The sequence below is a fragment of the Macrosteles quadrilineatus genome, unplaced genomic scaffold, assembly GCF_028750875.1.
Source record: "Macrosteles quadrilineatus isolate MER2022 unplaced genomic scaffold, UCM_ALF_1.0 Scaffold_2__2_contigs__length_208266976, whole genome shotgun sequence".
Taxonomy (NCBI): Eukaryota; Metazoa; Arthropoda; class Insecta; order Hemiptera; family Cicadellidae; genus Macrosteles; species Macrosteles quadrilineatus.
The window spans coordinates 46,821,603-47,109,555 of NW_026542595.1; the positions used below are offsets into that span (position 1 = coordinate 46,821,603).

A 287,953-nucleotide genomic window follows, 5' to 3' on the forward strand; every position below is an offset into this window, starting at 1 on the left:
CCCAAAATTTAACCCTTAATTGTACTGAAGTGATGCCCTTTCTTAATATTCTGAGACATATTTGCACATATAAGTGAAAATACCTTTAATTTGACACCTCAAACGTTAAATATATAGATTTCATCCTATGCTATTATATTGTTTGGTCAAAAAATACTTTTTACCTTCCCTGTAGCAGCAATCCTGAGTACCGTAACTTACTTGTTAAATCTAATTGTATTTAAATAGAAAATAAATATGTCATTTTTATGGTTATTTCTATAAATAAAATTACAGTTTTGTCTGTACAAATTATAGTTTGTCTGTAGAATCGTGTAGTTTTTGGTTATTTTTACGTCTAATATCCTAAGGGCCGCTTTCCCCAAATCAAGTTTAACTCTGATCGTGGTTTAAACTCTAGATTAACCTCAGATCCACTTTCCCCAAAATAATTTCTCCGTTTAACCCTCCGAGTGTCCATAGTTTAGGCCTTAATGTCCACCTATTTTTTGCGCATTTGCAAGGTTTTATTAAAACGGATCTGAGAAGATTAAAAACAATGTTAATTCTACTGTTCTATATACCATTTTTTTTTGGAAAATCATGGGCTTCAATATTATACATAAAACATAAGGAACATTTGTTTAAAAAAAAAATCTTTAGGTAAAAAAAAAATATTTTTGAAAAATTGAAAAAAAAATAAGTTTGCGCTCAATGAAATTGTATAAATTATAGGCCTATAAAAATTTGAAAATAGCCACTTTGTTCTAAATTTAATGAGGATTACAAATATATAATAATATAAGGAAGTAGATTTGCAAATAAATAAGTTATGGGCAAAAAACAGATTTCAGTACATAGCGTTTAGCTAAGAATGCATAGCCTAACCATAGCTAGGAATCTGGCTGATAATTTACATCAATATCACTACCTACTTCTTTAGGATCATCAACCAGCCCTTCAAAATCCCTTAAACCTTCTTATAATGCACCACGTATATCACTACTTTTGATTTTTAACACTAAAACTATGATAAACGTAATAAAACACATCAGTCATCGGTCCGAGGGTAACCTAGCTATTTACAAATACGCACGTCAGCTGCCTGCTACAATTACGATCGGCTCGGAGACCATACAGCGCTTAGAGACAGACCTGGAGAAAGCTTAGAATATAACGGAAAGAACGATACCTAACTCGATCCAGTTCAATCCGATTCAGTCAGTTATAGAGCCTTCGCCGTAAACGATGTCTGCGTGTCGAAAATTCAACAAGTAACACTACACAAAGTGTGCTGCTTGTCAAATTTTCGTCAAGTAACACTGGGAGGGTTAAACTAGGTTTAAGTTAACCCTCCGGTTGAGGCTGGTTTAACGGGCAATCCATGGGTTAAACCAGAAGAGAAGAAGAATAGCTGGATTTTGATTGGCTCTTGGCTGACTAGTTACGTTCGGCAGACGGCAATGACAAAAAATATCCTTGTTTGACGTTAGTCTTGTCAAACATAACCTAAAACAAACTGAACTGGAAATAAATTAAGAAATAGCAAACCAGAACCTATGTAGACAATTAATTCATGACTATTTCAAATTTAAAGATATAAGGCAACAGATATAATGGTTTTACGGTTTTTTAATGCGTAAAGTAGGCCTAAATTATTATATTTTCTGTAGGTAGTATTGTAGTTGTGTACAATCGATAGGTTACCTTGTCCACAGAAACGCAACATTGGTTGGAAAGTTTAATCGCTCATAAGAAGCCTTTTGGTTTGATTTTATTTTAACACGATTCTTACATTACACAAAAGTAAATATTAGTTAACATTCGGGCCTAACCACTAGCCTATTATCATGTGTTTCATAATTACTACTGATTTAACAACTACTGTGGTAGGCCTAAAACTTAAATTTAGTTTAGAAACATTGATCGAACGTATCTAATGCTGAGTAAGCCTATGCCTGGCATTACAAAGATTAGGCTGTTAGGCTCTAGTTTTTAATCCACAAACATTAATTTTGCGTCTTTCCCAACATTTTATTTTCACATGATTGTAATTAATGCAGTTATTTTATGCGTGCAATAGGCCTACTGTTTGATTAAGTTTGAGATTTATTAAACACAAGTAACGAAATGCTTATATAATAGCAGTTGCCTGCAAATAAAAATGTTTCTTTTTAATGTAAACAATTGGAGACAATAAAACGAAACGTAATACAAATAACGAAAACACGAGAAAATTAATGACAGATATGTCATAGTGGGGGGCTAAACAGCTAATATTGCAGACAAAATTGCATAACAGTGTTGCCAACATTGTTGCTTGCAAAGAAATCTAGGTTAAACCAGGGTTAAACTAAACTTTCATGACAAAATAGTGGGGAAAGCCATCCTAAGTTTAACCCAATGATTAAAGTTAACCGAGATTAAGTTAAACTTGATTTGGGGAAAGCGGCCCTAAAAGAGTCTTATCTCAATTTCTGTCTGTCTGTTTGTCTGTCTGTCATTGTGTCTGTGCCCTAACGCCAAATTACGTGGCCTACTCCCAGACATCTAGAGTACCTATCAAGATTCAAACAATTTGAATGTATTCACTGGACTGGTGAGAGTGTCTTTAGCCATTAAAATATAGGCTACTTTGTAAATAAAATAATGGATGTTAAAAAACCTAATTTTGTGCGATTTTTGCCAAGTTTTCTCCCAATGTTTACCAAATACATCATCTATGATATAACAAACAGCTGTTTGGATCAAGATTATTTTTTTAAGCTGTCACTGAAATGTTTACATTAATAATGCTGCTTACTAATATTACAACCTTTTCCGATCACGTTTTGTAAGAAAAACTTAAGCAAGTGAGATTAAAAACATTGTGCCTTACATAACTGATTTAATTAATCGAAGTGCAATTTTTAAATGTGTAACCGTAATCATATATATTAAAACGTGACAGGGTTTTTTTATTTCACAATTCTGAATCAATCACTTGACGGATTTTCATGATTTTTGTGTTGAAAGAAATATAATTTTGAAAACTAGGGAATGTCGAAGCCATAATTTTAGTTTGGGGTTTCAGTTTTTTAGAAAATAAGTTTAAAATTTAAAAAAAGTCTAGCAGCCGACGCTAACATTCTAAACTAGCTTTTCGTATAATACCATTTGCTTGACGCAACAGCTGTAAACATTAAGCGTGTGTGACACAAATTCAGCATTTGGATAATAATGGCATACATCGGGTTGACTTATTTATACTACGTGTAATGCTATACTCATTGATACGTTCATTTAATCGGTAACAGGATTAAAGATTATTTAAATATACATGGTAAAATGCTGGATGTTCTAATTTATTTTTTAGTGCGGTCTTTAAAATTTTAAGTTTGTTTTAGTGCAATATAATTTATTTTAACTAACAGCTGGTTGATTATAAAAATATTCTTTTGAACTATATCAGGTTAGTTTATTATTCTGTGATTTTGCCATTGATTATATTAAATAAATAGGATTCTATAACCACTGATGTATACAAATGGAGGCTCTGCCCCAGAGTCTTCAGAGGAAAGTTTATGCAAATTATTTTTCTGTTCGACTTTTTTAGGAAAGAATAGAAAAATAACAATGTTTACTGTTTTAATTCATCTTGGCAGCTTTTTGTTTACAATAAATGTTTAACCGCTTAAACTCTGCTTAGATTATAAATGGAAATACGGTATTGACATAACTTCTGTTTTAGTTGACTACTCAATTCCCGTACGTAGGACGGGCCAACAACTCACAAATTGAATTTCACTTAGTCTGCAGGCTTGCTGCAGCGTGGATATTTTATACTACTGTGCTCAATCGATGGCAAAACAAAATTATATAGGCCTAATATTTTTGTATTAGGCCTACAAACAAAATAAGATTAGGCCTTAACTTACCACAAGCCAAACCTTAAATCTAAATTTACTTACTTCTGAGACATCATCTGAGTACGGTAATCTGCCATGCGTAATCGCTCCATCTTGACAGAATCAACAGTAGTCACTTCTTCTAGGTTGATCCCTATAGACAGTAGAAACTGCAAGCATATTTCCTTACGTTTGGATTTGCTGGGATCTGGTGTTAATGGAACTAAATCCTCCAACCTCGTCATATCATCTTCGCCTAATGAACTGGTCAAATTTTTTTTCATCTCCTTGAAACCTAAAAATAAATAGATGGGTCACAAGTGATTCAACAAATATAATAAGATATACACTAACAGTTAAGACAATTATGTAGAAGTCAAATTACCAGTATTCTTTTAGATCAATTTGAATATTGAAAACAATAATTAAAACGACTAAGGCCCTACTCAGCTTTTTACGACATATTTTGAGATGTTGTCCTGAAACGTTGTTCAAACTTGAAATTGAAAACAAAACCTATATATGTCGTTAAACACATTTTGAATAAAATAGTGGTAAGTACGGTATATAAAGTTAATATTAATAAGTAGAATGTTATAATGTGGCTGTTTTATTGATTAAACCTAGGACTACCTATATAAGAAATCATTCTTTGCAGCTTGTGAACATCTTTGCGCAAAATAAATAGAATATCCTGGGGGTATATGCCTTCCACCCCTCTACTGTCAGCCACTTCCACAGCTTGCGTGATGATGCAAACCAGTTGTCGAAGCACTATCTCCTCAATCACAGAGGCAGTGGTCAACAGAGGCGTAGGACTGTCTCCCAACCCAAACATCATCATCTGAATTTCTGTAAAAAATAGAAAAATTAAGAGCCAAGTTATCTAATCGTACAGGTAGTAAATAATTTTACATAAATCAACAATAACTTAACTCATCAGGAACTTTAAATATCCTAAGCTAATATATTTAGCCTATTACATAAAAAATACATATTCAACTAACTTACTGTGACGTAGCCTGGTCAAATATTTTTTTTATGTTTTGTCTAAATGTTTGTGAGTGCGTGTTTAGTGTTTTAACAACCTCAATATAAGTAAGATTGATAATTATTCTAGAAACTATCGTATTCTCCCTTAGAGGAGGTATTAGGAATCTTTATAGATAAAATCAAGGTAAAACAACCTCTTAACTTTTATGTTAAGAGAACTAAAGACTACCGGTATCATTATTTACAATTGTAGGCTATCAACCTTAAATTATGACTACACCGTATTTTTCACTATTTCATATTACCTTTTTCTTTACCGAAACCAGCTAAGCATGCCAGATAGCATAGCCCTTTAGATAGATGTGTCGTATCAGTACCATAACAAATCAAATAAGCCCCTAAGTAAGCCTAAATCACTGATATGTTTGCATCACAACTATTTACCTTAGATAGCCTACATAAACTTGTGGCAGTGGATCAACCCTAGAATTTGTTAATCAGTTATTAGAAATAATAGTCCAGGATGTTAAAATAGCCATGTCTTTAAGACAGTGCTAAATTTTTATTATTTCAAGGGTTCAGGGCCTTGGGCAAGCTGTTATCAATAAAAACAACCATGTTTTGGATTCAATTAATGTTTTGAGATAATGAATATTATTACTACTTTTAAATCATGTCTGAGAGCCTACAAAAGGGAAGGTCTATTTCATGATTTTGTCTTATCTGTAGTGTATGGACGGTGTTACTACAAGTCGTGATGTACCAGTAAGTTAGGTCGCGACCCATAACTTACTGCTGGTCTAAGTTACCGTTTGTCCTAACTTAAAAGTAACTTAATGAACAATGGACCGGATGGCTTGCAGTAATCTAGTGATTGGCTAATACAGTAGAAAGACGATACACCATCTTAACCTGGCCTGAGCCAACTTAAAGCAGACCGTCAGACCTATAGTCTGATTTTTACCGGAGTGCGGCTGGAGCTCAGCCCTACCTGCGAGGGACCCGACTCACGCACGCACACTCACCACCGTCCTAATTGCCTGAAAGCCCAGATCCCCTATTCACTAAGTAGAAATATAACATCTGTTGTAGGATACCTCAAAATTGCAATTCGTTTGATGTTAGATATACAGTAAAATGGTTAGTGTTTAATAAATTTTTTGTTTAATTCAATGAAAAATGAGTCCAAACACGAAATGATTATGACAAGTAGTTAGCTAATAAAAACGTGTTAAAATATTCGTAACTTTTACACTTTATAAGCAAAATATATATTGTTTGGTATCATTTTACTAAGCATTTTGAGCTGAAGTCAAAAGCGTTACCAGATTTTATAACAAACGTAAAATTACAAAAATTGATAGTTTAATTTCCGTGAGCCAGTGATGACTCGCGCGGCAGGACAATGGTCCGTCCCACGTCCGTCCTAATCCCTTGCGTCTGTGTGTGTGAATAGGGTCGACCCTTCAGCCAGCCGCTTTCCGTCAACAATCACACTATAGGCCTATCTTAGGTTTATCTCTGCTATCTTGGAGTAATTTGATATTAACCTGAAACCAAGTCATTTCGTGAACAATTCAGACGAGCAAGACATAATAGGTAAGTTAACGGCTAGTATAAGCCTATTAATTTTATTCTCGCAAAAAGAAAAAAATAACAAATTAAGTTATTATGGTTGAACTAAATAAGCATAGGGTAGGTAACTACGAAATAGATGTCACTTTGCTTTCAGTCTCCTTTAAATAGGACCTAGACCTACCTTTAATGAATGAAATATTATCTTTTGAAGATTCCGGTTGTGTGCAAATGGAATTCATTTTGGATAGTAACAATGATCATTTATTTGCAAAATGGAACTGTTGAAGTTGTACAGAGTACTTTGAGTCTCTTTTACGATGCAAAAATAGTCTGTTGGAAAAGTGGTAAAGTTATTACCCTAGTGAAACAGAAATATGAAATAAACAATAAATATAAATAAAAACAAAGACCAGAAGCAGACGATACTATTATGTCCCTCCATTGCGAGCCTTTCAAGACCGGAAAATGCCGCGCGTCTGCGCATGCGCAAGTAAGCGTTATTCGTAACACTTGTAACAGCTGCAGCTGTTTCAGAAAATCACACTAGTATCTCCACTGCAACTCTTGCAACAATCTACTTGAAACTGGAACGGTTCTCCCGCGCTAAACTCCAAACCATTTAATTACTGTAACTGAATGAAGAATTTTACAGATTATGTTTATGTATGTGTTACTTTACTTACTGTAACCTCTGGCACCTCCTTTATTTTATAAAATAAATTTTAAGTAACTTCTGTGGGCTACGTTACCGTTATCATCTATTTATCTATCTTCAATTGTATCCAAACATGTTTTCCAAAAGAGAAGATCCCAATTCTCATTTAATTTTTAATGGTCTAAGCTTTTTGAGGATTATTGGCATCTTGCTTATAATGGAATGTATAACTAAATGTAAATGTTCAACAAGGCTAATACCATTGAGTATAAACCTAACCATAAATGCTAATACATGATAATTTATTTTATTCACTAGCGCTTTCAGAAACTAGGTTTCCATTCAAAAGCGCTAGTGAATAAAACAAATTATTTTATTGGCCTTGCCTTGTTGAACATAGCTGGCTCATTAATTGGAATCCTTCTGTACTTCTCGTCCATAAACTAAAAATAAACTTTTCCACATAAACTACAAAGTACTCCAGTGTTATTGATGTCTTCCATTACTCGTTTTTCTCAGAATTTTCGCATTGAAGAAGGAGCACAAAATCATCAATGATAAATGACCTCCGCAACACAGCAGCAATCAAAATCTATCAATAACTAACCCCAACTTCAACTCAGACATAACTCGATCATAACATAAAGAATAACAAACGGATATGAATAATAATTATGAGGAACTAGTTGCAGTTGCAGTGCAGTCAAGATAAATACTACGACAACGACGCTAGTTAGTGGTTAGTGACCGTGACTTTCTGAAATAGCTGCTGCTACGCCACCAGTTACTAGCGCATGCGCAGAAGCGCGGCATTTTCCGGTCTTGAAAGGCTCGCCCTCCGCTAGTGTTCGGTATCGAACATCGATGTTTTCAAAATATCGATGTTCGGAGGTCGATGTTCGATGTTTTTACCAACGATGTTAGAAAGTCGATGTTTTACTACCATCGATGTTTTGGTATCGATGTTTTTTTTTTGGCTGAAGCTGTTTGTCGCAGATCGTAAAAGTCACAGTTAAAAACTGTATAGCTCTTTACAATATAAATATCTATCAAGTTAATACTTGTTTCTCATTCAAATGATAGTACTACATCATACATATGATATGTAATAACACATATTTTTGATTGTACCTATTTGAATATGGAATACCAAAGTCAAAGACTAGATGTCCAGTAATACATCCAGTAGTACATCCAGTAATTACAACAACACGTATAAAATGCTAATCAAGAAGTTATAAAGTCAAAGAGTAATTTATCCAACCTGGGCGTTTTAAAGGTCGTTGACTTTAACATGTATTCACGCATTTTTTAATGAATAACGGAATACTGAGATTATAAACTTCGATGTTTTTCACTTAAAAACATCGATGTTTTTCGCATGAAAATATCGATGTTTTTGAACCGATGGTTTTGCAACATCGATGGTGATAGTTCGATGTTGCTATCGATGGTAACATCGATGGTGATCTATCGATGTCCGAACACTACCTCCAATAGTCCAATTCCAATATTTCCATGCCCAGCTTTGTTTTTTTCTACGCCTAAAACAAGGCCTTTTTTCCCCATGAAGCTTAATTCTCACTTTTCTGTAATTTATATTGTTGTACAAAAGAGAATACAGTATTTCCCCCTAAACAAAAAGGCTCCAATCACTAAATAATCACACTTGAAACATGTTAGGAGTATGTACACACAGTCAATAAATAAATAAAATAAGTAACGTGTGATTAACAATCTATAACACTAACACTAAGTAAAGAAGGAAAAGCAGTACGTAAATAACATATTATAACATTCTTCCCTCCTTGGAATGAAAGTAGTTCTTCAAATAGATAGAAAGCTTCCACGGTCTATTACTTTTTACAATTGGCTCCTTGTTATTTTTCAAATTATTTTCACTATCCTACTAGTGGTTTCGGATTGTTGGACAGCTAGTAGGGCTACAATCTTGAAAGTAGAATCGTCAGAAGTAGTCTCATCAATCTCATCCACATCTGGTAGATTGTTATTTTCAATGTCTTGCTCAGAAGCTTTACTCATCTTGCTTGACGCACAAAGGGGCTAAGTGGTGTGTTGAATGAAACAGTAGTTTCTGTTTCATCTGGATATCGGATATCTCTGAGTCACTAAGTCAGGATTTCCTTCAAAGGAGTGTCACTTCTACTAATGGGTTATGAATTTAGAAGTCCGGTTACGTTTACGCATAACTATGTGCCTGATGTTAGATGCCAAGATGGAGTTGATACAAGGCGTATGAAATATATACGCCTTGGTGTTGATATGCCATAGCAGAACGTCTGGAAAAGCCAAACATTCTTTCTTGCGGGGTGATATTTGTTGCCGTGCACACATAAAAAAATCAAAAATTCTAAAAAAAATTTAACACTATTTTATATGGGTACAAATAAAAGTTACCACGAAAATTGTAAATACAACTTTTTAACTTCTAAATTTATAAAATTCTCAATTATAAAAATGCTTAATTTATTAAATTCTTAATTAGTAAAATTAAATTTTACAAAATTACATAATTTCTAGTTACAAATTTTGACATTTTCCAAAAGTCTATATATAGAGGTGACATCAGCCTGATGTCTACACTGCTCCGTGTCGTTCTCCACCAAAAGTAACAACAACATGTCGTGTATCACCGAACATTTACTTGAAGTTGTTTATACATACCCGATGCACTATGATTTATATCACGTTTTAGCAACTAGAAATTTAAAATAGGGTTCGTCTTCATTATTTGTTATTAAACTACGTTTTTCTGAAGAATTTACAATAGAATTCCCAAACATTCAGACATCTTGGATTTATTAATTATTTTAACACTTAAACATTTGATTTGAATTATCAATAGTTTTTCCAGTGCCGCTGTCAATCCAATGTTGGGTGATTGCTGACAGAATAACGTATTTAATACTGGTTTGATGATGATTCAAATTACTATTTAATAGTTCATACAATATTGTATTAGCTATAGCACAGCATATTGTAGAGGTTTTGCTAGTCAGAATAGACGAACTAGAGAGATGGTAGGTAATGGTAATGGTAATGGAGGTGGGTGGAATGCTAATTGATCCGTCAACTCATTGAAAAATATATCTACATACCAGTCTGTTAAAAGCATTTAATTTCATCCCTTGGTCTGTATATACAGTTTTCTCTTGTACTTTTGTTATTAACACATGTTATTAATCATTATTAATTTTTGTAAACAGTTTTCAATAATAATACACATTCTTTTGTTCACATCACAGTGTTTCTAATTTAATCTACATTTTTTCTATCAAATAATCATTTCAAGAACATCAGTTCACAACAAAACAAACATGGTCCTTCGAGCCAATGGATTTATTTTTCTACAGTTCATTGAATCATCACAGTAAGTTTTAATTTTTATTTCAAACAATCATGGCAGAACTTAGGCTTCTACAAAACAAGAGAGCTTCAATCAAAGGCTCTCTCTCAAAAATGAAGACCTTCGTGAACAATTTTGACATCAATACAGGTAATTTATTAGATATTGAAATCAGAAATGAAAAGTTAGAACAGTTGTACAGTGAATTCACAGACATTCATAGCAAAATAGTTGCAATCACTTTAGATGAAACTGACAACAGTTTTGATGAATTTGAAGAAAATTACTACATGGTAAAAGTAGCTTTCAAGGAAATTTTGGATACAAATAAGAATCTTTCAAGGCCTAATTTGAATCATTCAAGTTCTGGTAGTTCAATTGGCAATGTGTCACAAGAATCAAACTTTTTAAAACTTCCTAAATTCAATTTACAACCATTTGATGGAAAATATGAAAATTGGGTTTCATTTTACGACCTATTCCAATCAACGATTCATGCAAATCAGTGTTTATCAGATGTGCAAAGGTTTTTCTACCTCAAGTCATGTTTGAAAGGGGAACCTTTAAATCTCCTTTCAATTCAACTTTGCCCCTGACTCAGTCCAACTACTTAGTTGCGATTGAACTCTTAAAAGAGAGGTATTGCAACAAGAAAATAATTGTTAACACTCACCTTAAAGCTTTGTTTTCACTGCCCAATGTAAACTCACTATCAGATTTGAAATCTTTATTAGACATCACCAATGTAAATGTGAGGGCATTGAACAACCTTGGGTACAAGACTGAGGAGTGGGATGTATTACTAGTTCATTTGCTAACATCAAAATTGGATCAAAATTTAAGAACCAAATGGGAATTGAGTAATACAACCAAAGAAGTAGGCACTTTCACACAATTGGAACAATTTCTTAATCAGTATATTCAAGCTTTAGAAACAAGTCAAGATACCAGCAAAGGTACTAATGTATTTAGACACATTAGGACAAATTCAACTGAAATATTTAAAGGTACTACACAGAGTTGTCCTTTATGTGTACAAGATCATCCCTTGTTTAAATGTACAGAGTTTTTAAGTCTCAAACCCTATGATAGAATTCAAAAGGTCAAACAGCTTCATAGATGTTTCAATTGCTTATCAGCTACTCACATGGTTGACACTTGCAAAGCATCCAAATGCAAGGTCTGCTCCAGAGCTCACAATACCTTATTACATATCTCTAAAGAGTATATGCCAGAATTAGACCCTAAAGTTAGTTCTAAGCATAAACTTGACACAGGATTTCAAGCTAAGCCCAAACCTGAAGTTAGCTCACACAACAGTGGTTCCAGCAAATCAGAAGAAAAGAATAATCCAAAATGTAGTAATAGTACAAAACTATTATCAGCAGGCATTGGTTCTCCTACAAGAGTGATGCTGTCCACAGCCAGGATCAAGGTAAAGGACTGCTGGGGTGAGTATCAATACTGTAGGGCTTTGATAGATCCCGGGAGTGAGGGAAGCTTCATTTCTCAAACCTGTTTTCAAAAGTTAGGATTATCACGACAACCATTCAACGTTTCAGTCTACGGAGTAGGTAACAGCCATGCTGGTTATACACGAGGATTAACGTCACTTTTCATTCAAACCAAGCAAGATACAGACATTCAAGTTACAGCATACATCTTGAACAAGCTAACTAACGTTTCCTCACTCAACGCATCCTTTGATCATTGGTTTCACATTCAAAACCTTGAACTTGCTGATCCATACTTCTACCAATCAGGTCAAATAGATATCATTCTAGGAGCTGAAATTTACGTAGATCTATTGATAGATGGTATAGTTAGAGGTCCAGAAAACACTCCATCAGCTATCAATTCCAAACTAGGTTACTTGTTGTCAGGAAGATTATCAGATCCATCATCTGAAGGTATTCATTCATTCAGATTATCTATTCAAAACAATTACATAAACACTGCAGTAGAGCGTTTTTGGAAGATAGAAGAGGTCAGTCATGAACCTACTTCTCAATTGCAAGATAATGACAATTGTGAAAATCATTTTATGGCCACACATTCTCGAGATGAATCCGGAAGATTTTGTGTTTGTCTTCCTTTTAAACCATCAATTACTGAGCTTGGTGATTCTTATTCAACAGCATTAAGCAGATTTAAAAGACTAGAATCGACACTCACTTCTGACAGACGTGAAAGTTATCAGTCTTTCATGAAAGAATACATTGATTTAGGTCACATGCATCAAACACCCAGCGAATTATCATCCATTGACAGTAACAAACAATACTATCTACCTCATCATGCAGTATATAGAGATTCAAGTTCAACAACTAAAACCAGAGTTGTTTTTGATGCATCATGCAAAACAACATCAGGTACATCATTGAATGATCATCTGTATACTGGTCCAAAACTTCAAACTGACATAATGAATTTGCTAATTAGATTTCGATTGCATAAAATTGTATTTACGGCAGACATTGAGAAGTTTTACAGGCAAATTTTAGTGAGCAAATCTGATCAATGCTATCAAAGAATACTTTGGAGATCATCACCAGAAGAACCGATTAAGTCTTATGACCTTAACACAGTTACTTATGGAACATCATGCGCACCATTCTTATCCATACGTTGTTTACATCAACTATCTGACCACATTAAGGATTATTCTCCTGAAGTGGCTAGGATATTGAAAGAAGACTTTTATGTTGACGATCTTGTAAGTGGAGCCAATACTGTAGATCAAGCTTTATCCATAAAAAATGAACTAGTTTCAGACCTTACAACAGATACCTTTTTAGCAGCTTTCAACCGTTTTGTCAGTAGAAGAGGCATTCCTGCACATATGTATTCAGACAATGGAACAAGTTTTGTTGGAGCAAACAACAGTATAAGAAAGTTTCTCAAGGAAAGTCAAGATGTTATCAAGGAATCCACCTCAGAACAGGCCCGTTTTTTACCCTGTCAGCGCCCTAGGCACATCTAATAGTAGCGCCCCTTTGCAATATATATATATATATAACAGGGTGTCCACCGACCGGGAAATCCGGGAATCATGCGGGGGATTTTTGAACCGTGAATTTTGTATTTATACCTGGAGTTTTCAATTTACCGTGATCGCGCATGACAAAAGTGGCGTTTCCGTGATCGCGGGAGACGATAATATGTCTACACACGGCCGCGAGGGATGATCAGAATTTTCCGCGATTGCAGAAGACGATGATGGTATCTACAGAGCCGCAACGGATAATTAGAGTATTGCCGCGATCACAGAAGACGATGATAATGTCCACACGACCGCGGGAAACTGCAAGAATTTTGTCGCGATCGTAGAAGACGATGATGATCTCCACACGACTGGAGGACATTATTAACATTTTCCCGCAATCGCGGGAGACGATTACGATGTCTTCACAACTGCGGGAAACGATTACGATGTCTACAGAACCGCGGAATACAATAATGATTTCTACGCGGCCACGAGGGATGATCACAATAAAGCCGCGATCGCTCAAGACGATGATAATGTCCACATGACCGCGGGAAAAGATCAGAATTTTGCCTCATTAGCCGAAGACGATTATCTCCATGTGTCCGCGGGAGATGATTACCATTTTGCCGCAATCGCGGGAGGCGATCACTATGTCCAAACGACCAACGGGGACGATATAATGATGTTTTCACGGCCGCGAGGGGTGATCAGAATTTTATCGCAATCGCGCAAGACGATGATTATGGCCACACGATCGCGGGAAAAGGTCACAATGTTGCCTAATTTGCGTAAGAGGATGATGACCTCCACAAGACTGAGGGAGATGATTACCGTTTTTCTACAATCGCGGGAGGTGATTACTATGTCCACACGACCGTGGGGCACGAGGGGTGGACAGAATTAGACCGCGATCGCGCAAGACGAGGATAATGTCCTCACGACCGCGGGAAAATATCAGAATTTCGCCTCATTTGCGGTAGACGATGATAATCTCCTCACGACCGCTGGATATGCTTATATTTTGCCTTGATCATGGAAGACGATAATTTTATGTCTAAACGACTTGACTGCAGAAAATAGTAAGAATCTTGCCGCAAACGCGGGAGACGATTACGATGCCTACACGGCCGCGAGGGGTTATCAGAAGTTTACCGCAATAGCATGCAAATACTACCACGATATTTTTTTAATTTCAAAATTTTTGGCGCCCCCAAAAAAAGCCAATTGCCTCGCGCCCTAGGCACGTGCCTACCGTGCCTATTCGGTAAATCGGCCCTGCCTCAGAAAGACATATCAATTGGCACTTCATCCCTCCCCATGCACCAAATATGGGAGGACTTTGGGAATCGGCTGTCAAATCTTCAAAATTTCATCTAAAACGTGTCATTGGAGATCAAATATTATCTTTTGAAGAACTAAACACATTAATCATTCAAATAGAAGCAATTTTAAACTCACGACCCCTCTGCAAAGTATATGATGATCAAGCTGAAATTAATATTTTAACTCCTGCACACTTCCTAATTGGTGAAAATCTAGTTTCTATCCCGGAAAAATTGGATGCTGGACATATCAACTACAACAAGAGATGGAGGCTTATTCAAAGAATGAAAAATTCATTTTGGACAATATGGCAAAAGGAGTATCTTCATACTCTTCAACAGAGGCACAAGTGGAAATTTCAAAACGGTAATGTCAAAGAAGGTGAAGTTGTTTTAGTCAAAGAAGACAATATGCCACCAATGAAGTACGCCATGGGACGAATAGTTAAAACATTTCCTGGACTAGACAACATTGTAAGAGTTGTGGAAGTGAAAACTCAAAACGGACTAATAAAAAGACCAATCAACAAGTTGATAAAAGTTCCCACCTAATCATTTTTTTTTGCGGGGGAGTTATGTTAAAAGCATTTAATTTCATCCCTTGGTCTGTATAGACAGTTTTCTCTTGTACTTTTGTTATTAACACATGTTATTAATCATTATTAATTTTTGTAAACAGTTTTCAATAATAATACACATTCTTTTGTTCACATCACAGTGTTTTTAATTTAATCTACATTTTTTCTATCAAATAATCATTTCAAGAACATCAGTTCACAACAAAACAAACACAGTCTTACCTTTAAGTGATTGGGGAGCGAGCTGGCGTAGTGGTTAGAGCGCGGGACTTCAGTCCCTGAGGTCCTGGGTTGGATCCCCGCCAAGTCACCAATGGATTTTATCTAACTGGTAATGCCGCAACCCCTAGGTCTAGCCTGAAGTAATGTGAAAAACACTCCCAGGCTCGTGCCTAGTGATTGCTAGCCGTTCTTCGGCACTCGCTTCACGGGGGTGGGTACTTTCCTTTTCGATAATGCCAGAAATCAAACTCAGCAACTCGTCAAAACATTCCTGATTAATTCCAGAATATGTAGAATCTTGTTTAATCTTTTCTTAAGTGGGTCATGAGCGTATATGGTACTCGCCAAATCGCAGCCGTTCTTTATTTATGTCGTATACCCACATTTTCCTTGCTCTCTCATCTATACTATTATATAAAAATCTAATGGTGTCTGTCTGTATGTGTATTACTAATAGGTGCAAAAACTACTAAACCAACTGGGCTTAAATTTTACAAAAATATACCTACCATACCAAGGACCATTATAGGACTATTCACATTTCGATACTGACCGTAGGCTTTGCCCCTTTGGATTTAAAAGCTCTGAGGTGAACATTTTAAAAGTAAATATTGATAGGTCTCCATGGCTGCGATGAGAACACTAACAATGTTTGTTTACATATGTTTTGACATTTCAATGTAAACAAGAAGAACTGCTAAACTGCATTATTTTACAATTAATTTCAGACAGCTGATACTATGTCAATGATTATAGAAAAAAATTCTATAACCTTTGCTGTATCAACTCCGGCTTTGATTTTGATTTTTTAAAGCGTCTAAGTTATGAAAATAATGTTATTGATATGTTTTCATGGAAACAGTATGAAAATTACAATGTATATATGTTGGTATGAATTTGGAGGCTACTTTAAATAAATCCTAACTGCTATGTGTTATATTAACTTAACATAACTTGCACATCACATTGTTTTTTATATGCATGTTTAGGTAAATTAAGTTATTGTGTTTTGCTAAACCTATGCTTTAATTTAACTAAAGAATATCATCAATAACTAAATTGTACGTCGTTGATTTTTGTTTTCTAAAATCTGTTTTAGGGCCTATATGTGTAACTATATTTAATTATCAAATGGTAATACAAAATACTCTTATTTTATCTTAACACAGCTTTCAGTTCACATTTACTTTATTTGATACTTTTATTATTTGTGTTTTGCCACACCACTGATTAAATTAATCCAAGGAAAATATCATAAAACTAAGCAGTACACAGTGCTCTTTTGTTTCTAATATTAATGAAATATCTGTTACTATAATTACTTAATGGTAAGTGTGAAAATGTAAAGGCAATGGACGATGGAACTGATTAAAAGAACTGGTTTAAGATGTTTGTTAATATTTTTGTAGAGTAGAATCAGAGATGCAATGAAACATGTACTGTATTTGCTATTACATTTTTTAGTCCTTGATGCTTTGATAATCTTATTAGTTTTGTCTGCTGTCTTTAATGCTAAATTATTTGTTTAACATTTTTTATAGTACCTCTAGATATAGTTTCTTTAATAAGCCTATTTCAAAAGACTGTATTTATAAGGCACAGCAATATTTCTAAAGCTTATAACAGCTGACTTAGTTTTGCTAATGATTTATTGTTAGTGAAGAAACTGAAGATGGAAGAATTAATGTGTGATTTAATATAAAGAAGAGTGAAATAAAAAAAATTTTCATTTACATTTAATAATTAGTATTTTTGCAACTTCCAAATTGAAATTTAAAATGTCAATAATAAATTAAAAGATATGTTATTAACTATTAAGGGAGATGAAGGTAAATCATGTATGTCAAAGTTTTATTCAAAGATTTGGTCAGTTTTTCTCATATCAGCCTACACAAGATTTAAAATTAATCAAACCCAAAATGGTGGTATCCACTACTTACCAGATTTAAAAGTCATAACTTAAACGTATCTATTAAGGCTATAAAAGTTGAATTTTGTTTCTAAAAGCGTTGGCGGATGTGTAACTATTATATGCAACAGATGTAAAGATTAAAATATTTCTATTTTGTGTCCTCTTCCCGTTGCAAAGCACGGGTAGAACAGCTAGTCTTCTATAATAGCACGGATAGTTAACAGAAAAGCTTCTTCTTCATCAGACCATGTCATAGTTTTAAGTTTACACTCAGTACAGTCATAGATAAAACATACTCCCTTAGTCTATGGTACAGTATACAAACACTAACTATAACACAACACTTTTGCAACTAGAGAGTCTCACAACCACCGCACCCTCTGAGGTGTACTGGCTTTCCCGCGCGTCCCTTTCCCGCTCTGGTGTGGAAGCACCTGTTTTCGCTGCGATATTATCGCCCAAATATCGCAGATAAAATTCTAAGAATAGTATCGCGCCACTCTAGCGATAAAGTATCGCTCCGGTGTGTACAGGGCTTAAGTCTTGTCCTCTGCCGATAAAATGGACTCTAGTTAGGAGAATCAATTTTATAAAATATTCATTGTATTAAAATGGAAAATTAGTTAATTAAAAAGAATGTATAGCGGATTTTAGAAGCCTTAATTACTACCTTAACTATTGAGAAGAGAGATTTAAAGCCTCAAATTGAAAATGCACTTTTAAAGATTGACGCGTCGATGCATAAATATCAAGCCCAAGGTAGTGGATGGATATTTGACCATACTAAATATTGGTAGTTGCATGTTTACAAGTATAAGCTCCTTACTCCAAAGTCATACATATGTATATCCCCACACCAGTAAGTATTAAATTGACAAAAGCAGTTCTAAATATAAAAAATTCAGACAATAAATGCTTCCTTTGGTCAATTTTAGCGGCTTTACATCCAATGAATTGTACAAATGAACATGCCAATAGAGTCTCCAATTATGTACCCCATGAAAGTCAATTGAATATGACAAACAAAAAGTATCCCGTGAAAATATCTGATATAGATAAATTTGAAAGACAGAATAATATAAGTGTTAATTTTATTTGGAGTTGAAGACCAGAAATGTATATATCCATTAAGAATAACCAAACTAAATAGTAATACTAACATAGATTTATTATTATTACAAGAAGGTCGTAAATCACATTACTGTTTAATTTGTGATTTTAATAGGTTAATGCTACGGTCTACAAAACAAGACCATAAGAAGCATTTCTGCAAGTTGTGTTTTCAACATTTTTCACTAATGATAAATTAGAACGTCACATAATATATTGTAAAAACTTTGATGCCCAACGAGTGGAAATGTCTAAACAAGATACATTACAATTTAAAAATTATAAATATAAACTTAAAGCCCCATTTGTGATTTATGCAGATTTTGAATGTTTTGTAAACTCTAACAACCATACTCCATCTGGATTTTCATTCCTTGTAGTGAGAGATTCTAAGATTATTTCTGAAGAGTTTATATAGTGACGCAAATGTTATGGACGTGTTTTTCAAAAGGTTATTTGAGACTTATGATTTTATTAAAAGTCAAATGGCGATATATATTCCCCTAGTAATGACTCCTGAGCAAGAGGCACCTTTCCAAACCTCAAAACATTGTCATATTTGCGAAAAGCCTCTATATTTTGATAGGGTGAGAGTTCATTGCCATTCATCTGGCCGATTCCGTGGAGCTGCTCACAATGATTGTAATTTAAACTATAAAGTAACAAAGAAAATACCAGTATTCTTCCATAACTTTAATAAACGGTATCAACATTCTGACACATACTTTCTCCCATACTACAACAACCTTTATCATGTGTAAGCGGTGAGAGTAAATATACGGAAATGGGATTTGTACAATTTTGTTCAGAATTTAAAGGACAATAACATACAAATTTTTTATCAAAATTGTTCGAGCCATTTTTGGGATAATCCGATTTTTCCGTTATTTTATGGGGTTTTTACGGGAAAATAACATAATTTACAATAACTTTTGAACCGTAATTTTTACAGAAATGGGATTTGTACCATTTTGTTCAGAATATAATGGACTATACTAAATTTTTATCAAAATCGCTCGGGCCATTTTTTAGAAAATTCAATTTTTCCGTTATTTTTGGGGTTTTATGGGGAAATCCCCATTAAAAATCAAAATTTTCTAAAAAATGAAAAAAAACTATTAAAATTGTAAGGACCATAACATACTTTGTTAAATCAAAACCGGATTTTTTTCTAAAATCCAGAGCTTAATTTATTTTTTTATTATGGTTCGTTATTTTATGGGAAAATAACATAATTTATAATATCTTTTTAACCGTAATTTTTACAGAAATGGGATTTGTACCATTTTATTTAGAATTTAAAGGACTACAACATACTAAATTTTTATCATAATCGTTCGGGCCATTTTTGAGAAAATCCGATTTTTCCGTTTTTTATGGGAAAATTCCCATTAAAAATCAAAATTTCAAAAAAATGAAAAAAACACATCTGGAGATACCATGGATTAGAACCTACATACCAAATGTCATGGTTATTAGACCACAGGTGTAGTCCCTAGCTCTGTACTTATCCAGACACACACACACATACACAGTCATCACTTCGAAAACCACTTTTTTGGGTCCAGGGCGACCCAAAACAAATATATCCACTCAAAACTCAAACTCGAAAATTTTGACGAAAACAATACTTTCTCCATATACTATGGTATAGAGGGAGAAAGTAAAAATTATGATGGACATATGATAATGCAACACTTAGGAAAGTTTAATCGTAAATTAAATTGCATAGCCAAAGATATGGGAAAGTACATATCATTCTCTGTTGATGATTTAATATTTTTAGATTCCTATAACTTTCTGTCCCTTCCATTACACAAATTAGCTTCCAATTTAAATACATCTAGATTTATAGACAATCCACTACTACAACGCAAAGGTGTATTTCCCTATGAATATATGACGGGACCAGATAAGTTTGTAGAGTCTCTTCCTCCAATAGAAGCATTTTACATCAATCTAACTAAAGAACATAAACGTGTGTAATTTTACTTCGTCACACAAACTAAATATTTCAATTATTTTTTTATATTTTTCTTGTTCTAAAGATTTAGATATTAAATATAAGTTTGTAAATGTTAATCCTTCCTTTCTTACAATTAAATTATAAATTACAACCGTCTTTCCACTTCCACTTGGGCCACAAATAACACATCGAATATTGGTAGGAAATAGACCCAACTTCTTTGGTATATTTTCCTTAATATGTACTATTTTAAATTTGTGTTTTTGTTGAATAAAAGACATTTTTTATATAATAAAAATTATAAGAAAACATGTAAAAAGGGTAAAGGTTTATTCTTAAAGCCCTACAGGGGTCGAGGGTTATTGAATACTCGTATAAATAACCTTCCATTACCACTTCACGTGCCATCGTATCGGTACTGTGGACCTGGAACTAATATACGTGAAAATTTAGCCAAAAATGTACCTCTAAAAATAAGCTAGACTCTTATTGTAAAGAGCATGACATATTCTACATGAATAAATCTGATACCGCTGCTCGGAACAAATCGGACATGAGATTAGCAGACTTAGCTTGGACTAGAGTTACTGCCAAGGATGCAAATCTCGCTGAAAAAGCAGCTGCGTATTCCGCGACAAATTTGATGAAGGCAAAAGCAAAAATGGGAATGGGATAAATATTTAATAAAAAGATGGACAACTACCAGCTTTTAGAGGCCGCAAAAGACGTGCCTCACTTCCGGGGGGTGTACCTAAAAAACGAGTTAAAAAATCTAACACCAAAAGTAAAAGAGTGCGGAATAGTTAATTTAGACAGTTCGTCTGGCACACACTGGACAGCATATCGTAAAAATAAAGATATTGTAATTTATTTTGACCCATTTGGAATGCAACCTCCAAAAGAAGTAATTAAATATTTTGAGGGACAAAACATCTACTATACAACCGATCAAATACAAGATTTAAATAGTTCCATATGTGGAATTTTATGTTTATCATTCATAAAAAATTTTGTTTATAAAAATGGATTAATTTACTATAACATTTTCTGGTACAGAACCAGAGCTAATGTCGGTGTTCTTCCCTCCTATAGAATTAAATGATGATTATGTAATTGGATTGGTAGATTTTCAAAGTTATAATTCTATATTTAATGTAAAAAACCACTAAATACTTTAACATATTACAAAGTAGAGAAAATAGCATTACCAAAAGGAGAGATCTTAGTTGATGATTTAAACCAGTTATTAGATGGCAAAATTAAAATTATAGTACATAAAAATTGAGAAATAATAATTAATACTAAATCCAAACTTATATTAAAAGGGCTTATTCCAAAATTAAATCAACTTAAAGACAACAAATTAACCATTGGAGAAGGTGAGGATGTTTTCTTTTATAACCACAAAGCTCCAATTATAATAGACATTTTTAAGGTACATATGAGGTGGTTGAGCTTGCAAAGGAAATTCAAAAACAAATCCCAGACTTTTTACTTACAGCTAATAATAAAACTATGAAAGCGACATTACATTCTAGCCACGTGTTTGATTTTACAAAACCATGTTTAGGGTCTGTTTTATTGGGATTTAAAGGAGTTTCTACACCTGGTGCTCCGTTCGTGTCTACAAATAAAATAAACATTAATAATGTAAATGTGATTAGAGTAAAATGTAATATTGCTAATGGGTCCTATTTACATGGCAACAAATCACACACCATACACAGCTTTTATCCAGAAGCTCCTCCTGGCTACAAAATTATTGAAGTTCCAAGAAATATTATATATTTTCCTGTAAATAAGAGAAGTTTAGATGTTGTCATTACATTTGCCGATCAGCACGACAAGGCAATTGACTTTAACGGAGAAGAAACTACAATTACTTGTAATATAAAAAAATATGAGAATTTATAAGAGTGGGCAGCTATTTATAAGTGTACAAAATGCTAGGTCCCTACGATCAATAGGACTAAAGTTAAAATTTTCTATTAATAAAAATGGAAGATTTTCTAGACGTTACAGGGAAATCCCAATTCGACGATAGTGTGGTTAAAATTACAAATCACTCCTATGTTCCACACAACACTTTAGCAATAAATAATTCTGATGAAATTCGAATATGTATTAATAATCAAGATTTGCTAACTCTCCCATGTAGGAGTTATCTGTATATTAAGGGAGAAATTGATAATCATGATAAAGGTCATTTTATAAATAATGCATTTGCATTCTTATTTGATGAAATTAGATACGAAGTTGCAGGTAAAGAAATTGACATTGTAAGAAACCCAGGAATTTCTAGTCCAATGAAAATATTGAGCTCTTACAATAAAACTACTAAATTGTCAAATGTGGCATTTGATTCTGACACGAATTTAAAAGAGTTCCATAAAGATGGCAAGTTTAGTACATGTTTACCATTACAGCTGTTAATGGGCGTGTTTGAGGATTTTTAGTAAATGTCAAACAAGAATTAGTGTTGAAAAGATCCAAAATTTATTTGAATTGAATATTAACAACCACTAGTGCTCCAGCCAGTGGCACTGCTGATATGATTCCCAAAATTACACTTAACTCAATTCAATGGGTGATGGATGCCACATGTGATACCATCAGATGGGTAGAAGTTACAATTACAAAGTTGTTATTGCAAAATAAAAATTTGCAAATTGCATTTAGAAGTTTGGAGCTGCATGAACTTCCATCATATCCCAATACCACAAGACATACATGGTCAGTAAAGACGTCTTCTAGTTTGGAGAAGCCTAGGTATATTATATTTGGTTTCCAAACAGCTAGGGATAATAGTGCACGAAAAAGAACTGATGAATTTGATTACTGTAAATTAAAAAATCTTAAAGTGTTTCTAAACTCTAAATATTATCCTTATAGTGATTTAAATCTTGACTTTGAAAATGGAGATGTCTCTAAAGCATATGAGATGTTTATGAGGTTTAGAGAGACTTACTAAAATACTATCCCAGATCCTATGATTAGTAGGGCTGAGTTTATGAAGAAATATCCACTAATTGTGATAGATTGTTCTAGACAGAACGAAACAGTGAAGGAAGGAATTTTTGATATTAAATTAGAGATTAAAACTGCAGAAAATGTGCCAGCAAATACATCTGCATATCTATCTTATATATATATATATATATATATATATAATACGTGAAGCCGTATTTTGTTAACGCAACTCCTCCCTTATTTGTGGACCAATTTCAACGTTTAAGGTGTCAAAAGATTCGTCTCAATATGTAGTTTTGCAATAAGGTTTTAGAACTTTCAAATTTCCACTCTTAAGGGCGTGAGACCCTCTCAAAGGTCGGGTTTTCCCCATAAGAAATACATAGAACAAATTTAAAAACAGCTGTTTATATAGAAACGCATTGGCTTTTTGGGAGTAAATATTAATGTTTGTAATATTGAGTAGGTTAAGATGGTTAAGGCCAAAATAACAGTTAATCAGTTTTGTTGGAAGAACAGAAAACGTCTCAAGTTCACAGAAAAAATATTGAAATGGGAGGAGGAGACAATTAATAATAAGATATCTTATGCGTGTGAGGAGAGTAGAAAAAGAGAGGCCTGGTCTAACAGATACCCATCCAGATACACATTCACTTAGTGAGATGTAATAATAGAGATCAATGAGTGAGATGAATAATATTTGCCAGTTCTGCTAAGCAACTTACTTTGGAAGTGAAAAAAATATACGAAGCACATGTTGTCAAGGTGGTAAAGTAATCTTGCCTAATGTCTGATCAAATGAATACATGCAAGAAATGTTTACTTCAGACCCTGCCAGATCGTGATATTTCAAAACATTTAGTAGAAACTATAATAATGCCTTGACAATGATAATTTCAAGTAGTAAGATTATACGAAATCATGGTGGACCTTTTGCTTTTATTGTTAACTTTTGTATTAATTGCTCTACTCCAATAATTGATAAAAAAAGGAAATGGATTGTTTACTTCTAGGTTATGTTGACAGTTCCTCGGACAAACTTATACAAAGTTTTTGCCTGAATTCACCAACACAATCCAGACATTTTAAGTCAAAAATAAGAAGTTTCAAAAACTCATTTGCTATTGAAAGTTTTAGTGGCAATATAAGACAAAACACAAGTGAAGGAATCAGTGTTTATGTATTCAGTGTTTATGTATAGTTACGGTCAAGTTTATTTTTCTGATTCAGGAGAGTCAAATAATATACGCTGTTCAAAAAGAGAAAATGTAAATTGCTATCCAAATCTTATTGCTACAAGAGTTATCCAAACTATTTTGACAGACGAACCCAAACTTTCAAAACTTTGGGACAGTGGTATTAAGAGAAACTCCACTAAACAGCGTGAGACTGACAGACACCACGTTAAAATACGTTAAACAACTTTCAATGGTGTTGCTGCTTTATCCTATACAAAGCAGATTATGGCTGTCTAATTGGTAACCAAGTGTTTGTGGGTAAAAATGGAACACATGAAATGGTTGATATTACCCCACTTTTCAGGATTCTCTACGAATAAAATTCATTTGATTAGGGGGATGTCTCAAATTAAAGAAATAAAATGACCCAACTTAAATTACTGAACACAGGTTATCAGTAAGGCAACAGTTTTCTTCAATTCTCAATGCTGGAAAAACTTTGTTGCAACATGTTAACTCGAACAACTCTAAGTTGTAACTAGAATTACACGTATTTTGGCATAACGTTTTTCTCGGCGTCATGTTTCATACTATGCGGCTCATTGAGCCGCACGGGTTCTCTAGTTGTTTAATAATATATGATAAAGTGTTTGAGTACAATCCTTTGACAAATGAGAAATAAAATGTAAATAAAAGATGAAAAACATTCAACAAGTATTGGTTGACTCTGCAAATCAAATACGAGAGAAATATAGAGCTTTAAAACGGGGCAAGTTTCTAGAGGCTGAAGAGAGGTTCCAAATATTCCAACCTTTAATAGAGCCATTGCAAGAATAAAAAAAAAATCACCACTATGGCCTCCAAAACAGAGAGACCTCGAATGAAGATTCTCCCAATGACTCCATCTAGAATACCAATGATACCAAGATTACAACCACAGATTACATCCACCCCACAGAAATTAGATTATGGTCTTTTAGCATCAGACTATTTAGGAAATTACCTCAGTAAAAGTAGTATGATAGACACTACATATGGTATTAGACGAGAAGCAAATAAATTTTTTATTGGAAATAAGGAAGTTGAAATTGCCAGTGATGATGTTACAGTTGCAAATAAAACCTACAAGGGGACAAAAGGTTTGTGGGAGTTGTTAACTTTAAAAGAACCTGAGGATTATACACCGTCTGATTTGCAAAATTATAAAGAGATTTTGGAAGCTACAAACGGACATTTAAGAAGTTACAAAGATGGTGCACCAATTTCAAGTAATAGACATACTAAATATCTTAATATAATTAAACCTCTTTTTAAGTCTGTTGGTGAAGGTTTGAGACAAGTGACTGGTAATAAAATAGACTATATTTATTGGGATGATCCTAATGAGCTTGTAGATAGGTTAAGACTTCTTTGGCTAAGTCGCCAAGCCGGTAACTCAGGAGTGGATAAGGAAATAGATTCTATTATTGAGGAATTGAGAGAAAGTGAAATTATTTATCAAATAAAAATATGTTTATGGATAAAGTTTATCGTTTATATAATCCATATAATAAGCCAGCAGAACCTAGGGCTATCAATGAACCTACTTTAAATTTAAAAGACGATAGTTGGAATTGTTTAAACCGTTAAATTAACACAACATCATGTCATGTTAAAGATGGAGAGTTTGTAGATGATGTATCAACTTTGGGACAGACATTAACTAGAAAAGGTGATGTATTTGTACAAGGTAAAACTAAATATGAGTTTTTAGAATCTAAGAATAAAAATTGGAATGCTAAAAGACAGAAAATTACTAATGTGAAAAAGGGTGAAAGTTTAAATGATGTGCCCACTTTAACAGAACAGACTTTAATAAGAAAAGATGGTGGTACCTTTGTACAAGATGATAATAATTATGAATTTTTAGAATCAGAGAATGGTTTTTGGAATGCTAAGAAACAGAACATTTGTGATTTAATGGAAGGTATAGATAGTAAAGATGCTGTGAATGTTTCACAAGTTCCAAAAATGGAAGCACGCTATTGGGATTTTAATAATAAAAGGTTAGTACGTGTTAAACCTGCCATTGATGACACTGACTGTGTTACAAAAGAACAGACTATAACTTTTAATAAAAAACATAAATGTTGGGATGTCAAAACACTATTTATAAAGAATCTACCAGAGGGGAACATTTGGATGATATATGTCTAATATCACAGGCGATGCATTATGGTGGATCGACATTTGTATATGGAGAAAAAAAATATTTGATGGAATACAATCCTGATTTATTAGTTGCCGACCCCACATCTTTAAATGGTTTTAAGTATATAGATAATAGACCATATATACCAGAAACTATGTATTTAAAAGAAAAGGAGATAATCTATTGATTGGGGCTAATGGTAATATATTTACAGTTAAAAGAAGTATGATGTTATAAACAATGAATGAAATTGCATGCGAACTTCATAAGCCTGCAAGAAAGAATTACATTAGAAGGTTTAATTTAATTTAATTGATATGCAAAACTATGCTAGAGAGAATTCTGGCAATAAATATATTTTAACTTTAATAGATACATTTTCTAAAAAAGCTTATGCTGCTCCACTAAAGAATAAGACAGGGTTGGTGGTTACAGAAGCCATTAAAACCATTCTACCAAAGGGGGTTAAAAACATTCAATCTGACAATGGAAAAGAATTTTTTAATCAATATTTTAGCAAACTAATGAAAAAACTAAATATTAATCACTATCACACTTTTTCTACAACTAAGGCTGCAATTGTGGAGAGGTTTCAGAGAACTTTAAAGAATTGGTTATATAGGGATTTTAGTGCTCAGGGAAGTTATAAATGGTTGGATTTACTTCCAAAGTTAATTAGAAAATATAATAATAAAGTGCATATATCTATAGGAATGAAGCCTAACCAAGTGAGTGTTAAGAAAGGTAAATATGTGCATGAGAGGTTGACTTCTAAAGTAGTGCAATTTAAAAAGCCAAGATATTATTTGGGTGATAACGTGAGGATTTTCAAGTATAAACATGTGTTTAGTAAAGGATATACCCCAAATTGGACAGGGGAGTTATTTACAATAGCAGAAGTTAAGAATACAAACCCTGTGACTTATATTTTGAAAGATGAAAATGACAATATAATCAGGGGAGGATTCTAAAACAGTTATTTGGTAGAGAAGGTGATTAGGAGAAAGGGTGATTTATTGTATGTCAAATGGCTTGGGTTCCCAAGTAGCCAGAACTCATGGATTTCCACTAAGGATGTCCAAGGGAGCGCGCCGGAGTTCGCGTGCAAACCTCGCTTGATTTTGAGAATATACATGTGAATGGAAGTGGATTGAAATGTTTATGGAGTTGTACAATGGCATTGAACATTTATATAGGGGTGTACAGGCAAAGATCAGGGTCTTAAAAAATTGCTAAAATTAATCCCCATAAGAATAACATGGGAAAAAATGCCTAAAGTGGCTTCATATTGTCCTATTGCCACTACTATCTTCTCGTTCTTAATCTTACTCTAATGTTTTAAATAAAACATGAATGAAACAGTTCTTTGGTCAGTGATGAGTCACAGAGAAATTGCGTTTCCCTGGGTCTGACACAGTTCGGGAGAAGAATGCTACCGGTCGATTTGGTTAACTCCTTATGGGCTTTATGCGTTGACAAGTAACTATGTTGGTTGAACAAAATAACAAGGAAAAAGTAAACAAAAGACTTGTAACATGACATGTTTATAAATATGTTTATATAGCCATCAACTACAGAAAAGTCTACTAGCAACTTCAGTTGTTACTATTGAGCAAAGATTACACTAAAGTTTACTCGATATAGGAAAAAATACTGTAGTTCCGATCAACTGATTATTTTACTTATCTCTCTCCTGCCAAAACTTAATCTCCGAAGTACTGAGACAGATTTAACAAACTATGGTTTAATTGAAATAAATATTTAATGTATTCAATATTTATATTGATCAATATTTAATATTAATCTTATATACTAAAAACTTTTGCAAAGCTTATGACAGCTAGCCTGACCATACTACTGGACCTAAGTAAGCGCACGACTTGTTTGCACGAGACCTTCCCGACTGGAAACCACCGCCCACCACCGCGCCGTGCCGATCGCATCATACCATGCATAGCTGAACTGTTCGAGGCAAATTGTTACTCTATCGCAGTCGCTGTCAAAACGTATCTTTTGTAGGTTAAATTGAAATTTAATTTAATTTAACTGTCATAACCTAATCAAACTTGCTGATAGTGAAAAAACTCTAATGAAGGTTTACTAGTCGGAAAAATAGTTCTGTTTATGAAATAAAATTTTAAATGCCCCAAATTCAATTTTATAATTTTATAATTATAAAATTAAACTGTCTTAACCTAACCAAAAACCTACAAATAATGCAATTAATGGGAAATAACTTTGATTTCCAATTTAACTTTTTGTAAAAAAATCCAAAACCAAAAACATTTAACTGTTTTGAAGTACTAGTTCTTAACTAACTGTAAACGTTGGTTTTTGGTACTGGTACTTTTTTTAGAACCGGTGGTAGCGATAATCATTTTTACGTAATAAATGTAATCTCTTGACTTGGCCATGCAGAAATGTATTGTTAATCTGGCTTAATAAAGGACTTTGACTTTGACTTACGTACCAATACATCACTGCACTGTAATTTACAAATTAATTAGTTATCGTTGGTGTTTCACCTTATTTCTTAAAGTCATATTAATGTCTTACTGTATAGGTTCTGCGTTTTCTGTCTGGATTCCAAAATGTTAATTTATGCTATGAAAACGTTAACACATTTGAGTGAAGCATTTTTTTTAGCAAACCATCATAAATAGTTTACACTTTACGTTGTTTACGTACCAATCGTTCGTGACCTGTGTAGGCATATTGTAAATTACCAATTTAAATCGTCTTTAGTGTTTCGTTTCATATAGTATGCCGTCATATTTCGACATCTTTCGGGTCATCTTCGGATTAAGCATATATAAATTGTTATTACAGACGACATTAGCACTACACGCGATAAGTAAATACGATATGATAAAATTTAATGACACTATCAAAGATTTCAAATACTAATATTTGATGTACTTTGCTTTGGTTAAATGTCCTAATTGAATTGTGTATTTTTTTGTGTATGTCTGTTGGTCACGCATTAGTATGTCCTTATTTCTCAGTGTTTCGCGGAAAAGGCAAGAGCCACTTTCATAATGAAAATTTCTACCTCATTAAAGTGTGCAATGGATGGTGATGTTGAGGTAGTATTTTAACTATACTTTTAACCAGTGTGGAAAGTAGCTTTCAATTATAGGCCTAACATAGGGCTATGCCTCATATATCTATAATAGTCCGGCAGCCAAATGAGGATTTTGTCGCTAACCTGGTTTTGTTCTATTAAGTTTTTTTTATTATTGATTTGAGTTATTTAGGGTATGTAGACCATAAAACCACCAGGTACTTTTTTGGGCAATACCCTTGGGCAACACCCGCCATCTTGAAAAATGGCGGAAAACGTAATTTACAGTGTAAGCTTTTACTTAAAACTATGTTATGAAAATACCATGCTATCTACAGCAGTGTAAACGCTTTTAAAATACTCACAGTGAAATTCAATGCAGGAAAATCTCATATTTTAATTATATATTGTGTGTTTTAAGGCCAGTATTTCTTTTTAAAGTTAATAACTTGGATAAAAAATATGTTCTATCCCCACTTTTTTCGACTTTGTGCTAAAATCTCTGAAAAAAGGCCATGATATATGTTACAAAAGTTGTAGATATTGAAATTGTGCATCCAATGCTTCTAAAGAGATCTTTGATCGATCAAGGATAACGTCACAACAAAGCGTAAAAAAATAACTTTTATATTTTTTTATGATATAGAGGGGTATCTAATAAATGAAAATAATTTGTATAGTCCTTCCTAAGAATATGCTGTAGTTCTTTTCTACTTTTTTGGTATCAAAATTCTCGATAAACCAACGGCTCTTATTTACGCTAATTATAATTTAAATCTTAGAATGTTTAAAAAGCTAGTTATGGACCCCCCAAAAAAAGAGTAATTTTAATAATACAAAAAGTCTCATCAAAGCCTATATCTTTATGTTTTCATATGAAAACAGTCGGTAACCTACTGGCTTTCATGGAACATAAATATGGATATAAATGTAATATAATAAATATATAAATATAATATAGTAATATAATAAATATAAATATATGGAATATAAATAGTTAATAGTTCAAATGAAATTTGGTAATTTACGAACATTTTAATACCAAAAACAGCCTGAGAGGTGTACCGGATATTCTCAGGAAAGGTGTTAAAATTTTATTGAACGTATAAAATATCCTTATTTTTCATTGAAAATCAATAAAAAAATTATTTTCTAACGCTTTGTTCTGGCGTTACCCTTGGTCCAACAAAGCATCCAATGGACGTATTCGATGCAAAATTTAAAGGTCTACAATTTTTATAATATATATTTTAGTCATATTTTGAGTAATTAGGGCGCAAAATTAAAATAAAAAGAAATATGCCATTATGTTTTTATAAATTATAAACTTTGAAAAAGTAATACTGACCTTGAAACAAATTATAAATATTTAATACATGGTATTTCTGAGTAGGGAATTCAACCATATACATTTGCAAATAGTCTTTTAATTGCTTTAATGTGTTGCCTGAACCCCTGAGTGGAGGAAGAACCGACAAATTTGGGAGAGCGGTGAAACGCCGACTAGTAGAACGAGCTCAATGTCTGTGTCAATACTCTATGAAAGATTTTTTAATTTGCCAAACAAATTAAGGCATAATATTCTGTTAGTTTTAGTATTTTTTTGAGTTTAGTTTTATTTGTATCATGTTTTATAAACCTTGTGACGCTATACACAAATTTTCTGTGCAAAATAAAGATATTTTGATTTGATTTTATACGTTTAATAGCTATGGAAAAAATTAAAAAAATAACTGTGAATTTAAAATTGCTATGTTACTTTTATGGAGAATAAGTAAAATGTTGTAGTTTGCTTGTTTATGGATAAATTTAGATCATATTTGGAATGTTTATTTATTTCATACTAAACTAATAACCTTTCACTAAAACTCTTTTTAACTTCTCTGAGCAGCAAACATAAGTACTCATTAAATCTAATGTTATTTAAATAAGGAGATCTTTTAGAGAAAATCTAATCAGGGGAATATTCGTATGGTCTGCAGGTTTGGTGCGGCGGGCGTGGCGCGGCAATTTTTATTTCTTATCTCGAGAGTAAAACAACTCCCCAGTGTAATAATGAGAACGCAGCAGCTAACCAAAACACCACATTTCACTTTCGGTCAAGTACCTACTGTTTTTAGTGACCACAGAATACGTGCATGTCACTTATCCTAAAGTTAATTTTTGTTTCCTAAGCTGAAAAAATTCCGATGTATATATATTTGCAGTATTTCTGGGCCTATTTAGTATTATTTTGCCAAGGGGGGGATTCACCTTGTCCAAAACATCAACTTGTAGAGTTGTTTTGTTGTATCTGCGCGTGTGAGTGTAGTGAGTAGAGTCACGTTTCACGAGTCAGCACAAGCCTTGGTCGTCGTCACGTCATTGTATTGAGACTGAGGTACATTGTTTACTAAATACTTCTCGTACCTCACGATACCCTGTTATGTAATTAATTTGTGCTGTCATCTGCAACAGCTGTATCTTCAGGTACTTCGTTGACGCTCTAATCGTTGATGAATTAAAAAACCGTAAGCATGCATAAGTGACGCTTCGTAAATTTCCTTTTCCAACGAATTAAAAATTTCGAACGGGTTTCGAACGGAAAAGTATGTAATTTAATCATATTCATTATGATTAAAAGGTGATTAAAAAACTGAAATATCCTTAAGTCTGGCCCTGGTCACAATTTAACATTCTACGCCCATGATCGTTAATGTTTTATTTTATGTTCATGACTAATTATATTAAAACATTTCTTTGCGCAAGACCTTCTCAGGGACGACTATCTAAGATTCATTTGTTTAAGTTATCTAAAGAATTGACGAGAATTACTAACTATTTATATTTTAGATATTGGCAAATTAATGTATCGTAATTCTAAATTTTAAAGTTTAAAAAGCATAATATTCCTTAATCTATATATTTAATACGCAACATGAAACTTTGTGAACAATAAGGCTTTTTTGTTTTAAGATTTAACCCCACATATTATATACCAAAATTTTCGTCTAGGTGTGTAGATGTGCAAACTGGCTTTAGATTTTCGAAATATGTCTTTTTAAGGGCGTGGGCTGCCCTCAAAGTTCCTTCCATAAGGATAACATTGTGATTGATTTGAATGTTATTATATTCTGAAACAGATGTCATTACATTAGTTTAAACAAAAATTAAATCCCAGCTGTTTTGTTTGGTTTTGAAATGTAAACAGTTTGCATGTTTTTAAAAATAATTAGAAACCCGGCAGAGAAATGTTACCTATAGGACACGACGGGAGAAAAGTTTTACATTATATTTTCGTTGAAACATGTCAAGGACCCGACGACAAAGAAATATTGCCGGTCGGACACGGTGAGTCAACATAGGGCCTGCAATGCAAAACGTAAGGAGCCCAGACGAGGAGCTGGAACAGTTAGTGGCAACGTGTACTTACAAAATTACACTGACAAATACTGTACAATAATTCAGCAGCATTCACTTGGCGAGATGGCATTAAAATGTCAGAAATGTGGTGCGCTACATTTTAAAGAAGAACAAAGAGGACGAGGTGAAGGATTTTATTCTGCTGCCATAAAAGAAAAGTGAATCTATCACTAACCAAGAAATCTATTATATCGAGAGCTTACTTAATGGAGCAAATCATTTGAGCAGAAACTACAAAGAGAACATTAGATCGTACAACTCTGCGCTCGCAATGGTCAGCACTCGAGCTAAAATTGAAGAACATAACGGTGGAGGGCCTTTCATGTATAAGGTGCACATTTTATCACTCAATTGGCACCTTTTAACCGTCAGAAGGGGAGAATCCCACATATGCCCAAATTTATATCTACGAACGTCAAAACCGCTGTTCAAGGAAGAATGCTAAACAAAGCTAATGGTTCTTGCAGCACTTAACTCATGCACATTTTGACTCAACTTGGTTGATTTTAATCCATACGCGCAAGTTTTTAGCATGATTAGTTTCGTCCTGCAAAATACTCCTAAATGAACAGCAAAAGAACTTAGAATGCATATAGCCAACGATTGAGCTCAAGACCAACGTCAATACAACGACGTAACTTCTATCGACGTTGCTATAATATCCTAATTTATTATTCGTGCGAATTCGCACGGGTTCACCTAGTTTATGATATATTGGCTTTTTGTAATTTAAAATGTAGAATTACATTACAAAAATTACTAGGTTTCAAACTGTGAAATTGGTAAATTTGTAGTCATGACGAAAACTTTTTTAAATGTATACGACTGCAAAATGTATTCTTCAGTATACATTATTTATGTTATTGTGTTACTGGTTTAAATGTTGGGTGAGATTATATATATAATGAAGGAATGCGGCTTGACGAAAAAAATAACCCTCTCATTTATTTATATTTAAATATTTTATGTAGAGAAGGCCATTTTTGCAGAGGATCACTTGAAGATAGCGTATGTCAATTGGCGACATAATCTGCAGAGATAGCTCTAATCTTGAGGGTTATCCCAAACCTAGGATTATTATATGGCTATTTAACAATGCTGAATATTGTTATTCCTCTATTCCTCTAACGGGGATATCAGTTCATGATGTTTACCTGCCTATAAATGCCTATATGTTTCTAGAATTGTCGTATATTTTTTACAGGGAGAGGAGGTAGCAGTCTATTTCATTAGTAGTAAACCTACATTACATTCATTTACCATTGTATATTATAGTCTAAGGTAGAACCAAAAGTGACATTTTCCGGTGCGCGCACATGTGTGAGACAAAGCCCAACATAGGGACACCAAATTTCACGTACGAGGTGAAGCCATGGATGAGAATTATTGGAGCAAGTGACGAAATCACATTTGGTAAAAGTTATGAACGATACTTTTCCTCCCGGTGTAAAAATACTCACACAAAGAATAAAAGACCTCAGTAAAACTTAAACTATTACCGTATATTTCCAATTTAATATTACTGTATTTTAATATAAACATAAACGCAAAGGTTATAACAAACCTATATCAAAACGAGAAAATTAGAAGTTCAAGTTTATGGTTATGTTTATTGCGCAGCAAACACGCACAAGTTAATGCAATGTTATTTTCCTACAGTCACCCGACAAAGTTGGCTTCATTGTACTGTTTATAGTTCAGAAAGCTGCTAATTGCTGCATATTTATACTTTGTCGTACGGTTTATACTTTGTCGTACGTTTTTACCACGATATTTTGGCGCACATCAGGATTCCAACGAAACAACACAAAACAGCGTGGTCCTATTATGCACGTAATCCGTGTACGCTTGGAAATAGGTTGGCAACACTTAAAGATTATAATACTATGAGCAGCTGATTGACTATTATAACTACGATATAACATGTCATTTCGTGTTATAGTTTCGGTACTTCTGAACTTTCTGTACTTTTCTTTGAAACATTTTAAAAACATTCCTACGATCTTAATAAACAGGAAAATACCTTTAAAGCATTTTTTAGGCGCGGAAACCACTTTAAATTACAAAAACATACGGAACTATTTTCTCAAGTCGCGGAGCACATTGCTTACAGATGAGAAAATAGCGGATTGATACGGACCGGGGACTACTTTCTCTAGGGCACCTATTTGTGTTGCCAGGTGAACCTAAAATCGTGTTGTATAGTGTTTGAAAGACAATATTTATATGCTTTATAGTGACTGTAGGAAAATATAATGTGTAACACGAGTGCAAAAGGCCTTTGCAAAGTGCCACTTTGCTCACTAGTTACACAAATAACTATTGTGTAGCTATAGTGGGCGAAGTAGCTCTTTGCTGCACACGACAGAAATGTTTATGCACGAGCCGTATGGGGAGTAAGGTGGTAAGGTTCTCGAGTGCAGCAAAGGCATTTTGCACTCGCGTTACACACTATATTTTTCCTACAGTTACTATAAAGCGTATAAATAATAAGTTTTTCAAACACTGTACAACACGTTTTTAGGTTAGGTTAAATCAAAACATTGAACGAAATGGGAAACGCTACACCAGCTAGCTGATCTTAGTCGTAGTATCTTTAAGTGTTGCCAACCTATTTCGCTTGGTATGCACGCGTACGCTTGGTACACGGATTACTTCCATAATTAAAGCACGCTGTTTTGTGTTGTTTGGTTGGAATACTGGTGTGCAACAAAGTAAAAACTGTGGGACGAAGTAAAATTGTGCGGCAAAGTAGGCAAAGGCATCAATTCAAATCAAATCAAATTAAAATTTTCTTTATTCATTATGTACACATAGAGTACAGAATGGCATCAACAAGTACTATCATAAACTAGTTTTTAGTTAACTAGTTAATTGGATTTCGTGTTTTCATAGTATGTTTCATTAGCATTTGTAATTTTAGCATTTGTTTTTTTTTTTGCACACAATGGAAATAATAGTGAACGCAATACAAATAATAGGGATATGATGAGAAATAATCGTTTTTACCCTTATCATATATATATATATATAAAATATATCACGGATTTTGAAGTCACGAAGTGACGCAGGCTGTTAGTCCATACTACTATACAAATCTGATAATGTCTGTATGTAAGTGTATTACTAAAGCGCAAAACTACTGAATCGACTGGGCTTAAATTTTACAAAAATATAGCTACCATACCAAGAATGATAATAGGACTATGCACACTTCGATACTGACCGTGGGCTTTGCTTAATTGGTTTTAAATGTTCTGAGGTGAGGATTTTAAAAGTAAATATGATTGGTCTCCATGTCTGCAATGAGAATACTCACAATGTTTAAATTTAAACAACTGCCAAATTGCATATTTCACACTTATTTCATCAGCTGATCCAAAGAATGCGGTAGGTTTATTTAATCTAAAACTTTATCATATATTATTGACTAGCTGTAACCCGCGGGCTTTGCCCTGTTTAACTTCTTAATTTTCAAGATTATCTCGTTCGCATGGCTTAATCACGTCCTGGTTGAAGTTTGTTCGCTACGCTCACTCACCTTTAGGTTGGAGCTCGTTCGCTGCGCTCACTTGCCTTCAGGTTAGCTCGTTCGCTACGCTAACTCGCCTCCAGGTTGAAGTTCGTTCGCTACGCTCACTCACCTTTTGGTTGCAAATTAGCTGTTGTCATAAATGTAAAAGAAATAATAGTGCTGCACCCTGTTGGTAATCCTTGTAACTTTAATGCTATTGAACATCATAGAACAGAACCAACTTGTTTAATTGAAACAGCTGTTAAGATTCAATAATTCCATTTCTCACAAGGTTAACATGGGAAACTCCAGAGCCACTGGGGCGGAGCCCGAAAGGATTTTTGAAATAAGAATATGCCTATATGTTAATCGGGAATGTGAGCTATCATCATGCCAAATTTCAGCCCAATCCGACCAGTATTTTTCGCGTTCACTTGTCACAAACATACACCCATACACCCATACATCCATACATCCATACATCCATACATCCAAACTTTCTCATTTATAATATTAGTAGGATTCTAAAACAATGTAAATTATTATAGAAATCAAAAAGAGATGCTAAAACCGTTGATGTATACACTCAGGTCTGCTTTTGATTTTTAAAGTGTCTAAGTTATGAAAATAATGTTATTGATATATTTTCATGGAAACAGTATGGAAATTGCAATGTATATAGATATTTTGTATTAATTTTGAGGCTATATTTTTTAATTCAAACTTTTTAGCATGTGTTGGATTACCTAAACATAACTTGCACTTTACATTGATTTTCTGATATTTAGGTAAATTTTGTAAATTTATTGCTACACCTATGCTTAAATTAAACTAAAATAATAGCATAAATAACTAAATTGTACGCCTTTGATTTTTGTGTTCTAAAATCTGTGGTATATGTGTAACTATCTATATTATTAAAACTAGCTGTTACCCACGGGCTCCACCCCGTTTTACTACATTAGTATTAATAAAACTATTGATTGGTTAAGTTAAGATGAAATAAACAAAACAGAATACAGTAATGGTAATACAAACAAATAATAACAGCTGAGGTATTTTTAACATTAGGTAAATGGAAAGTTCCCTTTGGAAAGCAATTACGATCTTATAGGGCAATTTATGAAATAATGAATAATTTTTTCTCGTCATGACGAACATTTTAAGTATATGGTTTATGTTGGTGTGACTTGTAGTTTTCTCAAAAGTTCATGGGTACTTTTGGCTTTATATATAGATAATTTGTTGGATTTTTGTGTGCAGAAAATTCACCCATAAATATTTATTTTTATAGGTATATTTGGTATTTAGATGTGCCTTTTGCGGCTTTTGGTGATATCCCGGGAAAGCCCTTCGTCCTATAGGCTTTTAAAGTTTCGTAGTTAGTGCTAAATTCTGTCGTCAATCACCTGAAATTTTTCAAGTTTACATTTGTTTACATCAAAACATATGGTCATGATAAAATTGTGTTTACATCCATACGAAAATTGGGTTTATCTGTAGTTGGTGATGTTTCAGTTATTCATAAACCCAATAAACCAAAGTCTTCTCCACCGAGTTACCGTCCAATCAGCTTACTGTCTACACTTTCTAAAGTCTTTGAAAAATCATCTTGAAACGAATTGCCTGTTACATGGATGCTGCAAATATAATTCCTGCTCATCAATTTGGATTTCGGCCAAAACATTCGCCCATACACAAAATCTTACGTATATATGAAACGATAGTCAAAGGTCATTGAATTCAGCATCATTAAAAAAATGCCACTGGCGTAGACACGAGAAAAGAAAGGGTTTGAGAGGAAACAGAACACAGTACAGTAGTGGAATTCTTGCCGCAGACATTCGATAAGGTATGGCATGTCGGTCTTGTGTTTAAATTGATTCATTTTGGATTTCCAAAATATTTAACCGATATTGTAAAATAATCGTTTCTTTGTCACAGGACCATCTCTGTTAAAATATGTTCCTTTAAATCATACATTCGACGAGTCAATGCAGGAGTTCCACAAGGTTCAATATTGGGCCCTGTATTGTTCAATCTGTACATGTCCTCTTCCAGAAGACGACTCGTTAGCTCTTTACGCCGATGACACTGCTATCCTGTGCTAACATTCCGATATCCACGAGGCCACGTATCCTCTGTGGATGTTCTCATTGATTGGTTCTACAAGTGGAAATTTCGCCTAAATTCAACTAAGTGAGACCAAAATATTCTCCTTGAAAAAAAAAAATACATTGCCACATGAAATTAAAATACATGGTAACTTTTTACCTTGGAACCCTGATGACCAGGCCATAAAATATCTTGGAGTATGGCTGGACAAAAAACTTAATTGGAACTACCACGTCAATAAAAAACTTTCACAAGGTTATGCACGCCTTGCAAAGCTTTTCCGTTTAATCAATAGGAAATCTACTCTGAAGCTTGTACAGTTCTAATCTACAAATCAATAATTCGGCCTTTGATTACATATGCATCTCCTATCTGGGGATTAGCTATATAAAAAAAACAAACTCTTCAAAATTCAAGAGATTCAAAACAAAATTCTAAGAATAGCGGTGAATGCTCCCTGGTTTGTTAGAAACAGGCATATACACGAAGAGCTAGGAGTGGAGTCTATCTCGGCCTTTGAAAAAACCACCTCAAAATTTCTGAAATCTTTAAACATGTTCCCGGTGCATTAACTTTTCATCTTGGCGAAGTAACTGAGAACAGGGGGCTACGTCGAAAGATCAATTGGATGAATGAAGCCTAAAGAAGATTAAATATATTTCTCTAAATTAATTATGTTAAAGGGTGTCTCAGGTCTGGACGAACCCACGAGGTTATTATTGTTAATTTCTTGTTTATTTTGTTAACACTTCTGTGAATAATGTCATAATTGAACCAGAAATAAATGCTGTGAAAAAAACGAAAATGGGGTTCTGTCGGTGATGTTTCAGTGAATTCAAGTAAAATGTTGTTTTATGTTATTCGTATGAAACGTAAAGAAGAAAATGACTTATGTTAGATTTTGTGCTGTTGGATTTTGTGTTTTCGTAGTATGTTTCATTAGCATTAGACATTTTTCTATGATACCTCGAAGAGATCGCGCACGAAATGCAAATGATAGGGATATGATGAGAAATAACCGTTTCCCCCGTAAACTATATATAAAATATATCACGGATTTTTATGTCATGAAGTGACGCAGGTTGCTAGTATTTAATTAATAAATAATGGTAATACCAAATACTCTTAACATTAATTTCATCTTAACATAGCTTGAAGTTCACATTTACTGCATTTTGATACATTTATTATTCGTGTTTTTCTACACCACTGATTAAATTATTTTTCTTCTAATTCACCTCGGTACCGCTATCTTTTAACTTATTTTTACATTTTGAAAGACAGATAACTTTGTCACAAATGTATTCGTAATTGTTTTTGGTAACTTGTGACTAAGAATATAATAATGGCCACACAGACCACAACCTTAAGTGTAGGAAAATGTAGTTCCCAGTGCAACAAGCATAATAACGTCGTACATCTAGTAAAATACATATTTAAATGAATTATAACTAGGTCATTCGTGTTTATTGCAAATCAACGTGATTCATTTTTCATTATAACATAATTAGAGATCTAATCTGTGTTGTTTACTCAACGCTGGGAGTCATTAGATTGTTATCAGAGCCGTTCTATGTATATTATAAATGTATGATTATTTCTGTCAGAGTAGACTCACCTATGTAGACAACGACAAGCAATAGCTTCACTTTGAAAATAAACAATTGTAAACATGACAACATTTTCATTAAGAAGAAGTATAATTTTGTTTTAATATATTATACAAAAGCCTATTCCTACAATTAAAAATCGAAATTTTAAAGCTTGTTGAATTACACATGCACAAGAGCATTGTAATTTGAACATCAAAATGATAGCTCGGATAAGTAACAAATTACCATGATATTACAGGATATGATATGCATTAGCCTGTAAGTAAGCATGGACGTTGATAAAAAATATTTGAGAAAAATCATTCTTGTATGTTTCAGTGTTTCACAACCTACCTAAGTTATGTTTCATCACCCAATATATGTGCGCTATACAAATATTCATTTAATGATTGACAATTGAAAAAAAATACAAGCGTTCAGGTGGTGGACACTGGTAGTTAACAACACCATATCAACAAACTACACCATACCATAACGTAAATTTGGCTGCAAATACAGTACAGTACTGACTAAAATATGTTAATATTGTTTGCATTAAAAAATGTATCTATTTAAAATAAGTACGCACCAATATATCTTATATACTAAAGAACTATTGCAAAACTTATGATAGCTAGCCTGGCCATACTACGGGACCGAATTATACGTGGTTGGTACCAAATGAAAGATATTTTTCTTTAGATGTGCAGAATCATTTTATAAATTAACATAGACTCAAAAATAAGCACGAAACTTGAATTTGAAAGTTTAACAAAATTAACATGGGTTACCAATGGGTCTTATGGGTTGCCATGTTGGTGACGTAATAACAACAAAATATAAATAGAAAATCAAAACAAATTGAAGAAATTCCAATCACATGTTTTATTTACAATGTGGGGTGAAATTAGAGAAGTTTGCACAATACATACTTTTGGTCGAGTTTTCGACCTCAGGGCGAGCTTTCGTTATATACTATATTTTGCAAAACTTATGACAGATAGCCTGACCATACAACTGGACCGAATTACACGCGGTTGGTACCAAATTAAATATATTTTCCTGTAGATGTGCAGAATCCCTTTATAAATTAAAATAGGATCATAAATAAGCACAAAAATGAATTTTAAATTTAAAAAAAGTAACACGGGCCTTGTGGGTTGCCATGTTGGTGATGAAATAACAACAAAATATAAACAGAAATCAAAACAAATTAAAGAAATTCCAATCACATGTTTTATTTACAGCGTGGGTTGAAAATAGATAAGTTTGCACAATGCATACTTTTGGTCGAGTCTTGACCACGGGGAGAGCTCTCGTATGAGCTATTTTATATAGTTGAAGACAAACTGAACGCCGTTAATTGTGAAACGACGCTTAACACGGAGACTGATATTTACATTGTCGCGATCGAGATAGCGCTGTTTGACAAGAACTTAACAAGGTGATAACGTATCAGTGAGGGACGGATGGTCCTAAAGAATAACAAAACGTGTGATAAAACAAATCTCAGTATCTAGAGAAACCTGATATCTAATCTTAATCACGAATCGAGTTGTGATGGTGGGGAGAGGGTTACTCGACGGTGGCAGTTGAGGCAGTCCGTCGTCCGACGGCAGACCGAGTACACTCCAGCAGCGGACATGGGTACGGACTACAACACGGACATCACTGTGGCCAAGGTGACGTCGATGGTGGTGCTGGGGGGAGCAGCCTTCATAGTCACTCTCATCCCTGTGTTCATCAGCAAGAGAATCACGACAACACCTCAGGCGCCAAAGAAGAGTAACAACTCTAACTTCATACTCTCCCTGTGCCAAGCGTTCGGTGGAGGTGTGTTGTTGTGTACGACGTTCCTCCACTTGCTGCCAGAAGTGTCGGAGAGCATCGAGACATTGCAGGAGAATGGAGGGATACCGAAGAACTTCCCTTTGCCGCTGCCGGAGTTAGTGATGTGCTGCGGTTTTTTCACTATGTACATTGTTGAGGAAGTAGTCCATAAGCTACTCCACTCACGGAATGTAAAAAATTCATTGCGAAAGAAAAATCCGTTAAGCGTATCCTCGGCGGTACTAGTAGACGCGGATTTGTCGATGACAGATTCGTTAAAAATATTCGATCAAAATTCGTTGAAAGTAACTTTCGCACCTCCTTGTGAAGAGGACGTGAACATCGTGACGGTAACCCAGAAGAATTATTCTACGTGCGGCAATCCGTCGCAGCACTGCCACAACCACCAACATTTGTTCCACGAGGATGACAGGGACAGCCATGTCGACCACGACCACCAACCACACTCGCACGACCACACCATCGTCACCGAGGACCTGCCCTCTCTCCGCGAGTTGCTCATAGTCCTGGCACTGACAGTCCACGAGGGGTTTGAGGGCCTCGCCATCGGCCTGGAGGACTCTGTGGCCGCGGTTTGGTACCTCATGACTGCCGTGGCCGTCCACAAGTGTGTCATCGCCTTCTGTATCGGTGTCGAGTTGGTCTCCGGGAAAGTGTCTGTGGCACTCTCGGTGTTCTACGCGTTCGTGTACTCGTGTGCGTCTCCCTTCGGCATCGGCATCGGCCTCGCACTATCCGCCTCCAACGACAGCAACTTCACCGCGCTCATGTCGGTCCTGCTGCAGGGCATGGCCACAGGGACGCTGCTCTACGTCGTCTTCTTCGAGATCCTGAAGAGAGACACCAACGGGAGGGGATTGTCGCAGATGGTCGTCGTTATCCTAGGATTTGTCGCAATGGCGGTTCTCGCCATCCTCATCAACGCTTAGGTTAGTCCATTTGTTTTATTGTTTCAGTATCCTATTAATCTTTTAGTCGAGCAATGTTTATAGGTGTTACTAAGTGCAAACAACAAATATTATTCACCTCACCTATAGTTGATTGACGGAAAGAAATATCACAAGATTTGTTATCGTAGATAACATTGTTTACGCTGATTGCCAGTTTTAAAAACATGGCATCAAATTAAGCATTGGGGATAAAAACGAATACGAATTGATATTTTGTAATTTGTATCAAGGAACCGAATTCTTTGTCTGTTTCGGAGATAATACGCCTAATATTTGTTTACTAGAACTTCATAACAACGCATCTATAAAGATATGTAGACCATGGGCCACCAATATGAAACCCTCCCCCCCTGTGGGAATTTATGACTTATACTTTTTTTTTATTACCTACCAGATTAAGAATTCATTTGTTTGCTTCTTTTAAATTACAGCGTATTCCGGAAAATAAAGAAAAACTGTTAAATTTAAAAACTGATTTATTTAAATTACATAAGGGTAGCCTGCGTTAATTACCGGTGCAATATTTTTTTATGGACTTCTTCAGTATGTATTCAAAGGCTTCAAATGAAAATAAAAACGTTTTTAAAATACCCCCGCTGCAGCAAACCTGTAGGCAATGCGGATTTCAAATTTGCCTGAATTGTTTTTCAATTAAATATATTTAAATAACATTAGATTTAACGAGTACCTCAAGGAAAGAGATTTTAAGAGATCTATCTATATATTAATAGGCAAGCATGTTTCTTTAAAACCTTTTTTCTCAGCTTGTGTGCATCGTGGGGTAAATCTGCGAATACCGTTAGAAAGCAATTTTCCTGTAGGTGTGCAGAATCCCTTTATAAATTTAAATAGGCTCAAAGATAAGCACAAAAAATGAGTTTGAAAATTTAAAAAAATTAACATGGATTTTATGCGTTGCCATGCTGGTGACGAAATAACAACGAAATATAAACAGAAAATCAAAACAAATGGAAGAAACTCCAATCACATGTTTTATTTACAGTGTGGGGTGAAAATAGAGAAGTGAGTACATTGCATATTTTTGGTCGAGTTTCGACCACTGGACGACCTCTCGTTCTATTTAAATTAAACTAATGGAACCCCGTCGAAATCGACGGTTAATCTTGAGGTTTTATGTAAATTCAGCTAACTGCAATGGATAGAGTGAAGTCATTAAAATCTTAGTTAAATGAAGGGAGGATAAGCAATAATAAGTATGACGATTGTGTTCCCTATAAACGTGATTGATGTATTCGTTTAACACAATATTTCCTACCTTTTTGTCGGCTTTAGGTTGCCCTAAGGGTTTTTTAGGAGTCTTATAATTGTTTGTTCATGAGTTTGTTTCATACCAAAGCCACTTTCACTATATAGGAGAATGAGTTCATATAATTAGCCTATCATGTTACGGAAAGAGTAAATTTTATTACTAACCACTAATTCCATCTGCTTTAGGAAAATCATTCAGATTGTATCCTGATTTATAAGTAATCTTCATCTTTGGTCATAAAAATACAGAATTCTATCAGCATATTAAATCAGTTTTTTTGTTTGATAAAAATAACTGATTCTCCAGAAAGCAGTAACATTCTTACTTCGATCTCAGCAATTTTAATTCCTTCTCTTGCCACATCGACCCATGTATTTAATCATCCTGTTCTTACTAGATAATTCATTAACTTGTGGGGTAGTTTTGCCTTGGCCATATAGATCACATAAAGCTGTGCATGTATTTCGTGGATTGGAATTAACCATAATTGTAGGAAATTTTATCACAAATATTGAACATTTGCGGAATCAAATCCATAACCTAGTCCAGCCTTGGTAACAAATTATGCAAATGCGATGAGATGTGATGACACTTGTTGTGTTTCCGAATGTTTTGTATGTAGTGAGGTTTAGATGCGTTGTTCGACCTAGCTACATGTGTACATCAAAGTAAAAACTGTGTACACATTTTTTTTTTAATACCTGAATTGACATTAGTTCACCTACTTTAACAAAACCATAGACTCCGTAGTTAGTCTATTCCAAAACTTGAACACAGCTCTCATCCTCAACGTACTCATCTATGACACAATTTTCAACCCGATTATCAAAACCTTTTATACCAATAAATGAATCTCAGGTGTTCTTTCTTGAATTTAAAAATAAATGGTGATTGAAAGTAGGGAAAAAAGGCAAGTGCCAACCTTACAATAAATATAAGCTAACCCGATAAGGAATAGTTATATGTTACTTTGAAATTGATATGTCACACTTATTTCATAATTTAAAATTTTCTAAGAGCAATAAATCATATATTTTTGAACAAAACATTTAAAACGTATCATAAATTCATCATTTTGTTGTATCTATAAAAAACTTGCCATGCAGTGGAGAATCCATTTAAAATCATAAATGATAATGTAAACATTTAATTTTGACAGTTTCAGTATACCTTTGAATGCAATTTTAATATTAACAGCTGGTTCATTAAAAGTAGTGTAAAATTATCCATATGGTCGAAATGTAAACAAAATTGCAGAGTGAACTTTAAAGGCCTCTGGGGCAGAGCCCCAAGGAAATTTACCTCGTTTATCTTTTGAGGGCTCACCTACTGACCAATACCTTTCTTTAGACACCCCTACCAAGTTTCTACGCCCAGCCGTTCTCTCAAATTAGCTGTGACAAAAACCTCGTTTTCCTCCATAAGAATAACATGGGACGGGAATTTAAAGGCCACTGGGTCAGAGCCCCAAGAGAATTCTCCATGTTTCTCTTTTGATGGCTCATCTACAGACCGGGACCTTTCTTTAGACACCTCTACCGAGTTTCTACGCCCAGCCGTTCTCTCAAAATAGCTGTCACAAAGAAAAACAGTTTCAAATTAATATATAGATACATTTTATTGAGACATTTTAGACGTAAATTTTACTGGAATGTAAGGTTCCAGTAAGACTAACGTCTAAAACTTTGTTTTCCTCGTATCAAAATCGGATTTGCGACAGTAATTTTCTTTTTTTAAATCTCATTAAAATAATGTGCTGATTGATATGGGTTGCCATTTAAGAGAAATTAAGTTCCTCTCAGCAACCCTGTTTGTGGGTGGGGGGTGAATTTCAAAATATCACCAAAAAGAACCTTACATTACCCTAGAAACGTGTATTGAAGCTTGTTTGAATTTATGCATATTTGTGCTGAGACCATTCATTATTTAGCAGGTTAACCCGTTGTTCCTTATTTTTACCATTAGCTAGGATTTTTTCCCATCCCGTGGGATCTTGATTTTGGACCTCTCATTAAAAACGTTTCTCCAAATCCCCTTCTCTCTTTCAATGTTTTTAATAGATACATCTAAATAGGTATCCGTAATAAAGTATATCCTGCTGAATTTCGGAAAACGGCTGAAGGCAATCTGTGCTAGTTCACCAGAGGTTTCTGGAATATTAGTAACAACCTAAAAGTAAGCCATACCGTCAATTACATACATACATTCTTCAATCTTGGGAGGTTCGTCTACGATACCCTTGTTCTCCAAAGCATGGAGCAGTTTGGCCTTTTCTGTTTTTGTTGGGCATCCATCGGCAGTGGATAATGCCCATGGTACTGGATCTAATGGGTATGCCATCAGCTTCTCAAGGCTAATATCACGTTCCTGGGACAGCAGTAAAACTCCAGAACAATATTTCTTTTAGCTCTTATCTTAACTAATACGTTTGCATGCAGCTTTCCCTAGATTATCTACATTGAGTAAATTGTCTTCCACCGATTCGGGTACAGGTCTTCCAGCTGATAAACAGGCCATCTAGGAATTCTGATCATGGGTTTCAACTTCAAGCAGAATAATGCATTGTTCAAAAGCATCAAGTACAGTACTTGCACAATACTTTGCTAACTTCGTTTAATTTCATTTGCTTGCATGTCACTGTGAGATTCTAACTAGCTGTGGGCCCGTCCTACGCACAGGAATCAACTAATCAAATCAAATCAAACTAAAAAATCTATACTAAAGGACCCATGCTGCACTGCAGCGTTATAATAAATATCATATCCGAGAAATAATCAAATTTATGATTTTTGATTGTGTAATACAGTATCTTAAACTTAACTGATTCAAACGATCAATAGCTCAAATTAAAGCCTACAATTGACTGATTATTTTGAGTCGAAAACATATAAAAAACGTAAACAATACTGGAGCTATTGATATTCAATCATAGAAAAACCTTATAATTTTTTATGTTGGATGTTCACCTTGCGTTTGCTTGAAACCCGTCCGATTTGAATAACTAATATCTTAAATGCAAGCCGGTATTTCACTAAAGGTTCTTAGACCAAAATATATAGGGTAATATAATTATAAATGGTAAAAACCGTACAATTTAAATTGAAATACGAATTAAAAAATATATCAAATCTATGTTTTTGGTCGAGTAATAAAGTAGATAAATATACGATGATGCTTGATGTGAAATATATGTGTGCATACTATCAATTTAAGACCTCAATCATAAAGATCTGATGTGTAGAAGAGCCAAAGAAACTCGGAAAAGAAAAAAAACAAATTTAACTCCCTTTAGAAATACATGGGGGCAAATTTGATTTACGTATAAGCCGAGTGGGACTGTCGATAAATATATACTGATGCTTGATGTTAAATCTGTGCGTGCATACCTTCAATTTGGGACCTCAATTATGAAAATCGGGTGGGTAGAAGCGCCAAACGAACTTGGAAAAGAAAAACCAAATTTAACTCCCATAAGAAATACATGGGGAGAAAATGTCGTTTACGTATAAGCCGAGTGGGACTGTAGACAAATATATGCCGATGCTTGATGTGCAATCTGTACGTTAATACCTTCAATTTGAGACCTCAATAATGAAAATCGGCGTGTAAAAGAGCCTAACGAAATCGGAAAAGAAAAAAAATTATGTATATATATTCTAACTATTGTAATATTTTCGTGTTTTCTCGAACATGATGTAATTCACAAGTGGTAAACACCTAAAATCTTAAAGTACGTGTCAATACGAGCACAAAAATGTATATTTAAAAAATTCCCACCAGGGGGAGGGGGGGGGTATAGAGACCAGCCTCTCCTCTAATGTTGTTGTTCTTATGGAAATTGGAATTAGATACCCGGATACCAATGTGAGGTTATTAAGTTTCGACCTCAAAATTAGCAAACTGTTTATTTAATCATATGATTATCTCTATAATTAAATTTACTACTTATTTCAAAATATAAATGACGGTAAACCAGTTAACCACGATTTATACAGGGTGTCCCGTAGGTATGAAATGACAACAATCTTTAATATCACGATTTTTACTTGTACATGAGGTAGAATACGGCTAAGCTAGTCTAGGTTTGCATCATTTTACAACTAAAAAGTATCCATATTTCAGTTGTTTGTTATTCCAACTTTTAGCGAATTTCCCATATAGGGAATAAGCTATTACCGTAGTACTCATGGTAAGACCTGGACCCGGGACCGATTTAATTTTTCGTTTTGAGGTCCCTAGAGACCAAAAACACCATCCGTTCAAATTCATATATATATATATATATATATATATATATATATATATATATATATATATGTGTGTGTGTGTGTCCGTTAGCGTGATAACTCGAGCAAAAATTATCTGATTTTGATGAAATTTGGTACAAACGTGTAAACCTACGTTTATTTGAACGAGTTCACAAACCAGCATAAGCTAGGGTTTCCAAGAACACACCAGCGTGATCTGTCCGGCGTGATACCCGTTGGCGCCAATTTAAGGTCCGGCGGATGTCCTATCAAGCTCGGTGTGAGAGTGGTTTGTAAGAAAGCGGACATTCGCGCTTATTTCTCTTGGGGAATGAGCTATATAGTTGTCAGTTTTTAACCAACATGGACGTTGTAACTATTGCTCTGTTGCTGGAAGAAGAGGAGGAGGAAGAGTCCATGTTATTGGAAGGGTTTGTTCTTATGGAACCACACCCGATGTATGATAAAAGAAAAGATGAGGGCTGCTTCCATATTGTCCTTGTAGTTCTTCCTACTCATGTCATATAGCACCGGAAAACTACGAACTAAATAAATAAGTTTCTCATCTTTTACCAATGAAAATACTTTCGACTCCATACTGACAATTAATACTCTCTAGGCACAAATTTAACACCCTAGGCACAATTTAAAAAAACTAGTTCAAAATAACTTGTCCGCTCGGCGTGCACGCCAGAAATGACTTGGGTCATTTCCAGCGTGCCACGCTCTGGACTCACGCCGGACAGATGGCGGGAAAACTCATGTCATCGCTCGCGCTTGGAAACCGCACCCACATAAAAATTAACTATTTATTAACTATTAACTATTTTGGCTTCAATTTAAACTTGATTACGTAAATACGCTTGTCCACTCACGCTGTCCGCCCGGCGTGATCTTGGAAACCCTAGCTAATCGGACCATGGGAACGGGGGTTTATGGGGGGTTGTATGGGTTAAAAATGGGTTTTCTCATTTTTCACCCTAAAAACAAAAAATTTTGCAATTTCTTTCTAAACCGTTTTATAGAGCTTAAAAAAAGAAATAATTGGTATATTGAAACGCTCTTGTATGCCTAACGGTCACGGAGAAAATTCAAAAATAGTGTAATTTAAAATTCCAATGCTATTCTTATGGAGAAAATGAAAACTGTTGTAGTTTACTTGTTTATGGATATATATTGATAAAATTTGGCAAATTTATTTTATTTCATCCTGTACTATTGACGTATGATCAAAAAACACTGTTACCTTCCCCATAGCAGCAAACCTAAGCACTCGTTAAATCTAATGTTATTTAACTTGGGAATAAATATGTCTTATTTATGGAAATGTTTTAGTAAAAATGTATGAGACAAGTTGAAATTTGCTTAGTCTGCAGGTTTGCTGTGGCGGGGGTATTTGAATTAGGTGTAGTTTGGTATAAAATTAAAAATGTTATACAAAAGTGTTCTTGAGATTTTTTTTAAATCAGCCATTTCATTGTAATTTAAATTTTAAAATCTGAATAGCTGCCTTCCCACACGACACGGGTCTTTTGTATTTTAACATACATACCAGGTTTCATCGGTGTCAAAATGTGTTATTGTGTTAATGTCAATAAAACATATTTATTACCTAATTTATATAAAATTGAAAAAGTAGTTTTGCTTTCAAACATTTATTCAAGGGCTTTTTTATAAACAATGGAGCTCGTTCGCTGCGCTCACTTGCCTTCAGGTTTAGCTCGTTCGCTACGCTAACTCGCCTCCAGTTGAAGTTCGTTCGCTACGCTCACTCACCTTATGGTTGCAATCTGTCTGTTAGTTGTCATAAATTTAAAAAATAATAGTGCTGCACCCTGTTGGTAAACCTATTAACTTTATAATGCTATTGAACATCACAAAAACAAATTGTTTAGTTGAACCAGCTGTTAAGATTCATTAATTCCATTTAAATATAAGTACTCATAAGGTTAACATGAGAAACTCCAGAGCCACTGGGGCGGGGCCCTTTTGACGGATCTGCACCAAACTTCACACAAACCATCCTTGAATAATGCTTAATAATGCCTGAAAGTTTCATTACAATCTGACTAGCGGTTTCGGAGTCCATAAAGTACAAACAAACCAAACAAACTTTGGATTTTATATATATACGAGCTGTTGGCCCGTCCTACGTACGGGATTGAAAAGTCAACTAAAACTGAAATTAGATTAATATTTCCATTTCTAATCCAAGCAAAGTTCAAGCAGTTAACCATTTCCTGTAAACAAAAAGCTGCCAAGATGAATTAAAACATGTACACATTGTTATTTTCCTATTCTTTCCTCAAAACGTCGAACAGAAAAATAATTTGCATAATTTTTCCTTTGAATACTCGGGGGGCAGAGCCTCGATTTGTATACATCAGTGGTTATAGAATCTTGAATCTTACTTATTTTCTATATTCAATGCCAACATCCCAGAATAATAAACTAACCTGTTAGTTTGAAAGACAACTTTTATATTCAACCAGCTGTTAGTTAAAACAAATTAATTGCACTAAAACAAACTTAAAATTTTAAAGATTGCTCTAAAAAATAAATTAGAACATCTATCATTTTACCATGAACATTTAAATAGTCTGCCATCCTCTTACCCATAAAATGGACGTATCAATGAGCATAGCATTACACATAGTATAAATAAGTCAACCCTATGCATGTAATTATTATCCAAATGCTGAATTTGTGACACAAAAGCTGAATATTACCAGCTGTTATGTTAAGCAACCTATTTTATGCCAAAAGCTAGTTTAGAATCTTAGCGTCGGCTGCTATACTTTTTTAAAATTAAAACTTAATTTCTAAAAAACTGGGACCCTAAACTAAAATTATGGCTTCGACATTCCCTAGTTCTCAAAATTATCTTTCTTTCAACACAAAAATCATGAAAATCCGTCGAGTGGTCGATTCAGAATCGTGAAATAAAAAAACACTGTTTCGTTTTAATATTAAAGACTAGCTGTAACCCGCGGGCTTTGCCCCGTTTAACTTCTTAATTTTCAAGATGATCTCGTTCGCATGGCTCAATCACGTCCTGGTTGAAGTTTGTTCGCTACGCTCACTCACCTTTAGGTTTGAGCTCGTTCGCTGCGCTCACTTGCCTTCAGGTTAGCTCGTTCGCTACGCTCACTTGCCTTCAGGTTAGCTCGTTCGCTACGCTAACTCGCCTCCAGGTTGAAGTTCGTTCGCTACGCTCACTCACCTTTTGGTTGCAAATTAGCTGTTGTCATAAATGTAAAAGAAATAATAGTGCTGCACCCTGTTGGTAATCCTTGTAACTTTAATGCTATTGAACATCATAGAACAGAACCAACTTGTTTAATTGAAACAGCTGTTAAGATTCATTAATTCCATTTCTCATAAGGTTAACATGGGAAACTCCAGAGCCACTGGGGCGGAGCCGATTGGACGGATCACGAAATTGATGGTGTATAAACCTATTCCATGACATTCTACACGTATGTACCAAGTTTCGTGGCAATCGGTTCAGCGGTGTCTGAGTTTATCACTGCCAAACAAACAAACAAATATATATACAAACATCCTCTTTTATACTTATAATAGATAGATAGACTAGCTGGCCCGACAGACGTCGTCCTGTCCTAATGTGGTTTGATGTCAATGCTCGTTCATTTTCAAGATGAGCTCGTTTGCATGGCTCAATCCATCCTCAATCCCGTCCTGGTTGAAGTTCGTTCGCTAAGCTCACTCACCTTTAGGTTGGAGCGGAGCTCGTTCGTTGCGCTCACTTACCTTTAGGTTAGCTCGTTCGCTACGCTAGCTCGCCTCCAGGTTGAAGTTCGTTCGCTAAGCTCACTCACCTTTTGGTTGCAAATTAGCTGTTGTCATAAATTTATAAAAATAATAGTGCTGCACCCTGTTGGTAAACCTATTAACTTTATAATGCTATTGAACATCACAAAAACAAATTGTTTAGTTGAACCAGCTGTTAAGATTCATTAATTCCATTTAAATATAAGTACTCATAAGGTTAACATGAGAAACTCCAGAGCCACTGGGGCGGGGCCCTTTTGACGGATCTGCACCAAACTTCACACAAACCATCCTTGAATAATGCTTAATAATGCCTGAAAGTTTCATTACAATCTGACTAGCGGTTTCGGAGTCCATAAAGTACAAACAAACCAAACAAACTTTGGATTTTATATACAGGGTGTCCCATAAGTAAAGTGCCAAACTCTGGGAATAGGTTCTATGGGTCAAAATAAAGAGAAAATCAAGAATAAAGTTTTTTTCAAAAACGCTTCGTTTACCAGATATCCGCCATTTTGTATTTTTTACTAAATAATTTATATCTTCTGATTTTTTCAACCGATCCTTATAAAACTCGGTAAGTATGTTTAGATAAAAGAGACATACTGTAGAAAAAAAATTCAACTTGGTCCAATTTAAAATTTCAAAATGGCGGCCATTTTGAACATTTAATCTAAAATTACGGGAAAACGGTAAAAAATACAAAAATGTACTAAGAACACTTTTTTTTATAAAATTTTATTTCCAATCTATCAACACCAAAAACATGAAAATCGAACAAAAAATAACCGAGATACATTAAAATGTGTGTTAAGAGGCAGCAAAAAATCCATTTGTTGTAAATAGCCCCAATCAGCTGAACAGCTGATTGAAAAACATGTGTTTGTTGAGTTGCATTGTTGCATTGTTGTTATTATTGTTCTGTTTACTTTAAACATCATCATTGTGATCAGGTTAGGTTGATATTTTCTAAGTTTATTTAAATGCCGAACCATAGCTATTCTAATGTCGAGCTAGCTGATATTCATTTTTTTTACGGCTTAGGTAATGGGAATTCGCGTGAGGCATGCCGCCTTTACGCAGAAACGTTCCCCAACCGACGAATTCCGTGTAGGAAAGTGTTTGTAAATGTTCACAGGAATTTGAGGGAACGAGGAACACTAAAATTCACTGAGAAGACCGGACGGGCTGTTTCTGTAGATACATTAAATAATCAAGAAAGAGTTTTGACGGCCGTGGAAGAAGACCCAAGTACTAGTGTTAGAAGAATATCGCTTGAACATGGTATTTCAAAAAGTTCTGTGTGGCGGATTCTACATAATCAGCAGTTGTATCCTTACCATATCCAAAGGGTGCAATGCCTAACCGATAGGGACTTTCCACCCCGTATTAACTTATGTCAATGGTTCTTGCAACAGATCGCATTACTTCCTCTGTTTCTCTCCAACATTTTATTTACCGATGAGGCTGGGTTCTCGAGAGAAGGAATTTTTAATTTTCATAATAATCACTTCTGGGCCGATGAAAATCCCCATGAGATATCACAAAGAAGGCATCAAGTGCGCTTTTCTCTCAATGTTTGGATAGGCATTGTTGGGGACTATCTTATAGGGCCATGGTTTTTACCCAACCGACTTAATGGTGTGTCTTACTTAAACTTTTTAACACAAGATCTTCCCGGATTGCTAGAAAACTTACCCCTTCATTTGAGAAACAATATGTGGTTTATGCAAGACGGTGCGCCACCACACTTTTCATTGGATGTAAGGCGACATTTAAATCAAGTGTTTGGAAATAAATGGATAGGGCGTGGGGGGCCCATCCCATGGCCTGCCAGGTCTCCTGACCTTAATCCCCTGGACTTTTTTGTATGGGGCTATTTAAAATCTTTGGTTTACCATACCCCTGTTGACAGTATTGAGGACTTAAGGGAACGAATTGTAGCAGGTTGTGAAGTGATAAGACAAAAGCCTGGGGTATTTGAAAGAGTGAGGGAGTCGATGAGAAAGAGGATGGTTTGTGTCGTAGAAATGAATGGAGGACACATGGAACATTTGTTGTAGTTGATAACTTTCAAAAAAGCTATCATTTGTTAAGATTTGATTTTGTATTTAATTAGTTTCCTCATTTTTTATGTTGTCACTCAATAAATGGTTTCAATGTATCTCGGTTATTGTTTTGTTAATTTTAGATTACAAGTTTAAAATGGCCACCATTTTCAGATTTTAAATTGGACCAAGTTTAATTTTTTTCTACAGTAGGTCTCTTTTATCGAGTTTTATACAGGTCGGTTGAAAAAATATGAATTATACCAATTACAATTATTTTCTAAAAACAGCTGATCTGGTGATTGGGGCTATTTACAACAAATGTATTTTTTGCTGCCTCTTAACACACATTTTAATGTATCTCGGTTATTTTTTGTTCGATTTTCATGTTTTTGGTGTTGATAGATTGGAAATAAAATTTTATAAAAAAAAGTGTTCTTAGTACAATTTTGTATTTTTTACCGTTTTCCCGTAATTTTAGATTAAATGTTCAAAATGGCCGCCATTTTGAAATTTTAAATTGGACCAAGTTGAATTTTTTTTCTACAGTAGGTCTCTTTTATCTAAACATACTTACCGAGTTTTATAAGGATCGGTTGAAAAAATCAGAAGATATAAATTATTTAGTAAAAAATACAAAATGGCGGATATCTGGTAAACGAAGCGTTTTTGAAAAAAACTTTATTCTTGATTTTCTCTTTATTTTGACCCATAGAACCTATTCCCAGAGTTTGGCACTTTACTTATGGGACACCCTGTATATACGAGCTGTTGGCCCGTCCTACGTACGGGATTGAAAAGTCAACTAAAACTGAAATTAGATTAATATTTCCATTTCTAATCCAAGCAAAGTTCAAGCAGTTAACCATTTCCTGTAAACAAAAAGCTGCCAAGATGAATTAAAACATGTACACATTGTTATTTTCCTATTCTTTCCTCAAAACGTCGAACAGAAAAATAATTTGCATAATTTTTCCTTTGAATACTCGGGGGGCAGAGCCTCGATTTGTATACATCAGTGGTTATAGAATCTTGAATCTTACTTATTTTCTATATTCAATGCCAACATCCCAGAATAATAAACTAACCTGTTAGTTTGAAAGACAACTTTTATATTCAACCAGCTGTTAGTTAAAACAAATTAATTGCACTAAAACAAACTTAAAATTTTAAAGATTGCTCTAAAAAATAAATTAGAACATCTATCATTTTACCATGAACATTTAAATAGTCTGCCATCCTCTTACCCATAAAATGGACGTATCAATGAGCATAGCATTACACATAGTATAAATAAGTCAACCCTATGCATGTAATTATTATCCAAATGCTGAATTTGTGACACAAAAGCTGAATATTACCAGCTGTTATGTTAAGCAACCTATTTTATGCCAAAAGCTAGTTTAGAATCTTAGCGTCGGCTGCTATACTTTTTTAAAATTAAAACTTAATTTCTAAAAAACTGGGACCCTAAACTAAAATTATGGCTTCGACATTCCCTAGTTCTCAAAATTATCTTTCTTTCAACACAAAAATCATGAAAATCCGTCGAGTGGTCGATTCAGAATCGTGAAATAAAAAAACACTGTTTCGTTTTAATATTAAAGACTAGCTGTAACCCGCGGGCTTTGCCCCGTTTAACTTCTTAATTTTCAAGATGATCTCGTTCGCATGGCTCAATCACGTCCTGGTTGAAGTTTGTTCGCTACGCTCACTCACCTTTAGGTTTGAGCTCGTTCGCTGCGCTCACTTGCCTTCAGGTTAGCTCGTTCGCTACGCTCACTTGCCTTCAGGTTAGCTCGTTCGCTACGCTAACTCGCCTCCAGGTTGAAGTTCGTTCGCTACGCTCACTCACCTTTTGGTTGCAAATTAGCTGTTGTCATAAATGTAAAAGAAATAATAGTGCTGCACCCTGTTGGTAATCCTTGTAACTTTAATGCTATTGAACATCATAGAACAGAACCAACTTGTTTAATTGAAACAGCTGTTAAGATTCATTAATTCCATTTCTCATAAGGTTAACATGGGAAACTCCAGAGCCACTGGGGCGGAGCCGATTGGACGGATCACGAAATTGATGGTGTATAAACCTATTCCATGACATTCTACACGTATGTACCAAGTTTCGTGGCAATCGGTTCAGCGGTGTCTGAGTTTATCACTGCCAAACAAACAAACAAATATATATACAAACATCCTCTTTTATACTTATAATAGATAGATGGACTAGCTGGCCCGACAGACGTCGTCCTGTCCTAATGTGGTTTGATGTCAATGCTCGTTCATTTTCAAGATGAGCTCGTTTGCATGGCTCAATCCATCCTCAATCCCGTCCTGGTTGAAGTTCGTTCGCTACGCTCACTCACCTTTAGGTTGGAGCGGAGCTCGTTCGTTGCGCTCACTTACCTTTAGGTTAGCTCGTTCGCTACGCTAGCTCGCCTCCAGGTTGAAGTTCGTTCGCTAAGCTCACTCACCTTTTGGTTGCAAATTAGCTGTTGTCATAAATTTATAAAAATAATAGTGCTGCACCCTGTTGGTAAACCTATTAACTTTATAATGCTATTGAACATCACAAAAACAAATTGTTTAGTTAAACCGTTAAACCAGCTGTTAAGATTCTTCAATTCCATTTAAATATCAATACTCATAAGGTTAACATGGGAAACTCCAAAGCCTCTAGCACAAACTATGATATCTCGTTCACCTGAATTACAAATATACCTTTTTCATATTGTGCTACTGTTTTTGGCTCTCAAAGTTACTTAGTTAAGGAAACTAGGCCTACTGGATTTGAGGGGATTAATTAAATCTATAGTAATTTTCACACCGCATTTGTATTGCAACAATTTTAGTAGGCCAATTGAACCATCTTAATCAATATCATATTGAAACATTTTATTTTTTCTATTTAAAATGTTAAGCTACTAAGCATTTTTCTAGATATTTTTTTGTTTATAATTTAATATCTCCTCCCTCAGTTTAGTACCAAGCTGCCATTAATTAAATCATGAATGAAAGATATTCAAAATTTGTCTATGGATATACAGTAAAAGGGCTAATTGTATTGAACATATAAAAATATAGTTGCTTATAGGATATGTCTAAATTATTAAGGCTCAAACAACATACGGTGCTAAAACAATCTATATATTAATAGGCAAGCGTGTTTCTTTAACACCTTTTTTCTCAGCTCGTTTGCACCACAGGGAGAATCTACGAGTACTGTTGGAAAGATATTTTCCTGTAGATGTGCAGAATCCCTTCATAAATTAAAATAGGCTAAAAAATAAGCACAAAAATTGAATTTAAAATCTTTAAAACATTAACATGGACCTTATGGGTTACCTTGTTATTGGTGACGAAATAACAACGCAATATAAACAGAAAATCAAAACAAATGGAAGAAACTCCAATCACATGTTTTATTTACAGTGTAGGGTGGAAATAGATAAGTCTGTTGTACATTACATATTTTTGGTCTAGTTTTCGACCACTGGACGACTTCTAGTTACTATTATTAGCCTAGAGCTTATAAGGACTTTCAAATGTAGCTTTTTGGAAACATAGAAAGAATCATTCTATGACGCAACAACGTAATTTTAACAAGCTTTTTTGACGTTTATTTAACTTATACATTCACAGTTATTAATCATGAGTAGAAGGAACATTCAAAGTCACGATTTTGACGAATTTATCAAATATAAATTTGCCTAACTTGATTACGATGAAGTCTTGTATGCAAGAATATTTTGTGGACCTACCTTACCTTACGTGGACCAACTTCTGTTATGTACCGACATCTCTTTCTTCATGCAGAGTATATCCCTTAACTAATTAAGAAACAGATATTGCACATTTCCTTTAACTATTTATTAAATCACGAGCCAAACTGCTCTTTAAAAAAATGTGTTAGTCTTTCTGAACAAACCACATGTCATTTCATCATACAAAGGTAAAATAAGTTAATACGTGGAAAGACAATGGGAGTTTAGTGCGTATGCTGATTCATCTAAACTAAATATTAGTACATAATCTTCTGTATTGTTTAGCTAACATCAATGTTAAATATTATCTAAAATATTAAACTATGTAACAACTATCAACAAGCTAGAACTGCTCAAAAGATGGTTATGTCTGTGATTGCTAGATTTAAGACAGAGGAATTTACCTGCGTAAAAACTGACTTACCTCAAATTACCATTGCTAAATTGGTCATTTACCAATACCTAGTAAGAAATTAGGAACTTTTCGACAAATTGAGGAAGTTTTTGAATGTCCATTTCTCAACTATGATCGCGAGGTACTTAGAGGACAAAAAGGTCTCACTGATCACTAAATATGAAATTAAAGGGACATAATGATACCCTACCACTTTAACCTGTTAAGATGTAAAACACTACTTAACTTTTATGCCTTGATTTGAAGGGAATTTAATCAAATTGTATTTAATGAAGTTGGTAACACCTAAACACAGCTGATTGACAACAATACATTTATGATTCAAAATTATGAGTTTACAACAGAAATCACAGTGTGTTTTGTGGTATCACGATACCCAATTCTATATAGCAGTTCATAGAACGAGTTTAATTGGGAAGGCTAACAGTCACAATTGTAGAATTTGGGGGAGTGAAAACCCCCAGGATCGTGATTGAAAAAGTAACAGTCAAACTTCATACATCCTTCCCAGGTTATATCCTTACCACAGACGGATATTTCATACAAATGACCAAATCACTTGAAGGTTATAGAGCAGGTCTTGACCACAGGTTATCTAAAAATGATTTAAGCATGTCCATACACTTGTAGATGAAACCAATATGAATAAATCCATCCTAGTGTCTGTCTGTGTATGCCAGGGTAAATTACTTAACACTACCCATCTCAAGCACAGACGGGCACTTGAAGGATATCACTAGGACCAGGGAAGATCCACGTTGGAGACCCTTGCCCTCATTAAACAGGCTTATGGGGATAATGCTTTAAGACGCATAAGAGTTTTTGATATGCACCAAATGTTTAAGGAAGGCCGGTAACTCGTCAAAGATGACTAAGATGAGTACTTCGACCGCTCTATCCGAGGCTCGCGTGATCAAAGTAAAAGAAGTTTTGGTTTCTGACATGCACCTAACCATCGCCCACACCAGTGAGAAGACAGGCCTTTCATTGGGAACCATCCACACTATCGTAACGGAGAATTTGGCGTTGGCAATGAGAAGAGTCCACGCAAAGCCGCCGAAAGTCCTGAGCGAGGAACAAAAACTGTCAAGGGTGGAGAATTTGCAAGAAATTTTGAGGTGCGCCCAGCAAGAGTCAAATTTTTTGTACAACCTTATTACTTGGTTATAAACACAGATTTTCCGAGTTTAAAACAAAACTTCACAGCGTTCCTTGACGACAGCTCTATGTTGACGACACAATGAAAAAACACTCGGCGGTAATATCAACCTCCTGTCCCAACAGATGCCGTAGGCGACTAAACCAATTACCAAACTGCTCCTGAATGGTGAAGGACCCTTCTATCGAACCCAACCTGTCGCACCCCCCTGCACTGCTCTTTTGAGGCTACAGTGAACCAGTCCTGATACTTATTGAATGGACTGTATAATATTTAACAGATTTAAGATATCTATACTGCGTTCACACTATACACTTCATATAAATTCATTACAGTATACTTTTCTGCTAACAGTATTAAAATAATATAACACAACCAAACACCAACCCCATTGTCTTATGATCTCTATAAACCTACAAAGCTTACAGGTTTATTCGCCTTTATAATTAAATCAACAACTTAAATTTAAATAATCATCAGTATGTTATGCTAAATTAAAAATTGTTAAAATACCCATATCTCCTTTTCCCACACAAGTAAGTAGCCTTATTGTTTTATATGAAGTCTGGCCTATGAAATGAGCAGAGTGAGCTGATTTTAAAATCCTTTTTAACAAATCTACAGGTTCACAACATATTCAATCAGTTTTGAACAAAAATGTATAAGACATTAACAGATTCTCTTCTCTCTTTAAATCTGACTATAAGTTCTTTTATTATTAAATAATTATCATTGTCCTTGTCATTCAGATAATATGTATGAACTTTGAACGTTATCAGGATTTAGTTAAATGCATTTTATATAGTTTTGAAACTTTTGCTTAGACTACTATATTTCTATCCTTATTTAGCAGCTACAAGTGTTCTGATTCTGTGAGTTATAATAACATATGTTTCATATCACCTCAGTGGAATGTAGGTTTGGTATGACTTATTTTGATACAAACTTTTTTTCAGATAAAGGATGCAGCGTACCATGAAGTTCTTCAGCCTTCGTGATTGATTTATTCATGTGTATGAATTTATACTACTATTTGTGAAACTGTTGATTTTATAGTCCAAGGTTAATGTGTGTGATTTTCAAAATATACTATGAACCTATTAACTAGATATTCAAATGAAATATTGCCATTGAATGCAAGCAAAATGTTGAGAAATAAAAAAAAGTTGTATTGTTTATTATCAGTATTTTTTTAACTATTATTGTATTTTCTTATTAAACTTACTAACAAAATTAATATTGTATTAGTTGTAAACCCTTCATCCTATCTACAAATGTTGGTAACCAACCGAAAATGGTATTAATTTTCATCCCTAATTCGCCCTTTTATAAAAATTATATGTTCCCTTAATTTATTCTGGTTGTTTTTTAAATCGCCGTTTTAAGTTTTTAATGGGACAAAACTAAATAGAATCAACTTCTAAATCCCTTGATCGTAACACCTGATGAATGCAACCCTGTAAAGATATGTACCGGTATTGAAAATTAAGATGGTTAAGCTGTGTCTTTGTCAATCAAGGCTTTTTAAGTTGTTCTTGGCTTGTTATGTTTCATGCTATGTTTTTTTATTTTTTTTTTATTTTATGCTGTTATGTTGCTTGCATGTTTTTTAAAATGGCAACCACAAAGAAGAAAACACATTTTTAAGAGCACAAAACTGCCATGTTCTTCGCCGCAGTCAAACCATCTTCTTGGTATTTTTTTACAATCACACATTCAAATGAGTGTAAAATCAACTAGGGAGGAAAAATAAAACCTAAAGAAGGTTTGTTTAACTGTTTATTGATAACTTGTCTTCATGTTAAGGTATGTGAACGGCGTAATTTGACACATGAGATTGATACTGAAAGACGAGGTATTTTACAATACAATACCTATACAATACAAGACAAGGTATCTTACAATACAATACAATGTTAGTGGAAGTTGCAGACACAGTCATTTTTAAGTGATAAAAACATGAATGACAAATGTATTGATTAGTTATTTTCAAAAAGTAGCAAAATTTTATGCTAAGTTTTAATTATTTTTTCAAGTTTCATTAAGTTAACTTTATCAGATTTATGAAATGATTATTCTTTTAAGTACAATGGTAAAATTTGGTTAAAAATGTAAATGAATTACACAACCTTAACGATTACAATTAAATGTAAAATATTAAATATACTACAGAGAAAAACTAATCACATTTTCTAATTGTGTTCCACTAAATGAATCAAATACATTCCAGAGATCAAATGTATATATTAAAGATGTTAAAAGTTACTTTTGATTTGGGCAAAATATAAAATATCAGGATAATAAATAAAATCAGCAGGCAGGGGATAATTAAAGTTTAGTATGTATCTTGGTTTTTACAGAGAATAATGTTCATAAATATAATACTTGTGAGCCAACAGCTTTGCATTAATATTAAAATATTATGGACGGCTTATTTTGAATGCTATCAGTTTGGTTTCATCAACCTATAAAATCCGGTGGTGAACTTTCACCGATTTAAATATTAGTTCTATACGAAAATTATTACACTATCTCAGAAATAACCATATCTTATGAAATATTTTGAAAGCAAATAAGAAATATAGGCTATATTATAACTAATTTTTAAAAGGCAATGGAATATTATAGCCATTGACATTTGCCATTCACGGTACTTTATTAATTCCACTGACAAAAAGTGCTGTAAGCTATGTCTAAGTCGGACATTCAGGAAATGCATTCGTTAACAAGAGTTCACAGATATAGACAACTTTTCAAGACCAATGCTCTTAACATTGACATAGTTGATTGATCATTCAAACTTCTCTTTATTACAAAATAAAGATATTCATATATATCAACAGATAAATAGCTTAGCTAACATACTTAATTACTTATATAAATATCAACACTTACACATTCTGTATCTTGTAGTCCGGACAAACATAAACGAATTAATACAGTTAAAACTGTTATTTCATTTTTTAAGAAGATTCTCCTAAGTTAAAATAGAAATGAATCATGCAAGACTACTAGAAAATAAACCCAGTGTCATTGCAGAATAAGCAGGAAAACAGCTAGCTTACCTAGAAGAAGTGTAGGTAGACCATAGAACACAAAGACATAGGTACCCATTTTGTAAACTTAATCACTTTTTCTACACTTGACTAAGCCCTCCAGGGGACGAAAAATTGTGTATTGAGTGTCTCTTCTGTGTGTCCTGTAGCCTACATACACTTCTTCTAGACAAGCTAGCTGCTCCTCCTTATTCTAAAATTCAAAATCCTGGCCTAGAGACTTTCCTGGAACAAAACTAAGCCCAGAGTCAAATGTTTTCATTAAGGAATGCTTCTGATCAAGAACCAATCATTTAATTGTTTATTGTTAAAGCCATTTCAATTTCACATTATAAACCCAATAGAAATAAAAGTACGGTATACAATTCAATTCAGACTCAATTTACAGGTGAAATCATTAAAAGATATTAAGTATTTTAAAAAAATACCCTTTGTTGTTGTTTATAACTGAAAGGTTCAACTGTTTCACATGATATAACATTAAAAAAATATTTTATAGTACCGGTACTTTTGTAAAAAAAATACAAGTTACATAAAAGTACATTTTTGTATTAGACTTTAACTAGAAATTATTTGATCAAATACTTGGATTGTTGTGATTTAAATGTATTGTTTTCAACCATAAAACTGATGAGATAAAACTTTTATATCTTTGAAACACATTTTGACACTTTGGTTTCAGTATTTTGTACAGATCTGTCTTCAATTCAATTATTAAGGAAAAGAATAACTGAAGTTTTAACATACAATTATTTTACTTAACGAAGAGACTAGTTGTATTAGGCCCTAAAAATGTTTACTTGACTATAAACAGTTAATCTAAAAAAGTAAAAACAACCAAAACCCTAAGTTCTAATGACTAGCAGTTGTGAATACATTGTGCTTCATACCAAGCTTGCTAATAACAGTAAGTGACATACACACAATGCACAATAGGCTGGTGTTTGCTAGCTGATTACAATATCTATCATACTGTGTGTAATAGATCAGCAGCGAGAGCAAAATCCATCAAAAACTATACATTTCACAACAAAACTACAATGTCACCAAACATGCATATGGCATATGTCACATACTGTAAAGCTATTCTAGTTGGTGTAACTAGATTATAATAACCTATAAATTACCCAAACAAATATACAAAAATAATTTCTATCAAATAAAATTAAAAAAAATAATACAGATACAAGAATAAAACTAAAAGAGATACAAGAGAATTTTAAGACATTAAAAAGTTTGAAACACTACTATTGTTCAGAACACTGAAAAAATACACATCTTGAATAATAAAAAAAACATATTTCATAGTAATATTTTCACATTATATATAATTTAATATCAGTCATGACTGCATTAAAATGAATGAACTTAAACTTTACATTTTTAAAATGTACTTAAGAAATCAATAACTATAGTGGAGTGAAGTGACTATTCTAATGTTGTTCTAAACTTTGATAAAAAGTAGACTATGATAGAGGGCAAAGTCTTTTAAAGCAAGGTTAGATTACCATCCACACATAAAATAATATTCTTGTTTATACGATGGACTTTACTTGATGTCAAAAGTAATTTATTATTAGTTCCGGTGTCTAAGGGATATGTCGGCCAAAGTCACTAACAACACTACAAGATCGCGCCACTCATCCTATACTCATCTCCATTCATACTTTGTTTAAAATAAAAACATTCGTATGATCGCCATTTCAAAGTAAAGTATTAAAGTATTAAAATACTTTTGAAAACAGAGGTTTACATTTTTCATTTTCACATTTTAATGTAAGAAATGAAATTATTGACTGTTGATTAAAAAAAAAACAAAAAAAAAAATAACAAACACATTGAATGACTGATTCGTTTGGAACGTCTTTTAACTTAAATCATAATAATCATAATTTGTTCACAAATGGATGGTAATTTGACTTAGAGACACAGTAAGTAGCATAGGAGGGACTTTTGTAGTATAGATAGAAACTAAATTACTAACTCTTATTATATTTGGACATGAAAATATGATATTCCAAAATAAAGCTAAGAAAGTATAAATATCACATTTCCTAGTTAGCTCTCGGGGGGAATGGACAAGTGAGCGTAGTACTCTTTTAACTCACAGTAGAAAAAAACAAACAATTATTACTGTCAATTATTAATATTATTTGATGAGTATTAGACTGACATATTCACACAATAAAAAATTATTAATCAAATTGATTTTTCTAAGTTTTAAGGAGTAAACTAAATAAAAAAAAATAATAGTTTGCATTTTCCTATGTTAAGTTTTGTCACAGTAAAAATATAGCTTAATTTTTTTGAGAATGGCTTAAATGACTTTTAAAATATAATTTTGTTGAAATGAAAAAAAAAATAATTGAATGCATAACTTAACCTATTTTAACCCTTGAGAGACCAACCTCCCGATTTTTCGGAAGTTGGTGTTTTTGCTATTAACGATGAACTTCCGATATATCGGCAGTTTAAACAAACGATTATTTAACTTTTTTTTATATCTAGAACAGCATGCAAAAAATTTGATAGAGAGGTGCTATTCAAAACTTATAGTATTTTTTTTATAACATTGCAGAAACTGTTAAAAGTACCCCGGTCCTAAGCAGCGCGTCATATACTATAGGGTTGGTCTCCAAAGGGTTAAATGTAAAAATACATCTTCACTACCTGGTTACATATTAAATTATCGTTACCATTCTCCAACTAGCAGTGAAACTCATTGTTACCTCTAGTCATTGTAAATACATATAAATACAAGCATTCAGTAGTTTTGCTTCGAGATCTCAAAAGAAGCAAAGATTACGCTCGTCATATTTTAAAAATCTAAAATAAAACTAATATTAATTGGTTATAGAATATTCTCACTACAAACGTCTTATGTATTAGTAACTTTAGGCCGTACTTTAGGAAGGATTGACAGACTAGACTGCAGCCCAGTTGCGAGTGGCCCACAACAAGGCGTACGTAGCAGCCTGTGTGTTGACTGTGGAGGTGCCCGTCACATCCTTGTATCTCTTGATGAGACTGCGGTAGCCTCTACCCACGGTGACTAGGACAGTCTCACCCCCTGATGGAGGCTGTAAAGCCAAGATGGCCGACACCTCCTCCTGGAAGGGCCGGAACACTGTGATTGGTCGCATGGTCGCTTGCTCTGCCACCACGATACATCCCCAGGTTGTGCCGATGTAAACCTCGGAGTCCAGCACACACAGACTGGTCACCTGACAAACACACAGTGATACAGTGACTTAATGTGTATTGTTGCTGCCTGTGCTGGCTCGGGGAGAGGTGAGTGTATGACAGTCTTAAACATAACAATGATGAATTGCCATATTCTCCTTATTTGATTGAGTGGGTTCCACAGATAAGACAATACTGATGAAGTCATATTCTGGCAGAAAATGTTTACGTGTAGGACTGGTATCATACACTTTTAATACGGTTCTAGAACAAAAATGGACAACATGATACAAATAAAATTTTAGACATTTGTAATTTGTTTTGTGTTGATTGATAAGGTTTAAGTTTAATTTTGGGGTAAGTAGAAGAGAAGCTTTACTAGTTGGTTGTATTTGTAATGATAAAAAAAAATTGGTAAAAAGTTATAAAAAATTGGTGGTGTAAAATTTTACTTATCAAAAAAACTGGTGACTTTCAAGTGCTGAACAGATCATGAGAACAAAACAACTGGTTTCAAGTGGATTACCACAAGCAAACCAGTTGAGAGTGTTATTTTTGGGCTTAGTATGAGATTACATTAGATAAGGCCTTTATTGTCACGGATTATCAAGCTTCATAGAGCATTAACATCACTTAATAACCATTAAACATTGTTTCATACTGATGATGATAGATTTCCACACTCAAACTATGATTGATTACAAAACACCAGTAAGTTTACTTATGAAAAGTATTGTCAAGACAAATTGTAAAATCATTACTAGGCCTATATCAGTCCCTCAAGCAAGAGTAAGGGTACCATAAAAAGCTTTGTAGCCTCAACAGTTTTGTTGAGTTGAAGCATTTAACGATTTAACAAAATTCATTTTGGCTTTGTTGATCATTGTATTAAGACAAGAAACATCGAACAATCATGAGGTTGATTGAATGATGGAAAAACATGATTTTTTTAAGGATATTATTGTATGAAAGTGAGATCAAACCTGACAGCGGCCTGGACTGAGATGCTCTTCTATACTGATAGACTTGAGGCTCTCAGAACACGGCACCAGCTTGGAACAGTCCAGCTTGTTAACTATAGCTCTGGTTGCAGGGTCCCATTGGTAAACAACACACCCTGAAACACAACATAATACCCTTATACTTGAGGCTCTCAGAACACGGCACCAGCTTGGAACAGTCCAGCTTGTTAACTATAGCTCTGGTTGCAGGGTCCCATTGGTAAACAACACACCCTGAAACACAACATAATACCCTTATACTTGAAGCTCTCAGAACACGGCACCAGCTTGGAACAGTCCAGCTTGTTAACTATAGCTCTGGTTGCAGGGTCCCATTGGTAAACAACACACCCTGAAACACAACACAATACCCTTATACTTGAGGCTCTCAGAACACGGCACCAGCTTGGAACAGTCCAGCTTGTTAACTATAGCTCTGGTTGCAGGGTCCCATTGGTAAACAACACACCCTGAAACACAACACAATACCCTTATACTGATTGACTCGGACTGATCAAAATGAAGTGGCAGTGCCTATACCTTTAACAACACCTAGAGAGTTTTGATGGATGATAATTACGGAAAGTAAATAAAATAAACGTCTTAACACTTAAAACATATATTTACACTTATACTGTTACTCACAAGACGGTAAATATACAAAAAAGATGGTAAGTGTTCGCTTATGGGGTCTGATGATGATTGGAGTGTCCAATCGAAATCGATCACCACTTACCATCTTTTTTGTATATTTACCGTTCTGTGAGTAACAGTATAAGCGTAAATATATGTTTTAAGTGTTATAAGACGTTTCTTTATTTACTTTCTGAAAATTTAATAACACGTACAATGCTGATCAAGAAGTTATTTGGTTGATAATTATTAAAAACTTGAGAAAAAATCAAAATCAAACCTCATTATTTAATTTTTGTAGATTTAAATTAGCTTACAGTAGACTCCCTCTTATCCAGACGCCTTTTAACCGGACTAAACTCGGCGGAAATGACATCGGTTTAACCGGACTAGATTGGCAGGAAGTGGGCGGTACTGAAACGACTGTTCTCGTGGGAAAGATTTGGGACCAGTGATCGCGTGTCTAAATACAATGCTCTCCTAATAAGAGGGAGTCTACTGTATGTAGATTCTTAAACATGTTTGATACTGTTAACAGTAGAATGGAAATAAGAATAAGAATACATTAGGTGTGACATGCATTTAAAAATGTCATCTTTCTTTCCATGATAATCATAATTATTAATTATATCAGTAATCAAGATCATGAACATCCCCCCCCCCCCCCCCCCCCCCGATCGTGGGAACATTATGTTTAGTCTCCTGCCATCGAGATAAAATCATGACTTTCCCATTGTGTAACCTTTGCAGACGCTTTCAGCGATCACAATAATATCCCAGAAAGACAAGCTTTTGGTTCAGTTTGAAAATTAAGATTCTAAAAAGTACTAACGCAACATTCTAAATATGAGCCTAATTCTCTTAAAAGAAATTTTTTACAAAACAATCTCTTAAAGCCAAGAACAGTATATTGCTAAAAGATAACACTGTTATAGCTAAAACAGCAAATAAAAATAACCACAAGACATATTTTTGTGTATTAATAATTTTAATTCGTAGCATTATTAGCAGCAACAGGGACAATAACATACCAGGGTAGACGTAGGTCCACACGGAGGCTGGCCAGTCCCTGTAGTGGACAGGAGCGTGAGATGACACCACCTGTAGCACGTCCACGTTGGCGATGACTGGCTCATAGTGGTTCAGCAACTCATGTCCTGTCACCACGTTGTCCTTCATGGCGTAGATAGACAATGCTCCGTGGCTCTCCCCACACCACAACTCACACTCACTGTCACAAATAAAACTACTGTAGCAGAAAAAGTGAGCGGGCTTTAGTCTCCGAGGTCCAAAGTTCAAATCCCGTTAATCACCCATGTAATAATACTGGTTCTCTAGAACTAGGTCCCAATTTTGGGCTAGAGCCTAAGTGTCCTAGGATGTAATCGAAGGAAATAGATCTACAACAGAATCTGACCTTCTGTGTAGTTAGGATTGTCTATGGTACAGTTGAACCTCTATAAGACGAATTTCAAGAGGTACGGGAAAAAATCGTACTATAGAGGTATTCTTAATAAAGAGGGTCGTTTTATCGAGGTTTAATGCTGCTGTTATTCTTCTTATAGAGGTTTCTCCTCGCTCCAAGGTTTCTCCAAACAATGACTGAGGAAGGAGGAGGGATCGGTGGGGGTTTCATGTTGAGACAAGCTTCTGTTTGTTTTGAAAACTACGTACTATGGAGGTTAAGATTATGATAAATTTGTCTTATAGAGGTCACGTTAGTCTTGTAGAGGTTTTGTGCTAAGAATATTCGTTGTATAGAGGTTAATCAGTCCTAGCCCATGTCACAAACAAATTCGTCTTATGGAGGTTTTTAACTTAATTACAACGTTGTATAGAGGTGTTTTTAGCATTGACCTATATGAAAGTGTCAAGGGGATTTAAAAAATTCGTCTTATCGAGGAATTCGTTTTATCGAGGTTCGTACAAACGAGGTTCAACTGTAATGCTTTTCTTAAAAGGTGGGAATAGTGATTTTACAAAATTTCTTCCATGCATGTAGGGCGAGGCAATGAGAGTGCCACAATTTTTTAATAGTATGAATTTAATACAATTTAGCCTACCCTATACATATAAATAGCACATCAAAACATAGCTTATCTTATGCCATTTTAACTCAATCGGGACATTTTCCCATTTCTTGGTTTGTTAAGTGAGTCCTTATCCTATTTTACGTTAGTTTAGCCACTTGAAAATTCCATCGAATACTTGCCCCAGGATTTCTTCAGGAATCGCTTAAGTTTCCTGAAAAATCCTCAGCTTAGGTCAAGCAAATCTTTGGGGCGACTTTGAAAAACCTTAAAGAAAACCCAAAACCCAAAGAAAGAAAAGACCCAATGGTAAGCTTCCAACAACAGAGGCTTCCTAGTTCCTGGCAAACCTCTTTGGACTTTTGAGTTACTGCAATTTGCACTCTTTCTTCCACATTTACAGGTGTATGAAGGGCTTGGCAGATTCCACCGATTATTTTTACAATTTAGGCTGTTATTTTTAAAACGTTAACCCAGTTCCCTATCATTTTCTGATCTGAAACAGTGCCATGTAACCAGCGATGAAATGTGGTCCAAACAACTTCTGAGTGTTTGCAAAAGAATTACTATTCTTAAGGTTTCAACAGCAAAATCAAAGTTTTAACAACCCATTAGCACCATGTTAACTAAAGTGGAATAGTTTAATTGAGATTATTAGCACAGCTGTTCATTCATTGTTGCACTTCCTATCATGTGACAGTAAAAGAAAATTGGGATGCTCCTCATTGCCTCGCCCTGTATCCTAACAATCCTAACAACATGTTCAGCAAACTCTTAAGGAATGATTTGACTCTCATTTCCATAAAAACAATCCTGGATGTTGAAAGAATGCTAAAAATTCCCTAAACCGTGTTGTTTTTTTTTTTACTTTTTGAGTGCTATCACCTCCTTGGAACTCTGCTTAGTGAGTTAGCCTGGTTTTAAAATAATTCAAACATATGTTAATTTATAAACAAACATTATAAATCATTGTTTATTTACCTAATATGTTGTTACCAGAGGCTGAGGATGGTTTTTGATAAAAAATCGAAATATACCACTTTTTTTAGTAATTGTGTATAATTTAGTAATGAGTAAACGACAAACCAAGGATAATAATGATAATTCCATCACGAAAAAAAAACATACCGGAATGAATGAGTTAGAGTAGTTGAATCTTAACCTTCCTTCTTAAAGTATAATAGGGTTTATGGTAGAATTATTTTGTAACGGGTTTTTGTAAATTTATTTGTAACAATTTTAGGCTATAATCTTGGATTTGTTTTCATATTAAGTGGTCGCCGCACACCATGTTTTGGACTGCTCAGATGGCAATCTATACTTGCCGAAAGAAGGAAAAAAAATTTGACCTGAAAGGGTTAATAAGAATAATGAATTTAAATCACAAGAAAATATCTAAGCACAACTGAATATTTCTTTTTAATATAAGCACCTTCCATCGTCACTGCAGTACACAGCAGTGATGGCGTGGAGCACAGTGCTGCTACCTAGCTCAGTCATGACAAAGCTGCCTTCAGCTGAGGTGTGGGAGGGGGGAGATGAGTCACTGCAGACCAAGAACACACGGCCATTGCTCAGCCCGACTGCTACACGAGCCTGACAAACATAGTGTATGGTTAGACATTTGTACCATTGTGCCTATATATGGTGCATTGGATAGAGGCACCATGTATTGATCAGCCCAATTATTGATCAGCGAAACAACGGCCGATCCTTTATTACTGCCGCCCGACCGAGTTTAATCTAAAGGGAATTAGGAAGCCCAGTAATGTTAAGTATTTTTTTTTAAATATTATAAATACAAATAAAATGATTCAATATCACGGTTTAACTAATAATCTCTGTTAATTTGATACCTGTTAAACGGCTCTCAACTGATGCTACTTTGGTAGGTCTATATTGCATTTTGGGTTTTTAATTCTACAACTTGTTTAATCTATTAGTATTATTACCTAAACAGTTTAGTGTTGCCCTGCATGTCATTTACAGCTAAGTGATTTAACCTAATTAAGTTGTTCCAAATTGTTGTTAATTTGTCTCCAACCTGTTCCATATATACCAATTCTTAAATCACCTTTCTCCACAGCCATTTCTGATCTGGAGCTTTCTACATAAATTAGGCTAGTGACTTGAGCTCTGGTTAGATCAAGTGACTACTTATGTCTAATATCATAGTTAATTTAAGGCTCGGACAGCAATTGACAATTGATAGTTTAGAGTACAAAGTTGGTAATTTATTGACAAAATTAAGAATATTATCAACTTCGATTGACGAACTAAAGCTTCATTTCACCAACCTAATAAAATAAAACAAAAACAATGTTGGAGAATAGTAAAAGATTTCTTCTTATAATTGTACACTATTTCAAGGAAGCGGAAAAACTGAGCTTACAAAGAGATATTAGAGAACAAGTAACATCTGCATTATGGACAGTACTGTACAATACAAGAGATCTCACCTGATTGCTAAGGTAGAGCAGAGAACACACCCTAACTGTGTCCGCAGGGTCCAGAGTGTAGCTAAACACATGGCTGCAGTCTCCCGCCCTGCACAAGTAACAAACATTCATGTATCAGGTAGGGCAAAGACCAAACACAAATGTTAAACGATGAAGTTGCCAGAGAGTGATGCATGATTGAGACCCCTTAACCAGATATTGCTAGAAAATATCCTCTGAAAAAGTAAGCCGTTGGCATGAGCCATAAAACCGTGTTTCATCAGTCTGTGTGTGACATAACATAAGATACCAACATACATGCAAAACCACAGCTACCCCCTCAGATTTAGAAGCCTTTTCAGTGATAAAACAGCGGTCTCCAACTGCTCCAAACTGAAGAGTAGGACGTCGTTCACCCTTCAAAAATCACACATTGGATGCAGCAAGTGAGCTGGGAAAAAGGGCTAGAATATGCTTCCTAAAATTTACAATTCCATTAAAACTTGAGCCAGAGCATTGTCCTGCATGGGACTGTCTGGGATAACTGGGAACGGATACACCCTTCGGGACCAAGCCCTTACCCTGATTCCTCACAGCCTGACCTCTGTTGGCCTAGTATCTGAAATCCTATCACATCAGGGATTGCCCGCGGCAGAGCTGGACTTCTGAACACATGCTGCACTCTGTGACTAGAGCCCAAAGAGGCTGGTTCCTGACGACGTGCCAAAGAATTCCATCAGAAGCGCGAGCCACTCTGCACTATAAGAACATTCCCAGGGTTTAATTGTGCCCACCAGTGAAAAAGGAGGAATACATAATAAATATTGAAATGGGGTTGAAAGTAGGAAAATAAAAGGAAAGACAAAAGATTTTGAGAACCAAGCCATAGATACGAAGGGAACTTGGCCTCAACGAAAGATAAGGATCTCCCAACCCCTGATAGTCGCCTCTTACCATATGCCGGGGAAGACTGTGGTCCTATTCTAACCCGAGATTCACCTCAAGTAAATTATTTGAAGTATGCCTAAATCATACCTAAAGACATGAATAGTCCCAGCATTGTCGCCAAGCCACACACAGTTGTCTACGAGACAAGCAGCAGTCGGGCATTCAGGAAGGGACAGTGTAGAGTACTGTACACAAGTGTGGCCACTGACAACCAACTGGTCTGTACGAGAGTTGCCACAGGCTAGCCACAGCTCTCCTCCGACACCTCCCTCCTCTGTAACAGTATAACATTAAGTAGACTATCACCTATGATGAGCACTTTATTGCTCTTAGCTCCCGGAATTCCAGTAAAACTTTCAATCAGTAAAAAAGAGTGATAACAATTACTTTGCCATTGCTTACAGATTTTGTAAATTTGCAGATCCTTGTAGCTGCACTTTTTTAAATATTAAAATATATTGACACTGTGTTGTTGTTTTACTACCAATCAACAAATTTAGGTTTAGGTTGATGATTGTTTTTGAGTCATTACAAATTACATACCTAAAAAAAAAAAAAAAAATTATTTCAAACTATGGGTCTGTGGGCCAGAATTTTTATCTTCGAGTGAGGTTGAATAAACAACTTATGGGGTCTCGGGCTGCTCAAAAATTGAGGTCATAATAAAATCAAAAATCTTCTGCAGACATGGTGAAATTATGAACATCTTTCCCTTTCATGACAAAATTGAGAGCATCTTCAGTGGTCGAGGTAAAATCATCACCGTCTCCCATGATTGTGACAAAATTGTTAACATAACCTGTGGTCGCTGTCATGTTGAACTGTCACAATCAAAATTTGTCAGTATTTGAGAACACGTCTCTTTCTGCCATTGCGAAAATAAAAGGTTGGCTCGGCTTAACCCAAACCGCTGGTCTGACCCGATCTGAAAATATCAGACCTTTATTTAAACCATTACTAAACAACAGTACCACTATACCAGTGTGTAGAAGTGGGGCGGCCACAGTGGCAGTTACAGGAGCAGAATGGTCTAGTGACACAATGTCATGGAGATGGGTGAACTCTGGGGCTGAGGCGATAGACACTATCTGGCTGGCTGAAGGTCGATCTCGTGGTTGCTGACACCAGCACAGCACCATTAGGTCCAGCATGTAGGTTGGGTACAAGGTTTCCTGCAACATTAAAATTATTAATTACCAATTGGATGCAAGATTTAGTTTTTAGGGAAAATTTCCTTCCAAGCAGTTCCCTATTTACTGTATTTTAGCTACAGTTATAATTGGCTAGAACTGTATTTTTGTTTAAAAGATTAATGGACAATGTAAGTGAACAAATTATTCTAAATTGTTATTATGCATTTTTACATTCTAACCTACAATAATGATGTTCTCTTAGGCTAGGACCTGTAACTCTGTAGGAGCCAAAACCGTTTTCAAATGGCAAAGGAAAGCAGTTAGGTGCATTAGAGGAACAAAGCCCAGGGACGATTGCAGAGTAGATTTTAAGGCCTTAAAAATCCTAACCCTTCCATCTTTATACATTTGAAATATCTTATTATACGTAAAAGAGAATATAGACCAGTATAGCACCGATCTGACATACATGCACATTACACAATAAATAGCCATCATCTCAATTTACCACTTACAAGACTTACACTTACACACAATAGCTACAAATATCTTAGTATGAAATCTTTTAATAAATTGTCCCCTTCTGCAGTACCGGTAACAATTCCTATGACAAATTAAAAACCATCCTTGATTCATGGTTAAAATTAAAATGTTTTTACTCTGTCTGTAGATAAGTTCTTGTCCTTGGAGGTTTTAGACAAATTTTTTAAATAATTTAATATCAAGGTTCCTGTTATTTATCCAGGTCTATGTTTAATGCTTTAACGATAAGATGCCATTTGACAATGTCAATTGCTTTTCTAGAGCTGAAAACAATAAAGAGATTTGATTTGATTTACTTAAAACATGTTAAATAGATCGGTTAGTGAATTGGTAACTCAGTTTTAAAAGGATGAACTTTTTTTTATGTTTAAAATTGCACAGGTGAAATTTAATTGTTAAAAATATGTGGATCAGTAACGTTTGTGGTGCTGACCCTGTGAGTGAGAGGAGGTCGTCCACCTTCCAGGATACACTCCTTGACAGACTCATGGCTCTCAAACGGTTGATGAAGTGTGAGCAGCTCGTATATGAACATGCCAAAGGAGAAACAGTCCACCTGCAGACAGAGTAGATTGAGATAAGAATAATTACAAAAATATTTACCTTGCGCTTGCACAGTGTACACATTGTGTAGAAATATTCTCCTCTATTATATACTGTGAGATTGATTGTGACAAAGGTAAAAATCTTCTGCCATAGATTCTACTCTGAAATATTTTGTTTTTAACAGAACTGTGGTGTTCCACATCCAATAACACACGTAAAAAACTCATAAAAATGTACCTATTACTAACCTATCTATTTTACACAATGATTCTACCAATTCTACATATTCTACCAAGATTGTGCATATTTGTCCTATATGAAAGTTGTAAAAGGTATCAATTAGTTATGGTATGGATAGATCTATATAACCAATATTTACCTTTTCTGTGTATTCTTCTTCACCATTATATCTCATGATTTCCGGAGCCATGAATCCCTCTGTCCCTCCAAACCCTTTGGTGCCAGAAGGTAAGGTCAGTCGGCTGATACCATAGTCTGCCAGCTTGATGTGTACAGGCACCTCCATGTGATCGTGGAAGGGAGGAGGAATAGACCACACCAACACATTCTCACTCTTCAGGTCTCTGTAGATGATATGCTGCTGATGAAGATACTCTATTGCCTTCGCCGTCTGTAACAAGTGTTTTAAGCATATTAAACTTTACCTAGACCTACTGTACAGACTTTCAGATAATACAGTAGCCATTTTATCCAATAAACACTTTGTCAGTCATTCAAAGTATATTCAGGGTCAATTCAAATGCGTTCCTAATCTAATGAATTTAAGACTCTTATAAAACTAGTTTTATCTTGTGTACAATACGAGGCATGTTTTTTAAGTAAGTACGGTTTTTAAATTTCTCTGTTCTAGCGCTGCGATTGGCATTTTGGACATTTGCGCTGTGTACGTGCATCTATTGGAAATCCTGCGCCGGAAATTCGGCAACAATCGGCTGTGTTTACATCCGGTTTTGAGCATGTAAAATGGTGCCGCCAATTGAGACTGCTGCCGACTGTGAAGTGCATGCTGTAATTAGATTTTTAAATGCTAAAGGTGTGAAAGCCATTGGAATTCATTGACAGATTAGTGAAATGTATGGCGACAACATTATGAGTAAAGGAAACTCATCATATAATGATGAGATCGTAATCCGTCTATTCTCTCTCACTTTTTCATCAACTTTACGCACCAATTCAGTAATGACAGATGGCCACCCAGTGTGTTGCTCATCATGAACGTTGGTGGGGCCGTCTTTAATCCCTTACCAACTTTCGTACCATCACGTCACTAATAATGTTCTCGCCATACACTTCACTAATCTGTCAATGAATTTCAATGGCTTTCACACCTTTATCTCTTAAAAATCGAATTACAGCGTGCACTTCACAGTCGGCGGCAGTCTCAATTGGCGGCACCATTTTAAATGCTCAAAACCAGATGTAAACTAGCCGATTGTTGCCGAATTTCCGGCGCAGGCTTTCCAATAGATTCACGCACACAGCACAAATGTCCAAAATGCCAATCGAAGCGCTGGAACGGAGAAATTTAAAAACTGTACGTACTAAAAAAAATGCCTCGTATTCTACACGAGATAAAACTAGTTGTATAAGAGTCTTAAATTCATTAGATTAGGAACCAGGCCTATTTAAGGGGAAAGGAAGAGCCAAGGCCACACTAAAAAAACAGGCCGTAATGCTCGTCAAGCATGACGTCACGATAGAAGAGGGCAACGACGTAATGTTTGCCGTTTGTGATCAGCTGCTTGTTTTAATCTTTCCTCGGAAAATAAATAAATAAATACCTACGTCATTGCCGTCTTCTATCGTGACGTCATGCTTGATGAGCATTACTGCCTGTTTTTGTAGTGTGGCCTTGGAAGAGCCCTTGTATTGGTAATTATTAGTAATCTGTCAGAAAACCTATCTCTCTTTCTCTTTAATGGATGTGCAACTAAGACAAACAGGTAAAAACACGGAAACCTTTATTGTCTAAATTAGATTCTGTTTGAAAGCAGGAATGTTTATTTTAACATTGTGTTACATATCATAGTCACATTTAATCTATAACAATGTACTGAAAGTAGTAGTGTGCAGTAGCTAGAGTACCTGCAGTATAACAGCTTGCAGTGTGTAAGTAGGCAGCTTAGCTCCACTCCGTCTGTAGTGCCGCAGTGTTATGTCCAAAGCCCCGAGGGGTGCCAGGTCCAGTACCAGAGCCAGAGGTCGTGTACACACTCCCACCAGTGGCACTATGTGGGGATGGCGCAAGGTCAATAGGATGTTCAGCTCCTGACGTGCCGTACAGTAGGCCTTGCTGGCGTACTGCAGAGGGTCTCGGTCCCACTTGCCCTGCGCTCCCTGTAAGTGAGAGAAACACTCTGATAATATAAAATTATGTATATGAATTTGAATGGATGATTTATTTGGCTTCTTGGGACCTCAAAACAAAAAAAGGCTGGGTATTATGAGACTTACCGTAATAGCTTATTCCCTAGAGTGGGAAATTCGCTAAAAACATGTACTCAAACGATTTTGTGAACCAGCTTCATCGGGCTATAGGAACGGAGTTTTATGAGGGGTTTTGTAGAGTAAAAAATGAAAATGTGTTTTTCCCATTTTTGTTTCTTTCTGAACCGTTAATTAAGTGGAGCTAAAAAAACAAATAGAACCGCTTTTGTATGCTAAATGACTACAGAGTAAAATTTTAAAACCCATGTTATTCTTACAAAGAATAGGAAAACTCTTGTAGTCTGCTTATTTATGAATAAAATTTAATACAATTTGACAAAACTATTTATTACATGGATACCTACTAAGCTATCTACATTTCACAAAAAAACTGTATTTTATTCCCTGTAGCAGCAAACCTAAGTACTCATTAAACTTAATGTTATTTAAATAGAGAATAAATCTGAAAAACATTAAGAAAATAATTGAGTTAAAATCTAATCAGCCAATGGAAATTCGCTTAAGAGTCTGCAGGTTTGCTGTGGCGAGTGTATTTTTATTTGTTTTAATTCAAATTTTAATGCTAAGTTAACAGATGTAGTCATATAAATGTAAGACTTGGTATACTATGACTTACATCGTTGTTTCATGTTTGTGTTTTAGGGGAAAGCTTTATTCTCAGTACTTAATTGTTTAATCATAGTACCTTGTAAGCTATGACAGCAGAGTGGCTAGCGTTGGGTCCTGGAGGCACGGGCTGCAGCATCTTCATGGCCACCTGTATGGTGTCGTTGGAGCCTCGGATGCGACATGTGCCTTTAAACACAAAGCCAAACGCACCTCGACCCAGCAACTTGCCCCTCACCAGACTGTTGGGTCTGATTAGATGTCTCTCTCCCAGGTCCAGGAACATCTGACAGGCAGAACAATGAACATGCAAAAGACTATGTCTACTGAAAATAATCAAAGACTCTGGCAATGAATTGACAGTGACACAGATGATTTTAAGGATACCGTCAATTTGAACTGGAAACGTCTTTTAGGTGCCTACAAGGCAAGATGGAAAGGAATAATGTGCAACATAATTAGAGTGCCTTAGTAGCCTGATGAAATAAAAATATTCTTCTACATTCAAAGAACGTTGAGATTAACAATTAAATTCACAGTACAACCTGAATCTAAAGACTTCTTTTATGGTTTTATGGTTTTTATGGTCTTTTATGGTTTTATGGGTTGATAAGAGAAAAAATTATGTCTTACAACACATCTCGATTTATAAACTTTACGAGTAGTAATGATAATGGTATTGATGTACTTACAGTGTCCGGGGCGATGTGGGCCAGAGATATCTCTCCATGGGTTGGACACTTGACACAGGACTTGTCATATGCAGCCAGAATACATTCCTCCACCATCCACGAGTACTGCGGCAGCTTGTCCTCTACAGTCTCTCCTGCCAGTCCAGGGTGGCCTTCAACAGACGTCTTGCGGCTGCGGATACAAATAACAAATATGTTGTCATTTGCTGTGTAGATAATAAGGAACTTGCGGTCAGCAACACTATTAATCAATATAGAGTAGATAAAATGTATTTAGTTATGTTGCAAAGTAATTTTTTTAGTTATATAAACGATTATGTAACACAAGTAACTTAACAAGTTGACTGCGCGTGCCGACAATACAGGCGCTCCCCAGTGGCGGGCGAAGCCCCGGCGCGCAACCGAATCAGCGAACGCAATTGGCATTCAAATATTTCAGTCTGACGAATCACAAAAGAGCAGTGGTGACTGTGCTGCGTTACCCCGAGAGTGGATGTAGTTCACTGAAACACCCAAAGGTAGCAGCACTGCACGGATCCGTATCCAGTGTCTTTGTAATGTGGGTTGAAGAGAGAAAATCCCCGAAACCGGGACAAAAGCATTGCCAGACAGGATATTACGGGAAATTTTAGTACCAACCTACACCAAAGTAAAGCTCGCATTCTAAGCTGGCAGGCTGGCAACGATTATAACGTCTCCGTCTGAGGCTAAGCTCACACTTACTCAATATATTTCTGTTGGTCTGGTGCCGACTTTTGTCGGCGCGCGCCACCTGGGAGCGCTGGCGACGCCGACGGACGCCGACTGAAGTCGGCGTGCGCAGTCAACGTGTTAAAACATCACAGATTTTTTTCTCATAGTCTGACAAGGACTCCATAATAAGATGATATTATGTAAATAGTTTTAATAGTTCAAGTTTTGATATTAGGCGAGGCTTGATTATTAATTTTCATGGAATGCCGACTGTAATTCTGCCATTAAAACTAAAACAACCAACTATGATAGTTTTTAGTTTTATTTATCATTACCTACCTAGAGCCTGTGCTGTCAGGGTCCACTCCACTGTCTACATCACTGGTGTAGCTCTCCTGAGACTTGCGTACTCTGCGAGAGTGACGACCTTCTGCTTCTGCAACTTGCAGTGCCTACAACATTGCATATCCAATCAACATTATTCATAGTGAAGAGGGAGATCTCTTTCTTTAGAAAAAAATTAATACTTTAGATTGGTAAAGCTTAGTCTTTAGAGTTGATGCAACCCGCTTTTAGCAAATTTCCCATATAGGGAGTAAGTATATATTTGAGAGTTTGAGTAAGTATTTGTTATTGCTTGTTATCTCCCGTATGTAATGGCATTATTGTACAATGGCTTCTGCCGTGAATAAACGAATTGAATTGAATTGAATTGAATAAGCTATTACCGTAGTAATCATGGTAAGACCTGGACCCGGAACCGATTTACTTTTTCGTTTGAGGTCCCTAGAGGCCTAAAACACCATCCGTTCAAATTCATATATATTATATATATATCCGTTAGCAAGATAAATCGAGCAAAATTTATCCGATTTTGATAAAATTTGGTATAAATGTGTAAACCTACATTTATTCGAACATGTTCACGAACCAGCATGATCGGACTACAGGAATGGGTGTTTATGGGGGGTATTATGGGGTTTTTGGTTTTTGTTTTTTCCCATTGTTAACCATAAAAACAAAAAAATTTAGCAAATTCTTACCTACCAAACCATAATGTAGAGCTTACCCTCCCTGTTGTATAAAACCTATGTACTCGTTAAACTAATGCTGTTTAAATTGGGAATAAATGTGATATTTTTAAGGAGACATTTTAATGTAAATCCAATCAGGCAAATGGAAATTCACTTAGCCTGCAGGTTTGTTGCGGCGGGGGTATTTTAATTAGTGCTAAAAAATCCCTTGTTTTAGTTTTACATCAATGCCAGAGTGGTTGCTATTAGTTAGATCTTCTGTTTTCTTGCCAATGTGTAGGAAACGTTTAAAAAAGTCTGTTGTAAAAAATCCTACTGTCTAAAAATACCATATTACTACCTGTAATACTAGAACCAGTCATTTAGCCACACTATTGCCAAGTAAATGATTGGGAAGTGGGGATACTGGAGATAATGAGTTAACTGACCTCAGCAAGGTGGGGAGGCTGAGGCTGCTGCAAATGTTGAGGTTTGCTATTCAGGTCAACATCTTGGTCTTGGACTGAGGCAAGGCACCTCGGACAAGGCACTAGCCTAGTCACTAGGAACTTGCCTTCTGAAGTGTGGACAAACCTTGTACCTACAACACAATAGAGAGAATCGCAGATCATAACAAAGAAAAAAGGAAAATTCAAAATTTTTCTTAAGATATAACATATTTAAATGAAAGGTAGAATGTTTTTAAAGACCAATCTTAAATGGAAGCAAGATTGGTGGTAAAAATAGTTAAACTAATAACCAGAAAACTCTGTACATTTTTGGTACTGTAATAAAACTAGTGGAACTCTAGATGATTTATGTATGCAGAAAAGTATGTATTGAACAATTCTCCAAACAAATAAAACAAAACTTAATATTAAATCATAACTTCAAAACAAGATTATTAATAGGTAGCTGTTATAAATAACACTAACAAAGATTCTAAATATCGTAGCTAATGAGCGTTTTTCTAATACAGCCCTGAAAATGACCATTTACAACGAGGCGAAACATCAGATCATGTTATTAGCAAATTTACATGGTTTTACCTACAAGACTACAAATTTGTAGCTAATTGTAACCTTACTTCTTCTTGTGAAATAAATATGTTGCTGAATTTCACTGCTGCTCTAGTTTTGAGTTTTGATACTAATGAGTGACTGTGTACATCTTACCGAGTGTTGGGTACCAGTCCTCCAGTAGGGTGTCTATGTGGTCCACAGCTGCAGCCAGTAGTTGGGCTGAACACTCTGGGCTGGGGTCCAACACTATAGCCTGGTAGCCAATAGCCTGGTCCTCATCTGTGATTGGTCGTTTGATCACCAGTGTGTCCAATGGCAGCAGCACCTCCAGTATAGAACAGTTGACCAGGTCCACGTCTCCCCACACCCCCTCCTGCTTCAGCCTCAGCCTGCCACAATTATAACTAATATATACTGCAATGACTTTGTAATGACACCATAAAAATTTTTATTTTATAAACTACTAGCTGCTGTACCCATACTTTGCAGTGGGAGAGGACACAAATGAGAAAATTTTGTTTTTTAAATCTGCTAAATAAAATATTAACATGTCTTACTTTGATTTTAGAAACAAAATTAATCGTTACCACATTTAGTTTAATGAAATGTTCATTCTTTAAATACAGGTAATTGGAGATTAAATCTTATAATGTAAACTATATTATGATAGGCGCTGATGCAAGTATGATAATAATGAAAGTGTATCTTTTACAAATTGAATCGTACACAATTTGTAAAAGATACACTTATTTAAACATTTATTTACTGTAGTTGAAAAAACCTACTTATATTTCAGTGGGGTAGCCAGGTTTGGAGCGCCCTGGAGCAGAAATTAATAACCGCCCCCCTATTCCAAAAACATCACCATACAGATATATACTAAATTTATTTCCCTTTTATTTTCCTCATGCGGATGTTTTGTTGATAAGCACACAAAACACAGCGTAGGCTACGTAAATTTTCAACTGACAATAAACTACAAACTACAAAATAGTAATTAGGAGCTAATATATGTTAACACTCTATGGCGCCATCTTAAGGCTGACTCTAAAAATACTAAGATACAGTCTGAAGATTGAGTGCCAAAATAAAAATTGTATTATTTTTTTATTGTCATAATAAAATGGCATTTATTGTGAATTAATAACTTAATATACAAATCACAAGTGCTTAAAAAAAGTACTTTTTACACAGATAATTTACAAACAGCCGTTACTATCATTTAGATGCTATGATTTAGAGTAATATGCATTACTCCACCAACACAATAATAAATTCATAATATTTTAATTTTACATTTTAACTGATATAAATGTTGATAAAGGGTTAGGCTAAGTTTGTAGTAAAATATAACACAATGATAAACCCACTAAACAAAAATGTTAATAATAATGTACAATGGTATTAAGGTGTTAATCAGATCTATTTACTTCGGCGTGACTAGCGGACGACTTTTATAGCTATAAAAATGCACAGCACTGATATCGGTATTTGCTAGATTCATTTATGTATAATGGATAAAATTAACTACTCCAGCTCCCCAACAAAAGTACAGTATTGCAGAATTGAAAACAGCCGTTATGCTGCAGTATGATGAAAATCTTCACGAGAAATTGTTTTAGAAACATCATAACAATTATACAGTATTTCAAATTGTGTAAAAACTTAAAACAAAACCTGTAAGTAAAAGCCAAGGATTACATTATTTTATAACCTTAAAATTTCTATATGATTTGAGCAGTAGTTTTTGTTAAATAACAGTTTTTTAAGTCAAGTGTAGTCTGCAACCTAAATTATTTCTTTTCTAATTCAAATCATCGCTCAAATAAGTAAAAAATAGTTCACATCAGTTGCATCTTCAGTTGCAATACTGATCACTAAATGTAGGAACATATGTAACTCATAATAGGACAAGTGAAACCTCAGCAGACGATACACATAATTATAGTTGTCGCACACGCAGCCCATACGCCTAATTGTGACCTACTTGAGTTTCTTGTAGTCTGTTGGTACACTACGAAGTGCAGGAATGACTTCTTTCATGCGGAACAACACTGAGTCTGCGTATCGCAGCTCCATCCCTGTCTGCCACAACACCCACTCAGCCTTCACATCTAGCAACCGGGCCAACCGAGCATCCTGCGTCACCTAGCGCAACAGAGTACATTACTGACAAAAACTGGTCAAATCTTGGGAAGTTATTGGTGAACACAATTCAGTAAAACTCTATTACCTCTTTAGGGATGATGAAGAATGAGCGAATGATGTCGACTATGGAGTCGTCAGCCAATATGCGAGTAATCAGACGAGACCAGAAGCCCGATGGGAAGTATGACATAAGCAACAGTCTGGTGACACAAACCTCAGGATCGCTGCGGTGAGTCAACTCCAGCTCCGAGGGTACCTCTGTAACAACAACACATAGAGTAATAAATTAATATATTGTGTTGAAATTTTAATGAAAGAAAGAATTAAAACATGTTTGAATTAATCAGGCTTTCCTCTCGTTATTCACTTTGGGAATCATTATCTAATATTATTTTCTATGTTCCTCGATCCATTCAAAATAGTTTTGAGTTTTATCACGTACTACTACCCCCCAAAACTTATAGTGTTTCAAACTCCCAATATTTTGCAGTGCAAAAAAGTAACATGTCTTCAATAGAGATATATAACCGAACTAGCCGGTCTCATACACAGGCGCAACATCAAACCATGTTTAACATAAAAAGCCATCAATCGCACACCTTATAGGAGGATTAATATTATTTGAGGGCGTGTCTTGCTAGAGCCACCATCTTGTGCAAGCTTGTCTATTGTTTTTGCCTAACTTCTGTTTTTACTAGTTGCTTATTCAGGATTTTGTGGTTCTTATTTTAACTAACTTACATTCCTCTAAGTGGTTTTTATATGGTGATTTTCCAGATTTGCTGGGTTTGTGTTCTATAATCTTGTTATGTTTTAGGTACTTTCTCATAAGAATGTTGTGAACACTCGGTTTAACTATTTATAATGAAAATTATCTGCAAAAATCCTCCAAATAAGATTAAATCACCTTCGCCAAAAATGAACTTCAAACAAAGAATTTATCAAAGAGGACGAATCCTAGCTTGCTTGATCATACACAGGTGCAACATATGATCAAAACTGATTTAAAAAAACTTAATCAAACCCATATGAAAACATACCGTGAACAGGAGTAGGGGGTGAAGCGTAGAAGGAAGAGTTTCCGACCAGGGTTGTGGCAGTGGCTGAGCCCGTAGAGACCTTCTTGTTGCGCACAGCCCATCCCCGGGACCTTACTGGGATCTGCAGAAGACATGATCTGATAAGTATTTAATAACTAACATCTCAAACAGTATAGGCCATAATGAGCTTCAGCTACTACAGTTAGGTACATGTTATACAATTTGAGTACAATTAATGCTTCAAATTCTAAACATTTCACAAATTTGTTTTGGAAACCTTCTATGGTGATCTACACCATTGAATGTTGCATGAATTAAGAATTGCCATAAAAACACACACATAGACACACATGATTACTGATTAGGTAGTCCTACAGTGATGGGTTTTCTCTGATTTTTCAAAGTAAAAATACCACAATAGCAAACAAGTCACCCGGACAATAAGTCAACAGGAACAGATTATGTAAGAACTCAAGCATTGTTTTACAAAAAGAGGAGAGGAACACCAAATTTTGTTGGTTTGAGATCCTTACTCAGATTTTATTATGTTTCCTGCCTCAAACAAACACACCGGTTATGAAAGCGCAGACAAACAAAAGGTGTGTCTAAATAGCCTATGTGATTTGATTTTCAATTCAAGATAGTCAAATTTTAAATTTGAATATTTTCATGAAATTTAGAGGATTCCTGATTCGGAAATGATACTTCACTATAGTTTGATTATTTGGACAAAATCAATCGTTGACCTTGACTTTGACCCCGGCCGTGTGGTTGCTGACGTCCTGCTCAGCTGGCAGCAGGGAGGGGATAAGCAGTGTGCGGTTGTCCCACGTCAGTGCAACTTCAAACTTGTTGAGCAAGTTGACAATGTAGCCCCTGGTGTCTACTGGACCTAGGTTGCTGGACTTGAACACATGCTTCAGGTCATCCAGCTTCATTATGCCTGATAACAAGAAAAAACTCTTTTTTATATAAAAAAAGAAACCTACATTGTTACCTAACATGTATCATACTCAGGCAGATGTGAGAGTGTGGACTGGTTTGTACAGTATTTGTTAAAATTTAAAATTTTCAAAAGAAGTACTATACCTACAGATTTGTAACAAAGCCAAATCTATCTATATAATACGTGAAGCCGTTTTTTGTTAACACAACTCCTCCCTTATTTGTGGACCAATTTCAACGTTTAAGGTGTCAAAAGATCTAACTCAATATGAAGTTTTGCAATAAGGTTTTAGAATTTAAAAATTCCTACTCTTAAGGGTGTGAGACTCTCTCAAAGGTCGGGTTTTCCCCATAAGAAATACATAGAGAAAATTTAAAAACAAAAAACAGCTGTTTATAAAAAGAAACTCATTAGCTTTTTGTGAGTAAATATTAACTAGCTGTTACCCACGGGCTCCACCCCATTTTACTACATTAGTATTAATAAAACTATTGATTGGTTAAGTTAAGATTAAATAAACAAAGCAGAATACAAACAAAACAAATAATAAAAGCTGAGGTATTTTTAACATTAGGTAAATGGAAAGTTCCCTTTGGAAAGCAATTATGACCTTATAGGGCAACTTATGAAATAATGGATAATTTTGTGCAAGGTTTCTCGTCATGACGGACATTTTAAGTATATGGTTTATGGGGGTGTGACTTGTAGTTTTCTCAAAAGTTCATGGGTACTTTTGGCTTTATATATAGATGTTTGTAATATTCAGTAGGTTAAGACCAAGTTAAACAGTTAATCAGTTTTGTTGGAAGAACAGAAAATGCCTCAAGTTCAAAGGAGAAATATTGAAAACGGGAGGTGGAGACAATTAATAGTAAGATATCTTATGCGTATGAGGAGAGTAGAAAAAGAGAGGCCTGGTCTAACAGATACCCATCCAGATACACCACATTCACTTGGTGAGATGAATAATATTTGCCAGTTCTGCTATGCAATTTACTTTGGAAGTGAAAAATATACGAAGCACATAGTGTTGTCACGGTGGTAAAGTAAACTTGCCTAATGTCAGATAAAATGAATGCATGCAAGAAATGTTTACTTCTGACACTGACAGATCGAGATATTTCAAAACATTTAGTAGACACTATAATAATGCCTTGCTTATGGTAAGTTCAAGTAGTAAGATTATACCAAATCTTGGCGGACCTTATGTTTTTATTGTAAACTGTTGTATTACTCGCTCTACTTCAATTGAGAAAAACGCAATTGGATTGTTTACTTCTAGGATATGTTGCCAGTTCCTCTGACAAACTTATACAAGTATTTTGACTGAATTCACCAACACAATCCAGACATTTCAAGTCAAAAATAAGAATTTTCAAAAACTCAATTGCTGTTGAAAGTTTTAGTGGCAATATTAGACCAAACATAGGTGAAGGAATTAGTGTTCATGTATTCAACGATCAAGTAGTTGCGGTCAAGCTGCTCAAAAAGAGAAAATAATAATTTCTATCCAAAAATCTTATAGCTACAAGAGTTATCAAACTTATTTCGATAAATGAATCCATACTTTCAAAACTTTGGGACAGGTATTAAGATAAATTCCACTAAACAACGTGAGAAAGTTCTGATGCAGGGCATATACTGTGACTGACAGACAACACGTTAAAATACGTTACCGTAACCAATGTTCAATGGTGTTGCTGCTTTAGCCTATTCTAAGCAGATTATGGCTGCCCAGTTGGTAACCCAGAGTTTATGTGTAAAAAATGGAGCACATAAAATGGTTGATATCACCCCACTTTTCAGGATTCTCTACGGTGAAAATTCGTTGGTTTAGGGGGATGACTCAAAAATAAAAGAAATAAAATAACCCAAGTTAAATTAATTAACACAGGTTATCAGTAACGCACAAGTTTTCTTCAATTCTCAATGCTGGACAAACTTTGTTGCAACATGTTAACTCGAATTGGAAGCAGACTTAGTTTAGAATTCATTAGAAGTTATCAGTTAAAACTTAGAGCAGAAATAATGTCGGTGAACCTTGACGACGCAAATAGAGATATTTAAAATTAGTTTCTAACAAGTGTTTAAACAACTCTAAGATGTAACTGGAATTACTCGACTTTAAGCATAACGTTTTTTTTTTTTCGGCGTTATGTTTCATACTATGCGGCTCATTGAGCCGCACGGGTTCTCTAGTTAAAATTCTAATGTTTGTCTAATTTATGAATTAAAACCAAAATATATATAAGGCATGAGCTAAATATTCCAACTCAATTAATTTTAACTTTTTTTATAACTGCTATTTTAAAACCTAGTTGCTTGCTAGATAGTCTACTTACCAGTTCTAGCAAACGGGTTTATTTCCCGGATGGTCACAACATGTGCCAACATGTCACACAGCCACTGGGGGTCAAGGAAGTAGAGGTCCTTCAATGTTGCATCATCATAATGCAGGAGAACTCCTGAAATTTGTTAGTTACAATATAATACAATTAATAATATGTTTTTAAACATAAAAATAAGACTAAAAACATAAAAAAAAACTAATGTATTGTAATATGTAAATTATGGAAACACATTATGGAAATAATAAAATAAAAATATTCAAAACAGCTGTACTCTAAAAGTTGTGCATTTAATACATGAAATAATAACCAAAATGTGAAAATAGTTTTTCTAAAAGGTGGATTCAGCTGTATCTACTGTCTGAACTATATTTTAACCTGGGCAATAGTCACACACATATGAATTGAAATGTGTCTGATAATATTTCACAAGTGTAATCAAATACATAACCATCACTTGTTTATACATCTACATTTAGCTGTAAACATTCACACATACATGCCAAGGATGTTACATTGTCAATCAATCGACCAGTGACACAAACATCTTCAGTCCAAATTGGAGACATTCTGAGAGTCGTAGTTGTTCAGTTAGTTTAGGTGGATTGTAACAGTTCTGACTAACCATTATCATGTAGGAACAATGTAGCCTGGTGCAGTTCGGCCACATCACGGAAGGTTCTCTGATAGCGATGTTGCATTTCTGACCACACGAACGTACGATAAGTCTCAGCGTCCAACACAGGGTCTGCTCCAGCTACGCGACGTTCTGCTGCGATGTGTGCAACTACGTCCTCCAGGGCTAGGTAGCTGGCTGGCACACGCTGCTCTAGCAATAACTCTTTGCTGCCTGCAACCAGCCACCAGACTGATTCAAACTCATAGATTAACCCATTAATTAACTTTAAAGTTAACCCACTAGGTTTTTTTCCAAATTTATATCCTTTTGTGTTAGATTTAGCAAACCTTAAAACTGCAAAATTCCAACTTGGTACCTGTGGTACCTGGTATTTTGGTGGTACTCTGGATTTCTCAGTGAACCTGTGTAGAATTTTAAAAAGGTTACACGGGACCCTACGCCATTATTGTTTACAACCCTGCGAGTGACCCGGGTGGCAAACTGTGGAACATAATAGATTCAATTGTTATACATTACATTGCCTTGTACGAGCCTCAGAGAAGTAGTCAATTATACCTGATGACTCAGTTGATAGCCATTTAATCAGCACAATAACTATGGATTCTTTAAATAAAATGAAGTAATGTATTTATTTAATTTAAAACAAGCTAGGTTTATGTATTTTAATGTTATGGTATTTAATCTAGCATCTTAGCATAAACTATAAAAATTCATTTAATGGTGAAATAGCCTCTAAATCGCTGAATTCAAGCTAAAAAAGCTTCAATTACATTTTTAAATTATGTTTTTGTCACATTTGAAGATAGGCTCTAGTAGGTTGAAACTGTAGAAGTGTACTACCTTATTGATTGATAGAACTAGATATTCCAGTATTTTATTCACATTGGACTAAATTGAATTGAGCCACTGGCAGATTGTGTTGTTGGAAATTATATTTTAAAGGAAAGCCATTTGGCAAGTAAGGAACTTTTTGAAAAGGGTTAGAGTTCAGCTGGCTTAGCTGAGAAAATGAGAGTGCATGGGGCTTATAGATACACAATTAAATAACACAAAACTGTGACGCATAGCGGCACGCTATATTTTATATAGTGTAAGCATTTCGCGAAGCCGGGCTGCATGACCATCTCGTTGCCTGCCGCGACTGCATCAACGCTCTATCCCCACCTTCCTACTCTTGTCCTCCTTCTTGTCTTGGTCTAAGATCCTTCGAAGAGAAAACTGTGAAATTGCTAACTCCGGCGACCGCAAACTGATAAGTTTATATTTAGTTATAATTATGTAGGATATAAGTACCAATTATGGTTGGCTAAGTCAGGAAACACCGGGGAGCCTTTCTGGCTCACCCGACCATTGAAATGTAGGGAATCACAACTTAGTTGGTTGGCTACCTTCTGCAACCAACCTTTTCAAACATGAAAAATTAAACCACATGATCCTAGAATGTAGCTTAGCAATTATCAATTAAATTCATACATATTTCACATTCAGTATTCAATTTACATACTATCCCATTCACCTTGCAATATTTCTGAGTAATTATCCATGTTCAGTTCATAGTTGGAAGGATAGGTACACAATTTAAATAGTTAGTTAAGTTAGTGTAAATCAAAGCTGGCTAGGCAGGTGTTCTGATTTGGGTAAAGATCTCCGTCCCTCTGGTCCCCAGCAATCTTCCTAATTTTATTGGTAGCAGATTCAGCACGCTTAAGTTAAGTTTGGTCCAGACATAGCAATTCCAACCCTATTAGCATTACCCTGTTATTCCCTCCGATTTCCCGAATTCCCGCCATTATCCCATAACCACCATATATCGCCCCCGAACCCGCAATAGCAAACAATAGTCTCCCTCCTTCCTTCTTACCCCCACGGCTACATATGTTTCATTATGGCTACAAAACATAACACAGACATTTCCCCTTTATATCTAGGACATCTTCAAGAATAAAAGGTTAAAGAAGAATGATTTTCTCACGTAATGAAAATTATTATTTTTTTCAATCTACTTACTGAAGAAGTCCTACATCAGGACGAAATATCGATGTTATGTTTTGTGTTCTTTTATTGTGTACCTATTAGTCCCTGGACTCTTACAGTGAAAAATTGGGGACAGCTGGTTCATATAAATACCAGGCATCATAAATTGGATGCCTTACCTACTTCAATATCCAAAAGTCAATGGTACCTTTAGGGCACTTGACAAAACAAGGTAATTCAAACTTCTTTTTAGAAAAAAATTTGTAAAGTGTTCGTCACAGTATTAATTTAAGGCTTTTTCCCAATATCCTAGAACTTTTAAACTCTGCAACCTTCTGGTCAACACTAAGCCTACTGTAGGGTGTACCTGGTGGGCGAAGGCTGAAGACAGTGTCGTAGATGAGGTTACACAACAGTTTGATGTTGTGTCGTGTCTTGCAGCTGACCTCAATGGTGTCCAACACTCGAGGCAGACCACACTTCTCTGCATCCACTACATTGATGAACCTGCGGCATCAGACACAACGGTTAACATGTAATATGTTAATGTGATAGTTGATAGTGAACACCGAAATTAAAAACTAGCATGTCGTTTTAGTTAAAAATACTCTGAAGCATAGATGAATGTTAGTACACTAAGTAAAACAAATCTAAAATGGTATCAGAGTAAAAGCAAGTTTGCCTGTTGGAGTGTTAGTAAACTTACTTGTCTCGGATGAGTTGCTGCAAATCTTCTGAGCGTGAGGATGGATACTGCTGCATCATGTCGTAATGAGTGCCGATTATTAGAACAGGAGAGTTGGGTGCTCGAGCCTACAAAATATATGAAACTTAGTTATGGTTGTCAACCAACAATAACAGTCATCACCAATGAATATCTCTTTGCAATGTCTTAAAACCCACACAGCCAACAGGATTTGAGGCTTTTCACTAGGGGTTTGTAAAGCATTACAAAGGGACCTAGAAACTGAGAGGTTGAACATATAAATTTTAGATCACATAAAAACAAAGGTTGACTAGAAAAGGTCAGTGGTTTTAAAATTTAAAAAACTCGTTAGCTATACATAATATTATCTTCAACACTCAAATTAGGGCATTTATCAATTATCATTGACATGACACGTTTTCTAACTACTGTTTACACTATAACACAGCAGGGTTTCCAGTAAGCCATGCCTGACTCACCTGTATATTGACTAGCCACTGTAGTATCTCTGCAATGCCTCGTTGTCCGTCAGGTATCCTCCAGACCACCAGATACAGACTGCGTTTGCTCAGGAAGTACTGATGAGTAGCATAGTACTCCCTCTGCCCTCCAAAGTCCCATGTCCTGAATAGTGATTTAATAACAATTATTTCCATTTTAAGCTGACTCTTGTTATTTCATAAATAAGTATACGATATACCTTAACATTTTTTAAACGTTTAAAAAGATTTTAAAATTGTTATGAAGTATAAATCGGGTTGGTTTACAAACTTATAGAGTCTGTTTACAAAATTTAGGTGGTTTAAAGGGATGTTCTCTCACCACTACTTTCTGCATAATGTATGTTGCAGCTAATTGACTTTTGACAAATCTCAGCTATTGTGCTATGTTGTAATGGTAGATCAAGCTAAGTCGATATATTTCTTCCACTAAAACCGCCTAAATTTTGTGAACGGAGTATAATACTTTTATGCAAACATTGACATAACAGGGCTGTCTAGAAAGTAACAGATGTTTTGACTAAACAAATTAAAATTAAGAAGAAAGTACTCGCGTTGTAAGATTGCTCAGTGCTAGTTCACATCCAACTATGAAAAAATTAATGACCTATTGCCTACTGACCTATTCATTTGTTTTAATTGAACAATTTGCTTTCCTTTCAGTATGATAACTGTTTGAACTAGCCCAATAAGGTTATGTTGACCTTAAAAGTGATAACTATTCCTTCTAAAAGGCAAACCAAATTTTACTCACATTGTCAACTCTTTATTTAATCAACAAAAGTTGGTATAAAAACATTTTTTAACATTTAAAGAAACTAACATTAATTTTGTAAAAACATTAGTTTAAAAAAAAGGTACAACTCCACAGTCCACACACTGTATTGTAAAATTAAAAACTCATTTCAAAATGCTAAATTTGGTGGGTTCTAAAGTTTTCAAAAAAGTACAAAAATGGTTTATTAGTACATAAGAAAAAATAAGTTCAAATAAAAATTTTATTAAATCATTTGATTTACTTTTACTTATAATTTTGACACTTCAACATTGATAAAAAACATGAAATCATTACAAGAACAATATTTGGTTCATTGGTTGTAACTCATTTTTGAGAGAGGGTTGTTGCCAAAATTACAAGTAGTAAACAACAATCATGTATAAGATTTTTTAAAGAAAAAAAGAGTTTATGTTAGCTGACCTGAAGACTACAGGTCCGTGATTGGAGTGGCCGCGCACCTTCTTCTCATACACCCAATCTCCAATGTCCACCCCTACAGTAGACATGTTGGTGCCCCGTGAGGTCTTCACATTGATGTTCTTGTTGCCCATCCGCTTGGCCCAGTGCTATAAACAAGCATTAATTAAAGGTGTAACATATAGGACAAGGGCCTTGGTTTTTAGGATTTTTTGTGTGGATAGCAGGCTTACCTGAATGGGAAAGAATCCAAACTGGTACAGTATACACAAAACTTTACAGTATATACACAAAACATTAGAATACAGTACTAAAGCTTTGTGCATACTGTAAAAGTTTGGACTCTCCCATTCAGGTAAGTTTTAAAATCCTTTAAAAAATCCTAAATACATTAATTAAAGTTTGGGACATAACTAATACATGAAAGGTAGGGGTCTGCGGGTCAGACTTTTTTGGTTCGGGTCGGGTCGGGCCAATAATTTTGGTCCTCGGGTTTCGGGCCAAAATCGGGTCGGGCCAAAAATTATTAATTACCGGATTTTTTTTCTTTTTTTAACTCCTATCTGTGTTTGTAATATTACTTGAAAATAACATATGGAAAAAGATTGTATTTATGTATATTATTTCATGTTCATAACTTATTTACAGCTTAGGAGTTGCCTCAAATGCAAGAAAGAAGAAAATATTTTTTTTTATCAAGCCATTCTTTCCCATTTTCATAACTATTGAAATATCTAAACAGCTATATTACAACAAGTTTGTAATGGAACTTAATATAAATGGATCATAAACAAATCAATTAACCTTATCACAAGTTTAGGGCCTGTGGCTTCAAGACTGCAAACAAGAAGAAAATAAAAATTCTATGTTTCCACCATGCAATATGAATCATTCATTCCCTGCCTCCTAACCTCCTCTCACACTTACAATAGCATTATTAGTTACATCATCATAAATAAAGAATTATCTATTATTGGCATTAGTATGCCTACGGCTTTACATAGGAATTATTTTTTACAGGGCCTAAAATAGTAATAGACTAAGCAACATGACAAGTGGAGAACTCATTGAAGAAAAGATATTGTGTAAACTAATTTACTATAAAACTCTAAAAAAATAAATAACACACATATATTGTTTATGGTATAGTTATAGTAAAGACTGTAAAAATTGCATATCATGTCATACACAGTTATAGGCACAGTTATAGGTATTGCAAGAGATTAAAATCCTAAAACAACTGATTTTAGCTAATAAATGAAAATAATTAAAAATCCATAAACTCAAGTCAAACAATATCACAATTATTAGGTACCCGAAAAGGAACTCTTAATATATAGAAAATTATATTAAATCAAGAGAAAAGAAAGTTAAATGCTAATTTGGCAACATAAGCAGACAGCAGAGACATTATAGTGCCCTAATTAGCAACACAACTCAATGTTTTTATACTGTAAGTCAATGTTTTTGAAACTGTAGGGTCTTTTTCTCGAAGGAAGGGTAGTAGAATGTAAACAAAAAACCATGAATCACTCTCACAGCCGGGCCCGGGGACACTCAAGGTTACAGACCCTCCCCCTCCCCTCCCCTCCCATCTTACACAACCCGAGCCAGGCGGGGACACTCAAGGTCATAGACCCTCCCCCTCCCCCGCCACTATTACACCACCCGGTTGTTCCAATTGCTGACAAAATACAAGTAACAAAACAAGGAAGTAGAGACAAAAAGATATATTTTCTTTATTCAAAAATATATAACTGTTACAGATAATTTCCAAAGAAATTAATTCATGGTAGTTTGTGTCTTGTAAATATTGTATTGGATCTTAGAAATATCTATTTTGAAACTCAATCTAACTTAAGAAAAAAATAATTTTACTGATGAAAACTTTCATAAAATTATAAAATATTTAGGCCTAACCTCTTTGTAGACTTGTTGATACTTGATACTTAAAAATAAATTAAATGGTGACCATAAAATGCCGAACCAGACGATCAGAAGTGTTGTTTTGTTTTGTTACTGAATGACAAAAAGGACAATAGGAAAATAAAAGAACAAGATACAGATCTGTACACTATATCAGATATTTCTTTTGTTTATAATTTATTATGTAAATAAAATACTAAAATATAATTTAAACTAGGTATGGAATAAACAATAAATAATTAAACTGGTACCTCTGGATAAATAGTCTTTCTTTTGACTTCGTTTTCTTTGCACTGTTGCGTCACGTTTGTTTTGTCAGTAGACGACTGGCTCTGGCTAGTGACAGTTAAGCCCCGTGTACACGAGGCTAGTACTAGCAGCTAGTTGATTAGCGCTAGTAAATTCGCTCCGTGTAAACGGTCTACTAGCGTTAAAAATTACTAGCGCGCTAGCATTTTACTCGCTGCTAGTCGTTTTGAACATGTTTGATATTACTAGCGCTAATAAGTGGAGGGGGTGGTCACGTGACCACTAGTGCTAGCGAACTAGCGCGGTACTAGCGGGGCATTTGCACTTCTGCTAGTGCTAATCGCCACTCGCCACACGCCGGTGATCAGTTTCGACTGATACTGCGATAGGTGTTGTTGTGAAGACTCGAAATCTTGAGGCCAGAATTCCGAATGCATTTTCGGATACCCTTCTGGCTCTTGAGAGTCGGTAATTGAATACTCTCTCACTTAATTCTAAGTTTCTGTGACTATAGGTTGTTAACAGATTGTGACGTAGCGGGAAAGAATCATCAGCCACACATAAACCATTCTTTGGCCACTGAAGAAGATTTTGCTCCAAAGCTATATTTAAGTCAGAGTTTTTGAAAATTGTGCTGTCATTGGCTCTTCCGTCACAGCATACATCAATGAAACTGAAAGTGTAGTCGGCATTAACCATAGCAAATAGTATTATGCTATAGAAACCTTTGTGGTTGAAAAATGTTGACGTAGAATTCAAAGGCCTTTTTATGCGAATATGTTTGCCATCCAGCGCTCCACAACAGTTTGGGAAGTTCCATTGTAAACAATAACCAGTTTGAATAGCTTTCCACTCTTCAAGTGTCATAGGTACCTTAAATGTCATAGGCACACGAAATAAGTATTGTAAAGAAGGAAATGAATCTCCTAATAGCCAGAAATTTTCAGATCGTCCTTGCGGGTATTTTATGCCACAAATTTTGACGAAAGGCTATACCTATTTACAGTGATGACCAAACAGTTGTCAAGAAGCATTAATAGATATGGTATGTACCAAATATGATAATTTTAGCTCTATTCTAATTATGACAAAACACGAAGTAACTAAAAGCGAGTTTTGTTGGTGTAGTAAGCGTTGCAGGAGGTCTACTTTACACTGAAACGACGTTCACTTTTATTGCTTTTGATCTTCCGGCACTGTTGACTCAGCGAAACTGAACTTGTATTTTACCGTATTTCGTTATATTAAAACTGCTGTTGCATTAGGTCAAATTCCCAATAAGTCAATTGCTTTAACATAGACCACGTTTTTAGCTCGGACTGTATTTTTTGACTTACTGGGACTTTTGATCTACAGACACTGCAAACATTGTAGTTTTTGACCTAGCGGCACAGGTATAAATTATTTGATCTTCCGGGACTGTTGACTTCCAGCAACATTCCCATGGTATCTCGCTTTTTTATTTAGAGAAGTGTCTTGGCATTTAACAACTAGAGGTGTTGAAGTTATTAGATTATGTTGTGATTGTGAACAATTATCTGAAATATTGGAAGGTTATATTGTGCTATGCTCCTCAACCTAAAAAATATGAAATTTGTATTACATGTGTCAAGATTGTGTGAATCCTGGTAAAAGCATATGAATTAAATTTTCAGAAATAAAAAAGAGCTTGTAAGTGGCTAAAGAAGAATTATTTCTTGTACTCTTCAATTTTTAATAAAAATAGATGTTTCAATTTTTATTCAAATTAGATATTTCAAGTTTTATTAAAATTGGATTTTTCAAGTTTTATTCAAACTGGAAGAGCGTGAACTTCGACGCATGATTTTAACATGAATCAAGTTTACAAACCCGATCCTTCAAGTTTGCAGATTTGACAAACCAAACTTATTTCAAGCTTGAATCAAGTATTTTATTCAATCTATATTTATATTAGATAGTTCAAGTTTTATTCAAATTAGATGTTTCAAGTTTTATTCAAACTGGAAGAGCGGGAACTTCGACGCATGATATTAACTTGAATCAAGTTTACGGACCCATCCAAGCAAACTTGATTCAAACTTGTTTCAAGCTTTAATCAAGTATTTTTTGCTATCTGGGAGGGAACAGAAGACATTTTGTGCTAAACTGAAATGACTATTGCGACCAATGAACACTTCACTTCTACATGACTAGCGCTAATAATAAGCGCTAATAACTAGCCACGTGTAGATGGGAATTTTCGCGCTAGTGTGCCCAGCTAGTGCTAGCAGCGAATACTAGCTGCTAGTAAACTAGCTACGTGTACACGGGGCTTAAGGCAATAATTGCTCTGTTGTGTCTTTGTTCTTAAACGTGAGCAAACTTAATATTTAATTCTAATTTTAACATTTTAATTCCTCTGTAATAATGTATATAAGAGTGTTTCTTTGAAAATTACTTATTATAACTTTAAAAATAGCCTAATAATTATTTTTTTTGGCCCGACCCGATCTTGGCCCGAACAAATCTCTGACCCGACCCGGTCTCTCGGGCCTTCCGCTGGCCCGACCCGACCCGAAAAAATCGGGGACCCGCAGACCCCTAAAAGTGAAAGGAGGTAACATTTTAATTTATATATTGTTTTAAAGAAATATATAGTACTGAACTTAAAAAATGATAAGTAAAATTTTCTCAAATTGAACATTATGCAGGGTAGGGACCACTTTTTTCCTATAATTAAGAAAAAAGTGAATTACAAAATAATAGTAACCAGTCTGAACCTCAAACCTCAAACTAGGTACAGGTTTTCATGAAATTGAAATTACTTTTGAAATATTAATAACAGCAATAATAGCACTAAAAAAAAAAAAAAAAAATACTGAAAAGTACTACCATGGTAATACTAATATTTTTTAATAAAAATTTATTACCTTACAAGCTTACAGGGCCGGAACAAGGGGGGGGGGGGCAGAGGGGGCGGTTGCCCCGGGCGGCAGGGTTGAGGGGCGGTAAATTTCTGGTTGCAGAAAATTTGTTTAATACAGTTTGTAAAAGTTTTTAATGAGCCGAACGTCACAAGGAACGCCAATTAAGTAATTTCAAAACTGCATAACGTAATAAACAAACAATAATTTTACAATAGAAATCAATATAAATTGCAACGGAGTAGAAAACACTGAGAGCCCTAATAGCATAGTTAGCAGCACAGCAAAGTTTGTTTAGAATTTCAGCTGATCGCCATCCCTGTCAAGGCGCCATGCCGCCCTGCCTCACTGCCGTCGTTCGTTATATAGAGGTTAGGTTTGCAGGAATTTCGCTAAGTCGAGGTTCAGAACCAGCGTCGATCAATATAGGTCGGGACTTGACCTCATTAAAATACAGTACAATTAAAGTAGCATGGGCTACAATACTTTACAGTACAGTGTTTACATTGTACAGTAGAATCTAAATTATCCGGCATAATAAAGGGGAGGGATCTTGAATATTGCGCAATCATGACAATGGCATTGACCTTGGTACAGGTTAAAAACTATAAGTTTAAAATCACAGCTTGTTCTAACCCTCCTAAAACCTAGCCAAACACTGTATTGCGTAGTCATAAATTATGTAAAGAACAAAACAAAACAGTAGAAAGTTTTGTAAGCAACTGCTCGCGATAGGCCGGTAGGCTACTTACAGTACAGTACTGATTTATCACAACAGAGGAATGTCAATAATAATCATTAACTATAGCATTGGTGTTGCTAATGCTAGTTGAAACAAATCGTATTGAAAACAATAAATTATTAGATAAGTCATTATAAAAGTGTATAATCATAGCCAACTTAAGGATAGTAAAAATACTCGTAAAAGGAATGTTAAAATAGCGATGTTGTTATTCTTTCTCTTTGGTTTTGTTTTAATATTCTTTCTTAGGTTTTTCTTTATCAAAAAAATTGTACAATTCACCATAGTTATCCCATATCGCCCAATCACAGCTTACTAAACATTACGTCGTCATCAGTCCTCAGTGAATGAAATCAGTTCTCAGTTGCAACATAGCGCGCGCAGAGACAGCAGACAAAGATGTAAAACGGAGCAGACGAATGTTAGCGCAAGCGATGACGTGACCTTTCCATTTCATTTGATAAAGAAACAGATTTTCCCAAAACAATAATTGGGTGGGGGATTTGTTATATCGAGGGAAAGACGTAGACAATTCGTTATGCAGAGGTTAAATTCGCAATGTAGAGGTTCTGACAATGATAAATTTGTTATATTGAGGTGTCTTATTTTAGCCGAAATCACGAAAAATTTGTTAAATCAAGGTCGTTGTTATAGTTTGTTCGTTATGTAGAGGTAAAATATACATTGTGTCTTATGGAGAGTTCTAGGGCATTAAAAAAAATTCGTTATATCAAGGAATTCGTTATATCTACCTATTCCACTTTACCTATTCCATTTTGGTTTAATTTGTGAGGGATTTTTTGTTGTGGGTGAAGGGGGGGGAGGGGCGGCAAATTTTAGTTTGCCCCCACTCAAAAATTGTCTAGATCCGGCCCTGCAAGCTTACATTGATATCCTACTCTAAAATAAATTATTCAGTCATGTAATGCTCATATTATAATCAATTCTTGATTGTCGATTGTTGTCTGGATAGCCAAGTGGTTATAATGTTCGCTTTCAAATCTGAAGATCGCTGAATGTTGGTACTAGACCCAGATGCCATTCCCAGGGCTATCAACTAATGGTGCTATCTATCAAAGGGACAAAAGGTCATGACACTACACCCTAATACTAGTAATACTCACTATATATTAATAAACCTTGGTGTAATATTTTATGTACTATGGTGGTGTGAGTGTTAGATAGTAACAAGACCAAGGTTTGGACCATCAAAACAATTTTTCTTTTAACTGAGATAAAAAAGATAAAATACCTCAGTTGGTTTTTTCTTGTATGAGCCAGTGCCTTCCATTCTCAGTTGTTCCAGTAGAGATGTTTTGCCGATGCCTTGTATCCCGACAATCATCAGCTTCATGCGAGCATACGGTTTAGCATCCTCCAGCACTGACTTGAGATACCCCACTACGTCCATTGTCTTGTACTTCTTCGAGTCTATCATGGACTTGAGTGGCTCTTGTAGACTGCATCCTCGAGTGTTGAGGTTCCATAGTCGAGACAACAACCCCATCTGCGGCGGCAGCTCACTGATGTCTACACAACAAAAATGATCTTAGTTTGAAACAAGTTCAACCACAATTTACAGCTAGAGGAAATGTGACGATTGACGTCATATTATTTCATGTAAAATTCTAAGAGTACAAGACTACAAACCTGGGTTTCCGCTGACGTTGAGGACAGACAGATTGCTGAGCTCGTGTATACTGACAGGGATCTCCTTCAGGTTGTTGTTGCTGATGTCTAACATGCTGAGTGCTGGGAACATGAGCTTCACCTTCACTCCACTGACTGCCATCATGTCCTGCCAACACAACCACCAGTACAGACATGGTACAGTAATACAGGATAATAGAAACAAACCTTAACAGATATGTTACCTAAAAAAACAATTTTATTTGAAGACCAGTGAGGCAGCAACCAAATAAAACCAAACAAAGATTTTTTTAATAGGAGCAGGTTTTTATGATATTTATTATCAAAAATATTAATAGTGTTGAGAAATCTATTAATGGTATGCTATCTATTAAGAAAGTCTTGATAAAAAAAAAATACCAATTAATAGTTTTCTTGATGAAAATGTCAAATGATTTAAGTATTCTACTTCAAGATTTTTATAGCCATGATTAATGAAACTTGAGCAGATATAAAGTTTTGTTTTATAAAGTTATGCCAAGAAAGGGAAAATTTAAAGATGAACAAATAAATAAGAAACGTAAACAATTTTCAATTAATGGAGTTTTTAATATGAGCATTTGATCAAGAACAGACCAAAAAGAAAAAATAGACCAAAAGAAAAATTAAATTTTAGCTGAATTGTATATCATTTCACTATTTTAAATTTAAACCAGAGAAATGTTTTGCGTTCATTAACTTCTAAACAAAATATTTTTTACTTTGTTGAACATGATATTGAACATAATATTGACAATATTGAACATGATCTCCCCAATATCGCAAAGTAATTGTGAAAATTTACTGGAGTCACAGAGAAATAAAAAACATCTTCTGCAGCCTCGGAAAAATCATTGCTTCATTCGTGATCATGGTAAAATCATGAACATCTTCCATAGTCATGGAGATATTAAGAATATTTTCTGCGGTCATTGCAAAATTGAGAACATCTTTCGCAATCGTATCAAACTCAAGAGCATATTCTGCGATATCGGCTGAATTGTGAATGTCTTCTGCGAGCACAGCAAATAATGTTATTAGTATTTTCCTTTTGCACATCTAATATTACTGACCCAGTCAGGGTCGTGCTCCTCGCTGTCTTGAGAGATGTTGAGGCCGTCATCATCAGTGGTCAGTTGTATCCTCTGTACTTGGTTATCCGCCAACACCAGGGTCCTCAGGTTGTCTAGACGCAGATGTCTACGGTGAGTACATAGACTGTTAAGTATAGCAGTCCTCAGTGACCGACCTGCTTGTCTACGACCTGTAACCCATCGTAAATAATTATAGGCCTCTCTGGTAGTTAAATTCTTTATTGTCCTTTGGTTGCAATGGGAATTTTTAAAGTACTGGCAAGTCATTCTAATATTGTGAGTATCACTAATTCACAATCAATCTAAGAAATTAGAAAAAAACAATGTTATTACATGCTGATACTCAAACCTAAGACAATCTTTACTCTCACACTCATTAGCTTTTTAATATATGCCATGAATCAACTTCTGGAAACTTAATTTATGTTGAAAAACATACCAAATAGTACATGTGAAACCCTTTATAATTTGGCAAAAACTGTTAAACTTAAATTACCAACATAATTTTGAATTAGTAATATCTCTGGTATCATAGATTGTGGGGCCACATTGGAAAGTTGTTGCCGAAAATGGAAAGTTGTCCAACGTAGGAGGATATCGCTTTACATTGTATAGGCCCACTGATGGAATAGTTAACCAATATGGGACATGTGGACAATACGGTCCAACTAAAAGCCTCCAAAATAGAATAAAAAACTTGAAATTATATTGATGATTTGATATTTAAATGGATGCAAATTTTGGTTACTAAGAGTAGGCTTACCAGATACGGGTCTGGCGGGTTTACTGCAAGCATCGCCTGAATAGCATGTAATCGCCGCCTGTTCCATGGCATCCAGTAGCTCTATCTGAGGTAGACTAGGCCAACAGCACACTTGGTTGTGACTCAGGTCTAGCTGCTTGAGGCTGGCAGGGTACGACGTCATGTGGCCCATACTGCGCAGGCTACATACCAACAGTGCAGTCAATCAGTCCTCCATGGTCAAAATACTATAAAGTCTATTGCCCTTGATCCTCCAATTAGGGGATCTCTTAAACCTTAATCATGGGAACCGTTATATTGACTTTTAACTGATGTTTTATACATGTGACTCATATGAGTAAACTTTTAGTAAGATGCCTAAAAATAGTGAGTAATAGTTGGAAAGAAATTCCAAATAATAATTGAATACCCGTTTTTAACTGTTGTAGGCCAGGTTGAGTCTAGCATGGTTGACTGCCAGGCAGGCCAGTGTATTGGGTATGGAGGTGAACTGGTTGTGTGCCAGGTTGAGAGCTGACAGATGACTACAGTTAGGTATAATATCCTAGTAAGTACCTGTTGTAGGCCAGGTTGAGTCTAGTGAGGTTGACTGCCATGCATGCCAGTGTATTGGGTATGGAGATGAACTGGTTGTGTGCCAGGTTGAGAGCTGACAGATGACTATAGTTAGGTATAATATCCTAGTAATTAGGTACCTGTTGTAGGCCAGGTTGAGTCTAGTGAGGTTGACTGCCAGGCAGGCCAGTGTATTGGGTATGGAGGTGAACTGGTTGTGTGCTAGGTTGAGAGCTGACAGATGACTACAGTTAGGTATAATATCCTAGTAAGTACCTGTTGTAGGCCAGGTTGAGTCTAGTGAGGTTGACTGCCAGGCAGGCCAGTGTATTGGGTATGGAGGTGAACTGGTTGTGTGCCAGGTTGAGACCTGACAGATGACTACAGTTAGGTATAATATCCTAGTAAGTACCTGTTGTAGGCCAGGTTGAGTCTAGTGAGGTTGACTGCCAGGCAGGCCAGTGTATTGGGTATGGAGGTGAACTGGTTGTGTGCCAGGTTGAGACCTGACAGATGACTACAGTTAGGTATAATATCCTAGTCAGTACCTGTTGTAGGCCAGGTTGAGTCTAGTGAGGTTGACTGCCAGGCAGGCCAGTGTATTGGGTATGGAGGTGAACTGGTTGTGTGCCAGGTTGAGACCTGACAGATGACTACAGTTAGGTATAATGTCCTAGTCAGTACCTGTTGTAGGCCAGGTTGAGTCTAGTGAGGTTGACTGCCAGGCAGGCCAGTGTACTGGGTATGGAGGTAAACTGGTTGTGTGCCAGGTTGAGAGCTGACAGATGACAACAGTTAGGTATAATATCCTAGTCAGTACCTGTTGTAGGCCAGGTTGAGTCTAGTGAGGTTGACTGCCAGGCAGGCCAGTGTATTGGGTATGGAGGTAAACTGGTTGTGTGCCAGGTTGAGAGCTGACAGATGACAACAGTTAGGTATAATATCCTAGTCAGTACCTGTTGTAGGCCAGGTTGAGTCTAGTGAGGTTGACTGCTATGCATGCCAGTGTATTGGGTATGGAGGTGAACTGGTTGTGTGCCAGGTTGAGACCTGACAGATGACTACAGTTAGGTATAATATCCTAGTCAGTACCTGTTGTAGGCCAGGTTGAGTCTAGTGAGGTTGACTGCCAGGCAGGCCAGTGTATTGGGTATGGAGGTGAACTGGTTGTGTGCTAGGTTGAGAGCTGACAGATGACTACAGTTCTGCTGATTATTTTCATCTCCACCGCTGATTTGCTCCATGACTTGTACACTGCGACTCCACACGTTGTGTTGGACCAGGTTTAGTAACCTACAAATGGTAATTCATGTTGTAACTCATTCCTAGATAGCACTAACAAGTTACTCCTGATAAAGCATGAATTTGTCTTCAATAGGATTAGATTACAATGCTGATTGTATGATCCAAGTTCCAAACTAAAATTCAAATACTAGGTAACTGCTTGTTTTACAAGAACTGATTTTGTTGAGCCAGATCGTTACTAGACTGCCAGATATCCAGAGTAGCTTGAGCTATTACAATCATCATATTATATTTTAAAACGTGACAGGGTTTTTTTATTTCATGATTCTGAATCAACCACTTGACGGATTTTCATGATTTTGTTGTTGAAAGAATGATAATTTTGAGAACTAGGGAATGTCGAAGCCATAGTTTTAGTTTAGAATTTCAGTTCATATAAATTAAGTTTTAATTTTTTAAAGTCTGGCAGCCGATGCTAACATTCAAGACTAGCTTTTGGTTACCATTTGCTTAACGTAACAGCTGTAAACATTCAGCGTTTGTGACACAAGTTCAGCATTTGGATACAAATTAGATGACATAAGTAGGGTTGACTTATTTATACAATGTATAATGCTATAATCATTGATACGTTCATTTATTTGGTAAGAGGATGACAGATTATTTAAATTTACAGTAAAATCTTAGACTATTAAGACAGCAATACAGTAGAACGTCGATTATCCGAATTAATTGGAGATTGGGGGTGTTCGGATAACTGATTTTTCGGATAATCGGTCATTGACGGGAAAAATACAGGGAATGGGAAATGACGGGAAGGGATAGCGGCCGGCGGCGATTTGCCGATTTCGCGTCTGTGGATACTGTACAATAATATAAATGTAATTAATTAACATCCAGATTTATTTTTACACTACAGCAACAAACATGTACAACAGTACTTAGAACTGGACTATCAGAATGTGTACAGAAAGAAATTTTTCTGCACTACACGTTTACGTTTGGACGACATAGTCAGTGTAGAATGAAACAGTACAATAGAAACCCGTACGAACTGTCACTGTCGAATGCTCACAGGCGACTGAGACTAGTGAGACTTGAGACGGAGACTGAGTCAGTGAGAGTAGGAGTGGCGCGCACGGCCATAGCGCACAACAATTTCGTCACGCAGGCCTGCCCCGCCTCCCGCCTAGCAGCCGTGCGGTGGCGTAGCACTCGCTAGTCGTGATTGGCGCGCGATTTTATTGATTTTTGCTTCTTTCTTCCTTTCGGTTAACCGACGTTTCGGATGACCGGGCTTCGGATAATCGACGTTCTACTGTAGTATCCTTCAGTATCCAACAGTTAATAGTAAAATGCTAGATGTTCTAATATATATATATATATTTTAGAGCAGATTTTAGAATCTTTGTTTTAGTGTAATTATTACTTTAAACTAACAGCTGGATATATATATATATATATATAAATATTCTATAGAACAATGAGGTTATTATATTTAGTCTATGACTTTATCATTGGATAAAGGAAATAAGTAAGATTAGTAGAGATGAGTAGACAATAGAGATGACCAAGACCATTGCTGTATACTGTGCAAATCGAGGCTCTACCCACGAGTCTTCAAAGAAAAGCCTAAGCAAATTATTTTACTGCTTGAACTTTTTAGGATAGAGTAGGAAGATAACAATGTTAACAAGTTTTAATTAATCTTGGCAGCGTTTTGTTTACAATACATGTTTGACTGTTTAAACTTTGTTTGAATTAGGCCTAAAAATATTGATGTTATCAAACAAGGAGATCAAGGATGACCAGGAATAATTTTATAATTTTATATTACTATCACACCTCTAACGGTTATCCAGAGATAAACAGATGGATGGCATAGATTAAACACAATGTTATCACTGACCTAGGATACAGCAAGTAGACTTACTATCCTTTTGTAAATTCTAAAATGTTTGGGGTGTGTTCACGTGTGATTACGTTTGGGTGCGCTGATATAAGCAAAATATCACATTTATTTAAACTATATCTGATATAGTTTGAATAAATGAATATGAAAAATTAGGATTTATATAGATTCAAATGACAGTGGGTAACTATCACGGATATTAGAACAAATAACGGTATAGATGAAAAACATAGAAAAATTATGTCATTTTAAAATAAACAGCTGCTTTAAAACAAACTATATGTCATTGTTTGTACTTTTCTTTGTTTAATTATTTATTTATCAATTAATGCAGTGAAATTGATATAAAGGATAGGTATGGACAGAGGTGCCCATCCCCCCCAAACCCAGAGGCGCAATCCCCCCCCCCAAGCCAAAGGAGTAGTCCCCCCCCCCAATTTATGCTGCCGTCTATTTAAAACCCCCTCACCCCTCCCCTCACTATTTATCTGACAATTTTCCCTTTACCTCATAAAACAAGCATTTAAAGTATTTAGTAAACTTGAGGTACGAAAAACAAACTTGCTGATAATCAAAATTAAATGTTTAATATGAAGCGTCATTTAACAATACATCAATATAAATCTAACTAATGGACGAATTAGAAGTTTTTCAATTTACAATTCAGAATCTGTATTGTCAGCCAATATGTGTGCTCAGTATTGCAATAGACAACGTCTTCAAAACGTACAACAATAGGCCTACTCGGTGAATTACTCTACTCCAACACAGTACTGTAACTGTACAATATATTTGGTGGCATTAATTTTTACAGGGCTTAAGAATTCAAACAGCTTTAAGTGCATTAATAATACTTTGGCAAAAAGTATATTGTTTTACAATTAAAGGCAGAGTCACGAAATAAGACAGACTTGTTGCTCGCCACTCCCAGGCTGCCTTCTACAAAAATCGCCGGGCAAAATACCCACAATATCTCTTAATAATTGCCACCAGTAAAAGGTTGTTGTGACGAAGTAATCTTATAATTCATTTTGATAGCCCCAGGATTGCCTGTTATGACTAATAATGGTAGAAACGCATCTTGTCAGACAATCCGTTTGTACACAAAACACGAAACGATAACAGATAGGCCTATATGGGCCTATCAATTCACGCGTGTATATTGCCGCGGGCAGGACTGGAAATAAACTGAATCAGGTTATGACGGAAAGACGTGGTCTCTGGATTGGTGTTTGTGTCATCAAAACCTGAAATTGGACTAATTCTAGTGACGGAGGAGAGCGTTGAAAATATAATGGGATTCAATTGATTTTTCCATTCAAAATTATTGACAATAATAACCAATTTATATGCTGGATGGTCTCGACATTCTACATTACTGCAGAAAAGGAAATTTATTAAGTACTTCGAGGAGTTTGAAATATACATAAAACTATTGACAGCACAATTTTTTTTAGTGAAAACACTCAATTAATTATGAGTCCCATTATATTTTCAATACTCTTCTCAGTCACAACAATAGTCCAATATCAGCTGTTGAAAACGCAGACGACAATCCAGAGACCACGTCGGTCCGTCATAACCTGAACCTGATTCAGTTTACTTTACTTACTTCCAGTCCTGCCGACGGCAATGTACGAATTGACAGGCCTATCTGTAATCGTTTCGTGTTTTGTATTAAATGTTTGTCGTATTCTGACGACACCTCTAGAAGTGGATCTTTTTTAAATCCTGACGATGGTGGAGTTAAAGAACCACCAAAACATATGTAGCAAGTAAAATTCGAAACTGGTATATTAAGGATTGTCTGGCAAGGTCCTTTTTTACCATTCTTAGAAGTTATCTTAATTATGAACGGCAAAATGTTGTTGGTGGTGATAGTGAGCTACTTAGAAACACTTTTTTGGGCTGCTTATACAAAATTATACATTCATTATGACAGCTAGCAAAAAAATATCCCCCCCAAAAATTCCTGTGGCGCAAACGCGCCACAGTACCCCCCCTCTGGGCACCCCTGGGTATGGACGATTTATTTAATAATGTCAAAACTATGTCGGCATACCAAACTTTTGGTTAGTAAAGCAAATGTCAATTGGTGTGGTTAGTCTATAGAAGACTGTCCAATAAGCTGCAGGGTGCCAGTAGAAACCAAATTTGATTCATACCATACCATATTATCCCAGTAGTAGCCTACTATAGTTCAGAAACTTGGACCCTGACCAAAGAACCAAAAAACCTTATTGTGGGTTTGAGAATGGAGTGCCAGTGCAGAGAAAATATACGGACCATTTCAAGATACGGCAGTTGAGATACGAAAGAACAGACAGCTAAGAGGAATGTTTAAACACCCAGATATATGGGTGCTTTCCAGAAGTAAAAGGCTCGGATGGACAGGCTATGCATGGGGGAGGAGATACACCAACTTTAAAAAATTTATTCATAGGAGTACCGCAAGTAAGACGACCACTTGGGAGGACCTAGCAATGAAAGACTTCTCCAGACTGGGATCAACATTAGAAAGTGGCAAGGGATATAAGACAATGGGAAGCTAATTCTCTTAAGATTTCAGTGGCCACTGAGGTAAAATAAGGTACTATATATAGTGAAATTATGCATTGGAAGCTGGTGTAGCTACTGTACTTTAAAGCAGTAACCAGTGTGTGTGAATCGACCACCAATCTCACTTACAAGGCTTTTCAAATCAACACAATCACTGTTTTATTGTAAAATTAATGGATTTAAAATGCATATCGTATAGGCCTCGGATGAAAGAAATAGGCTTAGGTGGCTACGTGATATTTGTTTACAAGATGATTTTCCCTGTTAAAACTGCCAGAATGGTTCTTTATGCGTGTAAGTATATTCAGTTTTAATCGACTATTTTATTACCGTACGTAGGACAGGCCAACAGCTAGTATATAATTAATGTTTACTAAAATAATATTTAATTACCTTACCTTATACAGCTAACTGAACGAGAATTTAGTACGTGACTTGTTTAACTACTTTGGCAGTTGGATGTACACTGACCGAACGTTTCTATCCTTGGGAGTGCTGTCATGGTCGGGCGTGGGAGGAGGGAGAGGAGAGTCAGCCACAGAGCTGAGCTGAGAGTCTACACTGCGAGATGACTCGATGGAGCACACACTGGCCGAGTCACTCATGTCCTGTGTGTCAATAGTCAGTGAAAGTAACACATTAAATTGATTCTTAGCATTTAAAAAGAAAGCCCCTGACACTTTGTTTGGCTTATACATTTATCATTTGACAACTCAATTACTAATTATAATTTGACATACTTGGTAATCAGACACTGTGTTCAGGTACTGTGACACTGTGTCGCCTCTTTGTGGCGACAGGAGTCTCATGATTTCCATTCTGGTTCTACAGTCCTAGCAGGTAGGGAAGTGGAACAAGAGGTTTAGTCTAATGACATGATAAAGAAAGCTCCTGAAACTAGACATTCTGTCAATTAAAGGGAAATAAGTGATCAAACTGATAAATTTAAACCCTAAAGGGTCAGAGTACATAAAGAGAAAACACAGGAAATACACAATATGTTTTACCTTAGTTAAACATTCAATATTTAATTTTCTTCAGATGATTCGTCAAATTTAGAATTTGATAAGGCAAAAATAAAATACTAAATTCAACTTGATTCATTTTTTAGAGTAAAATAAAACAATGAAGTGTGTAAATTTTTAAACTTTTGGCGTTACTAACATCTGGTTGAAGAGTAGGTAGATCTCTGAGGAGGTTGAACGCTGCATTGAGCTCCTTGAGTTTGGGAGCTCGCCACATTCTGTGAGGCAAACAGGAGAGTTTGTTGTTGGATACATCCAGAGTCACAAGTCCTGGCAACACAAACACCTCATCTGGCAACACCTCCAGTCTGTTGTACTGCAACACAACAACAGAACCCCCTTGTACTTCGGCTTGGTAAATACATTATGTGAGCCATGTTTAAACATAACCATAGACAAATAGAATAAATATAGACTGTCAAAGGAAGGTTCCGCGATGTGCCACTAGGAGTGCCGTGTAGTTACGGCGCACACCGCTGCAGGCGTCGTAGACTATTTGCCGTATGCTACCAGCAGACGCTGCAGCGGTGTGCGCCGTAACTACACAGCACTCCTAGCGGTGTGCGCTGGAACATATGCTAACAGCAGCACTGCTGACGGTCTATATTTATTCTATTTGTCTATGATATAAACTAATTGCTAATTTATCAGAAACTTTGTAAAATGCTTAGATGACAAGATTTTTTAATTGAGTCACAATCAGCAACGAAACAAACAGTACTAGTCTGTTGAACCAAGAATGATTACAACATCTGTTGAAAATAAACCACTGACATAAAAGCTTTATTCCCAGTTGGGGACACCTTCTATCATTATCAGTAATTCATTGGATGTTGATGTGGGTGACTGTGTTAACACTGACCTGGAGATACAACTCTTCCAACAGAGGAGCAGAGTACAGCTTGAGATTGTGTCTCAGTTTCTTCTTTCTATTGTTGTCATCCCACTGTGGCGAATCCTTGTCACTGGGCAGCTTCTCTATCTTGTTATGTGCAAGATTCAGGTACCTGGAACAATCAGGGACTCATTTGATGGATTTTTGTTCAAAGTTAAAATTTCAAAAAATCTATATACTTAATGTAAAAAAGGTTTTCTCTGTAACATTCCTTTTTCACCAATCCTCCTTAAGTGATATTTAAAAACTGAGGTGTTATTTTAAAGCTAATAATCTAGCGCAGGGACAAATGGTAGCTAAACAGGAATTTCCTTTAGTACTTCGCCCCCCAAGCTTTTGATTTATTTCCATACGGTGCTTTTAAAGATCCCGTGATCGTGTATGTTGGTTATCTCATACCGTGATAATGATCAAATTTAGATAATAAGTACTGTTAATTATTTTAAGAAATATATTTTGCGTATAATTATTGTAAATATTTTAAATTACAGTAGGCCTAATTGAAATAATGTTAAAAATACCCCCGCCGCAGCAAACCTGCATACTAAGCGAATTTCCATTTGTCTGAGTTGATTTTTAAATAAATCTATCTACTTAAATAACATAAGACTGAGTACCTAGGTTTGCTGCTACAAAGAAACTAATAAAATGTATTTTTTAGTAAAATATTCATAGCTTAGTATAAAACAAATAAATTTGCTAAGTTTGATCAAAATATATCCATAAACTAAACAAGCAAACAACAACATTTTAAAATATTCTCCATAAGAATAACATGGGAATTTTAAATTTACAATTTTTTGAATTTTCTCCGTTACCAATAACCGTACAAAAACACTTTAATATACTAAATTATTTGTTTTTTTAAGCTCTTTAAAAAGGTCTAGAGATAAATTGGGAAATTTTGTATTTTGAGGGTCAAAAATGAGAAAACCCATTTTTTACCCCATAAAACCCCCCGTAAAACCCCATTCCCATGGTCCGATCATGCTGCTTCGCGAACTCATTCAAGTTTATTCCGCGTTACACCTTTAAACTAAATTTCATCAAAATCGGACAAAAATTACTCAAGTTATCGCGTTCACGGACGTATATATATATATATACATATATAAAAATTTGAACGAATGGTGTTTTTAGCCTCTGGGGACATCAAAATGAAAAAGTAAATCGGTCCCGGGCCTGGGTCTTACCGTGCCACCTACGGTAATAGCTACTTCCCTATAGGGAAATTCGCTAATAGTTGTTGTAGACCTCTTTTAACCGAAATAGTCTTTGAATTCTAAAAATTGATTAACTGAACTTATAAGTAATTTGAAACGGCATCACCTCTTCATTTTGCTTGGTCAGTGTTAGTCTACTGACCTGAGACTCTGCAGCTGGAAGACCACAGGAGGCAGCCAAGTGAGGGAGTTGTTGGACACATCTATCCTGGTGATGGCATACAACACCACATCTTGACTGCGAGGGTTCAGACGTAACTTGGGGTTGACATGGAGCGCTGCATCTACCTGCAACCGACATCAATTTTTGCATGTCTACTGTCTAATCCATCAGGGTTGCAAGAGGTTTTAACTTTGTTGGAGGAGCGAGGAAGAGAAAAATTTCCCCACAAGGTAGGAGGAGAGGCACAATTGTCTCTCAGACCCATTGCGGACCACATGCAAACCATGGGTCTGGTCTGATCTTCTTTTGAAATAGAAGTTTATTTATTTAAAAAGGGTTTTATTTTTAGTACAGTAGAGTCCCCATTATCCGATCTTTGATCGCCTCTAAACAACCGAGTACTGTGAGACATTGATGTGTCAAGACAACACTTTAGCCATCCCTGACTGAGCTCAAAGATGGGGCAAGCTTTAGTTGCCTGCAAATTGACTGCAATTAACCCTTTGTTTTCCCACACTTGCAAACCACTATAGATAAAGATACCACACAGTCCACCTAGTTCTCATGCCTTATTTTTGGCTTAGTGGACTAGTATTGCTTTACCTTATAGTTAATTTTGTTTCAGTAGTGGTGCTTTTACTTTGTTGTTTATCTTTTAAACAGTGATGATTGGTTGAAAAAAAACCTATGGAGTTAATTTGCTTATTGTGAAATTATTAATGTGTATTTTAAAATTTTTTCGTTTCAATAATAAACTTTATTTTTTATTTTAGTGAATTATTTTTCATGTTTCAATTTTTTTCTCTATTGTCTTACCTCTCTGCGTATCTGATCTTGCCACAGTCGAGTAAGAAATATATTCAATTTGTTTTCATACAATTCTTAAACAAAACCTCTAGTTAGAAATTTAAAAAATATACATATACATATGGCTTTATTAGGCTGAATGGCTAATGACAACACAGGCACCTGCAAACTGATCCATCCATATGAGATTATTCAGACAGTTTATTATTTCTACAAATTGATTGTTAAAGATCAAACTAAACTGTCTCAATTTAAAATTCACAAGATAGTTGCAAACTAAGGCACTGACCAGCCACTGAGGTCGTATCTGGGTGAGTTGACAACGCTGACAATGCCAGTTGATCATGACAGGCGTGTTGGCAAACATGTTGCTGTATGTGAGACTCTGTACACTGAACTGACCACTGGCTGCTGGGATCTGCTCGCTCATAGCCTTTTTGTTGATCCTATTCTCAGGGTCAGGGTGGGCCTACACACATCACAAGAAAAAAACAACTTATGAATAATTAGATGAAATTGCCTTAATTGCAAGCAAATCTGAGTTACAGCCTGATTTTTCCAGGACATCATCAGTAAAATATCTAATATATAAAATTCTCGTGTCACAGTGTTTGTCTGCAAACTCCTCCGGAACGACTTCACCGATCGTTATGAAATTTGGTGTGTAAATTCTGTAGGTATGCGAATCGGACGTAAACTATTTCCCGTTTCGAAATTCTTAAAAGGGCTCCGCCCCAGTGGCTCTGGAGTTTCCCATGTTAACCTTATGAGAAATGGAATTAATGAATCTTAACAGCTGTTTCAATTAAACAAGTTGGTTCTGTTCTATGATGTTCAATAGCATTAAAGTTACAAGGATTACCAACAGGGTGCAGCACTATTATTTCTTTTACATTTATGACAACAGCTAATTTGCAACCAAAAGGTGAGTGAGCGTAGCGAACGAACTTCAACCTGGAGGCGAGTTAGCGTAGCGAACGAGCTAACCTGAAGGCAAGTGAGCGCAGCGAACGAGCTCCAACCTAAAGGTGAGTGAGCGTAGCGAACGAGCTCCAACCCAAAGGTGAGTGAGCGTAGCGAACAAACTTCAACCTGGAGGCGAGTTAGCGTAGCGAACGAGCTAACCTGAAGGCAAGTGAGCGCAGCGAACGAGCTCCAACCTAAAGGTGAGTGAGCGTAGCGAACGAGCTCCAACCCAAAGGTGAGTGAGCGTAGCGAACGAACTTCAACCAGGACGTGATTGAGCGATGCGAACGAGATCATCTTGAAAATTAAACGTAACGGTACTTTCTTTCCATCGGTCTGTCTTAGGGGAAACCTATAACTTAGGCGATACGAAGTTCGCCGGGTCAGCTAGTATATATATATAGTCATAAAATAAGTATAAAGCTAAATAACTGGAAATAAAACACAATGCATTAAGAAGGGAGCAGTTGTACAGGGTGTTTCACGAGAGGTGTCTCAAATTGATTACGGAAAAACGGCTTAACGTACAAGGATGAAATAAAATTATTTCCTGCTAAATCGACCCCAAAGGAATAACGTAAAAATATTTTTAACTTTTTTATTTTTTCAATACAGGGTAAGCCAAAAACTGAGGGTCACTAGTTCGAATCTCGGAATTTTCAAATTTAAACATATGTCATGTTATACATTATTTTAAAGGTATTTGATAGACAAACATTTTGGCGAAAACAGAAATTAATTATCTTTTTCCGTTTCAAAATGGCGGCAGTTTTTTTAATCTGTGTTTCCTATACTAATGCATTTGGCGCTTCTCCGGTTGAATTTCCTTACTCGTTATGAAATTAGCTTTACTTTGATATGTACAAGCAACGGTTATTTGAAATGATAAAAATTCCAAAACAATTATTTTGGAAAATTTGCGAATGCTCATTTTTCAAAAATTTAAAATAGCAACATATGTCAAGTGGCACATCATTTTATAGGTTTTTTAATTCCTAACAACTTTGTAATTTACACTTACTTCGTATCTCTTTTAGTTTTTGCGTAAATAACAAAAAACCTAATTTTCCTATATCAAATGCATGTTATTTGGGTATGACGTGGTTTATGGGGCCTTCACTGTTAAACCCAAATAACATGCATTTGATATAGGAAAATTAGGTTTTTTGTTATTTACGCAAAAACTAAAAGAAATACAAAGTAAGTGTAAATTACAAAGTTGTTAGAAATTAAAAAACCTATAAAATGATGTGCCATTTGACATATGTTGCTATTTAAAATTTTTGAAGAATGAGCATTCACAAATAAAAAAAAAATTTTTTTTTGAATTTTTATCATTTCAAATAACCGTTGCTTGTAGCATATCAAAGTAAAGCTAATTTCATAACGAGTAAGGAAATTCAACCGGAGAAGCGCCAAATGCATTGGTATAGGAAACACAGAGTATTAAAAAAAATAGATTTAAAAAACAAACTGCCACCATTTTGAAACGGAAAAAGATAATTAATTTCTGTTTTCCTCAAAATGTTTGTCTATCAAATACCTTTAAAATGATGTATAACATGACATATGTTTACATTTGAAAATTCCGAGATTCGAACTAGTGACCCTCAGTTTTTGGTACACCCTGAATTGAGAAAAAGTTAAAAATATTTTTATGTTATTCCTCGGGGTCGATTTAGCGGGAAATAATTTTATTTCATCCTTGTACGTTAAGCCGTTTTTCCGTAATCAATTTGAGACACCTCTCGTGAAACACCCTGTATAAGTAAACCCAGATAAATGTATTAATTGGAAGAATTCAAATTCCTAGGACTAGTTGTAAGCTATGCAAGGCATGCTGAGTTGGAGGCAATTTGTCTATGAGGTGAAACACTTTTACAGTTTGAGTGGCCATGAGGTGAAACACTTTTACAGTTTGAGTGGCCAGGAATGTGCAGTATGTGTCTGGCCACACAGTCATGGACCATTTTACCTTGATGGACAGAAGTTTGGCTGTGAGGATATCATCCTTGTTGGTGACGACGACAGCGAGTGCCCTGGAGTCATCGTCTCTAGCTCCGTGTCTCAGCAGCAGATCCACAGTGGCGATGTCACGGTTGATACAAGCCTGCTCAAGCGCAGTCATAGCCTCATCACAGCCCGAACGTACCTGCTGGCCTACCATTGGCTGCAACCACAGTTAATAAGCATAACTCTATTAATGAGTTTTAAATTCTGGGAACTAAACTCCAAAACTAAATCAATACTGATAGCAAAGATATTGTTATTTCTTATAAACTATTGTATCTGATCTTCAGTTATCCTTCCATGTTTTTTTTAACCCTCCCTGCGAGGATCGCTTGCTATTTCAATGTGGTATGACTGTATATTATTGAGATATATATTTGGAGGATACGCACCAGGCTTTGTTTGTCAACTCCTAATACCTACATACCAACTCAACACATCTTAGTCGCGGTGTGAACAGAGACCTCTTATGAGAGGACAAGTACTGAGACTCAATATTGTATAACACATTCATTGTTTTTTAAGAAAGTTCAGCATATCTTACAACAATTTTTGTGCATTAGTATTTCATAATAAATCTATTTATAATTTCACTAATTACTATGTTTGAGTAGTACACTTGTTAATATGTACAACAAGTACCATAGTTTATTAGTGAGGAATGAATGGGACGATACCTTTATAAAACTCTCTAATATAGCCTGATTCTATAGCCAGAACCATTCATCAAGGAGCACAACAGCTGGGATCAAAGACAGTTGGGTCCAAGTTTCCACCATCAAAAAGCACAGCTGGGTAGCAGTAAGCTGTATCTACTACTACAGTACCTGGTCAGTGAGAGGTCGTCGTGTGGCAAGGTTGGGATTGGCTCCAGCTGCTAAAAGCAGTCCCGCAATGTCCCCGTGGCGACCACGCACCGCTACGTGCAGAGCAGTCTCTGAGCCGTTGCTGCAGTAAGCATCCAGGTCCCAGGGACACACCAGGCGTTCTGTGCCCTCTGTAGTTCCTCTAGCACTCAGGTTCAGACGGGACATGATGCCGAGGATGCCGTCGGAGATGCGACGGCCTCGGGTCGGGCTCACTACTTCATCATCTTCTTCGCCCTCCCCATCGGTCGTCTGCTCCTACACAGATAGACGCAATGGAACTGGTCAGTAACCATGCTTGGTGTGAAATAAAAACAGTAGGCTAGTTACAGGTTGTAATTTAATATCCTTCGATTATGTCCCTAAAACTCTGAATATGAAGTGTTTCTATTTCAGTAAACCTTCTAACAGCACATTTTTAACAACTTTATTGGGTTTTATCATTGACTATTGGTTTTATACTTGCTGTGAATGTAACATGATCTTAATTTTAAGAGTAAATTTAGACTGAAAGTTTCAAATGTCTTCACAAACAATGTTTAACCAAAAGTTGGAATAATTATAAGTGCAGTATTTATATATTTTGTGTGTGAAAAATCCAAATGGGGCAAAAACCATTTTTAGTGTACTCATTGTTGTGGCTTGCCCCTGAACTGGTAAGACAAATATAAAATAATAGTGGTTTGGTTACCTTTACTTTCGTCCCAGTTCAATAAAAAGTTATAATATCTACAACCATGGTTTCGACGCTAGTTGCGTCATGGTCACGTAGTTAGCAAGTCGAGAAGTATCTTGTCATAGTCGGTCGCTTGGACGTCGTCATATTTACACAAACACGGACACGGACATAAACACACACGTACATTGATTAAAATAAAAGGTTCTCGTGGACGGAACACAGGCCTGTGGTGAACAGTTAGCCTACAGGACGAGTCCATGTCCAAAGAAGGTGCAAGGGTCATGTAATCACAGACGCCGTCGCCCTCAGTGTTCTCCTGCCGGCTCCCGCGACGGTACAAGTTATAGAAATTGTATAGAATTGTATAGAATTGATTTATATTCAGTGTTTGTGTAAATATGACGACGTCCAAGCGACCGACTATGACAAGATACTTCTCGACTTGCTAACTACGTGACCAACTAGCGTCGAAACCATGGTTGTAGATATTACTACTTTTTATTGAACTGGGATGAAAGTAAAGGTAACTAAACCACTATTATTTTACATTTTTAGTGATTTAACAATGTCTATTTTTGACATGTTTCCCTCATCTAATGGAAACACAAGTTTTTTGATGGAGACACTTAGGCCTACACAGTAAGGATAACAAAAAAGTAGCAAAATTCCTGATTTGAGGTTAACATTACAAAGGATTCACCCATCCCATCAAGTTCGACCCGATCCATTGTACAGTTTGGCCAAAATTTCTGTGTGTGCAACCATATCTGGTTGGGTCTAGATTGCAAGGGGGTTGGCGGAGGTACTTTTGTGAAAACATTTGTGTTTTGCTACTCATTCTCCTCTACCACCAGCACTGCCAATAACCGGTAGCCGTATGATTTAGTTCGGCTAGTAGCGACCCGTCCTCGCCCACAGAAGTTTTGGCCGAAAAACAATCCCGAGCTTGTGCCTAACGCCCTAGGACAAAAAAAAAACCAAACGGTCCTTAGGTTTGTTCTTTTGGTATTTTATGTCACCAAAAAATAACACCATCAAAATAATAATACGCAGGTTTTGTTTAAATTGTAATGATAAGTATAAACGGACACTACTTATAGTAAAAATGTATATTAACAAATTTATAAAATAGAAAAAACCTCCATTAGTTTATCATACATAGTAGCCCCAATAATAAACTGAGCAAAGTTAAGTAAATAAAACATCAAACTTAAATCATATCCTCCCAGTTTGTATGGAAAGTTATCAAGAGAAGATCGTTTTGTAGCATTTAATTCTTCATTAGATGTAAGGTCTGCTTCAGTCTGGTTTGAGGTTTCATCTGACATTTGTCCAATTGCAGAGTGTTGTTCACTGTACTCATCGGAATGTTGATGTTTTAATTCAGTATATATTTTATCCGCATCTTGAGAAGACTCTCCGTCTTTTGAACGTGTAAGTCTTGACTCGGTTTTTCTTGACCTTTTCAATAAGTTTTTTAAGGGATTACCAAGCTTACTTTTTGTAGATCTTTTGGGTTTCTCCACTATGTTTCCCTCACTCGATACATCTTCAGGTATTGTATCAGTATCTTGATCTTTTTCAATATTTCCTTGTTTTTTTGTTCTTGATCCCATCTTGGCTAATGCTTTTTTCAGCTTTGACATTTGCTTTATTTCTACATTCTGTGGTTGATTTTCAGATTTGCTTTCAAGTTTTCCTGTTTTTGCTGGTTTTATTTTATTAACACCTGATTGCCTAACAATTGATCTTTTTGATTGATTTATATTAGATACACTAGTGTGCAACAAACTTTCTCTTGATTCATTGAAATTTGGTGGGGATGAAGCCAAACGGTTTGGGCTTGTATCATTATGATATCCTCTATTTTCTATTGCAATATTACCTCTGAGTACTGAACTATGTTCTTTTTCAGGGACAAAATCTTGTTTTTTGGAGCTTTTTAGGATACTTTTAGCTTTCACTTGACTTTTACCCACATCTTTGTTACTTTGAGCTACACTACTTGGCCTTTGCAAATCCCTTGTGTTTTGCTTATCTGATTTCATCATTTGATCACTAATTACAAAACTCTGAGGTTTTTGAGACATGGGCCTACTGCTTTGATAGGTATTTTTCTTTAAGTCTTGTTCTTCTGATGATTCTAATACATATTTTTGATCCATTATGCTCTTTCTTTCTCCGGCAGCATTACTCTGCCTTGCAACACTTTTACTTTGGCTTCCTTGTCTTGTGTTATTGCGCTTCACTAAACTCTGGTTTTCTTTGTCCTGAATTCTCTTTGACCTATTATTATCCAATGTGTCATATCTGCCCTCAAAACTTTGTTCTCTCGTAGCCACATTACTTGACCTTGCTAGGCTTTTGTTATCCCCTGGTGTACTTTTAAGCCTACTATCTTGAATCTGTAAAGTTTGATCTCTTTGAGCTACACTACTTGTTGTATTATACGTTTTTTTTTCGAGTGGTATATCTCTTCCTACTGAACTCCGGCCTCTTTGATCTACACTACTTGTTGTATCATACGTTTTGGTTTCGAGTGGTATATCTCTTCCTACTGAACTCCGGCCTCTTTGAGCTACACTACTTTTTGTATCATACGTTTTGGTTTCGAGTGGTATATCTCTTCCTACTGAACTCCGGCCTCTTTGAGCTACACTACTTTTTGTTTCATACGTTTTGGTTTCGAGTGGTATATCTCTTCCTACTGAACTCCGGCCTCTTTGAGCTACACTACTTGTTGTATTATATGTTTTATCCCTTTTTACTGAACTCTGACCTCTTTGGGCCACACTTTGCTTTGTAACACTTTTACGGGTGCTTTGCCTTTTCGTTTCGATTGCTTTATCTTGATCTTCAAAACTCTGATCTCTCGCTAGAGAATCCTGCCTTGCTAAAATATATTTCAAGTTCTTTTCATCTGTTTCTAATATTTCATTATTTTTTTTTACACTTTTCCTACCTTGACTTGCTCTTCTTTTCTCAAATTCGTCTGAGTCTGTTTCAAGTATCTTGTTTTGATCTCTTTGAACTACACTACTTTGTCTTGTTGTGATTTTACTGGTTCTTGGTCCTTGTTGTCCCACTGCTTGACTCTTACTCAGGACACTCTGATTTCCTAAAGGAATACTGGTTCTACTTAAGAAACTTTTTTGAGCTGTTTGTTTTTCCATGTTTGGTATTTGATTCTCGCCTGCAACACCATAGACTGTCTGGTCAGCTGCTTTATTTCTCCCTGCTTCACTTTTTCTTAATTTACTCCTTATCAAATCATTGTTTGCAACACTCTGAGACCTTGAAACTACACTTTTTTGTTTCACTAAACTTTGTCCTTTTGTTCCCATCTTTTGATCATTAACAATTGAGCTTTGCTCTTTCTGTTGAACAACACTTTCTTGCCCCATGTCTCTACGTTCTTGTTGAACTTCGCTGGATCTACCAATGTTTGCTGTGATATACTGCTCTTGGATTCCTGGAATTTCTTCTCTCTCAACAAAGCTCTGACTTCTTTGAATGGCACTGAACAGACTTTTATTTTGGTTTTGCTGTACAAAACTTTTTGGCCTAGTCTGTTGAGTCAAACGTTTACTTTCTGTGGTTGACATCACCATACTTTGGCTTAAAGGACTCCTTAGGTTGTCTTGACCTCCTGACCCTATATCAGATACACTATTTCCTTGGTATTGGGAGGTATAACCCAAGTTTTGTGTATCTGCAGCATATTTGCTTTTTGGCACACTTTTAGCCCGGGAAACAGTGCTCTTTTTAACAATACTCTTTAAGGGTCTATTATTCGAGGTTTTACCTTGTACATCATTTGTAAATGTGTAGTCAGTGCCCACATTATGTTTCCTATTTACAAGACTTTTATTTGTTGGATAATCCAAAGATTGGTTTGCATCACTTCGGTAGGTGTTTTGTTGTTGGTTATCTGTATCCAAAGCTTCAGTGTACGTGTGTATATAACTTGGCTTAGCATCAGCTTTGCTATTTCTCGCAACACTTTTATTTCTTTTTGTACTAATAATGGATCCTTTGATGTTTCTGTCGGCATTTTTATTTTTGGAAGCAACGCTAATTTTCCGTTTCCCTTCAATACTTTCCCCTTTCAATGGTGCCTCTGTACTGACCTTACTGTTACTAGGTTCTGAGTTAATTAAATCATTACTTGAAGTTCTATTTCTTGCTTCAACATCTGCTAATTGTGTACCTGGAATTTCCTCTTGGAAATCGTCCGTTTTGAGACTGGTAACACTTTTTTTCAAATCTTTTCTGTTTACAGATGAGTTTCGAAAAAATTGAGATGGTTCACTAGAAACTCTGTAAACATTGAAATCTTTCTGATTTTCCATAAAAGTGTTGAAGTTTGTATAGGGCTTTATACGGTTTTTGAATGAAAACATGTTATTCTTTTTCAATTTAATCCCTCCTTGTTTGTTTATACTATCCTCCAAAGGTTTCTCAGCTGTTTCTGTGGATGTCTGATGTCTGGGATACAAATTCAAGTTTCTTTTATTAGGATATATAATTTCTTTATCTTTCATAACCACAGGTAAGTAAACAAAATCAGACCCATCAATCAGTGAAGAATCGGTTTTCATTTCAGTTTCTATTGGTAGAGCAGGAGGTGGTTCATAATCAGTTACAGAAATTAGCCTTTCGGGTAATCGGATTTTATTGTTTTTGCTAAACACATTCGCATGATCTATAATTTTTGCACTGTAAATATTAAATTCAGGTTTTATATTTTTCTCAATTGATTTTGTATAACCTGTAAATATGTCACTTTCACTAAATGTTTTTGTTTTATTTGGTTCTAACAGGGGTTTTTTGTAACTTTTATATTTATTTTGAGGTGAAATATTATATAATCCTGCATGATAAATGTCCATATTATTTCTGTACCTAAGCCGATCAGTTTCTCTGATGTTATACTTTTTGTCATACTTGTCATAGGCATTATGATTATGTCTGTGTCTGTAATCATTGTCAATATAACTGTGCAGATATTTTGCATCATCAAACATTAACGACCTTCCTCTACCTCTATGGTTGCATGTCCTACATTTATGATGAAACTCTTCATCTGAGTAATCAGAGTCATCATTATAATATGATAAATGGTCTGTATCATTGTCATAGTAGTCCTCCTTATATTCTTTTCTTACTTTGTATCGGTAGATTTCATCATCAGTATCATACTGGTCATTATAAACACTATATTTGTTTCTCTTGTATTCTGGTTCATAAATATCTTTCCAATCATTGTATGGCTCTTCAATAGTGGTATAGCTATAATCACTCTGTGGTCGTTCCCTTGATCTTTTCAATGAAGTCCTCCCATATCTATCTTCATTTCTTCGAACAGATGCTGTAGAATAACTATAATACGGTCTAGATGATTTCATTCTACGTTGATTTCTGGTTCTTTTACTTATTTCTCTTCTTCTATTCATGTTAGGACACAACTTTGAAAAATATTAATGCTGTAATCAATTAAATTGGTAAGACATTGACGTTTGTAAAAAAAGTTTATGAATTCAAAACACTGCAATTACTTTCTCTTGAGGTATGAAACGTGTACACTTCACAAGACCAAATAATATTTCATCTGCTTAAAATGATGTTCTAAGTAGGAAGTTTCTATGAAAACCTTTCTGGCCTAATTTGAAGAATGTATATATTTTTATGTCAGAGTACAATTTTTTAATAAGATGTTATTAAATAGCAAAGAGGACTTGGATATTGCACATTACACTCCTGCATTCATGGGTTTATAAGTTGAAGCCTTTTGAAGTGTACAATATTGCCCTAATACATTTAAGTGTATCAATTTAAATTCAAAATTATTTTTATAGATCAAAAAACATTTTTACTGAGACTAGAATTTGGAATATTTGTAAACAAAAGCTAATTTCTGGCAGTCTTGTTTCCCTCAACATATGATTTTTTATTTAATTTTCATATAGACTAGGATGTTCAAATTATGTTTTAAAGCAATCTTTGATTTGTTTTAGAGCAATATAATTTTGTTTTAACTAACAGCTGGTTAAATATAAACTATGGAACTATGAGGTTATTTTATTTACTCTTATTTTGTCATTGATTATAGGAAATAAGTAAGATTAGTAGAGATAATTAGACCACAGTTTAAACTAGTTTAGACCAAAATTAATTAAACCACAGTTCAAATCGAGGCTCTATATACGAGTCTTAATAAAAAAGGATAAATGCAAATTATTTTACTATTCCACTTTTAGAGGAAAGAAGAGTATTTTTCTGTAATGTTCTACAATGTTTACATGTTTTAATTCTTCATGTTAGCTTTTTGTTTACAATTAATGTTTGTCTGCTTTAACTTTGTTTGGATTAGGCCCGGAAATATTGATGTCATAAAAAGAAGATCAAGAATAATCAGGAATCACGATTTTAAATTACCACCACAGCCTCAGCCGAGTTTTATTCAAAGATTGAACACAACGTCAACATTGACCTAGGATACTGCAATTAGACAAACCATCCTTTTATGAAATCGTGTTCAGTGTGGTTACGTTTGGGGGTGCCTATCAGTGCCCCCAAACGTGAAAATATCACCTTTATTTCAACTATGAATATATTGTAGTTTAAATTAACTAATATGAGAAATTACGATGTACACTTATTCAATGAGGGTGGGTAATTATATGATTACCCATCAGGATAGAACTGATAACGGTATGGATAATAAACATTGACAATTACGTCATTAGCTTTATTAGCGTGTTTACTTTTTATATTCCTGCTACATGTGACCAGTTCTTTTAGTAATCGTGAGTTCTTTTTTTTCAAATGAATGTTATTTGAACCAAACAGCTGTTTCAAAACAAACTGTTATTGTTTTTTTACTTTTCTTTGTTTACACTTATTTATTTAGCAATTAATGCAGTGAAATCGATATAAAGGATAGGTATGGACGATTTATGTGTACTGTGAATTTTATTGGATATTATCGTTTTATTTTAGGTCGTTTCTATTCAGACCTACTGGAAATTGTGTATAGTAGTTGTATTGTGATGATAATAATTATGGTAGAGGTATGCTATGGAAGGTGGTATCGTTGACTAAGTCTATATACTTCTCAATTGACTATTACTCTCTCTACTGTAGGCTACTTATAATCAGTGTGTGTCTGTGCGAATCGGCTGCAAATCTCACTTCAACACTTTTCACATTGTAAAAATTGCAGAATTGCTGTTTTATTGTAAAATTATCGGATTTAAAATAAATAGCATTAAAAGGTTATAAGGTTTACCAACAGGGTGCAGCACTATTTTTTTTTTTTTTTTATGGGGAGGAGGTAAAAATGCATTTACGCACACTGAGGTGCCGCTCAGTAGGCCACTCAGTAGTGCCGGACTCCCGCGGGCTCATTGTCCCCGGACTACCGGCTAAAAAACCCCCTCGTCTCCTAGGACACTAGCCTGGAACTGTTTCGCACATTACTTCGGGCTAGGCCTTTTATACTACGCCCCTAGGGCTTTCCTTCTGGTTTCCTCAGAAAACTAAGGCCGATCGAGGTCGACCTTCTTATCCCGAAGTATGGCTTCGACGAACTGCTTTACACAGTTCCAGTTTCCTTCCCCCTGTATCATAGCTCCAACGATGTTGTCGGGAGGGTGCAGCACTATTAATTCTTTATGACAAGAGGCGATATCCTTTAGAATGTTCACAATATCCCACCACTATGCATTCTTCAGACTTAACGTCCAATTTCTCCCTTTTCTGCTTTGGCACATGCACCATGCTTGACATCCAAATATTCTCAAAAATTTTAAATTAGGTAACAATACTAACTTGAAGCAAAACAATGTCACTAGGTCGGAAGTTTTAGCTACAAGCGTGGTCATGTATTCCATAATTATTATGTTATACTTTCAGTTTTTACTATGCAATATTTCTGTTTGTCTAAACAACATTTAAAAAATAAAATCTCCGAGTCATTTATTTTATCATTAATAAAAACCTTTAACATCATGGGTCCTGCACATGGACAAGCGACTGAGGTAGTTCAGCGATCCTAGGGTCACACAATCTTAACAAACACGCAGAACAGAGATATTCCATGAGCTAAAACGGATGCCAGGCTTATTGTAACCTAGCAGAGAAACCTGTTGCTCGGGTTCAAATACTATGCAAAAAAAAAAAACACATTTTAAAGGAACAATGTATCAACGTATATTTTAGGAGTGTTGGTGTAGGTCTCACGTTCACAGACTGAGCAGGTTTGGATTTTCCTTGTTTGTTTCTTTCCATGCAATTGTCGTCATTACAAGTCTTGCAAAATTCATTGTTCGTCTTCTTGATTTAATTTATCTTGACAAATTATGTTTTTCATGGTTGGATTCAAGTCCTTGATCAAGATGTCAATCCTCCTCTATCTTGTCAATCCTCCATTTGTGATCTGTTTCAATCGTTGTTCAGCAGTCTCTTGTTCCTCAGCTTTTTCTCCATCCTCTACAGTTCCAAGTAATGACTCCATTGATCATCTAGCGGCTCACCAATTTTATGCTCATTTTACAGGTAGCTTTAAGGCGTGGCTTGTTAAATAGTCTGCAGGTTTGCAGGGTATTTACTCTTACTGGGTCTTTCTTTCTGTTCTTGTTCTTGTTTTATGTGGCCATACCCCCGCACTTGTCCCTGCACTTTTACCCCCCGGCTGCTTGAGGGGGAGGGTGGCCGTGAAACGCTACTGCCCCACCTAACACAGGAGGAGCAGCAGCAGGAGGAGGAGGAGGTCCCAAAACTTGGTCCAACAGCCAACTAACTGCCAACCCAACACCTACACCTACCGCAATAGAAAGTATATGACTCATTGTAATTACTTACGTGTCAAAAAAGTAGAATAGAATTATTAGTAAAAGAAATTAGCTTGTGTTGGCAATTCTCAAAATAATGAAAATGAGCCGTCTCTATGGATACTTATTTTATTGTTATAGTTTGGCTAGGTTTAGGATAAACCATAATATTTAATAATGTCACTTTTTTAATGATCAATACATTTCCTACTCAAACTGGTATTTAATAGTTCAAAAACATTATTGCTAGTCTTTAAATCTGCAAGTCTTTGGTTTGATTCCAAGTGAGATCTTTACCACACCCAGATGCCATTTATCTATGCTAACATATATTTAATTTATTTTAGGAGCAAAACTCTATTGCGTACAGCTTAGTTTTGCGATATTCTCCTCAGTTAAATTAAAATAGTGTTGTACAAAAACACAATCACTCCTTTTTTCTGTAAATGTAAAAAGGTTAATTCTGAAAATACGATAATGTTTTCTGTTACAGTTTGACAACTCTGGTTCGATATCAGATATCAGAATTCTTCTCTCAATTTTCAAAGTTGTTCTAATAAAAAAATCAAACACTAAGATTGCTACATGGCACATTTGTCCAAATTATACATAACTGTTTAATAGGGTTGGACGAGACTGGATTTTGAGTTTAAGACAAAATTCTATTTTCTCATCATAATTCGAGACGAGATCGAGACAACATTATCAATTAATCAATTTGTTTATTGAACAAAAATTGGATACATGTATGTTATAGATCTGTATGGATCTTATTAATTTAGGAAATTATTCGATGCGCAGATTTACAATGGTTAATAAATAACAATAAAACTATAATAAAACAAAAACTTAAAGTGCAATAAGTAATAATTTATTACAAAAGTCGATACAAAAAGAGTGTAGAAAATAACAAAAGCTTACAGAACTTTAATAGTTATAAAATCTTAAATAAGAAAAAATCAAATGAAAACAAGACATCTTTAATGTAAAACTGCAACATGCATACCATAACTAACTGTCTCACAACAGTTTTTAAGAGTCTATAATAGATAGATAATAGGTAATAGATATAACAGTCTATAAGAGACGACAGAATTGTAGTATAGCACTAAAACCTCGGTTATCCGGTATTCATTTATCCTCGATTCTGATTTATCACGAAGGTTACTGCTTTAAACCTAAATAATAAAGTCTTGTATAAATCAACTAAAGCCAAAGAGAACTACTGTATGAGATGGTGCATTGTAGTAAATAGCCGATTACTACTTGGTATTTGAGAAACAATTTAAACAACTTTTATGCAAAACATTAATATACTCCTGCCGCAGCAAACCTGCAGACTAAGCGAATTTCCATATGCCTGATCGGATTTCCAATTAAATCTATTTAAATAACATTATACTTAACAAGTACCTAGGTTTGCTGCTACAGGGAGGGTAATGAAGTGGGGGTTTTATTTAAAAATATCAATATCTTAGTACAAAATAAATAAACGTTTTTGTTCATCTGCTTTTTAGGACGTAGCCCAGGCGTTTGATAAAGTCTGGCACACAGGATTATTGTTCAAAATTAAAACTTTGCTGCCCCATACATACTATGGAGTGTTGAAATCGTATTTGTCCAAATGCTTTTTTCAAATTAAATATCAAGATGTAGTTACAGATGTGCATGAAATTGAATCAGGTGTACCACAAGGTAGTGTTCTTGGGCCTGTTTTGTACATTTTGTTCACTTATGACCTTCCAAGTACTCAGGGTATTACGGTTGCAACATTTGCAGATGACACTGCTTTTTTATCATAAAATCAGGATCCTATTCTGGCATCATCAAACCTTCAGGCTGCATTAGACGATTTGTCTCAGTGGCTACAGAATTGGAAAATTAAAGTAAATGAAACAAAATCCGTTCAAGTTACATTTACTATGTCTACAAGAACTTGTCCCCCAGTAACATTGAATAATGTCATGCTTACACAATCCAACGAAGTTAAGTACCTTGGTATGCATCTCGACAGACGGCTTACATGGCATTCACACATTTGGAACAAACGACTTCATTTAAATTTAAAAACAAACAAACTAAATTGGCTCATTGGTCGAAATTCAAAATTATCTGTTGAAAATAAATTACTTTTATACAAAATTATATTGAAACCTATTTGGACCTACGGTATCCAACTCTGGGGAACCACTTCCAACTCAAACATAGAAATAGTTCAAAGATTTCAATCGAAAACACTGAGAAAAATTTTACAAGCACCTTGGTTTGTCACAAATAAAGTAATTCATCAAGATACAAAATTACCCTATGTTAGAGAATAAACAAAAAAACGAAGTGAAAAATATCAAAGAGAATTAGAAAGCCATCCAAATTTCCTGGCAGTTAACCTCCTCAATAATAGTGAAGCTACATATAGGCTCAAAAAAGTTAATCCAATAGACATGAACATATAATATAATACTAGACATAGACATGATTTTCAAATTACAATATAATAACAAAGAGTTTTTTTTAAAAAGAAGCCAAGCTATAATGGGATTAACTTTTTTAACAGCCTACCAATTTCAATTAAAAATAAAATAACCTCTGGCAATTTTAAAAATGTTTTAAAATCTTTTCTTATTGAAGGTGCATTTTATAGTTTTAATGAATTCCATACAAAAACTAAGCAACACTATGTTAGTCTTTAAGTTTAGTAATAGTTTTATATTGACGCCATTTATGTATACATATTGTATATAAAAATGAATAAAAATTATTTTGATTTGATTTGATTTGATTTGACCTTCCAAATCGTTTTAGTTAAACTTTTTAAAAGTTTTTGTATGTTAGTGCACTTGATGGAGTGTAACTAACTCATGCTAAAATGGTTATTAAATTTACTTATTGTTCTAGTATACAATAGATTGTAAATAAATACTTGTTAAAAAAAATTGATCAAAATAAATCCATAAACAAACAAACTATAATAGTTAACTTATTCTCCATAAAATTAAATAACATGAGCATTTTAAAATTATGATTTTAAATTTTTTTCTATAACCAATAACTGTACGAAAACACTTTAATATACAGCACTAAATTATTTGTTTTCTCTCTTTAAAATGATCTAGAGAAGTTGGGAAGTTTTATGTTTTGGGGGTCAAAAATAAGAAAAAACCTATTTTTACCCCATAAAACCCCCGTTCCCATGGTTCGATCATGCTGGTTCGCAAACTCATTCAAGTTGATACTACCCTACATCTTCAAGCCAAATTTGATCAAACATCAAACAAAATATTCCTTAAGTTATCAGGGACGTAAAAAAGAAATACCCCCGCCGCAGCAAACCTGACGCCTAAGCGAATTTCCATTTGGCTGAATTGATTTTCAATTGATCTATTTAAATAACATTAGGTTTAACGAGTACCTAGGTTTGCTGCTACAAGGAAACTAATAAAGTGTGTGTTTTAAGCAAAATAATTATTGCTTAGTATAAAATGAATATATTTGCCAAGTTTGATCAAAAGATATCCATAAACAAGCAAACTACAACATTTTACAATATTCTCCATAAGAATAACATGGGAATTTTAAATTTACCATTTTTTTAGTTTTCTCCGTAACCAATAACCGTACAAAAACACTTTGATATACTGAATTGTTTGTTTTTTTAAGCTCTTTAAGAAGGTTTAGAGAAAAATTGGGAAATTTTGTGTTTTGAGGGTCAAAAGTGAGAAAAACCAATATTTCCCCCATAAAACCCCCCATAAAACCCTGTTCCCATGGTCCGATCATGCTGGATCGCGAACTCATTCAAGTTTATCCCGCCTTACACCTTCAAACCAAATTTCATCAAAATCGGACAAAAATTACTCAAGTTATCGTGTTCACGGACACATATATATATATATATATATATATATATATATATATATATACATATATAAAAATTTGAACGAGTGGTGTTTTTGGCCTCTGGGGACATCAAAATGAAAAAGTAAATCGGTCCCGGGCCTAAGTCTTACCATGAGACCTACGGTAATAGCTACTTCCCTATAGGGAAATTCGCTAAAACAGAAAAAAGACTTCAAATGTCTCCCATTACTTACTTACATTGGTTAATTTGATTGATAAACCATAAAAAAAAATTTGACAAGTCAAAATTCAAAATTAGTTACAACAAGAAATAACTCCTTTAGACTAGGTGGCGTTCGCAGAGGCATCCCCAATATTGAGCGGAGTGGAGTCATCAAGGGTCCATATTATGTTGTTTTTGTCATACTGCAGTAAAAACAGTAGTTTTTAATGCATGTGTTGCGGGTCTAAATTAGCATTTTAAATATTTAGGGACTAAAAATAGTTTTTAGCCTCTACAGAGTAAAAATCAGCTGTTGTCAACTAAGTTGTAAATTTCGATTGTAAACGATTGCATGTATAGAAAATAGGTATCGTTTCGTGCTTCGTAATCATTTTAACATACAGTCTACAGTCTCTACCCGTAGCCTTTTAGCATTGCAGATACATTAATCCAATCCCAAACTCAACACTGCTCACCTTTACTACTTCCTTCGCCACACCCTACGTCGTGGACCTGTTTCCCTATCTTCCCATAGCATTTTAGGATTGCAGATACATTAATGTAATTGCCAAAGACAGTTCCCATACTCTGCACTGCTAGCCTTACTACTTCCTTCACCATTTACTATGTCATAGACCTGTTTCCTTCCTTTCTCATAGCATTTAAATATTACAGATACATTTATCTAACTGCCCAAATGGTTCCCCCACTCTGCACTGCCAGCCTTTACTTCTTCCTTCACCACATCCTACGTCGTGGGGCCTGTTTACTTCCCTTCTCATAGCATTTTAGTATTGAGGATACATTAATTAATATTGAAATGGACTGCTGACATTATTTCTGATATTATAGCTAGACTCATCAATCAATCATTTAGTGAGGGTGAATTTCCAGACTTGCTAAAATTGTCTGAAATCAGACCAATTTTAAAAAAAGGCACACATAATAATAGTCAAAATTACAGACCAATTTCTTTACTCAGTAATGTATGTAAAATTTTTGAAAAAATTATTCATCTTAGAATTGCAAATTACCTGGAATTAGTGATGTGGGCCGGGTAAATACCCAGTGGGTAGGTAAATATAAATTGGGTATTTACCCGGGTATTTACCCCAGGCCCGGGTAAATACCCAAAAACTGGGTATTTATAATTTGTATTAAAGTTAGAAAAGATTGAGATGTTTTTTTGCAATTATTACCCTGTAAGGATAGTAAAATGATAATAAAATGTGTTAAACAACATTTCATATGGTCACTACTAGCATTTTACTTATGGGTATTATCGCCATAAATACCCAGGTCTCAGCATAAAGCATAATCGGCATAAATACCCTGGTCGCATGGTTGCACTGGCCCTGACTACTTATGATTTTTTAATTTCTATGATAGAGAGATGAATTTATCTATATATCTAATTCCGTAAGCCCAAAACTTTACAATGAAATTGTGAGCGAACGGGAGGCCGTAGAAAGCTGGGAGAGGTCTCATTTTAAAGGTCTGAGCATGAAATTTTGGGGAAAATTATTCATTTTTCTTAATTATGCACCAAAAGGTTGTTACGGAATAAAACAATTCAAATTTAAATAGCATGGGAATCTAATTTTATGTCTTTTTATTTAGTGCAAACACAGCTGTGATTATATAAATTGAAAAAATATAACCACACCTGAATGTGCATTATTTTGTTATTGTAAAATTGTTAGTGAAGTAGTAAACAGCACAAAGTGAAAATTAGATAAAATCTTTTGAACAAAAAATTTGATACTTTTAACTTAAGAAAGCTATATATCTTTACAATGGTTTGCACAGTAATAATGTATACCGTAATGTCGGAAGACTACCACTCAGAGGTATTTTCCTCGAAATGAGAACTACAGGGGCCAGATTTGGCACGGTATTAATGGAAGAAGAATAAATGAGCATCGGATGAACATGAAGTTATTCCTGTGTATAGATTACCGAAGTTATTCCTGTGTATAAATTACCACTTTTAAAAGAGATTGCATAACACAGCGTAGCGCCAATGAACGATGGATGCATTCATTGTGGTGCATTGCGCAATTTGATTTGGTGAAATTGTGGCGCAAGGCCGAACCTTCACAAAAGTTGGCATTTATTTGAAAATCCCAGTGTTTATCCATGGTCAACTTTATGTTGCTTTTAGCGAATTTCCCTATAGGGAAGTAGCTATTACCGTAGGTCTCATGGTAAGACTTAGGCCCGGGACCGATTTACTTTTTCATTTTAATGTCCCCAGAGGCCAAAAACACCATTCGTTCAAATTTTTATATATGTATATATATATATATAGGTATATATATATATATATAGATTTATATATATATATATGTGTCCGTGAACACGATAACTTGAGTAATTTTTATCCGATTTTGATGAAATTTGGTTTGAAGGTGTAAGGCGGGATAAACTTGAATGAGTTCGCGATCCAGCATGATCGGACCATGGGAACAGGGTTTTATGGGGGGTTTTATGGGGTAAAAATTGGTTTTTCTCACTTTTTACCCTCAAAACACAAAATTTCCCAATTTTTCTCTAAACCTTCTTAAAGAGCTTAAAAAAACAAACAATTCAGTATATCAAAGTGTTTTTGTACGGTTATTGGTTACGGATAAAACTAAAAAAATTGTAAATTTAAAGTTCCCATGTTATTCTTATGGAGAATATTGTAAAATGTTGTAGTTTGCTTGTTTATGGATATATTTTGATCAAACTTGGCAAATTTATTTATTTTATAGTAAGCTATCAATATTTTACTAAAAACACACTACTTTATTAGTTTCCTTGTAGCAGCAAACCTAGGTACTCGTTAAACCTAATGTTATTTAAATAGATCAATTGAAAATCAATTCGGCCAAATGGAAATTCGCTTAGACGGCAGGTTTGCTGCGGCGGGGGTATTATATGTGTAAAGAGGGTAGATGATGTTAATAGTACTAGAACCAAATAAAGGCCAAGGAATAGACCAAAATGGATACTATACAACAAATGTTGTTTCAGAGAGATTTTGTTATAGAATTAGCATTTTACAATTTGGATGATGACATTATCTCTATATGTGTTTTTCTAAGTGAATTTGTCTATCTTTAAAGAAATCTATATACATTTAATTAATAGTCATGAAGATTGTTATTGGAAAATGTTCCTTAGTTGTATTATGATTTGAAAGTTTATATCATAAACACACCACATGTCCTTTGGAATTTGTATTTTAAATAGAGCAGACATCAAAACGCATATGCAGGTATGTAATAACTATTATAGATATCATAATAAAAAAAAAACTAAATGATAATTCAAGATAGGGTAACCCATGAGACTAATAATTTGTACAAAATAATTACTAGAATATAGGGGCTATTGCCCCTACAAGCCACTAGTTTTATTGAAAGCGAAGAAAAATAATTTGTAAAGTAATAATTATTATTTAGAAAGACAGGAAAATTTAACCTAGTAGTGGCCTATGTGTTAACAACTTTTAAGAAGAAAATAATTAAAAATCAATCAGTAGTATGGCAGGATTTAATCATATTTTTGTTCCAGATCTTTTGTTAGTATCAATGGTATCAAAATAAAAAAAAACTAATTTCATAAACTTGTGATACAAAACATTTGAATCTGTAGCACAATAAATCTTTCAAAATTATATTAAGTTAGGCCAAAAAACAGGAGATACATTTTTTTAGTAGGTTTATCCAAATATATTATTGTTTCCAACCAAGCGGTAACACAGAAAAGTTTAATTATAATTACTTGTAGTATTCTGCCTATGTCAATCAGGCCTTAGGAATTTGGAGTATTCTAAAATGTTATAGGCCTACGCAATAATGTATTGTTAATAAAACTATTCATGGCAGGCAAGTTCAACTGTTTTTATTGCATCATAAATAGGCACCCAACAATTCCTGGATATTTATAAAATAAAATAATTTTGTTTAAATGTTATTTAATTGGTTATAAATTTATAAAATGATAACAATTGAAATAGTCACAGCCTTTTTTAATATACTATCTTTTAGCAAGTTTAAAAAAATTTAACTGATGTTACTCGATTTAAGACACAAAACTAAATGCTTATTTAGAAACTTTAAATGTAATATTTTAAAAAAAGTGATGAATCATTAAATAAAAGGTACTAGCAAAGCTTAAAGTTACTGTAAAAGGTGTTATAGACTATCCTAATTTATCATGTAATAATAACAATAACATATTTAGGGGTAAATATAAATGAATTTCAATCGATTTCATAAATACCCAAAATACCCGGGTATTTATGGATTTTGGGTATTTACCCGGGTAAATACCCAGGGTATTTACCCCGAGTTTTAAATACCCGGGTATTTTACATCACTACCTGGAATGTAACTCAAAACTGTGTCAAGAGCAGTTTGGTTTTAGAAGAAATCTAAGCACACATAATGCTCTTTTTACTTATATTAGTAGTGTCCTTGAAGCTCTGGATCAGTCACAGTTGACTGCAGGAGTTTTCTGTGACTTATCCAGGGCTTTTGACTGTGTGGACCACAGGTTGCTGCTGATCAAATTGAAGAATATTGGCCTGGAGGGAATGGCACTAGAATTATTACGATCATACCTATTCAATCGAAAGCAGCGCACAATAGTAATAAAAAAAAGCAAAATACCCCCGCCGCAGCAAACCTGCCGACTAAGCGAATTTCCATTTGTCTGAATTGATTTCCAGTTAAATATATTTTAATAACATTAGGTTTAACGAGTACCTAGGTTTGCTGCTACAAGGAAACTAATAAAGTGTGTTTTTGAGTAAAATATTGATAGCTTAGTACAAAATAAATAAATTTGCCAAGTTTGATCAAAATATATCCATAAACAAGCAAACTACAACATTTGACAATATTCTCCATAAGAATAACATGGGAATTTTAAATTTACAATTTTTTTAATTTTCTCCGTTACTAATAATCGAACAAAAATACTTTTGTATACTAAATTATTTGTTTTTTTAAGCTCTTTAAAAAGGTCTAAAGAGAAATCGGGAAATTTTGTGTTTTGAGGGTCAAAAGTGAGAAAAACCAATTTTTACCCCATAAAACCCCCCGTAAAGCCCCGTTCCCATGGTCCGATCTTGCTGGTTCGCGAACTCATTCAAGTTTATCCCGCTTTACACCTTTAAACCAAATTTCATCAAAATCGGACAAAAATTACTCAAGTTATCGCGTTCACGGACGTATATATATATATATATATATATATGTCTATATATATATATATATATATATACATATATAAAAATTTGAACGAATGGTGTTTTTGGCCTCTGGGGACATCAAAATGAAAAAGTAAATCGGTCCCGGGTCTAGGTCTTACCGTGCCACCTACGGTAATAGCTACTTCCCTATAGGGAAATTCGCTAAAATACCCCCGCCGCAGCAAACCTGCCGACTAAGCGAATTTCCATTTGTCTGAATTGATTTCCAGTTAAATATATTTTAATAACATTAGGTTTAACGAGTACCTAGGTTTGCTGCTACAAGGAAACTAATAAAGTGTGTTTTTGAGTAAAATATTGATAGCTTAGTACAAAATAAATAAATTTGCCAAGTTTGATCAAAATATATCCATAAACAAGCAAACTACAACATTTGACAATATTCTCCATAAGAATAACATGGGAATTTTAAATTTACAATTTTTTTAATTTTCTCCGTTACTAATAATCGAACAAAAATACTTTTGTATACTAAATTATTTGTTTTTTTAAGCTCTTTAAAAAGGTCTAAAGAGAAATCGGGAAATTTTGTGTTTTGAGGGTCAAAAGTGAGAAAAACCAATTTTTACCCCATAAAACCCCCCGTAAAGCCCCGTTCCCATGGTCCGATCTTGCTGGTTCGCGAACTCATTCAAGTTTATCCCGCTTTACACCTTTAAACCAAATTTCATCAAAATCGGACAAAAATTACTCAAGTTATCGCGTTCACGGACGTATATATATATATATATATATATATGTCTATATATATATATATATATATATACATATATAAAAATTTGAACGAATGGTGTTTTTGGCCTCTGGGGACATCAAAATGAAAAAGTAAATCGGTCCCGGGTCTAGGTCTTACCGTGCCACCTACGGTAATAGCTACTTCCCTATAGGGAAATTCGCTAATACTTCCCTATAGGGAAATTCGCTAATAAAATATTATTCTAACTGGGCCAGCGTTACATATGGTGTTCCCCAAGGTTCCATACTTGGGCCTTTATTATTTATTATATTTATTAATGACTTGCCTAATTGCCTTTCCACAAATTCCTGTGCTTTCACTTTGTATGCCGATGACACAACTGCTCTTTTAAAAAGAAAAACACTAAGTGAACTTAAATTAACTTTTGTCAGCACAATTAAACAAATCAATGAATGGTTTGAGAGCCATGGCCTGAAATTAAATGAATGTAAAACTAACATTCTTCAATTTAAACTCAGAAACAGAGTTACAGACACCACAATCAGTAATACAAAAATTGTTAAGTTTTTAGGTCTAAATTTAGACTCAAAATTAAAATGGTCTGATCACATTCATCATCTAAATAAAAAATTAAGGTCAACAAGGTATTCACTAAGTGTACTATCCAAGGTCACGCCGCTAGAAGTCTGCTTGACAGTATATCATGCGTATGTTCATTCTTTGCTGGCTTATGGCGTCACTCTATGGGGTAACTCTGCAGAGGCCAAGAAAGTGTTCACTTGCCAAAAGTCAATTCTCAGAACTATTTTTCACCAGAAGTCTAAAAAAAGCTGTAAACCTTTTTTCAAAAAACATTCCATTTTAACATTACCTTCTCTTTATATATTTGAAATAGCAAAGTATGTTCATGCAAATCCTTTCTTTTTTGAAAAATATAAGATAAATCATAACTATCAAACGAGAAATAATAACAAAACTTTTCAATATCCCAAACATTCGCACACAAAATTTGAAACTAGGCCTCTTTACATGGGATTAAAAATCTACAATCATTTACCTAATTCATACAGAACTTTATCAAAATCAAATTTTACATATAAACTGAAAGAGACTTTGAGCCAAAAAGCGTATTACAAAATTCAGACGTTTTTTAAAGATAAATTGTAATAGTTTTTACTCTTGTCAGGGTATAATTAGATTAAGGAACCTAGATATAAATTAGATATAAATTGACCATGTACCAGCTTGGGAATTACTTTTGTAATTATTGTATCAGGCGTTATGTACAATAAAGCTTTGTCTATTGTCTATTGTCTAATCTAACTGCCACAGACAGATCTCACACTATGCTGATGCTCATACTTTACTACTTCCTAAGCCACTTCCTACGTCTTGGACCTGTATTCATTACTTTCCATTGCATTTTAGTATTTTAGATACGTTAATCTAATTACCACAAACATTTCCGCACTCCGTACTGCTAGCCTTTACTACTTTTTTCACCATTCCCTATGTCGTGGGCATGATTCCATCCCTTCTCATAGCATTTCACCATTGCAGATACATTAAAACTGCTCCAAACAGTTTCCAGTTCCCACACGCCACACTGCTCACCTTACTACTTCTTTCACCTCTTCCTACATTGCGGACCTGTTTCCCTCCCTTTCCTTAGCATTTTAGGATTGCAGATACCTTAATTTTAATCGTCATAAACAGTTCCCACACTCTGGACAGCTCGCCTTTATTGCTTCCTTCATCACTTCCTACGTCGCGGACCTGTTTCCCTCCCTTTCCTTAGCATTTTAGGATTGCAGATACCTTAATCTAATCGTCATAAACAGTTCCCACACTCTGGACAGCTCGCCTTTATTGCTTCCTTCACCACTTCCTACGTCGCGGACCTGTTTTCTTCCCTTCCCATAGAATTTTAGGAATACAGATACCTTAATCTAATCGCCATAAACAGTTTCCACACTCCAGACTGCTCGCCTTTACTACTTCCTTCACCACTTCCTACGTCGCGGACCTGTTTTCCTCCCTTCCCATAGAATTTTAGGAATGCAGATACCTTAATCTAATCGTCATAAACAGTTTCCATACTCCAGACTGCTCACCTTTACTACTTCCTTAACCTCTTCATACGTCACGGACCCCAAGCTAGTTTCGTCATTTGATTATATTATTGATCCATACCGTTTCTGTTCTAATATCTGTGGAATAATGCTATCAGCTATTTCTTTATCTACTGCATTCAAAAGTCAACAGCTGATCATAATATATCTTTGTTTATGTGTCAAATACTGCTTCCATAAGGATTGCATTGAAACTTTGAGACCCAGTGGGGCGGATTCCTGAGAGACTTTTTTAACGCCATATAGATGTTGGCACTCACCCCGATATGGTCTTTATCACCATGCAAAATTTGAAAACGATTGATTCAGCTAGGAGGAGTTTGCGTATTACAAAATGCATAAGAGTCGACGTATAAGAGCTTCGCTCGCTCCGCTCAATAAAAGGTAAAGAGAATTGTGATGATCGTTTATTATGGCCTAATGTTGCAATTACATACCTACATTATAAGGAAAAGTATACTTTAAATCTATGTAAGAGCCCTGCAAAATTTGGTAAAAATAATTGTAAATAAAGCCACATAACTAACCATATGTGTTAAAGAAGAATTCAAATTTCATTGACAAAACGGTACTTTCCTGTTAAAGGAAACATTCATTATTATTGATGATTTTTTTCGATACATCGATATTTTATTTTTTGATCCGATATACCGATATTAATGAACGAGATATCAGCTGACAACTACATTAAGTAAATATTGTTTAGTATTAACAAACAATTTAAAAATATTATATTGAAATGAAACTGTTCTAAACTAACCTTACCTAACCAACCAAACTTGCTGTAACATTTCCAAATCCCGTTTCCTACAACAAAATTTTGAAATGGTACAGCAAGTTTGGTTAGTTATGTTAGGTTAGTTTAGAACAGTTTTATTTCTGGATCACCTCATGTGGATATTTACAGACGTACCATATCAGTGGCATGGAAGAAATTGACTACTACAAACATTGTTTTGTTTTTTATTATAGATGCATTTGGCCCAGGCTTTTATTTGCATGAGAAAAAACCCAACTAATTATTTTTAAAGCATAAATCTGTTAGAAAAATGGGTTTTACCTAGCAGTCATAGGTAACAACAGATAAATAAATTATTGCTGTTTTTATAAATCATATACTAAAACCAATCAATGAATTGAATTCTTTCAACAACATTTTTGGATAAAATGGACAATGCTATTTCAATATTTTTATGATATTGATTTTCAAGGGATATTTCAATAGTTTTTATTGATTTTGTACATTAACTATAATGAATTATTAATTTATTTTGTTTTCATATTCATGAGTTTAGTATTCATTCTACTTCTGTGTCTTGAAGGCTATTGAATTCTAATTCTTGGAAGTTACACATATCACGTAGTTACGTGGTAGTTACACGTCCTTTGAATTCTAAATTCAGTACCCAAATTAACTCGATGCTAATTTGTAGTCTTCTCTTCTTCTGTTGAATTTAAGTTTTTATTTTGTGTTACTCTGAAAAATCGTCAACAGGCACAGCAAAATATTTATGCTATGTTCTTCATAACATCAAGAATCAAGATCTTTATTGTCATTGACCTTTTACAAGGAATAGACATAGTCAAAAATAGAAAATAAAAACTAAGGCTATAAAATACAGTGGGTTCTAAATTAAAAATTAATATTAACATCAGAAACTAAGTACTCTGTTATACAGTAATATGGATTTTGGATGAGCCACTCAAACATTTTAGACTTAAACCTATTAAAAGGAACCTGTTTTACTGCCAGACCTAATTTGTTAAAAAACCGTATGCAATTTATTTTATGGCAGTTATCTGTTTTGGCCAATCTATGGGCAGGGATATCTAGATTGGATTTGCCTCTTGTATTGTAAGAGTGTATACTCTCTCTACAAGTGAATTGATGAAGATTGGCTTTAGTGTAGAGGAGTATGTGAAAAATATACAAATTTACAACGGTCATAATTTTAAGGTCTGTAAAAAGAAGTCGACAGCTATCCACAGGGCCAGCCCCACAGATTGTTCGTATGACTTTTTTTGTAATAAAAGAATTTCATGGGTGTGGGGGGAGTGTCCCCATAGTATAATCCCGTAAGAAATATGAGATTGAAAAAAACCAAAATAAGTAATCCGAAGGTATTCATTACTAACAATGATCTCTGAGTTTCCAAATTAGATAATTTACTCTGGAAATTTTTTTACAAGTGATTTCTATGTGCTCTTGCCAATTTAATTTTGAATCAGTTTGGAATCCTAATAATTTTACAGATTTTAATTCATTGTCAAGTGGGGATAGACTCAAAAGAATTTTCTGTGTTTTTTCTTGATTACACGTCAATTTATTTGAAGAAAACCAATTGAGTGCTGATGTTATTGATTCATTAGTAATTAAATCAAGCTCATGGATATCTCTATTTGTTGCAATCAAAGTTGTGTCATCAGCATATACAACAGTGTCTACATCAACATTCCTCGGCAGGTCATTTATCGAGATTAAAAACAAGAAGGGTCCCAAAACCGAGCCCTGTGGAACACCTACTTCAACCAATCTTAAGCTAGACTGACTGCCTCCAACAGATACATACTGCTTTCTATTAGTTAAATAGGATTTTAAAATTTTTAAAGTTTCACCTTTAATACCATAAAATTCAAGTTTTTTGAATAAAATATCAAAAGGTACAGAGTCAAAAGCTTTTGTAAGATCAAATAAAGTTAATGAAACAGTTTCTTTATTTTCAAATGCATTTAAAGATTTATTAATTACTTCTAAGACAGCTGCAGTTGTTGATTTACCCTCTCGAAATCCAAACTGTGAATTTGTCAATAAATTGTTATTTTCAAAATATTCATTCATTTGTTTATGCATGGGACATTCAAAAATTTTGGGAAAGATTGGCACTATTGAAATAGGGTGATAATTACTAGGAAGATTTTTATCACCTTTTTTATATACTGGAATATTTTTAGAAATTTTGAGAAGGTCAGAGAAATAACCAATTTTCAAACATTTACTAATACAAAAAGCCAGAGGCTCACTTATAAAATGAATTATTTGTTTGATGCTATAATTTGAAAACCAGTAATGATCCATAGCTTTTGAATTTGAGAAATTAGCTACAACATTGTTAACCTCTTGCCATGATACCTCCCTCCATTGGAAATGTAATTGTCCTATAGGGGGAGTCCCCAGCAACTCATGCGAAGGTGTGTTGGTGAGAGGGATTTCGTTTTCTAGCTCATTAACACATTCAATAAAATAGTTATTGAGATTGTCAGCATCCAAAACCTCCGACTTAGTTGATGTAGGAGAATATTCATGCGATATAACTTCCCAAGCAGCCTTGCACCTGTTGGGGGCCTTATCAATATATCTTTCAAAAGCTTGCTTTTTGGCTGATTTTATTTCACGATTGTAGGCCTTTTTACAATCAATATAGGTTCTATAGGCATTTTCCAAATTATTTGATTTATGTTTGAGTAAGCTCTTATAAACAGAAAAACAAAGAAGCATTTTTTCCCTAAGTTTCCTTAACTTTTCATTATACCAATTAAGTTTTCCTTTCTTATGTCTATTGTTTTGTTTGCACTTAACTAATGGGGAACTAAAATGCCACAAAGATACTAATCTCTTAAAAAATTCATCAAAAAGTAATTGCTCATTTATTTTACCCATTTTATAGTCCATTATCATTTCCCATTTCTCTTGTACCAATTGATCAACAAAGTGTTTAATATTACTTTCATTTTGCCTTCGCATTATTTGTTTTGTTCCTTCTTTTGAGTTGTTACATTGTTTTATAGTTTTCTGAAAAAAATCTAATATTAAAGGTTCATGGTCTGCAAAACAACCTCCTACTGTATTTATGTTATATAAATCTGATGAAAAGTTTACAATTATATTATCTATACATGATTTTCCTCTTGTAGGTTTTTTATTTGTACAAATTAAATTTAGACTTCGCAACAGATTGGCAAATTCAATAGATGTCTTTTTTTCCATTTTTATCATTTCTATGTTAAAATCACCTGCAATGGCTACAAATTTAAATGACTTTAACAGCTTTTTCACAGCAAGCTCAAAATTTTCCAGAAACAAACTAATATCACCACTATCATCCTCTCATTTCATCAGTGAATGAAATAATATTTTTCTGTTAAGTTGCATCATACTTGCTCTGCTACTTGGATGTTGTTAGCTCAGTAGGTCCTGTCTTGTGAATGGTTGGGTTACAGATTTCTGTTGATGAACTTATTAGTTAGTATGATTTTTTAAATATTTTAAACTCTTAGATGCATTTTCAGGTCAAAAATGTCCTATTTATCTGCCTTTAAATTGGTTGGATGGAATTTGCACAGCAGCTTAGCTTTTTAACAGTCTTGTATTAGTTTTGCTCTTCCTCTGATACAGATGAAACAAGCAATATGATAAGATCATTGTGGTATCCAAAGTAAATATTGTTTTATCATTTTTTACCAGCTGGTGTGAACATTGCTTTTACAAAGTTTAATTTATTGGTTGAAGCTTTGGTTAGTGATAGACATATCCATATGTAACTGATTAAAGAGATTATTTTTGATCAAACTGCAGCTGTTTTGTAAAAGTTTTGTTATTTATAAAAAGGTTCTATAATGTTTGTTTATAAATATTAGTTATGTTTTTAGGTTATATAGTATAAATTTTGTAGTGAAAAATGTTTTAGGCTTGTGATAATAAAGTCACAGTGCAATTTTGCTAACGACTTGGAGGAAACTTTCCCACTTCTTCACATTAAACCAAATATTTTGCGCAAGTATGTGATATGAAGATGTATTTAAGTATTTGCTAAAAATTAACACTGAAATTGATAAGCTTTCTTTGTTTTTGATGTTATAAACAATTTGTGTCTTATCTTCGTGAGATATGACAACTTTACTTAGCTGTAACTAAGTAAAAGCTACATACATACATCCTGTTCCAGTTATAGTTACGATCTGGGTGTTACAGCTATAGTTATAACATGACAAGTAAACAGCCACTTTATTTCAAAAGAAGTAAAGCTGCTAACCAATTAGAGTTAGACTTTGATGTAGAGTCAGAACAAATATTGAGAAAGCATAAGAAAGGATTTGGTAGAAGTATTAAACCTCACAACAAGGAAAGTTCATACAAAAGATCATTTAGTTCCCCATATTACAGGGACAGTTATAAGGAGCACAAGTACAAATACAATGACCTTTCTTTTGAATCAGATTCCTCACATGATACTGAAAAGACACAATATGAATCAGGCTCAGGTAGCAATTCAAACCCTAGTGAAACTGAGTTGATTCCAAAAAAATCATATAAAAAAGAGAGAAACAGCAAAGTAATAAATAAAAAAGAATTAGACACTTTACAATACAATCACAACAAAGCACATAAAAAAAACAATAGTTCCACACAAAAGAGGAAATTTATGATAGAAAACGGAGGATTTATTAATGGAGGAGATTATAATGTTTACATCAGCCCACAACCAATTACCTTACAATATCAGAGCCAAATTGGCCTTAAAAAACCAAAGACTAAGAGTTCAAAGGCCAAAGAAAAAACAGTGTTTAGAATTCCACCGAAGGAATCAAAACCACTAGGAGATTATGAGGTAAAAGACAAAACCATGAAAAACAGTTTACCAAAAACATCATTTGATCAACAGCAACAAGGTGACTCTCCTAAAATCTACTCTGCACTAACAGAGTCCCAACTAAACAATATCCAACAGATTACTGGAGACGTGAGTGCTAATATTGCTAATGGTACAACTCAACTGTTCTACTTGCCAGTCTATGTCCAGAACAACAACAAGATAGGTGTGCTCCCTGGAGCGTTTGCTAACAACACTGATGCAATGGGCAACTCATCATATCTCATGGCAGTCTATCCATCCCTGAGTATGGACCAGAGTAACGTTTTTGAACACAAGACAAATAAATTAAACAATGAAACAAGATATTCAAAAACAGGACAAACAAATGATTGTATGAATAAACAAAGTACATCAAAAACCAATCAACAGGAGGACGTTAAAGAGAAGTTATATGACTCACGGTTGGAAACAGCAATGTCTGTTAAAAGCTATGAATCCTTAATTGCTGCTCATCCAGTACCAAAATCTACCCCTGCTGGTGCTCTGCTGTCGTTAATAAGGGTCTCCAAGGAATTTAAAAGGAAAAAAAGTAGTATTCCACTAACTGCAATAGAAAATCATGAAGATAAAAGCGAAGCCCATCGTGATGCTAAAAAAACACGTTCTCAATCTATAAAAGACCAGATACTTGAAATAGAGAAAAATAAAATAAAAAATGAAAGAAAAAACACTTTAATGAATACAATTAGTGTGGATGGACAACCATGTAAAAACAAAGCGTCAAAAGAGAAGTGTAAAAATGTACCAAACATGAATTTAAATGTAGAACAGATTGATGATGGGCAAAACATCATTATAAACATAACAAACAACTCACCAGAAAATAACGGTTTGTCAAATAATTCTCAATATAAAAGAGTAAGTCCAATAATGACAGGCAAAGATCAAACAGAAGAAATTAGTTCAACATCTTGTAATACATCAAATAACCTCGGTGATAACTACAATTCTGATGTTTCCCAAAAACAAGAAATGGCCAACAGAAAACCTAGTTTGGTTTCAAGAATTTTCAGTGTAGCTTCACAGGACAAAAAAATCCCAGGAAATTCCCAGATACCGGTTTCAAGTCAAAATAATTTAAACTTGTATCAAAGTTTCACTCCTTCAGAGGAAGTAGAGGAATGTATAACGGGTGAGATAAGTGGAATTATTCACGAAGATTCAGAATTTTATGAAAATAGTTACAGAATGGGAACTGATTATACCACGATGCAGCCACAAGAAGAATTTAAGAACCCATCTCCAAGGCAGAATGATGTGGAAGTATTTTTTGTAGCAAATAACAACAAATATTCAACAGACATATTGGTGGATGATATAAATAAAAATTCAGAGAAAAATATTCAAAACAGAAAAAAGAAAGAATTGTTATCCAACACAAAGAGTAAATTCAAGAGAGAGATATTAAAAAGAGTAAAAATACCAAAAGATAAGAAAGATAAGGGAGAAAGTCAGTCAAACAATAAGGTATGTGAGGAGAATGCAAATGGATCTCAAGAAGTTAGTAAACATATTATGAAAATGCAGACATCGAACATTCCAATAGAGACACAACCTTTTAAGAAGTCTCTAGTACTTAAATATGATGACAATATAAAAGAAGATGAGCTTAAAGCTGTTCCAACATGTTCTAATGATTTACATTTTGAGGATGTAAACAATTTCCAATCTCAACCTGATTTGGACAATTTATCTGCAAATGCGAGGGAGGAAAATCCACCATTAGAAGTCATTTATCCACCCCCTGAAAAAAGTTTGCACTTGCTAAGTGCAAATAATTCTCAGCAATTTGAAATGAACGAATCAGAGAAGACCCTGCTTGAGGAATCTTCTACAGTACTTCAACACTCTCAAACTGTCATAAAAATTGGTTTTCAAGCAGCAACGTACATTTTGGGAGCAACTAGCTTTGACAAACTTATAAATCTGGCTGAAATGTTTTACAGTGAAGATATTTGATAGTTATTGTTTGTACAATAAAAACAATTCTGTTCAAATATGGGCTAATATTTTTTGTCTTATTATTATTGCTGTACGGTATACATAGATTTGATTGTGGGCAAGCGAGCGCCTATAGTTGCCGAGGTGAGACAACCCGAATCAGGGCAAGAGAAGCCGAACGCACTGAGTATACTCTCGCACTCACACTCGCTTGCCTTGTCTCGGTGAAAGTGTACTGGGGGCACAAGGGTTCAAAGGGTCAAGGTTTATGTTAAGTTTAATCAGGACTAAATGTTATATTTCATTAAGTTAGCAGGTAATTTTATTTTATTTCAGTAATCTGAGACAAAGATTTCAGCAAGTGTCATTTACTACCTGCATCTCAACACTACAATAAAAGGCATTGTATAGTTAGTTGATGTACTGACACCAAAGTATGTCTGTACTTTTTGTTTGTACATTCACAAACTACTATATAGTACTTTTATTAGTTTTTGTACTTTTTACAAACCCATTCAATGTATGGATATGAAGACAAAAATAACAGACTGGAGACTTACTATTTAGGTTAAACCATTTTTTTAATTTGTTATAATAAATGGAAATAAACTCTTCTAGGCCTATTATAAAAATGTTTTTCTTAAATAAGGGTAAACTGCTAAATTTAACTTACATTTATTCAACATCTGCACAATTTTAAGGTTTGGATACAGGTGGAGAGTGGATTGAGATGGAGCACAATGCTATGTGTTTCTTTGTTTGCTAGTTACAACTGCCTCAGAATGGTTTTGTTTTATCCATGGTTTTTACCATAAAAATGTTCTGACTCCGGGTCTGTAAGCAGCCTACATAAGTAATAAACAGGTTACATCAGCTGTAACTTATAAGATTGTTATTTTTTTACCAATTAGTTGTTTACAAACTTTTAAAATTGTATCATACTGCAAGTGTTATACTTAAAAATATTTTTGTATTAAAAAATATTAAAATTTTTATGTTTAGTATAAATATTATATGGAGTTATAGATTAAAAGTTACTCCAAGTTTAGAAAATTGTTTAGATCTGACACTTAGAAAAATTTCATTGCCTGGAATAACACCTTGAGTAAGTTATCTGAAGAAATGTATCTGACTTTTTTATGTTCTGTGGTGTCTCATGCTCCTGCCATACTTCTGTACTTCTTAACCACTAGTGATCAGTTAATCAAGCTGGATTAGTTTTTAAAATAGTATTTAGTTCCCTCGCCATACGTCTCTCTTCATATAAAGGTGCATCCAATTGAGGCAAACGTTCGCTAAGAACATTTTAAATATAATTTGTTCGCCAAACTAAAAAGAGATATACTGGTACACTGAACATATATTTAAGTTGTTCGATGGGCTGCACTTTACTTTACGTCCTACACTCATTCGAATGAAAATAATATCGATCGATATATCGATTATTCAATAAGTTATATCATTTGGTTAGTTAGGTAAGGTTAACCTAACCTAACTAACCAACCAATATATCGAATGAAACAATCGAATAATCGATATTTTCATTCGAATGAGTGTAGGACGTAAAGTAAAGTGCAGCCGTTCGACGTACAATATAATTATGATAATCGCTCTAAGCTCAGTATAAACTTTGACTGTATAGTGTATAGATAAATAATTTTTCATTTAATTTCATTTATCATATTTAGGTTTTTTGTTAGTGAAGATTGATGTGCGTAGGCGTCAGCATTTACTTTTGTCTACTGATGTTTCTAGTGCATATTACTTATCAGCTAACAACAGTGTTGTCGCTGGTAACAGAGACAGTTATTAAGAAGACAACACGAATATAGTGGGCAGTACTTCAGAGCAGACTTGATAGCTGGTTGCTTGCTCTCCAACTTTACTCGCATGTCAAACTCTGATTTTGAAATGCTGGTATAGATAGGTCCTAAAATTTCAAAAAAGAATACAAATTTTTGTGAATCAATGAATCAATAAGTTTGAAAGCTCAATTAGCAGTTATCTTAAGGTTATATCAGGGGTGCCCATCCCCCCTAGACTCATGACGCAACCCCCCCCCCTTCCAATTGAGCAACAGCCCCCCCTCATAAATGAGGTACACAATAAATGAGAAAGATTATTCCCCGCCCAGCATTATTTGTAAAACTAAAAGAAGTTTTATACTTTTTTTAGATATTGAAAATTCAAATGAGATATTAAAATAAAATAGGTATCAAATGTCAAATTCAAACCTAGTTAATCTATATAAATAAAGATGTTGTTTTGTCTGTACATTGCTCAGAATTATACATATTTTGGGTTATTTTTACGTTCTATACATTGAAGAAGTTGAAACATGTCTTATCTCAATTTATGTCCGTCTGTCACGGCCCAGAAGGCATTTTACGCAGCCTATTCTAAAGAAAACTAGAGTACTGATTATGATTCTAATGGTTTAATTGTATTCACACTTCACAGGATTGGCGAGAGTGTCCTTAGCCATTAAAATATGGCCTCACTATTTTGGAAATAAAATAACAGACTATCAAAAACACAGTTTTGTGTGATTTTTCAAGTTTTTTTCTCCATGTTTACTACATACGTCATTTATGAAATGCTAATAATCTGTTAAGAGAACACGTCATATATGAAATTACGAACAGCTGTTTTGATAAAGATTCCTTTTTCTAGATGTCACTGATATGTTTACATAAATGTTGTTTACGAATACTGTGTAGGCCCCACGGGAGACGGACAGCGTCCCAGATCTTTGTTTGAGTTAATCCCCTGATTTATGGCCTCTTTGGCCTGAGGGTAGTGGTCACCAGTGGAGGGGTGGGGAATCGAGAATTCTGAATCCTACCGGAGGCGTTAACTTTTTGTCAAAGATTTCGCTTAGAATGTGATTACTTCTTAACTGTACATCTTTTGTTATAATTTATAACTTTATGACCAAAACTATTTTTCGATTATTAACCATTATTCGATTTTTTAGTTATCAGCAAGTTTGGTTGGTTTGGTAAGGTTATGATAGTTTAATTTTATAATTAAAAAATTATAAAATTAAATGTTAGGCATTTGTAGTTTTATGTTATGAACAGAACTATTTTTTATTAGTAAACCTTCATTCGATTTTTCATTATCAGCAAGTTCGGTTAGGTTATGACAGTTGAATTAAATTTAAATTTAACCTACAAACGATACGTTTTGACAGCGACGGTGATAGAGCTAACAATTTGCCGCGAACAGTTCGGCTATGCATGGTATGATGTGGAAGCGTTCGACACCAACCTAAAACTGACAGGTCAACCGACCGTGATTAAGAGGATTACAGCCTCGGTCATGTGCCTACACCCAGGCCCCACGATTGTAGGCCCTAACCAATTCGATCACGTTTGTAACCATTTCCGATCACGTTTGTAACCATTTCCGATCACGTTTGTAAACAAATCCAAAACCAAGTGAGATTAATAACCGTGTGACTTTGGCTCACATAACAGGTTTGATTTATCACGGGTAATATGCAACTGTAAATTAAATTAAATGACTAGCCATATCATCTAGGTCGGGAACCGGAGATTCTGTGTGTATCAAGTTGTACTTGAATTTTGATTACCGGGGAAAGACCGTGAATCAATGTTGTACAGGACTGGAAAACTTATCTTTCTATATAAATGAAATTAGAGTTTTATAAGTCACCTCAATTTAAGGAATGTATTATTGCCAGAATATAGCGTTCGTAACCTCTGCTTAACGAATTGTCAGCGTCTATCTCTTGATTTAACGACCCCCTATCCCTCCCTTTTGAAACATCACAGCTCCTTTGATGAAAATGAAAAGGAAACAACGCTTGCGCCAACAATCGTCTGCTCAGTCTGTCTGCTGTGCGCTATGTTACAACAGATTTGAGATACAACGGCTGGGGAATCAAGGCTCTGATTGGGCAAAGAGTAGGCTTAAATAATGGCGACTTGTTGAATTTGTGTATGAATTGAAGAGAAACCTAATAAATGACAGAAGAACAAAGAAAAAGAATAACAAGATTGTTCTTATTACATTCTTTTTTAAGAGTATTTTTACTATCTCTAAATATAATTTTAAACTTTTTTAATACTTATCTATCAATTCCTATGTTGTGATACAGCACCTACCGGTAGCCTATCTGTCTATCATGAGCAGTAGCTTATAACACTTTCTAAGGTTTAATATTTAGGCCTACGTTATTTATAGCAATTCAGTGTTTGGCTAGTTATTAGTTGAGTTTGAGTTAGCTATAATTTTAAACGTTGCCGTTTGTACAACTGAACCAAGATAAATAATTTGAAATGTCATAATTGCACAATAATAATGATTGTGTAATATTGAATTTCGTTTATAAAAATGCAAATCATGACGTTAATGGCTGTTTACAGAGTTTTTAATTTTGTTTGGTTTGTCATCTGTTTCTATACTGTATGGGATTAACCACATTTTTTATTACCTCCCCCCCCCCACTAGCTCAGGTAATCGAGTATCTATAATATATACACAATAGTGTAAAGTATTGTAGCCTGTGCTACTTGATTGTATTTTAATGAGCTTTATGTAAACAAACACAGCGTTCTGTTCTGAGTCGCGGTGTAGCTGGACCTGTCTGTACCACACGTTATCTTTATCTATCTCAGCAGTTAAGCTATTCCGTGCCCTCCCTCCTAGATCTCACGTCTGTCTAATCTTGAATAATAACTTCCTACACGAATCCTAAACTATCCTAAAATCCTATTTTAACTACTTGAATTCAATAATATAACTATTGACATTAATTAATCCACTTTCTATCTGGTGACTTGTAAAATATTTTTGATTGTCGTCACGTTGAACCCTGTTGCAATCAACTTTAGCCACACCCCCCCCCCCCAAAATTTCAATGACGCAGTCTGCGTCACAGCCCCCCCTTGTGGGCACCCCTGGTTATATGTTGAGAACCTGGTAGGGTTTTTGCGGTGCCTTTCATAATTGTAGAGGATGACGCTTTAGTGATTCATGAAAACATAATGAAACCCTACCCTGGGCCACATAATAAAGGCGGCAAGAAAAGAATTTTCAATTAGCCTACTTATCAGGAAGACGTACGAAAAAAAAAATTTCTCTTTCCTATTCGGTGCTAAAAAATTTTAGATTTTTTTCTTATGAAATCCAAACCAGCCCCAATTCCTCTAGTGATTCTCTTAAGCTGTCATTAAGTCTATTTTGTAGTTTACTTCTCATGGGTTCCACAGAATGCTGTGTTGTTCATACAACTTAATTTAAAGTAACAATGTTTTACTTGATCCAAAACTGGTCTTTATTCATCATTATAATGATACAAAATTACAAACACCACACAAACTTTCACAGTATACACATAAAAACAGGCTGCACATAAAAATGGGTCACAATAGAAAGGGCTGCTTTCAACGAACTTGACAAAAGTTTGCTTATAGAGTTCAGAACAAAAATGTGCAATACGCATTTAGGCTAAACAAAAATGTTGATGCGCTACCCCCGAGGCTTCTACACCAAGCGATCATATAACGTATGCTGATGAACAGGGAAATGTTCGTCCTAGGTGTGGACGCACCTTAAGCAGGGATACAAGTTCCCTTATTCTGTTTGCTGTCTAAGCCGACATACACAGATAATATGATAGAAATAAGTATTCAAATTGATATAGTGAAGATTGTGAAGACCTTTCTAAAGAGTTTTCTGAAAACATAAAGGGGAGCAAAGTTAATTTTACTGTTGAATTTGGGTAAACAGTCTAGAAAACTGAGAATTAAATCACAGCAATAGATAAGCTTGGGCTCTAAGATTTGGTCAGATTCTGTAATGCAGGAACTTGCTTATATATGTCCTCTAGAAAGAATAAATGACCTCCCAATACTAGCAGTTGCTTCAGGTACGTACACGTGGTAAAAATTGATAGTTATTCTTATTGTATTGAAACAATAAATTTGTATTATTCTTACAGTGTGATGTTAAATTATTTTTGATGGATTGTTTCAGATGACACCATTCTATGCTTGAAGCTGTTGATCAAAGTTATTTTATTGTATTCTGTATTATATTGTATTCCAGATATACATTTATCAGGGTGACTGATTTTGTATCCTGGAGTCATTTCAAGAACATGTCCTACCGAAAAGAGCCCAAGTATCACAAAAAAAGTAGTCCATATTATAGGCCTAAATATGACATATATTCTGAATCAGAAACATCACTGGTGTCATCAACGTGGGAATTTTCTAAGAATTCCAAGAATTCAAAACATGTAAAATTTGACAAGGAATATGATTATTCCTCACATGATGATTTTTATAATGGAAGAACTAAGGATGTATACAGTTATCCTTATCTTTATGGCTCCAGTAATTTATATGAAGCGGAAAAAGAGTATTACAAGTATGATTCAGATGACAGTGAATACAGCCAATATCAGCAATCTCCACGACGTACGAGATACCCAGATACAGACTCGGCATACACTATAGGAGAATCTGGTTATAACCGTAGCAGCTTTGATTACCTGCCAAAACAAAGACAAAGCCACAATCGTAAATTCAAATCAAATAATAGAGCTCCAAAAAAGCCAACAGATATTGGGACCAGTTCCTTTGATGGTAGCCTTAAGGTTTATTATGCTCAGCAACCAAAAAAACATAAACCATTTAGTATCAAACATCAACATTATCACAATTTAACTAACCCATCAGAGCCAGAGACTTTGCTGGAGGAGTCAGTGACAGACACAGAGGGTGAAAACCAGAAACCTACAGATATTAAAGTCAATCAACCAAAGTACCAAATATATTCAACAAACACAACTGAGGTTGTCACTTCTGGACCATTCAACAAAGAATCGCCAAATGAGACTATAGAAAAGCTGATCTCAGTAACCGACTATGATAAAATCCCAATACTGGCATTTAAAAATCAAACCGGGATTACTTCAGTCCAAAAATCCATGTCTAGAGTGGTTTACTTACCAGTCATTGTAATGGAAAACAAGAATAATGTGTTGGATTCTAAAAATATTAACAATGAGTTATTTGACGATACAAATATTGACAAGTTATTAAACCCCGTGGAGAGTGTAAAGGTATACTCTGTAAATGCAGGAGGCAAAAGTATCTTTGAAAATGTAACTCAGGAAAGTATCAATAACCCACAGCGCTCCAGTAATATTAATGAAAATAGGCAGCTAAGGTCATCAGTATTAAAGGCAGAAAGTGTGTTGTCAGATTTAAACCACATGCCAAACAGCGTAGATAGTGAATCTGAGATAACCAAAGTTTCAAAAAAGCCTAAATCAAAATGTTCATATACTTATTTGCCTTCAATATTAAGAATGCCCGGAACTAGAAAAAGTGAAATTTCAACTAATATGACATCAAATCCAAACCAAATTAGAAGTAACCATTCAATCGCAAGTGTTAGTTCCTCAAAACCAATACCCAAGGAGAGAAAGAGTGTTAAAAAGGATAAAAAGTCATCAATAATGTCTAGAGGAAAAGCACAAGAGCCTGAAGAATTAAAAGGTGAAACAAGTAGTACTTTTGATGAAGTGAGAGAAAAACAGAAAAACTCAAGAACTAAATCAGTAAGTAATAATAAATCTCAAATGTCGTTTAGATCTATATCATCAATGTTTAAAAAAAACAAAATTAGTGACAAAAATGTTGGGAACAGTAACTATTCAAAAGTAGGAATTCCAATAACTGAATCAGCAATGAATGTTCATAACAGTTTTTCTTGCTACAATGAAGCTCCGAACAAACAGTTGGGAATGAATAAAGAAAACTCAAAAGACACAAAACCCTTAGAGGAATCTAATAGGCCTATCTCTTTTAAAGAGAGTGCAATCAGTAAATCGGTAAATAATGAAATTAAAAATGATAATATAGATAACACCTGTTTTAAAAGTCAAGGGCCTGACACAGAAAAAATAGTGCTGGGTAATATTCCAAGTATTGTAAGAGAAAGCAAAACAATTAAAGGAACAAATGTTCCTCAACGACAGAGTTTGATGCAACCTGAAGAGATCAAAAATGAAATGAAAAGAGATAATACTGGAAGCAGACAGTCGGTACAAAACCAAACATTACAGAGTAGCAAAAGAAGCTTAGTAAAAGGAACTGAAACAGGTAGAGAACAACGTTTAAGTGTAGCAAAGAATGAAAACAACACCATACTAATCAACCAAGATAATAAGAGAAATAGCAATTTAAAAATTCCACTCTCAGATACAAATGTTACTGAAAAGGGCACTGAAAATGATACAGGGGGAAACAAATCATTGATGGTGAGGCAGAGTGTAATTCAATGGAAAAGTAAGGTTAATGAAAATCTAAGTAGAGACCAGATGGATATCAATAAAAGTACTCTTAAAGGAACTGGTGGTGTTTCAGAGGAAATCAAAAACACAGAACAAAGGAAAAGTCAGCTGTTCAAACTTCAAAGTAAAGAGGAAACTAATATAGACAAGGATAAACCTGTAAGAGATATATCAGGTGCAAGGGGTAGCCAAGTGCAACGCAAAGCTAATGAAGGATCAAAAATAAGTAGAGTATTCCCAAATACTCCACAAGAAGAACTAATAGTTACACAAAATAATGAGATAGGAACCAATTTCAACAGTCCAAATAAAAGTGCTGTGTCAGAAAATAGGCAGGAAGAGACAAGCACGATTAATAGAAAACTATTTAAAGAATCCTTGAAGGATAAAAAGAGTTTGATCAGCAGAACGGAAGACAAAAACCTTCTAGAAGATGTACAGAACATGCCAAAAAGTACAACTATGGAAAGAAGTTCTGTCTTTAAAAGGTTTGATAAAAAAAGCTTGGCACAAGGCAGTTTGTATAAACCTATTAGTGAACTAAAACGTGATCATGAAACTGTTCAAAACGTGGTACAAGACAAAAAGTCTAGTGTTAAGGTCAAAAAAGAAATTCCTACAAACCAAAAAAACAGCACAAGAGAATCTAGCAATATATGTACAAGAAAACTATCCGAGAGAGATCCCAGTAACAGAAACAGTCAGAATAGAAGAAGCGTATCACAATTAGTTGGAGCCTCAAAGGTGAAAGCTGTTTCAAAACAACCAAAAGAAGCTGAATCGCATGTTTCCGGCTACTCCTCAATTCAAGTTTTTGGTTATGATATATCTAATTTCATCATTTGTTGTTTCCAAATATCACAGTTCATTTTAGGTGTATCCACCTATGACAAAGTTATAGAAGTTTTGGGAAACTTTAAGTGAATAATTAGTTAGCCTTACAGCGACACTAATGTTCTATCGGCTCTAATCAATGTATTCTGTGGTTGATGGACATAAAATATTTTTTTTTGAAAGAAAATGGTTATTATTTTCCAAACTACACGGTAAGCGGCTAGTTTATGTGACAATAAAAATAGTTAATCATTGTAACTATATAGTGTTTGATTGCATCCCTTGAATGGTTGCCAATAGAAAAGCAGTATTAGCTTTAGTGATCATAAATTTAGCAAAGTTTGCATTTATTTATCATAACGTCATAATGAATATAATCCATGATCCCAGAACTATCACAATCATCTCTCCCTATTACGGCAAGATTTTGAACATCTCCTGCAATCGTGACGACATCATCGTCTAATGTGATCATAGCATAGTGATAAACACCTCATGCGATTGCAAAGTCATCATGATTGTCTCCTGCGATTGCAGTACAATCTTGACTGTCCCATGTAATTGTTAAGACATCATTATTGTATCCCACAATTGCAGCAAAAATATGGCATGGTAACCAAAAAATCTAGCCCACACCCCCTACATATACATATGCACTCCCTTAGTAGATTTGTCATCCTTATGGAACAGCTGAAGCCAATTTTATTGTTAGTTATGTACATCCAACTGTAGAGGTCAGGTCGTGTTTTGTTTACAATTTGTTTCTTGTAATTTCAGTCATTTAAAACCCCATTTAACCAAATAAAACGATATAATCATAAACAATAACTGGTCTCCTAGTTATATAACCACATAGTAAAGCACAAATCATGAAAATAATCCTAAAATGATAGAAACAAAATTTTGTCTACCCCAGCGATCAGTGTGGACGTACATGAACTAGACACGAAAAACAAGCTTCAAAATTTGCAATGGGATGAGGAGTCTACTTGTATTGCTTAGTCTATGCCAACACTTTTCAACAATTCTCGGTATTAGGGGTTTTTTTTTAACTTCTTTAAAAACTGGCTGTCGCGGAGTTATTAGTTTGTTCTAATTTAAGTAAATATATAAATGTGGAAGTGTGAAAGAAGTTTTATTTTTGACAATTAAAGTATTTCAGTTTCAGTTAACATTATCTTTTTGCAAATAATTCAATAGTCCAACTCACTTTATTTTCTTTTTATAATCACAACATATGGTATTAATAACATATGTTAAAAACAGTCTTTTTGGTACTGTTATGGCTTTGCCACACTCGCCATCCCTGGAACTTACAGGAACTGTATGTCTATACCACCTGTCTTCTTCTACACTCCATGGAACAACTACAGAGTCAGCTCTTAAGATTTGAACTGAGGTGAAATAATGAAGCAGCAATTCTACTGACAGTGTTGATCACTATTTCTTATCTTCACCTATCCTAGATTGTTAATCTATTGATTAAATATGTAACTTAATTTACAAAAAGTTTGATTGAAGTAAATCATTGAAGTTGTTTACCTTGATCCTTGAAGCCTTGACTTTGAACTTGAGTAGTAGATCCACCATCTTGTAGTTGCCCAGGAGACATGCTAGGTACAGCACATTCTGACCTGTCACATCCTTCATGTTGAGGTCAAAAGCCAGCTGATACTCCCAATCTCCATCCCTGTAACACACAAACCATTAGTTATTTTCATATTCATATGTTGTTGATACTACTAGTTCAATAACAAAATTGTTTTGATATTGCACTTAATAAAAGAATTTACTTTAGACAATGAAAGAAATCAAAGGTTTTTAGGGAAACGATCAGATTAACGTCTAGTACAGTTATAAATAAATAAATAAATATATTTTTTATGTACTATTTTTTTACATTTTAAGATATTATGATACTTCAGCAAAAAATAGTAAAATATGACTTTTGGGGAATCTCTTTTGACATAAGATAGTTATAGCCATTATAATTAATTTGCATTTATGTAATGCAGAAAACCTTGCTTACTAAAACTACATATCAAGATTTTTTCATGAGTTAACAGCACAGCACTCCAAGCAGTGGCGTAAGTACAATGAGTGGAGACCCCCACAGGACATGTGTAAAACGTCCCCACTTATGTTTTATTCGTTTATCTCAGCAAAAGCCGTGATCGCGGAAAAATCCAAAAAATCTCGCGAATGTTTTTCATCACCTCCATAGATTGGTGATGAAAACATCGTCATCGTTTTCCGTGATTGTGGCCGAATCTTAAATATCTCCTGCGTTCATGTAGACTTGCGGCAAAATCATGCATTATTCTTCGGTCTTGAAGACACCATCTTCGTCTCCTGCGGTCATGGAAACAATGTCATCTTTTTCCGTGATTGCAGCAAAATCCTGAATTTATTCTTTGGTTTTGTAGACATCATGTTCGTCTCCCACGGTCAAGAAAACAACGTAATTTTTTTCAGTGATTGCGTCAAAATCATAAATTAATTCTTTGATCTTGCAAGACATTATCTTCCTCTACCGCGGTCACGAAAACAATCTCACCTTTTTACCGATTGAGGTGGGCGGTGAGAATTGGACCTAAGCTAAGCGCTCCCCCCCTCTGCACTGCGGGGGTTGCAAGGGTTATTATTTATGCCACTGACTCCAAGCAAACCCAATTTTTAAGTGCTTGAAATTTTGATCAGTCAATACGTTATGTCAAAAAATAGAAATTCAACATTCTATTTTTAATGTTAGTAAGTGATGAGTGTATAGCATATACCTGTTGAGTCATTGTGACTGATTTAACACAACATTGTGTCATATGTAGTGGCGGAAAGTTGAATAAATGGAATGGGACAGAAACCATACAAAACTTATCCACAACACGCTTACTGGTGGTAACACACTTTTTCCTAATTTCCGGATACATTATTAACATCACAAGAACAGCTCAAAATGACATAATGATCATGACACTTTTGCATAGGTACCCATTATCAGTGTTTTAAAGGCAAGTCTAGTATGAAAAACACACAAAACCAAAAGACAACCAGCTGTTAGCAGAGTTAACCAAACCCCAAAATGCAAGTGATCAAACCACCTCAACAGCTGGAAGTCATTTTGAATTGCTGCCCAGATACTGAGCCATGAAGTCTCCATGTCACTAGAATGATAAGCTCGAACCCTTCAACATAAATTCAACCAAAAACTGAATTCCCAATTCAAGAAAAAAACTTACTAATGACTACACACTTAGGTTATTTAAAAAAAGAAGATGTTTCTAAAGAAAATAAAGCCATTTTTGTTTGGTAGGTATGTGTTCTACGAGATATGACCAAGACATCTTTTAACCTTCAAAATATACAAGATTGACTTTGAAAGGGTTACACTGATTTTCCTTTAATGTATTGTGATTACCAGGCTTTGACTGTGATTGCAAAACTGTCTGAATTTTTAAATTTTTGCCCAGAAAATTTTGACATGCAGTATAGCCATCATAAAACCCCTATACATATACAACCTGGTTGTGATATTTTTAATACTTTTAAAGGGGTCTGACTTAGGGGAGTTACGAATGAGGCATTAGTTCAAAATTCCTCCGTGAACAGCGCTGTAGTAGAGAGTACTTTGGCAAAGAAGGTTTACTAATCGCAAAAATAGTTCTGTTCATAAAATAAAATTATAAATGCCTCAAATTCAATTTTATTATTTTTTAATTATAAAATTAAACTATCATAACCTAACCGAACTAACCAAACTTGCTGATAATGAAATAATATAACAAAAGTTTATTAATAGAAAAAATAATTCTGTTTATTAAATAAAACTAGAAATTGCTCTATTAAAATTTTATAATGACTTAATAATAAAATTAAACTGTCATAACCGAACCAAACCAACCAAACTTGCTGATAATAAAAAAATCTTGGACAAAAAGTTAATGCCACGAGTGGGATTTGAACCCGGGACCTTCAGCATATCAGCCCGGCACGCTAACCATAAGACCACCGAAGCCGATGACTACTGATCGTTTTGTTACGGTAATGGCGTTCCCTCAGCTAATAAGAAGCCCACAGCTGTCATCGTAGCCTCTTCTATACCTCCCCTGAGTAAATACCCTTTTAAAGCATGTTTAAAAAATCCTTGAAGCAATTTTTTTACTAATCAAATCAATATTTCTATTTTTTGAACAATTTTTTACTTGTTTATAAACAATGCTGTATATTCCATCTTAGTGTTCCTGGCATTAAAAATCAATTATATTATCTTATACGTACAAGGGCTGTCTAGAAAACAGAAGTTTCATGTGTGCGCCGCTAGAGACATTGCTACCATCGTCATCTTAGCATCAGAGCTTTTCCACACTCAGTATGCATCCAGCCATTGGAGCATGCGAATAATATCTTTCCTGTAGTGGAGTGTTAAAATTAGCACTGTCATTACAAATCCCACGAGTTGTGCAGCATGCTCTGTGATCAGTTTTTTTTTAGGAAAAAAACCAAAAGCAAATTGAAATTTATCGCCATGTATAAGGCGATGTGTTTACTGCACTAGAGTGACGAGTGAAGACTGTGTGGGGTGACAATGGAGCATTAACTTAAAAAATATCTGAACAAATGTTACGATCAGGACCACAATGTTAGGCCTAGTCTAGTGGCTGTTTAACTAGTAGGGAAACAACGAAATCTGTGACAATTGCTGGTTCACAATTATGGAAATCGTTCTCCAAATTTCACATAGTTTGGTTCATAAAATAGCATAAAAAACATGGTACCACAAATTTTCTGCCCTCTAGTTTTTTACAGATAATCGCAAAAACTGAGACTTGCTCCAGCACCAACGTTCCTGGAAAACTACAAGTACGATTGCTCACTTGGCCTTCATCCATCGCTCTTTTGCCATAAAAACCCCAAACCTGGTAATACATTTCAATTGACATATGAATTGGTGCAAACAAAAATCTGATCACAGAGCCCACTTCACAAATAGCAGAACCGTGCAATGATAGCACTCATTTTAAAGCTCCATTGCAGACAAAAAACTAGAGATATAGTGACAAAAATAATAGGTTACAAACCTGTCAATCAATCCTAATTTGTCGTGGATTGCTAGTTTCAGGGTTAAAACCCTGTTTTCAAATCCTTTTTTTTTGACAATTGTCAAGCCAGAAACTAGTCGTCCTGTCAAATTAGGATTGATTGACAACAGGTTAGTAACCTATGATTGTTGTCATTTAACCAATCCTGGAGGCAAATTATGAATAAAATAGAGATGGAATATTCACTTTAATGTAGCAGGATGTAAACAAAGTGTAGGAATGCTCTGATAATAGTTTTCAATTATTTTTTGAGGCACTATATTTTATCTATTTTATGTCAACACTTTAAAGAGAATTATGCGATTAATAGCCACATCATTATCCAGACATAACAGGATATGTTAGGTCTTGACTGCCTCATCTACAACATCTGGTTTATTACCTGTATGTGGAGAGTAGCTGTGGTGGATAGTTGAACTTGAGTAGCAGCTCCATGATATGTACATGGTTGTTGATACAAGCTGCATGGATAGGCAGCCACTTCTCTACTGTGTACAGCTGCACAAGCTGGGGAAACCTCTGTGTACAACATAAAAGGTCAGTATCTACAGTGTAAAGAGATGCTATACGTTATCAAATTTGTATTACAGTACTTTGATAATAATGAATTATTTGGTTACCGCCATAGAAGAATTAAGTTTAGAATTTTTCTGCCAATGCAGAACAGTAGAGGTTTGCTAACTCAGTACGTCCACAAATTTAGCATGGATTACTGAGTGTAGCTGAAAATAGCTGTTATTCCAAGGATTGTGGGAATACTGTTTTCAAAAGTCGTACAGACTTGTTCAGGTACCAGCCCATTTTTGTGTGTACTCTAAGATTTGTACCCTATCTTAGCTAATTGAACTCAAACTCAACTAAACATGATCAAAAGCCATATAAAATAGAACCTTTACATTACTTTAGGGTTTTGAATGTGCTGAAGTTTGAAGTTTGAATGATACTGAATTAGCACTGTACCAGAAATAAACTTCAAAGTTAAATTTAAATTTGCATAGTTTACTGAGATTACTAAGTTCAAGTGATTTCATTGGCTTTTGTATTTATCATTTGGTGAGTTGGTTGATATTGGTAAACCCGACATAAAACTAGTCTACTCCAATTTTTTTAAGGAGGAACATAATACTGGTTAGCTATAGACAAATTCAATTTTAATATTTTTTCTGAACAAGAGACAATAGACATAGAAGCTGACAGCAATAAAGCAGATTTTTACTGCTTCTATTAACAAATCTTTTTCAATACATGTTTTCCCCCTTAACTCTCTAGATTTGTATTAACAGAAGTTAAAAGTTTTGTTAAGTTAACCTGCATTCTTTTAAATAGGACGTAGCTATATCTGCAAATTTTACAAAGTTGACCATGAAACTTCCGTAATCACTTACACTATTCTAGGTAGTCAAGACTGACTAAATACAGGGAAGTGTAGTTTACAACAGTCTATCATTCACAACTGAATGCAGCTAATTGGAACAGAGAGTGTAGGCTACAGGGCGGAACTGTATATTTAGATAAGGCTATTAACATTTATGACCGAGAGAAAAGAAATTCTTTATGGAAGAATGAGCCAGAATGTCTAATAGGTTTTCTACTTCCTCTCTCCATAATAATATGCAAATGCTGATTACACAATAGAAAATATGTGAAAGTATATCTACTTTACCACAGAAAACGTACTACTATAACCCAGAATGCCAACCGCATGGTAAAAAGCATTAAGCGGCAGGGCCGGATCTAGACAATTTTTGAGTGGGGGCAAACTAAAATTTGCCGCCCCTCCCCCCCCCTTCACCCACAACAAAAAATCCCTCACAAATTAAACAAAAATGGAGGGTAAAGTGGAATAGGTAGATATAACGAATTCCTTGACATAACGAATTTTTTTAAATCCCCTAGAACTCTCCATAAGACACAATGTATATTTTACCTCTACATAACGAACAAACTATAACAACGACCTTGATTTAACGAATTTTTCGTGATTTCGGCTAAAATAAGACACCTCAATATAACAAATTTATCATTGTCAGAACCTCTACATTGCGAATTTAACCTCTGCATAACAAATTGTCTACGTCTTTCCCTCGATATAACAAATCCCCCACCCAATTATTGTTTTGGGAAAATCTGTTTCTTTATCAAATGAAATGGAAAGGTCACGTCATCGCTTGCGCTAACATTCGTCTGCTCCGTTTTACATCTTTGTCTGCTGTCTCTGCGCGCGCTATGTTGCAATTGAGAACTGATTTCATTCACTGAGGACTGATGACGACGTAATGTTTAGTAAGCTGTGATTGGGCAATATGGGATAACTATGGTGAATTGTACAATTTTTTTGATAAAGAAAAACCTAAGAAAGAATATAAAAACAAAACCAAAGAGAAAGAATAACAACATCGTTTTTTTAACATTCCTTTTACGAGTATTTTTACTATCCTTAAGTTGGCTATGATTATACACTTTTATAATGACTTATCTAATAATTTATTGTTTTCAATACGATTTGTTTCAACTAGCATTAGCAACACCAATGCTATAGTTAATGATTATTATTGACATTCCTCTGTTGTGATAAATCAGTACTGTACTGTAAGTAGCCTACCGGCCTATCGCGGGCAGTAGCTTACAAAACTTTCTACTGTTTTGTTTTGTTCTTTACATAATTTATGACTACGCAATACAGTGTTTGGCTAGGTTTTAGGAGGGTTAGAAACAAGCTGTGATTTTAAACTTATAGTTTTTAACCTGTACCAAGGTCAATGCCATTGTCATGATTGCGCAATATTCAAGATCCCTCCCCTTTATTATGCCGGATAATTTAGGTTCTACTGTACAATGTAAACACTGTACTGTAAAGTATTGTAGCCCATGCTACTTTAATTGTACTGTATTTTAATGAGGTCAAGTCCCGACCTATATCGATCGACGCTGGTTCTGAACCTCGACTTAGCGAAATTCCTGCAAACCTAACCTCTATATAACGAACCACGGCAGTGAGGCAGGGCGGCATGGCGCCTTGACAGGGATGGCGATCAGCTGAAATTATAAACAAACTTTTCTGTGCTGCTAACTATGCTATTAGGGCTCTCAGTGTTTTCTACTCCGTTGCAATTTATATTGATTTCTATTGTAAAATTATTGTTTGTTTATTACGTTATGCAGTTTTGAAATTCCTTAATTGACGTTCCTTATGACGTTCGGCTCATTAAAAACTTTTTACAAACTGTATTAAACAAATTTACTGCAACCAGAAATTTGCCACCCCTCAACCCTGCCGCCCGGGGCAACCGCCCCCTCTGCCCCCCCCCCCTTGTTCCGGCCCTGTTAAGCGGTTTGAGAGAGCTTTGCCTGTCAATCCGTAGGCAGCGCCACCAGCGTTGCCATGCTATTGCATAGCAACGCTGGTGGCGCTGCCTACGGATTGACAGGCAAAGCTCTCTCAAAACACTTAATGCTTTTTACTATGCGGTTGGCATTCTGGGTTATAGTAGTACGTTTTCTGTGACTTTACTGATATTTTTTACTTCACTTTTATAAGTCATAAGTAATTTATAAGTCTTATAATTTATTAGTAAGTACCATTCATTTGCACCTAAAATTTAATCATTACAAAGGTGACACAAACAGGTACATCGTCAAAAACTCATTGAGGACACAAATAAAAATTCAAAACAGTAAACATGTTGAATTAAAGTCTACAAAATTATCAAATAAACATAACTACTTAAAAAATTGAAGATAGCCTACATACTCTAACGTGATGAAGATAGCCTACATAAAAAAAACTGTCGGAAATTATATGAATTAATAAAAACATATAAATTGTCCTTTGAAAAATCCTCCAAAGTATAGCACCCTATTCTCTATTCCCAACCTTCCCTTTAGATTACTATGGTGTAGGCCTATTTTATCATTGGATTTTGGGTATAATTCATCGTCGTCACCACAGATAGTACTAATAAATTATGAAAGTCATAAACAAACACCTGATTAACATTTTATTACTTCTAACGAACCAGCGATCGTCGCAAAATATGATTGCACAGTAACCGATAATCCAAAACTGATCTTTATTTAAATATTCAGTTTGATTTTTTTGTTAAAACTGATAGGCTAAAACCAATAACCGACGTTAAAAACCGACCAATCATTAGTTATTATATTAGTGATTATAAAATCCACAAATTTCAATTCTCACATCAAAATCTCTAAAAGAGTAGTCCCAAAAGTAAAACCGTTCTAAATATACAAAACCTTTATTGGAGCTACTATCAAAACTGTTCATTCCAGAACCCCAGCAATGTCAAGATCCTCTCCTGCGATTGCAGAATATCATGTTTTTCCAATGACTGGGAAATATCAAGATCTGTTCCCATGATTTAGTTACTTGACACAACAATGTGAAAAAACAACTAACAGACCACAATAATGATGTAACATGCCATAATGATAATAATTCAAAACTTTCCAGCACATGATTAATACTTCGTAGAATTTTTAGTAGCCAAAACAATTTCTGGTTTTACAATCAGTAGGACACCTTTTTATAAGAGTTCAACAGTTATTTATTTGTTTATTACATTTTACAATGCCCAAAGCAGCATATACCATTTTCATGGTTTTTTAAAAAAGATACAAAATAAATATAATTTATGGGTGAAACAGCATGGGTACCGGTACCGGTACTTTGAAGACTATACCTTGCTTGATATGGGACATACCACATAGTACATCCTTTTTACTGAGCTTTTGTGAATAAGTATAAACAGTTTTAGAAATTATTTGAACATCCTTAAATAGTTGTGATGTTGTTTGTTTTGTTGTTGTTCAAAATAGTCTATCTATAAGTTGTTGAAATCCTAAAGATCAGTGTTTGAATTCTCAGGCCGCATACAGCATGGAATAATTAACACTCAAGTCCTTAAATTCATATAGTGGAATCAGAAAGTGAGCTTTATAAAATACACTTATTTGCAAAGTAATGATTTCAAATAACAAACCCTTACGTTATTTCATTTTGTGAATAAAATCACAGTTTAAAATATTCCTAATGTTAAGTTCTTATTAGGCTAGTTGGATAGATATTTACCTTGAGTAAAAGTTCAGCAACGTCCTTGTGACCCTTGAAGCAAGCGATGTACAGAGGAGAATAGCGAGTGACAGGGTGAATACGACCATCAGCCTCAGCATCTAACAGTGCCTTCACTATGTCTTTGCGACCTAGCTCACATGCTCTGCAATGTTGTATCACATTATAAACATGTAGCCAGAGCAACTTGAGCATCATGAAATTAAACATGTAAACTGCAAATTTGAGTCATTACGACCAAGCTCACATGCTCTGCAATGTTGTATCACATTATAAACGTGTAGCCAGAGCAACTTGAGCATCATGAACTTAAACATGTAAACTGCAAACTTGAGTCATCACTACCAAGCTCACAATACAGTGGCGGATCCAAGGCATTATTTCGGGGGGGGGGGGGGGGGGCAAGTTCGATGATGAGGGCAATCTTTGGGGATTGGGGGGTAAGGATAACCCCCCATTGGAGGGGGCTCTGGGGTCCACCCCCGGAAAATTTTGGAAAATTTAAACTGAAAACTCGTGTTAGTAGTCCAACTAGAGACAAAGTCCTGATTATTTTTGCAATTTAAATCTATAGTTTTTAATTAGATCTATTTACAATAGTCTACTTGATAAGGGAAATAAAAACACAAAAGACCAATTTGAAGGTTCAAACCTTAAATTTATTATTTACAAACTTTTCTCCATAAAACTTAAACAACAAGTTCCAAGTCGAGCCTTCTTTTTCCTCCTTTAGCAAAACGCTAAATTACGTTTTCAACATTCACCTCAAAATTGTGATGTATGCATAACAGACATAATCCATTCAACCTGACTTCAACCATTCTTTTACGTAGCAAAGATTTTACGAGCTTAAGGCTGCTGAATGTCCTTTCAGCACTTGCCACACTTACTGGTAGTGTGATGAGTACATGTAGAAGAGTTCGTATAGTTGGAAATATATCTTGTTCGCAGCATTTGAACACTTCTATGGCAAAGTTAGGATTTTACATTCCTTCTTCTTTCTCCCTTGATCACTCAGCTCTCCAAATGCTTGACTCCCCTTCAAATACAGCTTCAGAATCATTAGGCAAAAGAGTTTTAAAGTTTTGAAAACTTTATGCAGTCTCTCGTTCAACTTTAAACCTTTTTTGTTGACATTGTTGAATATACTTGCTGGCATTAAAAGGTTGTGGTCGAAGCACAACAGATTTTCTTTGGAGAATCTGGTTTGTAGATCATTGATGACATGGTCGAGAAGGGGAATGCACATGGACTTTCTATAATATTCCATCACTGACTCTGCTTCATGGTTTTCTCTATGCCTTTGGGTTTTTACTACTCTGGGCATTTTTCGCTAAACGCCCAGCTTTTAAGAGGTGGTTAGTAGGTCTTAACATGGTATAGCATAGCTTTATGAATAATTTTTAAAGAGTTTTCACATGCTCTAGATCCGTCATGGACGAGCACCAATCGAAGGTTATGTTGTTAGGTGTAGGTGAACTATTAAACCTACTAACTATCATTATGATGACATATGAAATAGAGTAAGCTTACCTGGCGTTGCCTTTAACTATTTGAAGGACAATGTCATTTTGGTAGCTTGTTTCATAACATCAGCAGTCTCAGTTACAGCTCAACACAAAAACATTACCAACCTAAGTAAAACAACGATGCAGAATGGATAAGGTTAAGGAACTATTTTGCACACGATCTAGACTCAGCGGCCAAAGTTAGGTAGGCTTCTAATTTATACTGCTAGAGCCTGCGCCCCGTAGCTTTCCAGCAAGTAAATTTAATGTCTTATGGCACTGATTTGATAAATATTATTCTATCTGTTTTGCGTGACAGTGACTCAGTGGCACTCGTTAACCTGAATTGATATTAGAAACAAATCACAATTTTTTTTGTTTTCAAATTCTTGGTGGGAGGGGGCAAATTGCCCCCTTTGCCCCCCCCCCCCCTAGGATCCGCCACTGTCACAACACAATCTAAAACATGTATCACGTATTAACATGTGAGGATTGAGGATACTCACGTATAAAGCAGCGTGTTGGAGCCATTGGGAGCCATGTTGACCACCAGTTCAGCCTCTGAGCTCAGTTGAGAGATGAGAGACCTCACCAGAGCAATGTCTCCATTACTACAAGCTTCTCTCAGAGATTGGTGGAAGTTGTGACGCACTTGTTCTCTGGAATCTGCAAAACAGACAACAGCTTTAGATAAATAGTCTAATAGATATGCCAATTCTTCCAGTACTTTCCTTTTCCTAATTCTTTTTGACATCACCTTAAGTTCTTGTAGATTGGAGGTTGGTTAATTGATTATGCTGAAGAGCTTTCAGCTTACAGAAGAATATTCGTTGTGTTCATTTTACACTGTGTAAAAATGTTCTGCGTTTTGGAACCATTTTCCATTTACGATAGGAACTGACTGAATAATCACCATGCTAATGGAGAAGGGTAGCCCAGAGTAGAGAGGAATTGAGTTTTGGCCGTTTATTGCATGACCATGATAAAATACTTTATATATTACACTTTTATATAATACACTTTATATATTGCAGATAAAAAGTGAGTATTGACAATTATTTTAATAAACTTCAAATTTTAGCGAATTTCCCTATAGGGAAGTAGCTATTACCGTAGGTGGCACGGTAAGACCTAGACCCGGGACCGATTTACTTTTTCATTTTGATGTCCCCAGAGGCCAAAAACACCATTCGTTCAAATTTTTATAAATGTATATATATATATATATATATAGACTTATATATATATATACGTCCGTGAACGCGATCACTTGAGTAATTTTTGTCCGATTTTGATGAAATTTGGTTTAAAGGTGTAAAGCGGGATAAACTTGAATGAGTTCGCGAACCAGCACGATCGGACCATGGGAACGGGGCTTTACGGGGGGTTTTATGGGGTAAAAATTGGTTTTTCTCACTTTTGACCCTCAAAACACAAAATTTCCCGATTTCTCTTTAGGCCTTATTAAAGAGCTTAAAAAAACAAATAATTTAGTATATAAAAGTATTTTTGTTCGATTATTAGTAACGGAGAAAATTAAAAAAATTTTAAATTTAAAATTCCCATGTTATTCTTATGGAAAATATTGTCAAATGTTGTAGTTTGCTTGTTTGTGGATATATTTTGATCAAACTTGGCAAATTTATTTATTTTGTACTAAGCTATCAATATTTTACTCAAAAACACACTTTATTAGTTTCCTTGTAGCAGCAAACCTAGGTACTCGTTAAACCTAATGTTATTAAAATATATTTAACTGAATCAATTCAGACAAATGGAAATTCGCTTAGTCGGCAGGTTTGCTGCGGCGGGGGTATTTACTATTATTTCACACTTATTAGTTCTGTCTAGAATCAAAACTAATACAGTAGGAACCTGACCTTGCCAGTTATCAAAACCTGTTCTTGAGCTACTTTCAAATTAGTACAGCAAATAGTACGCAGCATGCTAATTTGTCAAGGCACCTCATACTTCCACACTAGTAGATTCTTGGACTATTTTTTGGACAAATCGTTTACCACTTACAGCCTCCAAAAGGAATGCCAGGATTTTGAATGGCTGTTGCTTGGGTAGACAGGTGGGATAAATAATATGCATAAACATGGTTATTACAACATATTTTCCCATTACAATACAGTAGTCTAGCTAGATCCTCAGGTGTTAGGAAGCTGGTTAGGCAGCCCACAAGTCAAAATATTTTCTATTACCGTATCGGTAACTGGGTTATTTTTGGACGCCCAGTACTCACTTTATCTACTTAAGGGGAGTCGCTACTGAAAATGACTAATTTTGTAAAAATATGATTTTTTCTTGTTCTATAAAGTTTCAGAAAAACATAACATATGGTATACCTAATCTATATTTTTACCACTGTGAAAAAAATATTTGAAGTGGAGCGAGCACACCTGTTTTCAGGCATCAGACTGAGCCAGGCAGCTGGTTAGTATAAACTTCAACCGCTGTTTTCCGCAACTTTAAAACGTTGTTATTTTTTACATATAAATTCTTATAACTTTTTAACTATTAAAGGTATACAAATGAAATTTTTAACACACATTGTTTATATTATAAAGCAGCTTTTTGTCCATGGATATTGTAATAGGTTTAATACAAGTATATGAACAAAAATATTAAATAAAATACTAATTGCATAGGAATTTTGTTAAAGTTATTTATTAAACTAATTAAGAAAAAACATGAGTAAGCAGAAAAAGTTATTACTTCTTTGCTCTTTAAGATGAGACATCAAACAATAAAATTGGTTCATTAGTTAAAAAGTTATGAGAGATTTAAAAAACCCATTTCCCCCTGAAAAAAGTTTAAAAAACTCCAAAAAGTATAAAAAAATTGTCTTTTTACTTTAACAGCGGTAAACCTTTATCTAAGACTAAACTAACCTAAAAAGTATGTAATAATCAAAAGATTATTTATTGTCAAGGTGATAGAGAAAAAAATGTTGTCCTTTCCTTCTCTGCCACCTATACTTGAAACATGAAGAGACATAATCCATTCAACCATTCTTGTACGTAGCCAAGATTTTACGAGCTTAAGGCTGCTGAATGTCCTTTCAGCACTTGCCACACTTACTGGCTCAATAATACCAGCATTGTATTTTCAGTGCTTGGTTTTGTGCTAAATGACAAGCACTGACAAATCCTATTATAAGAATCCAATTAATTGATTTGAACATCATTTTATATAATGCATCACTGTGAGAACACGCCCTGTAGAAAATGGGATAAAGGGAAGCACATGAATCCTGCTTTCTACAAACACCCAAAACCAATAAAAAGTTATGATTAAAACTAAACAGGCACTTATCTAAGTCACAGAGAGAGTGGATTAAGGGAGGAATTTCAAAGGTTTGTACAGTCATGCTGTTAAACTTAAATAAATAATATTTCCTCAAATGTAACAGTTATAAACGTTAAATAATCATCCATAATATGACACATTTCCCAAAAAAATAAATAATAATCCCTCACATTCAAAGTAACTATGCAAAAATATAACTATGTAAAAATGATAAAATAGTTTATCCTACAATAAGACTTAAGAATCATACCAGTTTCAAATTCAACATCTTCAACGAAGTAACTGCAAGCCTCAAAAGCAGTTTCAGGGAGATCTGGAGATTTGACTAGATCATCATCAAAGATCAACTGCAGGAAATCTTCAGTCATGACCAGGCAGGTCACAGGTCAAACACAAACAACACTTGGCAGATAGCACACAAAACACCATAGCACCATGTAGCACCGGAAAACACCATACAGCACCATACAGAAAACACCATGTAGCACCAGTAGAATGAATATCACAGACACTGTTCGGTAACTTTCACTGTATCCAGTCTTTAAGAGGTTGATAACCTTAAAAAATATGTTTTATAACAAACACAAATTAACTATTAATGAACTTGTAAACGGAAATTTTGCATTTGGTTTCTGAATACCAATTTACAACTTATGAACTTTTCAGAATAGAAAATGTAACTATTAATTTTATTGTTTTAATTTTTTTGTATTGCACGATTTGTAACTGTTGAGTTTTACCTTTCCAATCCATTCAGTGTAATTTTTTTGTACTGGCCAACTATAGTACGGTACTCTTTTGTATAGAGTACCTTTATTTTTCAGTGAACTTTGCTGCAAAAAGAATGCATAAAAGTAGTCAGTTAGCTGCAACAATACTATTGTCAAAATGTAAATGATATAATATATTTTACTTGGACATTCAAACTAAATTAAACACAGGGGTTTATGTTATGAAATTACGTTCTCTTTTTACTTAATCTAAAACAGATGTGATTTTTACCTTCCAACATTTTTATTCCTATATGTTCAACTATAAAATTTGGTGATTATGATTAGGTTATCAAGTCAGAAAGAAAGAAAATTTAAAACTTGGCGAAGTGGAATTTGTAATGTGGATATGTAAAATTTCTGTATTATGTAATACCTTCTAAATTGTCTTAATTTATCAACAAGAAAATGTTTCTTTACATATAGCTAGAAAACATCAATGCATCGCCTTTCAGAAGAAGTATTTAGAGAGTCTTACTCTACTTTCTTTAATTCCCTATTGAGTGTGTCTGGGATTTCTCTCCAACTACATAAATGGCTAACAATCTAAGTGATTGTTGTTGTAAAGTATGTTTGAAGCCATTTTAAACTCTTATTCCTTGATATCACAATCTATATTATATTATTACATAATAGAGGGTTTGTGAGGTAAGCTAACGGTGGCTCGTGACTGGTGAGAGGGAGATGCCAATATAGTCCAGTGACCTCTACAGGTCCTGGAGATTATATAACCTCTGCTGCACCGACCTTCATATCAACATCAACATTATATAACCAACTACTCATCCTACAGTCAACAACTGAGTTTATACCTTCATCAGGAGAAGCGACTATAGTGTACATTAAACATCAAATAGTCCACAAGTCATTAGAAGTGGTTGTGAAATTAAAAACCGTTTTCAGAAATATTTGATTTCCCAACTTTTGTATTATTTTAATCCTCGACTATTATGATTGCATACAGTGTATGGTTTCATTATTTTAATTGTTATTTATAAATGGAAGTATTCATAATTATTTATTATTTTTTTGTTAACTACCACTATTTTTGCATGAAAATGCATTTTTAGAAATATTTACTTGTTGTGATAATTCAATAACAAGACAGAAAACTAAGATTAACTCTTTAAATATAGGGGACTCTTAAATATTTTTTTTCATATTTTGTATTTTTGAAAATCAAAAAATAATGAACATATTAATGTAATTAATACATTTTAACTCAAATTTTGTCATTTTTATGTGCTATGTATTGACTGAAAACAAAAGAATTTGGCTTATAGTATGATTTTAAATTTGATTATTCCACATTTCTGATATAGTAAAAACAAACTATTCCATCAGCAGTGGGATGGGGTGATAAGCTCTTAAATTTCACTTTAACTTTACTGTATTGTTAGTAAATAAGAAACTAAAAGATAAACAGTTGGATAGCTGAATAAAATGAGTTGTATTCAACAATGGAAGTAAAAGTGGTGTCTGATTGAAGAAGAGAGAAAGAGAGATTTTGCTGATTTGCCATGAACACCAGATCACTCTTCTGAAGAGATGATATACCTTCTGTAAATGTAAAAGGAATTACTGAATATGGGGGGGTTTTATGGGGTAAAAATTGGGTTTTCTCATTTTTTATTCTCAAAACCAAAAAATTCCCAATTTCTCTTGATACCATTTTAAAGAGCTTAAAAACAAATAATTTAGTATATTGAAGGTTTTTTTTACAGTTATTAATCATGGGAAAATTGTAAATTTAAAACTACCATGCAATTCTTATGGAGAATGATTAAACTGTTGTAGTTTGGTTGTTTACGGACATATTTTGATCAAATTGGCCAATTAACTTATTTTACACAAATCTATTGATCTTTAAAAAAAAACCCCACTTTATTGCCCTCCCTGTAGCAGCAAACCTAGGTACTTATTTAAAAAAAAGAATAATTAAATACATTTTATTGAAAATACAATCGGGCAAATGGAAATTCGCTTAGTCTGCAGGTTTGCTGTGGTGGGGGTATTTTGATTTTATATATAAACATTTAATCATGATGCTGCATCACTGAGAGGATACTACTGTTGTAACTTGTAAGTGTATTAAGGAGAAAGTTGTGCTTCTCTGTGGTAATGTCGACTGTTGACTGTTGGTGTACATTGCCAAGTGGAGTGGTGTGGTGTTTACCAGCCATGACAGGAATTCACAGAGTATGCTAATGGGTTTTTTGTTCCCACCAACCAGGGAATAAACTGAACCTTGAAGGACTCTTACTCTCAAGAGTGACATGTTCTACTTTTTATAACACATTGGCAAATACTTAGTAATCAGTCATCTGTATCATGTGTGTAATCATGTACAGTATTCACTTCCTAAGGAAGATAGTAAGAAACTGTTTTCTATATCTGTTTGATATTCTGTATATCATAGGAAAAAACAAGCCCATAGATAGGATTTTTTGATAATTTTCTCAAATTTTGCTTTGCATATGGTTCAATATCCAATGGATATGTTATATCACAGGGTTTTGATGTAGACCTAAGATATAAATTGGGCCCCACTGCCATTCCAATTAATACTATATATATGTATATATCCCAGTTACCTTTTTAATATGTAGGGTATATATAGATGTAGTGTAATTTACTATTTTAAATAGCTATGGCCTAATGAGAATAAAGCTACTAACTTAATATGTTTGTTTAAAATCGACTGTCATAAAAATGTTATTGATTGTTATTAGAACCTCAAACCTTAAGGTCAATAAAATGTTCAGCATTTTATTAATCAATTTCTAGGAGCCAAAATTCAAATGTAATTATTGTTTTAACAATAATTTACTGAATACTTTACTAACTAGAATAATAAAACAAACAGATATCATAATAATTTATTAACTATATGATTTAGTTACAGTTTTGTTTTTAGTTTTTAAAATAAAAGGTAGGCCTACATAATGAAGTTTTTTTAGCCTTCCAACTTGGTTCCAAAATGTACCTGTTTACATGACCTCTATTATTACCCTCAAAATTTAAAACCCCTTTCTTTTGAAATAGCCTAGTCCCTTGAAGAAAAACTATTTACAAAAATACAGTGCTGTAAATTAATATTTTAGTATGTTACAAATTAATGAAACTAAAGGATTGAAAATATAATAAGTATGTACAGATATACCAATCTACAAGGTTAGTAAAATTTCTCTACGAATAATTTTGATTCAAGCATCTTAAGTGTTGATTATATAATGTAGCAATTTTACAAAATCTCTTAAAGTCAAACTGCCTATTTAAAGATTATTTTTGAGATAAATGTACCGTACCAACAACTATGCAAGTTTCAGTTTACATTAATATTCATTGTTTAACTTTAAGAGGTGTTGTAACATGCATGATCTTATGTAAACAAAAAGTTGCATGGCAATAAAAGCCTGAAGTAAAAATACTAACAGGAAATTGCACAAAATTGTAAAAAACTTTATAGGCTTACAATGTTTTAAAATAGTAATACGTGTATGAATTTAGGATTATTATTTATTTATTTTTTTACATTTGAACCAAGAGTTAAATAAGAGAATATCATTACATTGATATTACTGTAATTTGTTTCAACTCGCCTAACTAGAATTTAAAGGTTACCTAGATGAATACCTACAAAACTAAACGGTGGGTAAAACACTACGATAATTCGACTACAACAAGAAAAACAATAGCTTATAACAATAAACACAATAATTGTGACACAGCAAAATCGTCTCAACCAACACCACCGGCATTTACACAGACTGACACTTCCGTAACCGGTCTAGCGGGCGCGGGCCCTACACTTACACTGGTCACTGGCGCGGTGGCGGCAAACTTTCGACCCTCTCTCTCCCACCCTCTCTCTCTCACACACACACACATACACATAGTCTGTCTATCTGTCTGTCTGTTCGCCAGAGATTACCGCCAATTACCACGTCACGATCAACCCTAGTCAGCTAGCCTTTGCAAGGTTATGTGAAACTGCACATCTTACAATCAGGTTATGTAATAGGAAGAAGGATAATTTAAAATGAGTTTCATGATTAACAAATTAGTTTTTAAAAGGGGAAAAAATGCTTACAGAAAATGTAACAATAGGGTGTACTGCATTCATGTCAAACGTCTACTTAAACATGTAGATATTTGGAATATTTTGAAAGACTTATTTAAAACAATATACTATTGTAAGTGGGTTTGTTGTGTTATGTGTGAAGTTATGTAAGTTAGTGTACACATTATAAACAACAATATAATTATTTGGGGTTAACAATGAACAGAAATTATAACTCTTTACACAAAACAATTTGATTCAATTCATTATGTTTGCATTTTATAGTACTATAGGGCTACTACTTATGTGATCAAAGTAAACAAGTAGTGCATATTGATTGTTAGGTATAATGTTAATTGTTGTTTGTCTTAGCGTTTGCAATAAATAACAAATATATTTTATTAGACATATTTTACTTGAAATTTTCTTTATAAATTATTGTTGTGTAACAAATTAATAAAAAAAAAATATTGAAAGAACAAATAATACAAGGATTTAAAATTTATCAACAAATTGTAAATTTTGACGAAACATAAAAACCACCTTAAAAAATAAAACTTTAAGTTCTTTAAATAAAGAGGATTTTTGAATTTAGATTTTTTGGACGCTTAATCTTAAACAAAAAAAAGTTGTAATTAAGAATTTATTTTGGCTACAAAAAACAACAGGAATACCTATATTAAATATCTCGATTTGATTTATTAAAAGGTAAAACATTAATAATTTTAAGAGTGCACAATTTTAAGACATATTCATATCATTTACCTTAACATATATATTTTTTTACCACTTGTCACCATCGATCTCTATTATTACAACTTGTCACATCATTGTTGATGCACAATATGTAAAATAACCTACATGCAAAGATGAAACTAATTTTACGAGTTTGACCAGACTTACTATTTACTTATTATAGGTTATTTATAGGTTATTTTACTTTTTTACTAGAGAAAAAAATGAAAAAGTAGCTAAATCCATAAAGGGAAATTCACCTACATGTATAAATTTATTTGGATTAAAAAAATTGTCCTTACCTTATGGAATTCATTCAAGAAATTCTGCTGTCGGTTCCATAAAAACAACCTTATACACTTAGACTGAACAAGTCAATTCATTATTAAGTGTAGAACCAACTTTGATTACACCTCTAGTTTTCAATTCATTCTTCACAATTTTATGTACGGTTCGGATAGTAGGTATAAACTTACATATTGCAGTATCAAACTTTTAAATTAATTTTAGGGTACTAGTAGGCAGTGTTACATTAAACCGATAAATATTTTAAGTTTTAAATAGAAAATACACTTTAAATAACAAAGTGTTACATTCAAAATAATAATAGAAGCTAAACAATTTTACAAAATCACAAAAATAAATTTTTGAGGAAAATATTTTATTTTTGCCAAATGTGATTTTGACCCTAGTTACCAGTTAAGAGGGGAGTTGCAGTGACATGTAAGACAGGTGGGGGAGAGAAACCTTGTGTCAAGGATGGATGATATTGCAGTCTGAACCTACATCTACTACAGAGTGGGGTACACCTGACACCAGACAACTGACAGCAGTCTGAACCCTACATCTACTACAGAGTGGAGTACACCTGACACCAGACAACTGACAGCAGTCTGAACCCTACATCTACTACAGAGTGGGGTACACCTGACACCAGACAACTGACAGCAGTCTGAACCCTACATCTACTACAGAGTGGGGTACACCTGACACCAGACAACTGACAGCAGTCTGAACCCTACATCTACTACAGAGTGGAGTACACCTGACACCAGACAACTGACAGCAGTCTGAACCCTACATCTACTACAGAGTGGGGTACACCTGACACCAGACAACTGACAGCAGTCTGAACCCTACATCTACTACAGAGTGGGGTACACCTGACACTAGACAACTGACAGCAGTCTGAACCCTACATCTACTACAGAGTGGGGTACACCTGACACCAGACAACTGACAGCAGTCTGAACCCTACATCTACTACAGAGTGGGGTACACCTGACACCAGACAACTGACAGCAGTCTGAACCCTACATCTACTACAGAGTGGGGTACACCTGACACCAGACAACTGACAGCAGTCTGAACCCTACATCTACTACAGAGTGGGGTACACCTGACACCAGACAACTGACAGCAGTCTGAACCCTACATCTACTACAGAGTGGGGTACACCTGACACCAGACAACTGACAGCAGTCTGAACCCTACATCTACTACAGAGTGGAGTACACCTGACACCAGACAACTGACAGCTCTAAGTGTAATCTTATGTACTGCATTTGCTACACAACTTGAGTAACAATACTGTGGTAGCTTTACAAATCTTAAGCAACTAAAATTGAAATTCTTTCTTCCAAGTTGCTGTGAAAACATCTAAATTATTATTATTATTTTAGTAAATGGCATACACATAACATTGTATCTGATTTTACCTATCCCTGTTTGACAGTATAAATATAAAAAGTTTATGAATTAAAACAAATACATTTAAATATTGTATTTTTATTGTTGTTACTTCTTTTAAACTGATCAAACAATTAATTCTCATAAGGTTAACATGGTAACAATTTCAAAAGTCCTGGAGTAGAGTCCTTCCTGATTTTAAGATTTGTAAATTAGACAGAAACCTTCATAGACGTATAAAACAATTAACAAAAATTTCACAGATGTATCGGATGGAAGGTTTGATAACACAGGCATTTTATTTGAGTATAGATTACACCTACTGGCTTGAAGAGTATCCCAAACCCCCTACATGTAGTTGTGTCCCAATCCCATTATCATTTACTCCTGAGGCAAACAGATGTATCTTCACGCTATTATACAAACTCGGAAAGACAATTGTTGATTTTTATAATCAATATTCATTTAAAGAGAATCAGGATCTTATGGTTGGGATTGAGTCAACTAAAACAAACTTTTAATCTTAAATTTTTACTTATGATTTTTGTTTGAAAAAAAAAACTTGGCTAGGTTACAAGGTACTTTGCCTAAGAAAATAAGAATAGGTACTAAGAAGAATAGAAACTAAGAATGGGTTTGTTTGAGGAAAGATTTACAAACAAATTTCCATGTGATACTTATAGCATACACCGTTGGTGACCAAACTGATCCCAATCACCTTATAAGTAACTGGCCTGCGACTATATAAGCCCTGGTCAACCTTGCTGTTGCCAATAATATGGTAATGATAACATTTGGATTCATGCCAATAGTCTACACAGACTAGTGTGTCAGGAAATCAGACTCAACTATGTTTTTATATAAGACACCTGCAATTAAATATTTGTTGTCCAGGAAATTATATAAACAAGAACCTAAGCTAGTTTTGAGCATTAAATCTAGTATTTAGAAAATCTCCTGTTCCTTATACCTGTTTTGGGGTGTACAAACAGGTTTATACTGTACAACACTGGGTATAAGATTTATAGGTGAGTGAAAATTTAAAAACGTACGTTTTTATGTCCCTGGCCTTTTACTTCGTAGATACTGGATTTGTAGTTTATTATTATGTGTTTTAATATTTTTTGGGACGGGGGCAACATGTTACACACATTTATTTGGTTTTAAATAGGTTCTAGGTATTTTTTTCGTATTTTTAAAGTCTCGAAATTCACGACCATGACGTGTCCCTAGGGTACATTTTCCAACTTTCACGCTGTTTTTAGACTAATTATTCATGCCGAAATATATAAAGCCATATTTTTATGTCATCAATGGTTATTAAACTTACAAAAAAGGAGCATATTATAATTTTATTGTCATTGCAGACTGACTACCATGACAAAATAAGTCTGTCCCTCGATTTGGCGTCACGACCATTTGGGAAAAATTTTCAACTTTGGAGCACGACAGTGGCAAGCCTGGCGTCGATGGAGTCAGTTGGTTTTAGAGACTAGTTCGGGGTGTACGTCAGGATTGTAGTGCCGGTCGTTTTGAGTTGAAAGGAGGAATTACAAGATTAATAAAGGAAAGATTGTGTTTTTTGTAATTTTGGTGTGTCCATGACCGTACGTAGCCATTCGATGAAGTCGACATGGTGTTAATTTTTGTTTATAAGATATTTCAATTGCTAGATTAACCTAGAAGTCCACTTTGTATCCTCGAACATGAGGTGCAGGGCTACCGCCAGAACAGAGCCAAATAACACGTAATTTCACGACCAAAGTTTCACGACCATCGCGGTTTTTTTCACGACCAATCCAGCCTTATGGATTATAGTGTGTTTGGTCGTGACAATAACTTTAGTATAATTGTAAATTGAACAGTTTAGTTCAATTGAAACACATAGTTTTATTATAACTAACAGTATAATTGAAGGATTGTTTGGAAAGATTTAGATTATTCCAGACAATTCACGACCGTACCGCTTGTCCCTGACCATCACGTTTATGATTTCTATCATAAAAATTTCAAAAATTAAAATATCGTCATATTTAAATGTTTTATACACAAAAGAAGCACACCTCTATACAAACATAGGCTAACGATTTTTTGGGTCTCAGGTAAGTTTTTTCGGAGTAATACAAACTTAAAAAGATTTTATTGGCTTTTTTCTATTTTTTGAGTTTGTTTTATTTTTTTCTAGAAAGACCAAATATACCAAAAGCTCAGTGACCTTTTTATTGTATAATGGTCATAAAAGTAAACTAGTTTATAGCAAAACATAGTTATAAAAATAATATTAACTATTTTAAATATTCATTTAAACGTCCGTTATTGTCGTGACAGGATTTGGTGTTTTTCTACTAAAAATGCTCTTTAAAAAGAAAACTACCAAAGATATTGCGTTACCATGGACATTTTATGAAACTTCAAATGTTAATGAAATAAAAAAAATAATAAAAGTTTTGAAAAAAGGGGGAAAAATTTGCAAAGTGCTTTTCCTGAAAACGTACGTTTTTAAATTTTCACTCAGGTACAGTTGAACCTCGATAGCAAGATTCTCATGGAGAGTGTTAAGTAAGACTTGTTATCAAGGTTCAAGGATCAAATCTTATTATTCTTATTGAGGTTTTAAATAACGTGTGCTTAGGTGTAAAATAAATTCTAGTGGATTTGAACATGACTCTTGTTATCAAGATTCCACAGTACTTATTTATGTGTTTTAATGGTTTTACTCAGTCACATAAGATGATAAATCTGAGTAAAAAGATGTTTAGAGATTTGAATCAAGTAACTTTAGACTGTAAACATTGACACGGTGAAAATTGTTTTCAATCAGTAAGATGAACAAGTTTTATCATTAGAATAGTATATTTTACCATTTGGTTTGAGTTAGCTTCTTAACATGGCCTGCAATTGAAAAAGAATACTCTAGGCATTCTCCAAAACTGTTCACTGAAAATTACTTTTTTTACTATACATTTTTATATTACAAATAACAATTTTATTATTTGTTTATTTATTTAAATACCGTACCTAATTTACAAACAGTACCGTGCATAAATTGTGCTCTTTTGGAGATAGCGTAACACTTGTCTATTAATATATAGAATTAGCCCTTAAATCTCCATAAGAAAAGTTGAATCTCCATTTTTGACCCAACTAACATAAATATTTTCATAATACAAATAAAACTTGCACATATAGGACCCATAACATTTCTTTTGGTAAAACCCGCATGTAATTCGGTCCAGTAGTATGATCAGGCTATCTGTCATAAGTATTGCAAAATTTTTAAATATATAAGACGAGAGCTATATAGAGAGCCGTGGTCGAAAACTCGACTAAAATTATGTGTATTGTGCAAACTTCTCTATTTACAACCCACGCTGTAAATAAAACATGTGATTAGAATTTATTTAATTTGTTTTGATTTTCTGTTTATATTTTGTTGTTATTTCGTCACCAACATGGCAAACAATAAGGCCCATGTAATTTTTTTTTATTTAAAATTAATTATTTTTATGCTTATTTTTGAGCCTATTTTAATTTATTAAGGGATTTTGCACATCTACAGGAAAATATCTTTCATTTGGTACTAACCGCATATAATTCAGTCTAGTAGTATAATTAGGCTAGCTGTCATAAGTTTTGCATTTTTTTTATGTATAAGATAGATGATTGACAGTGTAACTTCCAAGCAGATTCATTATACAGCTAAGCTACACTAGTCTGTCATACGATGTTGCATACCCAACCTGTAGGCTATATATAAACACTATATAAACAGTATATATAAACAGTAAGTAAGTATAAACAGTAGTTATATATAAACAGTTTTGGTCAATCAGCTGATACATGCCGACTACTGGAATGGTAATTTGATAGTCTGATTGACTGTATCGATTCCAAGCAGCAACATGAACCAGCTCAGCTACAATGGTGTGTCACACAAAATTGCATACCAAAACATCCATATATTTACCTGTCTTATACAGTTTGAACACTACATAAAGGTAACCAGTTTTTGACCATAAGTGTCCTCAAGTACCAAGTACATAAATTTAAGCTTCTTCAAGTTAAAATAGTGGACAGGTCTAGTAGAATGCACACCTGCCTCCATTCACCACCCAGGTAGTAGAGAGGAAGTTGAACAGATAACAAGATAACACCAAGGCCCCCTCTCCTTGTCCTCAACACTTCCTTGAGATTAACACAAACCTTCTTGTTGCAAAACTGACTACTGTACTGCTACACAGTAACAAATGTACCTTGAGCACTATTCCAGGGAAAATTTAAGAAAATAAATATAAATAATTACAAAACAAACTTAAAATTTTAAAGGACTATAATGTTTTCATAATAGAGCTTATCTCCAATACATTGAGTCTATCCCATTAGTTTTTTTAACATGGATATACAGTGGTACCATAGTACAAAAGTGTACAAATTCCAAACTTAAGGTGTAATGCAAACTTGTGATATTTCTGTAAATCTTTAGTTATACCTAATTTATATTTTTGTAGCAGGATTGTGTGTTGCCTATTTTTTAATTTGTAGATACACAAGCACACATCCTACAGAGATGCTATGGTCTACATAAAATACCCCCGCCGCAGCAAACCTGCCGACTAAGCGAATTTCCATTTGTCTGAATTGATTTTCAATTAAATATATTTTAATAACATTAGGTTTAACGAGTACCTAGGTTTGCTGCTACAAGGAAACTAATAAAGTGTGTTTGTTAGTAAAATCCGTTACTAATAACCGAACAAAAATACTTTCATATACTGAATTATTTTTTTTAAGCTCTTTAAAAGGGTCTAAATGGAAATTGGAAAATTTTGTGTTTTGAGGGTCAAAAGTGAGAAAAAACAATTTTTACCCCATAAAACCCCCCTTAAAGGGACTTTAAGGGGGGCGTTCCCATGGTCCGATCTTGCTGGTTCCCGAACTCATTCAAGTTTATCCCGCTTTACACATTTTAACCAAATTTCATCAAAATCGGACAAAAATTACTCAAGTTATCGCGTTTACGGACGTATATATATATATATAATCTATATATATAATCTATATATATAATCTATATATATATATAATCTATATATATATATATAATCTATATATATATATAATCTATATATATAATCTATATATATAATCTATATATATAATCTATATATATATATATACATATATAAAAATTTGAACCAATGGTGTTTTTGGCCTCAGGGGACATCAAAATGAAAAAGTAAATCGGTCCCGGGTCTAGGTCTTATCGTGCCACCTACGGTAATGGTAATAGCTACTTCCCTATAGGAAAATTCGCTAAAACTGATCAAGATTTACTATTATAGGAAATGGTTATAAAAACTTGTCCTTGAAACAGAAAGAAGCTAAAAATACCCCCGCCGCAGCAAACCTGCAGACTAAGCGAATTTCCATTTCACTGATTGGATTTACACTGAAATGTCTACTTAAAAATATAACATTTATTCTTGACTAGCTGTGTGCCCGTTCTACGCACGGGGATCTTATCATAGTCAGTTAAAACCTTCTTATATAAAGCACAGCAGTTGGTTTGCATACTTTCAGATATGCTGACAAAACTATTCCTTCGCAAATACAGTATCTGACAGTTTCAAGCCAAAACTAATGCTTCGCAATTAAATGTCACCCGGATCTTGATGGTCCATATGCTATATCCAATGATTAAACTAAATAAACGGTATCAGCATTCTGACACATACTTTCTCCCATAAGTTTGTCAACAACCTTTATCATGTGTAAGCGGTGAGAGTAAATATACGGAAATGGAATTTGTACAATTTTGTTCAGAATTTAAAGGACTATAACATAATGGTTAAAAGGTACTGTACTACCTCAACCTCTTAATTTAACACTTTATTCGGGTTGACATTTTCATTATCAAGGCGCTCTTGTCCTTTCCGTGAAACATTGAGAAACAAGGACATTAATGCGTTACCATCATACATACACACAAAAATACCGAACTTAATTAGGGAATCTGCTACGCTTTAAGCATAAAAAGATACATATAAAATTAGTACTTGAAATCTTTGTTAATGCCATAAAATTTGATCATAACAATTTATATTTGCTTGGACCGGAGATGACTCGAAATTCTGTCGAAATGCTATCTGAATCGGTTAGCTATATGAAATGAAGTACAGTAGGCCTACTATAGACTATTTAGATTGGTAATTTGTAATAAAAATGACCAAAATAGGCCACGAACTATTAATACATAAACAACGTTCAAAGTGTTTGAACAATTCATGATGGTTTGCTGAATAAATGTTTTACTAAAATGCGTTATTGTTTTCTTAGCATAACATTTTGGAATCCAGACAGAAAAAGCAAAAATTATACAGTTAAGACATCAATTAAATTGAATAGGCCTACGCCTGTAATAAATAAGGTGCAACACCAACGATAACTAATTTGTAAATTACTGTGATGTGTTGGTACGTAAAAATGATTCTTGCTGCTACTAAAGGTTAAAAGGAAAAGAACCAGTACCGTACCAAAAACCAACGTTTACAGTTAAGAACTGTAGTACAGCCGACCAATTATATGCGTTAATCAAGGTTATTGATCTCTTGGTTTTGGATTTTCTCGTAAAAAGTTATCGGCAATCAAAGTTATTTCCCATTACGGTAATTGATTTATTTGTAAACAACTCTTAATGTAAACTTATCGGTGTCAGTTTGAAAAAAAAACCTTATACAACATAACTTTCTGTTATTTAATAGATTACGTATTCTCTAAACAATGGTTGCTGGTATATATATTAACATTATAAGGAAATGTGACAAAAATCACAAAACGTTAGGTTTTTGGACGTTTATAATTTTATTTCTTAAGTACCTAGGTAGGCCGTGTATTCTATGGAAAAGTACCGGTATCAAGGATCGTTGTCGAAAGGGTTGTTATAAATAATTGGGTAAGCATACGTACCACACGTACCCAAGAGAAGGGCTATGGGCCTATTGGCTGTATGGTCCAGCGATTGCATCACACGGTGAGTAGGAACTATTGACTTTATATAGTCAATGGTAGGAACAGAAAGTGACACATTGGAAAATCGAGTTCAGCATCATCCGTAAACCTCTGTTACAATCGCCCACTGCAGTTGTATTTTTTTTGCTTTACACTTTACACAACCGCCATTGAAGAGCCGGCAATGAGTGGAACATTGTTTCTAAGCTATTGGCGACGGTCATTAGTAAATTTAAGTTTCCCAGCCGTATACAACACTGATTCAATCTTGATTCAATGCCTTCTTTCTGGTTATCAAAACCCCAAAACAATTTTATACACATATTTCTGGTTCCTGACCTGGATGATGCCTAGTTATTTAATTTACGGTTACACTATATTATTCCACTTGCGATTAATTAAATCCTTTATGTAATAAAAACGTTTTTAATCTCACTTGGATGGGATTTGCCTTCAAAATGTGATCGGAAATGGTTGTGGTGTTTGTAAACAACATTTGTAAACATTTCAGTGACAGCTAGAAAAAATAATCTTGATCCGAACAGCTGTTCGTTGTTTCATAGATGATTATGTGATACAAATTGGAAGAAAACTTGACAAAAATCGCACAAAACTGCATTTTTGAACGGCCGTAATTTTAATTACAAAGTAGTGAGACCATATTTTAATAGCTAAAGACACTCTCGCCAATCCAGTGAATACATTAAAATGACTTGGGTCTTGATAGGTACTCTCGTTTTCCTGGAGAAGATTGCGTAAAATGCCATCTTGAGTGTGTCAGACAGACAGACAGACAGACAGACAGACAGACAGAAATTTAGATGAGACTTGTTTCGGCTTCTTTAATGTATAAAACGTAAAAATAACCTAAAAATGTATGATTCTGAGCAATGTACAGACAAAACTCTAATTTTATTGATATAGATTTAAATAGAATTAGTTTAACAAGTACTTAGGTTTGCTGCATCAGGGAGGGTAAAACTTTTTTTTTTGTAAAATGTGAATAGGTAGTGAGAAATAAAAACATTTTCCAAATTTGATCAAAATATGTTCACAAACAAGCAAACTACAACAGTTTACTTATTCTCCATAAGAATAACATGGGAATTTTAAATTTACAATTTTTTGGAATTTTCTCCGTAACTATTAGGCGCATAATAACGCTTCAATATACTAAATTATTTGTTTTTTTAAGCTCTACAAAATGGTTTGGAAAGAAATTGCTAAATTTTATGTTTTTTGGGTCAAAAATAGGAAAAACCTATTTTTACCCCATAAAACCCCCCGTAAACCCCCGTTCCCATGGTCCGATCATGCTGGATCGCGAACTCGTTCGAATAAACGTACGTTTACACGTTTGTACCAAATTTCATCCAAATCGGATCATTTTTGCTCGAGTTATCGTGCTGACGGACACATATATATATATATATATATAAATATATAAATATATATATATATATATATATATATGAATTTGAACGGATGGTGTTTTTGGCCTCTAGGGACCTCAAAACGAAAAAAAAAATCGGTCCCGCGTCCAGGTCTTACCATGAGTACTACGGCAATAGCTTATTCCCTATATGGGAAATTCGCTAAAAGAAATGAAATTTTTTAAAACCTACCACCTTTCAACTCAGTAAGTTATTTTTTAATATTTAGCCACAGTAAGTTTTGGAAAGTATTAAAAATTTAAATAAAAATAAAAATAGATAATTAAGACTCTGGAGGATTAACTAAAATAAATCATATTAAAAATATAACTATTTATTGCCTGATTTCGTTGGTCAAAGAGGATATTTAGGAGGAGAATGTAGTCACAGGAAGAGAAAAAACAACTAAGTAAAATAAGCATGATGAATATTACTACAGCCACCTCTAATACAAGGCCGTGACGTTCGAACTGGCAACGCCGCAATCACACCCCTTCTGGGTCCGTCTTCACACACGCTAGGCTATAACTTAAATGAGAGTTATGCTGTTTTCACTGCTCTGTAGGATGAATGAAAGATATTTAAATGGCATGTAATAGTACTTTTTGTACTAAAATACAAACATAATGTCTGTTTGCTTGTATGCCTATTTATCGTATTGTAATAATTGCAATGCATGTGAAAATGTCTTGTAAAACTTCCAATTACAAATGAAAGAGTAAAATATAAAAAAATATCTTGGATTGTTAAAATAAATTATTTATTTTAAATATTCATATTATTGTTTTAACATACCTGACGAACCAAAAGTCTAGATAGCTACGACAAAATTTTAAGTTTTCTTTTCTTGTTTGAAGGCCTACTGACTGAATAGTTTATTTTCTTTGAATAACTATTTAGCAATACGTTTGCCATTGTGGAAACGATCTCAGAAGTTAGGCCTTCATATGGCTTTCCACATTCATTATAATGTGCAAAATGACGCAAATAATACACGTTAATTTATTATAATTATTTATTTATTTATTATGTGTTAAATATACAGCCTTAATTGTTGCAAAATGAAGTAAAGTCCCTTACTTTTGCTAGTCAAATTTCTTCATCCTGTTGCCTTCCTCTTGTCTTCTTTCTTCAGGAGTCTTTCTCCTTGTCTTTTTTCGTGTATCAAGATACTAAGGTAAATTGGGAAACAGTCTAGGTACGGCATTCTCACCTAAAACTGGCTTCTCGCGTCTATATTCGTACCAATCACAATCTTTATTCTTGTATTTTTCCACAAAACTAAGGTCATCTTTGTGAAAATGTTTCATGCAGACACTAAAACTGTTTGAAGGTGTCCAATCTGACCGAGGGAATAGCACTAATCCACTGTTGCTTACGCACCGGATCACATGGAATTTTAAAACACTGCGTGTATCCTTTAGTTTTAATCGAGCTTTCGTAATTACTCTTGTGACGTACTTTTCCACACTGAAACATATAACACTAGTTTACATGCCAGGTTCAAGTACCACGTGCTATACAGCACATTTAGTTTCCGGATAGGCCTCAGTACGGAGATTTGGGTTGGCCTTCCAGGGTTCGCGTCAAGATGTTACCTTCACACTCAGCCGTGCCGTCGCCTTGGCTGAGGTTTACCGCGTCGGAGATCTCGAGCATCTGGTTCATCACACAGATGTCGCCGTAGTCCGGATTAATCCTCACGGACCGGTCACTGCCCCTTCCACCGCAATGAGACGTGGTGGCCTTCCATGGAAGCTAGTCGCCACCCCCGAAATCGTCTTCGTGTTCAGCACACGACATCCAGCCAGGCACTTGGGTTCAGCACACCAAATATGGGTTGACTCCGTCTGCCGTTGTAGCCTGGGGTCCACGATCGCCCTCCTATCGTCACAGCCGCAGGCTGAGGCTCATTCCGCCCCCCCCCACTCGTCGTAGTAGGCTGGGGCTCATCCGGCCTCACCTGGCCGTCGCCGCAGGCTGGGTCTGTTGTGACCACCGTCGATGCTACTGCAGAATCGGGTCATATTTCCCATCCGTCGCCGCTGTCGTCTGGGCATCTGGTTTCCCACACAGATCCCTGTCGGTGCTGTCGTCTGGGAATCCGGCTCATCGCACGGACCCCTGTGTCTGCCGTCGTATAGGTGTCCTGCTCGTTGCAGGAATACCGTCGTTGCCGTCGTTTGTTCGGGCGCCATAAATGTGACGTACTACGTGGGGGCTTGAGACTATCGAATGGGAATCCGACTCATCGCACAGACCCCTGTCTCTGCCGTCGTCTAAGAATCCTGCACGTTGCAGGGATACCTGTCCTCTCAGTCGTAGGTGTGTCCTCCTCGTTACAGGATAACTAGTCGCTGGTGTCGTATCGTGGGAATCCGGCTCATCGCACGGACCCCTGTCGTTCTCGTTGTCGTATGGGAATCCGGCTCATCGCACGGACCCCTGTCATTGTCGTAATCGTATGGAAATCCGGCTCACCGCACGGACCCCTGTCACTGCCCCTTCCACCGCAGTGAGACGTGATGACCTTCCATTGTCGTTAGTCGTCATCCCCGAATCGTCTACATGTCCACATGTAGCCCCAGGAGAATCTGGTTCAACACACAGATCCCAGCGTCGTAGCGGTACCTGGGGAGCTCCACCTGCCACTGTAGTCGGGGTTCGGATCACCCACCTAACGTCGCAGCTACTACGCCTTCACTGCAGGCTGGGCGTCCATCGCGGCCCCAATCGAGACTACAGCCGGTAGTCCTCGGCCCCATCGGTCTCCGCCGCCGTCCTGGGCGTCTGTCTGGTTCTGCACACAGACTCGTGATGTCGCGGTACCTTGAACTTAGCCGACTCAACCCACCACTGTAGCATAGGGTTCGAGCTCACCCGTCGACCACGGCTACAGGCTGAGGTGCGTTCCACCCCCCCCCACTCGTCGTCGTAGGCTGGGGCTCTGCCATCCTCACCTGGTCTTCACCGCGGCCTGGGTTTTCTAGCCCGCGCGGCCTATATCGGTACTACAGCCGGGGAGCCTACTCGTACGTTTTCGTCGCTGACGTCCTGAGTGTCCGGTTTCTCACACGGACATGTGTCACTGCCCCTTCCACCGCAGTGATTGGCGTGGTGGCCGTCCGTTCGTCGTTGTTGAGTGCCACCCCCGATGCGAGCTACTTGCACCATTCGCATGTAGTCCTCGGGGATCCGGTTTATCACACGGTCCCGTGTCACTGCCCCGTCCGCCGCAGTGAGTCCCGTGATGGCCGTCCGTTCATCGTTGTTGAGTGCCACCCCCGACGCGAGCTACTTGCACCCTTCGCAGGTAGTCCTCGGGGATCCGGTTTATCAAACGGTCCTGTGCCACTGCCCCGTCCGCCGCAGTGAGTCCCGTGGTGGCCGTCCGTTCGTAGTTGTCGTTTGCCACCCCCTATGCGGATAGTCCTTGGGTTTACACCACGCCAAGATCCACCACAACGGTTCAACACTCGTTGGGTACACGTTGACCAAGCCCCGGTTGTCTCGCTGACCGTTGTTCTCCGTTGCAATGGTTGGTTTATCACGCAACCACTGCCGCTGGATAATCAATCGAAAAACACCGAAGCTGGCCAACAACGTGATGTGAGTTCCTCTGGTTGGTTTATCACTCAACCTCAGCCGTTCGAGAATCGTAGTAGGCTAGCTGACTGCTCTACGTCAATCTTCCGTCCGCTAACGAGTCGCTGGTTCCAGTGTCGTGAGTTGCTCGTCACTCCAGGTAGGTTTAACACGCTACCGCAGCTGCTGAAGCGTCGATGAACTCCATGGTCGTCACCAAAGGTAGGTTCAACACGCTACCACAGCTGTCGAAGACACGCTGAGTCCACGCCGACTCGCCAGTCCCAGACGTCAAATGGTTTCACACCATAGGCCAACGCTATCCAATTCGCACCAAAACAATCTCATCACCTGTCGTAAACTCATAACACAAAATATTAGAACACATACAAATCATTAAACATGAAACAATTCAACGGTTAGTCACGAATTATCTCACATGACCCTAACCATCCATACATCGTTAAACAGAGATTATATCACCAGACAGACTGAATATAAAATGTCTTGTTACTTAAAACGAAAATTAAAATAAGTAACCAAGGCCGAAACGAATTATCCACCTTCTGGTTTCCATTAATCTCTAAATTCGTTATGGCAAACACGTTGTTTGAAACCATAAAACATCGTAACACAAGGCCCAAGGCCACTACTACTAACACGCCATGCGTGCCGATCGGGACGTGCTAAACTAGCACAACTAATCTTAGTAGTCACTGACTACTACTAATCAATTTGTATATGATGAGATTAAATTGTTTTGGGCTTACTAAAAATGGACTAAAAATACACTAGCCTTGTAATATTTATTCGCTACGTTATGGGTTTAACATACCATCGTAATCAAGTCAACTTTGCCTAAGTCCATTGGTTTAACAGGAGTGAAAATATAAAATCTAGTAAAACTGATTTTAAAAACTAGTACTTTACACCCTGGCAATAGTTAACTCGGTTTACCTTATATCTATTGAAATATAAGACTTACAATTTGTATTGGAGTGTCACACGAGCTAACTATTACTTCACCAATGAACTATTACGACTGTTCAGTAAAAGGCCAGCTGACCACATGAGCATATTAAAATAATCCCCACATGTCAACAACAATCCAATAATAAAATTTTAAAAAATGTAAACATTCCAAGGTAAACATTCTGGTTCAAGAAGTGCAATTTTTCTCTCTTGTAATATCGTTTCTTTGTGTAACATAATTCATTTCTCTCTCCTTTTATTTTGACTTATTTCATTTACCTTTTCCTTTTGTGTTCATTAAATAAACCTTTTTTAATTTGACTAAATTCTGTGTACCTACTGTGAGAACATTTGGACATTAATGAAACATATTATCTTCTCGACTAGAGCCAACATTCGACCAGATCTTCTTTCAAGACCTTAATAACGTCAAAGTGGTAACATAACTATAGTTCAGTGTTAAAAATTAAACCAAAAGTCCATTATTTTCTGTTGTCAAAATTAAATTAATAACCCATATACAGTCCACTTTATTATTTCTACAATAACCTTTTGATTACGCTACATCTTTGGTCCGTTCGAGTCGGATTGTTGATTAACCAATTGATTGAACTAATTATGTGGACTTTTGGTGAAGATTAAAGACGAACATTACCTCATAAACTCTCATTATTGTCGTTCCCGCATATTGTGTACTCTCCCTCTACCTCTATCTCTCTCACTCTCTAGATCACAGTAGCCTAATTCACCTTAGCCTATCTTGGCCTACTCCAATGACTGAAAGACTCTGTGACATTATAGTCATTTTGTAAACATTATACCAATCCTTCAGTGTTTATATTTTTTGTTGATTGGTTCCGAGTTTTAGGCCCACAAACTATTTAAGTTGAACTAGCCTAATTCATTTTTTTATGTAACGAAGTGAAATAACTTTTTGTGTCTTGTGTATTTTGTCTGTATTTTTGTTCAATTATGGCCCCTGTGAACCTAGCCCCGATTAAGGTTTGTACTTATAAAAGACTAACCAAACAATTCAAAGTTAGGCTTGGAAAAATTCAAGAAAATATAGATTATATTAATGAAAGTGCTAAAGCAAACAACCTATCCTCTGTGCAAATAAAATCACTTCATAACTATTTAGATGAAATCAGGAAAAAGCGAGACGACTTTGAACTAAATTTCAGGCGCGTTTTAGAACATTGTTCTGACGAAGAAGTCGATGACATTATTCTAAATGATGATGAAAACACTGTTGGTGAACTATGTATCCATCTTTGTAGTACTATAGAGTCACTACTCCCTGTTGACGAACCTCAATCTCCTCCTCAAGAAATGGTGAATAGTTCCAATTGTACTGCTTTCATGCAACCTGTCCGCTTACCGCAACTTGACTTGAAAACCTTCTCGGGAAACTCAGCCGAGTGGATTAATTTCATCAACCTTTTTGATAGCGCTGTACACCTCAACACATCTCTGTCTCCAGTATCAAAATTTCAATACCTACTAAGCTGTCTAACTGAAGAACCTCTAAATTTAATTAAAAACTTAAACATCAGTGCATCTAACTACGAAATCGCATACAATTTGTTGCGCGATCGATACCACAATCACAGACGCTTAACTGCTTTACATTTAAATGCCATATTGGATCTTCCCATTGCCACATCTGAAAATACAAAATCAATACGTGAATTTCTAAATCATTTCCTGGAACATACACAATCACTTATTGCTTTAGAAAGTGACATCACTACAAATGACAATCCTTTGCTGTCAGCTCATTTGCTCCGTAGACTTGATAGAAATTTACGGCAAAAACTTGAACATAATCGCTCATTCAAATCATGTGAAACTCATTCGTTACCATCTGTGGACGAAATCATTAAATTTCTCAATGAAGAATGCTCAAACAGTGAAGATGCCAACCTACACTCTTCAACTTTTTGTCACAAGGCTAATTCAAAGCCTGCCCTCACATCTAGTAAAAATTACTCCAAACCAAGCACCCGCTATACTGCACTTGTAAGCTCGGGTGATCACTCCACTTCTGTAAAGACATTTCCATCATGCTTTGCCTGTCAACAAACCGATCACAAAATCTACATGTGTAAGGTTTTTGCTAAGAAATCTCCAAACGAGCGTTACAAACTTGTAAAGGAGCAAAATAAATGTATTTCATGTCTTGGCAATCACACACTCAAAGATTGTCGCTCAACAGGCACATGTCTTAAATGTAAACAAAAACACCACACCTTGTTACATTTCGAAAATGTTGTAAAGTCGGTGCAGCCTCCTCCTATAGCCAAACCCTCAAAACCTTCAACTGCTACACCTTCTGTAGTCGCTTCTGCTCAACCAGAAATGTCGCTCTCGATTTCTCAGCCTGCAACTACGGTACTTCTAGGCACCGCTCTCATTAAAATTACCGCTACTAATGGAATCTCTCATGTCTTTCGATGTCTGCTCGACAGTGGAAGTCAACTCAACTTCATGACAGAGAGGGCAGCACAGCTATTAAACGTCTCTCGTCACCGCTCTACTCACACAATCGTGGGAATCTCTGCATCACAATCCTCAACAAAGGGACATGCACTCCTAGAACTATCCACACTAGCAAGTGAAGTAATTGCTTCAAATCAACCTTTCCATATTCTAGATAGAATTTCCGCTCCTTTGCCTCGTACTCAACTCTCTTTCAAGGTTTACGAACTGGTAAAACCTTTTGTCCTCGCAGATCCGACCTTTCATATTCCTCAGAATATTGACATTCTCATAGGAGGTGCTTTGTTTCCAGAACTTCTTACTCATCAATCCTACCCATCGGGCTCAAACCTTCCATTCGTTATTGGAACACGATTGGGATTTGTGTTAATGGGCAATGCACCAACTTTGTCTAACTCTTCTCCCACCTCATGCCATTCGTCTCTACTATCCACTACGGACGAGCTACATAATACTCTACTTCGCTTTTGGCAACAAGAAGAGGTACCGCAGTGCAATCTTATCTCTGAAGATGATCGCCTCGCTGAAGTTCACTTCAAATCAACTCACTCCCGCTCTCCAGATGGAACATATGTAAGTTGTTCAACTCCCTTTCAAGGACCAACATCAACCTCTGGGCACTTCAAAATCTGCTGCTGAACATAGACTTCACTCAATTGAACGAAAGTTTGAATCCAACTCTAATTTCAAGGAATTGTATACACAGTTTATGACTGAATATGAAAATCTCGGACACATGGTCAAATCATCCCCTTCCGATCTTTCGCAACCACACTACTATTTGCCTCATCACGGTGTACTGAAAGAAACCAGTAGTACAACGAAACTTCGTACAGTTTTTGATGGTAGTTGCAAAACCAGTACCGGTGTCTCACTAAATGATATTCTTTTAACCGGTCGCAAACTTCAAATTGACATTTGTGACATTTTGTTGAATTTTCGTTCGCATAATTATGTGTTCAGTTGCGATATAAGGAAAATGTATCGTTGCATTCAAGTTCATCCTGACCACCAGAAGTATCAGTTAATTCTATGGCGTGATCCAAAGACTCAAGAAATCTCCACATACAAATTAACGACAGTTACATACGGTCTTAGCAGTTCACCTTTCCATGCCATCAGAACGTTACATCAACTTGCTGACGACGAAGGAGGGTCCTTCCCAGCAGCAGCCAAAGTTTTACGGGAAAATACGTATGTGGATGACGTCATCTGTGGAGCTCATACTCTCAACGAAGCTAAAGAACTACGAGATCAGCTGATTGAATTTCTTGCACGTGGTGGTTTCGAGCTAAGAAAATGGACATCCAATTGCCCAGAACTACTCCAAGATTTGCCTCAAGATCATCTAGAAACACCAGTATTTTTGGAAGCCACTAATCACCCTCATTTTGCCATTCTTGGACTACATTGGTCACCCATTTCAGATTGTTTCACCTACAACTTAAGTCTCCCTGATGGTCCTCCTACAAAACGATCAGTGCTGAGCATTATAGCACGCATTTTCGACCCTACCGGATTTCTGTCACCCGTGACCATGTGGGCAAAAACCCTCATGCAAATACTCTGGTCACAGGGTATCCAATGGGATGACACTCTTCCAAATGAACTCGCCGAAAAATGGCACATTTTCGTTGATGAAACCTCTCGTTCTATTTCACTACCACATGTTCCTTACAACTCCATGGATTTTCAGATGCCTCCGAATTAGGATACTCAGCAGTCTTATACTTCCGCTGTGAGTTTTCAACTGGAGAAATCATCACTCGTCAGATTCTTGCAAAAACACGTGTAGCTCCTTTGAAACGTGTTACTCTACCCCGCTTGGAACTATGTGGTGCACACTTACTTGCAAAACTCACAACTTACTGTTGTACAATTTTCAAAGAAAAGATTGACCTTTCTCAAACTACATTGTGGTGTGATTCATCAGTAACCCTCACTTGGTTACACACCCCCTCATATCGACTTAAAACGTATGTTGCCAACAGAGTTGCTCAAGTCCAAGAATTGATCCCCTCTCACTCCTGGCGCTACGTTCCCTCAACAGACAACCCCGCTGATTGTGCGTCACGTGGTTTGCTTCCCACTCAACTCATTGATCATCCTCTATGGTGGAATGGCCCTCCATGGTTAACTCTTTCAAATGATCGTTGGCCAACTAATCGTTTCGCTCCCATCAACTTGCAAGACACTCAAGAATGTAAAACTACTCCTCTAAATGTCCTAGTTTCAACCCAACCTCCAGAATGGGATCTTCTCTCCAAGTACTCATCGTGGTCCAAACTACTTAGAGTAACAAGCTATGTCTTGCAGTTTATCCACAATGCACGTAGCTCTGACCGAAGACATGGGCATCTCACCGTCTCTGAACTTAAGAACTCAGAGCGTACCATCATCAAGTGTGTCCAAGCTACATGTTTTACGAATGAATTGACTCTACTTCTCAAAAACACACCCAGTACCTAATCTTCAACCCTTAGACCCTTTTCTGGATGCTTCCGGCATAATTCGTGTGGGAAGCCGGTTAAGAAGCTAACACGTAAATTCAAAGACAAACCTCCTGTAAATAGTTGTAAATAACATTCAGAATATTCTTTAGTGCTCCGTTTTTTGTAAAATTTGGTGTTCATTGTTATAAAACTATCGTTTTATGGAGGCCGGTATGTTCAGTAAAAGGCCAGCTGACCACATGAGCATATTAAAATAATCCCCACATGTCAACAACAATCCAATAATAAAATTTTAAAAAATGTAAACATTCCAAGGTAAACATTCTGGTTCAAGAAGTGCAATTTTTCTCTCTTGTAATATCGTTTCTTTGTGTAACATAATTCATTTCTCTCTCCTTTTATTTTGACTTATTTCATTTACCTTTTCCTTTTGTGTTCATTAAATAAACCTTTTTTAATTTGACTAAATTCTGTGTACCTACTGTGAGAACATTTGGACATTAATGAAACATATTATCTTCTCGACTAGAGCCAACATTCGACCAGATCTTCTTTCAAGACCTTAATAACGTCAAAGTGGTAACATAACTATAGTTCAGTGTTAAAAATTAAACCAAAAGTCCATTATTTTCTGTTGTCAAAATTAAATTAATAACCCATATACAGTCCACTTTATTATTTCTACAATAACCTTTTGATTACGCTACAACGACGATCTCGGTACTCTACTTTAGTACGTAAGAGCTCTCGAGTGTTCGTAGTCGTGGCTGGTGAGGAACTAACTTTCTTACTTGCCGTCTGAGGGTTCCTCGGTTCATCCCTCTCGCTCCCCTCTCTAACAAAGTAGGGGGCTCAGCTGTTCAGGAACGTCTGCTGTTTCTTAACCCGAAAAAAGCTAGCCGGCCGCCGTCGTCTGCAGCCGCTAACACTCGAGCTCGTTGTTGTTGTTGACTGTAGGTTATGTTGTGTTTGTTTCACACGACAATGAGTTTTAATTTCAAGTTGTCGGTTTATATTACTCACACCGCATTTCCTCACGTCTTTGAGACGGATTATTGGCCTAAGGCCATGATCTGCGGGTTTACTAAGTGTAGAAAGTTTCTTCAAAGTACCAAGCCGGGTTGAGCCCTAGCTTGCGAAACACATCACTGGTGAGTCAATAAGCTATAAAACACTGTATAAGGTTTATGCCACGCATATACAGTATTAATAACTCTCGTTCTACACTTATTTATTACCAAACACAACAGTGTATCATGCCTATAGTTACTAGTGATGTTATAACTAAGGTTAGCCTTCTAACCTATAACCTTAGTTAGGGCTGGTAGGCTATGCCTAGGGATAGGCTAGACCTAGGAGTAGGCTAGTTTGACCCCCCCTCAAAATAGGCACGTTACACTCTTGCACCCAGGCACAACACATCTATCTGGCATGATGCAGTAGCAATTTCAATGTCATTACTAATGATTAAGGGTAATATAAACGCGAATAAGTACGTCGGCACGCGACTCTTCCAGTCACTGTAATGGTAAAAGACGACCGAGCGCCAAGACCAAGATGAGACGTTGCTACTTTTTGCTCGCCGCGGCCTTGCATTAGAGGTGGCTGTGATATTACCCATGAAAAAACTAAAAAAGATTACCCTGATTACCCATTGTAAGTACATTCTACGTGGTTGATAATTTATAGATAAATCTTGGGAGCAAAAAAGATGTTGGCAAAAAATGTGAACACTTCAAAACCACGTGCTCATCCGCCACATGGTCTGCACATCGTTGGGTCTGCTGTGTTTGTTGCTGGTGTTTGGTGTTCCTAGTGTTTGGCGCTGCTGGTGTACCATGGAAGCGTTAATTGAAGAAGTTCGTAATCATCCTGTTATCTGGGATGACCCACTTGCTCCTTTTCGTAACCAAGTATAACAACATAAGGTCATCATCACTATCACTATCACTCTGTTCATTAACCCATGGCACAGAAAACCCAGGCTCACACCAAGGAACTTATGGATGAGACATACTGTATATACACAGGTAACAAATGCACTTAACATCAATACGCTAGAAACGAGTGAGGGTGTTACTTGTCTGACTGCAAACGAACAAGTGGACGTTTTGGTAGTTCCTGTAGCACGTCCAGTACGCCGGTGTGAAAAGGCCTTAAGGAAGTATGTTTAATCTATGGTATTACGTAATGTATGGAGTTCATGTTTTTGGTCTGAGATTTGAAACCACTGCGGCAGCATCAATGGCCATGGTTTTTTTGCTGGAATGCTCTGTGGGTTAATCAGATTGCTTTGTCTCTATCCCACAAACGTGAACTTACTATTAAATACATAAAATTAATAAGTGTTTAAGATGGCATTTTGTTAAGGCCAGAGCCAAGTAAATTCTTCCAAAAACTTGCAATAATAAAACTTTCATTGCATCGTGGAGTGGTATTAAAGAAATTATGCCTGATAGTTTTTTAATAACAATTTGAGGGAAAGTAACTTTACCCAAACCAACTTAGCGCCAAAATGCTAAATCTGGCCCTGGACACACACTGCATCGAACACATCAAGACATTATCAAATAGATGTCTCTAGATGTTTTTACAGTGTCTGGCAAAGGTCCATTCAAATTTAGTTTTATGAGAGACAAAACACCATAGAACAAAACCCAAGATCCCTTTACGCATACACTGCTTAACTTGTCAGTTGTACAACATCTTTAGATGCTTTCACTAGAATAGCTCGCTCCACTAGGTGAAAATTTTTGTGATACCTTATAGTAACTATAATTTCAGAATACGTAAAACTTCTTGGGATTTAAAAAAATCAAAAGTATATTATGTAAAATGTACATTCACGAAAAGATAAATAATTTTATATCTTTTTATAGCAATCTATAGAATTGTCTTAAATGTTATGATTTTTTCCACCACACTAAAAACATTAAGAAGCTGGATTCTGTATTCTTTGTACACGAGAAAGTCATTGTTTATAGAAAGCGACCGTCAGTAATTTCAGCTGGAGTACAGTAAAGACTAAAATCAGCTGGAGTTTGGTAAAGTCAGCTGAAGCACGGTAAAATCAGCTGGAGTACAGTAAATTTACTGATCACTCTAACATGTCTAACATGCACATGACACTTTTACAAAAATAGTATTGTTTGGGTTTCTTCATTTGTATCTGAAGGAGGTTACTCAAGAAATATTTAACAGATTTAGCCAGGAACATTGCACATTCACAAGTAAATATCGGAAAGATTTAGAAACGTTACTTTTTGGATAATCAGATTATCTGAAGTCTTAAGTATCGGGTCTACTGTATTATCGAGTTGACACACCTGTCGTACGATCTACTATGAGACTCACAAATCAATGTTCCAGACATCTGCACTCACCGGCCGCCTGTTTGAGGACCTGCATACACTCTGCATGTTCACCCTTCTCTGCAATGTCGAGGGGTGTCAGACCAGTAGAGTCCCGTGCTAGCATGTCTGCGTTGTGAGCCAGCAGCACCATCACGTTACCCACAAACCCATGCTCTGCGCTTACATGCAGTGCTGTCTGTCAACAAAAATACTACAATTTACAAGATCTGTTTTGGGAAATTAATAAACCTGACTCATTTTTTTCTCGATACCTAAATTTAATTATTCTACAAAGCAAGAAATTAAAATTACATATTAAATACATATTAAATACACGTTGTTAAATAAAATGAATTAAAAAAGGGTACTTAGTTTTTAATAATGCATTTATATAAATACATTATATTTAGGCTTAGGTACGTTGTACTTTTTCCTTTTTTTTGTACTTTTTTCTTTGACTGAATCATTAAATAAATAGAATTACCTTTGTCAATCAGCTCCTAGTAGTGTAACAAATGTTACAGTCGTTTCAGCAACTCTGTGCCATCATCAGTCGTTCCGCCTTTATGGTGTCATTAATAGACATAACATAAACTGTCACACGCGATATACACATATACATAAACGGGGGTTTTTTTTAAAGAAACAGGCCTGTTCTACACACATAATCACATTCGAGCAAGTAGCTGACTGGCGTCATACTTTCAGTGTTGTGTTGGCGGCATTATCATCTGTACTTTGCCCTCTTGGTCTTGTATCATTCCTATGATTTAAAATACTATTGAAAATTACGATAAAGAATATAAAATTGATCTTGGTTTACAACGATTATTGAGGTAGTTTCTTTGGTTTTCTATTATCTTGTTTGGCAAAAAAACTACTTGATTGAGTGCACCGATTGATTTACAAGTGAAAGTTGCAAAGTTCTTTTTCAGTTTTTTCCTGATAGGTTTTTATGTGCAGTGTGAGGGAATTAGAAATTTTGCAGCTAATAGGCCTATACGATGGTCTCTTACTGAATTGTGTGGTGAGGAGGATGGGAAGGCTGTAGTCTCTAGCTCCTCTAGTATGGTGTTGTGAAAATCCTGATTCCTAGGAGGATTTAGCTTGCTTGTTTACATTGCTACTTCATGAACATAGAGTGCTGGAATTGTTAAATCTTTGAGGGATTTAAAGGCTACAGCTTACTGAGGAATCGAGGCCAGAGAGTATCCTAAAAGTATTTTTCTGAGCCACCAGGATTTATTGAGGTTGTTGTCAGAGGTGCTACCTCAACAAATCAGCCTGTACCTAATGTGTGATTCCACCATGGCATATTACGCTGCCATAATAGCTGTTGTATAATAGCTGATTCTATTCCTTCAATCCACATCATCCTCTTTACTGTGTGTCTTCCCAATGAGAGCTTCCTGGTTAGTTCATGAATATGATTGGTCCATGACAGGTCAGCATAAATCCTCAAAGCAGTTTTGTGTTTGCTTAAACTAAAATATGTGGAGTTTCAGGATTTTTCCCATTTTCTGATAAAAATTTATCTGGGTTGTTTTAGAAGGATGTATAGTCGAATCATTTTAAAGTGAGCATTGGAGTGCCTTGCCAGTTAAATATAGTACTTTTACATGTAGAGTTTGTGGTGGCTTGTTTGGTAGTAAAAGAGTCGTGTCATCTGAATTTTTTATAATAATTTTTACATTGTTTTTGAGCTTTCAAAAATGCTAAGTTGAGAAAGAATTCACAAAAAAATTCCAATAAGGGGGGACAGAAATCTAGCAATGTCTACCTCTATAACGATTGCAAAAAATCATGAATGTTGGTCTGATCCTTTGTGACGCATAGCGACACGCTATATTTTATATAGTGTGTGCATTTCGCGAAGCCGGGCTGCATGACTATCTCGTTGCCTGCCGCGACTACATCAACGCTCTATCCCCACCTTCCTACTCTTGTTCTGTAGGATTCCTACTCTTGCCCGTCTTGGCTGATTTCCCTCTTCAACTTCGGCATCTTGAAACGAAACAAGAACCAATTTCTAGGACCGTGACCCGAAACTGATAAGTTACAATTAGTTTAGTTATGTAGATAGATATAAGTACCAATTATGGTTGGCTAAGTCAGGTAACAAGCGGGGAGCCTTTCTGGCTCACCCGACCATTGAAATGTAGGAAATCATAACTCAGTCGGTTGGTTGCCTTCTGCAACCAACCTTTTCAAACATGAAAAACTAAACCACATGTTCCCAGAATGTAGCTTAGCAATTATCAATCAAATTCATACATATTACCATTCAGTATTCAATTTACATATTATTTCACTCACTCATCAATATTAGTAAGTAATTATCCAAGTTCAGTTCATAGTTGGAAGGATAGGTTAATACTTAAATATTTAGTTCAATTAGTGCAAATCAAAACTGGATAGTCAAGTGTTCTGATCTGGGTAAAAGGTCTCCGTCCCTCTGGTCCCCAGCAATCTTCCTAATTTTATTGGTAGCAGATTCAGCACGCTTAAATTAAGTTTGGTCCAGACACACCTATTCCTAACCTATTAGCATTACCCTGTTTATTCCCTCCTGATTACCCGAATTCCCTTCCCGGTACCATACCATAACCCCCATAATTACCCCTACAAACGGCCCCCCGGCTAAAACTTAAAGATGACTAAGTGGTTGATGTAATACTGATATTAACAATTTAGGAAAGTATTATTAGAGTAGTTGTATTAGTTTTAGAATTTATTCAAAACAATGCAAGTTTTAGCAAATGTCAATTTTCACAGTGTGTTCTATATATACTAGTTTGTCGCATGCATTGTGTTTTGCTAAGGCCGTCTAGATATTTAATTATTTTTACTCACCCGACTATCACCTCTTGGTCCACATGGAATGTTTGGATTAGCTGAAAAGAGAAGTTAAAGATTATTTCCATTTTGTTGTAAATAAACATAAGTGCGTATACAGTTGCATTGGAGTTTAGCCAAATTTTATACCAAAATTACAATGAACTAATTTACAGTAACATATTATTAGGCTATAATTCAAACATAAATAATTTGTTAACTATCATTTGACCTTTCCATCAATGAAGCATCTAATATTTAAAAAATCATTCCAATATTTTAAAGTTAAAAAGATGCATAATATAGCCTCAGATACTCAATTTTCTTTATTGCATTGAGCTCTTTTAAGTTCCAAACATAACCTCTAACATCTGGGAACTTTACATCTCAAACTGTGTGTATAGCCCCGTGTACACGAGGCTAGTACTAGCAGCTAGTTGATTAGCGCTAGTAAATTTGCTCCGTGTAAACGGTCTACTAGCGTAAAAAATTACTAGCGCGCTAGCATTTTACTCGCTGCTAGTCGTTTTGAACATGTTTGATATTACTAGCGCTAATAAATGGAGGGGGTGGTCACGTGACCACTAGCGCTAGCGAACTAGCGCGGTACTAGCGGGGCATTTGCACTTCTGCTAGTGCTAATTGCCACTCGCCACACGCCGGTGATCAGTTTGTTGTTGTGTGTGTTGTTGTGGTAGAACAAACATGTATGTTGTGGCCAGTTTGTGTATTGTAAAGAAGAAAATTAATCTCCTGTTGCCAAATACCTCAGAGTTATTTGAAGTTTAGTTTTTGGCGTTATAGCCTCTCTCATAACAGTATAATTTTTCTTAATCAGTGGAGTGATTACTTCCAACAGCTCTTCAAACTTTAAAGCATCCATTCTCAAAAACTTAAAATACTCTGTAGGGTCTTCCAATGCCAGTTCTCTTAAAAGAGAATTGGACGCACCAAGAAGTTCTCGCCTCCTAATCCACTTTCGAACCCGCACAGATCGTCTCTTTTTATTAAGTTCATGTTCACACAACTCTTGTACACTAATTCTTAAAATTTGTCTCAAAACATTTCGATTTAAGGGAACAGAAAACATTTTGTGCTAAACTGAAATGACTATTGCGACCAATGAACACTTCACTTCTACATGACTAGCGTTAATAATAAGCGCTAATAACTAGCCACGTGTAGATGAGAATTTTCGCGCTAGTGTGCCCAGCTAGTGCTAGCAGCGAATACTAGCTGCTAGTAAACTAGCTACGTGTACACGGGGCTTATGAGAGCTTCTGGGCAGTTGTGAGACCTGGATTTAGCCTTGATCACGGCTTCAAGCTTCAACAATTCTTATTACTGTAGTTTTAAGTTTTTAGATTCTTTCTGTAGGGGATTCAGAGAATCAGCTATACAGATAGGTGGAGTTTGGATAGTTGGAGTTCTACTGTGTTGTACTAACTTTATTCACTTTATTTTACATAAAATATAAGAATATTATAAAAGAATATTTGCTAAGACATGCAACATGAGCAAAAAGATTCAGGAATTTTAGTAAATGGTTCTGGCTACAGAACTAGCTGACATTTGCCCTTGACAAAACTGCTATCTTATTGATTCTCTTAATCTTAAAATACACATAATTATTAATTAGGCCTATATATCTGCCTTGTCAGAGTAAAAATATAAAATATAATGTTATTGGAGAGGATAAAATCCTTCTTAAAAACTGTAAAGTGGTTTTTTAAATAATATACTTAAAAAGAGGTTAGTAGTAAAATGGAGCATGAAGTTCGAATTGGTCATCATATAAAATCATATCCACTAGAAAAGGACAAACAGGTCAAAAATATTTAAATTATCATATCTATTCTAATTTTCCTAATAAACTAAAAAAATTAAATATAAGTATCATACCTCCTGCTTGCAAGAGGACTCTCAAACAACGGGAATTTTCTGTAGTGGCTGCTGCATGTAAGGCTGTGCGTCCCCATGAGTCCTGGCTGTTAATGTGGACGGATTGATCTCCTCTCAATAAGTCCTCCAACAACTCCGCATTGTCCCACAGAGCTGCCTGCAACCCATCCAATCATCAGATATATACCTTGTCTAACAATAGTAACAACAATGAGTCCTGGCTGTTGATATGGAAAGATTAATCTCCTCTCAACAAGTCCTCCAACAACTCTGCATTGTCCCACAAAGCTGCCTGCAACCCATCCAATCATCAGATATATACCTTGTCTAACAACAGTAACAACAATGAGTCCTGGCTGTTGATATGGAAAGATTGATCTCCTCCCAACAAGTCCTCCAACAACTCCGCATTGTCCCACAGAGCTGCCTGCAACCCATCCAATCATCAGATATATACCTTGTCTAACAATAGTAACAATGAGTCCTGGCTGTTGATATGGAAAGATTGATCTCCTCTCAACAAGTCCTCCAACAACTCCACATTGTCCCACAGAGCTGCCTGCAACCCATCCAATCATCAGATATATATACCTTGTCTAACAATAGTAACAATGAGTCCTGGCTGTTGATGTGGAAAGATTGATCTCCTCTAAACAAGTCCTTCAACAATTCTGCATTGTCCCACAGAGCTGCCTGCAACCCATCCAATCATCAGATATATACCTTGTCTAACAATAGTAACAATGAGTCCTGGCTGTTGATATGGAAAGATTGATCTCCTCTAAACAAGTCCTCCAACAATTCTGCATTGTCCCACAGAGCTGCCTGCAACCCATCCAATCATATGTTATGATATTTTTATCACCTCTTAATGTGGTTTGGAAGGAAGGCATGGCTCGTGGGTGGTAACACAAAATTTAAAAAGTTTTTTTTTGTGTTGGATAACTTAAAGTGTCCCAAAATCAGTGTGGTTTATTTTTAGTAAAAAAATAACTGAGGTGTAATACATAACCAAAAGAACCAAATTATTTAATAACTAAATGAATATCAACTAGTTGAATATCAATAATTAATAAGTTCTGTTTGGATGAGGATGAGAGCCTAATAGGAAGATGTTGAGCTATTGCCTGTGACTATTGTCAGTGTGGAAACACAGCAAATCAACAAAAATAAAAACTACAGTAAAAGCTTATTCCAGTTGCAACAAGTGACTGGTGAAAGCTTTTTGATAATTATAAACAACAAACAGGGCTACCTTTGCACCTACATAATTTATTATTTAAAATGTTACATTTTTAGGGTAAATTTATCATCAATGTTGTACATTTGATTATTGAACGTTTGTTACCTTATAGCCTTTGTTCTTGTAGAAAGATGTTAAAATCCTCCAATATATTTTGCCTTAGTGTGTGGCATCATCAGGGAGACGAGAAGATCTATTTACACATTTTATATATAGTTTAAATGGTGAAAATAAATGTGTAAATAGATCTTCTCGTCTCCCTGATGATGCCACACACTGTGGCGAAATATATTGGAGGATTTTAACATCTTTCTACAAGAACAAAGGCTATAAGGTAACAAACGTTCAATAATCAAATATTCTAGTTCTTACCACTGGGAAATACATCAAATGTTGTACATTGTTTTGATTAGGCTACAGTTAAACATCACATACAGATTGCAGAGACAAGTAAGTATAATGAGAATGTATTTGAAAGAGAATTATAGCTTTAAGAAAGCCCAAAAACATGTTTTTTATAGAAACAAGCATTTTATATAAACAGTTTACAGGTGATGACCGTTACCCTGGTTCCTGGAACCCGATACAGGTTTGCTCATATTAATCAGCGGCACCCTTGCTGCTATGGTGAACTCTTCAGTCTAGGCTGATCTTACAAGTGTTGGAGATTACACCTCCGTGTATGATTAATCACAACATAATTTCACTGAATATCAAACTGTGTTATACCATAGAGCATCTGTGTAAATGTATTATATAAAATATGTTGTTTTTTTGTCAAATTTATAGGTTTTGGATATAAGCTTATTTGGGCGTTTAGCATAACCTGGATGTAGACTTAATCTCTATGTGCAAGCAATAATTTTCAAAACCAATCCAAGTAATTTAGGTTGATATTTAAAATAATATTCTTTCTTTTCTATTTAATCATTAGTAATTACATTTTAAATTAAAATGAATTAATATGAAATTCAGAAGAGTACTTAAACAGTTCTAATAAAAACCAAATATCAATAATAGTTTTCATCAGAGAATGATTAAAGCTCAGTCTCAATTTTTAACCAGACAAAAACTAGGTTTAATATGACTTACTTCATGGATCTGGAAATCATAAGCCATTCAAACAAGCTATTGTAGTAAAATAAAATAAAAAATACCACTGATTATTAAAACCTATGAGTTGGTTTTCATTGGTTTGTTTGACTGTTGCCTACCTGTTTGTTTCAACTAAACTGAATCTCATTAGACAAGTTGCCAACAGAGCTGGTCTGTAAACAAGGTCACGTGAGTCCGCAAGTTATCACTGTATTATCAACTATACTTATAAAAGGGGCACTCTCAGTGATTCATCTGAATGGTTCACCTAAAGAACCATCTGTAAGTAAACTAATGTTTCTAATTATTCATTTGATTTAATTTTAAAACCTGTTCCTTTAGAAAAGAATCCCTTCTAAACCTTATCATGATGCCAACTGTAATTGTTTTAGAGGAACTAATTTGTTCCTAATAATTGTGTAATAAAAATGCATTGCAAATTTACACACAAAAAAGACATAAAATGTGTATTTTATAATAATGAGATAAGTATTAAAAAACCCTGCTACAGCAATCCTGCAGACTAAGCGAATTTTCATTTGCTTGATTTGATTTTCACATTTTCAACATTAAATTTAACAAGTAGCTAGGTCTAGGTTTGTAGTTATAGAGAGGGTAATAGGCTAGTGTTTTTTTTTAAATAGTACCTAATAGCTTATAGTATAAATTAAATAAATTTGCCAAGTTTGATTAACAAATATATCCATAAACAAGTAAACTACAATAATTTAGTGATTAGGTACCCATAAGAATAACATAGGAATTTAAATTTTTTTTTTATTTTCTCCGTAGCCAACAACCGTACACAAACACTCCAAAATACTAAATTATTTGTTTTTTAAGATCTATAAGATAGTGTGAAGAAAAATTTAGAAATTTTATGTTTTAGAGTTTTGAAATAAAAAAAACCTCTTCTCCCATAAAACCCCGTTCCCATGGTCTGATCATGCTGGTTCTGGAACTTGTTCAAATAAATGTAAGTTTAGCCAACACGTTTGTGCGGTACCAAATTTCATCAAGATTGGATGATTTTTGCTTGAGTTATTGTGCTAACGGACATATATTTTTCAAACTTGTATATTAAGGCCAAATATATGAATTTGAACAGATGGTTTTTTTGGCCTCTGGAGACATAAAACTAAAAAGTAAATCGGTCCCGAGTCTAGGTCTTACAATGAAACCTACAGTAATAGTTTATTCCCTATATGGGAAATTCACTAATTGAGCTTAAATTCATAGTTTTTTGTGACACAGTATTGTTCTATTATTTTATACAGAAATGGCTGGAATGGCTGTGAGTTAATCACAGCGTACTTTCTAAAATAAATACAGAACTTAACTTCTTTTAATGGTAGTACAACAAACACTACCGATACAAAAAATAATAGTGTGAACGATGGGGAGTATGTTCTGTAATGGATATTGAATATCGTAAACAACTGAATACAGTAGGGTTTACTGGTTTTATCAGTAAGTATATCACTTTTAAGAAGCTCACATTTCCAGTTATTGTGCATTCACATGGTGTGTTTAGTATGAAATGGTCTTAATAAAAGTAGTAGGCTAGTCAAAAACTTAAGTGTAGGCCTATCTTAATTCAAGCCTATTGTATAAAGAGAAGGATTTTAGCTAAGCCAGAAAAGCCAAAAAACGTTCTTTGTTAATATTACAAAGGGCTTAAAGTAGCTGTTATCCATACAGTTGATTTATTCTATAATTGAAATTGTTAAGCTATTGTGAGAATTGTTGGTACAGACCTGATGTAGCAATCTACCAGGAAAGTCTTCCTCTTCAGGAGTTGACAAGTCCATCATGAAAGTCCAACTGGCCACTGGCCTCAAGCGACTGCCAATGGAGCTGCTGTGAAAATTAAACTTACGGTTAATAATGTTACACATACTCTCAGGAGTATGCATAAGATCAAATATTGATAGTTATATGTATTAGTTAGAACATTAAACTAAAGTTTTATCATGAAACCCCTATAAATATGTGACTGATGTTATAAGTGAGAAAGTTTGGATGTACCGGTATGGATAGATATTTGTGACAAGTAGGCTAAATGCAAAAAATACTGGTCGGATTGGGCTGAAATTTGGTGTTATGATAGCTCACATTCCCAATATAGACATATTCTTATCTCAAAAATCCTTTCGGGCTCCGCACCAGTGGATCTGGATTTTCCCATGTTAACCTTAGGAGTATTCATATTTTAAAGGAATAAAAGAATTTTGTCAGCCGTTTAAACCACACAAGTTGGTTCTATGATATCAAAATAGCATTATAAAGGTATTAAGGTTTACCACCATGGTGCAGCACTATTAATTTTTTTTATGAGAATTTCACTTTTTTTATTGTTTAGGTGCAATAGTAAAACATTAACGCTACATGGCAACTTAGGATGTGCTATACTATAGCATACCGTACATTAAAAGAACCAAACTGTCTTAAACCGTGTCCTCTCCCATTGCAAACGCAAAGCATAAGTATAACTGCAATACGCATTTTATACTTAAACGCCAACTCCTTACACAGGACGAGTAGGCCCTACTCAGCTAGTTCTCTATAAGAATAACTTGAGAATTTATAATTTAAACAGTTTATTTTATTTTCTCTGTAACCATTTGACACTGACAATAGTGCTTTACTAATACTAACTTAACCTAACTTATTTGTTTCTTTATGCTTTAGAAAATGGTTTGGACAAGATAGCAAAATTTATGTTATGTGGGTCTAAAATAGGAAAACCAACTGTTATCCCATCAAACCCTGTTCTCATAGTCCACTCTTGCTGGTTTGGAAACTCGTTAGAATAAACGTCACATGTTTACATGTTTTTATAACCAAATTACCGTACTTCAAAATCTGATGGTTTTTACTTAGGCTACCATGAGACCTACAGTAATAGCTTATTCCTTATATGGGAAATTCACTAAAAAATGAAAAAAAGTTTGACAATTAACTTAGAGGTGACGGTAGTGGTAATTGAATTTTGTCCCCAAAATTAATGGCAGGCGGATGTGTACCGGTTACTATTTTGTACAGTGTAAATTTTAAGGACCCAATTTTCCGTGTTCTCACTGTGTTGTGAACGCTAAGTTAAGCAAGGGTATTACAGCAATAAGCCCTTGACAAATATGTGTCAACCTCGAAGGACGGGTACTCTGCTAAAATATTTATGTTAAAATATTATGTTAAAATATTTATATTATGTTTTAAAGTACAGGTTAACTGTAAGAAAGGGCCATGTGGCCCTAACTTTGCCTGTATAAATAAATGATTTTTCATTTCATTTCATTTCATTTCTCTGCTAGTAAGTTAGGCTCCCTACTGTATATTTTGTGACAGAAGTGTACGTGACCTCTTGTATTTTTCAATTTGAAATTGTGCTGCCTAAGTCAGATGGTTGTCTGAACCTATGGTAAAGAAACCTCAACTGGAATAGCTGGAAATAGCCGATTTAAGATGTACCGGTAAGTTAAGATGCAACTTAGCCTAAAAATTGGTCCCTTCTAACTTACATAACTTATTAAAATGCATTGTGTATGAGCAAATCACTGAACTAAAACATGCCCTGCTCAATATTGGATCTAGTAGGCTACCGTTCAAGGATTGACTTTGATTGTGTACAAAAAATGTATATGACTCACTTAAATGTATTGGATCTGATGATGATTGGAGTGTAGGCCTACAATCAAAAATTACCTAAAACTATACAAAAAGACAAAGTTGTGATAGTGGTATCATACGAAAGATGGAGAAATAAAATAGTTAATGAATGTGAAATATCGAGGGATGCCTAAATTATAATTGTATCCTTATTGTTAGGTTAAAATTCATGTCTAACAGAAACAGGGCAACCGTTATAATAAATTATCACTGGAATACTGATGCAATTTTTTCTTTAATAATATAGTACTTACTAAATTAATTATAATTATAGTTATCATTATCAACTTTACCTGAACAGAATTTTATTTAAGTTAGAGCTTTCTCCTCCTGAGAAGTGATTTCATGGTTCGTTTGTTGTTGCAGCAGAGCAGACGGAAAACGAAACAACACTGGAATTGAATAAATTGAAAAACTAACCTCCAACGAAACATATGTTCGTTATACGGGTCCCGTTGCTCCAGTGTCAAAAACAGCTGAGCTGACTTGCCTATCAGGAACAGGAACTAGCACGCGCATGACGGAAGGAAAAAAACAAGCACATTTAATTCATGTATACTTTTTTGGGAGGCCTTCTTTTAGGCAACCTTTCACCTAGGTACCATTTCACTTAAATCACATATCAAGTTGGTAATCGGAAGATCCAAAGAATATATTGCCGATCGGAAGTTCCAAAATCGAAAGATCCAACGTTTATATTGCCGATCGGATCTTCCAAAATCGGAATTTCCAAAGGTTATTTAGCGGGTCGGAAGATCCAAAATCAAAAGATCCAAAGAAAATATTGCCGATCGGAAGTTCCAAAATCGTAAGATCCAAAAGTACAGTCATAACTAGAAGTACAAATTTATTTCTTAAAGTAAACTTATGAAATAGGCTGTCCTTTTCACTTTGGATCTTGCGATCGTATGTCGGGTCGGAATTTCCAAAACGCTACTAGTCAGATCAGAACATCCAAAATGCTAGAACTGTTGCGTCTCTAAGATTGAAGGCGATGAACGCCGTAACCAGCCGCGTTGCTAAGTCAGGGGAAAAGTTTAGACACTCGAGTTTAGATCTGTATAGAAAAGTAACCAAACTACTTATTTGGTGTGTGTATTTTTTGTCCAAAAACCATTTCAACATCATATTTAAGACGTATATTCAGACAATGTTTAAAAACAACATTTTAATTCGCTCTATGTTAGATAAATATTGTCACATAAATTAGCCATTAAGTATAACGGAGTTTTTAATTAATTTTAGTTTTGTTCTAATTTATATCACGTAAAGGCAATTAATAAAATACTGTTTGTATTTTATCAATGGAGTATCAAAATGCCCTTTGAAGCACTCTTTGTATAGTTTTACAATTCTCTTAGCGTATGTATTGGCCTTAAATATATGCTATGATAATTTTTTTTACATCTCCTTTTTAAAATTTAACCATCATGACAACAATATTATCAAACATAGATGGAATGAAATACTCCTAATAGAAGAGTTAATCTTCTGAGAATACTCTGAGTAGGCTAACATTTTATTTTTTGCTATTAGAACATAGAATTAAGTATTATGGAACAAATAGGTAGTTTACTTTGTGGTTTATACTGTATTTATCTGAAGTAACTTATCTTTTTATAAAGTAAAATATGTATCTAGATAACAGCCCAATTTGTTTAGGAAATCTTAATTTTCCTCATACAGTTTCTAACTCCCGTATTTGTCAAATACTGCTTGCCTCACTGTGGTATATATAGATTGCCTTCTAACAAGGCACCATAATTGCAGACGGCGTATATCGGTTGATGCCATGTTGATGTATGTAACTAAATCATAATCCCTGAATTTAAAATCTTAGATCGAAAGACTTAATGCTAGACTTTAAAGACTTTATGATTGAAAGATACCAATTCAATAATACAAGTCTTGAATTAACTCAATAATTCACTAACTCTTGACTCTAACTCTTGTTTGTGTCTGATACTAAATACATTAAAAAGTAGTATGCAAATTATTTGATTTGCATTTTATATTTATACGAAATTTTTTATATACTCAACAAATTTTTACCCTTCGTTCATTTGGGGTCTGAGGCATATCCCTAATCATTTCATGGCTTTTGTTTGATCAATGTCAATGTAAGGGTTATTAATTACTTAGCAAGTACCTTCGGCTTCACCTGCGATGGTATAACCATAAATATCATATAGCATAAGAAATGCTTTATGATATATACTTTTTTTTACGTAATTAAGTAAACTAGTGATCGTCCTGTGGTCGAAACTCGACCAAAAATAATTAATGTACAGACTTCTCTATTTTCTCCCCACACTGTAAATAAAACATGTGATTGGAATTTCTTCCATTTGTTTTGATTTTCTGTTTACATTTTGTTGTTATTTCGTCACCATCAAGGCAACCCATATGGTCCATGTTAATTTTTTGAAGTTTTCAAATTAATTTTTTGTGTTTATTTGTTAGCCTATTTTAACTTTTAAAGGCATTCTGCACATCTACAGGAAAATATCTTTCCAACAGTATGCGTAGATTTTCCCTGCGATGCACACGAGCTGAGAAAAAAGGTTTTAAAGAAACATGCTTGCATATTAATATATAGATTTGTTTGTGTAATCTTTTTGGATTTAGTTACTTCTTTAATTATGTTACGGTAATAATAATAATTATCCGTAATGGTTGTGCCAATGATGATGAGTAAGATATCATTATTGTGTACTGCCTCCCGTAAAATTAAAATACTCCCGCGTCAGTGAACCTGCAGAGAAACCAATTTTCCATTTACCTTGCTGTAATTCTACTAAATTCTTCCCTAGTAATTGTAAGAAATATTTCCTATATGAATATTATTAATTTCAATGAGTACCTAGGTTTGCTGTTACAGGGGGGAGATAATTTGGTGTGTATGTTATTGATAGCTTGGTATGAAGTAAACAAATTTGCCCAATCTGTTTCTCTAAGGTGTAGTTATTTCATAGGCTGTATCGTATATTTCAAATTAGTAAATCCTGTGTTGAATTATAATACAGATGTAGAAGAAACTTATGATATAAAGAAGAAGTGCTCAAATGTAATCATAGGTTGATATAGACCTTAATTGTCTTTGTTTGTAAAATACAATGTTGCAAATCCAAACTCTAACGGACAATCGAGTCGGGCGGAGCACGAAATGAGTTTTGAGATAAAAATATGCCTATATTTTAATCGGGAAAGTGAGCTATCAGCATGCCAAATTTCAACCTAATCCGACCAGTGAGTGATTGAACCCCAATAAGAAAAACAAACACACAAACTTTCACAATGTATTATGTTGTTAGTATGGTAACACTTTCTTAATGTATTTTTGTCTATGTTTTGATAACTAGCTGTTGTACCCGTGCTTTTTAACGGCAATAGCACGGGAAATAAATACCTTTTGATCTATAAATGCATTTTATTAAATGTTAACACATCAGCCAATGTTTTGGCCAATTGATTCGTCGGAAAAGAACATACCATATTGCTGATGGATGTCAGGTGCTCAATAATTACTCTTTGTTGAACAGACATTGGTCTTATAAATATCACCATTGACTATATATACCTACCTGTAGGTATATATAGTCAATGATATCACGCATTTTAAGTTTTTAGTACCGGGGGACTGAGCCTTGCTAGGTTGTGGTTTAAAGTACGTATAATCGTTAAAACCATTTGATAAAAAAATATTTTAAATATGATTTTCGAGAAATGATTTCATTACAATCCAAGACATTTGATTGATAAAACAATAACGACTCTGTAATACAAGCAATGTAGGCCTATAAGGTATGTAATAAGCAATCAGAATAATCATGTGTTGATGTGTTATTTTATTAATTTTTACATTTATTTATTTATGACAAAAATACTGTTATTTATGTAGGTAGGTGCGTGATTAATTTCTTGGCACTTAACGAAATGTTTCTTTAAGTTCAAGTAAGGCCCCTATTAGCCTTGAGCAACATGTGGCGCAGCTAGTGGAGCCGCCGGTGTCGGACGTGTAGAGGGCATGGAGTCAAGGTGCCGTGTTTCCCCCGGACGTGCTTGAGGCGGACAGTGCGTGAGGCGGACAAAACTGGTTCGGGTGGGTAATTGAGCGGACGTCTCCCTGCATCTACCCGGCTCGCGGGGAATATCCCCGTTACCGAATCGTCCGAGGAATTATCGTGTTTTGCCTCCCAGCGCCCAGTTCTTTCAACCACACCTAAACTACCTACTCTGATTTTGTAGGTTAATAGCTGAGAGACTATGTTTTATCTATAATTTCTAATAACCCAATTACAGTAGGCCTACCTAACACGTAGGCCTAGTCATATCTGGTTACTCCCCGTGGACGTCCAAATTTTTAATGTTAACATTTTAGAAGAGTTAGACAAATCTTTAAACTCTAAAATGCTGTGGAATCTTCAATTTAAATTTAAGACGTGAATAAGTCTATGTGTTAATTTAGGATTTGTTGATTTATATGTTCAGGATTTGGCGTTACCGTACTCATCTATAATTTATTTTTGTAAAAAAATACAAGCGACTTCAAACGCTCTAAAAAGAATGAAATAATTCCAATAAAGTAAACTTTTGTATTAGGCAAGCTCACGTATCTTAAATCGGCGCGGCTCTATGATGATTTTTGATACAAAATTGAAAGAGGGTGTCCATATTGCAGGTGACTATCTATAACTAAAGGTGTTAATCTGCATGTCTTTTTCATAGTTAATGCGTTAAGGGTTATTTTATTACCGTAATCAGAGATCGGCATTATAGTATTAACGAGTATCTTTAAAAAGATTATAACGCATTTAAATGTTTCTAACTTGGAAAAGTAACGTTTTAATACTAAACTAGCTTCTTTTCCCTATCATAATATCAAACTAAATTATTTTCCTATTCATATAGAACATTTGTGTGTGTTATTGTCATAATGCATTTATTCTGAAGTAAACATAATATACAAGAAAATATTTCCTTTAATATATAAACAAAACAGTTCAGTATGTTTTTTTTATATTATTTATGTTATCCAGCTACAATTAATTGATTTTCAAAATCACACACAATATTTAATTTCAATCATATTTGCAGTTTGAGCCGCGCCGACTTGAAATACGTGAGCTTGCCTAATACAAAAGTTTACTTTATTGGAATTATTTCATTCTTTTTAGAGCGTTTGAAGTCGGTTGTATTTTTTTACAAAAATAAATTATTTCATGATTTTTAGTGACTGTATATTTTTTTATGTATTAACAACTTGAGGTTTTTTGATAAGCAAAACTGTTTGAAACAATCAATAGTTCCACAGAACAATCATTATTGTAAAACTGCTTGAGTCACCTGTTCAGGTATCAAATGGGTAATGCAAATAAACATTTTTAGATATTCCTTAAGAAAGAAAGAGTTGTCCATTACATTAGGCCTAATGAAAAACTAATTGTCTTTTCTAGATACATTGAAATGTCAGACATCATCGTTTCCTGCAATCGGTGTACTTCTACATTATAAAAAGAAATACAGTAACGTCTCAAGCCTTTTGGGACTATATGAAAGTTATTCCTCAGAAACCAGCACTAAAAAATCTCTCAAAAGTGGAAAATTGGTCGTTAACACGTATTGTACCTTTGGAAAATATTATATGAAAGATTGGTTCAGCTAAAAGTGGTGTAAGTCATGTAGGGTGTTTTGTTTGCTCAAGATATAGCCTAGTCGAAATTGCAAATCATCTTCCTCTAGGACTTTCCGAAGCAGGCATAATAGTATTGATATGTTATAGTAACTGGGTAGAGAATATTAATAAACATTCCACAACTGCAAATGAAATATGTAAGGTAAATGCACCAGTAGCTGACAGTGCTCCAGAAGCTGACAGTTTGAGTTTCTTTTCATTATAACGTGGTCTCTAAAAATATGTACACATGATTGCATTGTTAGAAGAACATATGTTTATTCTTGATTTGTTTACAAACAAATCAGTGAAATTTAGCCCATACTCGCTGAATGGTGGTGGTTTGAAAGCGACCCTGTCTGTACACATCACATTTAGTCGATTCCCTTGATAAAATTGTTAAGAAGGTAAGTTTGGTTTTTTGTCATTTCGCTAAATTTCTTAAATAGTATTAATGATTAGGCTCATTATTTTTATCAATTACACCTTTGTTGACAATTTCATGATAAAATTGGGGTGTTAGGGGTTTTGGATTTAAAATTATATCAATGTCAGGCTTTGGTACACAAAAGCCATACAAGTTCCACTAGCTGACAGGGGATATTTGCTACTTGCAAGATGAGAGTACATAAAAGAACATGTTTTTAGCAGTCTAAACCCATTCTGCATTAACCTAATGAATAGTTAATATTAAACTTTATGTGTTTGCTTTCACACATTTTAATTTTTTAATTAATAAGCCAAATTATCTTTAAAAATGTATATTTTTTTTAAGTATACCGGTATATAAAATATATTTTTTTAATGTAAATATTTTTTATTTTAAAATATGTAAAATACATTTTCTTAATAACGTTTTACATGATTTTATAATTTAATTATTAAGTTAGATTTTATTCGTCTTATAAATTATAAAACCCTTAGGTTTAGCAGCTAGTACATTTATAGTTCCAGTGTCAGCCACTGGGACAACTGACAGTCAGCTACTGGTACAAGCACTTTTTTCACTGTCAGCCACTGGAACACGTACAAAGGTTGAATTAAGTTTAAAAATGTTATAAAATATATTAAAAAAAACCCTTTTTGTATGACAAATTTGAAAACTACACTAAATTTAGAATCACATAAAATCCGTAATATCTCTTTAGTTCCTATTTATTTAAAACCACGGATTATTAAGTGCGTATAGTGTCTTATACTGTCAGCTACTGGTGCGTTTACCTTATATGAAAGATTCACATGGATAACAGTACACACAGACCACGGGCAAAACCCTGTAAAACAGTGATCATTTACATTGTTGTAATACGCTACAATTGTGTTTGTGAATAATTTATTCTTGGCTGTTTCTTTGTTTGTACTTTTTAGCGGATTTCCCATATAGGGAATAAGCTATTACCGTAGTACTCATGGTAAGACCTGGACGCGGGACCGATTTTTTTTTTCATTTTGAGGTCCCTAGAGGCCAAAAACACCATCCGTTCAAATTCATATATATGTGTGTCCGTTAGCACGATAACTCGAGCAAAAATGATCCGATTTTGATGAAATTTGGTACAAACGTGTAAACCTACGTTTATTCGAACGAGTTCGCGATCCAGCATGATCGGACCATGGGAACGGGGGTTTACGGGGGGTCTTATGGGGTAAAAATAGGTTTTTCCCATTTTTGACCCAAAAAAACATAAAATTTAGCAATTTCTTTCCAAACCATTTTGTAGAGCTTAAAAAAACAAATAATTTAGTATATTGAAGCGTTATTATGCGCCTAATGGTTACGGAGAAAATTCCAAAAATTTAATTTAAAATTCCCATGTTATTCTTATGGAGAATAAGTCAATTGTTGTAGTTTGCTTGTTTATGAACATATTTCGATCAAATTTGGAAAATGTTTTTATTTCTTACTAACTATTAACATTTCTAGCAGTTTAACTAGCAAACCTATGTACTTGTTAAACTAATTCTATTTAAATAGGGAATAAATTATATATTTTTAAGTAGACATTTCTGTGTAAATCCAATCAGTCAAATGGAAATTCGCTTAGTCTGCAGGTTTGCTGCGGCGGGGGTATGTTTTTGATATCATTATTAATTTGTGATATTTTGCGAATGTTTAGTAATCTTAAGGCGTTAGTGTTGTTAGTGGTACAACATTATGGCTAAGGTACTAATTATTAACTTTTATTTTTAATTTTTAAATCTATCCTATACTCTAATACGAGCAATGTTTGCTTGTATGTATGTATGTATGTATGTATGTATGTATGCTTGCACCAAGATCTCGAAAACGGCTCCGACGATTTTCTTCAAATTTTGTAAATAGTTTATTCCTGGCCCAAAAACGAGTTTACTGCAGTTAGACCTGCCAACAAAAATCTAATTACGTAGAAAAATGAAACTGAAAGTCACATTTTTTTAACATTAGTCTTATGCGTTGCTAAGTAACCATCTTGGCTGAATTAAATAACAAGGAAAAAGTAAACAAAAGACTTGTAAGTTGTCTGTCCACAGTATACTAGCAAATTAAAAATACAGTACAAAAGGAAAACATCAGTTGTTACTCTTGAGCAAAGTTTATACTGAAGATTACTCGATACATTGTAGCATAGACTAAGCATGTTTTATCTATGATTGTAGTCAAGGGCAGCAGTGTGGAGTAAGGGAACTGTTTAGGACGATTAGATTAAGGTATCTTCAATCAAAAAATGCTATGGGAAGGGAGGGAAACAGGTCCGCGACGTAGGAAGTGGTGAATGAAGTAGTAAAGGCAAGCAGTCTGGAGTATGGGAACTGTTAATGACGATTAGATTAAGGTATCTGCAAACCTAAAATGCCGTGGGAAGGGAGGGAAACAGGTCCGCGACGTAGGAAGTGGTGAGGGAAGTAGTCAAGGCGTGCTGTCCGGAGTGTGGGACATGTTAATGAGGATTAGATTAAGGTATCTACAGTTTTAAAATGCTATTGGAAGGGAGGGAGGCAGGTCTGCGACGTAGGAAGTGGTGAAGGAAGTAGTAAAGACGAGCAAATGCTATGGGAAGGGAGGGAAACAGGTCCGCGACGTAGGAAGTGGTGAATGAAGTAGTAAAGGCAAGCAGTGTGGAGTATGGGAACTGTTAATGACGATTAGATTAAGGTATCTGCAAACCTAAAATGCCGTGGGAAGGGAGGGAAACAGGTCCGCGACGTAGGAAGTGGTGAGGGAAGTAGTCAAGGCGTGCTGTCCGGAGTGTGGGACATATTAATGAGGATTAGATTAAGGTATCTACAGTTTTAAAATGCTATTGGAAGGGAGGGAGGCAGGTCTGCGACGTAGGAAGTGGTGAAGGAAGTAGTAAAGACGAGCAGTCCGGAGTGTGGAAACTGTATACGACGATTAGAATAAGGTATATACAATCTTAAAATGCAATGGAAAGGGAGGAAAACGGGTCCACGACGTAGGAAGTGGTGAAGGAAGTAGTAAAGGTGAGCAGTCCGGAGTGTGGGAACTGTTAATGAGGATTAGATTAAGGTATCTTCAATCCAAAAATGCTATGGGAAGGGAGGAAAACAGGTCCACGACGTAGGAAGTGGTAAAGGAAGTAGTAAAGGCGAGCTTTCCAGAGTGCGGGAACTATTAATAAGGATTAGATTAAGGAATCTACAATCCTAAAATGCTATGGGAAGGGAGGGAAACAGGTCCGTGAAGTAAGAAGTGGTGAAGGAAGTAGTAAAGGCAAGCAGTCCGGAGTGTGGGAACTGCTTATGACGATTAGATTAAGGTATCTGCAAACCTAAAATGCCGTGGGAAGGGAGGGAAACAGGTCCGCGTCGTAAGAAGTGGTGAGGGAAGTAGTCAAGGCGTACTGTCCGGATTGTGGGAACTGGTAATGACGATTAGATTAAGGTTTCTATAATCCTAAAATGCTAAGGGAGGGAGGGAAAGAGCTCCGCGACGTAGGAAGTGGTGAAGGAAGTAGTAAAGGTGAGCAGCCCGGAGTGTGGAAACTGTTAATGACGATTAGATTAAGGTATCTACAATCCTAAAATGCTATGGGAAGGAAGGGAATCAGGTCCGCGACGTAGGAAGTGGTGAAGGAAGTAGTAAAGGCGAGCAATCTGGAGTGTGGAAACTGTTTATGATGATTAGATTAAGGTATCTGCAATCCTAAAATGCTATGGGAAGGGAGGGAAACAGGTCCGCGACGTAGGAAGTGGTGAAGGAAGTAGTAAAGGCGAGCAGTCTGGAGTGTGGAAACTGTTTATGACGATTAGATTAGGGTATCTGCAATCCTAAAATGCTATGGGAAGGGAGGGAAACAGGTCCGCGACGTAGGAAGTGGTGAAGGCAGTAGTAAAGGCGAGCAATCTGGAGTGTGGAAACTGTTTATGACGATTAGATTAAGGTATCTGCAATCCTAAAATGCTATGGGAAGGGAGGGAAACAGGTCCGCGACGTAGGAAGTGGTGAAGGAAGTAGTAAAGGCGAGCAATCTGGAGTGTGGAAACTGTTTATGACGATTAGATTAAGGTATCTGCAATCCTAAAATGCTATGGGAAGGGAGGGAAACAGGTCCGCGACGTAGGAAGTGGTGAAGGAAGTAGTAAAGGCAAGCAGTCCTGAGTGTGGGAACTGTTAATGATGATTAGATTAGGGTATCTGCAATCCTAAAATGCCGTTGAAAGAGAGAGAAACAGTTCCGTGACGTAGGAAGTGGTGAAGGAAGTACTAAAGGTGAGCATACTGGAGTGTGGGAACTGTTAATGGGGATTAGATTAAGATATCTACAATCCTAAAATGCTATGAGAAGGGAGGAAAACAGGTCCATGACGTAGGAAATGGTGAAGGAAGTAGTAAGGCTAGCAGTGCAGAGTGTGGGAATTGTCTGTGGAATTTATGTATCTGAAATTCTAAAATGGTATAGGTAAGGACGAAGGAGGGCAAACAGGTGCATGACGTATGCAGTGGTGAAGGAAGTAGTGTAGGTGAGCAGTGTGGAGTTTGGGAGTGGATTAATGTCTGCAATACTAAACTGCTTTCAGAGTAAACTAATTATTTTCCCCGAGCAAAGCTCGGTCCCCAGGTACTATAATTAATACGCTACTTGAAACTTTGTCGGTTGAACTCCTCCGCCATTTCTTAACCGATTTTATCAATTGACGTCTCATTGGAAAGAGCGCGTCGCGTAGATTTGCAAACTGGCCTTACATTTTTGAAAAAGTCCCTTGGGCTCTGCCCCAGTGGCTTTGAAAGTTCCCATGTAATCCTTATGAAGAACATAATTGTTTACATTTTGATCAGCTGTATAATTTAATCGTTGTTACTGTATTTATTTTTCAATTCAATGAAACGCGTTGGAGTACATTTATTTACTATTTGAGTTTGTGTAAAAATAACCGGTATTTACTCAGGGGAGGTATAGAAGAGGCTACGATGACAGCTGAGGGCTTCTTAATAGCTGAGGGAACGCCATTACCGTAAAAAAACGTTCGTTAGCCATCGGCCTCGGTGGTCTAATGGTTAGCGTGCCGGGCTGATATACTGTAGGTCCCGGGTTCGAATCCCGCTGGTAGCATTAACTTTTTGCCCAAGATTTTTTTATTATCAGCAAGTTTGGTTGGTTTGGTTTGGTTATTACAGTTTAATTTTATTATTAAGTCATTATAAAATTTTAATTGAGCAATTTCTAGTTTTATTTAATAAACAGAATTATTTTTCCGATTACTAAACTGTTGTTATATTATTTCTTTATCAGCAAGTTTGGTTAGTTCGGTTAGGTTATTATAGTTTAATTTTATAATTAAAAAATAGTAAAATTGAATTTGAGGCATTTATAATTTTATTTTATGAACAGAACTATTTTTGAGATTAGTAAACCTTAATTGCCAAAGTGCTCTCTACTACAGCGCTGTTCACGGAGGAATTTTGAACTAAATGCCTCATTTGTACCTCCCCTAAGTCAGACCCAAAAATAACCCCCAAGACGCATTTATGGGGGTTATGCTATACTACCCCATTATTTATGGGGGTTATGTGTTAGTATGGTTGTATCTTAAATTTGTGTATTTATCATTGTTTTATGACGTTATTACGGGCCGTGTTAGTGTGATTGTAACTTAAATTTGTGCATTTATCGTTGTTTTGTGTAGCTAATTTGTTTATTTGTTGTTTGTTTCTTTTAAATGCCTCCGACGTGACGACAACGAAACATAGACAGGAGGCGTAATCGTGATAACGACCGCAGCTACAGAACACTGGCGCGTAATAGGCTAAAGGCGGGTTACACACCGGTATCGCGGATATGATGTCGCCGATATTTCTGATGTCGCGGACATGATGTCTGCGACATGTAATAAAATGCAACCATGGGAAGAGGCACGTGCTGGCGACATGAGAGTGAAGGAATCACAACATTCATCACTTTAAGTAATGTCATCGTCAGAAGAAGATGATATGTTGTTGATGTTGTTCTTTCTACAAAAACATTACAGATAACTTCATGGTAATTTTTCCAAAATACATTGTAATTAATTGTATTACAGTACTTACGTAATTTCCTTATGGTGTCAATTGAAGTATTATAATATCACAATACTACATTCCACACCATAAGGCAATAAAGTAAGTAAAAAAGCGTAAAAACTACTAGAAACGTGTTCTGCGCATGCGCGGGCCCAAGAGACACGAGACATGTCTGTCCAAACACCGACCGGTTGGTTCGCTCGAGACACGCGTCTGCGACACGAGTCGCGGGCAACGTGTCTGCGACACTGGTGTGTAAAGCTCCATAAGATAACATAGGTTGGTTTTCGAGGGGCATGTTGCGGACACGAAAAATATCGGCGACATCATATCCGCGATACCGGTGTGTAACCCGCCTAACTCATCACAGTCAGCACCTGACCCTGGACAATCTCAACTATTAGGTTACAAATGCGCCCTAACACTACCCCAAAACGACTTTTCGTACTCAATTGGCCCTCTATCAATGACCTGTGTTGCCTGTACAGCGAGGCATTTTGAGATGGAGAAAACCGGCCGGAATGCTTTAGGTTTATCAATAACGAAGATAAACATGGTCTGAGTTATACACCAGTAATCTTTGAGTAACTCTTTTAAACTCATTGTAAATATGACTATTATTCGTTTTGAAATAACTCCTGTAATATTTTGCAATTGCTCGAATTCGAGCAACATGTACACTAGTCGAGAATAAATGTTATATTTTTAAGTAGACATTTCAGTGTAAATCCAATCAGTCAATTGGAAATTCGCTTAGTCTGCAGGTTTGCTGCGGCGGGGGTATTATAACCTTTCACCTAAACCTTTTTATACAGAAATTGAGATAGCACGCGTTATGGCTTTCCTATCGTAATACTCGTTCCATACGATGAAACTAACCGAAACATTTACGATTCTAAGCAGTGTACAGACAAAACTCTAATTTTAGCGAATTTCCCATATAGGGACTAAGCAAAAATTCACCCTAGGTCTCATGGCAAGACACATGTAACACATGGTAAGACTAGACCCGGAACCGATTTACGTTATCGTTTTGAGGATAACTAGAGCAAAAATGATCCGATTTTGATGACATTTTGGCACAAACGTGTAAACCTACGTTTATTCGAACGAGTTTGCTAACCAGTTTTATGGGGTGAAAATTGATTTTTCCTATTTTTGACCCCAAAACACAATTTTTTTTTAATTTCTCTCCAAACCATATTGTAGAGCTTAAAAAATAAATAATTTTGTACTCGTATATTGAAGAGTTGTTGTATGCCCAACGGTTTGGAGATAATTTTAAAAATTGTAAATTTAACATTCCCTTGTTATTCTTATGGAGGATAAATAAACTGTTGTAGTTTGGTTGTTTATGGATATATTTCAATCAAATTTGGCAATTTTGTTTATTTCATACTAAGCTATATCAACATAGTTATCAACATTTCAATAAAAATCACACCTCAATATCTTTCCCGTAGCAGCAAACCTAAGTACTCACTAAAAGTAATGGTATTTAGAAATAGGAAATAAATCTGACAATTTTGTGGGAATATTTTAGTAAAAGTCGAACGAACCGGGTAAATGGAAATTCGCTTAGACTGCAGGCTTGCTGCGGCGGGGGTATTATTTATATAGATTTTTTGTGCTTGTGTCACTGAATTGTATTCACAGCATTTGTCAGCAACATCAATTTCTGTGTTTTCAAAATATACTGAACTAATAAGTAAACAATTGAAACATAATTCAAAGATTTGAATATAGTCGAGTAAATCCGTAAGACAACCCTGAGAAAATTGCTTTAAATTGTTTAATTGGTTATTTTGACTAAGAATTGTGTGCATTTACTAGGGAAACGGTATAAATAAATCGGAGTCTCGGAAGTCCAAAATTAAAGATGGCGTACACGATTTTGGCAAATACTTGTATACTGTTCATTCAAAAATTTGTTTTTTATTTATGAGTATTTTTGCTTGAAACAATCATTGTTGGGGAGAGTGTATCTAATTCATCTGTTGTGTGTCTTTATATTTATGTTTTTAGAAGATAGTTACGTTTCTACATTTCAAATATTGTCAAACATCTAGAGTTGTTTACGATCGCATAAACCACTCATTCGTTCTGCTAGGGCAAGTCGGCTTCTTAACAAAGCAGTTGAGACCGTCCTTCTGCGTAAAGAACTAATACGGTCACATAAACACCCTTTCTATTTGTCTTTAGAATTGCTATCTAGGACCGTGGGTTAAGGGTGGTCTGTGGTCGATATGATTAGTAGGGTCTAGCCAAGAGATTGTCGTGTTCGGCCGAGTAACATTGCTTTCTTTCAGCTTCATAATATTCTTAAATTCACATTTAGTTTACAACCAAATCAGTTTCGATATAGAAATTCATTTATTGTAGTTTCACTATACAGTCCACTGATACAATTTGTTTATATTTACATCAATAAAATCATAGTTCAGTTAAAAGTGTTAGTTTTTATTATTACCAAAATATTGGCGCACCACGCGTGCCGCAGCAATTATTAATAGGTGTGAAAATAAAGAACATAAGCTAAAGTTCAACATACCTATTTTATTTACTTAAATAAATATCACTAGTGGCTTGTAAGGATATAAGTCCCTAAAAAGCTGAATAATTGACAAATTATTTTAATATTTAAACAATCTCATAAATATGTTATCAATGTGTCAGAATAGATATCCCCGTACACCATATCTTTTGTGTAAAAAAACATTTTGGTGTTTTGCATTTGTTTGCTTTTGTTGATGTTATACGGTGTTGTGAGTCATGAAAATATATTTATTATCAATAAATAATTTGAATCACTCCATAAGTTTAACTCTGATAAAGGCAGCAAACATATAATTCATTCAATTCAATTCATTCATTTATTTAGAAAAAAATAAACATTACATATACTTTTTACATTAAATAATCTGAAATCAGGTCCCTGCGAAGCAAAGCTTCAGTGCAGGGGCCGAGTCGCAAACATCTTCCACCATGCTCATAAACCATATACTTAAAATGTTCGTAATGACGAGAAACCTTGCGCAAAACTATCCATTATTTCATAAATTGCCATTTAAGGTCGTAATTCTTTTCTAAAGGAAACTTTCCATTTACCTAATGTTAAAATACCTCAGCTGTACTTATTTGTTTGTATTACTTTATTCTGTTTTGTTTATTTCAGCCCAACCTAACCAATCAATAATGCTATTAAACTTATGAACTCAAACGGGGCGAAGCCCGTGGGTAATAGCTAGTTACTATAAAGAACATTTAACGTTACATCTCGTTTTCTTGTAACTTTATGGAAATTCTGCTATTTTTCCTGAGTCCTTGGGGTCAAGACCTTTAATTTAAGACCCCTCCCACGTTTCTGCGACTTACCAGACGTTCACAATTTTAGGGTAAAAATTTTGTCTTACAGAATTAAGGATATTTATGACGGCAACCTTATCCTAACCTACATTAATTTTGTATTTAAAATAACGGCCTTATAGTCTAGTCAAGTGGGTTTTTAAAAGGGCTTGAAGTGGAAAGTTCATAGGTAATTGTTTTTTTAAGGCTTACTTTATATTTTTGGAGGTTCTGAACACGAATCTGAAGTTGTCCAACAAAATGTCTTTCGGCAAATAGAAGAAAATTAAAAAATGTGTAAAAATCTTTAAATAGTCTAAAGAAACTAAATAAACAGTATCACAAATCTGACACATACTTTCTCCCATAAGCTTGTAAACAACCTTTATCATGGGTAAGTTGGTGGGATGAGTAACTATAATAATTTTGTAGAAAAAATCCCAAAAGTTGCAATAACTTTTGAACCGTAATTGTTACAGTAAAGGAAGTTGTATTATTTTGCATTATTAAAAAAAATTAATTGGACCTCTTAGTTTGGAAAAATATCTTTCATTCAAGTTAGGCTAACTTATAAGGCTTCCTAGTACCTTTCAGAGAGGTTACTTCGATGTATTCATTCAGCTTAGTGAAAACATAGGTCTATCTCAAAATAGGTAAGTATACAAATCAGAACTTGAACTCTTAGAGAGCCTTTGGATGTTATTAGACTAACGAAAAGGGTCTATGCAGATAACATTATTTCTGGTTTTATACAGTATACAGTACATTGCCAAATATACTGGCAAATAAGAGTATATTTGAATTATATACGCAATCCTCTAAATTATAATATTGCGTACTGGATTAGTGATAAATCACGATCAGCAGTATTGAAGTAAACAAAAATCAGCTGTAAAATGGCTGCTAATGCTATTCTTATGGAGAACACATTACTTATTTTACTTTACTTTTGTGTAGAAACAGTTTGTTGTTTGTTTTTGTTTGCTTTTGATGATGTTATTTTCAATAGATTATTTGAATCACTCCATAAGTAAATCACTCTGCTAAAGGCAGCAAACATATCAACATATTTTTTATTATATACTTGTTTGTGAATATATACGGTACTGTCATACTAAGGTAGATTTAGTTTCGTGATTAACTTGCATAAAAAAAGGATTCCCTGATTTGAATGTTAGACATTGCCTTCGTGAAATATAAAAAGGCAAATAAAGGCAAAGAAGGTGTGTTGAGGTATGCTTAGTTCTTGGCCAAAACAGTTAAATCAAAATAATAGTTTATACTCCTTTGTTTAAAAAACGTAAAGAAACAGAAACTACATCTAGGTTTTACTGTTATATATGGATTTACTACTATACCATACTTGCTAGGCTATATTATTTTAACCTTTTTTGCTTGGAACGTAAAGACAGTACCTGTTTCAAATCTCCTCCAAACAATATTGTTTTCCGCCCATTGGAACTTGTCATAGTACTCACTTAGTTAAGAAATTTATTTCCTGATCAAACCTATTTCATCTTTATTCCCAGGTTATTTTGTAAGAGTAGCCGTTGAGGTTATTTTACTTCATACCAAATATTGATTATATACAATAAATAAAAATTATAGGCCCTATTATATACAATTATATACAAAAATTGATATACAATAAATCTCAAAATTTAAAATGTTAGTTAATTTACAAAGAAGGTGTAGAATAAATCTAGAACATGTGTTTTGAAATATAAAGAAAGCCGAAGTTTTCCATCTTGAATCGTTAATTATTTAGTCAACGTGGTTATTTCATGTTAAACGTTAAAAATACACAAATTTGAAAAGTTTCACAGTAAAATAATTTATTTCAACATTCTATAACCCTAAAAAGTCTTAATTAATACCGTATAGGTACCCTTAACCCTGGTTTTATATAGTATACAGTATGTTGCAGAATTGACTAGCAAATGGAGTAATCCAAATGTAATTTTGCATACTGGCTTAAAGATAAATCACGATCAAAAAAGTTTTGGAGTTTCACTACCGGTATTTTTCCCGCCGTTACGGGATCGAGACCTTTAATTTGAGCCCTCTCCGGTCGTTCTACAACTTCCCAGTTGCCCACAATTTTGACGCAAAGAATCGGCTTACGTCATTAATATATAGTTGTGTCATAATTTAAAAAATCCGGTACAGCAGTAAAGCAGTATAAAAAATTCAGGCTAAGAATCATGAAACAGTCTTGTTCCCCATCCGTGGGGCAGGACTAAAATTGAAGTTTAAATTTTGATTTTAAAATAGCCACCTAAGTAATCATTCTCTAATTGTTATGGAATATGCTCACGTTCATTGTTAATAAGTATGTGCAATATTTGATATAATACTAAAATTTGAAGGCTTTACTTTCAATGTCCTTTATTTTATTGTTATATTTAAAAGTTATTGCTAAAAGTAATATTTGTAATTGTAATTTATATCATTATAGATTCCGTGCTTGCAATTATACAGGTAGTAATAACGTTTAGTTTTTGAAATCCGAATAGAATTAATAATAAACAAAAAAAACAGTATTTTCTACCACTTGTAGCTACGGGCCACCAGTTCTGGTTACGATAGTTAATTCCCTGTGTTGGGAGGGAAACGCCAACGAGCGTCCTTACTCGATATAATGGGGGCGAAAAGCGACGAAATACCCACCCAGCCGTGGCGCGGGGATTTCTGAAGCGTCCGTCCGGGTGAAACACCATTTTGAGGGTGTCCGCGTCAAACACGTCCGGGCTAAACACGGAGCCTGGAGTCAAAGGGTGCCTATTAGCCGCGGGGAGACCGGTGGCGCCGCCGAAAAAGCTGCCCGAGGTGTTGCCGGGAGTGAAACTAACACTTGAATACTATAAACAAAATTGAACAAAACACGACATCGACAGTGTACCGGACAGAACTAGACACGAAAACACAGCTTCAAAATTTACAATGTGATGGGAGGTATACTTGGTGTTGGTTAGTCAATGCCACAACCGAGCAAGGCTCGGTCCCCCAGTACTATTGTATGAAGAGGCCTTCACACTGATTCTTGTTTTCGAGTCGAACAGATAGCTGCAGATAGACAGGCAGACAGTGGTCGCCTTTGTTTTCAACTAGATATAGAAAATAGTGTGGCAGAGCACAGCTGGAGCTGACGTGTCCGCCACCCATCCTCCAACACCCTCCCCCCCCCCAACCAATCGACGACTCCGCAACCCTCATCACGTGGCCTTGATATGTTCGAGTGTTTAGTGTTGAGCGTCCGAGACTACGAGTGTGTTTGTTTTAATAAAACCGGGATGTTTTATTCACTCCACGGTCGTTCAGTCCACCAGCTAATTTTTACAAATTAACGCAAGTTGTATAATTTTTAGCTCATGGTAACAGCGCTATGATGTTTTCTGTCTACGACTATTTCGTTTCGTTAAAAAAAACCGGTTCCCTGACTGCATTAACTTAACATGCTTGGATACGATAAATAGCCGAAAACGCACGATAATTTTTTGCCGGCATGGACTACGCCGGTTGTACAATGATGATACGAACAACAAAACGTTGACCTTGGCAACTTTCGTCCTAAAAATATGGGTTACTGTCCAGCGTATTGTTTCAATATTGACAGTCAAAATAGGTATTCTTCAATTATTATTTGCAAATGCTGTCTATGTAGGCTATGTTATGCAAATATTTTTATAAATTTTCATTTGAATATATTAGACTATTTTTAGTATTTAATTTTTTTCTTTCTTTTAGAATTTGGAATCGGTATCTAGAAACGTAATATTTCAGAACCTGTATAGAGAATTCTGTTATCGGCCAATTCCTATTTTAATGTTAATGTAATTCGGCTAGGACGTAATTCAAGCCATGACCCTGAGTTTTGGCTTTGTTCTATGTAATAAGTGCTATAGTCAATCGAATAAGTGCTAACATGGAATAACCATTGAAAGGCCTTTAAAATTGCTGGTTTTTTTTTACTGTAGTTTGGTTGTTTGCCATCTCCATTAGATATACTTTCTTCCCTCAAAGTATTCTGCACTGCGATGCATAGCTAAATAGGTGTTTCCTCTGTAAGATACTGAGAATTAAGTATTTTTTGTCATTAGCCAGGTTCCAAGGTACATTAGAATTATATTTCACCATTTATATTTCACCTTTTTCTAATTTACTTTTTGATCTTCGTTGCAAAACCTGAGCTGGCAAAATTATTAGAACACAACTGTGTTGACTTTTTTTATAGTACCGTATTGAAATTACTTATTGTGTACTTTGTGTTCTTTCGATGATTTGAAAAGAAAACATGTATTTATGTTTAACCGTTGTTAATGTTGTTTTGTTTTTACACCAGTATTCGTGTTCATCGATGCATTTAATTAAACATCATATTGAAGCTATATTGTAGCTTATATAATCGACTACATCATAGACAAGTTACGTCATTAGCTTACTAGCGTGTTTAATTTTGTTTAATTCCATCCACAGGTTATCAGGGTGATTACTGGGAAACGCATGCTTTTGACTTTCGTAGTACACAAGGAATATCGTTCGACGACGGCCGGAAGTTGTTGCGATGTGTAGGGGGAAGTGTGCAGTTTCAATTTTTGCCAAGATGTGGGACCTTGAGCATCGTATGTTTGTCATGCGACGATATTACGCAAATTGTGAATCAGTCACTCAGACTCAGCGAGACTTTCATACACATTTTAACATTGCACGGCATGGCGCTACCCCTGATCGTAACACGATATTGCGTTGGATACATAATGTAAAACTCAATTAGATCTCTGCTTAAGAGAAAACCTCCTGGACTGGCAAGGACAGTTCGTACCCCTGAGGCAGTTTAAAGAGTGCGCCTTGCAACAGCTCAGAGAGTCCTAGCCGCGACGGCAAAACAGTGACTCCAGTGATTCCACAACGGTACCTAGACATGTTGGAAGAATATTTCTTGCCGGAACTGCGCCATCAACGTGTACGTAATGACATATGGTTCCAACAATATGGGGCAACAGTCCATACAGCTCGCATTAGAATGGAATTCCTTCGGCGAACATTACCTAAAAGAGTTATCCCACGTTTTGGTGGTGTCACTTGGCCGAGCGCTCACCAGGTCTTAAAATTCCAGATTTCTTTCTATGGGGATTTTTTAAATCTAGAGTTTACATAAACAAACCAAAAACAATACAGGCACTTTAAGAAGCTATTCGCCAGGAAATCAACGCCATTCCTAGAGATATGTTAGCAAATTCCGTAGAAAGTTTTAAGGAACACCTCCAACGCCGTATCAAAGCAGAAGGCGACCCGTAAAATTATCAATGTCCTCTAACCACCACGTTAGAAATGTAATTTTTAAATGCTAAATTGCAAGTAATTTTATTCTGAAATTGCATATTGTGTACACTGTTTTTCCACTCATAAATAAATTTTTTGCTCTGAATTACCTGAGTACTCGTTATTTGAAAAACATGCGTTTCTCGGTAATCACCCTGTAAGTTCCCTTTTCAAATTAATGTTATTTCAACAAAACATCTGTTGAAAGATATAAGATTTAAAATTCATTTCGTATATGCATATTAATCGGATGAAAAAAATGGGTAGTCGTGTCGTGGTGTTACTGTTGGTTATTGAAGTTGGAACCAGTGATTTGAATTTTGTTGAAACAGGGTATTTTTTTCTTTTAATACACAACTATCTAAAAAACATAATAGGCCTAATGTAAAAAATCTAACAAATGTTGACATTCATTTCAGGGGGGATATGGAGCAAATAATACAAATTGTTTTGACAAACAACCACATTGTTTGTTGAAATAGTGTTTAATGTATACACAACTAGTAACTATATAAAAATAAAAAAATATTTACAGGAAATCCACATATAAAACAAACTTAACTGAATACAATAAGATAAATCAATTTCCAACTAAATCCGAACTTTGTCATGTGAAAATAACTAATTGTACAATATAAAAGTAAAATAATACTTGTACACTTATGAAATATATACAGTATATATATATATATATTTTTTTGTTGTCAACATGATAAAAAGCAGCACGGTTTCCAAAAAGGGAAATCCACCATATCAGCTGGTATAGAATTAATTCAAACAATAATAGATTCAGTGTTTTAAGATGTAGTCCAGTCAATAAAGGGGTTGTAGAGGACATGGAGAGGGGGACATTTTTTTTCTGCGGGAATGTGTTCGGGGTAGTTAGAAGGTAAAAATACCAAAAGTCCCCGCCCCTGGCCCTGCTGCTTCAGCGGTGGGAGGGGGGGAAAGACCCCATTTTTTAGTTTTTTACTTCTACACTGAAAACCGTGCATCGTACGGGAAAAATGTAAATTATAAAAAGAAAGATGATAAAATTCTCTACAAGAATGGTTATATTCATTTCTTATGTATATGCATTAGTTTTCAAGATATTCTCAAAATAAGATAAAAATTATTTTCTAAATTGATTTTTCAGACTTTTTTTTTAATAAATTTATATAATCGATTAGCCTGCTGTTGTTTTACATTAATAAGGATAGAAAACAGGTTTTGGAGCACAAACCTATATAATATAATATATCCATCGTATATATTGTGTTAAAAATAGTTTATATAAGTTTAAATAAGTTTTGTATATTTGTCATGAAACAAGTAATTTTGGCATAATTATTACACTAAAAATGAAAAAGATTATGTTTTCAGCTACATTTGTCCAGGTTTATTTATAACAACTACCGAAACCATGACTTTTAATACTATTGTTCGTGATCTGACTCACTTGGGACGAGAGGGTCCGACTTCTGTCCCAGAAACAGGTCCCATCTGGAACTGGAACTGAGAACCACCATCTAGGACATCTCCATCATTCAATTCTTGTTGATTAGACTCAATATTGGCTATCGAAGTGATAATGCGGTGTAGGCCTATATATTCTTCATCTTCCTCATTCATCAGAATGGGCGTTCCATGTAAAAAGTTCCCTTAGCAGTTCTGGCATAACGGCCAACGAGGAACAATTAATGGACATTTCATTGCATGCACATCTTTTATTGCTACAATCTTTAGTATTTTTGCAAAAAAACATTCTCAACATTTCTCGTGGGTTAGGTGGTTCATTGGTTAAAAATGGGAACAGATTACCTTTTTGCGCTCCCAACCCCACATTTTTGAGGGTAGTTGGTAGTTGGTTTTCCAAACAGAGTTGTCCTTGATGAAATGATACAAATGATGAAATGTCATATATTTCTAAACTGACAGCAATGTTTTAAAATCACCCACTCTTCCCTGAAACTCAAGACATTATGTCAATAGCATCTGGTAGGAGATGAATCCGTTAACTGTTACGATGTTCTATTACGTGGTCAGCAAGTAATTAATCAAATGGTAATCATTTTCGGACAACAAGCTTTCACGGGAAAATATGGCTCTCCCTTTGTCTTCTGTGAGTTCAACCATTGATATTGCAATGATTAAAACGTTGTAGCAAAACCTTTAATTCTGTTTCAAAGGATTTGTATAAGTTAAAAAAAGTTATCAAGATTTAAAGGATTGTTACGATTTGAACTTGCTCCATTTCCCTTTATTTATTGAGAGTAGTATGATAAAGACCAAAAAGGCTGCCCTGTTCAATACCATAGCAATCAAAAAAACAGCACGAATATGGCAGACCAAGAAAGACGCTACAGATTGAAAAAGTCAGTAGCAGTGGCGGTCCCAGCATTTAATTTGGAAGTTAAAGCATAATAATAACGTATAGTTTTATAGTATTTCAGCTCTAAAATATCTTCAAGCTACTAGTATTTATGTTAGGTTATAAAATATTTTGGAGAGGATACACCCCCCCCCCCCCACACCAAGGACCGCCACTGGTCAGTAAGTATTCATTTGAACAGCGACACCGAAATTATAGTAACCAGGAACAGTTAATCTCTTAACCAAGGTTTTTGCAAATGTACTAAAGATTATAACAGTGTCACATGCAAAATTTGTGCATTCAAGAAAAAGTCGAATTGTTCCCCGTTATGCCAGAACTGCTAAGGGAACTTTTTACATGGAATGCCCATTCTGATGAATGAGGAAGATGAAGAATATATAGGCCTACACCACATTATCACTTCGATAGCCAATATTGAGTCTAATCAACAAGAATTGAATGATGGAGATGTCCTAGATGGTGGTTCTCAGTTCCAGTTCCAGATGGGACCTGTTTCTGGGACAGAAGTCGGACCCTCTCGTCCCAAGTGAGTCAGATCACGAACAATAGTATTAAAAGTCATGGTTTCGGTAGTTGTTATAAATAAACCTGGACAAATGTAGCTGCAAAAATAATCTTTTTAATTTTTAGTGTAATAATTATGCCAAAATTACTTGTTTCCATGACAAATATACAAAACTTATTTAAATTTATATAAACTATTTTTAACACAATATATACGATGGATATATTATATTATATAGGTTTGTGCTCCAAAACCTGTTTTCTATCCTTATTAATGTAAAACAACAGCAGGCTAATCGATTATATAAATTTATTAAAAAAAAAGTCTGAAAAATCAATTTAGAAAATAATTTTTATCTTATTTTGAGAATATCTTGAAAACTAATGCATATACATAAGAAATGAATATAACCATTCTTGTAGAGAATTTTATCATCTTTCTTTTTATAATTTACATTTTTCCCGTACGATGCACGGTTTTCAGTGTAGAAGTAAAAAACTGGGGTAAAAATGGGGTCTTTCCCCCCCTCCCCCCGCTGAAGCAGCAGGGCCAGGGGCGGGGACTTTTGGTATTTTTACCTTCTAACTACCCCGAACACATTCCCGCAGAAAAAAAATTTCCCCCTCTCCATGTCCTCTACACCCCTCCTTTGAGCCTTCATTGACTGGACTAATGGTGGTTTATGCAATTAGTATTTCAGTTTTACTGTACATTTTGCGACGATGTATTTTCAGTAAAACGCAAAAACAAAGCATAATTATAATTTAACGCTATCACTGAAACACTCTGCGGTAGTTGGTGACAGTCGTGCGACATATTAGGCATCTTATAGCCCGCCTGTCACCATCTACAACTGTTACTGTGGTGCGATGTATCGCAACACATCGCCCACACAAGGCGAAGTGGTCGCATGGCTCGACCATGTAGGTCCTGATGTTTACTGCACATGCGACGCACGGCCTCTCGTTTTCTGCCGCCTCAACGTCGTTCAAATCTAGCTGGATACCGCCCAACATTTGTAATTGGCGGTCGATGGCATGATCCTGCAACAATCGAAACTCAAGTAGTGCATCCATCATAGAACTTAATTTATAGAGGGAAATTGTGTCTACTGCGAGAGGTGATTGTAATAGTCTAATTAACCTGGTAGTCAAACATTTTAATTTATTTCAATCGTAGATATTTCGTATGTTGTAAATTAATAAAACAAGTAAAAAATAAGTAAATGATTTATTGCTTGGTACTCTACTAAATTGTTATTGAAGTAAAAGAAAATATTTTGCACAAGCATACTCTTTAAAACAAATACTTTCATACTATTGTTTAGATGAAGACAGATAACATAAATTGTTTACGAAAAAGATCATTGTAATGGAATTAAATGTAATACTAATTCAATTGAATACAGCAGCTATTCGAATTATGCAAACTATAATTGTAACTTTCATACAAGACAATTGTAACATATACCCTTAAATAAGAGTAAAACGTTGAGTTTACACCAGTTCACTATAACGTAGCCAACACAAAACACTCATCAACACTTGATCTATTGTACCCTATATAGAGTAATCATCAGTGTAAACTTTGTACAGTATGTAGTTACTAGTGATTTTTGTCCGTTAGGCCCCGGCCACACGAGGCGAATTTAAGCCGCGCGGCTTATCTTCGAGCGAAGTTAAGCCGCGCGAAGTGTTAACAGTTAGTGTGTGTTAACAGTTAGTTATAACTGGGTCAAAAATCTTACTAACATTATAAATGTGAAAGTTTGTGTGTTTGTTTGTTTGAAGTTCAATCACGCATAAACTACTGGACGGATCCGGCTGAAATTTGGCATGATGGTAGCTCACATTCCCAATTAACATATAGGCATATTCTTATCTCAAAAATCCTTTCGGGCTCCACCCCAGTGGCTCTGTAGTTTCCCATGTTAACCTTATGATGAGTATTCATATAAAGGGAATTAAAGAATTTAGTCAGCTGTTTCAAATAAAAAAGTCGGTTCTATGTAAAAGCATTAAAAGTTATAAGATTTACCAACAGGGTGCAAAACTACATTTTTTTGCATTTATGAAAACAGCTAATTATAAGTAAGCAGCAACAACAAACTGTGGTATGCCATGAGAACTGTCAAGGTAGGATTGTTTACAGTTGTGTTTATGTTTTTAATTTCATGAATAATTTTTGATATTTTATGCACTTTTAATCATTTGTTTTTCTCTATTGTTCAGATGAAGTGGTGGAATATTATGGCTATGGTAGATGTGTAATACTATAGTATACTGTAAATTTATAGAAGCAAATTTTATCAACATGTGTCCTCCCCCATTGCAAGTTCCAAGTTTGAGTTCAATATAACTGCAATAAGCATTTCTTTACTTATATGCCAACCCCGTATACGAAGGACGGGTACTCTGCTAGTAATTAATATAGCAATTGAAAGTTCTATAGCAAATAAGTTGTCACAAAAGTAAGTATATTTCATATTTCGTCTATCGTATTACCTTTAATGCGGCCAATGACGATATATGACGATATAGCGATAGTTAGCAACCATAATCAATGGGAGTACAATAAATGTTATGGGCATAAAAGTAAAAAATTGAGTCATTAGAAACCAAAGATCCACATTAATTATTGTAGGTAACATTCGTAAGTTTATTTGTTGTGAAAAATTAACTACAGCTTTACTATACTTCCACAGTCTACCACTGTAGGCCTACCGTTACTGTAGTTTTGTGAAGGTTCACTTTAGTTATCGAACACAAATGATTCTACATACTGTACAGTCTTCAGCACCTTCCAGTACTAATTCCTGTGTAACACTTATTTTTCTGTTTACTGTTTGGATTCTTCACAGTTCAAAGAGACTTATAACGAAATATCACACTCTTTACAATATCAACAAATTACTGGGCTGCGTATTCTTCATTAAATTTACCTTTACACGAACCCTCTTCTACAATACTTTCATTTTAGCGAATTTCCCTATAGGGAAGTAGCTATTACCGTAGGTCTCATGGTAAGACTTAGGCCCGGGACCGATTTACTTTTTCATTTTGATGTCCCCAGAGGCCAAAAACACCATTCGTTCAAATTTTTATATATGTATATATATATATATATATATAGATTTATATATATATATATGTGTCCGTGAACACGATAACTTGAGTAATTTTTATCCGATTTTGATGAAATTTGGTTTGAAGGTGTAAGGCGGGATAAACTTCAATGAGTTCGCGATCCAGCATGATCGGACTATGGGAACAGGGTTTTATGGGGGGTTTTATGGGGTAAAAATTGGTTTTTCTCATTTTTGACCCTCAAAACACAAAATTTCCCAATTTTTCTCTAAACATTCTTAAAGAGCTTAAAAAAACAAACATTTCAGTATATCAAAGTGTTTTTGTACGGTTATTGGTTACGGAGAAAACTAAAAAAATGGTAAATTTAAAATTCCCATGTTATTCTTATGGAGAATATTGTAAAATGTTGTATTTTGCTTGTTTATGGATATATTTTGATCAAACTTGGCAAATTTTTTTATTTTATAGTAAGCTATCAATATTTTACTAAAAACACACTTTATTAGTTTCCTTGTAGCAGCAAACCTAGGTACTCGTTAAACCTAATGTTATTTAAATAGATCAATTGAAAATCAATTCAGCCAAATGGAAATTCGCTTAGACGGCAGGTTTGCTGCGGCGGGGGTATTTTTATTTTATACCTACATGGCAGGACAATAAGAGCAAGTAAATTTGCATTTAGACAATTAGACTTCTAATAAATGTTTTTAAATTGTAGAAAATAATATACCTTAAACAAAAATAAATGAATATTAAACTAAAAGATAGTAACGGGTGACTAATCCTTGCTGAGTTTGGTTAATTACATTTAATTGTTAAAGAAATATACTACACAGACATGTTTTATTACAATACAAATATAATTCTATTAAATACCATAGAAATTTCATCGCAGAACTAATAACAACTTGAATAAGGTATGCAATTAAAAAAGGAATATTTAAGATCCTACTCCAGTTTTTTAAACATTTATCATGCAAAATACGATTATTTTTATAGGTAAGGGGCATAATTTATCTCTCGGTACCGGTACCACACTAGACTTTTCGTTGATTAGTTGAAGCCGAAAACTGGTAAGTCCTATTGGAGCATAAATCTTTTACTGGAAAGATTATTATAATGAAATAATTAATTTAAATAATTATGTAACTAATTAGACCTGTCCATATTTTGTTTCAACTATAAAAAATAGTGTTTACAATTTGTACAATCTACCATTAAATACGGGTGAAACATTGAGTTGACGCCTGTGCACTCAAACGACACCAACTGGAAACACATTTATTGAAAATAATTGTTGTGCATTTGATAACAATATATCACTATTATTTAAACAAATTAAATGCTAAATTGATTCGTTTACGATAGCATACTTTTAATAAGCGGATTTAAAACAATTGCTTTATTTACACAATATTCGTCAATTAATAATCTGAGCCCTATCTATAATTACAGTGCCTTGTGATTCAGAACGCAACCCATATACATCACAGTTACGCAAACAGTATTTGAATAGTAAAGGGAGTTAATGTACAAATGTTGGTCAGTCGAACGCACGGGAATCGAGTAGTCAATTTTTTAAACAGTTTAATTCAGAACAGCTATTTACACATATAAAGACCAAAAAACTATGTCGTATAAGTCAATTCTCATATCTTCAACGATTAAGCGATAGTTTGCAGAACAATAAGTATTTTCAAACATGACTTAAAATTGTTACAACAAAACCTTTTACTTAGGTACACAAATTGAATCTCCAACAAAACTTGATTAGACGCAAATGTTTGATATACAGTTGAACATTTTACATTTTTTGATAAAACACATTCTTTGTAAGGAAAAAATTAAATTTCACTTGAATTAGGTTACAGCAGACATTCGCTAGTTGTGGGGAAAACTAAATATAATTTAACGTTACAATTTCAATTTAATTAAATTTGAAACTACCTGTTTGTTACAACAACCGGAAACAACTTCAAATATTTAGCGTTGGTTACTAGTACACTATTACAACTTAATAGTTCAGCTCAAATAAACCACGACAAATTCATTATCTTTTCATTTTTCAAATGATTTATTCTGGATTCTCTTACGGAGTAAACAAAAATTGTCATAAGCTATAAAAATAAGTTATTATTTGTTTAAGACGTTTGCCAGATAATTTAGTATTGTTATTGTCAAGGTTAATACTTAAACCATCTTTTAAGAATAAAAATAAACACGTTATTTTACTTTTGAAAATAAATAGTAAACAATACCAACACTAGCCCTGCATGCCTTCAAAGTCCCATATATACATGTATGTATGAATGCGTGTGTATTTAAGTGTGTGTACTTGAAAATACTAATAAAGAAATATTAATTAAAATATCAATTAACAAAACAAATAACCATTAACGTTGCTGGTGACGACGTGTGTATACGCCTTCAATCTGAGAGACGCAACAGTTCTAGCATTTTGGATGTTCCGATCTGACTAGTAGCGTTTTGGAAATTCCGACCCGGCATATGATCACAAGTTCCAAAGTGAAAAGGACAGTCTATTTCATAAGTTTACTTTAAGAAATAAATTTGTACTTCTAGTTATGACTGTACTTTTGGATCTTACTATTTTGGAACTTCCGATCGGCAATATTTTCTTTGGATCTTTTGATTTTGGATCTTCCGACCCGCTAAATAACCTTTGGAAATTCCGATTTTGGAAGATCCGATCGGCAATATAAACGTTGGATCTTACGATTTTGGAACTTCCGATCGGCAATATATTCTTTGGATCTTCCGATTTTGGAACTTTTGAAATACTCCCCGAGTACCGACAACTCAACTCGGTCAGCTAGGTCCCGGCCCCTCCCTTCTGGGGGAAGGGCGTGGCTTCGCCGTGGTCACGTGTTTCGCGGTGCGGTCGCTTACCCTCTACACTTCTGAAAATTCCCGCGACTTCTTTGAATTACCTCTACTCCACCCAAATTTCAGCCTTCCTTCGTCTCGTTTCTTGTTCTGTTCTGCGTTTCTTCTTCTTCTTCTCTTCTAGATCTGCTGCAGTGCTGCTGCTGCTGGCTGCTGCTCTAGCTCGAGTTTGAGGTTGGATTTTGATTTTGGAGAATTTATTGTTTGTCAATTTCAATTGTCATACAAATTTGTATTTTAGGTGTGTATTTTCAATTTAGGCCTAAGTTACAACTACTACAGTTTAAAGAACCATTTTTGTCATCACAAAATGGGTGGAATGAGGTGGATATTGGGGACTGGGAGGACTGGAGTGATAGTGATAGTGATTCAGGAGTTGAGATTTTGGATTTTGGTGAGTTTTTTGAATTTTAAACCCATATGGAAGTGTATCATAATTGCTACCATAGTACCATGTTTCCTCTTTGGTCCCGTAATTTTAAACTGTTTGACCTCACTGATTGTAACTATATTCCTATCCTTTGTTCGTCTGATTCTATTTTCCTCAATGTCCATTGTTCAAGTGTACCCAAATTAGGACTAAATACGAGGGCTACTCTTCCTTTCATGTTGAAGTGCCAGAACCACAATAATGATAGTCACAATAAGTGCCCATAGTCTGTGGGGACTTTAACATTGAAATGGCCAAGATGGAGGAACAAATCTCAATTAATTTCACGAACCTACTACGATCACTTGACCTAAAATGTAGTAATAAATTCCCTACAAGAAACGATGCCTGTTTAGATAATATATTAGTCAATTTTTCTCAAGATTTTTACAAAGTTTCAATTTTGCAAGGCGCTTTGGCCGATCATGATCCACTGCTTTTTAAATACCATAGACCTGCCTGCAAAAGCTCACAAAATGTAGGCCTATCTATTGAGCAGCCTAGTGTTCTTGTTAGGAAACAAAATAAACAACATCTCAATCTTTTCCGTGAGGTACTGCAGAGCGAGTCATGGGAAGACATTACAGAAAATGAGAGTAGCCCAGTAACATTGTTGGATAGTTTTTTTGATAGGTTTGTTAACCTCTGGTACTAGTGTTCTCCACCTGTTAAGAAAAAGCTTAGATCAGATAATAAGACTAATCTAGTGAAAAATAAAATCACCTATTATAGTGATAGTTTTAAAAAAAAGTAAGGAAAATTGATTCTGTAAAGGCTCAGGCAGCTTATAATATCTACAATAGCTTAAAAAAACAGTACAGGAAGGATTTAAACCTTGCTAAAAAATTAGCCTGTGCAAAATACATTAACAATTCAAAGAACAAATGCAAGGCCGCCTGGGACATAATAACACAGGAAAATACAACCACACGCACATCTCATGTTACTCTTGACCCTAACAAATTAAACACATACCTACTTTACAGATTCAGTTGAGGAACTGGCCAATCAAGTGGGCCAGACTCAAGACACACCAAGAGAACTACTGGAATCTACACAAAAATTGGGCGTCTCTAAATTTGAATGGATACCTATTACACCAAATGAGGTAACAAAAACAGTCTCAAAATTTTCAAATTCTAAATCTATGGATCACTTTTGGCTTTCAAACTACATAATCAAGAATATTATACACTACATATCTACACCCCTCTCCACCGTATTTAATAGTTGTCTCCGTAATGGCTATTTTCTTGACCAACTTAAAGTCTCAAAAGTAACTCCAATTTATAAAAAGGGTGACAAGAATCTATGTCAAAACTATCGCCCAATCTCGATAGTACCAATCTTATCTAAGGTTTTCGAAGCTCTCATGTTAAAACAGTTAAATAACTTTTTTGACTCTAATAACTTGATGACTGATTCTCAATTTGGGTTTAGAGCTGGCAAATCAACTATGATGGCAGTCTCTCACATTTCCAATTATATTATTAATGCTTTTGAAAATAAAAATACTGTTTCCATGCTACTTTTTGATTTAACAAAAGCTTTCGACTGCATCCCGTTTGACATCTTGCTGGCTAAACTCAAATTCTATGGACTTAGCAAAAACACAATAGAAATGCTTGAATCATATCTGACTAATAGGAAGCAATATGTTAGTGTGGAGGGTAAACACTCAACATTGACCACAATTAAAGCAGGAGTTCCGCAGGGCTCGGTCCTAGGCCCTTTCCTTTTTATAATCGCAGTAAATGATCTTCCATGTAACACTCCTGTCGAATGTGTAATTTACGCAGACGATACCACAATTTTTACTTCTGATAAAGTCCAAACAAAGCTCTCATAAGCTCTTTCTAAAGCAGAAAAGAGTGTTTTAAACTGGTTTTCTGCAAATAAACTGATCTGTAATCAATCCAAGACCCAGAAAATTGATTTCTCACTCTCTATTAAACAATCAGACCACTCAGTAAAAATTCTTGGCTTCCACCTCAATAGTAAATTAAACTGGAAAACTCACATCACAAATTTGAGCAAAAAACTATCGAGAGTTTCATGTTTATTCTGGAAACTCAAGCCTTTTGTCGATATTGAATATCTCAAACTAGCCTATTTTGGGCTGTTTCAATCAATATGGAATCCAACTTTGGGGCCATTCCCCCCTTGTCCATGAACTTCTACTAATACAAAAAGAAGTCATTTGCACAATGTTAGGGGCTGACCCTGCGGAGCACTGCAAACCACTTCATTTGAGTTTTTAGCATTTTATAACATAGCCTATACGTATTTGATACTCTCAGCAGCTGGAGTAGTGTGATCTTTTCTTTGATTATTGTGGCTTCACGTGACAGGTGGAGGTGGATGGCTATAACTTACAAGGTTACATGGTACACATTAAATTCATAATGATTTGCCTATTTCGGTAGACTGGCTTTTTCGTAGGCCTAAGCTTCATTGCTCTTTACAATTTCAAGAGATCTATTGTTCAAGGCGTCAATGGGCAACTAACCTAAGTTTATCGCCATTCTACCGCATTATAACCCACCCTACAGGGCCCAGATTTTGTAGGTAGCAAATGCGCAACTAACCTACCGCTAGGGCAACGGCCATCAAAACATTTTTATGTGTGATAATAAACCTTGTAGGTTAGTCTAAACTTAGTTGATACTACTAACAAAATAACTTAGCTATCTTAAAGACATCAAGTAATTAAGTAGGCCCATTTTATTGGTCGTTTAATAATCACTGATCACTATAGACTTCGTCTGAGACACATTAACTCACGGTATATAGGCTACTTGATCAATAGCGATATAGGCCTATTATCACAGTCACATTTTTATGCATAGCTTATCAAATAAATAGGCTCTATCACAGACGTTAAAATAAATAATAAGTATAGTTGTGCAGTTAAATAGATCAGGGGTAATAGTACTTGTTGTAATATGTAGTTAGGCTATACTTCACCAAATCCATTTCAATGCATCAAGCAAAAGAGCTGTAACCCCATGATTAGCCTGGGCTAGTCTAATAATATTTTAAGACATTTTTATTTTATGATATTAAAAACATTAGGCTACACTAAGCTAATGAAATCTTCCCATAAACTTAGCCTACTCGGCTTTTAATTTTTGCATCGATTTTGACTGCCCTACCCGTCAATGAGGTTAAGGGTATAAGTTAGGCCTAACCTATACAAAATCCTGCCTTAATCTGAATGGGAAAACATTATTATTTGCAGATGATACAACGATGCTGTCCAGAACCTTTAGTATTATTACAGTTGTTCGGCATTTGGATCATTGCCGGCCAATCTTAAAGGATCTTAAGCTACGTTTCCATTCCTGCAAATTTGTGCCGGCACAAATCTCCAAATTTGTAGGAATGGAAACATCCTGGCTCAAGTCACGGCGCAAATCTCTCATCAATTGATTAAATGCACCTTCCAATGCTCTTTTAGCCAAAAAAACTTCTTATCCTCTATCTAGGTAGTTTTCTTCTAAGTTCATTGTATGCACCAGCCATAAATAAAAAATCAGAGGCTGTTATGTCATCCATGGTGATTTGTAGAACACAATATAATCAAAATCATCCACCGAACCTCACCACATCACAATAAAAGAGAACACTGCCTTGTCTGCCAGTTGAAGTGGCGGGACTTGTGCCTGGAATGGAAACGGCATGACAAACTACGTGCGACATGTGCCTCAACTTGTGCCTGCGACTTGTAGGAATGGAAATGTAGCTTAAGGGTACTCACGGCGTAGTGCTTGATATCCTGACCCTAGAAAAGATTACGTGCAGGCAGTGGTGGATCTAGAACAGTCACAAGGGGGGGGGACCAGGTTGTCTGAGAGGTTCGGGGGTACCCCCTCCCTCCCCAAAAATTTGTTTAAACTAAGTCTTCAAAAATGGCAGTTTTATACCATTTCTTTGTCCTGAGTTAGTGTGACAAATTATTTTACGCAATTTGTATGCACTACTGAATTACATGCAGTCAAAAATATATGACATACCTATATTTCCAAACTGCGACTGCCCCCCCCCTCTGGATCCGCCACTGGGGTGCAGGAGTACTATACCAGAAGAGCACAAAATATAGACTTTTCCTGCTGTCGTCTCAAACTTACCTAGAATAGCTATCCTCGTTCTACTATTAACTGCAACTCATAACTGCCTACTCATTTGCAGGAGATGGATGCACCCTCCTTCAGAAGGCGCTGAAAGGAATACTAATTATAGGCCGCTGTACTCCGTAAAAGAACTTAAGGAAGAGCACCTAGTGAGATAAGTGTGTGTCTGCCATATCATCCGTTAAACAGCCAGGTTTTTGAAGGTATAGTTTATTGTAAATATTATATATAGAGTTATTTATTAAATCACTTAATAATTTACTAGCTTCTGTGCCCGTGCTTCGCAACGGGAAGATGAACTATACCGCCTAATCCAAACAGTTGTTAAGTAGTCCGAATTTATGAACAAAAGCCACCAAATGTTGGCCTACTGTATAAAAACAATTATGACCAACATTGTAATTGCCCTACTGTTTACGTTAAAATATATCAATAACATAATATTCATTTTCATATTTGAGTTGTTTTGTCTCAAGATCAATGAACCAACTATAAAAGGTATAAAATTATCTCAGTACTGCCAGATTGATCCTGTTTAGTCCTTATGGATTACGGGTTTTAAGGACTTAAGTCCTCATCATGAGATCTTTTACAAGAACATTTAACACTGTAACTTCGAAAGGGTCATCAAGAGTTTAAATGCGAAACACGGACATATACTATTTACAGTCATAGACGTTTTATGAATAAAACGAGTAGGCTTACTGACAAAAACTTATAATGTCCAACCCCAACCTCGTGCGCACAGTTGCAGATGAGGGTCATGACTGCGATGCGGAAGATGGTTGGGCGGTGGACTTTGTACAGCTCGGCTCCTTGTTCATCAGCTGTTCTTGTTTTTTTATTAGAGTATCATACAGAGCGTTAGACTGTAAACTGATTTTGTCGCTTAATAATGTGTTAGCTTGAATTTTTATTGTTTTATAAATTTCAAATTCTTCTATAGAACCATCCATCCATTCCTGTATATTGCTTTAAAATTCAAAATAAACTACGCCATGGCTCGGTCCCCAGGTACTTATTTCAATTCAGGAAATTAAAGCCTTTACAACTATTATTCAACAAAAACTTCTTTGCACTAACTTGATCAGGGAAATATAGGCCTAGACAAAATATAAAAGGTTTAATTTACCTGTTGCTGATCCTGTTAAAACTGTTAACAGGGGCAGGCCAAGACCATAAAGCACTTCATCCAAAAATAAAATTATTGCGCACCCCATACAGTTGTTTTCTTGAAGTTACAAGTTCAGGCGTCCGATAAAAGCCTGTAGCTTCCCAATTAGATCCTCCTCAGGAAGATATCTATTTCTTGCCACATTAACAAGAGTTATTCTTCTAGCAAGAAGAATAACTCTTGGTAATGTGGCAAGAGGTTAACATGTGTCTTTAACAAGCAATGAAAGCCCCTCAAAGATCGAGTTTGTGTCGCACGTTTGTAGGCGGAATAAACCAGTTAAAAACTTTTAGTTAAGGGTACCTATGGTAATTTATTGTAAAATAAGACCTTTTTATTTGAAACTACCAACTACACCAACCCGCATAATTTGGTACCCTTGAGTATTTTAAAATTGTGACTTTCTTTACCAAGATTAAAATGTTTGTTTCAGGAAGAAAGATGTAGCCCCAGCTCTGGACAAAAATATTATGGAGAAGGTTGGCCGCTGTACAGGGCAGCTATAGTTATTATTATATGTTGCCTTTTATTGTTATGTACTGTTTTTATACTTTACCAATAAACCTTATATTTAATCTAGAGCAGTTAATTTTGTTAAAATTCTTACCAGTAAACTTCTCTGTAATTTGTAAAGAAAACATGTAAAAATGATTATATAGTTTATTTTGATCTTCTAACTATTTTGACAGTTTTATAGATAAAATATTCTTCTTTTTAGATATATTTTTTGATTGTTCTTGTTCGTACAGGTCTCAGATAACTATACATAAAGATAAAATGATATTTATATTTATATTATATATGCGAGTGCCAATCTTAAGAAGCAAAGTTAATATATAGCTAGTAAAATAAAATAATGTTGGTGTTTAATGACTAATGAGTGTACTGTAAAAATGAAATAAGTACAGTTGAACCTCTATAAGACGAATTTCAAGGGGTACGGGAAAAACTCGTACTATAGAGGTATTCTTAATAAAGAGGGTCGTTTTATCGAGGTTTAATGCTGCTGTTATTCTTCTTATAGAGGTTTCTCCTCACTCCAAAGTTTCTCCAAACAATGACTGAGGAAAGGAGGAGGGATGGGTGGGGGTTTCATGTTGAGACAAGCTTCTGTTTGTTTTGAAAACTATGTACTATGGAGGTTAAGATTATGATAAATTCGTCTTATAGAGGTCACGTTCGTCTTGTAGAGGTTTTGTGCTAAGAATATTCGTTGTATAGAGGCTAATCAGTCCTAGCCCATGTCACAAACAAATTCGTCTTATGGAGGTTTTTAACTTAATTACTACGTTGTATAGAGGTGTTTTTAGCATTGACCTATATGAAAGTGTCAAGGGGATTAAAAAAAAATTGTCTTATCGAGGAATTCTTTTTACCGAGGTTCGTACAAACGAGGTTCAACTGTAATTCAAAAGTTGAAACAAAAACTCTATTTAGCCAACCCAATAAAATCACTCAAGAATTTTCCTCTGAATAAATGTTTGAACTTCATAGTCTAGAGGTGTTAGGTTAATGTCTAGAGGTGTTAGGTTAATGAGACATAAGACTGCTTAAGGGTGTTGCTCAACGTGTAATGAACAAAATTAAATTAAGAAAAACAACAAAAGTAAAGAAAAAGAAAACTTTGAAAAGGCAAAGATCAACAATAATAAGATAAATAAATTTACAACGTTATAATTTACAAGAAAAGAAAATCAATTAAAAATTTAAAAGAATGAGTTACTGACAAACTATATGACTTGTTTGTTTTACAAAACTTTAGTTATATATTTTATTCTTTTTACATACTGTTTATTGTCCCAGAAGCACACGCACCGATACACACACTCCGAAACTCTCGATCTTCTTGGTCCAGTGGCCCGTGGTGAACTCCTCGATTTGTTTCTTCTGGTCCTCCAGCTCCGAGACTCCTCACCCCTCCATTTTCTTCATTAACCCTTCTCATTGGCTGATTGGGTGTTTGACTTATAGGTTAACGATGTTTCTTGGAAGTCAGCCCTACCGGTACCCTATCGCCTAGCTCACGTCAGCTGGGAAAGGAATTTGTAAATCGATACTCATGCTACTGTTCAACTCTCTTCACACCAACTGGTCGACTATAGTCCTCGCCACCCTAAGTTGAGGCAGCCAAAGGCCGCACTAGGTATATGCCGTGCAGCCTTGGGCTGCCTCAACTTAGGGTGGCGAGGACTAAGTGTAATGTAAACAGAGTATCTGCTTAGATGAGCACCGTGGGTACAGGGTTAATCCCCTTTCTTACAATGTAAATCTATGTTGTGAACTTCTTGACATACGAGAACTACTTTAGGGACAATTTATACTAGGCGTATGCTCATTCTTCCCGTATTGGGGGCCTAAGACATTGAAAAAGGCTGTGCTGGTAAAAGCGACCAGAATACACACTAAGACCGAAGACCCTAGTTGTTGCCGCACATAAAAATTATACTGGATATATAGCAGGTATGGAGACAAAAATCATGGATGCTCAAACAGTGTCTTGCACAGCAGATCATTTTGAGAATGCCAGAGGTCTTGGCACAGATGTGCTGAATGTCTGGCCCAAAGACCAAACCCACATGGCGAGTCAAATCTGGGAAATAGTCAATATCCAGAGAATTTTGTTAATGCCAACAATTTTTAACTTATTCTTGGTGGAATCAACCATTATCTTTGGTCAAGTCTTAGCTAAGACATCATTAAGAGACTGAGACGGTGGTGTCATCCTGTAATTCAGCTACTAGGAGGTCAGGAGTTGTGGATATTTATAGGCATGTACTGTGGATGTGATACTTCGTGGTTTGAATTAACGCCCTTACTGCGACTATCCGCATAATACTATCCTGATAATTAGACCAATTTTTTTATACCAAGGAAAAATGTGGTTCGGATTCTACTATAAACTGTAGGTCCCTATAGTTATCCATTAGCCCAAAGTATGGGCTATTAATTGACAGCTGTGTCTAAGGAATATGTCGGCCTTAGTCACTAACAAGGATACAAAATCGTGCCACTCATCCATCCTACACTCATCTCCATGCATACTGGTACTTGGCTTAAAATACCTGCTTTGTATGGTTGCCATTTCAAATTAAAGTATTAAGCCTAAGGCAAAATGACTCATAATCATAGAGGGAAGCAACTTTCCTCAAACAGATTTATATCGTCAGCGAACTAAGGGATCTTGATGTCTTTAAAGAATATGTACAACTAAAAATATCTGTAAATTTCTTTTGATGTTTTCATGATAAATATGCAATGCAATACAACAAAGTAACTTTTGAACATTAAAAATAGCTGTTAACAACAAATTTTTCGATAAAACTCTTTACAAAAATCTGAAGGGCAGGTCCAGAATTGATGGCCTCTCAAGTCCGTAAATTGCATCTGTGATGTTGTTTAGTAAGTTCAACGCTAAATGATTATTTATCAGTTAACTTAACTTATCCAATCAATAGTGTTAACAATACTCAATGTTAATACTTATGAAGTCAAACGGAACGGGGTGAAGCCCGTGGATATAACAGCTAGCTGTCTAGTTGATATAAAACACGTTTTTGAAAATAATTCGATTGATGCTTTAAATGCAAATGTTAGGCATTTATTTTATGAGTTATTTAATTTTTCATACAACAGATCTATGGAACATAACAATAAATTATTCTCTTTAGCGCTCCTTTGGCGAAGCACGGGTATGGCGGCTAAATATAGTACGCTCTATTTCGCAACGGGTACACAAGTTCAGAATACATTTTATTGTTTGATGTAATAATTAAGTCAATAGCCCAAAAGTAAACACATCCGATTTATTGTGCATCCTATGTTCAATTGTGTTTTGGATTTTGTCACATAACCTGAAAACCAGTTAAACGGTTACATGGAAATTGTGGGAAATTTCGCTCTACAAGTGCCTGCTGCATCCCTGCATTTATCCCACTGAGCTAGATTTATCCAACAGTGTTGTCATATTGAGGGAGTAACACTAAATTCAGGGGCGTAATCTCGCTGAATAAAATTAAAAGTCTGCAGCAACACCTATTTCAAATTTTAAAGACAGCTTTGTCTGGAGCTCCGTTTTTATATATTCTACTACTGTATTTAACTTATGGATTTTATTTTGTACCTTTCATATGTGTTATATTTAGCTAATAATCTTAACATATAAAAGTAAAAGCCCTAACTCAATGATTCATTACTAATCCAACTTCCAGACTAGCTAGAACGTTGAAATTTGGTGTACTGATTATTCAGGCATTAAATAGGAAAACTAAGTAGTTTTTATCCTGATCTGACTTTTGGGTTCCACCTAAGTGGTTCTGGAGTTTTCTTAACCTTATAAGTATCTATATTATTAAAAGACTTTGTTGGATTTTGTGTGCAGCAAATTGACCCATAAGTTTGAATGTTTATAGGCATATTGGGTATCTATATATTAAATATAGATACCCAATATATTTAATAGGCAAACACGAATTTTGTGACGAATCCGTTTTGAAGCTGCTATGCATCCGATCACCACGTAGATAAATGCTTTCCATTGACCTACCTTTATATTGATTGGCATATCACTGACAAATGATCACTATAATGTATCTCAAAACATATATAAGACCTAGAATAATAAAATTTTGCATTGGGACGACAATCCATGTATATGGTGTAGATGTACAAAGTTGGGGGTTTTGCAAAGTTCTAAATTCAAGGGTGGTTTAGGGGATTAAATCTATTTCAGAAGAAATTCGAGTATGCAAGATATTATATTTTGGTCTGTAACTTATAAGTTACAATGCTTGGATCTTAAATCTTATGGAAGATCGGTAGTGTAGAATTAAACTATCCACAACTTTTGTATTTCAAGAGTGTTTTTCTATCTCAAACTTATTTCGAGTAAAATAGGTTTACATTCAAAACTGTGAAAATTTGCTTGTTCCGCCACCTAAAAACTAGTCAGTGTCCGTACGTTTAATCATATGATTACCAATCTTTTATTTTATTAAATAGCATTATTTATTATATAATAATAATGCATAAATCAATAAAAGCTGTTAAAAACCTATCAAGTGTACTATCGCAAGTATAGCTACCGACATTATTACATTTTAGGAGCTTGCTTGCTCCCGTAAACATTTGAAATATTCTATTCTAAAGCTTCAATTCAGTATAGGTTGTTATCATTAACCGGAACTGCTACACAATTTGTTGTAAAACGGTGATAGTTTTCGTTAAACGTTAATAATAGAGTCAATCTTCTTATATTTGAAAATAAATTTAACCGATTTTCATGGTTGAGGTCTCAAATTGAAGGTGTGCACAGATTTCACTCTAAGCATCGGCATATATATTGATCTACTGTATTACTCGTCCAAAAAACATATATTTCACTTTTTCGAATTCTTACTTCAATTTAAGATGCATTTCACCAGTTATAATTATACAATCCTACATATTTTGGTCTAAGAACCTTCAGTGAAATGCCGGCTTTCATTTAAGCTATTAATTAGTTATCCAAATCGGACGGACTACAAGCAATTGCAATGTGAACAACCAACATATAAATTATTTTTTTATAAGGGTTTTCTATGATTAAAAATCAATAGGTCCACTATTGTTTATGTTTTTTTCATGTTTTCGACGCAAAATAGTAAGTTAATTAAAGGTTTTAATTTGAGCTATTTATCGTTTGAATCAGTTAAGATCAAGATACTCAATACAAATTTATAAATTTGATTATTGCTCGAATATGATTTTCATTTCAACGTTGTAGAGTAGCATGGGCCCTCTAGTAATTATTAAATGTACAGAAGGGACAACAAAATTCAAGAATAATATCAAATCAAGAGCATGCCGAGTCAGTAACGGGGAACATCATATATACAGTATATCACTAAATAAAATAATGTTTTTGTGTTACTTTTAATCCTACTTTAGACTATCTGAAATACTTTTCAATAAAGTTAGAGAAAACTAACTGTACCATTGGAAAATTTGGCTTGGAGTATGATTATGAATGAAAGGAGATATGAATACTTTAGTATTTTTGGTAAAAACATCATTCAGTTGTTCCAGAGAGGGTAGTTCCGTTCCGTAGCGAAGTCAGTGACAACTTCAGCAGGCTTATAGTAAAGAATAAAAGACGAAAAAGTATGTCAGGCGATGCAAACGGCAACAGCTAGTTAATTAATAAAATCTGACCCGTTAATACTGTAGATTTAGTTACAAGAGAAAGTAGCCTAGCAGTGACCAAGGGGCATGGAGAGAAACAGGTTCGCAAGATGATGGACTTAATATCGTATTTTGTTATTTACAGTATTTCACCTATGAAAAGTTCTAACTAGATATTTTATACATATAATTTCCTTCGGCATTTATACTGCCTACTTTGTAGCCGTAAATATCGGAATTACCCACATTACCCTTGTATGGGAATGTTTATTGCTCCAGACTTTTGGGTTGGCAGCACTGTTCACCCCATAACAACTACTCCCTCCCCCAGAAACCTTGCAGCCAATGAGAGCAGTCGATGCCCCCACCACAAGAGCAAGAGGGCGTTCATTACCTCACCAAATTGAAAAGTAACCAACCTGACCGATTTCAATATCGGGCAGGTAGGTCCCTTCACCAGTTTGAAAGGTTACCTACTTGAAGGGATCCCTACTTTTTTACCTGATTTATAAACTGTATGTATAGTAAAAAAAAGTAAAGAACACAAAGTTGAATGTTTTATCTATGGTTGAATTGGGTAACAAGTGAAAATTGTTATAGATTTAAAGTCAAGATAATTATACAGTATTAATTAACCTACAAACAGCTAAATGAACTGAAATGTGCTCACGTACCAGCAGGTACTACTCTGCAAAATCACAAATTTGATTAATTCTTGGATATTATATTTTTAGTTTAACGCTGCGGAGCAGCATGGATCCTCTAGTATGACATGAATGTTTTTAATCAGCTAAGGTGCTAAATAAAAGAAATGCAATTATTAATTGTCGTTAAAACTACAAAGTTCATGACAATCGGCAAAAGAAAACGCAATTCTATACATACCAATCAATGTCCGGCCATGATTTTCATATAGGCATAAAAAAACAAATATCATTTGATGTATTTTCCAGTGGCAAGAACTAGAATATAATGGAATTATTGTTACCTTAGCCTTTGCTCTTGCAGAAAGAATAAAGAAGTTATAATCGTTCAATATATTTCACCAGTGTGTGGCATATTCAGGGAGACGAGAGGTATTATTTACACACTATACAGCTTATACACAACGATGTATACACATACACACATCACAACTAGGTACGTTATTTACGCAAGTTTGCGTCACGGCAACTTCGCGAACGCGAACGCGGGCGCGGACGCACCATACACCTATACCACGCGGCCTGGAGTAAAGGTGGCTGTGCCTATATACTTGAAATACTTGAGGTCTTCATCCTTGAGTGACAATGTAGGATAGATTGCGTCAACTCATATGAGTTTGTCAATAAAAACATATATTTACACTATTTACAATATAACTTATACAATATTTACATGTGGCATGGCGGATATAATTTGGCTAGGATCTGAAAATAGGCTCCTCGATGAGTCCCCCCAATAAACTCTCCTATATGTAAGTCGCCGAGACGTAAACTTACGTAGTTGTGATGTGTGTACACCGTTGTGTATAAACTGTAATGTGTAAATAGTACTTCTCGTCTCCCTGAAGATGCCATACACACTGTGGCGAAGTATATTGGAGGATTATTATATCTTTCTGAAAGAACAAAGGCCAAGGTAACAATAGTTTAATAATTAAAAAAAAGAAAAAAATAGCTGACGTGACAGACTTTGACACTGCAATGCAAAACATAATGCTTACACTACACTTATAATACATTTATTCTGTGCTATTGGTAAAATCCTTTTAGAATTAATTTCTTTAGCTAGGCTGTGAAACATGACATAACAAATACAAAGAAACATTTGATCTGAGTCAGTAACAAAGCTTAAACTACAAACAACCTCGCCCCATTCTACCTTGCATTTATATATTCCGCTTTAAAATACACATTTAGGTGTGCGTAGCTGTCTCAAAGTAAAAATGATGGCGATGAACCTTATAAAATGTTCAATTAGCTATTTATGATTCATAAAGTTCTATTTTACATGACAAGAAACGATACGCAGTTTATCTTCTTGCCATTGATTTATTCTAGGCAACTAATCTGCTGCTGAGAGTAAACCGGAAAAAAATCCAACTTCCTGTCTTCAGTCCTCACCTCACCTACCTCAACAGACCTCACTCTCACTCTATTATTCTATTTTGTCACACACAACACAACTACAACATAAGTTAGGTTAAGTGCAATTTCGAAGATTATAATCTGTTTTGAAGTGTAACGTCATTTACATATAGGTTTGGGACAAATAATTCAAAATGAGAATTGAAGCCTGTTATTTTTGTTCATCGAGAATATTTCCAGGTCATGGAATTCAATTTGTGAGAAATGATTGCAAGGTAGGTTTCTCCAGACGTAGGTCTAGGCCTATGGTATCCTTAGATTTTACATTTATTTACCGCAGACTAGGACTAGCCTAATATTATGTAATTTCTAGCAATACCTAGAATTGATCATGGGTGCAGTTTCTTAACTGGACTATGCTAATATCGATTGAAACTATCGATTCTATTAGTAAACCTTCATGCGATTTTTTCACCATCAGCAAGTTTGGTTGGATAGGTTAGGTTATGATAGTTTAATTTTATAATAGATATATTTAAAAATATCGATTATTAACCAATATTTTCAATTCGATAGTTTCAATCGATATTAGCATAGCCTAGTTAAGAAACTGTACCCTTGATCATAACATTTCAATTATTGGAGATGACAACCTTAACTAGCTTACTTGATGATGTCCCACTAGCATCGCTCCTGCGAAGTGGACGTCAAAATGGGTAGAAAACACAATAATAGGCCTAATTGAACTTCTACTTTAAAATAGGCCGCTTCACATAAATATTCCTTTAACATCTTCTTAAATTTATTGATATTTTGCTCTTGAATAATGTTCCTTGGTAGCGAGTTGTAGATCTTGACACTACTTAAATATGGGCTCTTGCAGGCCAAAGTTGAGTTAACTTGAGGTACATGTACTTGATTAGCTCTTCTCGTGTTGAACTGATGAACCAGATTGTTTGTGAAAAAGATGTCCGGATTATTCCTCACCAATATGGCAGATTCTAATATAAATAGTGATAGGAGAGTTAAAATTCCAAGGTCCTTGAACAGGGGCCTAACTTACCGTGAGCAAGACGTTGAGCACCACACATTCTCCTAATAATTCGTTTCCTTCTGGAGGAGAAAGATCCTATTGGCCATGGTACTACCTCCCCAGAACACTATTCCATAAGATATTATACCAACTGTGAAAACATCCATAATAAACTTTTAACAAAATGTCAGTCTGGACCAATTTCTGGAGCCTAGTAATTAATGTAAATTGATTACGATATTAATCTTGAAGCTATTGAATTAATATGTTCATCCCACTTGAGATTCTCTGTTATGTGCAGGCTAAGATATTTTAGGCTACTTTTTCACGAGAAGTGAGTGCGACCCCATCTAGCTAATTGTAATTTTATACGGATTAGTAGCCTATAACGACGCAATCTATCCGATATACTTCGGTCAAAGATTAAGACAACAAGTATTCAAGTATTCAAGTAGCACTAGTTGAGGAGCTGGTTCAGGTTTTTTCCTATTGTAAAATTTCATAAGGTTTGTCTTATCAGAGTTCAAGATCAAGCAGTTTTCGTTACACCAGTTTTGCATCTCAATTAAACTAGATTGAGTATCTTCAATAAGACTGACACGATCAGAGTTATAGATTAGGTGATATACATCGTCAGTAAAATGCCGCATATTTCCAGATGTTATGGAGCCAGAGGTAGGTCATTAACATATAGAGCAAGAACAATAGGGGCCCTAGGTTTGATCCCTGTGGAACACCCACATTCATGGCAGGGGATGGAGCCGACTTATATGTGCGTAGAGTATTGTCATTCCCCAAATGCTTGAGACGACCAAGTGGCGGTCTCTTAAATAAGAAAATATCCAATGCAGAGGTCCTGCAATGCCCAGGGAAAGTAGTTTACGAAGCAGGGCACTATGGTTTAGCAGGTCAAAGGCCTTGGTCATGTCATAAAATAGGCATCAAAAGGCTCTCAGAAAGATCCAGGTGGTTATAGATGTTCCCCAGGAGGGCAAATTCAACATCAGATGTAGACATGTTTTTGGAACCCAAACTGACTCTCAGTCAATATATTATTAAATTCTATAAACCTAAGGAATCTCTTCAAAAAAAATATTTCAAATACTTTTCCTATACATGGTTGCACCAAAATCAGGCGATAATTACTAACAGTAAGTGGATCAGCCTTTTTATATACAGGTACTAGGCCTACTTTAAAAGATGTTTTTAACTTTGTTGGAAAACAGCCAGTTTCAAAGGATTTATTTATTTAATTTGCGAGGGCTTCAATAACATTTTCATTACAAAGCTTGAGAAGGCTGCATGGTATCTCATCAACACCTGAACTTTTCTTGGATCCCAGTGAATTTACCACCTCCCTCACCTCAGCAACAGTAGTAGGTATGTGTGAGAAAAAAGCGTCCCTCACCTAAGTCAACAGGGAGCTCAGGAGCACAATTGCCATTTTGCCAATCTAGAAATTTTCTCAAAAAAAGAACTCGCAAGTGAATTACCTACAATGATTTGGGGGTTTGTCACAACAACATTATCAATTTTCAAGCTTAAGTTAGTATGTGTTTCATAATCTTCATCACAAAGTGCACGGACCACAGCCCACGACTCCTTACTAGTATTTTTTGAGTTTAGAATTCTATTATACTAAAATAAGACTTTTTTGTCTGAGTAACAAGAGACGAATGCTGCCGTTTGGCCCTTCTGTAGGCCCTCTTAACATCTTCTGAACAACCCTGTGACCTTGTGTCCCATGCGAGTGTACAACCTCATTACCAATCCAAGAAGAGCTAGGTTCATTTCTATTCTTACAGGTTAAGGCAGGAAAGCTTACATCGAAGATATATTTAAACAATTCATAAAAGTTGTCACAAATAATGTCTAGGCCAAAATCTAAATCTTAAACCAAGCGTCCACACTAAGGCATAGGCCTAATTATACAGCCACTCAAAATAGTTTGCATTATGCCTACCAAGGTGTCAAAATGTACAATTTCTTGCACTCCTCCATCAAAAACCTGTGTGTTTTAAAATTCAAACATGTCTTGAAAACTAACTCTAACCGAGGCTTGTCTGTAAAACATGAAGTGTACTTTAGTTTTGAATTTTAGCCTAGTTATTTTATTTTTAATGCAAGAGCCGTCTTGATTGTTATGTTTTTCTTTTGAAGATTGTCATGAACTTTGTACCTAGTTTTAACGACAATAAATTATTCATTATCATTCATCAATTGACAGATAGACTATCACTAGGCCTATAGCCTAATTGAACCACAAACAAATTCTTGTAGGCTTGGCTTAGGTTATAATTTTTACTTTTCTCCCCTATACATGATATACTATGTAGAAAGACTCTTTTTAACTAGCTATGGAAATTCTAATTCAAATTAAAAGAAAATTTATTTAGGCCTATACCATTACATTCTGCATTTTGTGCAGATTCCGAATATATAAGTATACTAGCAGAGTACCCGTCCTTCGTACAGGGTTGGCATATATGTATAAAACGCCTATTACAGTTATACTCAAGCTTTGTATTTGCAATGGGGGAGGACACGGTTAAATAAAATTTGCTTCTTTAAATTTACGGTATACCATAGACACATCTACCATAGCCATAATGTTCTACCACTTCACCTAAACAATAAAGAAAGATAAATTATTAAAAGTTTGCAAAATATCACATATTCATGAAATTAAAAACATAAACATAACTGTAAACAATCCTACTTTGACAGTTCTCATTGCGCATCACAGTTTTTTGTTGCTGCTTATAGTTAAAATAATAGTGCTGCACCCTGTTGGTAAATCTTATAACTTTTTAATGCTTTTGTTCATCATAGAACTAACTTTTTTAGTTGAAACAGCTGACTAAATTCTTTAATTCCTTTTAAATATGAACGAGCTGTTGGCCCGTCCTACGTACGGGAATCGAATACAGTAGACAATTAAAACTGAATATGATTCAGAACAGCTAGTTTACAACTTGGTGGCCGATTCACACACACTGGCTTTGAATACAGTAGCTACATACTACCTTCCACTGCATAGGCCTACTATCACTAACCATACCCTGTTTTACCACCTTGGCCACTGAAACCTCTAAAATGATCCTGGCCTACCGATCTCTTTTATCCCCTGCCATTTCTGGATGACAGGAAGATACCAGTCTGAAGATGTCTTTCATTTCTTGGTCTTCCAAGTGGTCGTCTACCTTTTAGTACTCCTTGGAATACACTTTTAAAAGTTAATGTATCTTCTCTCCGCCATGCAAAGCCTGCCCAGCCCATCCGAGATCCGAGCCTTTTGGTCTACTTTTGGAATGTACCCCTTTATCAAGTTTCTGAATCATACAGTACTAGGCCTACTGGGATAGTTATGATATGGTATGAATCGATTTTGGTTTCTACTGACACCCTGCAGCTTACTGGTCAGTTTTCTACCTACCTACTACACCGGTTGACATTTTCATTTACGAATTAAATGTGTACTGTATGCAGTCACACTTATATTCAAACATCTAGAAAAAGATGTATCAACACGTAAACCACTTATATCTTAAAGGATTCAGCACTGTACTTAGACGGATTGCATTTATAACAAAACTTGATTATACGTTTAAAATCTTTAGTTCAAAATTACACAATCTCCTGATAACATAGATCTTTAACAGTAGAAAATAAACAGCATGTAAAAGTAAAATAATGTGTAGGCAAACTCTGAAGATCAATATTTTTGTATACAAACAACTTGTAACATAAACATTTCAATGACAGTTAGAAACCAGCTGTTAGTTAAACCACCACTAAAACGACTAACTCGTCCGTCGGCTGCTAGACTTTTTGAAAATTAAAACTTAATTTCTAAAAAACTGGGACCCTAAGCTAAAATTATGGCTTCGACATTCCCTAGTCCTCAAAATTATCTTTCTTTCAACACAAAAATCATGAAAATCGGTCAAGTGGGTGATTCAGAATCGTGAAATAAAAGAACAGTGTTTTGTTTTAATATTATAGATACTCATAAGGTTAACATGGGGAACTGCAGAGCTACTGGGGCGGAGCCCGAAAGGATTTTTGAGAAAAGAATATGCCTATATGTTAATCGGGAATGTGAGCTATCGTCATGCCAAATTTCAGCCCAATCCGTCCAGTCGTTAATGCGTGATTGAACTTCAAACAAACAAACAAACACACAAACTTTCACATTTATAATATTAGTAAGATTATTGTACTTAATCTGTGTTATTGAAGGCTAGGAGTGAGTTAACAACTTCGCGCACTATTCGATGAATTGGCAAATCTCCGCTGGGTCCCTCATGGTTGTGGGGGAAGGCTGCCACATTGGCGCGCTTTCCTAAACTCATACTTAGCGTCCCAGTTGTATTATTTACTTCATTATTTATTATTTACACAATTAAATTAATTTTGACTATATTTCATTTCAAGTGCTCAACTTAAAGAAATTCTCATTAGAAGGAATGTCAAAAGCAGTGGGACCTTTCGAATATCATGCTGGTGTTTATTAAGCTTATTTTTGTCATGCAAAAAGGATATCAACCTTATGAGGGCAATTTCAAATATAACTTTGCACCACTACTGTCCTGACAAGGGTTTTTACATTAACATATCTAATATATAAAATTCTCGTGTCACAGTGTTTGTCTGCAAACTCCTCCGAAACGACTTCACCGATCGTTATGAAATTTGGTGTGTAAATTCTGTAGGTATGCGAATCGGACGTAAACTATTTCCCGTTTCAAAATTCTTAAAAGGGCTCCGCCCCAGTGGCTCTGGAGTTTCCCATGTTAACCTTATGAGAAATGGAATTAATGAATCTTAACAGCTGTTTCAATTAAACAAGTTGGTTCTGTTCTATGATGTTCAATAGCATTAAAGTTACAAGGATTACCAACAAGGTGCAGCACTATTATTTCTTTTACATTTATGACAACAGCTAATTTGCAACCAAAAGGTGAGTGAGCGTAGCGAACGAACTTCAACCTGGAGGCGAGTTAGCGTAGCGAACGAGCTAACCTGAAGGCAAGTGAGCGCAGCGAACGAGCTCCAACCTAAAGGTGAGTGAGCGTAGCGAACGAGCTCCAACCCAAAGGTGAGTGAGCGTAGCGAACGAACTTCAACCTGGAGGCGAGTTAGCGTAGTGAACGAGCTAACCTGAAGGCAAGTGAGCGCAGTGAACGAGCTCCAACCTAAAGGTGAGTGAGCGTAGCGAACGAGCTCCAACCCAAAGGTGAGTGAGCGTAGCGAACGAACTTCAACCAGGACGTGATTGAGCGATGCGAACGAGATCATCTTGAAAATTAAACGTAACGGTACTTTCTTTCCATCGGTCTGTCTTAGGGGAAACCTATAACTTAGGCGATACGAAGTTCGCCGGGTCAGCTAGTATCTTTATAAATAAGCACAACCTTTGAGGTCTTGATTTTTTGCTAGGAAAAACGTCTGTCCATCTAATAAAAATTAATTGACAGGTGACGGGTTAGCTTATCGGCCTCAATTGGATTAGGCCTACAGCTTATTTACGCTTCCAGTATGTAGGCCTAGTTAACATAACATCATCATATCATAGGTAAGTTAATATTATGCTTAATAAAATAACTTATTCAGGAACACCAAAAACCTTCCCATTAGATCTTATCATGTACCTACCTTATAGTTCAAATACTGTTTTAAAATATTAGGGTTTGTTAATACGTTTAAAATATGTTTTTAATACGTTTGTTTTCAGATTTTCAAATTTTGCCGGTCCAAGTGTCATGCAGCATTCAAGAAAAAGAAGAACCCAAGGAAAGTTAGATGGACCAAAGCATATCGAAAAACTGTGGGAAAAGAACTTGCAGTTGATCCTGCTTTTGAGTTTGAAAAAAGAAGGAATGTACCTCTAAAGTATGACAGGGAAATATGGCGAAAAACAAGTGAGTTTAAAGTGATGATTTAGCACTAATGATTTGTGGCCTACAGTATTGTTTATTGTCTAAAATGTTTCTTTCACATGTTGTAGGATTTTTGTGTTCGTGTTTTTTATAGTAGGCTACACAATCATTGGCATAAAAATAATGTTTTTTGTAAGGAAAAAGCGCAAACTCTAGTGTTGTTAGTAGCCTATTAAAAACAAAATGACACGCTTCAATCCACTTTACTACACACTCACTTGACTCAGTGACAGCCCAGAGACAATTTATTATTCCTATAAGTAACATTTTAGAATTTTTAGGATTTTTTGTGAGGATAGCAAACTTACCTTAATGGTAAAGATTTGTGTCTATTGTGCCCATTCAGGTAAGCCTTTGATATCCTTACAAAAAATCTTAAAAACCTAGGCCCTTGTGCTAGGCCTATATTTTGTAAACATCCTTATTGTTTTAATAATATTATTATTAGCGAATTTCCCTATAGGGAAGTAGCTATTACCGTAGGTGGCACGGTAAGACCTAGACCCGGGACCGATTTACTTTTTCATTTTGATGTCCCCAGAGGCCAAAAACACTATTCGTTCAAATTTTTATATATGTATATATATATATATAGACATATATATATATATATATATATACGTCCGTGAACGCGATAACTTGAGTAATTTTTGTCCGATTTTGATGAAATTTGGTTTAAAGGTGTAAAGCGGGATAAACTTGAATGAGTTCGCGAACCAGCACGATCGGACCATGGGAACGGGGCTTTACGGGGGGTTTTATGGGGTAAAAATTGGTTTTTCTCACTTTTGACCCTCAAAACACAAAATTTCCCAATTTCTCTTTAGGCCTTTTTAAAGAGCTTAAAAAAACAAATAATTTAGTATATAAAAGTATTTTTGTTCAATTATTAGTAACGGAGAAAATTAAAAAAATTTTAAATTTTAAATTCCCATGTTATTCTTATGGAGAATATTGTCAAATGTTGTAGTTTGCTTGTTTATGAATATATTTTGATCAAACTTGGCAAATTTATTTATTTTGTACTAAGCTATCAATATTTTACTCAAAAACACACTTTATTAGTTTCCTTGTAGCAGCAAACCTAGGTACTCGTTAAACCTAATGTTATTAAAATATATTTAACTGAAAATCAATTCAGACAAATGGAAATTCGCTTAGTCGGCAGGTTTGCTGCGGCGGGGGTATTATTATTTATTTATTTATTTTTTTTTTTTGTAGCCACCTATTGTAAAAATAATGTTACCGGTACTCGTGTTATAATTTAAATTCCTCTTTGATATTTGTTTGTAAAATCTTTATTTACCATTGATGTAGTAGGTACCTATTTATTTCATGTGTTTAAAAGGGTTTAATTTTAAATTGGTTGGTTAGAATTTTCATTGTATCTTTATTTTTTTCTTTACTTAAAAACACCCCTGGTGTTTCACATTTACTTGGTATAAGGACATGAAGACAGGGCTAGGTGTTGTGTAACCAATCCATTTAGAAAATTCTATACAACAAAAATATTGAAAATAATGGCATAGATAGGTTATTGAAAATAGATTTTTTTAGGTAGGCCTATTGGTATCTTTGATGATAAATTTTGGTATTGACACATCTATAATGTTTTACTCAGGCTAGATATCTCCAATTTATCAAGTTATGTAACTTTTACTTTGGTTGTAGTTGAAGCAATGAAGAAAGTTGAAACAATTAAGAACAAGCGGCAGGCGGCCTACATGATGGAGAGGTTGAGGAAAGGCAAGGAGATCGAGGACCGTAGAGACATTCGGGAAGTGCAGCGGGATCTATCCCTCATCCGAGCGCCTCATGCAGGTATGAATGATTAACATTTGATAAATAGTTGTAATTATATTATTTACATAAATATGAGAGTTTTGTTCCAATTGTTAAAAATAGGCTAAGTCAAAATAAGTCATGAAAACTAGTTAACCTTCATATAGATTTACATTACGAAAAAATATTTTAGCTTTAAAGTGAATAACAAGCTACAACACGCAGGAATATTTTTACTATTTAATAACTCTAATCATAAAAGATTAGTAATTTTCCCTACAACCTTATGAATATCCTTAAAGTATTTGCAGATTCACTCTTGCATCAATAAATCAAATCCTCTTAGGATTGTGATAATCCATCAATTATTGAATTTCATTGTGCTTACCTATCACCTATAAAACATTTTGCCTTTAATAAAAATCTGTCATTTTGTTCGACTGTTGTCTGTAGTAAATTGTTTGTGTTTTTTATATACACTTATAATTTATTTGATAGCAATTTGAAAATAACCAATAATTATCCATAGCCTATGGAGTAAGAAGAAATTATTATCTCCTACCTAAGCACAGGCAACCAATATGGCAGTAGAACATTAGAAATATCCATTCTCAAATGTTTTAATAGGTATCCTTCCAAATCATAAGGTTTTTGTAATAGCTCTAGAATGTTTAAAACTGATTTAAAAGAACTGGAATGTCATTATTTGTTACTCATTTACCTTACCTTACCTCCTTGGCCATTGAAACCTCAGAAGGTTTTTGGCCTCGTCAACGATGCCTCTCCACTCTTCTCTATCCTCCGCAGCCTCAGGAGTAGTGCCCAATACAGCCACATCCTTCAGTACCTGACTCCTCCATCGCAGTCTCGGCCTGCCGAGTGGTCTTCTGCCTTCTGGTTTGTTCTGGTCCACAGCTTTAATTAATGATGAGTTCTCTCTCCTCCACATATGTTCAGCCCATCTCAGTCTCCTGCTTTTTATCCTTGCTACTACATCTGGATGGTGATACACATCTCTCAATTCTCTATTCTTCCTAATTCTCCAGCCTTCTTCATCTTGAATTGGTCCGTATAATTTTCTCAGAATCTTGTTTTCAAAAATAATAAGTTTCTTTTCCTATTCTTTTGTTAGTGACCATGTTTACGATCCATATAGTAGTACTGGAAGAATGATGGAGTGGTAGATTTTAATTTTGGTATTTTTGGACAGAGTTTTTTACTTGAGCATATTGACTAGGGACCAGTAGGTTGCTGAGGCTACAATTACTCTATTTTGGATTTCTTTTTTCTCTTTGTTATCATGTGTTATTGTTATGCCGAGGTACTTAAACTCATCCACATGCTCAAACTCAAAATCATCCACTTTAAAATTCTCTTTCCGGGCTACTCCTTTGGTTCTAGCCACATTCATATATTTAGTTTTAGCGAATTTCCCTATAGGGAAGTAGCTATTACCGTAGGTCTCATGGTAAGACTTAGGCCCGGGACCGATCTACTTTTTCATTTTAATGTCCCCAGAGGCCAAAAACACCATTCGTTCAAATTTTTATATATGTATATATATATAGATTTATATATATATATATGTGTCCGTGAACACGATAACTTGAGTAATTTTTATCCGATTTTGATGAAATTTGGTTTGAAGGTGTAAGGCGGGATAAAGTTGAATGAGTTCGCGATCCAGCATGATCGGACCATGGGAACAGGGTTTTATGGGGGGTTTTATGGGGTAAAAATTGGTTTTTCTCACTTTTTACCCTCAAAACACAAAATTTCCCAATTTTTCTCTAAACCTTCTTAAAGAGCTTAAAAAAACAAACAATTCAGTATATCAAAGTGTTTTTGTACGGTTATTGGTTACGGAGAAAACTAAAAAAATTTTAAATTTAAAATTCCCATGTTATTCTTATGGAGAATATTGTAAAATGTTGTAGTTTGCTTGTTTATGGATATATTTTGATCAAACTTGGCAAATTTATTTATTTTATAGTAAGCTATCAATATTTTACTAAAAACACACTACTTTATTGGTTTCCTTGTAGCAACAAACCTAGGTACTCGTTAAACCTAATGTTATTTAAATAGATCAATTGAAAATCAATTCAGCCAAATGGAAATTCGCTTAGACGGCAGGTTTGCTGCGGCGGGGGTATTTTGATTGTTTATTGTTAGCCCAACATGGTTGGCTTCTTTTATTAGGGCTTTTGTTAAGCTCTCTAGATCCTTTCTGTTTTCTGCAAGAAGTGCCACATCGTCAGCAAACACTAGCACATTAATTTTTGTTCCAATATTAATTCCTGCTGCTAACTGTTTAGTCTTTTTGAGTTCATCTTCAATCACTGAATTAAAAAGGAGGGGCGAAAGGCCATCTCCTTGACGCACTCCTGTTGTTACTTCAAAACTTGAAGTATATTCTCCATTTATTTTCACTTTGCAGCGTGATTTTTTAATACACTTTCTTGTCAGGTCAATAAGTTTGTCAGGAATGCCAAACATTTTCATTTTTTCATACATTTTCTTCCTAAGTACACTAGCATATGCTTTTTGAAAATCAATGAACAGTAGGTGGACTTCTTTATTATATTCCCAATATTTCAAAAGAGATTGTTTGATAGTAAATATCTGGTCCGTTGTGGAGCGACCTTGGATTGGATAAATCCAGCTTGGTGGTCTTCTATATTTTCTTCTATATTTTGTTACTCATTTAATTTATTTAATTGATGGTTAAAGTTATACTAGTAAACCCGTTGCTCAAAATCGAGCAGTTACTATGTATTACAGGAGTATACACTAAAAACGCAGTGAATTCCTCCCAACAATTTTAGATTAATATATTTTATTTGACTTATTAAATAATAAGTATCTTCTGGAAGTACTCAATCTGCTTATAAAAGATCTTTTCAATCAATATTTACGGAAATGGATTTCAAACCAAGACAATAGAAGACATCACAAGAAAGACAAGGAGAAAATCAATAGCTACAATAAACTACACAGCAGAACAACATTAGAAGAGATGAAAGAGGAAAATACCAGATATGTCACAGATTGTGATAACTTCTCCATTGCACAGTCTGTGAACTTCGTTTACCGCTTCAAAAGCCACATATCTGCGTGGAGAAACAACAAACCAGAAAGATGAAATGTCGCACAATACCTGTTACAAAATGGCCGTGCAATAGACAAATAGAGGATAGTCTATGTATTCACCTTCTTAGAAAGTTGAAAGATTGTGTAACCAAAAACATGCTGATAACTGCCTATTATGCTTTTTTTCATTCTCACTTAAAGTATGGCATAACTTTATGGGGCAACTCGTGTAGTGCATTAGAGGCTTTTAAGTGGCAAAAAAGAGCTGTAAGAGTCATTACAAATGTTTCAGATAGGGAGTCATGTGTTCCTTTATTCAAAGAGCTTAAAATAATGACTCTTCCAAATTTGTACATATATTGCTGCCTGATGGATGTTAAGAATTCTATTTGTAAATTGTCTGTTAGAAAAGAAATACATGACCATCAAACGAGGAAAAACTATCTTCTTAACTTAATCTCTGTAAGGTTGGAAAAAACAAGAAACAGTCATGTTTATATGAAAATTAAATTATTTAATAAACTGCCAGAAAACATGTGGAATATAACTTCAAAACAGTTTGAAAATAAGATTAAAATATGGTTAAGAGAACATATTTTTTATACTGTTGATGAATTTTTAGCTTGTGACATTAGTACTTTAAGAATTTAAATTGGATAATTGTTTAGATTTTATATTAATTGTTTGTTATGTCATTCCCTGGTGTTTTTATATTTTGTTATTGTTTTTATCTATAAATTAATATTCTATTTTTCAATGTACCTTTTACTTAGAATAGGCTATTTACATAGGGCAGTGTTTCCCAACCTTTTTCCGTTCAGGGCACACTAACTAGAAGATGTTTGTAGTCATGGCACACTTGTCTACAAAATACCGTTGGTAAAAATTACATTTAGTAAGTGCATAAAAAACTATTTTTACAATTACATCTTACTCCGTAAAACCTATTTTTATTTTTTACTAGTTATTTAGCGTTTATTAGGTGGAAAGTTTTAAATAATAATAAAACAATGAGCTTGATAAAAATTTTGTATGAATTTACCAATAATGAGTGAGAAATATTTAATAAACCCTGGTTTCAGTTCTAGTGGGAAATTTGTGCTCAACGTTTTCTCATTAAAAGTTTCTTTCTTGATCAAAAATTTTTTAACTACTTAAAATTTCGCGGCACACCTACAGAGGCCTACTGGCACACCAGTGTGCCGCGGCACACTGGTTGGGAAACACTGACATAGGGTGAGTGCACCAGTGAATGACCACCCTCCAGTGAATGACCGATTTGTATAAAAAACATCATATCAGGCTTTCTGTTTTTCCTAGTCTATCACAAACAGTTTTAAAAGTTACTTTGAGGTCTTATTAATTTACACTCTTTGACTTATTAAAAAAGAAAGTGTCAATCATCCTTTTGTAACAAAAACAAAATTGGATGTTTCAAAGCAGTTCATTATTAAGCTTCCCACTATGGCGTCTCGCACAAACATGGTTGGTTGTAATTTGTCATGGTTCCTTAATTATTGATTGGAACTGTAATATATTACATGTAATTCACAGTTAACATGTTAAGGTATAATTCTGTACTCATTTAAAGATAAAAATCCTAACCAATCGTCTATTTAAACAGCCGGTCAATTACTGGTTCACAAAATTAGAGTATAACCAGTGAATGACCGTTTCGTTCATTAACAGGATTTGAATCAATTTTCTTTATTAATATTGATGACAATGTTTTCTGATGGAGTAAGCGATTGCTAGGAAACACAAAATCTCATCAGAAATTATGTGGATACACCATAACCAAAGTTTGAATGCGAGTTAAATCTTACGGTCATTTCCTAGATAAAAAGTGATCCTTCACTAGAACCAATATTTTAACGACCCTGATATCGTTATTTTTCACTACAGTGTTTACAGCTTTGATGCGAAAATCTTGAACGGGGGTCATTCGGTGAAAAGGAGGAGGTTTAATACAATTTTAAAATTGTTATATAATATGCGGTCATTCACTGGTGCGTATGTGCAAAAAATTGTATTTTTTGATAATTTCTTTTAACATAATGCATTAAGTTGTATCATCGGGAAGTACAGGGAAATATGGGCAGTACATTTTAACGATTTCGTACAATGTAGCTTAGTAGTATATTTTCCCATGTCGTTTACAAGTAGAAAGTCAACCTTAACCGGTCATTCACTGGTGCACTCACCCTACATTAAATGCTTGTGACTTTGTCAATTGCACACATGTGTTTAAAGACAATAAAAATCTTTGACTTTGACTTTATTTTAAAGAATTGTAAAGAAGGATATGAAATGAATGCTTGGGAAGAACTGTATAAAGAAAAGTGTAAAAATAGTAATAAGCTGATTAATGAACAAGTAAATTTCGACTCCAGTTGTAATTATAAAAATGTATTGGCCAGTGCTTCCGGTAGCCAATAGGATATAAGTAGGGACGCCATTCAAGATTATGTCATTTGCTGTTGGTGAAATTAAAGTTAATGAAAGAAAGTTTGTTGTAAACTCTTTTATTATCTTACAACACAACACTGAATTATATTTTGTAAACAACTTCATATGTACAATGTAAAAACATATGATGGTCCATCACTAATCCAGACTAGATGAGTTGGGTTGCAATATTCAACATCCCCCCTCACCAAACTTAGCTAGGTAAAAGTCCTAGGCACTTTTGAAATTTGTGATGTTTTGGTTCGCTTAGTCCTTTAGTAAAAATATCAGCAACCATGTATTCTGTGGGTTGGTAGTTCAATTTTATTTCTCCATTTTGTACTTTTTCCCGTATAAAATGTTCTCTGATACTGATATGTTTAGATTTACTTCCTATAATGGAGTTTTTAGCCATTGTAATAGCTGATTGGTTATCACAAAATATTTCAATGACTTCTTGAGGTCTTCCAATATCATTAATTAATTGTTTTAGATGAATGGCTTCTTTTGCTGCTTCAGTCAATGACATGTATTCCGCTTCACTCGTAGACAGAGCTACAGTCCTCTGCTTTTTTGATTCCCAGGAGATTACAGCACCGCCAAATTTAAAACAGTAGCCGGTGTATGATCTCCTGTCTTCACTGCATGCCCAATCTGCATCTGCTGCTCCAATTAATGGCTTTCCTGTTTTGAAAAATTCAAGACACAAGTTCTTTGAGCCTTGCAAATATCTGAGAACCCTCTTTGCAGCAATCCAGTGTTCTTTTCCAAAACAAGAGTTATATTGGCTCAGGTAACTCACAGCATGTGTTATGTCAGGTCTTGTGGCTATTGACAAATACATCAATGAACCGATTAAATTTTGGTATGGGTAGTTACAATCTTTTTCATGTCCTTTAACCAATTTTAGACCTGGTGTTAGTGGAGTTACAGCTGGTTTGCAGTCAGTCATATTGAATTTTTTCAGGACTTCATTTATGTATTTCGTTTGTGACATTGATATCCTTCCATTCTTTCTTGTGAACTCTACCCCCAGACAATAGCTTAGTTCACCTAAATCTCTCATTTCAAAAGTTTTCATGAGCTGGGCTTTGATGTAATTGCGGTACTTTTGGTTCTTTGTAGCAATTAAAATGTCATCTACATATACAGAGATTATTGATTTGCATCCACCTACTGTTGAAATGTATATACAAGGATCAGCTTGAGATGGTATGAATTTCAGTTCCTTTAGTTTTTCATCAAGCTTCATATACCACTGTCTTCCTGATTGCTTTAAACCATAAACTGCCTTTTTTAGTAGACAAACCTTTTTGTTTTGAGCATTTTTTAAGTCAGTAATCATTTTCTTTGTTTTGTTGAATAGTTTTTTATCTTCATTTTCACTCTCATCCACCATTATTTCTTGGAGGTATCTCTCAAAGTTGTTAGGAAGTTCCATGTAAACTTTTTCTTTTATTTCTCCATTTAGAAAAGCAGTTGAAACGTCCATTTGATCAATACTTAGATCATCTTCAACAGCAAGTCCAAGCATAAGTCTTATTGAACTTAGCTTTGCTACGGGAGCAAAAGTTTCATCGTAGTCAATGCCTGGTTTTTGTGCAAATCCTTTTGCTACCAATCGTGCTTTTCTTCTTTCTAGCTCTCCATTTGGTTTTAGTTTCTTCTTTAATACCATTTTACAACCAATTACATTAATTTCTTTGTTTCTATCCTCAAGCACCCAAGTTTCATTTTTTAAATTGAGCTTTTATTTCCTCTTTTATTGCTTCATTCCATTCCTCTGAAGATTCTAAAGTTGAATCTTCATTGCAGGTAGCTGACATTTGAAAATCTTTTGTCCAAAGAGGAGGGGTTCTTTGCCTTTTCTGTGATACCCTTATTTCATCAGTGTCTAAATGTTCATTTGAGCTTAGTGAGTCATCAGGTTGATTTTCAATATCATTTGAGCTTGGTGAATCATCAGGTTGATTTTCAATATCATCTTCGAAAATAATATCATTTTCCATTTCACTGTCATTTTCTTCTTCAAATATAGTGTCAAAATCAGACTGGTCATCATTATTTTTGCTCTGTTTGATCGGAATAATGCAAAAATCTTGATCATTTTTATCACTTTCTTTTATTTTATTTTGCTCAAGAAGATTGTAATCATTTACATCTTCATTTCTTTCATAATACATTTTTGAAAGAACTTTTACATCTCTTGCAATTTTAACCTGCTTTTGTTGTGGCATCCAAATTCTGTATGCTTTTGAATTGCTTGCATACCCCACAAATATTCCTTGCTCCGCTTTTGGATAAAATTTTCCTTTTCTTGAAGCTTTGTTTAATACAAATACTTTTGATCCAAATACTTTCAAGTGTCTTGCTGAAGGCTTTCTTCCAGTCCATTTTTCATATGGCGTTAAGTGTTCAGTAGCTTTTGAAGGGCATCGATTTCTTATATAGTTAGATGTGTTAATAGCTTCAGCCCACATACATCCTGGTAGATTTGATTCTATCAGTAAACATCTTGCCATATCCAATAATGTTCTATTTTTTCTTTCAGCCAAACCATTTTGTTGCGGCGTGTATGGAACTGTTAGTCTTCGCCTTATACCACTTTCTTTCAATAACTTGTCAAATTCACCATTACAATATTCTTTGCCGTTATCTGTTTGTAGAAACTTGATTTTATTTCCTGTTTGATTTTCCACCTCATATTTATATTCTTTGAAACGTTCAAAAATTTCGTCTTTACTTTTCAAAAAATATACATAGCAGTATCTTGAATGTTCATCAATGAATGTTCCAAAATACTTATTTCCTCCAGGTGTAGTTACTTTCATAGGACCTACAATGTCAGAATGTATGACTTCTAACAAGCCTACATTATTTGCAATCTTTCTTGATTGAAATGGTGTTTGTGTCAATTTTCCTTTAATACACGTTTCACATTCTCCAATTTTGTCTTTCATGTTGAAGGTTAATCCATTCAAAGATTCATTTTTTAAAGCTGTTTTTAAGTCAACCTCGTTTAGATGACCTAACTTCTTATGCCAATCTATGATCTCAGGTTCTTTTGTATAGTTTGATTTTTCATTTACCATTATAGATTTTGTACTTTTGACATAATAAAGACCACCCTGGCGTTCTGCTGCCACAATTACATTTCCTCTTTGGTTTTGTACGACAGCTTTCTCTTTTTCAAAAATCACTTTAAATCCTTTATCTGTTATTTTACTGACACTCATTAGATTTGTTGCCAAGTCTGGTACAAACAGAGTGTTATTCAAGTGTATGATTTCAGAATTTTTTAATTCCAGTGAAACCGTTCCTGTTCCAGAAACGTCAGATGTCTTTCCTTTAGAAGCAAGTTTCAAAATTCCGTTTGAATTTTTGATATCTCTGAACTGTGATTTCTCTCCACACATGTGCGATGTACATCCACTATCAATACACCAATCAGATGAAGTAGAACCTAAAATGTTCAAATTTGAAGAGAAACATTCAGCCTCTGCTTTAAAACTATTTCCCATTTGTTTGGATCTACAGTTGTTGGCTTTGTGTCCGATTTTTCCACATCTGAAACATTTAACTTTGAAACCTTCTTTTGTAGTGTTGTTCTCATCTTGTTTCTTATGACTATAAGTGTTGTGAATACCTTTCTTGGAGTTGAACTGCTTTGTTTTGCAATACAATGTATCTTCATTATTCGTACAAGTGTCTTTTGACCTAGCTTCACTCTCCTCAATTACTTTTATTTTTAAATCATTAGGAGAAGGTAAAGTGTCTCTAGACTCAATTGCTACCCGGAAATTTTCAAATGATGATGTTAAACTGTAAAGTAGCATAATGCTAAGTAAGTCTGAATTGATAATTATGTTCATTTCTTGAAGTTTGTCAACAATCTCCATAAATTTGTTGACATGATCCCTAGCATCTTCTCCGTCTTTCATTTTATGAACTATTAACTGCTTTAATAATGTGGCTTTCCTTGCAAGACCAGAACTTTGGTAATTGTTCTGCAGGCAATCCCATACTTCTTTGGAAGTTTTGCAGTTTTTTACTAATTTCAATTCACTAGGTGAAATTATCAATATTAGTTCTGATTTAGCTTTAAGATCTTTAACTATCCAGGCATTCTTACCAACTTCATCCTCAGGACATTTGTTCTCCCCAGATACATATTCCATTAGGTTTTGTTGGATTAATATAGCTTCAGCTTGAATTTTCCAAGTGTCATAATTATTTCGTTTCAAAGGTTCAATTCTATAGCCAAAACTCATTTTACTTATTTTTAAGCACAGAATACTGTAAAATGATTATTTTAATATTCCAAATGGCCCATAACCTTTGTTGGTGAAATTAAAGTTAATGAAAGAAAGTTTGTTGTAAACTCTTTTATTATCTTACAACACAACACTGAATTATATTTTGTAAACAACTTCATATGTACAATGTAAAAACATATGATGGTCCATCACTAATCCAGACTAGATGAGTTGGGTTGCAATATTCAACATTTGCCTATTGGGTCTGATAATGATTGGAGTGTCCAATTGAAATCGATCACCACTTACCATCTTTTATGTATATTTACTGTCTTGTGAGTAACAGTATTTGCACTGGAAGGCTGGATCAGTGGAGTCTAACTGAGACACTATTACGCCCACAGGGGGTACACTAGAGACCCCCAATGAACATAGTACTGGTAACACAAGAATGCGCGTGGGGGTATGCCAGACCCACGGTGGTGATAAAATGTCAATGACTCGATCAAAACTAACAACTCTGCGGCCAGATGATGGCATATGCTATTTTAGGCAGCTACTGTTATGGTCACCAGGCTTGCCACCATAAAATTATGACAAAATTATCGTATGTCATACCTCCGCGTGTGCGGTTAAAATCCCAGCGTTCTTTTGCAAACGCCCTGTATAAGCTATGCCAAATATTTTATTACCTTTTTGTCCTGAGCATTTTATGATTTAACAGGGACCTTTCGATTGTTAGGCTAGCACTCAGCTACCCAGAAATCTTCTGTGTATTACTATACAAGCACAAACAGTCATTGCCACTCTCGAAATGTATGACCGCACTCAGTTAAAGTTTCTTGCAGCCATTTACAGTTCTCTTAAAGAGTGGCAATGACATACTTTGCGCTCTTAATACACAGATAGCTATTTGTTAACATTGAATTTTTGCAAAGGATTTTAGCGAATTTCCCTTTAGGGAAGCTATTAACGTAGGTCTCTAGGTCCGAGACCGATTTACTTATGTCCCCAGGGGCCAAAAACCCTATTCGTTCAAATTGTTATATATGTATATATATATATATATATATATATATGTTATATCTATGTTTCTAAAAGAGGTTTTTGTATACATATGTGCATTTGAACGTTGTGAGCTCGGACACCGTTGGACCGATTGCCATGAAACTTAGTACATAGGGGTAAAATTTTATGGAGAAGGTTTGTAACACATCCATTTTAACTGAGCTCAACTGGGTTCCTCCCCAGAGGCCCAAAAGAGATCCCATATTAAGTTTATGGAAGTAGGATATTGTAAACACAAAAGTGGACCGCTGTGGAAATCAATTGCACATTTTTATGAAAGACATTTTCAAACATATGGAAAATAATTTAAAATACAAGACTAATTTAAAAGCAGATGTTTACTTTCACCAACTGTTGGTTTGAATAATCACAACATTCTGTATTAGTCGTGATTTGGAATAGTGCCACAATATTTCATCAGAAAACTAGTTTACTTTTAGATAAGTCCAAATATATTAAACCCCGATTGTAGTACACCTGTGCACTCAACAACGTTTAATTTCTGCCCTACTGTATTAAATATTTAAACATAAAAAGTAAAAACCTTTATCAAAGTAAAAACTTATATCTTTATTAGTGATGGGCGGATCCAAGAAAATGTCGGTACCGGATCCGGATCTTGAAAAAATATTTTCTTTTTTCAAGGGCGGGTTTTTTAATTTCATGATGGGTTAGCCTCTGGATCAAGGTAATGCAAATATAAAAGGTTTAATTTACCTGTTGCGTCAATTGATCCTTAAGTTATGAAATAACTACGGCCGTTTCGTACTGCTAAACGAGTACATCTTCAGGTTGTCTACGAACGTTAAAATAGGGCCTTCTCATCCGTGGGTGGAGTCGTCAGCACATTTAGGACACATAACACGAACACATAACGAAACATTAAAATATTTACAATTAAAAACTTGGCCAAGTAGTCCGAACACGAGAGTTAGTGATGAGTCATGACTCATCATCTAACGTTACTGGTTACACAACTCTCGTGTTCGGACTACTTGGCCAAGTTTTTAATTGTAAATATTTTAATGTTTCGTTATGTGTTCGTGTTATGTGTCCTAAATGTGCTGACGACTCCACCCACGGATGAGAAGGCCGTATTTTAACGTTCGTAGACAACCTGAAGATGTACTCGTTTAGCAGTACGAAACGGCCGTAGTTATTTCATAACTTAAGGATCAATTGACGTAACAGGTAAATTAAACCTTTTATATTTGGGTTTTTTAAATAAAATAATTCATATGGCTAGGCAATGTCAAAGACTAACTGTGTCCATATAAAAACACTTAATATGTGTCGTTATTGAAAACAAAGTTATCACAATTCTACGTTGCCTAATGATTATCTGATTATCGATCGTAATTTTGAGGAGATACAAGAGACAAACTACCACCTATTGCGTTGTCTTTCTGACACAGCTTTTCGTATCGTAATCTACAACGCAGTGCGAGTGCGTGATTGGCTAGTCGCTATGACGACAGACGTGACAACCTACAGTGCGCACTGAGCACTGCGCCTTGTGTGGGAGGGGAGATTATACCAACAAACTATTTCAGGAATTCCATTTTGGGATGGATGAAAGATAAGGAAGAAACAAAAATTGGTCACGTGTGCAAATGTAGTGGGCAAATGTAGTGGGCGTTGTTCCTGGTTTGTTTACTTTTTCAGATTCCCTATCAAACGCCCCTATCTGCTATCTCTCTCTCTCCCCCTCTCTCTCTCTCTAACGATGTACTGATTAAACAGATTGTGGTTGACGACTTTTCTACTTATAAGTTTCCCTGCGGTTATTTTAGTGCAATCAATCCCATAACCTTTCTATCGTTTATCAAAATAATTAATTAATCTGTTTTGTATTTTATTTCCTTTAAACTAACCCCTATTTACCATCTGTATTTTATAGAATAAAATGTTTGTTTATAAAGTTTGACTGGCCACACAATTTTTTACCTATTTTATTTTGTATAAAGTAACAGTTACTTTGATGATTATATATATATATCAAGGGCTGCGTGCTGTAATTATGCTTTTTATGCTTTTTAATGCTTTTTATTATCAATATAAGTAATGAACTATTAATTTTTTATAATACATGGGTCATTGAATACCATAATGTCATGTAGTTTCCTATTTGTAAATTGGAAATAATAATAATTGATGGTTAATTCTGGAAAATGAAAATAGTGAACACATTCATAAACCTGTTGTCAAAACAGCAATGCGGGTGTAAGGGTTTATTGTTTCAGAGGCTAGGGTGTTTCAAGGACAAAGTGTCATGTAGTTTCCTATTTGTAACTTGCAAATAATAATAATTGATGGTTAATTCTGGAAAATGAAAAATAGTGAACGCATTCATAAACCTGTTGTCAAAACAGCAACGCGGGTGTAAGGGTTTATTGTTTCAGAGGCTAGGGTGTTTCAAGGACAAAGTGTTGGGCATCCCGGCTTAGGGGGGGAGGGGTGGTGGTGAGATTGTGTGAAGAGGAGGAAACTGGTTTTGGCTATTTATTGATTAGTTCACCGACCCTTCTAGACAACAAAATTGAGTGACAGTGTTAAATCATCGTGTTCTGTATTTCATTTATTGTTTACTTTGTGTGTTATTCTATTAATTTCAGTGTTTTGCTCTATTTCCTTCTGGCCCCTTGCAAATTGTATTATCAATGCTAAATAATTGTAGTCAATTCAAATTATATTTTTGATTATTCAAATCTCCTACACAAAAAGACAAAAGTCAAACCAGGCAAGGGAAAAACCTGCTATTGTAATCCCCGTACCCAGCCATTTGGGAAGTGGTGAAAGTCTAGTCTAAATATAGCATAGCTCAAGGGTCTCACCCTTCCCTTCCCCCCCCCCCCCCCCCCCGTCAACCACCTACTCAATGTTGCTATTCCGCTCATTTCGAGGTCATTGCACAACCCCTCCCTCCCTTCTATTGTTTTGCCTTTATAGTGTTCCTATTCTGACTTTTATAAACATAAATGTATTGCTTACGTAACAATTCAGTAGTGGAATTTTCTATTGTGAAACAGTAGGCCTACTTTAAAACAAAATCACTACCGATCATGTCATTCTATTCTGTGTCAAGTCAGTATACCATTGCCAGTCAGTCGCCGGCGACTGCTTTGAGTTTACCTATTCTGTCGTGACAACTATAAAAATAGGTTAGGACAAGTACCTCTTGCTTATTTCTATTATTTGTATTACTGTAGAATCTACAGTAATACAAATTATCCATCATTTTATGTAAACACAAGTTACATTTCAACAAATATTGATTTTTTACAATTTTAAACCAAACTGGCGAGTTCAAAGATAAGCTCGGCCGTACTCTGCTCAAACTCGAAATCTCGAATACTCGCCCGTTTTGTGTTAATGGTATAAAAAAAATCGGTTCCATTAAAACCGGATCCAGCCCAAGATCCGATTTTTTGTGGATCCGATCGGGCGTCGGTTCTAGCTCAGATCCGGCGGATCCGGTAGTCCGATATCCGGATCCGACCATTACTTATCTTCATACACCTAAAAAGTGAAAATATATAAAGATCGGTAACTGCTTGTAATTATACATATATGTGTCCGTCCAGACGATAACTTGAGTAATTTTTGTCCGATTTTGATAAAATTTTGGTTGAAGGTGTAAGGCGGGATAAACTTGAATGAGTTCGCGAACCAGCATGATCGGGCCATGGGAACAGGGTTTAACGGGGGGGGGGTATATGGGGTAAAAATGGGTTTTTCTCATTTTTTACCCCTAACCCTTTGGGTACCAGCAATTTATTTTGGTACTTTCCGAAAAGTGCCAGAGTTTTAAGTCAGACATACATTAAGTCAGACATATACATTAAAACTCGTATGATCGAAAGTTGCGCCGGCCCGATATATCGTTGCAATGTATTCTTTGGTAAGACTACCGACGACGATATATCGTTGTGAAGTATTTTTCAGATGTGTTGTGCAATACGATATATCGTTGCGTGGCACTCAAAGGGTTAAAACACAACATTTTTCAATATTTCTCCAGACTCTTTTAAAGAGCTTAAAAAAACAAATAATGTAGTATATCCAAGTGTGTTTGTACGGTTCTGTATGAAGCCAAGAAAGTAGTTAGGCCTAGTTTTCTTGAAAATTTCAGTTTGAACAAGACCGTTTTAAGTAAGGTTGTGATAAAATTCACTATCTCAATCAATGTTAATGTAGCGAGAAAAGTAGCCAAAGTTCCGCTACAACTACTTAAAATGTAGCTACAGCTAAAGCTACAAAATCTTAAAAGTAGCATAGCTACGGCTAAAAAAAAGTAGCGTGCTACTGTAGCGTCGCTACTTGCAGCGCGCTACTTCCCAACACTGGTAACAAGCAACAAGGTATTTGAATTGTAGCTTGACCCAAAGATACTAAAATGTATCTGAAACTTCCGTCATTATTTTTACCAGTTCAATGATGTGGCCATCCATCAAAAACCAAGATTGATAATTTTTTAGAGAGTCCTCAGAGAGAGAGGAAGAACTATTGGGTAAACAAACAATAAATGTCTAAACTAAAAAAAAAGAAAAAAAATAACTGGGTCGATTTTTTTTTTAATCTTGCTGTTACCCATGTGGTACGTATTCTTTAAGGTTTTAGAATGTGATTTGACATTTTTCTTTGTTTACAGGGAAAGAGAAACAAAAGATGGAAGAAGCTATTGTCGAAGAAATACATGAATCAGATAATGAAATGGATATTGAAGAAGTTGATATCAAATCTGCATAATGTAATACCAATGTGTGATTGTTTTATAACTGTTGTAGACCTATGTGATGTTCAATATATTCTTAAACCTATGGTTTTGTATAACTCAACACCCACCCTCCCACCCCATCACGGTTTAAAATATTTTGAGAGCGTTGGTGTCACAATAGTGATAACAGTGAACATTTTAACTGGATGTTCATAATGGGAAAGTACATTGCCCAATATTATGAGATTTAAATACAGATTTAGATTCTGGATAGTTTGTGAACTAAAATTATGGTTGATGGCAACTGCCAAGCAATCAAGAGTTTGTGTTACTTTAGATTTACTTAGATTTAGTCCAGAAAACAGCTGTTTGCCGCCATCTGGGGTTTCATTTTGTTACTACTGTACTGTAATGAGTTTTTACCGGACAACAATTTGGCAATGAGTGGTTATAAACAATAACATAACCTTTCTTAGTTATCCTTTACATTAGTTATTAATTGCTCATGAGACAGTGGAGGACTAATAAAACTGGGAGCTACCGGGTAAAATTACTATGAGTTGTAATTGTTAGTCCTTTAGTCGATGGGTATATACAAGCAGTGCTCGATTTGTAATAAATGAGGTGCCGGAACTGTAAGCTTTTTAATGTGATAAGTACCTATTTATGACAATATTTTTATCTTTCCAAAAGAGAGGTATCGGAACTCCATTCCGCCACGGTACCCCACAAATCAAGCCCTGTATATAAGGATTTTTTATTGAGAGTAGTATGGCGTAAAATATTGTACGTCATTCGTTCCTAATGTGAACGTGAATCGTTCCTAATCAACAGGTTGACTTGAGTTATTTATTCATTGATTTAGCTGTTTCAACGATTACCTCATCCATTGTTGGTGACTGAAATACAATAATTTAATTAAATTGTGGAAACTAAGTCCCATATTTAACAGTTATTTTTCAAGGTGGCTTGGTTTGGTTAAACTGTTCAAATAATTTAGTTTAAATGTTCTTTTATATTACTACTTATAGGCTTAGAAAAAATGGTGAAGGTTTTTACTGCCTGAACATTTTGAGTTTTATAAAGAAAATTAGACAACCTTATTTTGTGAAACGTGATATTATGGGCAATTCTCATTAAAAAACATACTGTTTTTCTTAATAAATTTACTATCCATTATTACCATTCCTTATATACCCGGTAACCGCTGTTCATGTGAAAACGATTGCTGCAAACCCAAACTCAAATGATGATGATGATAATAATGTTAATGATGTAGCTGCTAAAACGTATTGTTTGAAATTTAACAGCTGAAAAGAAGTGAAATAGAAAAGGTTTTGGTTAAATCCATCAAATTGCAATTGAACACTATAGACATACCACGAACAAAACAACCTGCGCAGAAACGAAAAGATCACGTGGTTCGCGCCGGTAGGTGCGGCGTACCATTCAAACCTGTGCGGCTCGAAACGGCCCAGGGTTCTTTTGTTTCTGGTATTACTATAGTAAATACTAGTGCACTTGTGATCCCTTCCCCCTTCGGTTTCATGTATTCCTCTCAATCAGTTCAACCTAGGAGGATTAAACATTAATGTTAAATCCTCCTAGGTTCAAACCTGAAACACCCAGATCGAAACTCGCCTGTTGTTATTTTAACATCTCCTTAATTTTTTTTTTACTTTATTTTTCAAAAAAGAAAGATTATATTGAATTACTTTGGATTTTAAAAATGTGAACGTTTTATTTTATTAAAGATTTATGGTGATACGTAAATATTATGGTGTAGTAAAATATATTATGTTGTAGTTAAGTGTTAAATTTTAAAATTTTAAGGTGAATCGAGATGAATCTTTTTTTATAAAGGTTAAGGCGGATATCTGGTTAACAAAGCGATTTTGGAAAACATGTTATTCTTGATTTTCTGTTTATTTTGACCCAAGGAATCACTAGGTAAAATATGTCCTCACTTTTTTTAACACCCTGTATATGATGTATTCTTATTAATTTAAGTTAAAAATGTAAGCTGGTAAAGGAGTTTTATAAATACAGTAGAACCCCTCATATCCCGGTGGGGCACACGGGAGGGACTAAGGCTAACATATCTTGTAATGTCAGCGTTCGCCGCTAGAACTGCTAAGTTGAAACAATTTAAATTAATTTTTTTTTTAATTTTTAATTATAAAATATTGTTTTAAAATTAAAAAAAAAAAAATTAATTTTTAAAATTAAACTGTCATAACATAACCTAACCAACCAGACTTGCTGATAATATAAAAACTATATAAGATAAAAATCTAATTAATGATTACTTATAATTTTTAATTTATTTTAAAATTTATTTTAAAATTTAGTATTATAAAATTAACCGTCATAACCTAACCTAACCAACCAAACTTGCTGATATGAAAAATTTGTTGACAAAAAGTTAATGCTGCCAGCGGGATTCGAACCCGGGAGCTCCTGAACACTAATCTGAAGCGCTACCAACTATGCTACGAACGCCGCTGAAATCACACCGTTTCGTTACGGTAATCGTGTCGCCTCAAGAGAAGACATTAGCCACTAGAGATATGACGTCACTACACCTTAAGCCTTAGTCCCTCCCGTGTGCCCATTCCCTCATATCCGGCCTTGGTTTTACCGGTCTTCTGTTTATCCGGCCCCTTCCAAGAAGCCAATATCAAAATTTTTTTCTTACAGCTTACAGACGTTTAGATGCAAGCACTAGTCTTTGTGACTGCTGAAGTCATAAAATAAATTGTTCTCATTATTTATCTGTTTCTTTATACATTTACTAGCTGTAACCCGCGGGCTTTGCCCCGTTTAACTTCTTAATTTTCAAGATTATCTCGTTCGCATGGCTCAATCACGTCCTGGTTGAAGTTTGTTCGCTACGCTCACTCACCTTTAGGTTGGAGCTCGTTCGCTACGCTCACTCACCTTTAGGTTGGAGCTCGTTCACTACGCTCACTCACCTTTAGGTTGGAGCTCGTTCGCTGCGCTCACTTGCCTTCAGGTTAGCTCGTTCGCTACGCTAACTCGCCTCCAGGTTGAAGTTCGTTCGCTACGCTCACTCACCTTTTGGTTGCAAATTAGCTGTTGTCATAAATGTAAAAGGTTGCTTTGGAATGCAGTGGGCCTGTGGAAGGGTAGTGACGGCCATTATCAACACCCCAAGCAAGCACTGATGGGTGGGAAGGGGAAATGTTTGTTTGGTGATTTAAATTAAAGAAACTAATGAATAGTCTGCTTTAGATCAGTACACAAGGTATTTACTGTACTTACGTCTCACAATCGCACTCGGACAAAACTTAGAATTCTAGTGAAGATTGCTAGAGAATAAAAACAAACTTAATTTTTATATTTTACCGAAAAGAAATAATAGTGCTGCACCCTGTTGGTAATCCTTGTAACTTTAATGCTATTGAACATCATAGAACAGAACCAACTTGTTTAATTGAAACAGCTGTTAATATTCAATAATTCCATTTCTCATAAGGTTAACATGGGGAACTCCAGAGCCACTGGGGCGGAGCCCGAAAGGATTTTTGAAATAAGAATATGCCTATATGTTAATCGGGAATGTGAGCTATCATCATGCCAAATTTCAGCCCAATCCGACCAGTATTTTTCGAGTTTACTTTTCCCATACACACATACAGCAACCACCTCTTTTTTATAATAGTATAGATAGATAGATAGATAGATTGCTGAGTCACTATACTCAGTTTAGCTAGTAGGCCTAACCTCTTATCAGTTGGTTGATCATTTCCAAAGTGGGGTTAATACAGTACAGTACGAGTACATTAATTTTTGTATTTCAAAAATGGTTAAGAATGTTGAGTAGAAATGCGTGTACCATTTAAGTCCTAATGATCTTTAAGTACAATTTATTGTCATTTTTACCTCCATTTAATAGGTTTTGTTACCTGGAATCATAATATTTGTACATTCATTACTTAATGACTTTAACCTACAAATATTTTTTTTTTCTTTTTACAAACATGTTTATTTTTATTAAAATAATCCCAGAACAGAATTAAATTATACTTTTGATTGCATATATTGATTACCTATTATTATTAGGTATGAATTGTCATTTTCATAGTAGGTTGGTTTATCCGGCCAAATTGTTATCCGGTCAGGGACTTGGTCCCGTGGTGGCCGGATATGAGGGGTTCTACTGTAGGTCTAATATGAATGTACTGGTGATTTGTATATTCATCTTGTTCTTGTCTTTAGAACTGTAACGTAAAAGTCCACTCAGTAGGCGCATCGTACGATTTAGTTTCTTTCCATGCGTTGCGAAATGCTAAATTTGCCGTCCTCTTCAACCCAAGTTATCTATTGAACCACTGATAGTAAAAAATTAAAAAAAATAAATTTTACGCATCAAAATTGCTCTATGTATGTTAAGGTAGGAGAGACCCATGTTATAAAAAAATATTCATCTCGATTCACCCTAAAATTTCAAAATTTAACACTTAACTACAATATAATATACTTTACTACACCACAATATTTACGTATCACCATAAATCTTAAACAAAATAAAACGTTAACATGTTTAAAATCCAAAGTAAATCAATATAATATTTCTTTTTTAAAAAATATATTTTAAAAAAAGGCGATGGTAAAATAACGACAGGCGAGTTTCGATCTGGGTGTTTCAAGTTTGAATCTAGGAGGATTTAACATTAATTAACATTAATGTTTAATCCTCCTAGGTTTGAACTGATTGAGAGGAATACATGAAACCGAAGGGGGGAGGTAGCAACAAGTGCACTAGTATTTACTAGTGTCCAATTACAATTTGATGGATTTAACCAAAACTTTTTCTATTTCACTTATTTTCAGCTGTTAAATTTCAAACGATACGTTTTAGCGACATCATTAACGTTATTATCATCATCATCGTTTGAGTTTGGGTTTGTGGCAAATGTATTTTTATGAATAAAACCTTTAATTTGATACCAAACTTGACCTCTGCTGCTATTAATTGACTGTATGCACTATTAATTAACAGCTGTGTCCAAGGATTATGTCGGCCTTAGTCACAAACAGGACAACAAGATCGCTCTACTCATCCCACACTCATCTCCATTCATACTTGGCTTAAAATGCATACATTTGTATGGTCGCTATTTCAAAGCAACATGGCTACATTATCAATGACAACCGTGGAAAACCTTATACGAGTGTGAGTAAGTCCGAAAACAGAGTAAGTCCGAAAACAACTCTAAAAAACAATAAGCAATAAATTGCAAGAACCGTTGCTTATATCATTGGGTATACACATATGTACTGACGTGTATACTCAATGCTTATATCGAACGTGTGGTTTCGAAACAGTGCCCTTGCAAACCCCCTCACCTATACCCAACCAGATCTGGTCGCGACAGGAACTTTGGCTACTGCCACTGGTATTGCTACTACCACTGGTATTGCAGTTGTATGTGGAATATTTCTGCACAACAATTTACCCGTGTAAATTAACGGTAGTATACAAAATACGAAACGTGACAGTGGATTGGGCCGTTCAGTATTTTGAATACAATAGGGGTACTCGTCAAACAGTTAAATATTATTATTTCTATGAATTTTATGGGTAACTTTAAAGATTAGGTGGAATTTCTAACAATATTTCACCGTAATCAGCAGCAAACATGCATAAGGAATTCAAGTTATTACAACAGACGCTCTGACAGCCCATCAACATAAGACCTGCAGACGGGTCAACGAACATGCTGAAAAAAATAACGAGATAAGTGAGTGTAAAGTGACTATTTATATCCGGTCGTCATACCAGGGTGTCTACCAGATTTCTCAAATGGAATTCCCGACTTTTTCCCGACTTTTCATTACCATTTTTATATAAATCCCGACCAAAAACTGGGTCCGTTCTCCATGTTACTACACCTTTTTCCGTCTCGCGATCACTCGCGACACAGCGAAATCACTGACGATCGAAACAAATCACATGCCGAGAAAATCCCGTATTAAATGTAGGGGTGTGTGAAGCAGCAAAACATTTCAATTCAAAGCAACTATTCGATTTAAAAAAATGTTGATGTAACTCGATTCGAAGCAACATGGAATTTTTCTATTCATACTTGTCAGTGGAGTACAATATCTGTTTTCAATCATACATTAGAAGAACCAGTATTTCTGGAAATATCAGTGAGCTTCTTGCCTATTTCATAATTTTTACTTGCAGCATCATGTTGTTAAGCATGTTACCTATTTTATTTTATTGATTATAAATAAAGATATGTTTGGGTGTAAACAAATAAAAACCTTTGTAAGATTTAAATACTGAATCTTTCAATTGGTTTACATTGATAAAATAAGAGGATAGAATCAGAACTACAAGGTATACATAACTTCTTGTATGGCAATAACCGGTATGGCGAAGCAATGTCTCAGTGTATGCCATGTACTTGGATGGCAATAACATGAATGGCGAAGCAATGTCTCAGTGTATGCCATGTACTTGGATGGCAATAACCGGTATGGCGAAGCAATGTCTCAGTGTATGCCATGTACTTGGATGGCAATAACATGAATGGCGAAGCAATGTCTCAGTGTATGCCATGTACTTGGATGGCAATAACCTGTATGGCTAAGCAATGTCTCAGTGTATGCCATGTACTTGGATGGCAATAACCTGTATGGCTAAGCAATGTCTCAGTGTATGCCATGTACGTGGATGGCAATAACCTGTATGACTAAGCAATGTCTCAGTGTATGCCATGTACTTGGATGGCAATAACCTGTATGGCTAAGCAATGTCTTCTCAGTGTATGAAATGTACGTGGATGGCAATAACCTGTATGGCTAAGCAATGTCTCAGTGTATGCCATGTACGTGGATGGCAATAACCTGTATGGCTAAGCAATGTCTCAGTGTATGCCATGTACTTGGATGGTAATAACTTGTATGGCTAAGCAATGTCTCAGTGTATGCCATGTACGTGGATGGCAATAACGTATGGCTAAGCAATGTCTCAGTGTATGCCATGTACGTGGATGGCAATAACTTGTATGGCTAAGCAATGTCTCAGTGTATGCCATGTACTTGGATGGTAATAACTTGTATGGCTAAGCAATGTCTCAGTGTATGCCATGTACGTGGATGGCAATAACTTGTATGGCTAAGCAATGTCTCAGTGTATGCCATGTACTTGGATGGTAATAACTTGTATGGCTAAGCAATGTTTCAGTGTATGCCATGTACTTGGAGGGTAATAACTTGTATGGCTAAGCAATGTCTCAGTGAATAACTTATATAATTAACTAGCAGAGTACCCGTCCTTCGTACGGGGTTGGCATATAAGTATCAAATGCTTATAGCAGTTATGAGTGAGGACATGGTTTAAGAAATTTCGGTTCTTTTTGAAGTTCGTTCGCTACGCTCACTCACCTTTAGGTTGGAGCTCGTTCGCTGCGCTCACTTTCCTTCAGGTTAGCTCGTTCGCTACGCTCACTTGCCTTCAGGTTAGCTCGTTCGCTACGCTCACTCGCCTCCAGGTTGAAGTTCGTTCGCTACGCTCACTCACCTTTTGCTGTTGTCATAAATGTAAAAGAAATAATAGTGCTAGTGCTGCACCCTGTTGGTAATCCTTGTAACTTTTAATGCTATGGAACATCATAGAACATAACCAACTTGTTTAATTGAAACAGCTGTTAAGATTCATTAATTCCATTTCTCATAAGGTTAACATGGGAAACTCCAGAGCCACTGGGGCGGAGCCCCGAAGGATTTTTTGGGATAAAAATATGCCTATATGTTAATCGGGAATGTGAGCTATCATCATGCCAAATTTCAGCCCGATCCGACCAGTAGTTTTTGAGATTAGCTCATACAAACACACACAGAGACACCACCTCTTCTTTATAATAGTATAGATAGATAGATAGATGTCAATCATTTGAATAATGTCAATAAGTTATATGGATACTGATAGTCAAAGTAACACTATCAATGTAACAGTCAACTACGTATATGGATACTGATTCAATAACGTATGGACACTGATTCAAAAAGGTATTTGGATAATGATTCAATAACGTATATGGATACTGATTCAAAAACGTATTTGGATACTGATTCAATAACGTTTATAGATACTGACTCAAAAATGTATGGATACTGATTCAAAAACGTATTTGGATACTGATTCAATAACACATGGATACTGATTCAAAAACGTATATTTATACTGAATCAAAAACGTATATGGATACTGATTCAATAAAGTATGGATACTGATTCAAAAACTTATTTGGATACTGATTCAATAACGTATATGGATACTGAATGCCCATGATTCAAATTGTTATTTTGATCATCACTGAATCAAATTGGAATTCCGATGCATTTTCGATTCATCCCACACCCCTTCAATGTAATCCCGTCCCAATGATCAGGAATATAAGATCCAGAATTTGTTTTAAAGTTTTGGGACCCGTTCATCCCTAGTTTTGAAAGGTTAGATTATTCCCGACTTTCGGCCGAAATTCATGACTTTTTCACGACTTTTCCCGACCTTTCAAAATCCCCGACTTTTTCCCGAATTTCCCGACTGGTAGGTACACCCTGTGCCACGAGACATTCCGTCAGTGAATGGGAGGCCCACTCAAGGGTGAAGATCGATAACGCGCTGCATTTGGAATGGAATAAATTGCACAGGTCCTCGAAAAGTACTAACCCGAAAAAGTAAAGTGCCCAGAATGTCTTATACACATACGGAAATTCAAGTCCTCAAAATATTGCAATAGTGTATTTTCGTATAAATTCTTGAGACCCAAAAAAGTCAAGTCCCCAAAATGTCTCGTACACTTACATATACAGGGTGATTTGTACTCAGTGTGACAAAATTTTTTTGATGTAAGTACAAAGTAAATGAAGTGTGATGATGCATATCAAATGTTCCAAGTCTAAAAATTAGCGTCCCAAAAGATTATTTTATGTTTTACAAAAATAACCATGCTTTTAAACTTAATACAGTGATTTCTCAATTACCTGTATATAGGTTTAAGTAGATAATGTCATTTTCGTGTTCTACATTAAATTTTGAACAAGAATAATGGAAAATGACGGAGGATCAGTTGTAAAAACTCCATTGTAAATAGATTCAAAGATCAAAATTAAGATATTTGATGAACATTTTAAAAACAATGGTCTATTGCATTTTTTCACACCCTGTATACAAGAAAGTGTCGGAATATGTTAAAAACTGCGCCATTTCATAAGCTTTCCAACCATATGCTACACTATTGAGGTTTAGATATGTTTTTGTTTGTTTTAGTGGTTTGAATACCAGAAAACAGGGAACTTTTTTTACTGATTTTACTGTTCAAGCTGAATCAAAAATACAACTTTTGCTTAATACATGCCGACTTTCCATGTTTTAAATGTTAAAGACACCATGCTTCGTAGTCTTCAAATCATTTAAGCGTACATAAGCAGACATAAACCTCAATAGTGTAGCGTATCGTTGGAAAGCTTATAAAATGGCGCAGTTTTTAACATATTCCGACACTTTCTTGTATACAGGGTGTGAAAAATGCAATAGACCATTGTTTTGAAAATTTTTATCAAATATCTTAATTTTTATCTTTGAATCTATTTACAATGGAGTTTTTACAACTGATCCTCCGTCATTTTCCATTATTCTTGTTCAAAATTTAATGTAGAACACGAAAATGACATTATCTACTTAAACCTATATACAGGTAATTGAGAAATCACTGTATTAAGTTTAAAAGCATGGTTATTTTTGAAAAACATAAAATAATCTTTTGGGACGCTAATTTTTAGACTTGGAACATTTGATATGCATCATCACACTTCATTTACTTTGTACTTACATCAAAAAAATGTTGTCACACTGAGTACAAATCACCCTGTATATGAATTTGAAAGGATGGTGTTTTTGGCCTCTAGGGACTCAAAACGAAAAATTACATCGGTCCCAGGTCCAGGTGTTGCCATGAGTACTACGGTAATAGCTTATTCCATATATGCGAAATTCGCTAAAAACCTA

At 35.1% G+C, this 287,953-nt stretch overlaps 6 protein-coding genes across 10 annotated transcripts; 4 read left to right on the forward strand and 2 right to left on the reverse strand.

Annotated features, from left to right (window-relative positions):
• Positions 1-3,910: 3,910 nt before the first annotated feature.
• LOC128987668 (transcription initiation protein SPT3 homolog) lies at positions 3,911-6,874 on the reverse strand. The gene is made up of 3 exons (XM_054408643.1): positions 6,619-6,874; positions 4,500-4,718; positions 3,911-4,161 (listed from the first exon to the last, which is right to left on the reverse strand). Exons 1-3 carry the CDS (start codon positions 6,674-6,676, stop codon positions 3,926-3,928), a joined length of 513 nt encoding a protein of 170 aa, XP_054264618.1. The 5' UTR covers positions 6,677-6,874; the 3' UTR covers positions 3,911-3,925.
• A 35,353-nt stretch (positions 6,875-42,227) lies between these two features.
• On the forward strand, positions 42,228-61,310 carry LOC128987682 (zinc transporter ZIP3-like). The gene is made up of 2 exons (XM_054408663.1): positions 42,228-43,364; positions 61,040-61,310. The coding sequence occupies exon 1, from the start codon at positions 42,228-42,230 to the stop codon at positions 43,362-43,364; it is 1,137 nt and encodes a 378-aa protein (XP_054264638.1). The 3' UTR covers positions 61,040-61,310.
• A 4,099-nt stretch (positions 61,311-65,409) lies between these two features.
• LOC128987558 (leucine-rich repeat serine/threonine-protein kinase 1) lies at positions 65,410-210,316 on the reverse strand. The gene is made up of 46 exons (XM_054408466.1): positions 210,177-210,316; positions 207,972-208,074; positions 203,877-204,033; positions 201,993-202,033; positions 199,170-199,335; positions 167,768-167,927; positions 165,754-165,898; positions 161,047-161,183; positions 157,111-157,258; positions 117,101-117,397; positions 116,239-116,433; positions 113,587-113,766; positions 112,470-112,615; positions 111,072-111,216; positions 110,349-110,525; positions 109,656-109,792; positions 104,561-104,761; positions 102,914-103,095; positions 102,130-102,320; positions 101,039-101,186; positions 100,641-100,918; positions 93,590-93,735; positions 92,371-92,515; positions 91,892-91,998; positions 91,553-91,692; positions 89,197-89,421; positions 88,566-88,688; positions 86,024-86,220; positions 85,278-85,398; positions 84,323-84,495; positions 84,077-84,237; positions 82,243-82,478; positions 81,517-81,668; positions 80,394-80,506; positions 79,362-79,533; positions 78,749-78,955; positions 77,701-77,952; positions 75,974-76,225; positions 75,482-75,604; positions 74,352-74,544; positions 73,460-73,646; positions 72,446-72,533; positions 71,419-71,582; positions 68,988-69,187; positions 67,306-67,439; positions 65,410-66,363 (listed from the first exon to the last, which is right to left on the reverse strand). The coding sequence occupies exons 2-46, from the start codon at positions 208,026-208,028 to the stop codon at positions 66,064-66,066; spliced, it is 7,599 nt and encodes a 2,532-aa protein (XP_054264441.1). The 5' UTR covers positions 208,029-208,074; positions 210,177-210,316; the 3' UTR covers positions 65,410-66,063.
• Positions 147,426-155,778, forward strand: LOC128987557 (uncharacterized). The gene is made up of 2 exons (XM_054408465.1): positions 147,426-147,504; positions 152,478-155,778. Exon 2 carries the CDS (start codon positions 152,530-152,532, stop codon positions 155,656-155,658), a length of 3,129 nt encoding a protein of 1,042 aa, XP_054264440.1. The 5' UTR covers positions 147,426-147,504; positions 152,478-152,529; the 3' UTR covers positions 155,659-155,778.
• Positions 210,317-239,693: 29,377 nt separating the features above from the next.
• Positions 239,694-245,917, forward strand: LOC128986593 (uncharacterized). 5 transcript variants are annotated; one of them, XM_054407033.1, is made up of 4 exons: positions 239,694-239,995; positions 241,018-241,139; positions 244,223-244,324; positions 245,772-245,917. In XM_054407033.1, exons 1-3 carry the CDS (start codon positions 239,912-239,914, stop codon positions 244,320-244,322), a joined length of 306 nt encoding a protein of 101 aa, XP_054263008.1. In that variant the 5' UTR covers positions 239,694-239,911; the 3' UTR covers positions 244,323-244,324; positions 245,772-245,917. The 5 variants fall into 5 exon arrangements, 2 of the variants coding, with proteins under 2 accessions (XP_054263008.1, XP_054263007.1); XM_054407032.1 differs by having other exon boundaries at positions 239,754-239,995; positions 244,223-244,367; XR_008490142.1 differs by lacking the exon at positions 241,018-241,139 and having other exon boundaries at positions 239,757-239,995; positions 244,223-244,367.
• A 7,699-nt stretch (positions 245,918-253,616) lies between these two features.
• On the forward strand, positions 253,617-278,008 carry LOC128988027 (probable ribosome biogenesis protein RLP24). The gene is made up of 4 exons (XM_054409201.1): positions 253,617-253,841; positions 260,337-260,523; positions 262,213-262,362; positions 277,840-278,008. Exons 1-4 carry the CDS (start codon positions 253,761-253,763, stop codon positions 277,935-277,937), a joined length of 516 nt encoding a protein of 171 aa, XP_054265176.1. The 5' UTR covers positions 253,617-253,760; the 3' UTR covers positions 277,938-278,008.
• The last annotated feature ends 9,945 nt before the right edge of the window (positions 278,009-287,953 follow it).

What these genes read in the sequence shown, in the direction of transcription:
- LOC128987682 (XM_054408663.1), top strand. Translation starts at nt 42,228, where the DNA reads ATGGGTACGGACTACAACACGGACATCACTGTGGCCAAGGTGACGTCG.
- LOC128987557 (XM_054408465.1), top strand. Translation starts at nt 152,530, where the DNA reads ATGTCCTACCGAAAAGAGCCCAAGTATCACAAAAAAAGTAGTCCATAT.
- LOC128988027 (XM_054409201.1), top strand. Translation starts at nt 253,761, where the DNA reads ATGAGAATTGAAGCCTGTTATTTTTGTTCATCGAGAATATTTCCAGGT. An exon ending in TTGTGAGAAATGATTGCAAG is followed by an intron (nt 253,842 to 260,336) that starts GTAGGTTTCTCC and finishes GTTTGTTTTCAG; the next exon opens with ATTTTCAAATTTTGCCGGTC. An exon ending in CATCCGAGCGCCTCATGCAG is followed by an intron (nt 262,363 to 277,839) that starts GTATGAATGATT and finishes CTTTGTTTACAG; the next exon opens with GGAAAGAGAAACAAAAGATG.
- LOC128987558 (XM_054408466.1), bottom strand. Translation starts at nt 208,028, where the DNA reads ATGATGGACTTGTCAACTCCTGAAGAGGAAGACTTTCCTGGTAGATTG. An exon ending in TTCCAGCTGCAGAGTCTCAG is followed by an intron (nt 111,217 to 112,469) that starts GTCAGTAGACTA and finishes TGATTGTTCCAG; the next exon opens with GTACCTGAATCTTGCACATA. An exon ending in TGGAAGAGTTGTATCTCCAG is followed by an intron (nt 110,526 to 111,071) that starts GTCAGTGTTAAC and finishes GTTGTGTTGCAG; the next exon opens with TACAACAGACTGGAGGTGTT.
- LOC128986593 (XM_054407033.1), top strand. Translation starts at nt 239,912, where the DNA reads ATGGGTGGAATGAGGTGGATATTGGGGACTGGGAGGACTGGAGTGATA. An exon ending in AGTTGAGATTTTGGATTTTG is followed by an intron (nt 239,996 to 241,017) that starts GTGAGTTTTTTG and finishes CCTACTTTACAG; the next exon opens with ATTCAGTTGAGGAACTGGCC. An exon ending in TACCTATTACACCAAATGAG is followed by an intron (nt 241,140 to 244,222) that starts GTAACAAAAACA and finishes ACTCATTTGCAG; the next exon opens with GAGATGGATGCACCCTCCTT.
- LOC128987668 (XM_054408643.1), bottom strand. Translation starts at nt 6,676, where the DNA reads ATGAATTCCATTTGCACACAACCGGAATCTTCAAAAGATAATATTTCA. An exon ending in TAATATTTCATTCATTAAAG is followed by an intron (nt 4,719 to 6,618) that starts GTAGGTCTAGGT and finishes TATTTTTTACAG; the next exon opens with AAATTCAGATGATGATGTTT. An exon ending in AAGAATGATTTCTTATATAG is followed by an intron (nt 4,162 to 4,499) that starts GTAGTCCTAGGT and finishes ATTTATTTTTAG; the next exon opens with GTTTCAAGGAGATGAAAAAA.